Genomic DNA, 202,319 nt, shown 5'->3' on the forward strand with positions numbered 1-202,319 from the left:
TGCAAGAAGAAGCATTCCCTCGCCCCCCACCCCTAGACTTTTCTTTTGGCACAGCCCGGATGTAAAGGAAAAGGCTTTGGTTCCTTGTGATAAATCAGACGTTTTGAGTGCTCAGATGTCCTTTGGTAGCACTCAGCCCCGTGCCCAGCAGGCATGTTACGCACTCAACTGTGGGATAACTGTGGTTTGGGGAACTAAGTGGGAGGTGACAGTCGTGTCAGAGGCTGTGAGCAGCCGCGGCTGTTCACCACCGAGATAGAGCTAATTATACCGGCACTCAGCGCTGACCGTGGGCGCGGTGCAGAGGCAGAGGGGTACAGCTCAGCTGTACTGTTGGTAGGGACCCGTGGGAGGTGGTATTCGTCACTGCACCTGCAGATCCGGAATAAGGCCGGGCACGGTGCCAGGGCCTCACTCGTGTTATCGCCCTTTACGCGCACAGCAACTCCGATGCAGGGATCATGCCGATCCGCGGATTGTACAGCTAGTGATGGGCAGAGCAAGACGCGAGCCTGTGCCTGTTCGCTTCTAAAGTTTATGCTTTCACCTTTTTGCCTCACAGATCCTTATAAACTCCCTGAAGGGTGGGTATGTCGTTGTCTCTTTTACAGATCCTCAACGGAGAGACTAAATAATGAAACTGATAACTCAGCAAGGAGACTAAGTAACAACCACCGATTATGTGGCACGCCACACAGTCTGCAAAGCATCTGAAAAGCAGTTTTACATATGTTGTTTCATTTGATCCTCAAAACATCTTGAAATTGAAGATGATTTTTACTAGTCCTATTTTACTAGTGAATACAGGGATGCTCAGAGATGTTGAGGCTTAGTAATAGCTAACATCGCTACAGCCCTTGCAGAAGTCATCAGGCGACTTTCCACTAACGTCCAGATAGGAAATGCTTTTGGCCATCGGGTCTCTGTCAAAACTATTCAACCGGGCTGTTGTAGTGTGAAAGCAGCCACATACAATATGGAAACTAATGAGCGTGGCTGTGTTCCAGTGCAACTTTGTTTACAAAAATAGGTCGTGGCCTGTGGCTGTAGCTTGCCCATGCTGGATATCAAAGCCTTATACAGACCATTGTTTTGTGGGATCCTCACATCAACCTTGTTATTATTCATACTGTTCTCTTTAAATTATTAATGTATTATTATTGTTGATGATGTTATCCTCATCATTTTACAAATGGGGAATCAAAGGCTTGGCAAGGTTAAGGATTCAACTGCAGTCAACTCAGGAACTAGAACTCAGATCCAGCTTTACTCACTCCCAATGCCATCTCCCCGTCTACCACCCTGGGTTGTGAGAAGGCATGAGAGTCCACCTCGGTCAAACAGGTCTTTTTCCCATCCCATTGCAAGACAACAGGCCAAGTTCATTTACCTTTCCCAGGCTCCAGGGGTCATTCCTGTCATTCTCCTCTCAGGGAACATTCTCCCATTCCTTCCTGTCTTCCCCATTTACTGTGGCCCACGAACACCTCTCCTGCCCGGAGCCCCCAACATGCTTACACCCAGCAGTCTTGTGTGACTGAGACTAGCATCTGCTGGGAAATGGACTCCCCGTGGGCAATGACTTCAGTGGAGTCTGCTAGGTGTCCGCCAGAACCCCTTTTCCTGGTCTTCCAAGGTCACACGGCTGCCCAGCTAAGCTTCATTCACTCCCTAGCCTTACTCACAGTTAAGAATGGCTGGGTAATTAAGTTCTTGCCAGTGGAAGTGATGTGTGAAACTTCAGCCAAGGCCTTTAGTCAGTGAGCCTGCCTCTTCCCTGCTCTTTCTTCCTCTCACTGGCTGGGTCTGGCCATGACGGCATGATGATGATGATGTGCTGGGAGATGATAGAATCACCACTAGGAAGTGCCAGGGTCCCTCAGTAATCACACGGAGCAGAAAGCTACCTGCTGACCTGGAATTCTTCTAGGTCACTTCATATGCTTATGTGAAAGAGAAGTAATCTTTGTTCTTTAAGCCACTGACTTTTCTTGGAGGTGGGGGGTGGTAATCTGTTTGTTAGAGTCAGCCCTGCATTGACACAACCCTGAGAGTGAAAGTTTCCTTACATTTTGTGCCCTGGGTACCCCACTTGCCTCACCATAGTCCTGGTCCGGCTCAGAACACATGTATCCCAGGAATGAATCATTCACATTAGCTTTACAATACTTTATCTCCCCTCAGCCCTGGCCCCAATTTGTTAGTGCAAGTCCTTTCATTGCAAGTCTCAGGAACCAGCTCTGGCTAACTGTAGCAAAAAGGAGCTTACCGGCAGGCTAGCGGCTAATTCACAGAGGTGACAGGAAACTGGAGGACTAGGCTCAGAAAAGGACACAGCCTGAAGATGCTTTGGGTGTTTAGGTAGCCAAAATGAATTAATTCCATCCTTTTCTTCCCTTTTTTGGATCAGATCTTTCTTGATCCAAATCAAGATCCCTGGAGCATGAGTCCAGTTGGCTGAGCTCAGGGAACATGCCCTCCCCTTTGCTCAGGAAGGCAGGCACCTTGATTGACAGCTCCATCAAGACTGCACATAAGGCAAGATTCCAGAGACCTCCACCCCTACTCCCAGCTGCTACCCTTGGGCAACTGAAGCCAGGTGCCCCGTTTTCAGGCTGGGATCAAGTAGAAGAAGTACCTGAAGCTGAACATCATCATTATAAGAATCCAGCTCAGTGTCTGGCACACTGGTAGAGCATAATAGTGACAATCCCTAGGCCTTGTAATTATACAGAGCTCTTTGTTGCTGTTGGGCTGCACCCTGCAGCCCTGCAAGCTTTGTAGTTGTCCAGACTTGAGACCGAAGAAAAAGACATCAACAGAGAGACAGCAACAGAGACATCAATGGTTTATTGGATGGGGAGGTGGCTCTTACACAGAGGGTTCTGGACCGATACCATGTGTGGCAGATGACGGACAGGACAAAGCAGCAGTCTTCACTACCTGGGGGAGAAGGAAACTATTTATACGGGAAATTGACATCAGGTGGGATCATCAGTTACCAGGACTAATTAAGCCCTATAATTAAGAGAGTTGGATAATCATGTGAGGGACGCACAGCCTGGTCAAGCAGGGGCTGTACAGAAAGCAAGAGGACAGCCATCTTGAATGGCCTGACCATCTAATTACTAACCAGCTGTGCATTCTTGTGTACATTACTAGATCTCGCTGAGCCTTGGTCTCCTCATTTGTAGAATGGGGATAATAACAGTACTGACCTTGATGGAGTGCAACGAGAATTAAATGAGATACAGTAAATGTCCAACACTTAGCATGGTGCAGTGCCTGGCACATAGTAAGTGCTCAACAAATTGTGCGTAGTTTTAAAAATTATAGGAGGCCTTCTACAAGTATTATTGCATTTTTTTGAGTTCCTCTAAAATGACATCTGAAACTGGAGCATATTGAAATACTTCTCCCAGTTCTCTAATCCTTTGACCTGCCACATTTGTGTAGTCTGTCGTCCCCTTTGTGGCCTCACTTTCCTCCTTACCCAGCTTACCACCTTACCCTGGGCTTCACTATAGTCCCTCCTTCATGTTCATTCTCAATTCCAGTGCTCCCTTCTCTCCCCATCTACTCACATGGAGAATCCCAACTCTGTTCAAACTTAACTCACCACCCAGTCCACACTTGTGCCCAGCAGTTGACTGGGGCCAGAGGAAAACACAGACCCTCTCTGGCTCAAGTGGGTCCTCCCACCACAGGGCAATCCTTCGGCACCAAGTTCCCTGGCCAATTCACTCTTGCTCACCCAGAGTCTATCTCGAATCTCCTCTCTTCTACCTTCAACTCCTTATTCTTAGTTGATGAACTTCATCTCTGACAAAAAAAAAATGAGAGAGAGGGGGAGAGAGAGGCAAAGGAAGGAAGGAAGGAAGGAAGGAAGGAAGGAAGGAAGGAAGGAAGGAAGGAAGGAAGGAAGGAAGGATGGACGGACAAGAAGAAAACAATTTCATCTTCTCATTGCAGATCCACCAATCTACCTGAATCAGTGCCTCCCCTCCTGTTATAAACACATCTCTAATCCTCCGTCAGGGCAATCCTGCAGGCGCAGGTGTATTTCGTCTCCTCTCACCTACTCAGAAATTTTGCTTCTGCAATTCTCCCTGCTCCCCTGCAAATCTATGCTTTGGTTATTCTCATCAGCATCCACCTATGCTGTAATATGGTCCATCTGCTGAGGGGCTTAAAAGACAAAATCTTCTCCACTGTCTACAAGACCTTAGATGATCTGTCACTTGACTTCCCACTCTCCCCCTAGCTTACTCTACTTGAGTCTTATAGGTCTAATTTCCCATTCCTTGAACACCGTTTCTTCTTACCTCCGTGCCCTTGCATTTGCTGTTCCCTCTCCTGGAATTCTCTTCCCCTGATCATCACGTGGCTTACTTCTTCATTTTATTCAGTCATAATACTCCTTGGGCAAGTCTTCCCTGACCACCTACCTTCTCTAATCCAGCCCCTCCAATCCCACTCTATTCTTTAACCAGCTTTAATCACCTTCACAGCACTTGACCTCATATTCCTGTTCTGTTTTCTGACTTTCACATTACTTGCCTGAGGTTTAGAGATGCAAAGAAACTTGATGCACAGCCTGTTTGGTACCCAGGTCAGTCTGACTTAAAGTACATGACCTTCTCTTTATACTACCCACTGAAGACAATAAACCTGGGCATTTCACTTTTTTTTTTCAAACATTTGTTAAGCCTGGATACATATGAGACTTTGTGTCAAGATCTTTACATGATTTATCTCACCTGATCCGCATTTTCCAATGAAGTACATACTCTTATTACCTTACTATGCAAATGAGGAAACTGAGGCACAGAGAGGTTTAGACATTTGCCTGGGGTTATTTGGTGGAGTGGTGAAGCCGGTATTCAAATCCAGTTGGGTCTAATTTCAAGGCCTGAGTCTTTTCTGCAACACTGTGCTTTCTCCCTTAAGACAATTCTCTGCCTCAGACGGAAAGAGAAGAAAAATGACTAAAACAGGCGAATAAAGCATCATTAAGAAAATTCATGGTGACTTGGTTCATTAAGTGGGAAGCAAAGGGCAGGAGGCAGACAGCCAGTCTAGCTTTGGCTCTCGCAGGTTGGGGGTTCACATAACTCACGATAACTCAATTTGCGAAGATCTTTCTTCCAGGAACTGGGGCTTATCTTGTATCTGTGTGAGTGGAAGCGGAGCAGGGGGTGGGACGCCGAGACCTTGGTGAGCAGTCATTGTCAGCCCTAGCGGGGACCTACTCCAGCCGCTTGCGTGAGACTGGCGCCCTCTGCTGGCAGAGGAAATCATCCTTCAGCATCTATAGCTCCGTTGGAGGGGGCGCAGGAGGGCATCAGGGGAACGAATTCTATGAGAATTGCAAAATGTCTAGCACACCCAGTAAATAAAAATAATGGCTACCACTTACCAATATAACATTAGGGTAGGGACAGGCGCTGTTTTAAGGATTTTACATTAAATTTATTTACTCCTAGGGATTTTTACATACTGCATCTAATTGAACCTTCACCAACCCTCTGAAGTCAGAATTAGTATTATTATTACTCCCATTTTTCACAAGAGGAAACTGAAGCACAGAAATGTTAAGTCATTTGCTATATGGTTATTAAGTGGCAGATCTGGGACTTGAACAAGTGGGCTCTAACCTTGGCATCCATGCTCTGGAACCCACTAAATGGCCATTTCTTAATGTCCGGAGCGCCCCCTGGCTAGTCTCCTTTAATAGCTTCGCTAAGAGCCGACGCACAGTAATGGTCCAGTAATTTCTTAGACAATGTAAGCATGCTAGGGTTTGGTGGTGAGGCTGCTGCTTTCTGTACTCAAGCGGGAGGGAGTCGGGTGGGGCGGGGGGAGGTTGTAGATTCCTCTGGGCGACTGGTCTTACAGCCCACTGCTTCCGTCTGAAACGGAGATAAGGTCCCAGCCAGCGCTAAGCTTGGCTCCCTGGATCTGCTTCTCCAGCAGGAAGATTTTAGTTACAACAGAAGCAGAGAATCCTAAATAATAATGTAAAATATTTAGCAACCAGTGAGGCATGAACACTGACAGATCCGAACAGACAGCTCCTGGAGAAGATTCCTAGAGGATTTCTCTGCCCCTTCCCCCACCCCATATGGCCATATGCTTTAACCCTTTAGTTACTAGAATGTAGGAAGGGGAAGGGGTTAGCGGTGGAGGGAGAGGTCAGGGCTGCTGGGGAAGAGGGGAGAACACTCAGGGGCTTGAGGCATCTACTATTTACCAAAGAATGTAGGGACATTTCACTACATTAACGATTGGTATGGCTATGCAGGCTGAATATTGCCATCTTTACTGTGGGTCCTTAGGCAATTTGCTCCATCTCTCTGATGCATTATCCTCATCTGTAAAATAGGAATAATAACGGAAACTGATTCATGGGGCTAGTGAGGGAGTTAAATCAAGTAAAACCAAGTAAAGGACCTGCTTCTAGCTCAGAGTAGGCAGTCAATGAAGGCTGTTATTAATGGCCAAACAGGTGTGTGTGTGTGTGTGTTTGGCTGTTGGGGTGGGGAGAGTGAGGTACCCTTGCTGACCTAGGGCCCCTTTGTCTCACCATCCCTTGACTTCATTCCTCTAATTATAAGCCGGGCCCTAGAGATCAGAGCCTGGGTTGTCGGGGGTTCCTGTATCAGTAGATGCTTCCTTTGCTCCCTTTGCTTCCTTTGTGGCAAGCAAAACAAATGTGGTCCCTGCCCTCAGAGCGTTCACAGCCCCACAGAGGAGATAGACAGCAACAAACAAGCAACTAACTAATTACTGAACGAACTAAATAAACTGTACTATTATAAATTGGGATAAATGTTATGGGGGAATGATGAGGCTCATTTCCCCACATTTCAGCAACTAAAGCAAGAGGACTGCACAGTCATGGAGGTCCTCTCTGAGGAGGTGATGATTATATTGAGACTTGACGGACTAATAGGAGTTTTCCAGGTGAAAGGTGAAGGGGAGAGTATTCCAGGCAGGAGGGTCAACAATGTGGGAAGACCAGGAGATAGGAGAGATCCTGACTTGAACTGGGTCATGAGATCATAAAACAAAGGGAAGAGAAGGGCAGGAGAAGCCAGCTAATGCAGACCTTGTCAGTACTACTCTGAAGAGTTTCAGTTTTGTTCTATGGGCAGCAGAAATCCACAAGAGGGTTGTAAGCAGGGGAATGATACACTCTGATGTCAGTTTTGCAAAAAGACCTCTTGGGTGCTGTGTTCAGATTGTGTTGAGAATGGCTGGTAGGATTCAAAACGGAAACTGGAGGACCAAATGGGGTGCGAACAATAAAAAGCTTGCACACTCCTAGGAAAAGACTGATTTTTCTACAGCTCTAGTAATAAATAACCACCAGAACTGCTCTTAAACCTGTCCAACAGGGCAACTCACCTCACTGATCCTGTGTCTGAAACCAGCCAATCAGTGACAGTCTATGCTTTGAAAACCAGCCAACCTGCAGCGGATTCACTGCAATGAACAAGACTTTAAGGCTGCTATCAACCCACTCCTGCTTTTGGAACCAACCAGATCCCCAAACACACGTTTCCCAAAACCTATGTAAGATTAACCGTTTGCTTTGCTCATGAGACTATGCAGCCCGGCCAGGCGCTTCTGTACGTAAGGAAGCAATAGATCCAGCTGGTGGCGATACTGCGCTGTGGTCTCTGCGTCCAACAGAACTCTTTACAGCCCACCAGGCTATGCAAGACGACGGTTTGTTCTTCTGTCATTGCTGAGGCTGTCCTGCTGGGGTTTGCGCGGCCAGCCCCTGCTGGTCCAGGCTTCAAGGGCTGACCAACCCTCTTTTGAAGTTCATCCTCTTCCTTTGGAGATTCGACGTCCTCATTTAAGTGTACAGTCACATCTTGGCCTGGGGGCTGGTCCACCCCTTCCAGGGGACGTGTGGGTCAGGGTCTAGTCAGGAGTTAGAAACCACATTGGTTATTTGAAAGAGATAAATCGATATAAAGAATTGTTAACAAGGGATAAAGTTGTTAAGTAAGTACCTTAAAAAAGGATTAAAAGAACTCTTAAGTTCTCGCAGAGGTCGTGACTGTAGGAAGCATCTACCATCTCTAAGGCTCAAGAACAAAGGAAAGACATTGGCATTACTAAAACTTAGAGGTGGTTTCTGAAGCCTCTGAGGAGGGGTCCCTGGCCAGCTTGTGCTAGTGTTCTGAGCTCAGAGGGTGGGATGCAGACCTTTGAGGAGCAGGTGCTGCTCAGCTGGTGCTGGTGTCTGCAGGGGCATAAGAAGACTTCTGCAAGTGTTGAAAAAACTGCATATTGGATTCATCGGGGGTGATGGGAGGAAACCACTGCCAAAGTGAATGTGTGATGCTGGGTGATGCTTGTAGGAATTCCACAGGAGAGAAACGCGAAGGAGCAAGTCCTTTTTCTCTTCCCGGCTTGCAGCTCCCGGCCTTAGCAGAGACTAGAAAGGACAGCTGGCAAAGCCGTAGTGCAGTTCTCGGAATCCCAGTGCCAGCATCACAAAGCACAATGTGGAAAGGTGGGTATGGAGCTGAGACACAATAGCTTAATGACCGCATGGGTGACATTCTCTGTTTCCATCCCATGTTTGGTTTGTCTTATCATTTTCTTATCAGAGGGCAGTCTTGCTTCTAAGATTTGGGGAAGTCACCTCACTGTTACTTGTGTACTTCTCTCAGGTGGCTCCCTCTCTGGTGCTGGGGACAGGGGCACACAATCAGCTGATTCCCAGCACAGTGTGATGCCTCTGGTGAATGAAGGGACCAAGGAAGTGCTAGAATGAGATGAGAGTTCAGCCCGAATGATTCTAATTCCTGGACGTGGCCACGGTGCATCGGTATTGGCATCGAAGGCTGAGTGATGAGTGGCATTCCAACAGAACTGACAAAAGCCCCACTTTCCAGAAGAAACGGAGGTTCAGAGAACCCGTGTCTTGAGTCAGAAAGAACTCCATCTGTCTGACTGCCAAGCCCAGGCTCCTAAACCACTGCCTTGTGGCTAGAGCTTGTAATTACTTCAGGTTTATCATTCTATAAAACGGGGATAATCATGTCTGCCTATTGGGGTGGTGGGGAAGGTTAACCAGCTTCATCTATTAAATAAAAACATAAAGCCATTTTGAGAGACAGATGCTGGACACATTTCCACTCCTACTCACCAGCCTGGCAATTTGTAGTTCAAGTTCGTGCCTCAGCGAAGTTATAAAGCATCCGTGTCGTGGATCTGGGGGTGGGAGAGGTGGCAGTGTTCTTACGTGGTTGAAACTGAGAATGTAAAATCCGTGAATGTCATTGTCTCAGCAAATACTAATAATACGGATCATAATAATCATCGTGATGTGCTCCCATTTAATGAGTGCCTACTATGTCTGTGCCAGGTACTTTGCATTTATTATTTTGCTCTGTCTATTCATCAAAGAGGTATTTAGCTCACTGCACGCCAGGCATCATGCTATATTAACTCTAATCATCACAATGAAACTGAGTGGTAAGTATTATTACTCCTGTTTAACAGATGATGAAACTGAGTTAAGAGAGCAAATAAAATCAGACCACAGGATAAGTATCATTAATATCTCAAATACATGTAAGAGCCTATTACATCAATGTTTTTAAAAAGCATCCCCAAAGTTTTGTAAATGAAAAAGTTTGACTCCTTTTTTTCCCTTTTTCAGTTTTATTAGGTAGAATTATTACAGGTCGACTGCACATACACACTATATTGCATGTAAATACATATATACAGTATACTTCACCTTTTTTTAGTTTACATATATGTCCTGATTATGGTTTCTAAGAACAGATTCGAGTTTTAGCTTTTTAAACTTATAGTTATCAAAGGAATAAAGACAACTGCAAAGTAAGAATCAACAGAATGCAGTAACCCAATCATAAAGGACGGTCAAATGACTCTTTTAAAAATAATAATTCTTTTTAAAATAAAAGCCTCAATGGATGAGTTGAATAGCAAAATGGATTGAAGAGTTAGTGAACCAGAAGCTTAAGCTAAGGAACTCTTCAGAATGCAGTGCAAACGAAGAAATAGATGGGAAGTGTGAGGACAGATGCACAAGCTCACTGTCTGCTTAACACGAGTTACAGGACAGAGAAGAAAACAGAGGAAGGAGAGAACCCCTGAAGCAGGGCAATAATTCAAGACATTTTCTGACAACTTAAATACATCAGCTCTAATATTGAGAGGACCTAGTTACAGGTCCTCTGTAAGTACAGGAAGATTGTCAAAAGACCTACATCTAAGTATATCATGATGAAATTTCAGGACACTGAAGATAAAAAGGAAGTGAAAAAATTATCTAGGGTGGAATGAGAACAGGATGAACATCAGCCCTCTCACTGGCAACTTTGTGAGCAAGAAAACAGCGGCATGATATCCTCAAAGTCCTCTGGTGAAATACTTGTGAATTTAGGAGTCTGTACCCAACCAAGGTATCAAGCAAACATGAGGGCATCGTAAAGACATTTTAAGACACAAAGGGAATAAAAAAAGTTTACAACTCACTGTCCATGCAGAACAGCATTTCTCAACAGGGTCCTGTTAGCATTTTGGGTGGAACAGTTCATCGTGCAAGACGGAGCCACACAATGCAGGTTGCTCAGTGTCCTTCGCTGCCACCCGCTCACTGCCAATAGCATTCCTCCTCAGTCACTGTGACAATATAAAACACCCCGACTTTGGAAGGGGTGCGGTATAGCCTCTGGTTGGAGAACCCATCAGTGTAGAAGATATTTTGTCCCAGCAAAGACAAAATGAATCTGAGAAGAAAACATGTGATATAAGAAGCCTGGCTAAGCAAGGAAACCAGGAAAGTTTAACTCTAAAAAATATCTTTACTTACAATAATTAACTAAAATCTGAGATGATAACATGAATGGAGAGGTATGAAGTCTGAAAAGGAGGTAAAGGAGAGAAGTAAAAGCATGCTAAGATTCTCATTTTATTTAGTAGAAAGACATAGATATTAATTAACTTGATGTTAATTAAGAATATGCTTAACCATGTGTGTCAAAGATATAAAGATAAGAGAAACAGAATATATATTTCCCAAGTATTGAGAATAAAAATTAATTGAGAACAAATAAAGTGCTATCAACTAACCAAAAAGCAGGGATGAAACAGAATCATGAAAACAGCATGTGCAATAGAAAACTCACAGTAAATTGGTCAAAAATGTGCAAATATGTCAATAAGCATAATAAACGTAAATATATTAAATTCACTGTTAAAAGCCAAAGATTCTTGAACTGCATTTAAAAAGTCAAACTGTATGATATTTCATAAGAGACAACAAAACAAGGTAATACAGACAGATTGAAAAATACTGAGATAGAAAAATGTATACCAGGCAAATGCCCGCAAAGGGGAAGCCAGTGGTACATCAATCTTGGCATTAGGCAAAATGGATTTCAGGGCAATAATAATCAGTATGACTTGCAAAGACAAAAATAGATATTGATGAAATATTCAATCGACCAATAAGTTTGGCCTTTGTGCTTGTATGTGCCTAGTAACATAGAATTGAGATACATAATATTAAAACTGATAGAATTACAAGGGAAAAAACCCAACAAATCCACAGCTTTGTGAGAAACTTTAATTTACCTGCTATAAATCTATAGAATGAGTAGTCAAAAAATCAAACAAGGAAGATAGAGGACTTGAATACCAGGATTAACAAGATTTAGAGAACACATTTATCTGGAGATACGTATTTTCCCTTTCCAAACACATGCGATAACTTTTATAAAAATTGTCCATGTTTGAAATCAGTTTTTTCTTTTACCCTCCTTCTCACTTTTCTCGTATTCTTATATTTTTCCTTCATCCTTTCCTGTTTTTCTCTCTATTGGTTCCACCTGCTTTTCCTCCTGTCAGGTAACCTTGCTAGCTGAATGATTATATCCTTCTATATCTTTCTTCATGTGCATGAAATCAGATGCAAATGTATATACCAATATAGATTTCTCTCCTGCCTCTTACAAAAATAGAACCATAGTTTGTAGTATGTTTCTCTGCATCTTGCAGAGATGGAAGATGGAAGCCCCCTCACGTCAGTAGACAGAGGTTCAAGCAATTCTTTTTTAATGGCTGTGCAACATGTCAAAAAAATGTGCCGCAGCATATGCAACTATTCCTCTACCCGTGAGTACACACTTCTTTTTTAGGGTTTCATTGCAGTCATGTTCATTGTTGACAGGAACATCCACAGTCACGTATATTCTGGTGCTTTTGTTTCAATGGGATGGATTCCCAGGCATGGGATTGCTGGGTCAAAGAAAATGTGGAGTTGTTTTGTTTTGATATATGTTGCCAGATGGCTCTGCAACAAGGTCAGCGCTACTGGGATGTGGTGAAGAGTCCCTTCCCAGCCTGTAGAAGGTGTTATCATGCTCTCAGTTTGCTAATCTGATGTGAGCAAAGTGATATCTCATTGCTATTTCATTTGCATTTCCCTGACTCCTAGGGGAGCAGAACATCTTTTTAGGTTTATTCGCCATTTGGATTTGTTCTTCTATGAATAATCTAGGGATAGCGTCTGGCCATTTTTATTCTGATACTAATTTGCAAACACTCTTTGTATGTGTGTGTGTGTGTGTGTGTATGTATGTATGTATGTATGTATGTACGTACGTACGTACCTATCTAGCTAGCTAGCGATTAACCCTTTATCTGCCATCTGCATTGCAGATAGATAGCAAGATCTGATTGAGTGCTAAATAGGTACAGTGTTAGAGGTTTTCTTCTAAGATTTTAACAGTTTTTATTTTTTAGACTTAAGTCTTTAATTCACCTGGAATTTATTTTTGTTTAAATTATATGAAATAGTGTTCTGATTTTATTTCTTCTGTCTCTACACTAACCATTATAGGATCCACTGTCCACGTAGGGCAGTTGTGTATTTGAAATGGGACTGGTCTGAATTGAAATGGGCCGCAAGTTTAAAATATACACCAGATTTCCAAGACCTAATGACGAAAAGAATGTAAAATGTCTCATTAATAACTTTTATATTGATTACATGTTGAGATCATAATATTTTGGATATACTGTATTACCTAAAATATTAAAATTTACTTCATACATTTCTTTTTTTACTCTTTTTAACATGGCTCAGAGAAAAATGTTAATTACATACACAGCTTACATTATATTTCTATTTCATAGCACTATTCCAGATTATTGGTCGTGCCAGAACTATTTTTTAAACATTTTTGTTCTTTTTCACTTATCTTTTATCGGCCTCACGAGAGGTATATCTATTTTATAGCTGATCGTAGACATCTGTCTGATTCATCACTTCCCATCATGTCTTGACTAGCCCTTTTACATTTGGAGAAATTATTCATCAGAACTCAAATTCCCAGCCTCCCTTAACATTAGGATGTATGTATTTGACCTTCGTGGGATGAATAGGGAATCAAGTTCTACATGGAGTTTCCACTTCCCTGGGTCCAGGTGGCACAGGCAGTGAGTTTTGATGGTGGCAGCCTCAACAGTGGTTTCAAGGTCAAGGTCATGGCACTGGGGGGTGGTGACAGCAGTGGCAGCATCTTCATCTGTCAGCATTGGGTGTGGTTCCAGGCACTGCTTACCCTTGAGTCTGGCTTTTTAACCCTCACAACGATATTGTGAGCTTCTCAGTATCTCTTCAGAAAACTTGCTGGCTGCATAATCATCAGAATCAACTTCTATTGCAATGTAGAACTCAATATAGAATCCCGACTGGCCGACTGGGGTGTTTTTCCTCAAAGAAAAGGATTAGTTTTTCTTACTATTTTTAAAAAATACCTTCTATCTTAATGAGCTCTCTCTTCTTACCCTTTTCCCCCCAGCTTATTTTCTTGTTCTTTTTCTATTTCTCAAGGAGACTATTGTCTTAGCCTGGCTTCTCCAGAAAACGGAGCCTGTGTCAAAAGTTTACATGCTAACGCTTCACTGGGTTTCTGAAGCAACAGGAAGCGTGAGACAGGGAGGAGGGAGGAGAGCAAAGGTAGCTCCGTGCATTACTGAGAGGCTCACAGTTTTTGTAACCAGTGTGGCTAATTGCTCCAGCTCACAGTACATCTTCAGAGACGTTGCAGGAACTACTCTGTCTTGGAGCATCCCTCAGGAGGAGAAGGTGAGAAGAACTTATCCATTGGGTCCTTCCTGTCCCCCATCTCCTGTGGCTCAAAGTCTGTCCCACAAGGCATTAACCTGACCCATCCAGGTAGTATTACCTGGGCTCTGCAGAAGCCAGAGCCTCCTGGACCAATCTGACCACTGCATACAGTGGTCTGTCTCTCTCTCCCTTTCTGTCCACCAGCTGGAGCTCTGCTGACCCAGATGGACAAAGACTGCTGGGCTGCCCATGACTCAAGAGTCTGACCCTGCCGTCGATCCCCAGCAGCTGAGCACATACCCCAGGGAGCCGGCAAAGGAAAACACCAACATCCCTACAGGGTCCTAGAAACAAGAAAGAAAGGGAACAGGCATGGAACGAAGAACAGCAAGTACAAACTAGAGGAGAAGGAAGACAATCTGAACAGAAACTGGTGATGAAAACAACACCCCAAGGAGCCGCAGACACAGTGTGATGCGCTCACACTCACACTCACACACACACACATCCATGTTCTGGAAGGAAGGGGAGAGTCTCATATTCAGACTAAAAATGTCAGGAGATAAATCAAAAGAGAGGACGGTTACAGTTGAAACCTGACCTGGAATACCAAATGGAGAAATAAAGCACAAGTCGAAAATTCCAAAGACAGAAACGATCAGGGGAAATAAAAGAGGTTTAGGGGAAAGACGTGAGCAACCACATACTTGCATGTTTGAATTATTCAATATTGGAATTACTGGAAAAAGGGAAATGCATAAAATGGAGGAAGTGGAAGACAGGCAATACCAAAACAAAACAATGGAGGAAATTTTCCCTGAAATTTTTCCAATAAAGACTTGCCCAAGATCTGAAGGGTTCACTGACTTCCAAACAGAGCTCACAAAAAATAATACTCACCTTTAGGCATGGACTGAAAAAATGAATTCCAAGTATAAATATCAAGCTTACCAGCCTCCAGAGAGGGGGAAGAAGTAACTTACAAAGAAAATCAATCAGTTTGTCACTGGATTTCTCATTTGCAATACTGGAAGCAAACAATGGTGTGATAATATCTACGGACTCCTGAGGGGAAAAAAGGAGTCTTAAGGGAAAGACTAATAATAACATGGGACTTTAAGTTACTGCAGGATCTCAGCCTGGCATTGGGGAGGGGCAGGTGGCGATGGAGAGTAAAAGCATTTAAATCTCTTTGCGGGGTGGGGAGCATGGAGATGTGAAAGTATTATAATGGGTCATCTTTTTTTTTTTTTTTCCCCAGCGTGGGCAGAGGTAATTACGTTTGTTTGTTTGTTTGTTTTAATGGAGGTACTGGGGGTTGAACCCAGACCTCGGGTTTACTAAGCAGGCACTCTACCACTGAGCTATATCCCTTCACCCTGCGTCATCTTAACATGGAGAAATGGATGGTATTTTTCATATAATGGAAGTTTATATCATTATGATCATGTATTCTCTCTGAAGACCAACAAGAAAGGGTCATCGCTCTAGAACACCAAAATCTAAAAGAACAACAGGTAATAAATGGCTGTGTTCTCAAGCCAGCAAAAACAGGAAAAAGGAAAGAAATAGCCAAGTAAAATAAGTAGTAAGCCCAAATTAAAATGGAAGGAATAAGGTAACTATATTCATTTTTACCCTAATCGCAAATGGGCTGAATTGTCCTATTAAAACCCAGAGTGCGCTAAATAGGATTAGAGAACAAAACGCAGGTACACGCTATTGTCAGGAATACTCTATCAGCCAAAAGTGAGCGTAAGGGAAACCTGAATGACCGTGGTTCACTAAACATATGAGAAATTTGTTTTTCCCCTGTGAACAAGAGGTAGGTAGGGAGGTGATGCAGAGCTGGGGGGGCTGCTCAGAAATGCTCTCCTCTCGTCTGTCCATTCTAGATTCCTCTCAACCTTGGCCTCTCTGCTGGAATCGGTGGCTTACTGGTGGCGTGACCCCCAATCCTCATTCCTAAGGGACCCGAGGCCTTCCAGGTCACTATGCCATTGTCAGCGTGAGGCCATGATGGATGTTCATGTCCATTTGCCATCAAAATTGGTCAACTCCCCCATACACCAAGCTCAGGCTTCTTCCTCCTCTGTCATAAGGGACCCACCTCCCACCCCATTCAGCCATAGGTTTAAGCCAGGGGACAGGCAACAGGCGGCTGAAGTGGGGGTCAGAGTGGCTTGCTCATGTAGCTTACTTGTGCCTCGGGCCTTCCTCTGTCCAATCTTGTATGTACCACTCCCATCCCGGTGTGTTGCCGGGCCCACAGGATCTTACGACTTGGTTGATCGGACAGAATCCAAGTCATTGCGGGTGTTCTGGCTGCATGGACATTTGCTCTTCCGTGATCAGCTGCTCCATCCCTACTTGGGCCAAGCAGCATGCCAGGAGCTATTTATGGAAAGGTGTGTAATTCCTTGCTACAGACGGCATGGCCTGGCTCCAGAACCCCAGGGGCCTGGGCTGTGATTTCCCTACTGAAATTTGCCATAAACTCCACTCACTGTCTTTTCCCACCACCAGTATCTGCAATCCCCAGGGCCTGAAAGGTCCTATGGTTTAAGCTTTAGGGCCACCTACATTGCAGCTTGGACCCGGTACAGAGCTCTTGCCAGCTCTGGGCCCCTCACAAAGACGGCAGCCTTTCATTGCACCCAGTATTTGGATCAGTGTAGCATTCCAGGTTTGGAATATTCTGCCTCCAAAACCCAAAGAAGGCTCCCAGCATGACGCCTCCTTCTTTGTGGTGGGAAATGAAAGATGCAATAGTCTTTCTCATACCCTGGAGGGGTGTTCCAGCATGCTTCAGAACACTGGAACCCTAAAAATTTTACATATTTGGCAGGTCCTGCATCTTTTTCTTTTTTCAGAGTAACTTTAAAATTTTCTTATATTATTGAGTTACAGTCAGTTTACATTGTGTCAATTTCCAGTGTAGAGCACAATTTTTCAGTTATACATGAACATACATATATTCATTGTCACATTCTTTTTCACTGTGAGCTACCATAAGATCTATATATTTTCCTGTGCTATACAGTATAATCTTGATTATCTATTCTATATATATCTGTTAGTATCTACAAATTTCGAACTCCCAGTCTGTCCCTTCCCACCCTCCTCCCCCTTGGTAACCACAAGTTTGTATTCTATGTCTATGAGTCTGTTTCTGTTTTGTATTATGTTCATTTGTCTTTTTCTTTTCTTTATTTTTAGATTCCACAAAAGTGATCTCATATGGTATTTTTCTTTCTCTTTCTGGCTTACTTCACTTAGAATGACATTCTCCAGGGACATCCATGTTGCTGCAAATGGCGTTATGTTGTTTTTTATGGCTGAATAGTATTCCATTGTATAAATATACCACATCTTCTTTATCCAGTCATCTGTCAATGGATATTTAGGCTGATTCCATGTCTTGGCTATTGTAAATAGTGCTGCTATGAATACTGGGGTGCAGGTGTCTTTTTGAAGTAGGGCTCCTTCTGGATATATGCCCAGGAGTGGGATTCCTGGGTCATATGGTAAGTCTACTCCTAGACTTTTGAGGAATCTCCATACTGTTAGGTCCTGCATATTTGAAGAGTTTATCTCACACTGTCTGGAGTGCTTGTGTCTTCCTAAGACCTCCACATTCTAGCCACTTCACCCAGTCCAATTAGCATATGGCATCAACTGAGGGACCAGTGTGATGTTCTGTGGATGTCCAGCTGGTCCAGGACTCTTCAGGCTACATCACAAAAGAGAGCTACTATTTACAACAGCCAAAACATGGAGACAACTTAAATGTCCATCAACAGATGACTGGATAAAGAAGCTGGGGTGTATTTATACAATGGAATACTACTTGGCCATAAAAAAGAATAAAACAATGCCATTTGCAGCAATGTGGATGGACCTAGAGACCATCATTCTAAGTGAAGTGAGCCAGAAAAAGAAAAATACCACATGATATCACTTATATGTGGAATCTAAAAAGAAAGACACAAGTGAATTTACTTCCAAAACAGAAACAGACTCACAGACATAGAAAACAAACTTATGGTTACAGCGGGGGAAGGGAGTAGGAAGGGAAAAAAAGGGTGTTCGAGATTTGCAGTTACGAACTACCATATATAAAACAGATAAACAACAAGTTTAAACTGTATAGCACAGGCAACTACATTAAATGTCTTGTAGTAACCTATAATGAAAAAATATGAAAAGGAATATGTGTATATACATCAGACATTGTGCTGTACAGAAATTGACACAATATTGTAAACAGACTGTACTTCAATTTAAAAAAAACAAAAGAGCTGAAGAGCCAACATAACCAGCGCAAGACTACATGCATACTGTTGCCCCCTCCACCTGCGTATGAACTGCCTCTGATCCTCTCTTTTTCTGATAGCGACGGAAAAGAACACATTCACCAGATCAGTGGCTGCAAGACATGTACGAGACTGTGCTCTGGGGAAAACCCACATCTGGCACAGCAGCTGCACGGAGGCTGCTGTTGGGCTGAGGTCGCTGTAGTCCATTGTCATCCTCCAGGATATGCCTGGCTTTTGCAGCGGCCAGACTGATGAATTAAACATGATGTAACGGGACTACCGCCTCCGCATCACTTGGGTTTTTAAGGGTGGCACAAGTGTCTGCCATTCCTCCAGGGATGTGATATTTGTTTGATTTACTCTCTTGGCTGAGTGAAGGAGGGGGCTGTTTCAGAAGTTCCCACTGGCCCTCCTCACTACAAAAGCCCTTACCCCATAGGCCAGCGGATCCATGTGGGAGTTGGGCCAGTTACCTCTAAGTCTATTCCAGGCGGGGCTGGGGAATGACCACAGGGCTGGCCAGCGGGCTTAGTGGGCTCACTGCCATCCACACTTGGGCCAGGATTTTATTTATTTCCTGCCCCCTATATGCCCTCAGTTTAACAGGGAGGTCATGATGATGCTTCTGGTCTCTGGGTATCAGTGACAACTCAGACCTCGTGCCAATGGCTCTTATAATGTTTGCATGTCCACCTTTCCTTCTTGGCATACGGTTATCTGTCATGGCCTTGCAGAGTCCTTCAAGGGGTCCTGCCTCCCCTTCACTCGATGTGTTCGGAATCCTAAAACTGGCTCAGGTCTGGAAACTGAGTGAGGGAGTGTGATTTTTTGAGGACTGGCCTACCACCTGATCAGGAAAGCTAAATTATGAAAAATAAGTTTCTTAGCACAGAAGAGACATAGCATCACACATTCCTATGTGCAATAGGCATAGGAAAAGGACTAGGAGGAAACAGAGTAAACTTTTGGCCATACTTACCTCCCAGTGGTGGTACTGTGGATGGTTTTAATTTTCTTTGTGTTTTTCTGTGTATTTCATATTTTTGTACCACAGCAGATGTACTCCTCCTTGCCAGAGACCACATGTGGGTATGTGTGTTTTCTCTGCTCTAGGGAGAGGCTGCAAAAAATCATCTTGGTGTAGCTGTTAAGTGGTTGGCAGCTCTCTATTCTCCAAAGGCTGGGTGTGGGCATGTGGCATCACTGAAGAAGTCTCCCGAGGAAAGACTCCTTTTGAATCATTGAAGGTGGCCTCTCCCAGAGGAGGGGGGAAGGGGCCACACTGTCTGGGGAAAGGGGCTTTAACCAGCCCCTTTGTCCTAAAGGGGAACATACACTTGCCATACAAGACAGTAATTTTGCTCCTAGGTATTTACTCAACAGAAATGAACACCTATGTCTACATCAAGACTTGTACATGAAGCCTCATAGCAGCTTTGTTCAGTTTGTATAGCCTCAAACTGGACACAACCCAAATATCCATTAACAAGTGAATGAATCAACAAATTGTGGCATATCCTTACAATGGACTACTACTGAGCCATAAAAAGAACAGACCATCAGTGTACCCAATAACATGGATGAACCTCAAAATAATGATGTTAAGTGAAAGAAGTCAGAAAAGAGAGTGCATAGTGTTTGATTCCATCTATATAAGACTCCCTAAAAATGCAAAGTAATCTGTAGTGACACAAAGCAGATCAGAGATTGCTTGGGGATGTAGGGGTGGGAAACAGGAGGGAGGGAGCATGAAGGTGTATGGGAAAGTTGTGGGGATGATTAGAACAGAATTTAAGTTTCACAGGGGTAAGGGGACATTCTGAGCAATGAGGAAGTGAGGAACTACTGAGGTTGGACGGCATCATGGAATTCCCCAAATTCCAGGAGAAAGAACTGTCCTACATATCTCTAACTTCAGGTGTGGGGCAATGATGGCATCTTCTCTTGGCTCATCTCCTCTTTTTTCCAGTGTTTCTCAACCTTTATTTTTTAAGTTATAGCTCCTCCAAAAAGACTTTTTAGGTATTTTTTCCTAATTGTCCTCCCCATAAAAATTTAATGCCACAGATATATTGCATATCTGTTTATGTACTATGGTCCTCTGAGGGCCACAAACCATTATAATATCTAAGTTTTTTTCAGGCTCCAAGAACCAATTTCCACCCCTTTGGGGGCAATATTGCCCCTGTTGAGAATGTATGCCTATTCCTTTAAGAAAAAAATTAAAGCAGGCAGGGAAAAAGCAGTATTACAATTTAAATGATCTGATTTGTTTCTTTGACAGAAATGCAGCAACACACATAACTGTGAAAAATGTCTCCCCAGCACTATGCATTAATGTGGGTTAATGAAAACGGGCGGCTGAAATGAGGAGAGGGGGGTTTGGAAGGCAGCCTGCTTTCAGCCAGAGCAGAGAAGCGGTGGAGTCTTTCATGTGCGACTAGAGCCCTCTGCTGGCCATTTCGGGAACATACCCCAGTAAATTAAGCGTAGCCCACTCATTTACCTGTTTTCTCAGCATACATAGGCGTGGGTTTGATAACCAAGGCTCAGCAAGATTTAACAACCAAGTCAGAACGGCACAGCAGCAAGTGGCAAAACTGGCATTCCAAGTCAGGTTTGTCCAAATCCAAAGCCCATAATTTCCTCCTTATTTGAGGTTGAGGTCACTTATTCACCTGTAGCTGTTCAATTGCTCCAGCATCAATTGTTGAAAAGTCTGTCCTTCCTTCATTGCATTTCTCCTGCGTCTTTGTAAAAATCAGTTGGGCATGTTTATGTGTGTCTATTTCTGGGTTCTCCACTATGTTCCATTGATATATATATGCCTATCCATCCACTGATACCACAGTTTTGATTATTGTAACTATATTGTAAATCTTCAAATCAGTAGACAGATCTTTCCATTTTATTCTTATTTTCAAAAATTGTTTTAGCTACTATAGTTCCTTTCTCTTTCCATTTAAAGTTTAGAATAATCTTGCTTATATCTACAAAAACATTCTTGTTGGGATTTTGATAGGAACTGCATTAAACCTTTATATCAATACAGGGAGAATTGGCATCTTTACTGTGCTGGGTTTTCCAATCCATGAACAAGGTCTGTTTACCCACTTTTAAAGATCCTCTTCAATCAGCATTTTGTAGTTCTTGGCATGCAGGTTTGATATATTTCGTTAGGTTTACACCTAACTATATAAGTTTTTGAGCAATTAAAAATGATATTATATTTTAAATTTTGGTGCCCTTGTGTTCATTGCTGGCATATAGAAATACAATTGAATTTGGTATGTTTACCTTGTATCCTATGACCCTATTGAAGTTACTTATTAGTTCTAGGTTTTTCTGGTTTCGATTTTTTTTTTTGTTTTGCAGATTCCTTGGGATTTTCTACTTGGACAATCATGTCATTGTAAACAAGGACACTTTTATTCTTTTCTGATCTGTATGCTTTTTATTTCCTTTCCTTCCCCTATTGCAGTGGCTAGAACTTCCAGCACAATGTTGAATAAGAGTGGTGAAAGCAGTTATCATTGTCTTGTTCCTGATTCCGGGGGTGGGGGGGGAGCGTCCAGTCTTTCGCCATTACGTACAATGTTAGCTATAGTTTTTTATAGATGCTCTTTATCAAATTCCCCTCTATTTCTATTTTTCTGAGAGTTTTGTTGTAAATTTCAAATACATTTTTGTCAAATACTTTTTATTCATTGGTTTATATAATGGGCTATTTCTTTTTTAGTTTGTTAATATGGTAGATTGCATCCCTGTAATAAACTCCATGGTATAAAATTCTTTTCATATATTCATATGTCTTTTCATATAATTAATACATACTTCTATTCGCTGATATTTTGTTAAGGATTTGCACATCTAATTTTCACAAGGAATACTGGTCTGTATTTTTCCTTTTTTTTGTACCCTATTTAAAATTTTGGGGGGAGCCGGTATCAGTGAATACTTACTTCATAAGTTTAACAGGAAAGTGTTTTCTCCTCTTGATTTTCTAGAACAAAGTGTGTAGAACTGGTATTATTTCTGCTTTAAACATTTGGTAGAATTCTCTAGTGAGACCATCTGGGCCTGGAGATTTCCTTTTTAGGGGTTTTAAAACTGTAAATTAAATTTCTTTAATTCTATTTCATATTGGATGAGTTGTAATGGTTTGTATTTTTGGAGAAATTGGTCTATTTAACCTAAATTGTCAAATTTCTGCATATAAAGTTGTTCACAGATCCTCCTATTATCATTTTGATGTCTTCAGGGTCTGTCGTGATATGCTCCATTTCATAACTGATATTAGCAATTTATGTCTTATCTTTCTATTAGTCTTTTTAGAGGCTTTTCCAACATGCCACACCGCCTAAACTCCAGAAGTACATTTTAGTAACCATCTTTGAATTCTTCAGAGCACTCAGCCTGATGACATGCCCTTAACTGACCTCAGGAAATCAATGTTGAATTACAATTGATTCCTGCCTTATACTCCTGGGTATCTTGGTGTTTCTTTGGAGTTTGAGGCCAAACTGCATTCCTGCATCTTCAGAATGGCTCATGGTCTCTCCAGCCTTTTTGTTGTTGTTGTTGCTGTTCTTAGCGGCGCTGGTTGGAGTTTGCCAGAAGCTAGCTTTGAGATTTCAGGGGCAGGCAGGTACCATCAAACAGATATTGGTTACTTGGGTGAAAGTTCCATCTAAAGTAAATTTGTGCTTAGACCCCAGATACTGATGCCACATGAATACACCAGATCTCGTGTGTTAGGAGACTCCAGAAATAAAAACCTAACGAGAGGACACACACTGAAATGAGACTTCTTACTAATATCTGGGAAGCGGCAGAAGGGCCTCAGACATGGAGCTGGGGCAGAAGCTTACACTTTAGTGGATTAAAAAAATATATATATATATACTTTTGCCCAATCCTTATCTTTCAAATTTCCTTTGTCACCTGGTTGTAGATCCTTTTTTTTTTTGCAAACCACACATAGTTGGATTTAGTTTTTTAACCAACCATTAATCTACCTCTTCTCTGATGTGTGAATTCAACCTGTTCACAATCTGCAATAATTTTGATTATTTTTTCATTTTTATTTATGTTTACTGTACTTTGATTTTGTTTCTTTTTCACTTTCTTTACTTTTTATATCTTCATCAATGTTCCCTTTATTATTTCTTTCTTAAATTAGGAGACATTTTTACTAGGAAACAAAGGGGAAAATACAATCATGAAAATCAAGAAGGCTAGGCCCAAATGACTAGTGGTGTGGATACCTGAAAAAGTCATTACAGAGGTTTTGGATACAGAAGAACAGATGAAAGAAAAAAAACTTAATTTTTACACCAAAACACTACTTTTGCTAACATTATAATGCAAGTATTTCAACCTGTTTCTTGAATATTTTATAAACAGAAATGCATGTTTATATATGCATATATATAATGCAAAAATAATAAGGAATACTTGTACACTCATGACCCATCTAAAAAACACAAGACTTCCTCTCTCTCTTTCCCCCTAAATGTAAGCCTCTTCTTCCTTCACAGATGGAATTACTATCTTAGATTTTGTGTTAATCACCCACTGGCTTTCCTTCGTACTTTTACTGCCTATGTATGTATCCTTAAACAATGTATGCCAAATTCTGTTTTTGAGTTTTATATACATGCAATAGCATGGTATTTGTATTTTTCCTTTTTCGCTCAACATTATTTAAGATAATAATCTTAATGTGCTTATCTGAGGTTCATTTTCACTGGTGTATATTATCCCCACTGTATAACCACACCAACATTTATTTATCTGGTCCACTGTCAATGGACATTTGTTACTTTCTCTTTTTTCTCAACTGTCATTACAAAAACTTGCAATGTTGCAATGACCCTCCTTGTACATGTCTGTGGGTGCGGGTGTTTCTCGAGGGCGGTGTTCTTCTGTGATGGAGCGACTGGCATCCTGGAGGAGCCCCTTCCTCCTGTCCTCTCACGGACACAGTGCAGGATACTGGGTCTCTTTGGCCATCTCACATGCTAAACGCCTCTAGCACCCTCAATCACAGTGACAACCAAATCATCCCAGTATTTCCAAAGCCCTTTAGAATGCCCAACTGGGAACTCTCATTTTAGGGTATGTATCTTGAGGTACAACTGTTGAGGTGCAGGTTATGTTACTGTTTAATTTTCACTTTGAATGTATACTGTTTGGTGCAACCACTATGGAAAACAGTATAGAGTTCCTTACAAAACTAAAAATAGGCTTACCATATGATCCAGCAATCCCACTCCTGGGCACATATCAGGAGGGCACTCTAATTTGAAAAGTTACGTACACCCCAATGTTCATAGCAGCATTATTTACAATAGCCAAGACATGGAAGCAACCTAAATTTCCATTGACAGATGACTGGATAAAGAAGATGTAGTATATATATATATATATACACACACACACACACACAATGGAATACTACTCAGCCATAAAAAGAGTGAAATAATGTCATTTGCAGCAACATGGATGGAGCTAGAGATGATCATACTAAGTGAAGTAAGTCAGAAAGAGAAAGACAAATACCATAGATATCACTTATATGTGGCATCTAAAAAATGAAAAAAATGAACTTATTTACAAAACAGAAAGAGACTCACAGACATAGAAAACAAACTTATGGTTACCAAGAGGGAAAGTCGGGGGGAGGATAAATTGGGAGTTCTGGATTTGCAGACACTACTATACATAAAATAGATAAAGAACAAGGTCCTACTGTAAAGCACAGGAAACTATTTTGTAATAACCCATAATGGAAAAGAATATTAAAGAAATATATTTATCTATACCTGAATCACTATGCTGTACCAGAAATACGATGTTATCAGTTGCATATACTTCAATTAAAAGAATGTTTACTGTCTTGCTGAGATTTAGAGACAGAGTGGTTTCCCTGTGTAAATCTGACATACATGGAGTTCATGTTATACAGCACACTCATGTGCTACATGCCTATCCATAGCCCAGACACCCCCACAAGGCTTCACATACATATTTAATGGTGGTGTGCCAATGACTCACCCTGTTTGACAAAAGATCCACATTTCACATTCTCTTCAGGACAGAATATTTTATTATCTTGTGATAAGTTTGGTATCACATCTGAAATGCGATTTCTCTTTACACAAGATTTTTATCTACATCCTTAAAAGAATACCTTTCCCTTCCACATCTCTGAACACTTCTTGAAGGCTTTCACACGATCAAAGCATTTATAGAGTCTCACTCCGATGTTGCTTCTCTAATCGCAGTTAGCTACACCCTACTAATAAAGACTTCCCCACGTGCGTTGACACTTAGCGGCTTGGCCCTGCGATTTCACTGCTGTTTACAGGGCACGACTGGGAGACGATGGCTTCTGCACGTGGAGCGTGCCGATGTGGGTTTTCTTCGCGTGCGTTTCCCTTTGAAGTTTGGTGAGGGCTGAGCTCTGGCTGAAGGTTTTTCTACATTCATGACATTCATAGGGTTTTTCCCCTGTGTGAATTCTCCGATGTTTTGTGAGGGCTGACTTTTCATAGAAGGTTTTCTCACATTTGGGACATTGGTAGGGTTTCTCTCCTGTGTGAGTTCTCTGATGGACAAGGTTGGATTTCACACAGAAACACCTCCAGCGCTCATCACATTTATAGGGTTTGTCTCCTGTGTGGGTCCTTTGATGCTGAGTAAGGTTTGACTTCACACAGAAGGTCTTCCTACATTCGCTACATTTATACGGCTTCTCTCCCGTGTGAGTTCTCTGATGTACCGTGAGGGCTGACTTTTGGCAGAAGGACTTGCCACACTCACTACATTCATAGGGCTTTCCTCCTGCGTGAGTTCTCTGGTGTTCAGTGAGGATGGACTTCACAATGAAGGACCTTCCACATTCACTACCTTCGTAGGGCTTCTTCCCTGTGTGCGCGCTCTGATGTCGAGCGAGGTCGTTTCTCATGGAAGCGTTCCGCGCATTTATTACAGTTGTAGGTTTTCTTCCCACTGTGAACTCTCTGATACCGAGGGAGGTGTGACTTCTCAGTGAAGACCCTCCCACTCTCACAAGACTCATCATCTTGTTCCCCCGACTGCGTTCTCTGATGCTGAGTGAGTTTCAACTTCTCGTGGGAGGATTTCTCACACTTACTACCTTTAAAGCTTTTCTCGCTCATGTTAATGCTCTGATTTAGAGTCGGGTGGGACTCCTTCTTTACGGCCCCCTCACTATCATTGCACTCTCTGGGGTCTTCCACTGTGTGAATTCCCTGATGTTGGGTCAGGCATGAGTTTTCAGGGAAGGATTTCCCACATTTGTTGCAGTCATGAATTTTCTCTCCTGTGCGGGTCTGCCCACTTTGCATGCAGGGTGACTTCTGCAAGGCTCCCTCACTTTGGTTATACTCCTCTGGTTTCCCTCCTGTGTGCAGTCTCTGATGCTGACTACAGTTTGACTTCTTGCTAAAGGATTTCCCCAATTTACAGCATTCACGGTGAGCTCTCTGATGTACATGTTTTGAATTCATGCATGAGGATTTCCCATTTTTACTGGATTTGTGTGGCTTCCTTTCCCCTAAGGGCTCTTGGACAAGCACTGAGCTTTAACTTTTAGAGGAAGGCTCGTCTACATTTGTTACTTTGAGAGGGTTCCTCTCCTGTGTGAGCTCTCTTACATATAACAAAGGCTGTCTTTCTGTGAAAGGCTTTCCTACCATTATTACATTCAAGAAGTTGCTCCAAAGCTGAATTCTGATGTTGAATAAACTCCTCAATTGTCTGTGGGATTTCTTCTTTTGATCACTTTCACAGGACTTGTTCCTCGTATGAACTTTCTCATGTATAATATCAAGGAATCCACATCCACTGAAATCATCAGTGTTCTTTCTCACATGGCTCCTATTATTAATAGTCAATTCAGAAACATTTTTCAAGTTTGTTACAGATGAGTCACCTTTGTGGGATATTTTTCTTGAGGGCCCTGAGTTTGTGACCAAAATAAACGTTTCTCTGAAGGTCTTACTTCTCTCCTTAGTCAATGTTTTGTTGTTGATGAATAAAGTTTGCCTCAAATACTGGTCCTCATGTTCTTGGCTTATCTATTTCATGTTACTGGTTCCCTGGACTTCTAGAAATATGAAAAATTAATATACATGATAAATCTTGACACATTCATTAAGGAATAGGTTTGTACACAAGTGCCCCAAGTTGAATTGATTCTTAGGTTTCAAATAGGCTTCTAGGATGAAAGAACTCCTAAGCAAACATTCATCCTCCTCTTCTGGTTTGATACATGAAAATCAGAACAAAAACACATATCGTGGTAGAAAAAGAGAGAGAAAGCTGAAGAATGGGGCAAAGATAAGGGACACTGAGTAGGAGACAAGGAAGACTGAAGGGTGATCCAGGGAAGGGTCAGAGCAAAGTTTAGGTTTGGAGGCAGATCAGAGACTTAGAACTTTATCCTCCTCTACCCCCAGAGCTTAATTACTGCAGTGAGTTCCTGACCACACTCCATATGCTTCCAATCTCTTCGTCCTCTTTTCCATTCTGTATACAAACTCCCAATTACATTTATGAAATCACTAACTTCCTCTGATCTAAATGTCAGCCCCATAGATCAGGCCCCATCTCTTCATATAGTTGTGGTATGGGAAAACAATGTCCAAGAGAGTGTCAAAGTATAGGAGAGGTTAAGCCATGCTTGCAGTGGGATCCAGAGTAGAATTCAGTCCTACTAGGGCTATAAGGCTTTGCCTTGAGTGAACTCTCTGGCATCATCAGTTCCTTTCTCCTCACTGAATCCCCTCTCATCCCACAGACTTCCCTGCTGCTCCCTGATTACACCAAGCACACTCCTGTCTCAGAGACTCGGCACCTACTGTCTCCTGGATCTGGAATCGCTCAGGCACCCCATGGCTCACCCCATCCCTTCATTCAAGACTCCATGCCACTATTTCTACTCAATGAGCCCTTTTCCTGAGTATTCTTCCCAAAACAGACCTCCCTGGCAGTCTCTATTCCCTTCCTCTGACTTTAATTGTTCAGAAGGCTGACTACTACCAGAAATGTTACATATTTATTTGCCATTTGGATCTGTTAATAGGAGCAGAGACTTTGCTTTTGTGTCTCCTGTGCTTAGAACATGACTGGCAGATAGCAGGTGCTTAGAAAACATTTACTGTATAAAATAACGCATCAGTAATTGCATATTTATAGAGGGTTCAGCACAGGAGGGAAGGTAAAGGACAGCCATTATTGAACAGAGAGAAAACCAGAGAAATAAAGGTCTAAGATGAGGAAAGCAGCAATTGGATTCTATAAAAACCAAGCAAATCTCTCTCTATAGAAGTCAAACAGAAAACATAGAACATTTGCATATAAGAGTGATATTTGGAGGTTTGATATCCTAAGGTGTGGTAGTCACCTGTCTTTGGTCACTTCTCAAAGTCTGGAGCCTCTAAAAGAGATTCCTAAAACACATTTTAAAGATACCAACCCCTGAACCAGCCACTTTGGATCCACTTTGCACCGGCTGCCTTCTGTCTAACCTCATTAACTCACTTGGGTGGCTCGAACTTGGGAGTTTTCCTTCTAATGTCCACAGTTCCTCTCCTTGCTCCAACTTCAATATCAGCTCAGGTTTGGTAACACAGTGACCTGTTGTGAGACATGACATGGGACTTGACAAAGCTGCTTGGGGTTCAAGTCCTTTGAAGAATCAGAAGAGAGGTGCTTTAGAAGCTGCACAATGATGGGGGCCCCATCACCCTCATCAAAGAAGACCCTTTCATGAGGGAGGTGAGAATACAATATCCTTTCAGTTCCCTCAAAGGCCTTTGAATCCAAAATCTCAAGCCTAAAACTCACAACACGCTACAGTGACTTGGTTCCTAAGATGCAAAAATGCATGCATGCTGTTGGGAGTTGCATGGGAAGTGGTGCTTACGCAGGGACACCAGATACTGGCAGTTGTCCAGCATCACATCCCTGTACAGGAGCCTCTGCGCAGGGTCCAGCAGCTGCCACTCCTTCTGGGTGAAGTCCACAGATACATCCTCAAACAACACCCATCCCTGTAACAGCCCAAGGCTGCTCAGTCTGCAGTGCTCAAGACCAGACTGCGTGGGAAAAAAGAATGGGTACTGATGCTACGGTGTTCGCTATAGGGAGTTTACCAGAAAATGTTATAAAGGTTGTCTACCGCGTATCTTCCTTCATGTTACACAGACATACCTTGGAGATATTGCAGGTCTGGTTCTAGACTACCGCAATTAAGTGAGTCACGTAAATTTTTTGGTTTCCTAGTGCATATAAAAGTTACATTTATGCTATATTGTAGTCTAGAAAGTGTGCAATAGCATTAGGTCTAAAAAAACAATGTTACATGACTTGATTTTAAAAATACTTTATTGCTAAAAAAATGCTAAACTTCAGCAAGTTGTAATCTTTTTGCTGGTGGAGGGTCTTGCCTCAATGTTGATGGCTGCTAACTAATCATAGTGATGGTTGATAAAGGTTGAGGGGGTGGAAATTTCTTAAAATAAGACAACAATAAATTTTACCACATTGATTGTTTTTCCTTTCATGAATGATATCTCTGTTAGCGTGCAATGTTGTTTGATAGCATTTTACCCACAGTAGGACTTCTTTCAAAACTGGAGTCAATCTTCCCAAATCCTACTGCTGCTTTAGCAACTAAGTTTGTGTCATATTCCAAATCCTTCGTTGTCACGTCAGCAATCTTTACAGCATCTTCACCAGAAGGAGAGTCCATATCAAGGAAACACTTTCTTTGCTCATCTGTGAGAAGTAGCTCCTCATCTGTGACAGTTTTCTCATGAGATTGCAGCAATTCAGTCACATCTTCAGGCTCCACTTCTAATTTTAGTTCTCTTGCTATCTCTACCACATCTGCACCTACTGCCTCTATGGAAGTCTTAAACCCCTCCAAGTCATCCATGAAGGTGGGAATCAACTTCTCCTAAACTCTTGTGAATGTTGATATTTTGACTTCTTCCTGTGAATCACAAATGGCCTTCATGGCATCTAGAATGGTGACTCCTTTTCAGAAGATTTTCAATTTACTTCACCCAGATCCATCACAGGAATGCCTATCTGTGGCAGCTGTAGCCTTATGAAAGGTGTTGCTTAAAAAATAAGACTTGAAAGTCAGAATTACTGCTTGATCCACAGGCTGCAGGATGGATGCTGTGTTAAAGGCACGAAAATGACAGGAATCTTGTCCATCTCCATCTGAGCTCCTGGGTGACCAGGTGCATTGTCAACGAGCAGCAATATTTTGAAAGGAATTTTTTTCTTTTTCTGAGCAGTGGGTCTCAACAGTCGGCTTAAAATATTCAGGAAACCACGTGGTAAGCAGATGTGCTGTCATTCAGGTTTTATTGTTCCACTGACAGAGCACAGCCAGAGTAGACTTAGCATCATTCTTAAGGACCCTAGGATTTTTGAAACAGTAAATGAGCACTGGCTTCAACTTCAAGTCACCAGCTCCATTAGCTCCTATCAAGAGAGTCAGTCTGTCCTTTGAATCTTTGAAGCCAGGCACTGACTTCTCTCTAGCTATGAGAGTCCTGGAAGGCACCCTCTTCCAATACAAGGCTGTTTAATCTACACTAAAAATCTGCTTAGTGTGGTCACCTGCGTTAACTATCGTAGCTGGATAACCTGCTGCAGCTTCTACATTCCTTGCACTTTGATGGAATGGAGACAGCATCTTTCCTTAAACCTCATGAACCAACCTCTGCCAGCTTCAAACTTTTTTCCTGCAGCTTCCTCACCTCTCTCAGCCTTCAGAGAATTGAAGAGAGTTAGGGCCTTTCTCTAGATGAAGCTTTGGTTTGAGGGAGTGTGGTGGCTGGTTTGATCCTCTACCCAGACCCACTAACGCCTTCTCTGTATCAGCAATACGGATGTTTTTTTCTTTCTTATCATTTGTGTGCTCGCTGGAGCAGCACATTTAATTTCCTTCAAGAACTCTTCCTTTACACTCACAACTTGGCTAATTATGTGGTGCAAGAGGCCCAGCTTTCAGCCTGTCCCAGCTTTTGCTAGATCTTCCTCACTGGCTTTCATCATTTCTAGTTTTTTATTTAAAATGAGAAATGTGCAACTTTTCTTTTCACTTGAACCCTTAGAAGCCACTGTAGTATTATTAAGTGGCTTAATTTCAATGGTGTTGTGTGTCAGGGAATGGGAGGGGGGTCCAAGGAGAGGGAGAGAGATGGGGGAACAGCCAGTTGGTGGAGCAGTCAGATCACACATGACATTTATGGGTTAAGTTTGCCATCTTACATGGGTGCAGTTCGTGGCACCCCCAAAACAATTGTAACAGTAACATCAAAGATCACCGATCGCCACAAAAAATACAATAATGAAAAAGCTTGAAATATCGTGAGAATTACCAAAGTCTGACACCGAGACATGAAGTGAGCAAACGCTGTTGGACAAATGGCACCGACAGACTTGCTGGATGCAGGGTAGCCACAAACCTTCGATTTGTTAAAAAAAAAAAAAAGCAGTATTTGCAAAACTCAATAGAGCAAAGTCCAATAAAATGAGTATGCTTGTACTCTGCTGGAGAAACAGAAATTGTAACAGAAATACTCTGCCTCTATCTTTAGTTGTTAATTCATAAAACAATTAGAGTTCCCCTACATGCTTAGAGGGGTTCTAGATGTAAAGGATGCTGATGTGAATAAGACACTGGTCCTGTTTTTAAGGAGTTTACAGAATGCTGAGACCTTCCACATGAACATACACACGCACTAATAAATTATGAGAACCAAGCAAAAATGTGTGTACAAGGTAGAGTGAGGTCACCCAGGGACAGGGGGTTAAACCTCTTTGTTTCCTCTGGGTATGCTTCACTGAGGAGATGAAGATTTGACTGCACACCAACAGTGAGTTTCATGTGAACGTGGGGCAACAGTAAAAGCAAAGGCAGCAAAACATTAAAAACACACATTAAATTAAGGGAATTGCAAGTAAGACAGTATAAATGAATAAGGCTCAGGGCTCTGATAAGCCAGAACAGTAGAGGCGTTTAGTGGTCAGACCCAGAGAAATGTTGGGCTTTCTCCTATAGACCGGTGGCCTCTGAATATTGGGTCATCCTGTCAGTAAAAGTACCATGCTCTCTTCTAGGAGATTTATGAAAAACCCAAAACCCTTAAGAGACGGCTTGAAAACAAAATGACCCAGATGACAAAAATGAGCAACACAGAATAAACACTCAGGCAAATGGAAATGATGAAAGAAAAGTAACAGAGCACACACGGCCGATGGAGGAGGGGCATTGATGGTCTAATGGGATTTCTGGGTGGCAGGAACAAAGAGGGTGCAGGGAAGGAAACAATCACAGAAATAGCCAAAAATGTCCCAGAGCAAGTCAGTCTCCATCTCAGCAGGATCCATCCAATATCCAGGCGGGCATTCTGAAAAAAGACAGGTAGCCAGACACGCCGCCTGGTGGAATACCTGAAACCCAAGGATAAAAAAACTTGCAAGAAGGAAAAAATAAAACCAGTTACTGCAAAGGAATGAGAATCAAGCTGCCACATGACTTCTCAGTCTCTCCAAATGCTAGGAGATAATTCATCATCTTTTCTATGATCCTCGGAAGGAAAGAGATTTCAAACCAAAATCTATAACCAGTCGGTCATTCACGGAACGGGGCAGAAAAAAGGCGCTTCCAATATCCGGACTCAGAAGGCATATAACCACATAGTCACTTTGGAAAACACTCCAAGGTCTCTATCAAAACTCAGCAGGATCTGGGAAAGAACACGTAACACAGAGATCATACTGGACACACAGAGAGAGCTACGGGGACCAGTTTCAGATACAGCTAGAGAGGGTGGGTGACTTACAGGCTGGGAGAGGGAAGCGTGCACGGAGGTAACCTGACAGGAAACATTTTTAAAAAGTTATTTATAAAGGGTATGAAGGTAAAGATTGTATGTTTTTGGATGAAGCTTCATGTTGTGTGTTCCCAGTCTGAGAATTCCTGAAGTTTTGGAAGAGGAGATGCTACGGTGATTAATGGTTATATTGAGTCAGGCCATGTCCAGTTCAACAACTAGCCATCTGGAGTCAGGTAATGAAAACCAGCCGCTGAAGACAGGATGGCCGGTCCTCTGGGTGAGCTGGGACTGTCAGAGCTAACGGTCAGCAGAAGGCACCACAAACCCTCTTTCTCCCTAAGTGGGGTTCCCAGATTCAGTAAATAAAAATACAGAGCACCCAGTTAAATTTGAACTTCAGGTAAACATGTTTTTAGTATAAGCATGTCACATGCAAGATAGACTTCATTCTATATGTCCTGTGTCTTGTCTGGCAACCCTAGGCCTAAGAGATCTCCCACTCCAAGTCCCTGGGCTGCTGGGAACACAAGCAGAGGATAATTTACTCCCAACAAAGGGTAGAAAGCTTGCAGTGGACTTGGACTCCAGGTCTCCATGTGGCCAAATTTCTAATGATGTGTCCTTAGAACTACTGCAGTTACCAGCTCTTGAGAAGTTACTTCAGTAAAAAGGGTATAATAAAAGTGCCTAGCTCATAATGCTGTTGTCAGAATTAGACGAGCTAAGCCAGGTAAGGAAGTTAACAGTAACAGTAACAACAAGAAGCCCTAAATTGTAGGTAATATTATAGTTGTTACAATTTTGTCACTTTATCTTCAAACTTGGGACAGCAAAAATAACCAGGAAATGTATATTAGAATTGAAATAATTATTGTTCAAGTAGCTAGAAGATGTGGTGCCATTGTTAACAAAGAATTCCAAAAATTCATAATTATTATGTAAAGAGGAAAGAGAAAATAAAAAAAAATTATTTAGAGGATTTCCACAAAGCCTGAGGTAAGGGAGGCGTGTATCTTATGTGGATGACACTACAGATGAAAACAGTTCCTGAAGTTGGTAGAAAAATCTGTTGACATACGTGGTAAACATATCAAAGGAAACCAATAATACAATCAAGACAAAATGTAGATTTTCAAAAGTACTGGAAGAGGAAAGAAGAAAAGTAAAATAATAATACAGGAAAAGGTTGGGAAGTGAAAAAAATGGAGAAAAACAATCGACAAGAAAGCATGGTTACCCAAAATGTAAAGTAATGCTTAGATTTTACTGAAAAAAACTGAGTAATAAGTGAACAACTTACCTGGGCTGCATTCATTGCCCCCTGCTCCTGGTGAAGTTTGGAGAACTGTGAAGGCAGGGCTGGAGGAAAGAGAAAGAGCAAAGACATCATGAGAAACACGATCTACCTGAAAGGGCCTGGTAGCACCAGCCTAGAAATCCACACACACCAGCTGACACAGAGTCACACATGGGGGAACGTCTCTGACCCTTCAGAAGGGTACGCTGAGGGGACTCTTGCAACCCTGGTTTGTGGAGCTGAGAGAAGCAGGCTTTTCATTGGGGACAATAAATATTTTTTTTTCCTTATTGGTTTCTTTACAATTTATAGCCTTCTTTGATTCAATAGCAGACAAATACAAAACAAGACAAAGTCCAACTAAGAAAGACCTGGTTAAACACATTACAGCACAGCAAGGATGACACACCGTGCTTCTGGCCATTATTAAACTTGTCACATTCTGAAGTTTTTGATGCCTGGGGTTTACGATAAAATGATCCAGTGGAGGAAAGTGGAAGGGGGAAAGTGTACGTGTGTGTGCGGGCTTGTGCGTGTCGGTGCGGGGAGGAGGATATACGCTGGTAACTGCTGAAGCTCTGACAAATATACGGAGTCATTATGTTACTTTCTTTACTACTGTATGTTTTGAATATTTCCATTTTAAAAAGGGTATAAAATGATGCAACAATCGAAGCCTGATACAGAGATTATACTTAACATTTTTAACTCTGTGAAGTTAAAAGAATTAAGAGAGACTTCTGACAAAAGAGATACGTGTGCTTAACGAAGTCTATTTTTTTAAAAAAGGGATTTATTCTCCTTTGGTTCCAGTGCCTCCAAAGGATGTTTCATTAAGAAGTGTGTTTTAACTCTCTGAGACACGGTGGGCAGAACAGTGGCTGGGGAGTCAGGAGGCCTGGATGCTCCTTTTGGTTTTGCCACTAATGAATAATGCAAAGCTAGATTATAATAATGTAGGTGTCATAATATTAGTGATACCAACACTTACTGTGTAACAGGCCTTGTTCTAAGTACTTTACATCTATTATCTCCTTTATTCCTCAAATAGAGCAAGATGTAGGTACTATTATTACTCCCATTTTATAGATGAGGAAGTTGAGGGGAAGAAAGTTAATGTGCTAGAGCTGGGCTTTGAACCCTGGCGGTCTGGCTCCAGAAACCTTGTATTTAACCCTGTGCTAATTACTTCCTCAGTCCCTAAATGAGGCAGGATCACATAACCCCTGAAAACTTCCTGTACCCTTACAAAGGCAGGAAGGGGGTAGGGGCAGGTAGCATATCCCTAAATCCCAGATGTGATGATGGGCAAGGCTCGAGGGCTGTGCAAAATCCCGGAAGAGGGACTGGAGCATTCAGGACACATGGAGGGGCTTCCAGGAGGGGTGGAGGCAGCGTCTCCTCAGGCCTTCCTCCCAGACCTGTTCTCATCAACTGTCCTCAGGATTTCCTCTTCCCACGAAGCCTGCCTCCTGCCCACCATCCTCAGCCCAACTCCCTCTCTCTTGAAAACTGGCCCACACCTCTACAGACCAAAGGTTCCTGACAAGCTCTGGTGTGGTGATGTTATAAACTCAGCTTAGAAGGTTCAGGAACTGCTTCCGAGCAAGCGAATATAGAGCCTGCTTGTTTCTGGGATCTCAGCCCTGCAGCTGTGGGGGGCTGTGTCTGGACCGGGTGGGGATCTCCCAGGTGAGGGTCCTGCTCCTGGTGTCCCTCCTTTCTTCACAAGAGGTGTGTGATTCAAGGAAATCTGTACCTGGCTGGAGCCGGGAAATTCAAACGACTGGAATCTTCAGCCCAGGTCCCAACTCTCTCTAGGAATTCACCATCCTCTACAACCAAAGGTCTCACAGAATGGTCCCCAGCCGGTAGCATCAGTCACTTGGGAACTTGATACACACGCAAATTCTCAGGACTTTTCCCAGACCTCCTGAACCAGAAACTCTGGGGATGGGGCCCAGCAGAGCTACTGGGTTTTAACAAGCCCTCCAGATGTTTTTGATGAACCACTGCCAGAAAATCTGGCTGGGAGTGCAAACTGCTGAGGGCACAGGACAGAGGGACAATGAAGGAAGATTCTAGAAGCCTCAATTATGCATAACCTGAGGACTCTGAACAGATACCAAGAAATCTCCAAGAGCCTCTAGAAAAGATTCCGTCCTGGAACACTCTGGGTTCTTCCTTGTGGCTCTCAGGGACCTGCAACTTTGCTTAGTACTTTGAAGGATGCTGGACAAAACCCAGCATGGGATTTGGAAATAAAACTGTTTGAGGTTTTCAATCTCACCTTCTTCAATTACCAGCCATGAGGTTTCACCTCCTGGTCTTGGTTTTCCTGTCAGTTAAAATGGAGTTGGTAATACTGCCTTTACAAGGGGTCTTTGAGAACAAATAATAATCTTAATAGAGATAACGGCAATTAACATTTCCTAGGTGCTTGGTGAATGCCAGGACCTCTGCTGAGTGCTTACAAGTTACTGTATTCAATCTCCAGAACGACCTTGAGACAGGTTTTTGGAATAATTTCGTTTGATGGGGAAACTGAGTCTCAGAGGCTTATCATTTTGTCAGTGGAGACAGTGGCAGAAGTAGAATCTGGTCTTGGTTCAAGCTCAGGCTCTCAGGCTATACTCAGACCCACAACCTGCTGCTAGCCTGCAGGCACGTAATAAACGTTGTCAGGTGTCGTGGATTTGACTCGATAATGAATGGTTGGCCAGGGAACATGCCAATTTGAGGAGCTTCTGGAAACTGCTCTTTAACATTTGGATGCTTTTTCTCGGGACACTTTATTCTGCCCAAGTAACCCGCGCTTCTCCCTTATCCTCTTTGTGGAACCTGCAGGTCCCGCAGACAAGCTGCTGTCACTTGTCTTTCTTTAGGGACAAAGGCAGACCAGACTCGGAAACAAGTGCTACAGGGTCTCAGCTCGCGTAGGATTCGCCCAAGTTTTTGCTTCCACCAGGTGTGGGCACAAAACCTACCCTAAGCCCAATAAAGCATACCCTTCAAACTAGGTTCTCACCGGTAGCGCACATCCTCCGTGCAGGACCCAGTCACTGAGCAACGCGAAGACCCGGAGGCTCCAGGATTATCTGCCGCCCGAAACCGGAGACAAGGGAGCGGGCGAACAATGAGGAAGAGCTGCACATGCGCAGAAGGAGCTGCGGAGGACCGGGTTGTGGGGCTCTCCCGGTAATCCATCAAATCCAGTACTCCGTTTCCCATAAGCCACGCGTTAGCTTTCTCAGGAAATGTCAGAAAGAGTTCTTGCCTTATTCGGTGAGTTGAATGATTTCTCCACCTCCACCCAAACCTGAATTTCAAAAGTAATACATCGAAACTGTAGATAAAAGGGCAAATAAACATATATCAAAGGGAGATTTGATCAAAGGAGAGCACTCAATCTCCTCTCCCAGGAATGACCATATTAGGTGATATTTTTATTAAAATAGGACCTTAAAAGTTCAAGGTGTTCTTTTGACCTTGTCATTAAACATGTGGTTAATAATTTTCTTATCCTTTTTACCTTTTTTATTTTGAAATTTTTCAAACTTACAGAAAACTTGCAGGAATGATTCATTTAAAATATTTTTAAATTTAATTTTATTTTTATTGAAGTATAGTGGGTTTACAATGATCAAACTCAGGAAAGTGAACACTGATATAACATTATTATCAAATATGTAGACCATATTCAAATTTCATCTATTGTCCCAATAATGATCTTTATAACTTTTTTTTTCTGATCCAGCATCCAATTCAGAGTCATTTGTCACATCCAATTGTCATATCATGTAGACCCCTTTTCATCTTGTTCCTCAGCCTTTTTTGTCTTTTACGACATTGGTAATTTTGAAGACAACAAGACGTATGAAGCGTGTTCCTTTGAGTTTGTCTGATTCCTTACAATTAAATTCAGGTTACACATTTCTCGGCACAACATAAGGGATGTTATATTCTTAGTAAATGATACCAGATTAGTTCCATATACGTGATGTCAGTTTGTCCCATTTTTGGCAATATTAACTTAGATTTCACGACAATGTGCAGGTCAATATGCTTTCACAGCATTTTTTTTTTCCTTAGGCCAATACTAGTAATAGGAAATAAGTTCCATTCACAATAGCATTCAGTATCTAGGACTAGGTTAACAAGATGTGGGCAGAACTTACACACAAGAAAGTATTACATTAAAGACGGGTGACATTAAAAATGTGGAGAGACATGAACAGTCTTCCTAAATGGGGAGACCACATTCTTCAACAAAATTCCAATAAAAAAGTTCAGTAAATTGAGTGATGTAGTTTCTTCCTCTTCTTTTGTTTGTCTTTGGGGTGGGGGGATTAGGTCTATTTATTTATTTATTATTAGTATTTTTTAATGGAGGTACTGGTGATTGAACCCAGAACTTTGTGCATGCTAAGCATGTGCTCTACCACTTGAGCTATATCCTCCCCACTTCCTTTACTTTTAATATAATTATATTTTACTTGATAGAGCGCATCTAAATTTTATCTGGAAGGACAAACAAAACACAACAAAACAAAACAAAAAAACTCCAACCCTAGGAAAATAGCCAGGACTTCAAAAAAAAAAATCAGAGTACATGTATTTCCTATCAGTCATGAATATGTGTATTAATATAATATTCAAAAAGTTGCCTCTGGCTCATTAGATGAACAGGTACCCAAGAGTTCATAAGAATTTAGAGTCTGATAAAGATGGGGGGAGGGGAGATAGTCAAGAAATCACGTTAAGAAACTACAGGCAGCATTCGGAAAGGGGGAGATTATGTCTCTCAACATTTACCCTTAATAACATAAATTTCCCATAGATTCTTGATTTAACATTTTAATAGTTAAACCACCAAGTACCTAGAGGAAAATAGAAAAGAATTTAATCTCTGGGTAGGGGTGGTGGGCTGTCAAACCATAAAAGAAATGACTACTGAATTTTACTCTAGGAAAATTTAAAACCTTACTTTCAGAAGAAAAAAACAAAAGAGGCAAAAATATATTGGAAAATATTTGTTAAGTATATGAAAGAACGGTTTACTGACTTTATTTAATTATCTCTTACACATTTGTAAGAAGATCACACTACAATAAAAATGATCTATGGATATGAAGGGAAAAGCAATAAAAAGGAAAATGCAAATGAAGGATAAATACGTGAAAGCAGCCCATAGACTACAAATAAAAAAATGCAAATGTTTAAATACATTTTTTGGCCTTTACAGTTGGCAAAGATTACAGAGAAATGATATCCAGGGAGGCATAAAGTCTGGGGAAATGTTTATTCTCATAAATTTCTATTTGGAATATAATTTATAAAACAATTTGGAGGCCACTCTATACCAAGATTTAAAAATAGCCTGCACTTTGATGGAGCAATTCTATTATTAGAAATATGACACAAGGAAATAACTGTCCAAAGATACATGTATAAGCATATTTCTTAAAGTTTATGTTAACAGCAACATGTTGTCAAAAATCTAAAGGTAAAAAAAAAAAAGAAATGAGATTGTAGGAACCAGAAGGTGGGATATTAGGTAACTATTAAAAAAGCTATAATGCAGAGTCGTATTAATTGACATGGGGGGGGTTGCAATATATTTTTAAATAAAACGCTCTTTACACAAGAATATAAGGCAAAGGCATTAATCCTTTTTTTTTTTTTGGTAAAAATCATACATGTCTCCTAAGAGTATAAAAACAAATGTGAAAATCAAATACATTTGGAGCAAAATTGAACCAAAAAAAGAAAATTATTTTACTCGTATATAGAATAGAGCAGTCTATGCAAGGATTCTGTTTCTATAGACCTGGAAAAATTCAAAACCTGCATCATTCAATGCTAATATCCCCACAGGAACAGATAAAGAATAGGAAGAATGCATTCTCAGGGAGCATGAATTTACATCCATTGTGGAATGTATCTGCTCCAGTGCTGTGTTTTTAATAATGTCTCAGCATTAGCTCTGATGTTGTATTGAGTGTTCTCCAGTAAATTAACTGCACAGTGCATTATAGTGTTTGTTTAAGTGTCTTTGTAGTATATTATAACATCTAATTTCCACTTCAAAGTAATTGGTCTTCATGAATTTTTAAGCCCCTGAAGAGCCCTGTTTAATGAATATTTGGATGAAACTAGTGTAGTAATTAAAAGATTTAAAATTTTCATAATAGTGAATGCTAAAATAACTACCAAAGTTACAAAGCCATTCAAAATATTCTAAAGCATTAGCAACAGCATGCTCATTCAAGGACACTAGCAACCCTGGCTTGACTGTGAAATGGGTACATTTCAGTTTATCTGCTAAGGTGATAGAGCCAAATCTCAACAACATAAACACAGCTCACAATAAGTGCTCTTTCCTGCTTAAGTTACGTGGTTCCTTACAATTTGTAGAAACTTTGAAAGACTTGAATTATGTTGAAATTTGTAACTAATATGAGACATTACTACACTTAATGTAGGTTTCTTATAGATGTCCATTATCAATCATATTAGGAAATTCCTTCCGTTCCTAGTTTGTTAAGAATTTTAAAAATCGTAAATTCTTAAAATGATGAGAAGATTTTGAATTTAACATATGCATTTTGTATATTTTTGTATATATATATATATTTTTTATTGACGCATAGTCAGTTTACAATGTTGTGTCAATTTCTGGTGTACAGCATAGTGCTTCAGTCACACATGAACTTACGCATATGTTAGTTTCATATTCTTTTTCACCATAAGTTACTACAAGATATTTAATGTACTTCCCTTTGCTATACAGTATGAACTTGTTGTTTATCTTTTATGTATATTAGTTAGTATCTGCAAATCTCCAACTTCTAATTTATCCCTTCCCACCCCCTTCCCCCATAAGCATAAGTCTGTTTTCTATGTCTGTGAGTCTGTTTCTGTTTTGTAAATAAGTTCGTCTTTTTTTTCAGATTCCATATATAAGTGATATCATACGCCATCACATTTTGAATAGCAAAGTGTAAAGCTTTTCCTTCCTAATCTCATTTGATCCTCACAACACCACCTTCATTTTTCAAAAGAGGAAACAGAATCACACAAATTATCGTTCAAGGTCAGATAGCATCTCAGTGGCAGTTCTGGGATTTGAAGCCACCGGGCATGTTTGGTTCCACAAACCACACAAGCTCTGCAGATCACCACTTATCCTGGGCCTCATCAGAGAAACGAACAAACAAAAAAGGTCAAGGATCTTTCCAGCTGCCTTCAAATACTTTACTATCAGGCACTCTGCATTTATGGAGTCAATCCTGGTACATTATTTCTTTACTTTTAAAATTTGTGAAATCTAACACACTTATGGAGAAGTGTGTAAAACAAATGTACAGCTGACCAAATTACTGTGACAGGAAAACAAGTATAACCACACCCACGTCAGGAAATACAGTTCTTGATCGTTTCCGTGATCACAACCAATTTACAGCGTATACTTTCTGAGAGACAGAAAATCCTGAAATCAGCCGCAGAAATGTGACCTATCATGCACAAGGAAACAACAACAATGTAATTTGCAGCTGACTTTTAGAAAACAATGGAGGCCAGAGGCAGTGGGATGATACTTTCAAAGTGCTCAAAGAAAAAAAAAATCCTGTCCACCAAGACTCATATTATTTCTGGGAAGTATTCAGACATTCTAGATTATCGCTCTCCCCGACTTAATTTTTTTTCTTTTACCCTGAGTCTTCTAGGTAATAAATAACAGTACTTTCCTTATTTAACATTTGTCTTAATTTTAATGTTCTTTTAAATCCAATCTGCATTTTTCTGAATTCTTCAGAGACTTCCCATTTTACTATATCTTTCCTTGTATTATTCTATTTATACCATCTATTGATTCTTCATTTTATCAGTATGTGTTCAGAGCCAGCAGTTCTACTTTATTTTTCTATTTTTAATTTTTTTAACATTTTTAATTGAGTTTTAGTCAATGTTAAACAATATTTAACAATGTTGTGTCAAATTCCAGTGTAGAGAACAATTTTTCAGTTATACATGAACATGCATATATTCATTGTCACATTTTTTTTCACTGTGCAGTTCTACTTTATTTTAAAAACTACTTTCTGATTCTATTTCACGTTAGCAATATCTTATCCATCAGCCTGAGACTAGAGTAGCGTTATCCATAGTTAGTATGCAGGCAAGTAACAGGATACTATATACTAATCATGTATATTACATCCCCAGTACATGAGGGTTTTTCTCCACAGCCTCGCCAACATTTATTTGTTGTCTTTTTTTATAATAACCATTCTAACAGGTGTGATGTGATAACTCATTGTGGTTTTGATTTGCATTTCCCTGATGATTAGTGATGTTGAGCATCTTTTTCATGTACCTGTTGGCCATCTGTATGTCTTCTTTGGAAAAATGTCTATTCAGATCCTCTGCCAATTTTTAAATCAGGTTGCTTATTTTGGTGTTAACTATGAGTTCTTTGTATATTTTGGATATCAGCCCCCGTACTGGCTATATCATTTGCAAGTAACGTCTCCCATTGCCGACAGTTTCTTTTGCCATGCGAATACTTTTAAGTTCAGCGTAATCCCATTTGTTTGCTTTTGCTTTTGTTTCTCTTGCCTGAGAAGACATATCCAAAAAAATATTACTAAGACCAATGTCAAAGAGCTTACTGTCTGTTTTCTTCTACAAGTTTTATGGTTTCAGGTCTTACATTTAAGTCTTTATTCCATTTTGAATGTATTTTTGTGCATAGTGTGAGAGTACTCGTTTGATTCTTCTGCGTGTAGCTGTCCAGTTTTCCCAGCATCACTTATTAAAGAGGTTATCTTTTCCCCATTCTATATTCTAGCCTCCTTTGTTGTAGATTAATTGCCCATGTAAGTGTTGGTTCACTTCTGGACTCTCTATTCTGTTCCATTGTTTGTTTCTGCACCAGTACAATACCGTTTCAGTTACTGTAGCTTTGTAATATTAAACTCAGGGAGCGTGATACCTCCAGCTCTCCAGGATCAGTAAGTGGGTCTGACCCAGGCTCCCTTCAGATCCCTTCTTCTGCCCTGGGTCCTGGAGTGTGTGAAATTTTGTGCGTGCCCTTTAAGAGTAGAGTCTCTGTTTCCCACAGTCCTCTGGCTCACCAGGAAGTAAGCCTCACTGGCCTTCAAAGCTAAACATTCTCGGGGTTCAGCTTCCCAGCCCAGGGCCCCTGGGCTGGGGAGCCTGATGTGGGGCTCAGACCTTTCACTCTGTAACTGTGATTGTCCTCCTGTTGTGGGCCACCCACCTCGGGGTACAGGTCTGGACTGTACCATGTCTCTGCCCCTCCACTCATTGCGGTTCCTTCTTAATATCTTTAGTCATAGAAGACTGTTTCTGCTAGTCTTTTGGTCTTTCTCTTCAATAGCTGCTCTTTGAATAGTCGTAATTTTTGGTGTGCCTGTGGGAGGAGGTGAGCTCAGGGTCTCCCTACTCCGCCATCTTGGCCATTCCTCAGTGGTGGAGAGTCTTATATATACTTTTTATTTTTCTTATTTGTTTTATCTCACGAAGCGGAACCCAAACTTTTCTAACAACTGAATAAATCCAAATAAAAAGATCAATGAAAAAACTTAAGTATCAGATTAGCCAAAGTATAAATTATTAGCAGAACCCAGGGCTGAAGAAACAGTGATAGCCATGATACATACATGTACTAGAGTTTAGAATTCAAAACGACAACTTACTTGAGTTTTATGCTTTAACATGTGCCAAATACATAATTGAGATTCCTCTTTGAAAGAGTAATTCTGAGACTTTAAGCATAGTATACTGGTGATTAAATTCACAGATCTATATACGAGTTAGGGGACCACTCAACATTAACAAATGGATGCAGTGCAAATTCCTTGTAATAAATCAATGGAAGATGTCTCGTATGGCAATTTTAATATTCAGGAAGCATTAAAATCAGTGTATCATTTACAGTGAATCACCTATTAACTCATTAAAATCTGTGGCTAAAAGAATAACTTGAGTGTAAAACTCTTTATTGAGTATAGTTTTTTAGTGTAAAACTTTTAATAGGTAATTCTTAGAGAAATTATTCAATTCAAAGAATGATGTTAGTGCCTTATTGGTAATTTTTAAAAATACTCAGTGACTTATTTAAAACAATGCTTTTAAATGATAGCTTCTCTCTATATATATCCAGAACTTACTGCCACCACGTGTATTGATGGGAAAGAATCAACAGCCAGAATAACTAGATTGTGATGGTTCAAGTCCACAGCTATAGGAGTTTAAAGTCATAGGAAAGCCTACCTCTCTACAAGATGCTTGAAATCTTCTTGCTCAAATTCTCCACTTACGTCCTGGGGCTAGTGCATATCTAGACAAAAGCTTTATTGTTAAGGCTAAGAGTAAAGTGTATAAAGAGTAAAGTGCTTAACAGAAGGTCTTCAATAAATAAGGTGATTGTATAATGTACTGCTCTGGCCAGGATACCTTTGAGACCAAATGGGGGCCCAAATAAGAATGTCGCCAATCAGCATGAACTTTCATTGCCTTGGTTAAATCAGAATATATGGTAACCCTGCCAATAAATGGTAGTTCAGGGAAAGAAGTTCATGAGAGACAGAGACTGGGAGGGACAGAGAGAGAGTAAGCAGACCGTCACAATTTCTGCCTCTATAATTACAGTGATGGAGAATTTGGTGGCAACTGTCAAGATCTCCAGCCCTGGGTTCAAAGAACTTTTGAGATATATCCCATTAGTATTCCAACTGTCTGGCCATGTGACCTAGGAAAAATAACGTTTGGGTTTCTTACTCATTAAAATGAGATAACAATTGTATTTACACCAGTGGGATTTCAAGATGCTGAAATAAAATAACTCATGCTAGTACAACGGATGGGTGGTAGGAGACTCTCAATAATGTGGGGTTTTGGGGGGCACATTAAAAGCTAGGCACTGGAACAAAAGGCTTTGTATAGAAGGATAAAAGGTGCTGTCCCTGATCCATGAACAAAGTCTTGGGAGAGAGAATAATATATTAAAAAAAAAAATGAACTGTGCAGCATGAAGTGTGAAAAATAAGTGGGTGCAGGGAATTAGTGGTTGATGAGTCTGGCTGGCTAAGCAAAAATGTGAGGAAGGCAGAGGCTTAGAAATCTGAACTTTGCCCAGGATCATGCCCTTGAGGGGAATGCCAAGGAGCCCAGTCTTCCAGAGTCAGACAGATGGCGGGTGAAGCCCTGTGCTGCCCCCTCACTGCTATGCGACCTTGGGCAAATTACTTAATTCTCGAATTCCCCCTTTCCTCATCTCCCCTAAAATAATAATAATCTCCTTAGAGGGCGACTGTGTCAGGAAATGAGATCATGAGTATGGAAAGGCTTAGCATCTGCTGGGTTCTCAGCATCCTCCCGCAGCGGTTAACGTTGTGCAAAAATGCCGCCGTCTTTACTTTCTGTAAAACCCAACTCTATGGGCTCGACCACCAATGACGGTAGGAGACGTGTATTCATACCACTTTAAGGTAATTTCACATCTTTGTCTGTGAGACAGACTCTTCTGAAGTTGTCGGTTGATTGAGAATGAGGTTCTGGTGTCAGATTTCACAGATGCTGTCAGGCACGTTCTCTCCCCTCCAGTCCTTTCCTCTCATTTTGCCTCAGAGTTAAGTGCTCCCTGCATGACGGCTAAGTGAGACGTGAAGGTGCAGGGGAACGGCTCAGGGCTGGTGCTGCCCGTTTGGGCTACTCTAACAAAGCATCATAGACTCAGTGCCTTATAAACAACAAACACGTCTCCCAGTTGCAGAGGCTGGAAAGTCCAAGATCAAGGCGCTGGCAGATTCAGTGTCCAGGGTCCAGGTCTGGCTGGCCTCTGCTTAGGGCATCTCACCCAGTTTGGGCTTTGCTTTTGGCTTCTGTCCTGCTGTGGCATTTGGTCACTCCAGCTTTTGGGTATAAGTGCACATCTGGACCTGACATCCCCTTCACAGCCTCTGGTCCATGCATCCACCCTCTATGCCCATCTCACCCCAACCCAGGCCATTTTCAGCCTCTAGTCCTCTGCATGCTTCCCCTACTGCTATAAAAAAATCCCCACAAACACAGTGGTTTGAAACAACACAGATCTATTATCTTACAGTTCTGCAGGTCCCAAGTCTGAAATGCGTCTACAGGGTGAAAAACCAAGGTATTGACAAGACTGCATTCCTTCTGAAGGGTCCAGGGAGAACCTGTTTCCTCACCTTGTCCAGCTTCCAGAGGCTGCTTACCATTCCTAGGCTCTTGGTTTCTTTCCATCACTTGACGCTCCTGCCTCCTTCTCATAAGGGCCTTTTGATTATATCAAGCCCACCTGGACAATTCAGAATACTCTCCCCATCTTAAGATCCTTAGCTTAATCATACCTGCAGAATCCCTTGTGCTATGTAAGGTAACATACTCACAGGTTCTTGGACTTAGGATGTGGACTCCTGGGCAGGCGGGGAGGGGGGCAGCGGTCATTATCCTGTGTACCACACCCTTCCATCATTCCCAGCCCCCGTCTGGGGCAAGTAGCACATGCTGGATTCCTCCCTGTGATGGATGGGCCATGGGGAAGGGGAGGTGCTATTTAACATCATCCCCCTCCCAAAAGCAGGTAACTGCCTCTCCTCCTCCATGTAGCTAGCTGCTTATGTCGGGGAGGGGCACCGCGTGAGACACCCTCCATCACAAGATTCAGGGGGGAAGCGTGTCAGTGGCATGCGTATTATATGCCACCACGATTGGGGTACACAGTGGGCATGGGTAAGAGGGCTAGGGAATTTTCAGCCTAAGCTATGACCAGACCATCCTGCATCCCTTTATCCTTCTTATTCCCACTATACTCAGGACCAGAGGGGTGGAGTCCTGCAGGCACTGATTGGCCTTGATTGGGAAATGAGAAGATTCTGGGTGGTGGTCTGGGTGCTACAAAAGCAGGCTCAGGTGTATGCCCGCTTTGCTGGCCGTGCTGGGGCTGACCTCTCTGAGAGGGTGAGTTCATGCTCTGTTCCACTGGGAGGCAGAGGAAGTTTTGTTCAGGGCAAGTCTGGGAAATAGAGCTGCATGCTTTGGCACACGGGGAGCAGCCCCGTGTATCTGAAATCCCAGCTGCCTCAGCAGCACATGTGGGCTCCTTGCAGGGTTCAGAAAAAGAGGAGAAACTTCAGGCGGAGGTTGGGAGGCTGTCATGTGTTCCTGATTTCCTCTATGTATGTGGTTGAGGTGGCCGTGATTTGGGGTGGGGATGGGGGGGGGTTAGGTCCTTGGTCTCACACACTTCTGCCTTCAATTTTAAGGTGTGACTTCTCTGGAGTCTACTTTGCCCTGAGAACAGAAGGAAGAGGAGGAAAAACATGGCTCTTTCGTTCCTAAAGGTGATATCACAGGTAAACTGCTAACTTCTGAGTTCCCTCCTAAAATACTAATTTACAGGCCTAATACCATTTGGCTGTTTGGGATCATCAGGGAGAATCTGTTCCAGGCCTCTCCCCGGCTCCTGGTGGTTGCAGGCAGTCTTAGGTGTTCCTTGGCTTGTCGGTGCATCACCCTGGCCTCTGCCCGTATCCTCACATTGTGTCCTCCCTGTGTCTCTTCACATAATTGTCCCTTGGTGCATGTCTGCCTCTGTGTCTAGATTGCCCCTTTATAAGTCATATTGGATTAGGGCCCACCCTAATCTCATTTCAATCTGATTACATCTGTATAAACCCTATTTTCAAGTAAGGTCACATTCTGAGGTCCTGGGGGTTAGGACTTCAATGCATCTTCTTCTGGGAAACATTATGAATCCACAACACACTGAAAAAAAATTATCAAAACTTACTTCTTCTAGGAGAGAAGTTACCGTTTCCCTTGTGGTCATTGGTCATTTAATTTTCCAAGTCCAAATTGATAAGTTTATATCTGCCTTCATTTTTGAAGGAGATCTGCACTGTGTATAAAAGAACTCCAGGTGTATGGCCTCAACCAAACGCCCACACCCCATCCGCCACTCTGGCCAGAATCCCACTTTCTTACCAGCCCTGTGTGACCTCCATCACTTCTACTTGCCTCATATCCCAACAGCTGTTCTCTAACCAGTCTGGCCCTGTGCAGGCAGTCCCAGTGTCAGCCAGTGACCCCAGGGGAATTTTCATGCAGCTGTTTAAGGTTTCCCATTGAGCACCCTGCCCTCCAAATCCCAGCTGTGTTGGAAGCTTCAAACTCTGACATGCAATTCCTCTATCCAGCACGATCACTGCTGTCTACTTGGGTTCTTTGTCCTGACCCTGTGGCTCTAGAAATACCATTAAAGAGAATGCCAGGATGACACGTGCTTTTCTTCTGTCAAGGAGTCCAACCCTGAACAGGTTGCTTTCCAGTGTGTAGTAACAGCGGCTTGAAACATTTACCTAGTTTTTTTCTGCCCTTCAACCACAGCAAGAGGGTAATGCAGAGCAACTACTCCATCATGGCTAGAACCAAAGGCATCTGTCCTTTCACTTAAAATACAGTTCAAATTGACTTCATTTTTGAAAGTCTTCCTTGACGCCTCAGCCCCTATAATCTCCATCTTTATCAATCCACGCTGTATGGCATTTAACAAGTGATTGTGTTAGAGTTCTCCAGAGAAACAGAACAGGATGTATTATCTATCTGTATACACAGATATGGTGACTTATAATGAGGAACTGAGTCACGTGATTATGAAGACTGAGAAGCCCAAAGGTCTGTAGTCAACAAGCTAGAGACCCAGGAGAGCCAAGTCTAAAAGGCTGAGAACCAGGAGAGCCGATGGTGTTAAGTTCCAGTCTCAGGTCGGGCAGGCTTGAGACTCAGGAAGAGTGGTGTTTCAGTTCAAGTCCGAAGGCAGGAAAAGACCAATGTCCCAGCCCAACGTTCAGGCAGGAGTGTCCTTAGTACCCACCCTGGGTGGGAATCTGAGTCGGAGGCCTGCAGGCATAAAGCCCACAGATGGTAGCTTCGCTCAGACTCCTCAGCCAATGTGTTTCTTTAGCTGTTACTTTTTCATGAAGATAGGTAATTTTGCCTCCCCAACCAAACGCTCCAAGGACAAAATTTATTTCTTACAGTTTCCATTGTGTGTACCTGTGTGTATGTGTGTGTGTCTGCTGCACTATTTGGACCACTTGAAAGATACCTACCAAGGGCCACATGAAAGCATGTACACAAATTAAGTATAAATTGTTATTTCAGGAGTCAGTGAAATTCAGAGATGTGGCTGTGGTCTTTTCTCCAGACCAGTGGGTTCACCTGAGCCCTGAAGAGAGACAATTGTATATGGATGTGATGCTGGATAACTGTGATTACCTTGTGTCTTTGGGTAAGGAGATCCTTCCTTCTTGGTTTAAAACTGCCCATGGTAGAATTCTTCCTTCTGTGGGAGTATCTGGAAAGCCCCTGAAAACGCTTGGCTGAATTTCAACCCAATATTCCTCAGTAACGTTCCGGTGCTGTGTGATGTTAGGAAAGGGCATTTTCACCTTGGGATGACTGAAGCTTCATTTTATTCCCCATCATCTTTCAAACCATCACACTTTCCTTGAAAACCATGCCTCTCAGGGTACTGTATGTCTAAGTAAGAGGTGGGGACTGTTAAAAAATGTAGATGGTCTCTCTTTTTTTTCTTTAATGGAACAGCTCCTGAGGTAATTTTGAGACCCCACACCAAAAATGTGGGTCTAAATTCTGTAATAACCACAGCATGGTCAAGGTCATTTATTTTTCTTAGGACACTGGACTTACAAGGCAGAAGTGATATCCTCTTTGAAGCAAGGGAAGGAGCCCTGGATGGTGGGGAGAGAGATGACAAGTGCGCCGTGCCCAGGTAACTGACAAGTAACAAGTCGATGGGAGCTGTCACACCCCAACTGGTCAGAGTAACGTGGACCCCTGAGGTGACAGGAGAGGAGCTCCCCCGTGGGCTTCCAAAGAAACCTGATTTTTACTCTACATTCATCTCTCTCCCTGTACTCTGTCTGCTGTACCTCCAGTCTTAGACTAAATGGCATGCTGATAAGATGTTGAGATTTAAATGGGTATATGGAGGGATAGAGGTATGAATAGCTGAACTGGTCAAATAATTTAGCAATGATTAGAATGAATGAATCAATGAATAGGTTAACTCAGAAAAGGATCATGAAAAGCTCCCTTCCCACCCCTTTTTTTCCCAAGAAAGTTGAGAGGGATTTTCTTCTCTCTAGATTAAGATAACAGGTTGATTAGACATAGAGTAACAAAGCAGAAAAACAATCAAATTTATCATCAAGTCGGATACGACATGCCCATCATTCACAGAGTAGAAATTGCCAGAATGCAAGAGTATCTAGAGGTTTCAAAGAAACTCTTACGTTTCAGTGCACAACAGAGAAGGTAGCTCATTTACAGACTCCTGAAAGTCAAAGGACAAAAAGTCAAAAGTCGGCACAGATGATGATGATTTTGGCTTGAGACATCATTAGATCTGAAGAGTGGAATAAAATACCAAGTGCTTCTAAGCCACAGGCATTCTGGACAGTGGGCCTGGAACCCAGGAAGAAAGTAAAAGGTTTCCTAAGAACTGTTCACAAGAATTCCAAGTAACTCTGGGTTTTCTTACTCTTTAGAAACTTCATAACCTGGCCAAATACCTCTCCCACCCCCAGGTCAGTTCATCTATATGAATGAGGCAACTTTTAAACTTTTTCTTTTATTCCATCAATGTATTTCTCTTTCTTCCTTAGGCTTTCAATCTTTGTGCACTTCTGCATATTCTTCTATCCAGTTGTACTCACATATATATATTTTTTTACTATTTCCTCCATTACCTTGTGAAGAAAACGAATCTGTTTGCTTTGTTTGGGTGTGTATGTGAGTGTTTACAACAATCCATATACATACTTATTTCAATGAAATCGGGGTACACATACACACCTATTTGAATAAAACTATTTAGCCAGTGTGGCTGACAATTTGGTGGGAGGGCTGGAGGTCGGGTACAGAGACTGACTGATCCTAATCTTCAGTGTATAGTCTACCACTGTTGTTCTATTCGAGAATCCATCATTTTGTAACCCCTTCATGTGTAACCTATGATTTCATTAATTGTCCTGTCCCGTGACAGCCAGTTAATTATCTTTTCTATGATAAATACTCCCACATCTGTTATAAGATACACAGTTGTTTTGTACATAGTATTGTCATTTAAATGGCATGCTGTAAGAACTCTTATCTTTCCATTTATCCCAATTTCTGAGATCTTTACATGTTACATATACATGTTTTACTTTTGAGTGCAATATAGTATTCTATAGGATGTGTCCACCATGTTGAACTTAGGATTCCTTTTTCCTTAATAATGGCTACGTCGCTTCAACTCTTTCTGAGCAAAATCTCACATATTCCCTTGACAATGTGTATAATGATTTCTCTGGGTCACAGGGCATAGTATAAACAGTTTCCCAAAATTCCTAGATTGTTTTCCAGATACCTGTTTATTTTATAGTCTACCAGCATTATTTGGTCCTCTTCCTATGTCTTACCGATGCCTGGTATTATCTGCATTTTAACTGGTTCCATTTTGATAGTAAGATGTGACCTCCTTGTTTTAATTCTAATTTCTCTAAGTAGTAAGACGAAGCTCCTATGAGATTCTTGTTGTCCACTCAGTATTAAGCTTTTCTGAAGTGCCTCTTTGAATTCTTTGCCCATTTCTCTTTTCTTTCTTTGTGGAAATTGAAGAATTTTCTTTTACGTTTTAGATAATAAATTTTTTTTTTGGTTTAAGATATATGAATAGTTCTGCTAATCTGTCATTTGTCTGTTAATTCTGAAAGTTTTCTTGGCCAAAAAATCCTTAGTTTTGATGTAATCACACATTTCACGTTTTGACATAGCTTTTACTTAATATCTTTTTGTTGTTGTTTAAGAAGCCCTGCCATCCTAGGTAATACATATACTCTTCTACTAACTTTATAAGTTTAAGATTCATATTTATATCATTAATCTCTCTGGTTTCTACTTTTGTACCTAATATAAGAGAGCAACCAGCCCCATTTTCCCTGGATACTGACACAGTTTTTACAATACTATCTACCAAATCACCCATCCTGTCCTCACTGATTTGTGATGACATCCTTACCCCATATAGGGCATCTATACTGGTAAGTCATCTTCTGAACTTTTTCTTTTATTCCAATAATGTATTTGTCTTTCTGTATTAGTACATATTCTTCCTATTAGTTTTCTAGGGAGCACACACACTTGGGAGGTACTCCCACTGGTTCTTTTGTTCAGAATCAGTTATCTGTTCACGGAATGGATACTACCATTGATGTTTGCAGTGTGTCTTAATACTTTCACTTTATACTTACTACTTTAAAATTGAGTGCCTTTAAACTCTCCCTGCCTTGGTTCTTTTAGTATAACTCTATTTATTCAGAGTCTGTATTTTCTCATAAATTTGAGAATATTTGTTGGGTTTCAAAAAAGAAAAACACAGCTATTTTAGGATGCCACTGAATGCATAGATTAGTTTGGGAAGAACTGCCATCCTTCACCCCATTGATGAATGCTGCTACACTTCTAGTCAGATGTTGGTTTTGCATTCACTAATATATTTTTTGTTTTCTCTAATGTTTTGGCCATATTTTTAGATTATTTTATGTATAACACATAGATCTTGTCCATATTATGAAATTTCAAGTATATATTATTAATTATAATCACAATGCTGTGCATTAGGCCCCGAGAATTTATCCATGTTATAAACTAAAATTTGCACCCTTTCACCAACATCTCTCATTTCCTCCAGCCCCAGCCGCCCCGGGCAATCACCAGTCTTCTGTTTCCATGAGTTCAACCTTTTTTTTTTTTTTTTGAAGACTCCACATGTAAGTGAGATTACACAGTATTTGCCTTTCTTTGGTTTATTTCACTTAGCATAATGTCCTCTAGGTTCACCCATGTTGTCACAAATGGCAGGATATCAATTTTTATGGCTGGATAATATTCCATTGTGCATATGCACAACATTTTCTTTATTCACTTATCCATTGATGGACACTTGGGTTGTTTCCCTATCTTGGCTCTTGTGAATAATGCTGCAATGAACATGGGAGTGTTGATATCCCTTCAAGATACTGATTTCATTTCTTTTGGAATGAAAAAGCCCAGAAGTAGGACTGCAGAATTATATGGTAGTTCTATTTAAAGTTTTCTTTTGAGGTTCCTCAGTCTTTGAAAAGTATTACTTTGAAATTATTACTTCATTGTCTTCTTGACAAAACGCTACTGTTGAAAAGTTTAACATCAAATCTGATTCTTAACATTATTGGTAATCTGTACCCTTTCTTTAGGAGCTTTTAGAATTTTCATTTCTATTCTCATATTTTTATATGGTTTGGGTTTTCCTTTTCTATTTTGTTTGGCAGTCAGTGGGGCTTTTCAATTTGTAGTCTTTTCACTTTAATTCTGGCATATTATTGGGTTATTCCTTGTTTTTAAAGTTTTATTGAAATATAATTGACTTAAAATAAACTATGCATATTTAAAGTATACATTTAATAAAGTTTGACAAATATGTACAAACCTGGGAAGCCACCCCAGAGTCGAGACAGTGAATGTAGTAATCATCCCCAGAGGGTTCCTTGTGTTGCTTTTCAGTCCTTCCCTCCTGACCCTCCCATCCTGTCCCCTTATCCCCAAGCAACCACTGATCTGCTTTCTGTTACTCTAGATTGCATTTTCTGGGGTTTTACATAAATAGGATCATGCAGTACATACTTTCTGTTTTTGTTTTGGTTTGTCTGGCTTCTTTAACTCAGCATAGTTAGTCTGAGATTTATCTGCGCTGTTGCATATATCAGTGGTTAATTCTTTTATACTGCTGAATAGTATTTCATGGTATGGACATACAAAATTTGCTTATCCATTCATCTTTTCACAGGCATTTGGGTTATTTCCAGTTTGTCTGTACTTGGAGAATGTCCTTCGTGTAGTTTTAATTATGTGTTTTCATCCTAGGTGAAAACACTGCATTATCTTTGGCAGCTTTGTCAAAAAATCAGTTGTCTATATGCGTGTTCATAACATTCCCTTACTGCTCTTTTAATGGCTGTAAAATCTGTAGTTATGTCACTGCTTTCATTCCTGAGATCGGCACTTGGTGTCTTCTGTTTTGCTGATCAGTCTGGCTAGGTTATCAATTTTAGTGGTCTTCTTAAAGAACTAGCTTTTTGTTTTATTGCTTTTTCTGTACTGATTTCTTGTTTTCTGTTTTGTTGATTTCTGTCTTGACTTTTATCACTTCCTTTCTTCTGCTCACTTTGGATTAATTTGCTCTCCTTTTGTATTTTCCTTAAGGTGGAAGTTGAGGTCACTGATTGGAGACCTTTCTTCTCTCTAACATAGGCACTTAGTGCTATGGATTTTATCCAAATACTGTTTCAGTGGCATCCCACAAATTCTTAAATATTATGTCTTCATCATCATTCAGTTCAAATACTCTAATTTCTCATTTGATCTGATTAGTTAAAAGTATATTATTTAGGCACTTCTTTAGCACTTCTTTACCCCTGGACATACCTATCACTCCAAGATCTATCCTGTCTGATATCAGCTCAGCCATTGTAGCTTTCTTTTGACGGGTTGCATGGTTCTCTTTATGATGTGCGTTGGTGTGATTCTCTCCATGTTTCTTATGCTTGGCTTTGTTGGACTTCTTGGATCTGTGAGTTTATAGTTTCCATGTGTTTGGAAATTTTTTGTCTATCATTTCTTTATTTTTCTTTCTGGTCCTTCCTTCTCCCTCTCGCCTCTCTTTCAGAGATTCTGGTGCCCATATACTAAGCCATCTGGAGTCGGTAGACCATCAAACACGTTTCCCCTCATGGGACCTATGTTAAGGGGTGGTGATCCTTCTCTTCTACTCCTCTGACTGTTCTAATTTTTGAGCTATATTTTCCATTTCTTCAGACATTTTCTTCTGGCTTCTTTAATCAGGTTTCCCATGTTACTATGTTGTCTTTGACTGTATAATTTTGTCTTTGGCCATATCATTTTTCTATAAATGTGAACCATTAAATTCATTTAAATTATTATATCTTCAAACTAATTTTCACTTTTTTTTATTATCACTTGATTCCATCTTATGTTGCGATATCTTATTTATCTTTTAGGAAATATTACTCAAGTAAATTTTTAAACTATTCCTCTGTGTCCTACACTTACTAATTACTTCAACAGCATCTCAAGATCTAGAATGGTGAAGGTAACAGACCCATGCTAGTTCTCCACCTTATCATTTGCTCACTGCTACCCCACTACCTAATTATCTTATTTGTTGTGATGCGTGGATTTAATTTTAATTTTTCCCATATTGTTTTCCCAATAGCATGTCAACCAGCACTGGAGAATTATTATGCCCTTTCTGAGTCTGTGAATACCTGTAGGCAAAGTTCTCACCATGAGAAACATCGAAAATTGTGTACTTTTGTTCAGCACCATGAATGTGATGACTGCAGCATGGCTTTTAGCTGCATCTCACAACTTACTAGACATCAGCGAATTCACAAGGTAGAGAAAGCCCACAGATATGATGAAAATGCAAAGGGCTTTAGGCATCACTCCTCATTTACAACGCTCCCAAGAATTTATATTCCAGAGAAACATCTTGAATGTAACCAATGTGGCAAAACCTTCAACAGAGCTTCAAAGCTGATTCAACATCAGAGCACACACAGTGGACTAAAACCACACAAGTGTGATGTGTGTCAGAGGGCCTTCAGGTTTCTTTCATCCTTTATTACACATCAGAAATTTCATGCTGGCAAGACACCAAATCTGACTCAGCATCAAAAAACTCATACACAGAAGAAACTCTTTGCCTGTACATTCTGTGCAAGGGCCTTTCGCAGCTTCTCAGAAAAAATTCAACACCAAAAAACTCATACTAGAAAGAAGTATTACACGTGTAATTACTGCAAAAAGGACTTCAATCCATATTCACAGTTTCTCTTACATCAAAGAGTGCATACTGGAGAGAGGCCCTACAAATGTAATGACTGTGAAAAATCCTTTAAAAGCCAATCGAACCTTAATAAACATCAGAAGATTCATACTGGAGAGAAGCCCTTCTCATGCAATGAATGTGAAAAGACCTTTACTCAGCTCATAGATCTTAATCGTCACCAACAAATCCACGCTGGGGAGAAACTTTACATCTGTAATAACTGTAACAAGACCTTTGTCCGCTTCTCAGATCTAATTCGACACCGAAGGACTCACACCGGAGAGAGACCCTACAAATGTAATGCTTGTGACAAAACCTTTAAACATCAGTCAAATGTTATTAAACACCAGAAAACTCACTCTGAAGAGCGGCCCTATGCATGTGACGAATGTGAGAAGACCTTTCGCTATTGCTCAGACCTTAATCGACATAAAAAAATTCATACTAACGAGAAACCCTATAAATGTAACGAATGTCAAAAGCTTTTTAACAATAGTTCAAATCTTAATAAACACAAGAAAATCCATACTGGAGAGAAACCTTTCGTGTGTAATCAATGTGGAAAAGCTTTCAGTCTAAACTCAAAACTTGCTCGACATCAGAAAACTCATGATAAAAAGAAACCCTGAAACTGAGGGAAAGCATTTAGAAATCACTTAGCTTTTCCTAGAAATTGAAAATCTAAGCCAAAGAGATCAATGTGGAAAGGTTTTTTAAGCCAAAGCCCAATTTTTCTTCATGAGTTCATCCTGTATGGAATATTTCGGAAATTTAAACGCATGATGAAGAAATGGGGAGATGTGATCGGAGATGGACTTTCTGTATTATATTGACTCACTTCTTTGAGCAAAAACAGTTGAAAATGTTCAAGCAAAACTTGGAACTGGGTAAGGCAGCTCCTAGGGTGGAAAGCAGGCTAAGAGACAGTCCAGAGGGTACAGTAAAAAGAATATATTTATTTTGCTGTTTTCTTCATTATCTCTTTTCACTGGATGAATAAAATCATATTTTTAATAGAGGTAGCTCTCTAAAGGTGTAAACTTTTGTACGGAGAGGATGCAACCCTAATCTAAGCGTAAGTAAGGAGAACAAAAGCCATTTCTTTGGAATTAGAACCTTAGAGAAGAAGAAACTTCACCAGTGGATGATGAAAAACAAAAAGTGGACCACGATTTAAAACAAGCTAAAGGATAAAGAGTTAAGAGGGTAGATGTGAGAAATCCGAAAGCTGTGGATCAGTGGGTGAGAAGACGGTTTCTGCTCCTAGTCTACATGGACAGAACTTGGAGGCGCCCAGCCTCCCTGAGTAGTCAGCACAACTCTTGGATCTATCGAGAGACCCAAGAGGAGATGGAGAGACTGCAGGAGCTATAGGACTTGGATTCAGGGCTTGGGAGACTCTAGTGCTTGTAGTATTATTTTAAGTAAGTTGATTTCCTGTATTTCTTGGGGAATGGATGCTAAGTTTCCCAGTACATGCTAACACTGGTGTGTATTGCTGAATCCATTCAGGCCTTGTGTCAGAAATCTACACTTTCCTGAATCAGTTCCCATAATCATTAGTGGCAGCTTAGCCCCGTTCAGCCAAGTGGGATGGGTGTAGTCTACCAAGTTTCTCGAGAACTGGCCTCAATCCATAAAAAGGGATGGGTTTAGTTCCTTCTTTGAGGGTCATTCTCTCATCTGTTCTCTCTGCCTTCCCAGGTACTATAGTGGCTGCCACCGAGCTAAACTGTTGTGTAATCCCCAGATGTGGCCCCTAGTCTTATGTTCATTCTTTACGTGCTTTTTAATCACTAAGAAAAGGTGTGTACACAAGCTCATTTCTTGCAAATAACCTATAGAACTACAATGTGTCTGTTAAGTTACATGTAAACTGAAAATGCAACTGAAGTAAGTTTAAGAATGAGTACAAAATAAAAGTTATCAATACAGCTATGAAAATGTACACTGATCACTGGGATAAGGAGGAAAGCAAGTTGTGTCCTGGACCCCTTACTCCTAATTTTGGTCCTTAAAGTTCTGGTTTAGAGTAAAATTAAGCAGGAACTATTTTATGTTTCAAATAGATTTAGAATTTCCAATATTTCTAAAGTCTGTATTATAAGGAGAAAAAAAGAAACTTAATAGAAAAGAACGGTTTGTTCTGAAAAGCCTAGTATCCCAAATTTGCTGTCACCAGACTCAACAGAAACCTAGGTTCCAGTAAGAAATCTCAAACATTCTTTTTATACCTGTTCCCATGTTTCCTGGGAACTGTCACTAATTATAAGCCATAAGTCTCTAATCAAATGAAAAAGAAAGGATAAAAGGACAGCCAATGTGCAAAAGTTAGGCTATGTAAGACATTCTCCTTGGAAAGTTTCAGCAGAAATTTTTGTTTTTATTTCCTACTGGATTTTAATATTAAAACCACATAAGAAGCAACATGGATAAACCTAGAGATGATCATACTAAGTGAAGTCAGACAAAGATAAATATAGTGTATCTTATGTGTGGAATCTAAAAAATGATACAAATGAAGTTATTTACAAAATAGAAACAGACTCACAGAGAGCAAACTTATAGTTACCAAACAGGAAAGGTGGGGAGGGATAAATTAGAAGTTTGGCATTAGCAGATGCAAATTACTATGTATAAGACAGATAAACAAGGTCCTAATGAATAGTACAGGGAACTATTTTCAGTATCTATTATGAGAAGAATTTGAAAAAGAATATATGTAACAATCATTTCGCTGTTCGCCAGAAACTAATACAACATTGTAAATCAACTATAATTAAAAAAAACACACATATTTCCATTGTTTAAACAAATAAGAGTTGTTGGTCTAAAAAATGGAGAGAAGCCTTATTTTGAAGCTTAAAATGTCATCTAAACACTAACATAGTGTGTACAACTTTTTTTTCTTTTGCTTTTAAGCACTCCTTATATATATTCACTGTTACATTTGAGGATATAATCCAGTAGGATGTTTGTAGGTTAACTTGAGTCCCTCCTTAAAGATATGTTAAAGACTTAACCCCCGTGTGTAGGAAAAACTCAGTTCTCCTGTATGTTTTTCCTTGACGCCGACACCACTACCATAGTCACAACACTTCTGACACCAGATGTGTGGGGGTATTTCCCACACCAAGCAATTCTGTGACACCTGTTGGATGTCCAACCACTTATCTCAGTTCTGACTGTACCTGGGGATAGTGTCATATCCCACCGGTTAAGGGAACACTTCCACAAGACTGCCCCCCACCAACCCCCAACTTCAAATCCCAAGTCCAGGTTGTCACCTGTGCTTCTAACAGGCTGGCTATAAATCAGAGGTTCCCATGACCCCCTCCTAGAGTTTAACTTGCTACAGCAGCCCACAGAACTCAAGGGAACAGTTTACCTGCTGTTTACCAGTTTATAATAAAAGGATTAAGATTAAGGATACAGATGAACATCCAAATAAGAGACGCAGAGGGCAAGGAACATGGGAAGGGGCCTGGGGCTTGCAGGCATGTCACTCTCCCAGCACCTCCACCCGGAAGCCCTCCAAATCCCTTACTGTTGGGATTTTTATGGAGGCTCCATCACAGAGGTATGATTGATCATTAACTCCATTTCCAGCCCCTTCTCCTCCTTTCTGGAGAATGGGAGGTGGGCTGAAAATTTCAAGCTCCTGATCATGGCCATTCCCCAACCCAAGAGTCCACCAAGAGTGGACCTTCATTAGAAGATAAGACACTGCTGTCATCGAGGAAATTCCAAGGGATTTAGGAGTTCTGTGTCAGGAACTGGGGTCAAAAACCAAATATTAGAACCAGTTTGTGGTACTTTGAAGTGATAACCCTAGAAAATGAATACACCCTGTATATAATGTCTTTAATTTCTTTGGCTACTTTTAAGATTTTCTCTTTATTAAATTGGTTTTAATTTTCATGTGTCTTGAAATTTGATTTTGATGTGCCCCGTGGTTTTGTTTTTATCCTGCTTGGGGTACACTGAATTTCTCAGATTTACAGATTTACATTTTTCATCAGATTTGGAAAACACTCTTCCCAACCCACAGCCCCAAGCAAGTGGGCGAGCAGAAGCACACCCGGACAGAGAGCCAGTGTCCGACACAGCACACAAAGTACCCGAAAAATACAAAGCAGCCCAGCAGCTTCCATTTATAATAAATGATAATTTTCACAAGAATATGCAAAAAAGTACTAAAACTGAGGGATACATGTAGACAAAGAATACAGTTTTAATATGAAAGATAATAAAATTCCATTCATAATAGCAACCAAACCTTTGACGTGACTAAGTTTCATAGGAAAATAGTGGGACTGGTATACAAACACACACACGTATATATACACACACATACACACTTATACCCAAGGATATATTCCTATACACAATACATACACACGCATGTATTTACATATACATTTATACACATGTGTATTTATATACATATGACAATTTTACCAGTTAGATAAAGACATTTCATCTCCCCTGGGGCAGAATGCATAATGTGGCAGAGAGAGCAGGGATGAGTTTGGGGGAAAAGCCCACTTATGGAAATCAGAATTTGATAGGAAAAAATGTCCTACTAACTTAATGGCAATCCTGCTGTGACACATTTGCTACGAAATGAGAATCCCTTACAAATAATGCCTTATTGTGGGGGACTGGACTTCAGGCCCAGCTTCTGAGGATTAGGGGACTTTCCAGTGCAAACATTTCCTACTGATTTGGGGGGAAACAACAACAACAACAACAAAAAGCAAGCACACCCACCGCAGCCCAAGCAACAGGATGGAAGGAAGAGGAAACGAGCCAACAATACGAGTCCCTCTGACACGGGAAAAGTAAACCAGTCACAAGGAACAGGAAGCACGAGGGACCCTGCAAGTGTGGCGGACAGAGTTCTGAGTAAGTCAGACGAGACCGAAAGAAGCCTCAGAGAGAGACAGCGAGACCAGGAGCAGGGCTGGGACGAGCGTGAGGCAGGCATGACCTCCAGGGCACCTGCATGACCCCAAGACTGGGGGTTTTCTTAAGTTTTGTGCCTGAGGCATCTCGTTTGTCTCACCCTAGTCCCCACCCAGTGAGGCCGAGCATGGAGACTGAAACTGATTTCTCAATTAAAGGATGGAGAGAAAAGCAGAATGCAACTAGGCCGATCATGCAAATCAAACAAGACTTTTTTCCCTGACACTGATCTATGAATGTCTGATGATACAAGAAGTCTATGATGATGTGGGGTGGGGTCAGGGAGGCAAGAGTGCCATGGAAATAAAGTTCACGGTGTGGTGCAAGAGGGACTGTGGACTGGGAGCAGGCAACTTCGTGGCAAAAACCTTCATAAATTTTGATTAAAGAAGAAGTATATTTATTCAGGGACAGCATATTAAGTATCTACAGCATGACAGTCACTTGTCCTCAATTACTTCCCAAAGTCTAGAGCCTACAGAAAGAGATTCCTGAAAAGCATTACAAAGACACCAGCTGTGACCATGAACCACCATGGTGGAGCTCTCCCTTCCACTGGTGTCTACCTGCTCAGTTATCACTCCCCTGGGGGGTTCTACCTTGAGAATTCCTCTGCTGTCCATGGCTCTTCTTGCTCCAATCTGAAGACCACACCTGGTTTGCTAACAGGATACCCTGTTAATGGGAAATGATACAGAACGTGGACCAAGCTCTTTGGACTTTAGGAAACTGAAAGATGAAGAAGGTACAGCTTCAGAACCTGTGTGGTGAAGATGCCATTAGACCTGGAACACCTGGGGGGAGGGTGGGGGGAGGGCACTGAGCACACACAACACTTACACTCCCAGAAAGGGTTTAATCATCTTTCTCCCCTGACATTCAAGGCTAAATAATTAAAGTCAACATGTTTTTGCGACCCAGAGTAAGCACATGCTCTTGGGAGTGATCCAGGGAAGTGGTGCTCACCTGCTGAGACGAGACGGCTGTAGTTGTCCAGCATCACATCCCTGCACAGGAGCCTCTAAGTGGGGTCCAGGTGCTGCCACTCCTCCTGGGTGAAGTCCACAGCCAGGTCCTCAAATGAAACCAATCTCTGAAACAATATGTTTAATCTGAGGTGAATGGAAGCCCAGGGGATCCCTGGGGTATCCCCTACCCTCCACTTTGGAGACCACTGTTGTAAATAACAGGGATCCATAAAGCAAGTACTGTAAGTTTTGTTATCAAATCTGCATTTCAGAAGCAAGGCTCTAGAGTATAGGGGTCAACATGCCACAGCCTGTGGGCCAAACCCAGTTCACTGACAGCCAACTCCATCTGCTCACACGTTACCTATGCACCGCTTTCACACCACCGCAGCTGAGCCGGACAGATTTGACATAGAGCATATGGCCAGCAAAGCCAGAAGTAGTTACTAACTGGTCCTTTAAAGAAAATACTTATGTCCCCAACTCTAGAAAACTGGGAAATGGCTTAAAGGCCAAATTGGCGGGTAAGAAAACTAGGTCACCACGGTGAGACACGACCACAGGCAGCTCCAGTGAGAGTGGACGGACGGAGCCCAGCCTCCATGATGAGGCGGAAGAGCAGCGGGTCACTGATTCATTGTGCATGGGAGGCAGAAGGTCCAGGTTACTTAGGGAGTATCACATGCTAAGATTAGGAAAACAAAACAGAAAGAGAACTGAGCATGGGAAGCGAAGGAACTGCTGTTTAGGACACTGTGCTCCAGTGTGTGGGGGATACAAGCAGAGATGGCCAGCTGGTGGCTGGAGATACGGTTCTGAAGCTCAGAGGACAGAGAGGACAGAGTGGTGATCACATGGTTAAAACAGGAGTGTAAAAGTTGGGGCGTGTTTAGGAAACAATGGAAATTATCATTGCTTTGCCGTAGAAACCTGCTGCATTTCTTTTACAGCTGTTTTTGGCAAGATGGCCCCTGTGTTACTTATTTAAGATCATCTAAGAAAATGTTTACATATAAAAATGGAAATGGTAATAATAATAGACATGGGAAACTATACTAATAACCAATGTAAGGCTTATCTCATATTAACAATTCTGAATCTTAATTCTGAAACGATCACACAGAACTTTTTATATTGAGTGAATGTAAACAATGGAATTATTCTATGGAATAATGATCAATTCATGAGTGAAAATTTTTAAAGTAACCTCTGAGTCCAATAATAGGAGATTTGGGTCAACAAAATTTAGTATCTACAAAGTTTAGAACACTATTCCAGTGTCAAAATTGATGCTAGTATTCAAATATTTATTGGCCTGGGGAAATACTGACTTTATATCATTTACCTGTTTTCCTACTAATATTTTTTAGCCACTTGAGATCAAGGAATCTGAGAGAAGCTCAGAAAGAAGGAACACAAGTGCTTTAAGATGTTTATCTTTTTGTTTGGTCTCCTTTAGTTGAAGTTTCACAAGAGGATCTTTAGCTAAAAAATGTGTTTTTAACTTAAATGTGGTGGAGGACAGAGCCCTGACCTGGGAATTGAGAGACCTGAATTCAATTCTTGGTTCTGTCACTAGCAAACTGCATGACTGGGTAAGTAAATTCAGTAAACCCCATGCGAGGTGATGGATACGGTTTGAGCAAGTCAGAATGAAGAGAAAGCATGGAGACTGCAGGAGATGACACGTATGTGTTTCGGAAGTTATGAGAAATAACTTTCTTAGCTATGCCTGGTACCCCTTCCCTCCAACCCACGCCCTCACAAGCCCACCAGTGACGTGTCTTTTCCTGACAAGTCTACACCCTGCCCGTTCCCTTCAATTGCAACTCACATCTTTCTTCCGAAAGTTGAACTGACGCTTTGCTGAGTCACAATAATCAGTGGTCTCTGGATATGGTGCAATCACCCAGACTTTGCTCACACCAGAGAGAGAAATTCTGGCCCAGTAACTTGAATACGCTCCTCTCAGGAATTCTTTTGTCTCAGCCCTAAAATCCTAGGGAGAAGTTTCAGTTCAGGAATATGGTCTTCCAGGTGAGATTTCTGTTCTTGGAGTCTTCCGGGTTTTACTTCACTGGGATGGTTTTGTTTCAACCTGGATGTAGTAGCCACATTTCCCTTAGCTGGAATCTACACTTGGGAGTCCCAAGGTTCAAGTGCCTTTTCTAAATTCCAATCAAGGCTGCTGAAGAGCGAGACAATGCTGCAGGAGGCAGAAAGAGCCTAGAAGCCTCGATTATGCCTTGGGACCTAAGGAAAATAAGTCCAAAGGTTTGATTATCAAAATACAGAGTATAATTGCTTTCCAGGGCACACACAAGGCAAGTCGTCATGCCATAGAAAACCCAACAGGTGTAGGTAGAGGGGAATGTATATTACAAAGATCATGAGACTGGGAGTAAAACAGATCTCATTTCAAAACTCAATTCATTCACCAGAGAATAAATCACCCTATTCTCTGGTGAATGAGGTTTTAAAATGTGCTCTAGTACACCAGAAATTGACACAACATTGTAAACTGACTATACCTCAATTTAAAAAAAAGAGCTCCAATAGGGGTGGCAATACCAACTTCAAAGCCTGGCTGGGAGGGCTGAATGAGAGCTCTAAAAATTCTCTGTAACATTGAAAGCAAGGAATACACATCGAGGGTGTATTATACTCTGGGCTTGCTCATCACAAGTGCTATCTCCTTTCACATCGGAACAAGCCTGTGAGGGAAATATTATTCCTACCTTCATGTCACAGATGAGGAAACAGGATTAGCCTAAATAACATGCCCTGGGATGCAGTGTTTTATGGCAAGACCTGACCTGAACCCAAACATCATGCTCTTAAAACTTCAAACGTCCCCACCCCCCACAGCCCCCTGAAATCGTTTCCAGTCAAATCTGCACCCTGGCCGTTCCTTTCAACTGCAGCTCACCTCTTTCTTCTAATAAATGCTTAGTATAAAACAACTAATATGATTATAATGTAAGCTTCTATATTAAAATTTCGCCCACTTCCCTGACGTCCTCCAGTACTCTTCAAACCAGCCGGGCAGTCGGCTACCCAAGTGCATCAGCGGAACTTTGGGGATCAGATTTTAGCCGTTTGGATGCACAAACCTTTCACCTTCACAGAGCATCTTCTTCAGGCAAAGAAGGGCTGCAGGGAGCGCCCGCAATGAGGTCTGCAGGTAGGGAGCCCTGCCCTCGCTGCCTTTCTCTGGGACCATGGGAAACCCGCCTCGGGGCCTCCGTGGAGAGGGCGGCGGGGAGAGCGCGCGTCCACGCTCTGTGGACCGAGCCCAGCTCCACCCAGCCCCTTCCCCGCCAGCCCCCGAGGGCCCGGAGCTCCCCGCCAGCGCTTTAACTTGGGAGTGCCCCCGCTTCGCTCCTAGTTCACCACCAGGCCCAGATGACGGCGGAACGACGGGCTCCGGAGGCCGCAGGACCCTCCCCAGGAAGAGTCTGGAAAACAGGAAAAGAGCGCCCAGGTAGAGATCCAGGACGGCACATGCGCAGAAGAGGCATGCCCGGTTTCCCAATGCGCGGTCGACTCCTTTCCAGACTACATCCCCCATAAGGCACCGCGACCGCCGCCCAAAGCTGAGTCCTCTCTAGATGAGCTTTTTGCTTTCATGACCCAGCTTGGTTGATTGCTAGGAGCCATTAATACGGAAAGAAACGTTGCAATATTGACTTCACTGAACACTGTAGATGAGAAGCGAAGATTACAGACTATGAAATGTCCTCCAAAATGCTGATGATACCAAAATCCTTATCTTTCTCCCAAATTCCTCTTATGAACACCAGAGGTATAAGTCCTTTATTCTTTCTACTGTTTTTCCACTCAACATCATTGGAGAATATCACCAAAGAAAGAGCCTAGAAGCCTTGATTATGTCTGATTTTATTTTTGATGTATTTCCCTTCTTAAAAATCTCCTTAGTGTTTCAGTAACTTCTGCCTGTCTTCCAATCATTCCTTCTGCCATCTTGGCATCTGTATTAGTTTGCTAGGGCTGCAGTTAACAAGGTATGACAGACTCGGTGGCTTGAACAATAGGAATTTATTGTCTCACAGTTCTGGAGGCTGTCTCTGTGTCCAAATTTAGTGCCCCTCTGCCTTTTTTTTTTTTTTTAAGTAAGGACACAGTCATATCAGATTACGGTCCATCCTAATGACCACATCTTAACTTGATCATTTGAAAAGACCCTATTTCCAAATAAGGTCACATTGACAGAGCAGTTAAAACTTTATCTTTTAGGGGAACATAACGCCATCCTACAATCTTCTATTTAATAAAATTAAGTTCTATTAGAATAAAATTAATTAGGACTTAATGTTTACTTTGATATGTGCATGGACGTCTCTCTTCAGAGTTATTTGGGCAATGGGACATAAGTGGGTCTTGCAAGGGTAGAAATCTCAGCACTGAATTTAAGGTGGAGATGGTGAATCTCAGGCTGATTCCAGCATTTAGGTGGTGTGCCAATAAACATTTGTTTAATGAATGGTTTTAAAAAATAGAGGGGAAAATACTGCCAGAATGAGGGCGGGGAAAAGGGAAAAGTGATAGAGAGCAGAATGGGGTTTGAGTTCTGTAGCTTCCCAAGTCCCCATTTCCACGGCTCAATCCTGTCAGTACAGAGCTCAGGGACTGTGCTCAGAAGTGATGAATTAGTGAGGATAGTGTACGGGGAGGGGAGGGGAAAGGCAAGGAGGTGATGAGAGAAGAGCCAGGATGGCTGGAGGGAGGCTGGGTAAGAGGAAGAAAATTGTTACATAAAAAAGGTAGACCGGCAGGCAGATATCGTATAATGCAATTTCCACTCTGGCTACCAGGTGACAGTATTAGCGTGGACTGGCGCTCATTGACTACCAAGATGAACTTTGTTGCTTTGGCAGAAGGCTCCTGCTGCTGTTAAACCTGGGTCAACTCATGTGGAGGCTATGGATTGCTGTGGGCTTTTTTGTTTATGTTTGGTTCTCCTGACATCTATCTGCCTTTTTCTGATAAACAAGTACTTCAATTTTCCTTTGGGAAATTAGCCCACTGCTGTCACTGCTTTTACTGCTTCCACTGCCACTGATTCACAGGTACCACTGTTGCTGTTGCTAATATACATAAAGCACTCTCCCCGTGCATTTATATCAGTCACTGAAGATTCAAGTCCTGAGGCATCTGATTGGCTGAACCCAGGTCACGTGGCCCATACCCCAGGGGCAAGGAACAGAGAAAATGAGTATCTGGCTTTTCAGCTTTCTTTAACAAGAGAAGGTGCCCTGCCTTCTAGCCGGATTCACAAAGTGGATAATTTCTCATATACAAAAGGGATGTTCAGAAGTCAGGTAACCAAAATGAATGAATGAGTGATAGATGTCTAATACAACTGAGGCTCTCTTATACACCCATGTCACTTTACAGATGATGCCCAAAGAAAAGCCTAGTGTGCAATGAGCAGCATTGTCCCCCCAGACATTCTCATGGGGCTGCCTAAGTCATGGAGGGGGAAGAGCTTTCCTCTTAGCACCCGTGAGACCAGAGGTCCTTTCCTCAGCAGAAGGGACTGAATCTTCCCATGGTTCCCAATGACCCCGGGGCAGCTAGAGTTCCTAGTTAACTCCTGTGAAGCACAGGCAGCCCCTGTCCGTTCTGCCTGGTGTCCAGGCAGTTTGTTGTGTCCCTTCACTGATGAGGATGCATTGACTTGCTCCTGATAGGAAGGGAGAGCAGAAGGGGTGCAATCCCTCCACCAAAACAAAACTTACACTGCGTGTCCAGTAAGGTCCCCCAGGGCCCCTCAATCTTCTCCATGGGGTAATGGTAGGATGGGGGAGCCACTCATTTTCTTCCTCCCTGACTGTAAACTTGAAGCTTATTATTTACACAGTAAATCCTCTTACCCTAACCCATGCTGTGAGAGGTCTCTGAGTCTTTCCTGAGCCCTATTGGATGGCAAGTGGAGACCCTAAAAGGACCCCCTTGCCAATAATACTTTGCTGAGGTCCTACAGCTGCCTAGACTACTGAAAACACACACACACACCCTCTGGCCCATCTGACCCTAATTTCCCTTTCTGCCCCATCTTCCCACCTCAATGCTACCTTCTTTATCTTGGTTCCCTTGGTACCCAAATCCTTCCTTTTAGGGGAAATGAACAGTGACCCTCTAGGTTTGTGCAGTGCACAACTTGTGCACCTTTACCGAACAGCCCTGGACACCACTCTCTCCTCCAACAGCCATGTTTCCCCAAATGCACAGAGAACCCTTTACTCAGTAGGGTTAAGAGGATGGACTTTGCCCTAAGGTGCCAGGATCCCCTCCCTGCCTGGACATCAGGCTCCCTGGTTCCTTCCAAGAACGCAGTCTGTGCTGGGAATAGTCTTTGATGACAGGGCAGCAAACAAGGGTGGCCTCCTGGGTTGGGAGCTTGGGCTGGGTCAGCCTGCACTGAAATAGCCCATGGAAGGCCTCCCGGAAGCGCTGGGACATGAGGGCATAGACGATGGGGTTGATGGCGCTGTTCAGGTAGATGCAAAGGCGGCAGAAGAGAAGGAAGCCGAGGTTGAGGTAGGGCGGGCTCAGGAAGGAATTCACCACCACCAGCGTGCGGTAGGGCAGCCACAGCAGAGCAAAAAGGATCACCACCACCACCAGCATCTTGGTGACCTGCCGGGTAAGATAGGAAGAAAGGAAGGCATGAGTGCCAAGGGAAAATCCTGGATGCCCGCTCTCCCTGTGAGCTTGCAAGAGTGATCTAAAAGAGCATCCGGGCTTCACCGAGCTGTGCCCTCGTGTGTGCCCTCCCTCCTACTCCATCCTCACCTGGTAAACCATTATGCACCCTGCTCAAGTCATTTTGACTGGGAAGCCCCCCAGCTTCTGTCCACCTCCAAAGCCTTTGGATGGGCCACTGTGTACTGGAAGCAAATTCATTCATCTGCTGAGCGTCAGTCTCTTGCTCTGTAAGATGGAGACACAGTACTGCCACCATCATAGGTGGACATGAGGATGAAGGAGTCAATGTCAGTAAGGAACGTAGAGCAGCGCCAGGCAGGTAATAGATGCTGCTGTCCTACCGCTGCTAACATAACCTCTACTGTGACTACCATTGCAACCACATGAGGTTCAGAGCTGGGTTAGAACCCTGGGTCCCCAAACCACAAACCAGCTGTTCTGCCTTCAACATGCCACTCTCTCTCCAGCTGCGTCCTCCTCTGCCCAGCCTTCCCAGCCGCATGCTCACCTCCGGCTCTTTCACGCATCCCGCTCCCTCCCTCCTGACACTCCTTCCCGCCTTTGCCCTTGACCACCTTTGCCCTTGACCTCCTTTGCCCCACTCCCCTCTCTTCACCTCCTAACTCTTCCGATTTTGGCCAGCGATTCCCTGACAGTTTAGACTAAATAAAGCCTCCTAGAGGTGGTACACACTAGAAGGTGTTCCAAAAGATTCTAAATTCTGGTACAAAATTGTCACAGGGGCATCTGTCAAAGGAGACGGGACATCCCTAACACCGGGGAGGACCACAGCGCCCATGTGCCCTTAATCCTGGCGTCCTCAGTGGCCCTTCAGAGACCAAAATGTGGGTAGTAAAAGTTCACTTACTGGAGCTTAAATTGCTCAAATAGTCCTGGCACTGGTTCTGTCCAGAAAACCCTGGATATATTTAATCAGCTCTGGAGAATACGGGAGAGAGAACTTTCTCAGTCAAGAAAGCAGCTAGCCTGGAACGTTCCAGAATATGATTACTTCTCAGGGCCCATGAGTTTGGTTCTTTTGAGCAACCTATCCTAAGAGGCTTGGCTCTGGCTAAGTCAATAAACTTCTGCACTTGGATAGTCTCCAGGAACCATGAAACCTCAGAATTACCTCGTAGGCCTTGGCTCCTGATTTTACCAAATTCAGATCCCGTTTCATCCCATTTTAGGTTCATTTGGGTGATAAATACTGGATAGCAGTGTGTGGGCTCTACAGCCAGGTTGCTGGGGCTCAAATCTTGGTTCTGTAATCTTGGGCAGACTCTCTGTGACTCAGTTTCCATTGTAGAGTTGTTGTAAAAATTCAAAATGAAAACTTGGGTAAAGCACTGAGACCAGTGCCTGGCACACAGCAAATACTCAATAAATGTTAGTTGCTGCTGTTGTTGTTATTATTAATCTCCACCTTACGCTGGGCTTCCTGATTTCCTCTAATGCCTCTTCCCTGTTGGAACTGTACATTGCATTCTGCAAGGACTCTCTTAGGCATGAAAGGAACACTCGGTCCATAAACCCTCTCCCCAGCTATCAGAAAAGACATTAATGCCCCAACAAAACAATAAGAATATATTGTACCATATATCAAATACTCACTCTATGCCAAATTTATAATATTCACCACCAACCACTGAGGTGGGTGGGCACTATAATTATTCTCATTTTACAGAGGAGGAAATCAAAGCTCAGTGAGGTGACATGACTCACCCAAAGCCACACAGCAAGATATTAGCAAAGCGAGGGACCAGAAACCAGGTCTGCAATACTCTTTCCACCACCAGAAGTTTCACCTAAAGCATAGGTTAGGCAGAAGGTTGATCCCTTCCAGGTTGAGCCAGAAGGTGATAAACAGTAGTAAAGAAGCCAGTGGAAGGAAAGGAGTTGCATTTGTCTGGACCCAAAAGTTAATATTTCAAACCTGCTCAGCCCGTGTCCTGCCCTCTTGCCTCTAAAAACTGCTTTGAGCTAAGGTGCCTGCAAGCAGGATGAACCAAAGGGGCTGTCTGGGGCAGCTGGAAGAGCCCCCTACAGTGTGCCCAACCGAGAGGCAGGGAGATGCCACAGGGAGCCCTTGCCTGACTCAGGAGTGACTCAGCCAGGACGAGGTGTCCTCCCTCCGCCCCCAAGAGCTGAGGGTGCGGGTGGAAGGCTGAACATAACGATCAGCTGGGACCAGAAAACTCTCCTCCTGGGAAACACTGGGGACGCCACTCTGCTGGGGCAGGGGTGGAGGATATAATGCTTGGGTTCCTGTGCCCAGTCACCTCTCTTGCTCCCTTGTCCCTTCCAAGCCTGTCTCTTTGTCCATAAAAATAGATATTAAACCTCCCAAACAAGGATAATATCAGGAACCATCACACATCAGGCACACAGTAAGTGCTCAGTAAATGCTGGATTTCTCCCCCCGTCTCCCCAGAACCCATCCTCCTCCTGGGCACTCAGACTGTCCCAGAGCACTGAGGCAGCTTTAGGGTCCGAGGGAGTAGTATGGTCTTGAGAAAGTCACTCCCCCTCTCTGAGCCTGTTTCCCCATAAGTAGAAGATGGAGAGTAACAGCTATGGCGGAGGTAGTCTTTGAGGAAGTTTAATAATAAACCAACATGAATTTAGCGTCTAGCTTGTGACACTGACTCTAAATGGGTTAGGCCATTTCTGTGGACACGCCAACGTGATCGGCACTGCCATTACCTCACACAACAGGAGAGGAAACTACGGCTCAGAAAGGCAGAAGTGATGTCTCCCAAAACCAGGATTTGAACTTGAGTTTGACTCCAGAAGAGCTCAAGCTTGCATCCACCAATCTGCTGTCTCAGTACAGGCATCCGAATGAGGGAGGTCCCTACCTGCTTCCGGGAGTTGAGGGCACCTCTGCTGCCGCGGGAAGAGAAGCGCCCTTGGCCAGCGGGGCCACCCTGGTGCGCAGAGCCCCAGCGTCCCGGATCGCCCGGAGGCAGCGGCCCCGCGAAGAGGACGCGCGCTATGAGCGCGTAGAACACGGTGGCCAGGCCCAGGGGCAGCGCGTAGAAGAGCGCGAAGTCCAGGAAGTAGACGGGCAGGTAGAGAGAGCGCGACACGCGGTAGCCGCACTGCACCTGCACGCCGTCGGCGTACGAGGTCTCGCGCGTGTCCGCCAGGAAGAGCCAGAGCACGCAGTAGGCGCCGGTGCCCAGCCACACCGACGCCGCGACGCGCTTGGCCCGTGGCACCGTACACAGAGCCTGGGCGCGCAAAGGACGGCAGATGGCGAGGTAGCGCTCCACCGTGAACGCGGTGATGGAACCTGTGGACGCGTTGATGCCCACATACTGCAAATAAGTGATGCCCAAGCAGCCTGCGTGGCCAAAGACCCAAACACGGGCAGATGCCGCCTCGGCCACGGTGGGCACTCCGGCCGCCAGGAGCACCAACAGGTCCGCGGTGGCCAGGCTCACCAGGTAGCAGTTGGTGGGTGTGACCATGTGGCGGCTCCGGACCACCACCAGGACCACCATGGCGTTGCCTGCCATGCCCACGGCGCACACGAGGGGAACCAGGGTCAAGGTCACTGCCTGTACAGCCAACGGAGGCCAGGGCATGGGGCCCAGAACCGACGCGTTCGCGCGTTCAGGGTGCTCTGTAGGTTTCTCCATTCCCAGGTGTCCGCGCAGCACCCCGAAGGCAGCAGCCAACTGGGGAATTACTCCCAGCTGCAAAGGTGTCCTCGGGAGATCTGGGGATGCTCTTTGTGCGGGAAGCTGCGAATCCGGCAGCTGTTTCCAGCTAAACTGGTCTTTCCAGCTCCGTGCAGGGTCTCACTGCCGCTATGAGGGTCGCTGGGGACTCCGGGAAATCTGGAAATAGGCGCGCGCTGCTAGGTTCCCAAGAGGACGTTAAGCTGGAGTTAGCGCAGTCTTTCCCGGGGCAGGGTTTACTGCAGGAGCGTGTTCTGGGTTGTAGGGCGCCTCTCCATCCGTGAACCTGGCGCCCGAACGCCGCTTCTACAAGACAGACTGCGGGAGCCCTCTCAGCTCTCACCTCCCCTCTCCAGCTTCGAGGGGCTCAGGTCTTTAAACGGGGGTAGCCAGTCAATAAAGTGCGTAGTGACCCATCTTCGCCTCACTGGTCGTCTTCCCTCTGCTTTCCGTGAGCACCCCAGGCAGGCTCCTCGGCTGGAGTTAGCTTGTCCTCTGCAATGATGCCGCTTAGCTGATTCTGGTTGCCCCAGCCCAGCACCAGTTCTTTCCACCAGCTGCCGGCACGGCACCCTGGACGCTCGGGGTCGGGTGGGGGATGCAGGGTGCAGTAGGGAGGGTTTGTTTAAAAGGCGCAGTGGTGTCTGGCGCCCTGCTTGCGCGCCTTTGCCCTGCGCTTTCGCTCACTCCCTTGTTTCCCTACAGGAGCAGCTCCGCTGGGCAAGCGGGGAGGAGACAGCGACCCGCTGGCTTCCCAACAGGATCCTGGGATCCTATCGCGTTTTCTCTGGCAGAAACCTCAGTCTTGCTGTTGGCAAATGGGGAACCGAGGCCCAGAGCTGCGGGAAGGGAAGGTATTTGCCCACCTAGACTTGGATTGGTCCTGTCTCCTCTTAAACTTTCTCATCTCCTTGTCACCTCTTCACTTTCTCCTGCTTACTTTTCCCAGTTTTCTTTTCTTCCTCCTAAAGAATACCTGAAATTCCTGGAGGGTGAGCCCCACCTTCCCACAAGGGTATCTCCCATCTCCAGGATTGAGTCACTCACAAGGCCCAGACCAGTTAGAAATTTTTAACTCTGTTCATGCTACAGAAAAGGTGCAGAATGGTAGTTGAATGAATGAAAAAAAGTTTCTTCACTAGAGGAATCTTCCTAAAGGTGGGGCTACAATATATACATACATTTTCCCCCTCTCCTTATGTCTGAGTTTGGACCCCAAACTCTCTCTCTACAGATCTGATAAATGGGCAAGAAATGAATGAGAGTGAACTTGGCAGGGGAGTATTTTGGGGGCACCAGCCAGGGTCCAAGACATCCCCCACTGTCAGTCTTTATAACGAATGATGACTGATGTAGATGAAGCACCTAATATAGCCTGGTGATACTCTGTGTGCTTTACCAAGTATTATTTAATTCTATATTCACAACATCCTATAGGGAAGATATTATTAGATCCCCCTTTACAGACGAAGAAACTGAGCCCCAGAGCAGTTAAATAACATGCTCAAGGATTCATAGGGTAGTAAGAGGGGTGGGGTACTAGAATCTGAACCTAGTAATTTGTCCATGGAGTCCACATTCTCACTCACCATGTGTACTACCTCTCTGCAATGTTGTCTGGGGTCTTCATCAGTAATAATAGCAAAGTACCCTACTTGGGGCCAAACACCACAGCAGGTGCCTTACACTCATTATTTCCCACAGCCCTCGCTAGGCAAGTATTATTATTCTCATTTTATAGATGTGGGAATTAGGTCCAGAGAGAAATGATTTCCAGTGTCATGCAGATAATCAGGGGCCACGCAGAAGCAGAACCCCAACACTCCCAACTTTATGCACCCTGCCCCCACCCCAACCCCAGCTGTCCCATACTCACTTTTTCTAAGGTAGCAAATGCCAGTTAAGTCCTGGATGCCTCCTCCCAACAGTAGGGTGTGGCAGTCTTCCCTGAGTGTGATCCAGAGCAATCCTTTTAGCTATATTAATTGCAAGTGGTTCTTCGGGCTTCTCTTCTAAGCCTGCCAGCTGTCTCCTGCCTAATTGAGCTGTTCAGTTGCCAGCAGCAGGGGGCAGTACTTGGCAATGCACTGGATATGTGTAAAATGGAACTCTAGTTTCCCATAATCTACCGCATCCCTCTCTAGTCTTCCTCTTAGTAGTAAGGGCACCAGTTGCTAAAACACCCACCCAGCTGCTAAAACCAAATATTCAGGAGTTATTATTTCTCTCTCGTCCTCACCACTGACATCCAATACCCCACATTGATGGGGATACGTCAGAGAGATACAGGAGCCAACTGAAAGAGCTCCCAATGGGCAAAGCTAGAACAATTGGCTAACAAAATTAAGTAGTATTCTTAGATTATAGCCCGGAGTATAAAGTAGGTATCGCTGATTCCAAACGTATATAAATAAAGGACTTAATAAATAAATGGGGGGGAATAGAGAAATCTCACATGCAGAATTTCGAGGAGTTGATGTAGCTCCTCCTCTCTCAAGGAAGTGGATCCCCACTCTCACCTCTTAGTGTGGTCTGTGTCTAGTGTCTTCTTCCCAAAGAGGAAGACTGGAAAGGAGAGGAAAAAGTAACTTTAGAGTAGAGAAACTTCTGGCAGACACCACCTCAGCCTGGAGATGAAGATTGCATCAACAGTGGCAAGTCATGTTGACAGTAGTCACCCTTCATGTGATGTGATGAAAAATGGCTGTTTACTGCTGCGACCTTCTTTGAAAAAGCACATAACCCCAGTCTAATCACAAGAAAAGCATCAGAAAAATCCCAATTGAGGGGAAGCCTGACCAGTAATGTCTCAAAACTGTCCAGATGATCAAAACCAAGGAAAATCTGAGAAACTGTCACTGCCAAGGGGAGCCTAAGGAGACATGACAACTGAATGTCATGTGACTTCCTGAATGGGATGCTGGAGTAGAAAAAGAACATTAGGTGAAAACTGAAGGAAACTGAATAGAGTATAGACTTTACTGAATAATAACATTAATATTGGTTCATTAATTATAACAAATGTATCATATTAATATAAAATATTAATAATAGGAGAAACAGTAGGATAGGAGATGCCAGTAGCCTGGTGTTTGACAGTCAGGTCAGCCATCCACAAGACCACTGTTTTCTCAGCTCAGTGCCTAGCCCAGATGCCTCCAGTCCTGGGCATATGATTCCTAAGGTAAGAGTGGGGGTGATGCCTGTTTAGTGGGGAAGCAGAGGCTCACTTAGTCATTCAACAAACATTCACTGAGCACCTGCTCCATGCCAGATCCCAGGGATGCGGAAGTGAATAAGATAGTCCTTGACGTGTGCACTCACATAGTCATTCATTTACTCGCTCATGCAATCATTCATTAAACGAATACTACTGTGGACCCAGACACAGTTCACTGATGGTCTCCTACTGTGTTAGGGACTCATCTGGGTCATTGTAATGAACAGTCAACTCTGAATTAGGCAAAGTGGGCATAATTGCTCCCATTTTACAGATGGGGAAACTGAGGTTTAGAGGGATGAAGTGATCTACTTGGTGTTAATGGACAACAAGGGATAAAGTAAGCATTGTAACCAGATCTATCTAGTTCTAAACTCTCCACCAGGCCCTGTCCTTTTCACATCATTTCCATTAGGGGGACACTGTGAACACCAAAGACTTAATTCCTGGCCTCCCAGCACTAATGGTCAAGTAAGGGAGGAAGGCAGCAAACAAACAGATAATTAATTACACTTGTCATAAGAGTTTTGAAGGTATTATGGTAGTGTGTACTGGAGAGCCATATTTAGTCTAGGGTGAGAGTCAGGTAGAGATTCAGGGAATGCATCCCCAAGTTTGACATTTAAGCAGAGTTGGTGGTCATTCTGTTAGTCCATTGTCAATTTCATCCCCCCAAATTCACTTAAGCTACCAGTTTTCTTTTTGCCCAGTACCCACAGAAAATAAATTTTATATAGCGTCTCAGTACACACACACACGCACATGCACCTGGGGCTGAAATAAGTTTTACAAAATTATGCCTATGTTTACCATAAGCAATGTATGCTAGTATTTTCTTTTCTATTTCATGTTTTAGAAATACTGGTTGCGATCTGCTAATTTGGTTCCTGATCCAGAGTTGTGACCCATTCTTTGAAAAACATCTCAGCTGGTCTTGATAAACCCAATTCCCCTAACAGTGATCGGGCTGGGAATAAGCAAGAGACTACTTCTAGTAAATGAATCACAAAGGGCCAATCCTCGGGGGTTCTGGGAAGATTATATTCTTACATAACCAGCTGCAGTGAGAGGGAGGGGGTGGGAGAGAGATAGACAGTCAGGGAGAGAAGGGGAGGGACAGAGCCCCGGCACACACACAACCTTGAGAGCGAGCGCCTCCTTTGATTTTGTGCTCCAAGTGTCTTACTGGCCTCATCTTACTCCCAACCTTGGCTGGAGGAGATGTTGCCACTCTCAGAGAAGGGCTCCCAGATGGAGTCTGTTCCAAACACTTCCAATGAAGCTACATAGGAAGCCAGAAGCAGGCCGAGTAACTGCCCCTGGGTGCCTGGCCCCGGGTGCCTAGAAGTTGGTGCTGGATGCCCACCCCTTCTGCCAATTAAGAGCAGGGATTCTGGGTTTAACTCCCGGCTCTGCCTGCAGCTTATTAGCTGTGTGACTTTCGGGAAAATAGTTAACTTCTCTGAATCTCAATTTTTTTCACCTCAAAAGAACACTAACAATAATACAATTTCATCTACTTCTGTGAGGTTTAAATAAGGTGAGGTACATAAAGGTTTTCACAGATTGGGGCACAACCGATGACGGCCAGCCCACACCAGCTCGTGGCAGCAAGTTGTAGGCATCTTTTTCGAATTCCGCTTCCAGTGATAGCATGTGGGTCACTTGAAATCACCTGGTGGGAGTGTTTATACCATGGATATCAGCAAACACTACAAATGAGCACTTTCTCTTTTCTTTTTAGTTTTTAGAACCAGTCATTAAGCATTTACTAGCCTACTCCCAGCACATCATAAGCACCCCACAAACACTAGCTATTATTATCTGTAATGCTCTGGTTTTTATAAGGACAGGGATTCATATATTATTTGGACAATTTTTTAAAGTGCAGATGAGTCGCTGCCTAAGTGAACAACAAGGCAGCTTTGAGGGAAAGGGAGCTGTGATGGGGGCTGGGTGTTGTGGGAGGCTGATGGTGCCTCTTAGCAATGAGGACAAACACCTTTGGGGAGTGGGTGGAAAAGAGGCTGGACTGTGGCCAGGCTCACTGCAGTTGGTGACTCACAGCCTAAAAATACCCCAGAGCTGGGAGTGCTGGGGGGTAGGGGCAGGCGGTAGTATTTCTGTTTTCCATCCTTTTGCAAACCCAACCACTGATATGTGCCTTTGGATGTCGGTTCCATCAAAGGACAGATCCGATGCCCTGGCTGAAGCTCCACTTATGTGTCTTCCCCTGTGATGACATGTGACCTGCAGGGGGCTCGAGCCACTGAGTCCTGGTATTCAAATAAACACTTTGGCAGCAACATAGACCAAAAGGGAAGGTAATTTTATCTTTACTGGAGTTTCTGAAGGAAACCCTAAGGGAAGTAAAACACCACTCCCCTGTAAAATCCTCTCTCCCCAACCCGGTGTCTCAGTATTTCATACTCCCAGCAGTGGTCCTTCCAACAATCTCTCTTTCTCTTCTTAACTCTAAACTGCTTGATTCACATCTCAAAAGTATCCACCTCTATGGCAAGTGTGATACCCATTCACAGAGGTCAGATTCCTGGGAAAAGAGGAGGTGAGAGAGGGACAGAGGAAGACCTGGAGGGAAAAACAGGGAATACCAAGCCCACAGGGGAAGGAGCTGCGATTTTAATAATTTCGATGGGGTTGGAGTTGCCAGACAAAATACGGATTACTCATCAATTTGAATTTCAGATAAACAGATACAGGTTTCATATAAGTATCCTCAGTTCATACTTACGCTTAACCTGTATTTGTTTTTTATCTGAAATTCTAATGGAACCAGGTGTCCTATATTTTTATTTGCTGAACCTGGCAACCCTAGATGGGAAACCCCTCAAGGAATCTGAAGCCAAGGAGCGACAATCTAATTTAGGATTTAATACATACATTTACTGTATACATTTGCTTGATTTGGTTGATTTTATTTAATATATAAAATTACTCTAAGTAAGTTCAGAAGACTCACGGACATATAAATAAGTTCCAGAGGCATTTAGACACAGGATGCAAAGTCTCCATCCACCTGGTAAAACAGTGGATACAGATTGGAGCCTGGGCAGACCCCCCACTGGCCCCGAGGAACTGTGGGTGTCTCCGCTCTTCCTGGTCTTCACTTTGCACCATCCTTTTCTGGTTATCAAGGCCTTTCACGTCCAATATTTCACTCCGTCATTACCCACATTTCCTTGTGGAAAGTTGGTCACATCAATTGTTATTATGCCATCGCTATGCAGATGTAGAAACTGAGGCTCAGAGAGGTGAAGCAACCTACTCAAGGTCACACAGGGAGGCAGCCGAAGGGCCAAGGTTATAACTCAGGTCTGGGCAACTCCAAAGCTCTTTCTCCTTGGCCCCACTGCTCTCTGTTTATCCAGATATCCATCCAGCAGGCCTGTCTAGCTGTGCTGGATGCTTGCTGCTTGGCCCAGCTGTCAGGAGCAGGATGGAGCGCCTGGGACCAGCTGCTGGCCTCGGAGCCTGTCGTGTCTTCGCTGGAGCCGGGCGTGAAGGTGGCGGACCCTCCTTGCCTCCTGGCTTGTGAAGAAGGAGGCAGCGATGCTGTGCCGCAGGCGGCGGGCGTAGGTCTCCAGGAGGACGGTGGAGCCGGCCACAAGTTGCAGGGCCCCCGCAGCCAGGGGTGCGGCTGTGTGCGGGCGCCGGGCGGGCAGCAGCGGGCAGCCGGCAGCGGTGAAGCGGAGCTCCCAGTGGAAGGATTTGTGGGTGGAGAGGAAGGGGCTCTCTGGAGGCGGCTGGTTAAAGAGGAAGGGGATGAAGCCCAGGACGGTGTATGCAGCCTTCAAAAAGAAGGAAAAAGCAAAGTCAGTGGACACACACCCCAGCTGTTCCCTGCCCCCCAGCACAGACGGCCACTTGTAGGGCTGGCCGAGTCCAACTTTCCCTGCCCTTATCTGCAAAATGGGCCTGGACATAACCCTGGCCTCCAGGGGTTTGAGGATGGCCAAATGAGATCAGGTGTTTGAAATGGGCTTTCTGTTGAATAAAAAGCACTGTACAATTGCTACCTGTATTATTATTATTATTCTTTGGGCAGAGAATATTTAGAGAAAACAAATTCATACTATGGGCATTCACTTTTTGCTGAGCCCTTAGTGAATCCTTCAGATGCTCTAGTCCATCGAATAAGCACAGTTTTATGAGGTCGAGCCCAGTAGGAGCTTCATTTAAAAGATGGGAACTTAAGGTCACACCGTGGATGACACGCGGCCCACCCAAGGGTTAGTCCCAGCCGGGGGGGGGGTCCTCCCAATATCCTGCTAGTAAGTATTAGGCTCTCCAATTTCCATGGGGCATGTTGGAGCAAGAAGAGTGGTGTCTAGGGAGGCAGGGAGGTCAGAGCTTAACCGTTTGAGCTTTAGGGCCAGCCTTCGTGGGTTGGATCCTGGCTCTGCTACAGACAACTCCATTAGGTACAGTTGCTGGGGACCCACAGTACTTTGAGGTGCCTACGAAAATGTCTTATTTTCTTTTAAAATCAGAATTAAAATACAGACTGCTAAGTTGAAGAACTATATAATATTAATATATTTGTCCTTATAGTATTAATATATTAGTCATTATACCAATGCAGATATTCATATTTTTAATGGAGAACAGAGTCCATGAAAGTCAACCTGCCTAGGGCCCACCAAAGTCACAGACACAGGTTGGTTCTGCCACGTACAGGTAGGATGAATTTGGACAGATTCACTAACTTCCCTGAGTCTCGGTGTCTTCATCAATAAAATAGTGATGATTGTAATTTCTGTCTTCCTGGATCACAGTGGCGATTAAATGAGCTATCTTGTTTCATCAGTTCTGGGATTCATTTTTTTTTTTCCCACATCTTAACATCTTTGAGATCAAGCGCATCTTCAAATCAATATGACTCCAAACTGGGTTCGGCCATTGTGCTAATTCTTGCTTTCTGAGAGGATCAGAGGGTGCCAGCAGCAAAACCTGCAGAGTAGGTGTCCGCAGTTAGGAGGAAAATGCTGGAAACCACAGTGGAGGATCCCCAGTGCTCTCTCTCGCTCGAAGGCACAGAGAACAGTGAAAAAGCCACAGGCTCTAACAACTCAGCCTGAGTCATTCCAGAGTCAGGCTTGCATGGGAGGACGTTTTAGGAAAACCTTCACAAAATTACTATTTTTCTTGTTATCTTTCCATGAGAAAGATGATAAAGTAAATCTGTATTACATAATCAGTGAACTATTTTATACGAATACAATCAAAGATCTAAATGATAAAGCATTGTCATGGTTTAATTGGCAGCCTTTTCTCATCTAATGATGCATAAAATGATGGCGTGGTTTGCAAACAATGGCATCTTAGATTTGATGAAATACAGAAGATCAGGTAACAGTACAACGCCTAACGTGTTTCTTTACTGTGACCGACAGCAAGAAATGCATTTTATGAAGAAAATTTCGTAGAATAATACATCCCCATCACCTACAATATACTCTAATAAATTTCAAGTCTATTCTATTTCATTCAAAAAAAAACAGCGAGAATAAGCCCCTACACTGATTAAATTGACTTCATGCAATTTGAAGAACACTTTCCTAGTATATAATAAATGCTCAATAAATATTAGCTATTAATATTATTAGCTCAGGGTCTGAGTTTTGGTATGTTTTATGGACTTTTATGTGAGATCTCACTATTTAAAATTAAAAAAAAAATAAAAAGATATGTGGCCAAGGGAAAAAAACCCACAAATCTTTATGAGATAGTAAATATAACCAATAGTAAATAGATAGTAAATATTTTATGTTATTATTAATATAGTAAATATTTTAGGTTTTGCAGAACCTACAATCTCTGTTGCAATGACTCAGCTTTGCCTTCGTGGAGCAGCCGCAGCCGATCCGTAAACAAATGGCACAGCTGTGTCCAATAAAACTCAATTTACAAAAACAGGAGGCTGGCAGGATTGGCCCCAGGGCTGCAGTTGGTAGACTCCTGATCTAGACCATTCCTCAGCCCTCCTCCAGTCCGTCGTATGCAGATGTGAGTGGGTCATAGTAGCCACTATCTATTAAACATGTACTGTGTGGCCTGCAGCCTACTAGGTACTTCTGGAGACTACCACATTTTAAGACTTACGGTAACGTTGTAGGGTAAGGAGGATCGACCGATTTGTACAAGTGAGAAAAATGAGACTGGGACATGCTGCCCTGTGTGAAGACTGACCTTGGTGGGGGACAGGGGGAGCAAATTATTTCAATGTTCCCGGGTACCAGTATCCTCACCGGCAGTGAGAGCCCACTGCATCAGGCTGTCATGGGAATTAAATAGAGCATTTGCCAGTGCCCCTGGATCTCATAGCTCTTCCAAGGACTGTGACTTGAAGGCAAGTAAAATTCCACTTTGAGTCAAGGGTTTAATGAGCCCTACCATTTCCCTCAAGGAGATGACTATGCCCACCTTCCCGCTGTTGCACTTACATCGTACTTGACCGTGAGTGTGATGGGCACAGCAGGCAGCTTCTGAGCCCAGTCCACGGCTGCCTGCGCCAGGAGAAAGGCCACATGGTCTGTGGCCACCGTCACAGCCGTGGACACCAGGAGCAGGGTGAGCAGACCCAGCCTTAGGAGACAACTCAGCAGCTCCCCCTGGGACAGCCTCGGCCGGGCCGCCCAGAGCAGCCAGGCTGGTGGGGAGGACACCAGGTGTGTGGCCCCGACCTCTGCCAGCTGCTGAGCCAGCTGCCGTGTGGCGTAGATGTTATCAAACCACAGGTCAGTCAGGTAGCGATGGAGGTACCAGGCCGAGTCCACCAGGAGGCCCAGCATAAGGAGCCCTGTGACCAGCCTCTGACTCCACAGGGATGCCCCCCGGGCCAAGGACTCCAGGCCGGAGAAGTCCTCCAGGACCTGCTGAGTGACCCTGAGCATGTGGAGCTGGAAGGCAGAGCCATTGTCCTGGGCCTGGAGCATCAGGCCCTGGCCGCCCGCTAGGCTGTCAGGGCCCAGAGCCCGGGATGCCATGTGCAGCTGGTGAGTGGTGTTGAGCAGACTCTCCAGGGAGCCCTCAGTGACACACCTCAGCACCTGCCCAGCTGCGTGCATGTTGGCCAAGACGTTAGGCACCACAGCGACGGCCAGGGTGGCGGTACTCCAGGACAGGAGCAGGCGGCGGCCCTGCTCCGTGCCCAGGGTGGGCACGCTGAGCGCAAACAGGCAGCGGGCTGGAGGCACCAGACCCAGGCCCAGGAACACCAGGAGGCCACAGATGGTGGCCACCAGAGCCGAGGGCTCCAGAGGATAGAGCAGCGAGGACACCAGCCAGTGGTAGGTCAGACCTGCAGCAGCAACAGCCAGGGAACCGCACAGGAGGAGCTGGGTCAGCAGCTGGCCACAGCTGGCTGGAACAGGCTGGGAGAAGGCGATCCAGGTGGCCTGCAGCAGGGCAAGGGCCTTGCAGAGCCCCAGGTAACAGACTCGCCACCTGCACACAAGGAAATTGGGAGAACTTCTAACAAGAGAGTTGGGGGGTTGTGTGTCTGCCCAATGCCCCTGCCCTACAAACTCTTCAACTGCTAATAGGCTCCACCCCTTTACCCACATGGGTGGGCACTCTTCCCAGGTGGGCCAATCAGAGTAAGCCATCCTAAACCCACATAACCCAAGCTGAGCCAATCAGAACCTTCCACACGATTATTCTCACTGCGTTGTCAGGAAGGAACCCAGTTTCCAAGCAGTTCTTGAGGATGTGAGGATAACATCTAGGCTGCTTGTCTTGTGAGGACAGCTGGCCCAAGGGAACGATGGAGTCGCAAAGAGAGGGATGAAAGAGAGGGAATAAAAGAGAGAAACAGGGAGAGACGCTATTTCATTTGCATTCTCAGCCCCATCAGGCCTGACCACTGACTGTTTTCTTGCCTATGGCCCCAGGGTCCAAGGTCCCCAGACCTACCCAGTCTGGATGAGATGCTCTGCTGCTCCCTGGAGTGCCCTCATGCTCCCTGAACAGCTGCGGATCCTGGCAGGCGGGCTCAGGCAGCGACCACGGCAGATGGAAAGGAAGGGAGGGAATTGTGTCCTCCAGGGCTTGGGAAACTGTCACTTCTGCTTTTCTGCCCTTAAGTGCTCCTGGTGGCCTTGTCCCGCCCTGCCTGGGCCCACCTCCCAGGGGGTTGGGCAAGCTGCCTCATCCTCTCCCAGGCAAGATCCAGTGGAAGGGGTGGGAGGAGAGAACACGCCTTTTCCAAGCAACCTCTCTAATCCTGATAGTCAGGAGGTACAATTAGTCCCATTTCACAGAAGAGGAAACTGAGGCACAGAGAAGACATACAGCTCATCAGTGGTAGTTCTGGGACTAGAACTCATCTGGTCTTCCCCTTTCCCTCCCCCTGCGCAGCTGCAGGCAGAGGCTGATCCGTAACTCTTAGAAGGTGGAAACCCACAGGAGACAACTGGACATCTGCTGAGACTCTTTCCAATCATCAGTGGCTCTGGTCTCCCTCTCAGCTCCCTTTCTGTCTCTAGCCCAATGCGGATCTAGCTCCAAATCACAGCTCTGTCCCTCTCTAGCTGGGTGATCTTGGGCGGGTGACCTCATCTCTCCGTCTTACTTTCCCCCTCTGAAGGAGGCATGATAATAACGGTTAACATTTACTGAGCACTTTTCAAGTATCAGGCACGCTTCTAAACAGTTTCTATCCGAGTTCACTCAATCCATTCCTCACACAGCCCCTCGTGGTAGGGACTGATATTTTCACTCTTCAGTTCAGAAAACTGAGATCCAGAGAGTTAAGTCCCTTAACCCAGCCACTCAGCTAGTAACAAGTAGAGCCATGATTTATATCCAGCAACCCTGCTCCAGAGTCTTCCAGTCGGCTACTGTGCCCTACTGGAGGGGAGGGAAGAATTCATAAGATTCATGGTGACCTTGGGATGCAGCTGGCTCTGCAGGCACTCAGTAAACGTGAAGCCCCTGTTTGTGGGCTCTGCCATCGGCACCGCCCTGCAGGTACACTTTTGAGCAGTTCTGAAAGCCAATCTCCACCTGGAAAGCAGATACTCCCCTCCGCCTCCACAGTGTTTCTGTGCCTCATCACTACCAGCAGGACCGCCTCCTCCAGGAGGCCTCTCCTGAGCCCCTGCCCCTCACCCTTCAGGATGGATCAGTGAGGGGGCACACTTACACAATATTCCAGAATCCTTGTCATTTTTCCCTTCTAAGGACATTGGGTCACTCGCTCAGGCCTAAAGGAGGCTGTCCCATGGCCCAGATAAGGGAAGTGGCATTCTCATAGTCACACAATTGGATGAGACACCTGTGGCCCTCAGAGGGCCTAAACTTCTTCCCAGGTCACAAGCCCCTCCAGGATGGCAGGCCAGCTGCCAAGTCTGCAAAGAGCTGAGCACACAGAGGAGACCAAGAGCAGGAAGCACACGTACCTGCAGGGGCAAAGCCGGCCGGGTGGAAACAGCGGGGAACTGCCGCGTGCAGACCCTTTGCAAAGGGCAGCTTCTATTCCACTCCAGCTGAGGGTTGAAGCTCCTTGAAAATGAGGCCCAACGTTACCAGGGTGTCCAGTTTTTCCAAAGATGTCAGTCATCTCCATTTTTTCCCAGTTATTTCCATTTTTATGTAAAAGTCTCCAAGTTTTAAAAGCTGGCATTTTTTAAAAAAAATGAGAGACCATGGTGCAGGCTAACCTTGGTAGGTCTGTGGGCCGGAGCCAGTGAGGCTGCCAGTTAGTAACCTCTGCAGGGGGCCTCAGTGGGACCCACGCAGGGAGCTGCTGGCCGCTCCTCTGACCTGCAGGGGCCCTGAGCTGCAGGCGGCAGACCTGCACTCAAATGCCAGCTCCGCCACTTACTGTACTGTGTGACCTTCGGAACAACACTGTCCCTCTCTGAAACTGTGTGTACTCTGCTTTAATGAGGAGACTACCATTTCCTACTTCTTAGGGTCCAGTAAACAATATACAAATGCTCCAGCCCTGCTCCCTCTGACCTGGGCTGACATCTTGGCCTGAGTGAGCCCCAGGCTTCTCAGACCTAATTGCACGGGCCTCTGTGATGCCCACTGGACCGTATCCCTGGCGTGGGTCCCATCACACAAGAAACTTCAGGGCGCTGTGCTGGTCAGAGGGGAGAGTCCTGGAAGACACCAGCATTTGCCTAGTTTCTGCACCGGCACCAGGGCACTGATGGGACCATGCTGATCATTTCTCGAAGGCCTCTAGTGGATGCGTAAGATTTGGGAGGATGGGAGCATAGGGAGGGAAGGGGCAGAAGATATTTTTGGCTTTTCTCAGCACATGTGGGTAGTCATTTCTGCTCATTTCTGCCTGAGTCTAAGGCCCACAACATCCGGAAGGGGTTTTGAATCATCAAAAATAGAATGAGCTTTGTTGACAGGAATTTCTGGGTGGAGGATTCAGAGCCATAAGACAGAACAGGAAGAGGAAGTGGTAAATTTTCAGATCTAGAATCATGATCAGAGGCCCGAAGAATATTAGAGTCACGGACACAGCTCACAAGTGTAGAATGTTGCCATCCTCCAGCTGGTTTGAGGATGTGCAGGAGAGTGGGGGCTAGAATCTTATCAAACAGGCAGTGCTCTCTAATATATAGAAACAGAATGGGGGCCACAAATATAATTAAAAATTTCTAGTAGCCACATGAAAAAGTGAAATTAATTTTAATAAAATATTTCAGTCAACCTAAGATATTCAAAATATTATCCTTTCAACATGTAATCAGTGTAAACAATGATTAAGAAGGACCTGGATGGGCTACATCAAAAGACTCCCTTGCATTCTGGCTTCTGTTGGTGTGATAGTTAATTTTATGTGTCAACTTGTTAGTACTATGGTGTCTGGCTATTTGGTCAAACATTATTCTGGATCTTTCTGTGAGGGTGTTTTCAAATGAGACATTTAAATGGATGGAGTTTGAATAAGGCAGATCGCCCTCCATAATGTGGTGGTGGGCCTCATTTAATCAGGTGAAGGTCTGACTAGAACAAAAGGCTGACTTCTCCTGAGCAAGAGTGAATTCTGCCAGCAGGCTGCCTTTGGACTTGAACTGCAACTCTTTCCATATATGCACATCCTGTTGGTTCTGTTTCTCTGGAGAACCTTGACCAATACAGTTGGGTTTGACCACTGGGGAGCCCTAGCAGGAGAGCTGAGGGAGGGAAGATCCAGGGCAGTTGCATCCTTATGGAGTCACTAAGGACTGGATGCATCCTTGGACTTAAGTTGCTAGCTCCAGGTCGGCAGCTGTCCTCTGACCCTGGGGTGGGAGGTGTTTCTGCATGACTAGCCCTCTCATCCGACCCATCACCAGGGTCTACCCTTCCCTTGTGCTTTCTGTACGTAACCATCTGCCCACTCCTTGTCGCTAGACCCTCTACTCAACTCACCTCACATGAGCTAGTGTATGTGCTTACTAACACCTTTTGAGATCCTGACTATGGCTCTCATCTCTCAGATGGGGAAACCAAAGTCCAAACTGTAAAGGAGCTGCTTAAGATCATACAGATGTTATGGGTGGAGCCAGGAGTCCAACAGGCTTACTGAACTCGCTCAGTGACTTTTGTTCACCTTTTTTCCCATTTACCGTCACCACTTCCACTCCTCTGCCCGTGTGACTCTATGCACTTCTATTTGACGTACATGCTGGAGTAGATACATATCCACCCTATCACTTAATGTTTCATCACTTCTACGTGCTGCTGTGTTGCCAAGTGTGCTTCCTCCATATTTTATTTAAATGCATCCCCTTCCCCAGTGATGGTCACCTAGGTGGCCTCCAGCTCCTTGGTATCTCAAACAACAGTAGCACAAATATCCTCCTCCACTGTATCCCCACGGACCCATGGGATAATTTTTCTTGGATTTCAGCCCAAGAATAAGATAACTGGACCACAGGGAATGCAGATAATGAATCCCCCCAGTTACCACCAAACTGCTTGCCAGGATGATGGTAATAGTTTGTTATCTCTTCAGCAGAAAACGAGGGTTCCTGTTTCCTCCCATTTCACCATCACTTGTTGTCCGCTTTTTTCTACTTTTTGGCCAGTCTGATTGGTGTATTGTTGAATCTTGTTTTCACCTGCATTTGTCTGATTACAACTGGTTTCAGCATCTCCTTGTAAACCTCCTGGCCACTTTACAGACCCCTTTTTAGAACAGCATATTCGTAAGTTTCACTCAATTTTCTCTTGAGTGTTATGGTGGAAGACTTCCAAAGCTGGTGGCCAGTTGTCTTCTCCCCTGTATGTGGATGCCAGTCCCCCCATCAAGGAGTAGAGTTATTTCCCTACCCTTGAACCAGGCTAACCCTGTGATCTGCTTTGACCAATCAAATGTGGCAGAATTGCTGTTCTTGGACTCCCAAGCTCAGGCCTTAAGGGCCATGGTAGCTTCTACTTTTGCCTTCTGAGAAGCCCACTGTCACATACAGAAGTCAAGGCTCGACTCCTGGACAAGCCACATGACCCTGGATGGTCCACAACCGTCACGGACATCCCAGTTTCAGCTAAACCCCCAGCTGGGTGGCCCCAGACACACCATGCAGAACAGAGACAAAACCATGCCTGCAGAACTCTGACCCAAGGCAGACATGGGAGCCAATAAATTATTGCGTGTTAAGGCCCTGAGTTTTGGGGCGATTTGTCATGCAGTCAAAGTAACTAAAACAGGTGTTTTGTTTTGTTTGTTTTTGTCTCTTTCGACTTCCAAGTGTGCTTGTATGTTCCAGATGAGTTCTTGGTAAATTTCCAATGACTGTGTACCACCCCTGTCATCCCCCTTCCTCCCACACCACCAAGAGCACATGGCTGACACCTTCTGGTCTCACTCCAGTGCCACCTCCTCAGAGAAGTCCGCCCTGACCACCCCGGCTAAAGTAGCCTTGTCACATTGACCAGTTTCATTTTATTCTTAGTCCACATTATGACCCAGAGTCATTTTATTTATTTGTTTACTGGCCTACTGCCTGTCTCCTTGGCTAAGTTTCAAGTGGGTGGGGACAGTGAACTAGCACATAACAGGTTCTGAATTGTTGAATGAATAAATGGACGAACGAGTGAATAAAGAAATGAGCCAAATAGGCCCCAGATGGAAGAGTGAGACTGCTTCCTCAGAAATTCTGATGTAGATTCATTTATCAAATGTTTACTGAGCACCTGCTGTGTGTCAGAAACTGTTCTAGGTACTGAAGTCACAGCACTGAACAAAATAAAGTTTGTATTCTCATAAGTTCATATTCTAGAGAAAGAGAAAGTTAAGAAACAAGAAAACAATACAGTGTCCTGACTAAATACTAAGAAGAAAAATATAACAAGAAAAGGGGATAAAGAGTAATGAGGGTGACATTTTAGACTCGATGGTCTGGGAAGCTTCTCAGGGGAGGTGACATCTGAGCAGATACCTGGATCAAATGAGGAAACAAGCATATATTTGGCAGCAAAGTGTTTTAGGCCAAGGGAACAGGCATGTGCAAAGGCCCTGAGGCAGATGAGTTTGAGTATGTTGCAGGAGTGGAGTAGAGAGGGGAGAGCAGTCAGGAAGTGAGGTCAGGGAAGTAAATTCTGTGAAACCCCTGGTTCCAGAATTTGAGGCTTTGAAGCTCTTCTGTGTCCACAAAGGCAAATAATCTCCAGGCCCAGTGTTCGATTAACATCATTTTATAGCATTTTCAATCAAAAGTATTTGAAATCATGATTCACCTGGTTACAAGCCCTTTGGGTTTCTCTGTGAATGAACTTCTCCCCTCTCCTGTCCTACAGGAGTGCACCCCTAACCCCAGCAGGCTGTAACTGTGACTAAATCTTGTAGTGCCCCTACAGGAAGGATGGGGAGCTCATTCTCCAACCGCAGGGCCCCCTCCTCCCTCTCCCTGCCCCAAGGGAAACATCCACGACTCACTGTGCCATTCTAAAAACACGTCCAGCCCCTGGGTGCTTCCTCTCCAGCCCCAGCTGCTCGGGGAATCTCATCCCTCAGAGGCGTAGGAAGCAGACGATGTGAGTTTTCTGGGCCCCTCAGCCAGCGCCTTTTCTGATGCTGGGCTAATGCCTGGCCACTGATTCCAGACACTTCCCAAGCACCTGTTGGGTCCAAGCTGTGCTATTCACTGGGGGTGCCAAGTGAATTCCTGCCTGAAACAAGGAGGGATCAAATCCTCTAGGACAGGCCCCGCCAGCCACCGGCTCAGGGGCAGTCTGAAGCTGTCCTTGTCTGTAGAAGAGAATTGTATCTCCCTGCCTGAGGCATTTGACCCTGGCCTTTTACAAGGCCCTGATTTACCTTGGCTTTTCTCTCACCCCTGAAAAACGTGGCCTTGACTAATCAAACACGCTTACTGCTCGGGGTAGGGGTGGGCAGGCAAAGCCCGGCTCCTAGAACAAGACGCCGGCAGCCACAAAGCCCCTGCGGGACCCACGCAGGAGGGGCCTGGCTGGGTGGGGCTGTGGGCCGGCCACCCACGAGAGGGCAGGGCCCAGGCTTGGCCTGACTCCAGAACTGTGGCCACACTGAATCAGATTAAACAGGAAAATCCTAAAAAGCTTGGGTAGAAAGGTCTAGAACGTTCCTTGTGTGCTCGGGAGCCCAGAGAAGCAGCAAAGAGGCTCTGCACGGTCTTCGTGTCCTCGGAAAGTCATCCGTCCCTCCCCTTATCTCCAGAAATTGAAAGCAACCCTGGCTGCTGGGTACCGGTAGGGGTGATACTCAAACAACCGGCACAGAATGGGCCTCCACCCAGCAGCACACACACCGGCTCCGAACAGCTGGGACAACTGGGCGGGAACATGGCAGCCCCCAAAGCCTCTTGAATCAAGGTGGCCCCTCCAGGCAAGATGGTCTCTCCAGAGTGTAACCTAGTCAGCGAGGGATAGTAGCCGTGCCCCTCATCCCAGCTGCTGAAGACAAGCGCCAGTCTAGATTCACTTATTGTCACTGCGGCTGGGCTTTCTGGCTTCCTAACCACAGAACGGCTCAGAGTTAAAGGGGTTTGTTTTTCAAGTGGCAGATCTAGGAGGTATCTGGGCCCTGAACTGCATGATAGAGAAGGAAAAGATATCCTAGATAATGAACCTGAAGACCCAAGTGGACCGCTGGAGGTCACCCCTCCTTGCTGCATACTGGATCTCAGAGAAGAATTGCTTGATCATCCTGTAGGGTCCTAGCAGCAGGTGATGGCGAAAACTGGGAGGGCCCAGCCCAAAGAGAGTCCCCAAGGGGGAGGGCCCAGCCCAAAGAGAGTCCCCAAGGGGGACTCAGAGGGTCCGAAATGTGTCATTGGCCAAGGTGGATGGCAGGGCGGTGACATTGGCTAAGTGGATGTTGGCCCACTCGGGGAAGGTGTCCAGCTGGAAGATGGTCTGTGCCCAGGTGTTCATGGCCAGGCTGAGCAGCAGGACACCCATCAGGTTCATCAGGAATCCTGTCCGCACCTGCAGTGAGGGAGGGCCCAGGGTGAGGGAGAGAGATGGGGAAACCCAGGCTCAGAGTCAGAAAGTCATTTGCCCAAGATCGCACAGCTGGCAAGTGAGGGAGCCAGGACAGGTGCCCAGGTTGGTCGGTGCCCAACACCCTTCCATCTTCACACACCACTAGGCTGGGCCTCAAAGAGCTGAGTGGTTTCTAGGCACCAGGTACCGTGCCAGGCAGATGTCACAGAGCTGTCCTTCACCCTGAAAGCAGCCCTCTGAGGGCTGCTGCTGTTGTTAGTACTGTTGTTCCCATTTTACAGAAGAGGAACATGAGGCTCAGAGAAGTTGGCTTACTCAAGCTCACACAACTTGAAAATAATCTGGTTCCATAGTTAAACACCCTCCCCCGCTTTTTGTTTACGGTCCGTCTCCCTCGTAGAAGGTAACCTCCTTGGAGGCAGCCCTGTGTCTCCCCTACACTGCACAACCCCCTTTCCTAGAACATGGGATGCGCTCGGCAAATACCTGTGCAGCGAATGAGCAAACAAGGAACATCTGTCTCCCCAGGCCCCTGCTCTCTCTCTGCTCTGTGATCTGTCTCTCTTGTTCTCTCTCTCCATCCATCCCGCTGAGGTCTCTGTGCCCGGAGGGCCTGTGTTGGTCCACAGCTAGTTACGCAGATCTCCCTTCTCTTGGGATTTGAGTCCCCGAGCCCCAACGTGTGAACACCCCGGGCCACCCGCAGAGGGGAACTGGCAGCTGGAGGCCAGCAGAGGGGGAGGCAGGTGCCGGTTCAGCGGGGGAACTTGGGGGAGAGCCCTGCTGAAAGCTGGGGGCTCCCTGGCCCCACTGCCACAACCCTTGGCTTCTGTCTCCCTCTCCAGCCTGCTGGGCACCGAGGTCCACCCCTGTGGCTCCTCTCCTGAAGATGCCAGGCTGGGCAGGGAGCCACTGGTCAAACAAGTCAGAAGAAAGGGCGGTGCCCAGAGCAAGGGAAGTCCCTCTTCTCTGAAGCAAACTCTGGGACATAACTGCTAAGGCACCGTTTCCTGAAATTGCCTAAGTGGAAGAATCACTGCAGAGTGTTTGCTAAAACGCGTATTTCTGGCCCCACTCAGGACTGATTCAGAAATTGGAGAAGTGGGGGCGGTGGGGAGCAGGAGTCCCGCCTAGATGCCTCGCCTACTCCTGGTGCCCACCCACCTCTCCGGGCCTCCGCTGGAAAATGCCCAGACTCACCATGTCTTTGACCAGCAAGTGCCCAGAGGCGAAGGCGATTGAGTTGGGGGGCGTCGAGACGGGGAGCATGAAGGCGTAGGAGCAGCCGACTGTGCCGGGGATCATCAAGTACAGGGGGTGCACCCTCAGGCGGATGGCCTGGGCCCGAGACAGAGAAACACAGAGAAACCACTCAGGAGACGGAGACAGATGGAGAGAGATTGGCAGTGAGAGGGAGAAACAAAGGGAAGAGGGATTTGGAGACACACAGAGAGAAATGCATCCAGAAATACAGACACAGGCAGAAGTAGAGACAGGGGGACAAGAAGAGAACCGGACCAAGGGAGACACGGAGAGAACGTTCGTAGGTTAGTGACGTTCCGAGGCCACGTGCAGGTTCATCAGGGAGGACGGGCTGGGGAGATGATTCTAGAACACGCCTCCAACTGGAGAGTGCATCAGAATCACCTGCAGGGCTTGTTAAAACAGATCGTGGGCCCCGCCTCTCCCCACGTTGCTGATTCAGCAGGTCTGGGGCAGCCCCAAGAATCTGCATTTGTAACAACTCCCCAGGTGGTGCTCATGCTGCTGGTCCAGGGACCCCATCTTGAGAACCAGGCTGTAAAACATTAACTCTCCCGCCTGGTCCTCTCAGTCAAACAGTCCAAACAGCTGGCCTCTGGGGACCTTTTGTCGGCGCCTCACTGGGTTTCAGAGACAAAGAGAACTCGAGATAGCACCTATAAGCTTTTCCAAATTCCTAAGATTGTGTGGGTCAGAGGTGTCTGTGGGTTGGCCTCAGGCAGCAGGCCACTGGTTCGTCACCTCTCCCAAATGACACTTATTCCCCTTACAATTCATGTTGATCACTTCGCCAGTATTTTATGTAAGATAACCCTTTTTCGGCCCCTCTAGGGAATTTTTGTAACCCAAAGCATATACATCTTCTCAAAAAGCACTGAGATCACCTCCTGGCTTGTAAAATGTTTTGATTTTGATGATAAGCACCGTTAAAGAGAATGCATCGTTTGCTAGTATCTTCTCCAGCAAAAGCTGCCCCTGCAGACCTGGTTGGCTCTGCTCTCCCCCCGCCCCCAGACAACCCCATAGACCCCCGATCTCTCTCAATTGCCAGGTCCATCAGATCCTGGGGAAGGGTGTGATTAAATCCAGTCACACTTAGCAAGGCTATGGGGACCCCACCCCACACTGTTGGTGGGCGTGTAAATGGAGCGCCCATACCTGGTATGGCCATTTGCTCATATCTAACAAAACTGTAAATGTACATGCTCTTTCATCCAGGGATCTCAGTTCTAGAAGTGAATCTAGGTACAACAAAGGTGCACAGACAAAAAGGGGCAAGGTAGCATCGTTGGGAGAACAGAGGCTGGAAACAACCCCTGTGTCCAGCAGTAAAAGATTGTGACAACCACTGAATCATAATGGAATATTCTCCAGTCATGGAGAAAGAATAAAGTGTATCTGTGTGTGCTAACACACTGTGATCTCCATTATAAGCTGCTGCATAAATAAACAAGCAAGAAACAAAAACAGAGTGGCTCCAGTAAGTGTGCCTGGTACCTCATTGTTTGCACAGAAAGCATGTATTTGCAACACTGATCTAATTCTTATCGATTTTGGATTATAATGAAACAATCACAGGGTATGGTCTTCTTTAGTCTATTTAAATATAAAACTACATTGATAGTTTCTGTTGATCAGTTTTGGAATTTCTAGCAGAAATTCTCATGGATCTTGACATCCTGTTCCTTTTGCATGATCCTGGATCTGTTTTCTGTTATTTGCATCTTTGGTTCTACACGAGTTTGAGTTATGACCTTCCTTTCCTTTTCTCTCCTTCTTTGGTGTTGGGGTCAGGGTTTTGTTAACCTTACACCTGGATTGAATGGCTTTCTCTATCTCTCTGTGTTCAGGAACATTCTGGGTAAGTGGGGACTATCTGTCCCTTGAAGGTTTGCCAGCTCTCACCTTAGCCAACGCTCTGGGGCTGGTGAATTTTACAGCAGTGATTCTTAACTGGGGATCTGTTTGTCTTCCCAGAGGACATATGGCAATGTCTGCAGACATTCTGAATTGTCACAATTTAGGGGGTGCTTTTGGCATCTAGGAGGTAGGGACCAGGGATGCTGCTAAACATCCTACAATGCACAGGACAGCCCCACATGGCAGAATTCTCTGGCCCAAAATGTCGACAGTGCTGAGAAATCTGCTTTAGAGTGAGGCTAGAGCTTTGCCAGCCACTGGAACTTCTCCTATGGTTATTTGTCTACTCGGATTTTTTGCTTCTTCTTAATCCAAATTTGGCAATTTATATTTTCCTAGAAGACTCTCCATGTCACCATTACTATTCCCAAAGGAAGGAATTTGGTGCACTTTGAAAATATTTACTCTGTTTAAACATTTCTTAAAGAAAAAAACATTTTTTAAAAATCATGGTTCTGACACTTCCATGCATTTTGGAATGAGAGCGATGACAACTGTGGCCCCAACGGCGATCCCAGAGGCAGGGAAGAGAGTTCTGAAACCATGTGTGGGAGGGGTGTTTCCCTCCTGCCCCAAGACCCTCTGAGGACCCTCACCAGCTCCGCCAGGACGGGCAGAAAGATGATGATAGTGGCCGTGTTGCTGGCAAACTCGGTGAAGAAGGCGATGACCACGGTGATGAGCATCACGGCCAGCACCGGCGGCACCTTCTCCAGGGGGTGCAGCTGCCCGCCGATCCACGCAGACAGCCCCGACTCCTGCGGAAGGCGGAAGCAAGGAGCATCTCTTCATAGCTGCCACCCCCGAGGGCTGGAGGGTTAGGGTTGGTCACGATGACAACTACGCCCTTTCACATACAAGTTGACTGAGGTTCAGAGAGGGGAAGTGACCTGCCCATGGTCAGGTATTCGAGCTTCGACTTCAGTCCTGAGCTGCTCTCTACTCCATACTCTACAGGCCCAGGGTCCAAACCCCTGGATCCTCCATTTGGTTCTGGTGCCCCTAACCTGAGTGGGAGAGGGGAATTGGACCCTCCATGCTAAATCTTCTCACTCTGCCAATGATGGTTATCACTTATAAAAATATTAACATATTCATACAAAATATCCATTATTGATTTTGTAATTATTGTATATAAATATCAAATATATAATATATATAAGATATTATATGTCATGTATAACATAAAACATGTATCAGATATATATAAAATATAACACAATGAATAGTATTATCAATAACAAAGATATTTATGATGAGTATTACCATGATGATAACATAAATACTAACATTATTAACACTGAATTATTATTCATGATCATAAGAATCACCATTACTGAGGCTTTACAGAGTGTCAGGCACCTGCCTGCATTACCTCCCTGACTCTTCCCAACCATCCAGTAAGGTAAACATTTCTCCCTGTGTTACAGAGAAGGAACCCAACTTGGCAAAGTTTTGTGACTTGCCCAAGGTCCCCCAAAAGTAGTGACTAAGATGTAGTATGCATTAAGGGCCAAGTACGTCAGCAAACTAACATTCTCCTGCAAAGTGCCCTGTCACTGGGCACCCTCCACTGGATACACCAGCCTGTCACTGTACCTTTTCATGAGAAGCAGTGCCCAGAGCTAACCACAGCCCCCCAGGACAGAGAAAAGACAAGGCAGATTGTCCCCTCCTTGGCTCCAGGCTCCCCTTGCCATCAATACTGGAAAATTGTTTCTGAGCCTCTCTTTGCTGACTTTTCCAGGAATTACCTCTGCCCTCCTGCCCTCCTGACCCGGAGTCCAACACACCTTCATGATGACCCCAAAGCGGAAAAGCTAATATAAAATTGTGCTCGATGCTACCCCCTGGTGGTGCCATGCAGCAACAGCGCAATAAAGCAACAAGGGCTCCTCCTTAAGTCATTTTCTTTTTTCTTTTCTTCTCTTTCTTTCTTTCTTTTTTTAAATTGAAGTATAGTCAGTTTACAATGTTGTGCCAATTTCTGGTGTGCAGTGTAATTTTCAGTCGTACATATACATACATATACTCCTTTTCATATTCTTTTTCATTATAAGTTACTACAAGATATTGAATAAAGTTCCCTGTGCTAGACAATAGAAAATTGTTGTTTTCTTAGCCAAGATAACAGAGCCCTAAGCTTACGAGTCGATCAAGGGCAGAGCTGGGTTAGACCCATAACGTTTAGAATCAAGTGTATGTCTACCACAGTCCTTTTATTAATCCAGTATCCTTTGGTACCAATATACTTTGGTTTGTCAAAGAAAATGTATGTGTTTCTTTTATGTTTAATAGAAAATGTACTGCTTATCTAGAACTTAAAAGTTCCATAGTGGATTCTAGAACACAGAATTCTGTTATTACATAAATAAAATAATACACTTGTCCCTACAGTTTGACTTAAAAGTTACCTCTGAGCAATAATAAATGCTAACAGTTTTCCCTAGGAGAGAGCTTGTAAAATTTAGGTGCCTCTTTCACATCTGCACTGTGTGTCTGACAGCCTAGAAGTTGTGGCACATGGCAGAGTCGAGGCCCCAGCCCCTCCTCTGGCCCAGGGAACCCCACAGGGAAAAATGGGGCCATTAGTTTTTTCCAGAGGCCACAGCTCTGGCAAAGAGACCGCTGGCAGTGTGTGCAATTAAATGGAGAGGGGCTGGAGAGGAGGAATATTAATGACTTGCATGAATGAGGACCAAGAGCTTCCAGTGGCCTGGCCTCTGGATGCCAGGCTTCCAGCCACCGTCCCAGCGGCTGCTCAGGGTCTTGGCAGGAGGCAGGTGGAAGGGAGGTCCTGCTGCTTCATGAAAGAGGAGACCCCCCCCGCCCCCAGCTGCCTGGGGCGCTCAAGTGGACTCTAATGGGTGTCACCTGCCCTTTCCCATTCTCCTAGGAATCAGAAGCTCTGTTTCCTTGGAAACACACAGCCACATGGTGTTCGCAGGGACTTCAGGACCACTAATAGGCAAAGTCAGCGGCTGCGCGCCCAGAGGGTGAGGAGAAAGGGCTCTGCAGTCAGACTAAGTTTGTCCCTCACTTAACCCGGTCTAGCTGTGTCATCCTGGGCGAGTAACTTAACCTCTCTGCGCCTCATTTCCTGATCTGTAAACTGGGGTGTAATAGTGCCTGTCCCAGAGGGTTACTGTGGGGAGGAAAGGAGCTAATCTGTGAAGCACTCAGAAAAGTGCTTGGGCATCAGGCAAGTGCCCAGCACATGCCACCTGCCATTAGTAGCATCAAGTCACGAGACGCCAGGGGTGGCGGAACACTCAGAAATCGCCCAGTGCTGTGGTTGTCAAACTGTGTTCCTTACAGCCCGCAAAGATGCCAAGAGGTACCTGAGGCCACAGTGCAGGTTGGGAGAGGGAGGCGGAGCTGGCAGGACGATGTCCCCTCTTGCTCCTCCTTTCCCACTTCAACCAGGTCCTCCCTTCTTGATCTCTTTGATATATAGTTGGGTCACATCTTAAAGGAGGGTGTTACGGTTTTAAGTGAGATGTTTAAAGTTGGAATCTCAGTAAAAACTCTTGAAAATCTCTTAAAAAGCCTCATGAAACACAACAAGCTCAGCTGCGAGTATACAACTCTGCATAAGAATTCTTAGGTAGCGAGAGCCAGTGAACTTGATTAAAGGAAGGAAGAGAAGACTTTACGCACACATGTGAACATTCAAACTACTGTACTGCTTACAAGCTGTGTGGCACTGGGCAAATGAATGAACATCTCTGTTCCCTGATTTCTTCAAGGGGCTGTGGTGAGGCTTAAATGAGTACAGGTAAAAGCAGTTCCTACATGGCTTATTACTACTTATTTAATTTAACCAATGCTTAATATTGCCCTTACTCTGTGCAGGGCACTCTTCTAAGTACTTTGCTCATGTTAAGTTATTTAATCTTCAAAACAACTCTATGAGGTAAGCAGCATAATTATTTACATTTTATGGCTGAAGAAACAGGCACACAGGTTGTGATTTGCCCAATTAAGTGAAATGAGTTTGGAATTTTGAGCTCAGAATCTGGCTCTTACTTCATTAGGCTACCTCTCCAATAAAATAAAATAAAATAAAATAATAATAAAAACTCTTCAGAAGGAAAGAAAATGAAGGATTCAGGAGAACACACACACGCTTCCACTTGCCTATAAGGTCTGCTCCACTCTGATTTAATATCAAGCTTGTATCACCTAAATACATTTGCAGATAAGTTTATTGTGGTGAAGATTAAATGAGAGATACAGGAAGGTGCCAAATAAGACCAGTAAGACCAATGATTAAAAATCCATGAGACAGTAAAATTATAATACCAGCAGAAGCAGTGAGGCTGAGAGTGGCGGCCGGTTTTAGCCCCGGGTACGCAGCAGCCCTCTGTTGGGTGCTTTCCTTACACCATGTCATCCGTCCTCAAAACAGCCCGTTTTGTAGGTCTTGTCCAACAAATATTTAGTGAGGGAGCATTTAGGTACCAGGACTTTTCTAGATGCTTAGAACAGTGATGAATAAGACAGATATGGTCCCTGACATCATGGAGCCTACATCCTAGTAAGAGCGACAGCAGTAAACAAACATATGACCAGGACAGCCTGGGGGTAGACATGGCATGAAGGAAATGAGCAGGGTGATAAGAGCGAGAGTGACTGTGTAGGGGGTACTCTTTAGATATGGTGGCCAGGGAGGGCCTCTCTGAGGATATGACCTTGGAGCTGAGACCTGAGGGTGAAGAGTCAGAGATCTCAGGAAAGAGCATTCCACAGAGAGAAAGCAGATGCAAAGGTCCTGGGGTGCAAATGGATCTAGTGTAGTTGAGGAACATTAAGGGGTAGTGGGACTGAAGAGGAGCCCATGAGAGGCCAGAGGTAGGAGCCAGCATCAGGGAGGTAGGTAGGGGCTATTTTGGGCCTTGCATGTAGGCCAAGACAAGCCTTCAGACTAGTGTCCAAAAATATGGGGAATCATGGGCAGCAGCAGTGGGAGAAAACTTTAGTGTGGACATCAAGCGGGTTTAAGCAAGTTACTCGAGCTCAGAGCAAGCACTGGGATCTCCTTCCAGCCCTTCAGAACCATCAGGTGGGAGTCCACACATCCAGGCTTACCCTGGGCCCAGTCCAAGGACCTCTAAGCCCCAGCAGGCCTGGCTGTGGCCTGGTGAGGGCACTGGGCAGGGGCTATGAGGCCGGACGTGCCATTAGCACTCTGGTCCCTCCTGGGGCAGGCTGCCTGGGGAGAAGATGGTACGAGCGGGGGTGGGGGAGGGGCAGCTATCATACAAAGTCCTTGCTGAACAGAAAGCCAGGCCAGCTGCCCAAGGCTGGGCCAGGAGCCAGACTGGCCTCCGGCATGCTCAGCAGTCCTGCAGCCCAGCCCCCACTGAGGGATGAGCTTTGCCCACCACTCTCTGAGCTCAGAGAAGCCTCCAGGGTACAGCTTAGGCTCAGGGTCAGGTGAGGTTCATAGCATCTTGATAAATGGCATTATTTTCACTGAGTTGCTCAGGGCCAGAACCTCTGTGTCATCCTTGATCCTAATCTCCCCTTTTCCCTGACATCTAATCATAATAACCAGCTGTGTCCAGTTATGTTCTAAGTTCTCCATGTGTATCAACTCACTTAACAATTGTAACAACTCTGTGAGATGGGCGCCATTATTATTCCCATTTTACAGATTAGGAAACAGAGGCACACAGCTCAGAGGTGAAAGATCGACTCCAACCCAGATGGTCTGCTTCCACTGGTTCTACCACCCATGCCATTTCTACATTGCATTGCATGGCCTCCTCAAGACCTGGATAACATGTCACTTCCTCCAGGAAGCCTACCCTGATACATCCCCAGTAGGAGGCAGTAGTGAGAAAAGCCAGACAGACACGAGTTCAATCCCAGCTCTGCTACCTGTGAGCTGTGTTCCCTAGCATCAGTCACTTAACCTCGCTGGTCCTCGGGGTTCCTAAAATGGAGACAAAAACAGTATTTTTGCTCATCCATCCTTTTGTTCCTTTTACCTTTGTACATGTTATTTATTGGGAAAAAATGAATAAACTAAAAACACATTTCACAAAAAAAGAGTAGCTGTGTAGAGAAGCTGAAGTCCCCGTTCCGTGCGGCCTTGGTGTGGAGTCCATAGTGTGATGGTTCAGCCCTCTGGACTCTGAAGGCCTTTTGCCCTAGCAAAAATACAAGTATTACCTAGCCCCGAGGGTCAGTGTGAAGAGTCAGTGAGATAAACCGTTCTGATGTATGTTGGACCTGAGGCTGCACTTCCTCAGGGCAGGGCAGGCTGACTGCCCACGTTCACAACCCTGAGAGCGAGGGTCTCCCGAAATTCTGCTTTCTCGGTGCCTCACTTGCCTGACTCTAGTCCCGCCTCTGCCTCTGAGTTCACAGAGCCTTCAATTAATAGTAACATCACATAATTAATGTTAATAATATCTAACACTTACAGCGGTCAAGAGCATAGACTCTAGAGCCAAACCACCTGGATTTGAATCCTGAGTACATAGCTGTGTGACCTTAGGCAAGTTACTTTACCTCTCTGAGCCTCAGTTTCCTAATCTATAGAATGGGGATAACAGTGGCATCTACCTCAGAGGCTTGCTGGGAAGTTTAAATGAGTTAATCCGTGTAAAGCACCTTGAACACTGCCTGGCACAGGGCGAGCCCAGCGTGGTGTTACTCCTCTGTGCTCACGGAGCCCTCTAGTCACGACTGTAGCGGTAGTGGTGTGCTTGCTGCTAGCAACTCCAGGGTCCACCTCAGACCTTATTCCTCTCTTTCTCGGTGGCATCAGGAACTGTACGGAGCTGTGAGGGAGGAACTCTCATTCTCCCAGTCTGGCCGATGGGGAATCTGGTGGCGCCTGCGGGGCCCGGGTAATCCGCTCGCTCTGACCCTGAGCCTGTGACCAGGCCTGGACTTGCACATGGCTCCCGGGGCCGCAGCCCACCCGCCGCTCTTACCTCACAGCCTTTGGCCATGGCAAAGCCTCCTCCCAGGAGAAGGATAATGTTCCAGGGCACCGTGTCCTGAGCCTTCTTCCACGTCAGCAAGGGCGCTGTCTCTGTGTTGGGAGCTGGGCAGAGAGAAGACACTTAGCCTGGGAGGGGACACCCATCCCCGCCGGGCAGGGAGGGGGCCTGACATACACTCAGGACACCCAGCCAGACAAGGGGACACCGGCCCCTGCAGCCCCACATTGGTGGGGACACTCAGGGGCTCTGAAAAGCCACAGCTGGGCTCCAGCATCAGTTTTGGAGATTGAGGGGAAAAGCCCACACGCATCATGATGGTGCATCTGCTCTATTCAGAATGAAAGCAGTTTTCATGGCTCCTGAGGCTTGAGAAGCTTCTGGAGCTGGTTACTCCATACGCGTAATAGCCTTTAAATCTCATAACAGCCCTTCTGGGTAAGTGCTACTTTCACCCTCACTTACCAGAGAAAAGGCCTTCTTTGTAACTGAACGTGTACAGAGAGGAAAAAGAGAAGAAGGAAATTCAGCAGAATGGAAACCAAGGGAGTGTTTGGTTCACGGAATTATGGGATGATATGTATTTCCTCAAAAGCAGTGGTGTCTGCAGCGGTCAGAATGGGGGTCAGCGAACGTTTTCTGTAGGGGGTTGGAGAGTGAACAGTTTAGGCTTTGCGGCCCTCTTTCGCAGTGAGGTTGCCATGGTAGCGTGAAAGCGACCACAGAGAAAATAGACACACGTGGGTGTGGCAGTGTTTCCAAGAAATTCTATTTACAAACCGGGTGGCAGCCTGATTTAGCCCACGGGCTGCAGTGTGTCATCCCTACCGTGGAGAGCATGGTCCTAGTGACGGACCCTCCTGGACCTTGGCTCCACGTTCCCTTGCAATGTGACCTTGCCTCTCTGACCCCCATCTCCTCCACTGACACATGACACAATAATAGTACCATGGGTGCTTGGTGAGGCTGTAGGTGAAGAGCAGCATTTTTGTTTAGTGGCCATACTCCAGTGTCCCTGCCTGGCACCTTGCAGTCACTCTATAAATACTTGTCAAATAATCTATACAACACACATAGAGCAAAGCCTGGTGCAGGGTAAGCAGTCCTGAACTGGAAATTTTCACTGTGTGCTGCCAGCAGCCTCCCTGCAGGAGGATGGGTCTGGCCCGATCACAGAGGCTCCCCTGCTGCCAGGACAGTTCCTACGTAGGCACCCATTGATGTTTTGTTTCCCCTTTTCAGGTTTTTTTTTCAAACTTTACATCATAGTTACATAAAACAAAAGTTTATAACTGGGAAATAAAGACAAAGAGACTTAATAAAGTCCCTCCACTGGACACTTGCAGCCCGTGGGGTGTGCCCACACCATTCTGACATCACACACCATCAGAGGACGCTTGGGCCAAACACAATGTAGGATTAAGCCCAGAACTGGAAGAGGCAGCTGGAGATGTCGGGTGGTCCAGCACTCTGCCTTCAGGTGATAAAATGGTACTTCATTAAAGAGGCAGCGAAGGTCTGAAAAAGTAAAGTGACTTGCCCCACAAGAAGGTAAGGGTTGGACAGGGAGAGGGAGAAGGCCCTGAAGATGAGTTTAATGTAATGCAGGTTAAGTGGGTCAAATGGCGAGACTGCTTACCATATAGTAATGTCAATTAACATTAGCTGTTACTGTCTTTACTATTTTCCCATCCAACCATGCCCTTGCCACTATTTCTTATAAGTGTAGCCTCTAACTGTCTGAATTTCTCACCTCCAGCTCCGTTTTAAACCAGCTGCTGTCAAGAGCACTGGCTGAAAGCACATGCTTTGATGTTGAACTAGAATCCCATCCTGGCTCTGCTATTGAGCTGTGTGACTTGGGCTAAGTGACTCTACCTCTCTGAGCCTCAATGCCAAAAGAAGCAACAGTACCTCCTCAGAGACCAGCTGGGAAGATGACATGGGCTCATGTCAAAGGGTTCAGCACAGGGCATGGCCCAGAGCAAGTCCTCGGTTATTTATTTAACAAGTATATTTTGGGGACCTACCATGTGTCAAGTACTTTTCTAGACACTGGGGCCATGGAAGTGGCCAAAACAGAGAAAATCTCCCCCATTGGAAGACTTAAATCCCAATGAGTGAGGCAGGTGATAAATCAATAAATGTATAATGTATGGGAAATTTATTTTTAAGAAAAAAATACAGTCAAGGGACAGAGAGTGAGAAAGGAAGGGTGCTTTTCTAGACGGTGTAGTCAGGGAAGACTTCTTTGGGGAGGTGACATTCGGACAGAGTCTGAATATAGTGATGGAGTGAGCCATGCAAATATCTGGAGGAAGAGCTTGTTGGGCAGAGAGAAAATGGAGGCTTTCATCACCCACATCATCAGCATCCTCATCCACATCGTTGTCATCATCAGCCACAAGCACAGTGCCCAGTACAGCATCGACACTTACTGAGCGACCAGAGAGGGAGTTGCAAGTGTAACTCAGATCCACAGAAGAATGGAAGACAATGGGTATAATAAGAAAATCAAGGTTGGCTTGGATGCCTGGGTTCCTCATCCTGTCTCCTTTTAACTAGCTGTGTGACCTTGAGCAAGTCACTGTCTCTCCATGAAAACTGACTGACCACTCTCGAAGGCTGCCTGGAAGACGTGAGTGTTGAGTACTAACCAGAAAGTATCATTTCAGCCAAGTCTGCGTGGGTCCACTGGTGGCCAAAGGACAGGCAGTGCTCATGGAATCCCCTCTCCCCATCCACTGGGCAACACTGAAAATTCCAATTCACAGAACCCCCAGCTGAGGCAGGATGCTACACTCCGTGAGCCAGGTCCAGCACAGAGATGTATTTTAACACTACTGTGTGGGTCCACACAGTATTTGTTTTCCAATGTGAATTAGCTGCCAATGTTTAAAATCAGAGAGATTTCATAAAATTCCATATTCTTTGCTTCTCTTAAAAAAATCAGTAAATCTGGCAAAACTAGTCCTGTATGGTGACAGTTGGGGGAAACTGAGTAACAGTTATCAGGGCATCAGCTTGGCTGTTTTCTACAGATCCCACCAGGCCCTGACACTGAAGGTCTTGCCAATTACAATCACCCTCTGCTGCTGTTTTCCTGGTAACATAGAAATTGTTCTCTGCTTCAGAAATGTGAAAGGAGAGATGGCCAGAACAGCCATGTTTCACCACACACATTCTCCTGCATCCAACCCACTGCACACATAAATGTTACCTATAAGGATCTGAGTTTGCAACCCCTATGTGTCCTATAGAACTACTAAAGCCAGGGGTGAAAAGTGACTAAGGGCCCTGCTCATTTCCAAATGGGAAAGCCAGGCCCAGAGAGTATAGGAACTTACTCAAGGTCACCCAGCGAATGAGTAGCAGAGTTGGGATTCCAGACATCTGTGTCCTGAAGTCCTCCCCACAGTCCCAGACAAGAGGAAGCTCTGGGCCTTACGAGACTGCCCACAGGTGACAGAACCATGGGTGGACACCTGGACAAGAGCAGCCAGTCCGCAGGCTGGCCAGGAATCTACAAGGCTACAAGGTGACAGCTCGTGTAAGAATTACGAGTCTCAGAAGTATCAGCAGGAATCCGAGAGACAACTGGGCAAAGAGAAGTGACAACCGAAAGTGGAAGGGTGGACAGAGAGACAGGGGAGGGGCGTGGGTGGGCCAGCGTTCTGTGAGGAAGTAGGGAGCATGAGCAAACAGACCCTGCTCATGAGGAGACGGAGGCTCTGAGGGAGAGATGGAGGAACAAACTCTGTAAGAGAGTAGCGGCTGTGAGGAAGCGATGAGGGACTCGATGCTCGAGGGACAGAAACAGGAGGCAGAAGTAGCAGGGGCGGCAGGGGTAGATTCGGGGAGGGAGTGGGCATTATGCGGGCGGAGACGCTACCAGGGAACAGAAGTTACAATAGAGCAGGAATTGTAACCAAACAGAAGCTACAAAGATGCAAAAGCTCAGAAGCAGCAGACACTCTGGAGAGACCAAGAACGGCACAGGGAGTGGATGGTGAGGAAGGCCAGTTGGAAGCAAGACAGAGGAGCGGAGAGGAAGCGAACAACTGAAGCCCTTTCGCTGGCACAGCCTCCAAGCCCACAGCCTCCGCCTGCTTGCACCCGTGCTAGCCTCCTCCAGGTCCAGCTCTGCTACAGGAATTGTCTGCGGGCCCCTGGGAAACCGTCTGCATACTGGTCCTTGCACCATGCTCCCCCCACTCAAACCCCCACCCCTCTGGGAGCTGGAGCCCTCCTGCGTCTACTCGATTGTAGACTTGTTTTCTTTCCAACAAAAGAAAATAGTTGGATTATGACCCCCGTTTCCCGACTCCTGGTCCACAGCTCATCCCACTGCCCCAGGTGCAGAAGGACCAGTCACGGCCTCCCTCACAGGTGGCAGATGTTGGCACTTTCCTCTGCAGACACTGGCTGGAAACCCAGTGGGGTCACGGATTGGCCATCTGAAGGCCAGCCAACAGACATTTTTGGTCTGGGGGCCTCAGTGACTCCTTGAAGCTGAATTTGAACGCCTGCAGCCTGGTTTGCCTCAGTCCCCACAACTTCCTATTCATTTAAATCCACCTCTGGCCTCTTAGGCAACTGACTTGCAATGCCTGTTTTGGGCCCAGAGTTTTCCTATGAAGGGTTAGAAAGTAAATATTTTGGGCTTTTGTCAGCCAAGAGGCAAAACCGAGGCCGTTTTGCAGGTACTTCTATGACCAAAGAAAACAAATATTCACCAAAAAAATTTTTTTTATTTGTGGATACTGAAATTTGAATTTCATGTCATGTTCACATGTCATGATATATTTTTCTTCTGATTCTTTTCAACCATGTTAAAAAATGTGAAAGCCATTATTCTTAGCTCACGGGCTGTACAAAAACAGCCAGCCAGCCGGATTTGGCCCACAGACTGGAATTGCTAACCCCTGCCCTAGACTGTCACCTCTGGCAGCACTAAGCACCCAAACATGGTGAGTGCTCAGGCAGGGAAAGGGAAGAAGCAGGACCACGTGGTAAGAACAATAAGGCTGTCAGTTCCAGGAGGGCCCCGCCTGCAGGCCCCTGATTACCAAGCTCCAGGCCACAGTCCTCAATGAGCCCACCGAGACCCCAGCCTTGCCCACCTTACCTTTAAAGTCAAACCACCACTTGAGAGATGGTTTTTGGGATGGGAAGAAGAACAAGATGGTGACAATGGACACGCCGGTGACAGCATCAGAAATAAACCTACAATGACAAGGCCCCAAAGCATGTGACCCCGGGCATCTCAGCAGGCCAAAGTTTGGCAGATTTGCAAATGAGGATTTGTGGAAGGGAATTAGGCCCACTGTGAAGGGGACATTGTTGGAGGCCACCGGATTCTGTCCTGCACTGCACTCAGCAGGGAAGCAACCGCCCATGGATGCAAAAGCTGTTTATCCACAGCTTTCTGGGGCATTTAGACTCTGCTTGAGCCAAACAAATCTTTATCCTCCTAATTCAAGGACCCTAGGAAGAGGGACTTGATCAAAGAGGGAAGAATCTGAGAGCTACAGGGGACTGGGGTCCGTGGAACCCCAATGCATCCGCATATCCGGGGCTCCTGTAACGGCTTGTATGTATCTGTTCAATTCTGCATTCCTCCTGGGATGGGCAGCCCATTCATGCCGACAGAGCCCAGATGGAGGCCCCCTCATAGCCCCGCAAAAACCTCACTACCACCTTTCAAGGATCCACAATGTGTCCTGTGGGGACATTAAGCCCACAGAAGTCCCAGAAACAGCCCTGGAGGGCAGGCATCTTCCACTTCAGATGAGGAATCTAAGGCTCAAAGAGCAGTCGCAGCTTGCCCAGGGTGAGGCCGTGGTCTGTGGAGGAGGTGGCCTTAAACTCAGATATTTCTGGCTCCAAGTTCAATGAAGCACAGAGCCAACTGCCAACAAAAGCGCTTTCAGCCCACACATTTGGGAAGAAGAGTATTCAAATGACCGAGAAACTAGAAAAGAGGGTTAGTATCACTAGAATCGAGAAATACAAACCAAAACACAAATGGAGTACCATTCGTCTGCTAACAGACAGGCAAAACTTGAAAAGGGTGATACTATCTAAAGAGGATGCTGAGAAACATATACCGGTGGTTGGAAAATAAACTTTCTGAAGGGTAGCTGGCAATGTTCGGAAACTTTACACGTGAACACCCCTTGATCCAGCTGTACTTCTAGGAATTTATCCTCAGAAAATAACTGGGCTCTTGTACACAGATTCTGTACAGGGATATTCATCACTGATAAGAGAAGAGAAAATGGAGGGGTTTTAGTAGGGATATGTTTAAATAAATTGTGTATTATAATATACTTAATGAAATACCCTTAATTTGTTTAAAAAAAGATAAATTATCAATTGTTATGTTTGACATGGAAATACAACCAAGATACCTTGTAAATTAAGAAAAAACCCCAAGTTTTTATTTGCAGTATTGGACACAGTCCAAAAAGGAATTGGTTAAATAAATTGAGATGCTTCCAGTCTACAGAATACAATGCAGTGTTTAAAAAGAATGAAGTAGGTCAGAAATAGCAAGCTGTCTATGATATTGTTATTTTCCAGTTTTTTGTTCTATGTACACATCTATGTATGTGTGTATGTATTGATATGGGTTGTGTGTGTATCTGAAATATTACACACCAAACTGTTAATTGTGATAATCTCCAGGGAATGGGACAGAGGGTAGATGAAGGGCAACCAACTTTTACTTTCTCAATTTAGCATTGTCTGAGTTTTCTATAATGAGTATGCACAACTTCTGTAACTAAACAACAAAGAAAAAAGCAGATGACAAATGCTGTGTTTACTGGATTCACATTTCTGTTTAAAAACTTGTGTTTATTAGATATGTTTCTTTTTAGCTAGTTTGTGTGTGTTTTAAAATTAATTGAGGTACAATTAACATGCAATAAAATGCACCCATTTTAAGGATATAGTTCAATGAGTTTTGACTAAAGTATATGGTCCTGTAACCACCAATACAATCGAGATGCAGAGCAGTTCCCAGAGAGGCATTTTTTTTTAATCAGAAAAGATGTATATTAGACCTGGAGACTGAGGTTCTAGGTGATTTTCACTTTCTTTATATTGCTGGAATGTTTATAACATCAGTTTTCATTTGAAAAAAATAACAAAGTACTCACATTTTAGAAAAACAAGAGAATGGTAATAAGAGTCACTTCTCTTGGCTCCATGAAATTATATTGTTTCTTCCTCATACTGACCCTCATGAGATCAGAACTTATACCCTCCATTTTATGGGGGATGGTGCAGGGGGATGGGGGAGGGAGTCTGAGGGTCAGAGGGTAAAGAGTAAAAGAGCTGCTCTATTCAATATGGTAGCCACGAGCCACGTGTGCCTGCTAGACACCATAAATGTGGCAAGACCAAATATGACAAGTGTAAAATACACACCAGATTTTAGTGTGGAAAAAAAGAATGTAAAATATCTCAACAATAATTTATTATATGGATTACATGTTGAAACAATATAGTGTTAAATAAAATACATTATTAAAATTAATTTCACCTGTTTTTTTAAACTTCTTTATGTACTACTAAAATTTTTAAAATTACTATGTAGTTCCCATTACATCTCTACTGGATGGTGCAGATCAAAATCATCAGATCTCACCAAATCCAGGGGATAGATCTCCCGTCTAATCATGTTCTAACTCACACCAGAATTTGACACAGTTGCCCGCTCCCTCTTTTCTTAAAACACTCCCCTCTCTTGGCCTGCGCTAGTCTGTTGCTCAGGGTTTCCACCTACGTCACTACTGCTCCTCTGTTTCTCTAATGTGATCATTCTCTATCCAGCTCCTAAATGTTGGGATTCCTCACGGTCTTCTCTGCTATCCTATATTCTTTCCCCAGCTCAGCCCATCAGTTCCTATGGATTTAAATTTGAAATTTATATGGTGACCCCCAGGTTTATATCTGCAATCTGACACCTCCTCTGAGCTCCAGGCTTGCATATACAACTACCCTTTGTGGTATTTGAAAGGCATATTAGATTTGACACATCTAAACCAAGTCCAAAATGGAACTGTCTATAAGCTATCCCGAACCCCCTAAAGAAATGTTCTTCTTCCAGCCAACCACCTATGTGGTACTCCTTTCCCTCATGCCCCCAAATCCAACCCAAGTCCTATCATTTCTAACTTTGAACTATATCTTGACTACTCCATCTCCATTGCCACCACTTTTATTCAAGCCATCGAAGCCTCCCCCCTTGACCAGGGGTCAGTAAACAACTCCTATAAAGGGCACACGATAAATATTTTTGGTTTTGTGGGCCATATGGTCTCTGTCACGATGTGACTTTGACACTGTAGCATGAAAACAGCCAGAGACAATATGTAAATGAATAAGTATGGCTATTATGTTCCAATAAAACATTATTTGTAGATACTGAAATTTGAATTTCATATAATGTCATGTGCCACAAAATATTATCTTTTCATTTTCCCCTAGCCACTTGAAAACATTTTAAAAGATTCAAAAACAAGTGGTGGATCATATTTGGTCCATAAGCCTTGGTTTCCCGACCCCTGTCCTAGATGACAAGGGTCATCCAGGTGTTGTTACAGCTCCTAACTGTTCTCCTCACCTATATTTTGCCCCACTATCCATCTTCTAATAAATGTAGCTAAGATTTTACTGAGTTCTTTCAATCACTTGACATGTATTATTTATTTTCAGAACAATGAGAAGTGTACTATTATTATGCCATTTTACAGATGAGGAAGCTGAGACACAGAGAAGTTAAGCCACTTAAAACCCTCCAATAGCTTGCCACTGCTCTCATTAAAAAAAAAAAAAGAAGACTAAAACACTTAGCATGTCCATAAGACCCTCCATGATCTGGTCCCCACCTGCCCTTCCAGCCACATGTCAGCCAATTTTCCTCCCTTCCCACCAGACCTTGGTTACACTGGGCTTCTTTTAGTTCTTCGAATGTATGAAGTTGGTTTCCACCTCAGGCTTTTAGTAGATATCCCCAGTGTATCTCTTAATTTTTACTCTTCCTAAACTTAGGTTCTTCCCAGAACTATCCAAATGCCCCCTACTCCATTCTTTTATAGTATAACCCTCTCGCTCTTTCTTTCATAGCACAAACGAGCAGCTGTGCAAATTGTATTTGTTTTTATCTGTGTTCCCAGGATCTGGCATAACGTTTAGCACAAAGTAGGTGCTCAATAAAAGTTGACTGATTGAATGAATGAATGAATGATGTGCTCAGGTTTGCATGGTTTGTAAGTGGCAGAGCTGGCATTCGAGCCCAGTTTTGTCTGATTCCAAAGGCAAAGATTTTAACACATGAGAACCCAAATGTTTTATCATCCAAGAGAGAAAAAGAGGGAACTGTTAACAATTATACGGGACACAAGGTGTAAATCCAGCCCAGTCCTCCTGGGCTGTACTGCCTCCTCAGGTCCAGGTGGCCCATCCCATAGGTCCCCAGAGTCTCACCCGGGGGTGAAGAGGCTGGCCCAGCCAGGGATGAACTTCGGGTCCCGGGAGAAGAGGAGGATGGCGAACATGCAGAAAAGGATGAACACAGCCTGTTCAGCAAACCTGTGGCACAGAGATGCAGGCACCATGGTGATTGTGGGCTTTGGGGGGACCTCAGCATAGGAAGGCCTCAGGCAGGGGATGCTGGGTGTGACTGGGCCCAGGGCCTGCCTCTGAGAGCTGAAAAAAGTAATTCACTCCCCAGGAGGTCCCGAGAATGATGGGAGTGGTGTCCCTGGTATAAGTGTTTCCTTTCCTGGGGTTTCCACACTCCCCCAGGATCCTTCCTGAGCATTGAGCACTCCTCCTGCAAATTACTCACAGCATCCCCACTGGGAATTTCCCAGAGTCCTAGGGACAATCCAGAGAGAGAAAGAAAACAAAACAGAGTCAGAATCAGAAAAGCAGAGTGAAAGGAAACTGACAGAAACAGAGAGGTAGGCAAACAGAGAGGAACAGCATACATACAGAGGGGGACAGACACAGAGACGGACAGACATGGAGAGAGGGGTAGACAAAGGCAGAAAGAATTCCAACTACTGGAGCAAATATCTACCCAATGTGCCCATTTCACAGATTGGGGAGCAGGACCCAGAGAGGGTTAGTGCTTTGCCCAAGGTCACACAGGAAGTTAGCAGCAGAGTCAGACATTTGTGGGCAGGCCTGCTAATTCTTAATTATTTTTACCACATGAGAAACATGCACTAAACAAGGTTCTGGGTATGCCGTGAACCAGGAGGGAAATTACGCTCTATGCAGGAAGGTGGCAGGTCCCCACACCAAGTATAACCTGAAGGGCTTTCTGGTCCTCAGGGTATCTGCCTGAGTGCCAGGGCAAGAGGCTGACTGTGTAAGGCATCTCCCAACCTGCCATCTCTAGGCTCCCAGGCCATTGGTCCTGAAATTTCCTTGGGACTCAGTCTCCAAGGGGGTCAGGGGTTAAGACAAGAGGTAGCTCTCCTGAAAGTCTAGTGCCCAGCTTTCTCCCCAACCCGAGGACCCCTTTGCCACGCACTTGGTGGGCCCCAGGTTCTGGAATTCCTCCCGAATCACAGCTCGAGCCCTGTTTTCTGCATCAGTTCTGATCTCAGATTTCTTCTTCCTCCAGCTCCTGAAACAGAAAGTGGGGAGGTAAGGAGTGGCCACTGCAGATGTAACTAACATCTCACATACCCCGCCACCTTCTGGTAAGGCCTCATTCTCTCTGTTCAGGAGACACTGCAACAGCCTGCTGAGTGGACTCCCTCCCTCCAGGTTCCCTTTCTAAAATCTGTTCTCCCCACCTGTAGCCTGGATGGTCTTTTAAAAATGTGAATCTGATCATATGATTCCCAGGCTTAAAATCCTTTAGGGGGTTAGACAGACTCATGAATAAACAGACAAACCAAGGAAACAAAACAGAAAGTCCAGAAATAAAACCAACCATAAAAATGGGGGTTTAGTCTCTGATAAAGTTAGTATCTCAGATTGGTGTGAAAAAGATGACCTATTCAGTCAATGGTGTTGGACACATAGACCAATGGAATAGAATTGAGAGTCCAGAAAAAGACCCATACGTCTATGGTCAGTTGATTTTTGGTAAGAGTGCCAACACCATTCAATGGGGAAAGAATAATCTTTCAACAAATGGTGCTAGGACCACTGGATAGCCAAGTGCAAAAGGATGAATGTGGGCCACTACCTCATACCACGTACAAAATTCAATTCAAAATGGATCAAAGACATAAATATAAGAGCAAAATCTATAAAATCTTTAGAAGAAAACATAAGGGTAAATTTTCATAACCTTGGATTAGGTAAATATTTCTTAGATACAACACCAAAAGTACAAGCAACAAAAAATATATAAATTGGACTTCATTAAAATTAAAAACTTTTGTGTCTCAGTAAGTGGTGTTGTGACAACTGGGTGGTCATCTGGAACAAAACAAAGTTGGATCCAAATCTGCACCCTAAAGTTGGATCCTCACACTGAACCTTAAGAATAAACTCCAAATAGGTAAAAAAAATTTTAATGTAAAAAACATAAAAATGCTAGAAGGAAACATGGGATTATTCTAACTCCTATAATGGGATGACTTTTCTAACTGTAATTGAAAATTCAGAAGGCACATGAGAAAAGATTGATAAATTCATATACATAAAAAGATTTTTAAAATTCTGCATAGAAGAAAGCATCATATGCAAAGTAAAAAATCAGGAAAAAATATTTCCAACTCATACCGCAAAACAGGCACTAATCTTAAAATATATAAAGAGCACTAGAAATCAATAAGAGCAATACCAGCAATCCATTTTAAAAATGCACAAAAGATATAAACACACAGTTTAACAATTCACAGGAAAGGAAATACCAGAGACCCTTGTGAATAAACAAAAAGTTTTCACACTGCCCCCCCCAATATGAAAGGTTCCTCAAAATTACTCCTAAAACAAATGCACATTATTTTTCTCTTATCAGACTGGCAAAAATCCACCTTGCTGCATGGACACAGCCACTCTCATACATCGTAAATGGGGGAACAAATTAGTGCAATTCCTTTTGGAGAACAACTCGACAAAATCTATTAAAATAAGTGTTTACTCTCTGACCCAGATATCCCACCTATGGCAATTTTTCTCAAAAAATACTTGTTACTATACAAAATGGTATCTGTTAGGGAGACCAGTCACCAGGAAATATACTGTATCTGCTTGTATTTGCTTACAGAAACTGCAGATTACCCAAGAAACCAGAAAAGTGGATACCTGTTTGGGGGGATGTATCGGGTGAATTAAGGTAATTGAAGGCATGGTTGGGAAGAAGAATCCTCACTGCGTACCTCTCGGCATTGTTTTTGACCTTTGAACCATGTGTATGGGCTGCTTATCCAAATGAAATAAACAAACGAATATTTTTTTAAAATTCACAATGGTTCTTCTGTATGAAGGTCAATCTCCCACAAGGCCCTCAATGATCTAACCCAGAGTTTCTCAAACTTGGAGCTATTGACATATTAGGGCAGAATCATTCTTTGCTGTGGGGTGGGATAATTCTTTGGTGTAGGGGGTTGACTTGTATATTGTGGAATGTTCAGCAGCATCTTTGGCCTCTACCCACTAGGGTAGTACTTCCTCAGTTGTGACAACCAAAATGTCTCCAGACATTGCCAAAAATTCCCTGGTCAGGGGTGGGTGTGCGGGGGAAAAATCATGCAGAGTTGATAACTTCTGCCTCATTCCCTAGCCTCACCTCCCACGAATCTCCCTCACAGCCTGAAGTCAGTCACCTCACCCCTCTCTCAGTTCCAGAACGTCCCTTGCTATCTCTGGCCTTGGGGCCTTTGCACTCACTGTTCTGTCTGCCTGGAATACTCTTCATCATCCCCATCTCCTTCTCTCCCTTTACTGAGTTAATCATATCACTGATAATGGAAAAGAATCTGAAAAAGAATATATATGTATATATCTAAATCACTTTGCTGTACACCTGAAACTAACTCAATATTGTAAATCAACTATACTTCAATTTAAAAAATCTTATCTATGCTCAAAACTCACTTTCCCAAGGAAGCTCTCCGGACCTCCCAGTTAGGTGAGGGCCCTCCAGTGCACACCCTCATATCTCACTATTCTTTTCTTTCGCAGCACTTATCACGACTGGTATTTCTGTTTGTTTAGCTGAGCATTGTCTGTCTCCCCCACCTGGGGTGCAAGCTCTCCAAGGGCAGGAACTCTCTCAGCCTTGCCCAGCTGCTGCACCCTTAGCACCTGCGACAGGGTCAGGCACACAGCAGATGCTCAGAGGACACTTGCTGAGTGAGGATGGTGTCATAGGATTGGCTTGAAACTTTTCTGTTACCCACCCAGAAACACCTCTCTCACTGGGCTTCCCTCCACTGGTATCTCCCCCATCACAGCCTCCCTTGAGACCAAGTACTGCAGGTGTCTGCTAAACAGGTAGACGGGAGAAAAGGGCTCTGTTTCAGGCCCAGTACCAGACAGTTTTCATACTCTCCCTCATTCAGATTTTACTTTAGCTATAGCTCATTTTTATCCCCAGTCTACAAGTGAAGAAATTAAAGAAGGCAAGACTCAGGGAGGTTACAGAATTGCTCAAGATCATGCAGAACCATGATGCGAACTCTGGTTTATCTGAGCCCAGTGTTTGGGCTTGCCTCTCTGGGCTAAGCCAGGCTTGGAACCCTGAGTTTCTGCTTTGAGAGGTCACCACAGTCAGAGCCTTTCTGTTCTCAAGGTGTTTCACATCTCTTTGATCCAGAGTAGCTTCTACTTGTTTCCAGCACTTGTTTTCCCACTCTATAGATGAGAAAAATCAAAGCCCAGAGAGGTAAGGGGACTGGGTCAGAGAGCACGACTTTACAGCATGGCTGCTACCCCTAGCCCAGAGCTGCAGATCTTATTTTAATATTTCCCAAACTCCAGGCATTCACAAGCTACCTCCACAAATGTTCCTATATCACATACCGTATGGCTCGTATTTCCTTAATATTTCCCTGCAACTAGATTCAGCGTTTTAATTAAAGAAATGTATTTAAATAGAAAACTTATCTATCACTCCCATACGTGGCAAAAAGAATCCCTCGTTATACACAGAAAGTACCCATAACATTAAATTCATGAAGGCAAAGCAACATTACTACATCTGGCTAGACACTACTGCTGGCTTACGTCTCTTGGCTTGAGGCTTGTGCTTTGTATTTTAAAAGGTTGATCTGGAAATGTTGGAGAGGTGTCCAAGTTTTTCCTCACCCTCTTAAGACTTTCTCCCCAGCATAAGCAGATTGATTCTACAAGAGTTGATAAAGGAATATTTTTCCCACTGTATGAGTCAGTGTTATTTAATACCTTGTCCTCATGCCACCTCAAATTATCTCCTGCACTGGGACCCCGCAAGACGGGAAACACTGCCCTTCTCCTCTGCTTTGAGTGTGTGGCTGACTTAAAGAGCAATACTGTCAGTAATTACTGATGATGAGTGGCATCCACAGAGGGCCTGGGTGTAGCAGGCAAGTCCCCACACCACCTGTAATCCTCACATCCCTAGGAGGCGAGCACTACTAGTCACCACAACCGACGTGAAATTTTAACGACTTAGGGAGGCCGGCCACCTGTGAGTGAGAAGGGAGCTGGGACTCCAGCACAGCTCACCCTGCCTCAAAGCTCAAGTTAAACGCCAGGGTACCTCAAGGTTATCCCTCCGTACAGGAAGGAGATCCAGAGCCAGCCCACCAGCAGGAACAGCAGCATGAGAGGGAAGGCGAAGATGAACCAGGAGCCGAAATTTACTACGTCACACTGTGGGAAGAAACTGGAGAAAAGAGAGGGGTGAGAGCCCGTCGAGGGTAGCCATGCGGATGGATGCATCTGAGACGTACACAGGAAAACTAAAAGAAGCATGCTAAACACGAACAGTGGGGTTGAAGGTCTTTCAAGTTTTTCTTTTTTTCCCCCTATATTTTCTGAGTGTCCTATAATGTGCCTATATCATGCATAATAAGAATAAACTAATAAAATGTATTTGGGGGGGCAAAGGCCAAGGAGAACACTTGGGGCAGCTATTTCCCTGTCTCCCCAGGTTCCCGGCTAGGGAATCAAAATCCCACATTAACCCCCATATTCCTTTCAAATACCCTCCTCCCTGACCAGAAGGTCCAAGCTTGTGCAATTAAATGTTGTATATGATTTGCATGTGATTTGCATGTAATTTACCCCAAATCTTTCATGTTTGGTATTTTTACTTACAGCTCCAGCATTTCCCACCTCATTTCTTTTCAAGTTGGAACAAAGGCTCACATCAGAGTGGGCAGGCAGCCTGAAAACTCTCTGATAGCAACTGCCGCCCCGCCCCCCCATTCTCCCCACCTCCCAACTCAGGAGCAGCCCCTGAGGCCCCCTGGAACCCGCGTCCATCCTGCCAGCCCTGGGCATGTGCTCCAGCGAGTCCTAATACCAAACACCCTGCTGTGTCCCCCCAGTCGACTGCACCTGTGCTGGCACTTTCTGCTAATTGAGGAGACTAAAGGGTCAGCCCACATCGTCCCCACATCTAAAGCAGGACCATCTTGGCTTCTGGCTTTTCAGTTGCTAACCAAAACAAAAAAATCCCACAAGGCATAGCCAGGTCTTGCTCAAAAAATGGAGATGAAAAGACATCAAAGGTTTGCAGTGGGCTTAAATCAACTGGGAAAATACCAACGCCCAGCTCCCATCCCACACCTCCCAAATCAGGATCTCTGCACCCGAGACCCAGGCATACTTTTTTCACCTTCCCCAGGGTCTCAAAATGCACTCACGGCTAAGAATCACTGTTTGCTTTTTTTTAAATCATAATCTTAAAATCAAAGCATTTGAGAACCTGAGAATATTGTGGAGGGTTAAGGTTTTAAAATTGGCTCATGAGATTAAAACATAAGTGTACTTAAAATTTCTCATGAAAAGAACTTTGACTACCCACAAGTATAGCACTGATTTATGTACACCAAACCCAATCTCAAGAAGACCAACCTGGCCAGCTCTCCCTCCATCATCTTAGTAAGTCCTTGACTCTTTGGTTGAATACCAGGTAAAGAGGTTGGTCAGCAGCTGGGGCCATGCTGAATGCCAAATAACTCTGTCACTGTTTGTCAAAATGCTTGCATTTGGATTCACATAGATTAAATGGGTACAGGATGCATCTCCACTGCAACGGAGTCTTAGAAACCCTACTTCTCAGAATCCTGGAATCTAAAAATCTTAGAATCTTGAAATACAAGAATTTTAAAAAATCTTCAAATGAAGAGGTTTGGAATTATGGAATCGATGTCATGTTGTCTGAAAATCCTTGTCTTTGACTTTCTTGCCCTGACAGTTGGCCACCCTACCTCTGTTTGAACAGTTTCAGTGCCGGGGAGAATATACCTCTTGGCAGACTCCACTCCATTCTGGCCCGTGTACCTGGTTGCAAAGTTTCTCCCAGGACACCACAGCCACAGATCAACACCTCCCATTGGGGTCAGTTTTCAAAGCAGACATCATATCATGCCACCCCCTGCCCTCAGCTCTCCACTGACTCCCCATCTCAGTTGAAGGAAAAGTTACATGCTTACAATGGTTGCCTTAGTCTGGCTTCTTCTGACCTTACCCTCTTCTGCACCCCAGCCTCCCCGGTTTTTGTGCTGTTCCCTGAGACTGTTCCCACCTTTGTACAGGCTGTCCCCTCTTTCTGGGATACTCTTTCCTCCTTCGTTGGCCTAGCTCACTCCCTCACTTCTAGGTCTGTGCTCAAGCGTCACCGTATTAGAGAAATCGCACACTCCTCACCAACCTACATAAAACAGCACCCACTCCTGTCACCTCTACTCCTTTACTGCCTTATTTTATCTCATAGCTTATCACACCAACATATTATATGTTCATTTGTCTTTTCCTGTATTGCCTGTCTCCCCTATCAGAATGGAAGTTTCCCAGTGCAGGGACTTTGCTGGGGTTTGTGCATCACTGGGTCCCCCGAGTCTGGCCACAAGACACTTGGTATGACAGAGGGGAAGGAGCGTAGGAGCAGAAACCTCAGTGCCAGGGCGGGGGTTGGGGAGGAACACTTGCTTTTACCTCTTGAGCTGCCCAAGCAGGATGAGGTTGGGGGCTGTGCCCGTGAGGGTGGCAGTGCCCCCGATGCTGGCAGAGTAGGGGATGGAGATGAGGAAGCCCTTCCAGATGTTTCTGCGATATTCCTCCTCCTTCTTGGAGTTAGCCTGGAGATCCATTGGAGTCTCTGCCTCCTCAGGGCAGTCTTTGCTTTAAACAAACCCACAGAGAAGCCATTCAGAATACATTCAGAATTCCTTGCCTTGTGGGGGAAACACACTACTTAGGGCAGGAAGGCTGAGCTTTCTAGGAGGTAACTGACACAAGCATCAAAAACCTCTAAAAATATGCAAATCTTCTGCTTAAGCGTTCTACTCTAAGAATCTGTCCTAAAGAAATAATTGGGCAAGGACCTCAACTGTGGGTACAAGAACATTCACCATGGTATTAAACATAATTTAAATCGAAAACAACTACATATCCATCAAAAAGGGATTGGCTAAAGAAAAATGATTCTCTTTCTGCATGGAACACCAGTGTAGCTATTAATTTAGGTGGGTGTTTATTAAGACATAAAGATGTCCAGTATATAAAGTGAAAAGGTAGGTAACAGTACTACTTAGTTTTTTCAGTTTAAAAAATAGTCACATGTTTCATGAATATATGAGTATTAAGAAAAGTCTAGAATGGCATACACAAAGTTATTTTGGTGCCTCCTTGGCAGGGGGGATTATGGCTTTTTTTTTCTCTTTGACTTTTATTTATATTTTCTGGGTTATTTTTCCTGGTACAGTTCAAGAGTTTTAGGAAAAAATAAAAACTAAGAATTGTTAATCATACAGTAAAAGATAATGATGTTGACGCAAATTTATTGAGGTGCAAAGATATCCACTGCATTCCATTAAATGAGAGGACAGGGTGCCAAATGGCATATATAGCATGATCAATTTTTTACACTAAAAATGCATTTATATATACAAAGAGATATCAAGGAACAGTCTAGAATGGTATTCATTTAACTGTTTTAAATTCTTTTAGGGAGTAAGATGCTGAGTACATTTTTCCTTTTGTTTAAGAGGTGTTTTTTTTTTAACCTGTGCATTTATAAAATGTTTATAAGTGAATGAAATTAAGAACTGTCCCTGTGTAGCAAATCAAAAATTTTTTTAAGGAATGAAAGATATTTCAAATATCTTCAGGCCTTAATTACTACATGAGGGGCCCCTTTTTCAGAGGACGGCAGGGATGTGATCTGGGGTCTAAAAGGAAGACAAGCACTGGAGGCAGCTGGAGATGGATGTCATGGCCTGACTTTTCAGGGTGAGAGGCCTGGTCAGGAACCTGGGGCCTCCGTCAGAGCTGAGGCCCCAACCAGACTCAGCCTCCCAGGAGAAAATGAGCAGAAAGGGCCCTAGGGCTCATCTCCTGCCGCCCTTTTCTTGTTTGGATGGGAAACTGAGGCCCAAGTGGAGATAGGATTTGCATCCAATGGACATGTTGTTCTAAAGAGTTGGGGTCAGTCTTTTCCAGTAGACTCTGCACCACCCCCTCACTGGCAGATGGTTAAAACAGATTCCCAGGATGCGTGGCAGTGAGTGGCTGGGCCACTCACAGAAACTATATCTCAAGGCTGGACTCAAAGCCCCCATATATGGTGCCAAGAAGGAGAACGGTCCATGGGACAAGACAAACCAATGTAAGACCACTTTTCTCCTCTGCTAGAACCCTCCATCAGCTTCCATCTCACTCAAAGTCAGAGCTACATCAATGGCCTACGAGGGCCTACATGCTGAGTCCCTCCACCACTGCCCCCTTGCCACACAAGCAATCTCTCTGACCCCACCTCCTATACCTTCGACTCACCCAACTCCAGCCACACCGGCTTCCTGGCTGCTATGTACTCCCTCTGCTGAGAACACCTTCCCACAGATCCCCCATGGCCTTTCACCTCTTCTAGGTGTTTACCCAAGAATGACGTTCTTAGTGAGGCCTCCCCTGACCACCCACTTTAAACCTGCCCTCTCGCCTACCCCAACCCCTCCCTAGCCTTCTTTCCCACTTTGTTCTCCTGCCTAGCATTCGCCAACCTTCTGACCCACTATGGATTTTACTTGCATATTTGTTTCTTATCACAGGGATGTAAGCTGACGAGGGCAAAGTTTTTGTCTGTTGGTTGCTGTAACTCTGAGAGTGCCTGGCTCATCGTAAGCTCTCTAAAAATATTTGTTGAATGAATGAAACAGACCTGATTGATGTCCAGCAACACCTTGAGCAAGTCACTTTACTTCCTGCTGTTTGTTTCATCACCATTAAGCTGAGATAACAATGCTATTAATAACAAGCGTTACCATCCATGCATGGAAGGCCCAGCAAACTGCTTTATCTACATATCTCATTTAATCTCAAAATTACCCTGTAAGATGGGTTCTGATATCATGCCCAGCTGGTAGGTGAAACTAACTTGAGGTTCAGAGAGGTTAAGTGACTTGTTCAAATCACAGAGCCAGTAAGCTGCAAAACCAGGGTTCAAAGCCAGATCTGCGTGGTCCCAAACCCCAAGATCTTATCCACTCTGCCATATACAAAAGACACCAAAGACTGAACATGCTGTCAATGTGGAGACACTTCCTAAGTCACAGAAATGTGAAGGGTTGTTATTGTCTAGGGATATTTTTGTGTTTACAGCCAACTAACATGATACACTCTTTCCTCTTTGACTGTCATGCGGTTTATGCCTCCTGCTCTTCTGGCCCCTCCTTCCAGACCCTCCACCTCACCAGACCTCTAGGGATTTAATGTGCTCCTCTGCCCTTCCCACATTTGCTTTTGTCAAGGAGGCTGGCGCCAAAGGGACAAGTGGTGGAAACTTCAGCATTAGGTCATTTGGAGAAAAACTAGGGGATGGGTGGGGGGTTGCTTGCAGCACTGAATTCTTGTTCATCATCTCCTTGGGTCAAGCACCGGCTCCTCTATGAATTTCACCAGGAACTCACTCTTCTGTGCCGGCAATAAATTGCATCTCCATGGGCACAGTGTGCAGGCCGTTTTTCCGCACAGCAGCTAGGAGGAAAGAGCACGATGTCTTTAGTGTGATGCAGTAAGTGCGACAGGAGTGTCCCATTCTTGGGCAGCCAATCAAGAGTGCTTCTTCAGGTCCCAGCCTACGCTATTCATTGGATCAAAAAAAAAAAATTGGCACTCAAAATTCCAACCTCCTGTCTCAGTCATCCTTGTTTGGAGATAGCTTCAGGCCTGTGGGCAGGGAGTTAGCTGCAAGGATGCTTGACAACCCATAATTGAAGCCTAGGCTAATCTGAACTGCTATTGTCAAAGGGATGTTTGGGAAAGACTGGCTGTGAGTGATAATGGATCAGCAATGGGATTGGTGACTCCAATCTCCCATTCATTCATTCGTTCATTCATTCAAAAAGCATTTATTGAGTACCTACTATGTGCTATGAACTATGAGCTTGGGGTACACAATGAATAATATAGGACAATATCCTTGCTCCCATGAAAATTATATTCTAGAAAGGGTGACAGTCAGTTATCAAATAAAGGAAATTTCAGGTTGTGATGAAAGTGATGGAGGAAATAAAACTGGGCAATGTGATGGAAAGTGATTGTAGGTGGACTACTGTGATCGGGCCAACAGAGAGGACATAGGAGCTGATGGTGTTTGAGCTGAGACCTCAAGGATGAAAAGGGGCCAGTCATAAGAAGAGCTGGGGGAAGAGGAGTTGGGGCAACAGGAACAGAAGTGCAAAGGCCCTGAGGTGAGAGTGTGTCTGGTGTGTTGGGAAGCAGAAGGGAGACCAGTGGGGCTGGAGGGCAATGAGGGAAAGGGACACCAGGAGGAGGGGAGGTGGGAGAAGAGGCAGAGGGTGGGGTGGCAGGAAGTGGTCTGGATCATGAAGAGGTCTTGGAGCTCACAGTAAAGACTTCAGCTTCTCCTCTGAGTCAGATGGGAGTGGAGCCAGGAGAGTGTTTGAGAAGAGTCAGGGCAGGCTCTGACTTTGTTTGAAAAGTATCCCTTCAGAAGACCTAAATAGACATTTCTTCAAAGAAGACATACAGATGGCCAACAGGCACATGAAAAGATGCTCAACATCACTAATTGTTAGTGAAATGCAAATCAAAACTACAGGGAGGTATCACCTCACACTGGTCAGAATGGCCATCATCAAAAAGTCTACAAATAATAAATGCTACAGATGGTGAGGAGAAAAGGGAACTTTACTGTACAGTTGGTGGGAATGTAAATTGGTGCAGCCACTATGAAGAACAGTATGGAGGTTCCTTGAAAAGAGAAAAATAGTTACCATATGATCCAGCAATCCCATCTTGGGCATATATCCAGAGAAAACTCTAATTTGACAAGATACATGCACCCCAAAGTTCATAGCAGCACTATCTACAATAGCCAAGACATGAAAGCAACCTAAGTGTCCATCAATAGATGAATGGATACAGAAGATGTAATACAAACACACACACACACACACACATATACACACAATGGAATATTACCCAGCCATAAAAAAGCATAAAATAATGCCATTTGCAGCAACATAGATGGACCTAGAGATTATCATACTAAGTGAAGTCAGATAAAGACAAATATATGATATCACTTATATGTGGAATTGAAAAGTGATACAAAATGAAGTTATTTACAAATCAGAAACAGACTCACAGACATAGAAAACAAACTTGTGGTTACCAAAGGGGAAAGGGAGGGAGGGATAAATTAGGAGGTTGGGATTAACAGATACACATTACTATATATAAAATAGATATACAACAAGGACCTACTGTATAGCACAGGGAACTATATTTAATATCTTGTAGTAATCTAAAGTGGCAAAGAATATGAAAAAGAATATATATATATTCATATCTAAATCACTTTGCTGTATACCTGAAACTAACACAATGTTGTAAATCAACTATATTTCAATAAAAACAAAATTAAATGAAAATGAAAAAAATCCCTTGTTTGATAGGTCATTCTCCTCAAAGGAGCCTTTGATAGCATCCTGGAGACAAGAAAAACTGAAGGGGTTAAAAGCTCCTGCAGCTGAAACCATCACCAAAGGTAAAAGAATCCATCCCTTGGCATTGGGAGTGTGACCGGTGCTGAACACACAGGTTCTGGGTTCAAATCCTAGCTCCATCACTTGCTTTTTGACCTTAGATCAATGTGGTTCCCAAATGGGGACCGATTCTGCCTCCAAGGGACATTGGGCAATGTCTGGAGACAGTATTGGTTGTCACAACTGGGATAAAGGTGGTTGGGTGCTACTGGTATCTACTGGTCAGAGGTCAGAGATGCTGCTTAACATCTTACAATACGTAAGTCAGCCCCCACAACAAAGAATTACCCCACCCCAAACGTCAACAGTGCTGAAGTTGGGAAGCTTTGGCTTAGATGAATGTCTTGATCTCCTTGTACCACTTAAATTCATAAAGTGGAAGTAATAATTCTCCTAGAGTTATCAACAGGATTAAAGAATTGATTCATTTGTTATAGACAATGTTTTCATCCCCCCAAAACTCATATGTTGAAACATAATCCCCAGTATTAAGAGGTGGAGTTTTAGGGAGGTGACTGAGTCATAAGAGAGAAGCCCTCATGAATGGGATTAGTGCCCTTAGAAAAGACACCCCACGGAGCTTCCTTGCCCCTTCCACCTTGTGAAGACACAGCAAGAAGGTGACTGTCTATGAACCAGGAAACAGGCCCTTAACAGACACCAAATCTGCTGGCACCTTGATCCTGGACTTCGCAGCCTCCAGAACTGGGAGAAATAAATACCCAGTCTATGGTATTTTTGTTACAGCAGCCTGCATGATAAAACATCGTTTAAAGCAGGGACCAGCAAACTTCTTCGGTAAAAGGCCAGACAGTAAATATTTTAGGCTTTGGAGGCCATATGATCTCTGTTGTAATCACTCAAATCAGCCACGATACCATGAAAGCAGCCATAGACAATACAGAAATGAGTAAGTGTGGCTAAACCTTTATTTTTGGACACTGAAACAGAATTTCATATAATCTTCACACATCACAAAATAGTCCTCTTCTTTTGATTTATCCAAGAGTTTAGAAATATAAAAATTATGCTCAGCTCACAGGCTGCACAAAAAAACAGGCGGCAGGCTAGATTTAGTGGGCCCAGTTTGCCAGCTCCTGATTTTAAAAATGTAACAGGAATTTGAGCACTAGTGAGGATTTAGTAAATGTGGGTCACTATTAAGAAAGAACAAAAAAGTGGCCCGACGCCTGGAACTAGTCTGACCCAGATATGACACATCGTTCTCTTGTTGGGCCTAAATAATCTTACACATCACCAACTTGAGACAAAGTCACTCTGAGATTGATAAAATGATAAAATGAGCTACAGCAAGGACTTTCGAATCTTGTTTAAACTCAAAGCCACTTGCCACCCACAAAATACTGAGCATCCCCTTCTCTTGCTAAATAAATGGCTACTTCTTTATCCAACCATAGAATTGCCCCTGATTTCTGACGGCACCCAATATAGAGCAAATCCTGCTTCCTTAGACCCCAACCCCCACCTCAAATGCCCCAACCAAAGCCCGAATTCTATGAGAGGTGCTTTCTAACACCCTCTTACTGAGTTGATCGTGGTTGCCCATGGTATGCACGCTCCCTTACCGTGGCAACGATAACAAACTCAACCTGTTTAACTATAGATGTGTTCCTGGGGACTTCTGGCCATGTGGACCGGGAGGAAGGGTCTAGACTCCAGCCTCATCTCTTCCCCTGTCTCACCCAGGGGTTTGGGGAAGTCCCTTCCTTTCTCCACTTTTGGCTGTTCTTTCCCTGCTGGGACCATGAAGAAGCAGGATTCCATGGTGACTAATTGGGTCATTTTTACTGTGCCCAAGGCTGGCCCTGCTGACCACCAGCAGGGGATCTGAAAGCTAAATTCAGATCAACTCACCCTGGGCCATGGGGATGCGGGCCTCACGGCTCCCGTGATGGGAACACATCCACATGCTAAGCACGAGGCCGGAGGCCAGGGCACTGAAGCAGGAAGTGAAGAGCTGTTAATAGGACACTGATGCTGGAGGGCAAAGTCGCTCCCCAGGGGATGGCCAGACGGGAAGAACTCTGACCCAGTGACTCCCTAGCCCCCACCCGTCTTCAGCTCACTCTGTATGCATCCCACCCAGGTCAGGACCACAGCTGTCACGCAGCATCAGATGTCCGCAGAGCTCACCAGCATCTCAGGTATAACAATAGGCCGCCCTCCTCCACCCTGGATGTACATTAGCGTCTCCTAGGAAGGCCCAGAACCCATCCTGGAGGTTCTGCTTTAGTGGCTCTGGAGCAGGGCTGAGGCCTCAGTATTTTTTAAAAGCTCTGCAGGTGATTATTTTGTGTAGCCAGGGTCAAGAAGACTCCCCTGAAGTTACAGATGGGGAACTGAAGCCTCCAGTGGTTGCCTATGACCTCAGAGGGGGTGTGTGCCCACCAGTTTGCCACAGAGCCCACCTGGACCCTTTTCTTATCCATGGAACTCGGCTGCTGCCAGCAGCTGAGCTGGAGAGCCTCGACATAAAACTGTATGTGCTACAGACAAGACAGAGGTGGTGATTCACACACACACAACTGTAAACAGTACGTATCTGTAGCATAGGTCCTGGATTCAATCCCCATTAAAAAAAAAAGATTAGTAAAGAGGGAGTTTCACTTTTTCCTTATGCAAATTAGTAATATGAAAAATTTTATATCATGCATTATTTTTTCTAATGGTGATGATAATAAAACCAATGAAGATGAAGTTGAATACAAACAGGAAAACCAAGGTGCACTCAGCTTGTAGCAACTCACCTACTCTTAATCATGCATCCAGGGTTCATCTCTATGCTTCCTGTGTCCACTGTGATCCACGTGACCACACAAAAACAGGCCAAAGTCTCCAAAGGGTCTGACTTTCTTGGGTCCAGAAATCGCTGGCTGGTTAGGAGACTGGTGCTTATGTAAGGCCTTATTCAAATAATAACAATCCCAGAGTTTGTGTTGGGCGGGGGAACTGAGGACTTTCACATTTGGAATCTTACAGCAGCCTCAGAACAGCCTGGGGGAGCTAGGCGGGGCTTTTACCTTCCTCTTTCCACCTGGGGAACCTGCGGCCCAGGGAGGTAAGTTAAGGTTGGGATCAAGAGGGCCCAGCGGGTTAGTGGCAGAGTCAGGACTACTGATTCCCTACCCCTTGAATCTCCCTCCATCTCCGAAGGCACCACCTGGCTCTCAGAAGGTGTAACCTGGAACTGCTAACTCTAGTCTAACCTCCCTGGTGTGAGTGAAATGTTCTTGAAGTCTGGCACACGGAAGGCCCTCAGGAAGAGTTCTGGTATCAAATTAGGTAAAGAGCACCCCAGGGAAAGTCAAAGATCCCCACGTTAGGCAGGCTTACATCCATTAATTCATTTAGCATTCACAACCTAGGCAGTAAGTATTAATACCCCACTTCATGTATGAGGAAACTGAGGCTTGGAACAGTTCAGTAACTGGGTTCATTCATTTATTCATTTATTAATTCTACACATTTATTGAACACCTACGGCCTGCCAGTGTTCTGGGTGAGCAATACTATAGTTCACAGCAATGAAAAAGATGACACAAGTTCCCGTGGAACCTGGAGTCCATGCAGGAGACAGACAATAAACAAATAAGTCCCTCTCAGCTAGGAGTCATATAAAACTTCAACCTGAATCAAGGTGTAGGGCCTTATTACCCATTCCTCCCAATTCCTGGATCTCTCTCTCTCTCTCTTTTTTTTAAGAGGCTGCACCATTTGACTTTCTACATTTCACTTTCCACTTTTACTTTTTACAGTCAGCAATTGGAACTCTTTTAATGACTTTTATATCTGGGCTTTTATATAACAGCAGTTGTACAACTGACACACATTAACCACTTTCATGCACCAGGCTCTCATTTCTCATGGAAGCTTCACCATGCTATATACGAAATGGGAGGTTTTGTCCTCATTTTATAGAGGAGGAGGCCCCTCCCCCGGCCTCATGAATGAAGAAGGAAGGAGGGCAGTGCTCGACTCAGCCTAAAAGATTGCTTTTGTAAAGACAGCATCTTGGGCACTCCTAAAGGAAAGACATGGGTGGCAAGCCAGCCTTCTTTGGGCAGAGAAAAGGAGGGGAAAGGTGACAGAGTTTAGATTCAAAAGCCATGGGGATCCCTTACTGGCGGAGGGACTTTGGGCAAATATTTCACCACTCTGCCCATCAGTTTCCTCCTCTGTAAAATGGGCCACCCCTGCAGGGCTGAAGTGGAGGATCTAATGAGAACATACATGTAGAAGGACACAGGAGAAGCCACCACCCATGTGGCCCTGGTCCCCTAGGCACTGCAAGCAGCAGAACTGGGTAAAAGAACTGGAGAGAAGCAGCAAGGCTGCTCTCCAAGGCTGAGGACCTCGAGGAGTCTGATCCAGTGAGTCCCGCCCTGCCCCAGGCTCTATCTCCCTCTGGCATGGTACTTCTAAGTACTGATTCCAGATTCAGACAAAGCTCAGCAACTAATTCACCATGTTACTTTGGGAAAATCATTTTGCCCCTCTGACCCTCAGTCTCTTCATCTATAAAATGGGGATAATCTACTTTGTAGTACTGTCATGAAGATTAAATGAGCTAATGGATATGAAAAATTCAGCAGTGTCTGGCATAGGGTGGGTCTACAGAATATGATAGCTCACATCACCCTTATTGTTTTTGCTCTCGGTGTCCCTCATGGGGCCTCCTCTCCCCAGTCCTGGCCCAGGAAGAGAGTCTCTACTCCTTCCACCCCTGTCCTCACCTTCTGCCACAAGAACAGAGCACAGAAACTGGATGAAAGGGAACATCTCTCTTTGCACTGGAACTACCCCAGCTTTAGGTCTTAGGGCTGATCATTAACCAATCCCTTCTCTCTGATCTCACCGCCTACAAAAGTAGGTGTCTGCCCCAGCCTCCCAGGGTCTCCTGCCTTCTGACATCCTGCAGCGTAAGGGAAAAGACTCTGAATTTCACCTATGCACCCAGTGTGTGTGACCTTGGGCAAGTCCCTTCCCTTTCCTAAGTCTCAGATTTTTCATCTTCTTTCATTTCTTTCATATAATAAGGGAATTGGCTTCCAAACTTTTTTTTTTTTTGCCACTAAACTCTTAGGAAAAAAATCTTCTGTGAGAGGCAGAACAAAAGAGGTTAAGAGTACAGGCTCTAAAGTTAACCAGCCTGGATTCAAAATACCAGCGCCACTATTTTGAAACAATGTGAACTTGGGGGCTAATTTATCCTCTTTACTTCTTCCTCCATTTCCATTCCTCTAAGTGTGGTCATCGCTAACTCAACATCACTCAGACGTAAGGCCCTAAGACAAGATCTTGCATAAAGTAAGTGCTCAATAAACGTTGGTGACTGTTACTCGGAAGCTCAGTGTATAAAGTAGATAAAGTGAGGGCAGCTGGGGTTGAAACGGGAGGAGCAGAATCTTAACTGCTTGCTGCCACCCCAACGTGATTATGATGCTGAACCATTCTCCTGGAGCCCCAAGACTCAGGGGAAACAGAAAACCAACGAAACCAACACTACAGAGTAGGAATCTACGGACTATGGCCTGTGGGCTGAATCCAGCCCACTGCCTGCCAGCTATGGTTTCAACATTTTTAAGTGGGTGAGAAAAATCAGTAGAAGAATATTTCATGATGTAAAAATCATATAAAATTTTAACTTTAGCACCCGTAAGTAAAATTTCATTGGAATACAGCCACGCCTACTCATTTACATACTGTCTACGATGCTTTCTCCCTGCAAGGGCAGAGCGTCAGCAGATGTGACAGAGTGGCAAGGAAAGCCTAAAATATTTACTGTCTTGTTATTTACAGAAAACGTTTGCCGATCCCTACTATAGAGCAACTCTTCCCTTCCATGCAGAAGACTTTGACCTTGCATAGATCCTGGCTCTGCTACTTTACCAACAATGTGATTGATTCTGGCCATATCACTTCACCTCTCTGAACCTCCCTTGTAAAGTACTTATAATCATTTCTATCTTTCAAGGCTGTCATGAAATAACATAAGCAAGACCCCTTACTGCATGATGGAGAAATACCCATATCACGGTAAATGAGATTAACTGAGATGGCACATGGATCAATATTATGATTTTTAACAGATACAATATTTATTTTTAATAAACATTTGAAAAAATATAACTAGCACACAAGCCCATGGTCTCCATAGATAATGTCTGCTGTGATAGTTGGGGTAAATGATCCAAAGCTTCTTGGGCAGATCTACCATCCGTCTCTCAACATGCACCTTCTAGTTTTGGGTCCTTGGTACCATCTCTTGCCCCCACCATCATATTCACATTCCAGCCAGCAGGAGTTGGAAGCAGGATGGGCAGGACCAGGAAATCGCACACACCGTTCCCATTCATACCCCATTGGCTATCCTTGGTCACATGACCACATCTGATTGCAAGGGAAGCTGGGGCATGCAGCCTTTTCTCCGCACAGCCATGTACCCATGTAGGGGTTATATTACTAAAAGGACAAAGGAAGAAACAATACTGTAATCTCTGCCCACACATGTACCAATTTAAAGCTACCTTTTAAAATACTTTAATGTAAATAAAAAGAAAGACATTTAAAGCAGGCAGGATGTGGCAGCCGTTCTGCCTTCTCTAACACCCTTTGGATCTCCCCACTCCCACTCCTCCACCTTGGTGGAGTTGCTCCCAGTCCCCTTCCACAGCCTTACCTGTGTTTGCTTCACTCTCCCAGCTGAGGTCCTTACGAACTTCCTTCTGGCCAAAAAGACTCTTCAGGATGGCGCTGGCAATGGGTAGCATCATGGCGGTGGAGGCTGTGTTGCTCAGCCACATGGACAGAAAGGAGGTGGTCACCATCATCCCCAGGATGAGCCTGGGCACAGAGGGAGTTAGAGGCAGATCCAGAATTCAGGTTTCCAGTCCCAGTCTGCCACCCACATGTTTATAGATGGAAAGTTAAGGTCCAAAAAGGACGAGCTAGTGATCAAGTGGAAGCTGAATCCACTTACCATGTTTACGGTAGATCTAAGGAAACTGACTCAATGTATGTAAGTGAACTGACCTCAGGTACCCAAGATAAAATAGCAAAGACACATCATCCCTGAAATTCTCCCTCCTTTGGCTCCAAATCCTTGATGGCTCCCATTGCAGAATAAAGTTGCCTTGATTTGGCACCAAGACTCTCCACTATTTCACCCTAAATGGCCTTCCCAGCCTCTTTTCCCACTTCCCCTCCCAGTCCTATCAAGCACCCCTGCTCAGGCTCTGCTGAATTTCTCACCAGCTCCCATACACACCTTGATGTCCTGCCTGCCTGCCTGCCTGCCTGCCATTGCTTGGTCCTTCCCACCCACAGGAATCTAAGTTTAGTGATTTTTTTTCTTTACATTGAACTTTTAATCCACCTGGAATTTATTTAGATGTACAGAATAAAGTCAGATCTTGGTAGATTTTGTTTCAAAGAGTAAACCAATTATTCCAAAACCCACCATTTATTGAATCCTTCCCCTCCTCATGGATTTAGATTTCTTCTGGATTATTTTTTCTGTGTTTCAAAAATCTATTTCTGAACTAGTACCATACTGTTTCCATCATTGTAACTTTAAAATATGTTTGATAGCAGACCCACCTATTCTTCAAGGTCAAATATAATTCCCCCCCAGGAAGAAGTCACCCCCTACCTCTCATGTGGGCTCATAAAGCACAGCGTGTCCCTTGGGTATCAAATTCTGCTTTGTCTTGGGATCAGTTCTACAGATGGTATCTCTCCCACAGGACTGAGAGTTCCTCCATGAGAAAACACCTAGGAGCCTAACTGCTTGGCCCAGAGCAGTTGCTAGAAAACTACAAGTTATCCAGAACCTTCTTCTCCTTAACCATCACTCCAATTCCCATCACCAAAAGGGCCCTTAAATCTATTCATTCTGTCCACCTCCACTGCCACCACCCTAGGCCATGCTGTCACCCTCTCTCATCTGGACACCCAGAACAGTCTCCTGCCTGGGCTACATCCAGTCTCTCCCCCCTCATTTGCTCCCCCCATTGCAGCCAAGAAAAAAATTTTAATGCAAATCTTGTCATGTCATTCCCCAGCTTAGAATTTTTTAAAGTAGAGGTTAAAAAAAAAAAAAGGCAGCGATTCGTAACAGGGGTGGAGGTGGGGAATGGATATAATTTAGGGTGGAAATGAGGGGTGAAAACTGCACCCTTTATTTTACTAACATCTAGTAGAAATTAAATATTTCCTTCAGTGATAAACATAGGCAACCATGTTCAGCAGTATTAGGAGGGGACTTAGGCATCAATTAAGGTCACAGATATTTTCATAGCATATTATAATAGTTGCAGGGACACTCAAAACTGCCTCAGAACTAGTTATTAGCCTCCTTGCGAGAGCTCATAATTTATTGTATTAATAGAGGAGTACGTATAGTATTATATCACAAGTTTGTGTGTTTAAAAAATTTATTTGGATAAGTGCGTTTTGCTGTGATTGTTGTGGTTGTTTTAAATTCTATGTGTTGTGCTTTATGCATTTAAAGACATTATTCTGGGAAGGAATCCTTAAGATTCAACACATTGTAAAAAATAAATTAAAAGAATAACAATAACCCTATTTTAAAGGCCATTCAATCCTCTTAAAATAGAAGTTCAAATCCTAGCTGGGGGACCAGAGGCCCTGCAGGAATGGATCCTACCTGCTCTGTCTCTCCAAGGCCATCTTTCCATCCACTCCCTCACCTCCTCTGTCATCTTGGCTGGTAAACAGCAAACGAGGATGACAACGGCCAGCATTTACTGTGCAGGTCCAAGCTATTGTATTCATTTTACAGGCAGAAAGAGGTAAGTCACTTCCCAGAGCAGGAAAAGTGGGATTCAGCCCTGAGCAGTCTGAGTCACATTGCTAATATGGCCCCCTCTAAAACCACTGGACATGAATCCTTGAGGGTGAGGTCTGGGAACCAGCATTTCAGCTGGCTTCCCATATGATTCTTATGCACTTCTGAGAACTGCTCAAGAGCCTAGCATTGTGTCTGGCACACAGAGGGGACTCACTAAATATTTGAGAAATGAATACATAACTCATGGCGGGATATTATGAGTTTGGTGCCCTGGATGACCAGACCAGGAAGAGCGGATTTGGGCTCCAGGAGATGTGGTCCCTCCACCTTCCCACCTCTAGGCTGAGCCTATTACCTGGTCTTACCTGGCCGGCTGGACTCCAACTAGCATCAGGATCTTGAGGGCAATTCTCCGGTGCAGGTTCCACTCCTCGATGGCGCTGGCCATGATCAGACCACTGAGGAAGAGGAAGTTGGTGTCCAGGAAGTACTGGGAGCAGACCTTGTTGGAGGGCAGGATGCCCAAGAAGGGGAAGAGGATGATGGGCAGCAGGGCTGTCACGGAGAGAGGCAGGGCCTCCGTGCACCAGTACACCGCCATGAGCAGGATAATAAACAGGCAGCGACCTTCCTGCAGAAGGGAGATGCAAGCTCAGGAGAGTCAGCACAACTTGGGGTGGCAGAGGGGAAAAAGGTCAAGGAACAGGGCCCATCAAGGCACGTTCCTTGGGGAGGCAAAGGGCCCAAGGCTCGGACCCTGAGCAGCTGTTGTCACCTATCTGAGCCTCGTTTTACTCAACTGTAAAAGGGGGAAGCTATATGCGTCCATCTTACAGGACTGTTTGAGGGTCAAATGAAATACCCTGTTGTCTTAGAAGAAGACCCCGAAATGAGCATGAGTGTGAAAGTAGTTCACTTGATAGGGAATCCCAGAAAGTTGTGGAAGAGCAGTGAGGAAGTGAAACAGAAAAGGAAGCCAAGACAGAGTGTATTAATGAGAAGGTTACCACTGTGGGCAGCTGGGGCTCAATCCCAGTGGGGACCCTGGAAGACAGGGTAGGTCACGCCTCAGGAGGCAAGGAAGGGTAGTCCCCCTGGAAGGCAAGGAAGCTGGCTACCTATCTGTCAACTCTCAGTCATCACTGGCTGAGGGCTGCTCCTGGGAGCATTAACTCCCCAGCACTTCCAGCCCACCCCATGCAGCAGCCAGAGCACACACTTGTGCAGAGCATCCCGGGTTCAGTAAGAAGCAATAGGCATATGCAGAGTGGCGAGTGCCAATGGGCATGTGAGCAAAGCACCAGTAGCAACTGCCACATCCATACACGGCATTTAGCACAATGCCCAACACCTAGTTCACACTCTGTAAATAGTAATAATAATAAGTGATATTTATTGGGCTATTAAGCATCAGGTACCATTTGTTTACCACAAGATCCCAGTGAAGTAGGTACAACTACTATGACCATTTGAAGGATTGGAAGCTGGAATGCAAGGAAGTCGCTAGGAAGGCAGTGGTGGTGCAGGACAAGGCAATCTGCTCCAGAGCCAGCTCTCTTCACCAAGGACCCAACAGCTGTTATCAGCTAAATACTAAAGCTTATGACAGGTTGACAATGCAATTTCAGAGATTCAAAACAAAACGGATCAGTGGTTGCCGAGGCCGGGTTTGGACGTTTGTGTGTTGGAAAAGGGGTGGGAGGAGCCGCAAAGGAGCACATGGGAAACCTTTGGGGTGATGGAGATGCTCTGGGCCTTGACTGAGGAGGCAGTTACATGGGTTTGTACATTTGTCAAAACCTATGAAACTATTCACCTGCTGGTGAAACAAAAGGGTAATAATGATAATGTCTTCTGACACGTCAGTGTCCCACAGGATCCATAATAAATAGTGTCTTGTTATTCACTCAGTCACTGTTTGAACAGAACTGCTGACTGCCCTCCTTTGCTTTCTTATGTTCTTTGAAGGCAATGATCTTCTGTGTTCACTGTGTTTCTTGGATTTGGTGCCGTCTAGTGCCATGTTATTCTTCTTATTTCCTACTCATAATAAGTTTTGTTAACTTTATTCAGTTTCCAGAGGACATTGAACTGAATTCCATCCTAACAAGCATCAATCTAACAGAACATATCCTCAGTTACACAGGACAGGCATCAAGCTATGTGCAGACACAATGATTAATTCATCTAAAGGGGTAAGGTCCAATGGTCCAGGGAGACCAATGAGATGGCTTTGACAATTATCAAGCAAGAGATACTGGTGGTCAGGGTCTGATGGGAGCAGTGTAGGTAATTAGAAGTGGTCAAATTCTGGATCTATCTCCAAGGTATTACCCAATAGCTTTGCCATGGATCTGTTACGATGTGTAAGGCAAAAAGAGAAGCCAAGGGAAATTCCAGTCGGCCTCAGCAGGAGGAAGAAGGAGGTTGTCATTTCCTGATGGAAGATTGTGAGACACACCCACATCCATTTCCATACCTTGAAAACACATCCTGAGACTCGGCTTAACATGCCCTACGTTGGAGAATTTCCATTTCCGAAGTACCTTAGTTTTTGTATCAGTGCTCACATTTTTTCATGCAATTTACAGAACTACAAAGAGTCTATTGCAGAGCGAATTTTTGCACAACAAATCCTATTTTCCCACTTGTGTATTTTTTCTTTTGTTTCCTGTGCCTTTGCTGTCATATCCAAGAAATCATTATCAAATCCAATGTCCTAAAGTTTTGGTCCTATGTTTTCTTCTTAGATTTTTATAGTTTTAGGTCTTACGTTTAGATCATGAATACACTTGAGTTAATGTTTGTATGTGATGTTAGATAAGGGTCTAACTTCATTCTTTTGTACATGACTATCCAGTTTTCCTAGCAAAACTTGGTGAAAAGATTGTTCTTTCCCCATTGAATGGTCTTGGGATTCTTGTCAAAAATCATTTGACCATACACATGAGGGTTTATTTCTGGGCTTTCTATTCTGTTCCATTGGTCTATGTCTGTCTTTTTGCCATTACCACACTGTTTTGATTACTACAGCTTTGTGGTAAGTTTTGAAATCAGGAAGTGTGAGTCCTCCAGCTTTGTTCTTTTTCAAGGTTGTGTTGGTTAATTGGGCTCCCTTGAGGTTTCATATGAATTTTAGGGTAGGTTTTTCACTTTCTGCAAAAAAAAAAAAATCATTGGGATTTTGATACAGACTGCACTGACTCTTTGGATCACTTTGGGTAGTACTGATACCTTAACAATATTGTTTCCAAACCATGATCATAAGATATGTTTCAATTTACAGCCAGTCCCTCACTTACGTCAGTTCAACTTAAGGATTTTTTTAACTATAGCATGGTGCAAAAGTGATACACGTTCAGTAGAATTTTGAATTTTGACCTTTTTCCAGGCTAATAATAGGCAGTCCTATCCTCTCTCCCGATGCTCGGCAGTGGCAGTGAGCACAGCTCCCGGTCAGCCTCACCATCTTGAGAGTAGACAGCCGATTCACTTACAACCATCCTGTACTCAGACAACCGCTCTGTTCTTCATTTTCAGTACAGTATTCAATAAATTACATGATACAGTCAACACTTTATTATAAAGTAGGCTTTGTGTTAGATGATTTGGCCCAACTCTAGGCTAATGTAAGTGAGCATGTTTAAGCTACCTTAAATGCAGGCTTAGCTACGCTAAGCTATGATTTCTGAGTAGGTTGGATGTATGAAATGCATTTTCAACTTATGATATTTTCAATTTACAATGGGTTTATTGGGATGTAGCCCCTTCACAGGTCGAGGAAGATTTGTATTTATGTCTTCTTTCACTTCTTTTAGCAATATTTTGCAGTTTTCACTGCACATGTCTTTCACCTCCTTGGTTAATTCCTAAGGATCTTATCCTTCCTGATGTTACAGTATTCCTTTTTAGATTGCTCATTATTAGTGTATAGAAATGCAACTGGTTTTTGTGTGTTGACTTTGCATCCTGCTACTTTGCTGAATTCACTTATTAGTTCTAACAGTTTTGACTTCTTGGGGTCAGGGAGGAATAACTGAAAAACAAACGAACACCACTTGAAATGAGTATTTCCATGAAGTCAGGTCATTGGACACACACTTTAAAGATCAAAAACAAAAGCAAATAACACGGAATCAAATCTCACAACTAAAAACATGCCTAAGTTTTGATTTCTCAACATCCTTTTGGTTCCTACACCAGGCAGACCCTTACATGTCAGGGGTTAGATTATCTTAGATAATCACAGATCTATAAGTACCTCTAACATCTAGCCGTTTGTCCAGGCAAAATTGTATATTGAATCACAATATAAAACAGACAAATTCTGAAAGTAAAATTAGTTAAAAAGGAGTTCTTCTGGGAGAAGGGGGATGAGGAGCTCTCCACTGGGCCCCTCTATGTCCTCCCTCCCTTCACCCACCATGACAGACCCTAATCCCTCCCTGATACAAGAGTTCAATGGAGGACAATAAGACCATCACCAACCCCCTAGCATTTCCCCAGATTTACAGATGTGAACCCTGAGACCAGAGAGGGTAAAGGTCAGATAACAGATATGTGACAGAAATGTTTCTAGAACCCCAAACTGGGGCCCCCCAGGCAGTGGAGACCCTGCATTGGGTGCATTATGGAAAAGGCCTTCTTTGCCTCAGTGGGTGCTTAGATCCAAAGGGCATCATTCCAGGGTTCTACAGAGGCAAACAGAGGAGCAGGCCCATCCCACATACTCCCAGTACAGCAAACAAAGATGCAGGAAAGTGGCAGTACAACAAACAGCACCCTGTTTACAGAAGCTCCTGGAATGTCCACGTTCTGCCAGTGGCATTTCAGGGACCACCCATAAAGCTGATGTATCCAAAGGTTCAAACCACAAAAAAGCAAAATTTGGCCAATTTAGTCTTCTTGGGGCTGGGAACCTGTGAATCTACAAAAGGACCCGAATATCAATCAGTTAGAGAGTCAGTTTCCATAGCTCAGAGAGGTCAAGTGGCTTCCCTAAGGACACACAGCTTCTGAGAGGTGGAGCCAGGTTTAAAGCAGAAGAAGATGGGATCTTGGCTCCTTGTATGGCAGAGGCATGATACCCCTTGTCTCCATCCCCTTATCCTGTTTCATTTTAATCCGTACAGCTGGTTGCTGTCACCTGTCTTAGTCTTCTGAGCAGAAGGAGAACCAACAGAATATATCTAACTACATATAAGAGGAGATTTATGATAGGATTTGGCTCAGGTAGTTATGAAGGCCAAGAAGTCTCACGATCTGCCATTTGCGAACAGGAGAACCAGGAAAGCCGTCCAAGTCCCAACGCCTGAGAATCAGGGAGCTGATGGTGTAAGTCTTAATCTGAGTCTGAAAGCCTGAGAGCCAGGAGTGCCAATGTCTGAGGGCAGGGGAAAACGGATGGCTCAGACCAAGCAGACAGAGAGGAATCTACCCTTGCACCACGTTTTCGTCTTGTTGAAGCCCTCAACTAATTGGATGATACCCACCCACCTTGGTGAGGGCAGACCTTAGTCAATTCATTCAAATATCCTCACTTGGTCCTTCCCTGGTGCTGGCATGCAGAGAGAAGCTCTCTTCTTATAAGGGCTATAATCCTATCATAGGAGCCCCCACCCTCATGAACTAATCTAATCTTAACAGCTTCAAAAGGATACTAAAGGAATAACACGAAACACTTTATACCAACACATTTGATAACTTAGAGGAAACAGGAAAACTTCCTGAAAAACATATTCAACCATCAGAAACAGAAGAGCTGAATATTTCATTGTCTATTAAAGAAGCTAGATCAATCATTAAAAACCTTCCTGCAGAAACCAAAAACAGAAAAACCCTCTAAGTCCAGCTGGTTGCAATGGTAATTCTACCAAACATTTTAGGACTAAAGAATACCAGTCTTACACAGACCCTTCCAGAGACTAAAGAAAAAGGGAGCACTTCCCAATTCATTTTGTGAAGCCAGGGTAACGCTGTTCCCTGGGTTATCCTAACAAAGGCATGAAAAGAAAAGAGAATATTATAGTGGTTGGGGTAAGGGGCATGAAAAATCACCTGGAAAATCTGAACTGAGAAGCTCTGTTCAGAGTTGCCTTTTCAATCCTGCCTCATGTCACTATGCAGGAGAATAATTATGGTAATAATGAAAACCAGAACCACCAACATGTTTTGAGTATTAAGTTCTAGGCATTTTACAACTATTAATTTATTTAATGAGAGGTCCTATTATTTTTCAGAGGGGATTATAAAAGACATTGATTTAGTCATGCATGTAAAGCTGTGACCCAGGTAATTCAGTCTCAGGGTAGTGTTGCAGTTCATGAACTGCGTATCTAAACAGAAATTCTAATTTTTAAGCTCTTTGCCCTTAAACATTTAAAGGACTCTTGAGTATAATGAGAGCAAACAATGAACAAGTGCTTACAACTGCCCAGGTACTTTTCCTAGTAATTTACATGCATTAACTCATTCCCTTCCTCAGCCACACTTGGAGACAAGTGTTATTACCTCCATTTTACTGATGCAACAACTGAAGCAAAGAGGGTAAGTCAGGTAGGTTGCTGAGGCAGAACCAGGATGTGAACCTAGGCAGTCTGACTCAGAGTTTGCACTCTGCACCACTCCTCAACTCTACACGATCCAAGATCCACGGCTGCCTTTGTCAAATTCCTGCATCCTCTTATTCTCCAGCATCCCTGCAATTGCTCCCATTCTTTGAGTCTCAAGCCTATATGCTTCCTCTCCCTCTACTCCTCTCTCCTCTCTCTCTGTTTCCCTTGCTCTGTCCTGCTCTCTCCTCCCTCTCTGGGTGCTCTTGCCAGGACGTCAACATCAATACTTGGTGGAGAAATGACTCCAGATACAGCCCGTGTTGGCCGGGGAAACGGCAGAAGTTGGGAAGTCAATCCTTGGCTCGCGCACGGCTTGGCAGTGAGTGGGTCAAGAGTCTTTCATTACCTTGCTGGTTAGGGATTGGAGTAGGGCCGAGGTGACCCCAAATAGCTTCCCTGCCCCAGCGGAGCTTCCTGTGGGCAAATAGATTCAGAACTGCCAGCTGGATGCCAGACATCTGGTGAGGAATTAATAAGTACTGCTGCCCCTCACCCCCACCCCTCCACCCCTGCTGGGCCTTAAGGACAGAACTGGCTTCCAGAGCAAAAGTCTGCGAGGAGGCATGGAGGCAGGGGCTAGAGAGCTGGCCTATGGACACTAAGCCATGAGCTCTGAGAGACCAAGCAGACCCAGCCCGTTCCCCGCTCCAGGTCTTTGCACCTGCTGTGTCCTCCACCTGGCCCGCAACCTTGATCTCTGCCCAGCTCGCTCCTTCTGGTTGTGCAGCCTCATCTCAAAGGTTGCCTCTTCACAGACCATGCTATTCTCTGTGGTCTGATCTCCACCGTCCAGCCTCATTCTTGTCACGCACTCACCAATAGCTGAAGTATTTCTTATTTTTTCACTTATCCTTAGCTCTCTCCCCACCAGACCGTAAGCTCAATGCAAACAGAGCCCTTGTCTGTGTTGGTTCACCTCTATCCTCAGGGCCTCGTAGACATTTGTTAAATGAATGATTAAATGATCTAAATCAGGCATTACAAACTCAAATACAAGGAACAACTTAATGAGCCAAAGCTGGCATAAGAAAAAGTACATTGTTTTCTCATGTCTGATTTGCACTTCTGACAGTGCTGTGGATACAGAAAATCATTCTTTTATCAGATGAAATGCCCAAGTTTGATGATAAATTACAGCTGGTATTGGACTACAGTGTCGTGGGTGCAATAGGGAGAAGTGGGGACTGTGGAAAAGTAGGGAATATAGGCCCCTTAAAAATAGCAGCTGCTGCTTAGTTTCTGACTCTTGCCACGGGGAAACAAGTGACCCATGATGCCAGATCTCCTGATTTTTCAAGAGAAGCTTGAAATTGTGCTTTTTTATGAAATTACACAGTTTTGAATGATTTTCTCATTAAAAGGAAATTATGGGCCAAAAAACACATCGGCAAAAGGCATCAAACCCACCATCACCAATTTATGACCTCTCGTCTAAATGGTTTTAATTGGTGGAAAATCCCAGAACAGTATTCACACATAGACAGCTCTGAATCTAATGTCAAGCTGTTCACAGTTTACTAGGGATCACAGGATGCTCTATGAAAAATTCCTTCTCCATTTTAAAATCACCATTTTACAGGAACAGGATCTGAGGTCTGCAGAGGAGGCATGATCTCTTTCCTATCACACCGAGCATGAGAGCAGATCTTATGGCTTCTGGTCCTGGTTATCATTTAAACAGTGGATCAGGGAGTGGAATTCAGGTGAATCCATGATTTTACTCCAGCACACAGCACATCTGACCCACCTCTACTCCTGGGCCCCCTGTTGGGTGAACTCAGACCAGCCACCTGGCCACATGAAGATTCAGTCTGAGTGTCTACAGAATGGAATCTTCCCTTGGTCCCTCAAGGGCAGATTAGGGTAGAAGGCTAGAGTCACATGATCCCAAGGCCCTGTTCTTTTGAATTTTAACTTCTGGAGTTCAGAGGTAGGAGGAGGTGTCTGCTCTTGCCAGCTCACTTTCTGGGTCATCTCAAGAGTCAGCAGTTGGCCCCTTTGTCACTTTGTTCTGTCCAGAGGCTCTGCTGTGGGAAGGGCAATTTTGCTGAGGAGGCCCAGGAGTTAGATGGAGTCGTGGCTCTAGGTGAAACATCTCTCAAATTCCCAGGCTGTTCCCTCTGCCAGTAGAAGCTGGCATGACTCAGCTAAAACCTCCAGGGGCCTAAAGGAGAGAAGACAGGTGCCAGGAGCCAGAAGGCTGGTACTAATTATGAAGGCTGACTCCAGAGGCCAGGTTTTGGAAGAACTTAATGTGGATGTGGCTGGGGGAAGGCTGAAATGGGAAGTGGTCAGCTTTTTTTCCCAGAAGGCAAAAGAATGCCAAGGAACTCTCTAGAGCTGGGCTGTCCAAGTACAGTAGCTTCAAGCCCCTTATGCGCTAAGTAAGTTTGAATTCATTAAAATTGAATGCAATTTAGAATTCCAGTTTCTCAGTCACATAAGCCACATTTCGAGTGCTCAGTGGCTCCGCGAGACTGGAGTCTACCACTCTGGACGGAGCAGACAGAGAAAGTTCCCATCATCGCAGGAAGTTCTGTTGGACAGAGCTACTACAGAGAATTCTAGCCTGAGGGCCAGGACGCCTGGATGTAGTGGTTTTGGCACTGAATTCCTGTAGCAAGTCACCAAACCCTCTGAGCCTGAGTTCATTCATCTGCAAATTGGGAGTAATAACTCTGCAATGTCTACATCACAGAGAATCCCACTGGAATGAATGTACACGAAAGCATTTTGAAATATATACTTGACAGGCAGACTATTTTGGGAGTGAGATTATGAATGAATATCTTCATTATATGTTCTGTTTTTCCAAATTTCAACAATATGTTTTTTTTTTAAAGAAGACATTCCTTGAATACACACATAATGTACCTGTAAAATCCTGGGGTTACACTTTCTTTTTCTGAGAATTAGTAGATATGTCATTGTGCAGAAATTTGAGTCCAGCTTGATTTCTTCCACCTTATAGCTCATTGAATTTTTCGCCTGGACAACCATAAGATTTTCTTGTTTACCCCTCAAGTTCATTCATGTTTCCATGATATATTTCAGTGTTGATGAGTCTCCGTTTTTTTTAGGAGATGAAAAATTTGCATGTTAATTTAGTTTGGTTTCAGAGATGTTTTCTCCTAGTAAAGATTCCAATATTGTTTTTTCATTTTATTTGATTTCTCCTTTCTTCTTCAGCAACACCAATTTTGCATGAGCTAGATTTCCTTATCTTCCATAATGATCATTTTTCTTCCATCCTTTCTTACTCTTTCTTGCCCACTTCATTGTGTCCAATCTTCTTTAGCCTGTGTAACATGTTCCTGATTATGTTTTTAATATTTCTCCATTTTTGTTTCTAATAGAACTTTTATAATAAAGTGGCTTTATTTTTCTCTTCCATCCACTTTCAGAACACTGCTTTTTTCATCTCCATCTACATTTTATCTCTCCTTTCACCCTTTTATTTATCTTGAGGTTTATTTTAGGAAGGCCATCATTTCTTTAATTTTTTTCCATATTGCACAGAGAAACGTCTATTCAGTAGTTTCTCCTACTCATGACACAGCCCTTCCAGTATTTATTCTTTGTTTACTTTTTAGTTGACGTTCCCTTCCTTCTTATTTCTCATATTATCTTTCTGTAGGTCCCATGCTGGCTACTTATCACAGAAGGGGGGCCACTTTTTTCAAACCACTTCTTTGTTACAGGAAAGTATGGGGAGAGCAGCTGGGAGGAACCTGAGTGGCAGGGATCTATGCATTTGGCCTGTGGATTATCTCAGAACCCTTTCTCACCAGCACTGCCCTGAAACGCCTCTCTACTCTAAGCCATAGACTTAGGGTGGAGATTAAGTGTGAAGCCCCAAGAAGGTCACAGTTCTTCAGTATCTCCTTGAGCTCTGAAATCTCTTTGATTTACTGAGAGAGAAAACTAGAACCCTTCCAACCACATAGCTGGTCATTATTCATCCTTTCCCTTCCACCTGCCACTTTAACATTCTGCTTCTTGCCAAGGGTCTTCGAGCCTCCTCATCCAGTTCATCTGAGCTCTGAACTGTCCCACATCTCAGCGACTCTCCTTTCCCCTGTGCATGTTTCAGGCTTTGCTGGGATTAGGAAGGGTTCATAGAGTTGGAGAAGTCTGCCTCCCTCCAGGAGCTGCAGAAGCATGTGCACTCTTGGTTCCCTTCTACACTTTGGTCCAAACCCCATCACTGCTGTCAGGTCATCTTCACAAACCGGGGGTGGGGTTGTGGTCTGCCCTTCTTTCATCAGCGATGGCATTTTCTTCTCCTTTTGTTGATTTTTGTTGCTGTTTCCAGACCACTTCAAGAAGGTGAATGGAATAGAAAAGTCTGGAGTCCACCAACTTAAACCACAAGTGTCTTTCACTTAGTAATTTTGTCATCAGAAAGTACTATATTTCCTTTGGCTTACCTGTATTTTCTATTCTTCCTACAACAAAAATGCATAGTAGAGATACTATGAGCTTTGGAATCAGACAAGCCTGAATCCTAAACGCAATCCTTCCACACTCTACCTGTGTGATCCAGTTATTTAACTGCCCTCACCTCAGTTTCCTTGAATGGTGTAGGCACATAATAATAGTACCTACCTCAGAGAGTGATTTATCTAATATAAAGTCACCACTGACCCAGCGATGGACACATGGGAATGCTCAATAAATATGAACTACTGTTACGTTGTATTAATGATTAATAATCATATATTAATGTTACTTCATTCTTAATAATACAAGTTTAATTTCTTAAAGCTGAGCTTCAAATACAGTGTTCTTAAATCTTTAAATGAATCTTAAAATATCAGAGCTAGAATGAACCTGAGATTACTTAATCCAGTAGTTCTCAACAGGGGATGATTTTGACCTCCAGGGATCAATGGGGACATTTTGGGTGATTGGAGGGGATGGAGCTACTAGCATTTGGTGGGTAGAGGCAAGGAATGCTGCTCAACTTCTTGCAGTGCCCAGGACAGCCCCCCAACAACAGAAAATTATTTGTTCCCAGTAGAGTCGATGTCACCATTGCTGAGGTTGAAAAACCCTGGTTTAATTGAACCCCTAGTACAATGATTGCCCAGAGAAGGAAAGTGGCTTGCCTGAGGTCACACAGCCTCTTTCTTCATAGAAAGACCATTGTGCCCTGAGGTTTATCAGGCAGCAGGAGTTGGGAGCTGGGAGCTGGGAGCTGAGCTAGCAACAGCCTAAGGCCGATGCACCACCCTGGCAGTGAGTCCCTCCTTAAACTCTGCCCCTTGAGTGCCTCATCTGGCTTACCCTAGTCCTGGCCCTGGTTGGGAGCAAGAACCGGGTGAGGGTTCCCCACACTCCCTGACCAGCTTGATTCATGCCAACCCAACCCAGACTTTTCTTACAGAAGCCTTATAATCCCCTCGCCAAAGAAATCCCAGCTTCTCGGGTTCAGCCAATCCATAACCACAGGGATTAAAGTCTGCAGGCAAAACACACAGAGGTAACAGGGGAGAAAGAAGAAAATGCCATGTCAGACAGTTAATTTTTGAGCTGGGGAATGATTTCCAGGCAGACACTCGGCAACTCTTCCCCCACTGCCCCCAGGGCTGCCCTCCTCACTCAGGAGAAGAAAGAGAAATGGTGCATTCTCTCCCAGCCCAGGGCGGGAACTGTCCAGAAACTGCATCCCCTCCACCCGCCCTCCTGCATCCCATCTCCTCGCTGGGTTGCAGTAGGCGTTTCTGTCAAGGCACTGGGCTGTGACCAGGCTCTCAGTGGGCACCAGAAGCTCCATGTCAGGCCCTTTGGGGAGCAGGACCAGGGCCAGCTGCCCACAGTGGTGCCCTCCTGCTGCCACTAGAGGCCCACTCCCCAGCAGTGTCCAGGGCCAGGGCTGTGGGAAGCCCTGAACGCTGAATTCTAGGAAGGCCAAAGCCACGCAGTATCCCTTCATCACCCCCAGCCCCGGGCTGGGCCTACATAGTGGTCAAAATCCCTGGGGCCACTGAGCACTTGAAACATCAAAGCTCAGGCACCTATTACTGGAGTGAGTGAACGTGGGCAGGCTTGGACCTCAGTTTGCTGAGAGATAACCTAGGAACGATGGCATCGCAGAGTCACCACAGCAGAGTGACACAACAGCTGGAAAATGGCCAGCCCTCGAGAAGCAGGAGCTGTTGGGATCAGCGGAAAGAGCAATGGACAGGGAGCTAGGAGATGGGGGCTAAGATCAGGACCCAATGCCAAGAAGCAGAGGAGCCTGTGAGTCACGAGCTTGGCATCCAGTGCCAGAGTAGATGGGTTTCAATCCTGCCTCTACTGTTTCTTAGAACAAGTGACTTAAATCTGTGCCTCAGTTTCCTCATCTATAAAATGGCAATGATGAAAATGATGGTAAGAATTTCAGCCTCACAGAGTCATTGTTATGAGGATTAAATAAGTTAAAGTAGGTTGAGTGTGGGGAGCAATTTATATATATAAAATGTTACCTCCTACTGGTGGACTCTGTTACTTTGGCATATTTCTTGCCCTCTTTATATGAGAAGGTTCACCTCAATGATCCCTAAGGCACTTCCCGTCTGCCATGTAGGGATGATGGCAATGATGCTAGGTAGCACACAGATGCTGACCCCAAAAGGAAAGGAGTTTGGAGCACACACAGCAGGCCCAGGCTAAGGACCCAGCAAGACAAAAGTCCTGGGCTCAGCGAGGAGAATAACCATGATGGAAACAGCCAGCATTTACTGAGACTTACTATGTGCAGGTTCTGGGCTAAGCCCCTTAAGCTTAATGTGACTTTTGCTCCTCCCACACGCTGGTAGGTGCTATTAAAGGAAATGGAAGGCCCAATATTCAACAGAAAAGCACTTTACAGGCCCTTACACATCCTCTCTTGGTCTTGAGTCTTGAGGATAAGCCCAGCTGATCTTAGAGTGCCCACTTTCTGGAGGAGGAGACTGAGGTGTGGAGGGTGAAGCCTAAAACTAGCTCAGGGTGACCCAGAGGGACACAGTGGACAGCCCACAAGTCTGGTCTCTGATTTCCAGCCAGGGCTCCCTCCTACCCTCTCTTAAGCCCAAAAACAGTCTGAGAAAGCAATTAGGAGCCACGTGTGTCTATATGGGCCCAAGACTCAATGGGGGAAAGAGGAGAAAGTGGAGAGGATGACTTGCCCCAGGAGATTCCGGGGCCAGCCGCCCTATCCTCTACCCCTTCCTCTGGAATGACTGTGTTAGACTCCTGGACTTATTAGCAGGTTGTTGTCACAAGTTCAAGTTCTTTGAGCCATTCATTAAAAGTGTTCCTGGGGCAGCTCACACCTCACTGCTGCCCAGGCCTCACTAATCATTCATGAGTCAGACAAGGAGAGAGGGGCGGGGTGGCAGGTACACAGGATCCCAGAGACCCCAGCAGCCTGGCTCAGCCAGAAGAGAACAGAACAAGTTCTTCCGAAAAAGAGGCCAACTCACTGTATGACCTTGGGCAGCTCCTTCCCCTCTCTGGGCTTCAGTCGTCCCATCTGTTCAAAGGGCCCTTCAGTTTGCAACACAAGGTGGGGGTTTGTGTCTAAAGCCCCCTCAGGGCTTCTCTATATCCCCCTGCTCCTGACAGCCTGTCCCACACCTAGAGGCCTGTACTAACAGGTCTTTCTTTGGTTGAAGTGAAATCCTGCCCAAAGGCATTGGGGTGGGTTCTGCCTTTAAGTTCCATCAAAGCTCTTTAACTTAGTCTCTCTGTGATCCGGGGGCCAGGGGTTAGTCTCTTGTAAGGGCTGTTGTGTGACCCACGGAGATCATTTGATAGTCTTGAACACTCATTATGCTCCCACCTCAGGACCTTTGCACTTGCTATTCCCTCACCTGGAACGCTCCTCCTTTATATGTGCTCAGGGCTCGTTCCTTCACCTCCTTCAAGCCTTGGCTCCAATGTCAGATATTTGTTCAAATGTTCCCTTCTCAAAATCTTCCTGACTCTAAAATCGCACTTACCCCCATTCCTGGCTCCCTGCCTTCTCTGATTTTATTCTCCACAGCACTTATCATCATCTGACATACTATAAATCTTACTTATTTATCTGCTTGCCTTTTTTGCTTTTTAAAGGTCTCCCCCTCTAGAACGTCAGCTCTGTACATATGAGGGTTTGTGACTATTCGGTTCATTGCCACGTCCCCCTAGAATAGTAGCTGGCGTGTAGGAGGTGCTCAGTACTTTTAAACTAAATGTAATCATCACTTGTGAATAGTGCCTGGCACACAGGAAACACTAAGGAAATATCCGTTTTGATTCCATTTTCATTCTGGACATATTTATTAAGTAAGCACCCTGTGTATCAGGTGCTGGAGGCACATTGGCAGACAAGATGGGTAGAATCCCAATTTCTGCTTTACTTACATTGGAGTGCCCTGCACTCCAATGTTGACAAACTGTTTAGTTTCCCTGGCTCTTCCCCACAGCCCCAGGAGGTAAGTGGGCGCATGAGACAGATGGGGAAACCGAGGCTGGCAAGAGAAGTGCCTTGCTCTCACCCACAGAGCAAGTTCTTGGCTGGGATCCGCCCTGATCATCTGAGGCCACATCCTGTGTGCCCACTACTTTGCCTAACTTCTCTAGGGCTCTGAGGTCTGCCCTGCCCTTGTCATTTTCAATTCTCTACTGTTTACCATCATCCCACCTCTGCTCTGGCCCTGCCCCAGGCATCCTGGGAGCCGATGCAGCAGGTGATGGGAAAGCTGACCCCTGATGCTGAGGCCCGACCTGTGGAGTTTCCAATCCCCTCTTGACAATGAGCCTCCACTGCCCACAGTCCCTCATTTCTTAGGTCTCTGGGGCTCTGGGCTTTAGGCCAAGAACAAGAATGGCAAGGGAACTTTCACTGAAGGTTTTCTCTGAATAAGCATGATCTCATTTAATCATTCCAGCAGCCCCTAGGAGATGAGCTTTAAACCATTTTACAGGGGGTGGGGAAGTAGAGGCTCAAAGAACTCAACAACCTACACAGAGAGCAAAGGGAAGAAGCCAAAAGGATGCAGAAGAAAGCCCCATTCCCTATAAAGCACTTCCACACCCCTGGATCCACGGGCTTATCTGTAAAACAAACAACAATACCGCTACTACTGACCGTAGTAACAGCAGACATTTACCGAGTACCTCTTAGGACCAGGCGCAGTCCAGAGTATTTTACATATCTGAACCAATCTTCACAACACCCCTCTGAGGTAGGTCCTTTCAGTGTTCTCATTTCAGAGAGGAGGAAGCTGAGGGACAGTGGGAGAGCCCATCTGGAGTTCAGGAAATCTGGTGCTTGAGTTCATACTCTCATAATCACTCTCAGAAAGTGATTCTGGGGAACACACTAGCCCCGTGATCCTGGGCAGACCTCTTTTCCAGAGGAGGAGAGACAAGGTCTGGAGGAGGTCCAGATTCCACAGAAGAAAAAGATCAGGAGCAGGAAACAGAGCCAGGTCTCTCAAGTTGATGGCTGGTTTAGGACTCATATCTGAGGAAACTGCCTACACTTCTGTGTTTTGGACTCTGCTGTAAAATGCCCTGCTCGGGCACCATGAGAAGTCTGGCTGAGTTCCAGCCCTTTCCAGAGAAATCCAAGGGGGCTCCAGACAGAGGCAGAAAATGGCTAAAAAGAGCAGAAAGATTTTTCCTTCCTTCTCCCCCTCTTCTCCAGGCCTCCCAAGCCTGCCAGCAAAGTGCCTTGTCATGAGAGAAAGGTGCGAGCGGCATGTGAAATCAAGAGGACAATCGGAGCTGTGGGTGGCAGCAAACAAGGGCCTCTCTTGTTATTTCTCCCAACCACGGGAAAGGAGGCTCTTCCCGCCCACTGAGAGCCCAGAGGGCAGAGCGGACGGGTCAGCTCCACACAGCAGAGCGCGGAGCAGGGCTAGGGGGCCAGGGTTTTTTTTGTCTTGCCTAGAATGCCCTCTATTTTCAAATCCTCTCCAGCCTGGGAGGCCTTCTGTGGCCAGGCTGTGTGCCCACAGGCAAGCTCTTCCCCTCTCTGGGCCTCAGTTTCCCTGACAGAAGATGGGACTTGACCACACCTGCCTCACAGGTCTGCTAGGGGATCAGACAAACTAATGCATTTAGGCCGGGGGCTTCAACCTCAGCACCACTGACATTTGGGGCCTGCGAATTTTTTGTTGTGGAGCCATCCTCTGTATTGTAGGATATTTAGCAGCATCCTGAAATGCCAGTAGCACCTCCATCAAGTTGTGACAATCAAAAGTATCTCTAGACATTGCCAAGTGTCTCCTGGGGAGCAAAATGCTTGAGAACCAGATTTAGAGCATCTCCCAGAGCCCAGAACACAGGGAGTGATTTGTCCATGGAAAGCAGGCAACATTTGTTTAGCCCTTTACAAGCATCATCAATTATCATCATACCCATTCACAGATGAGGAAACTGAGGCACAGAGAAGTTAAATAACTGGTCTAAGGTCACCCAGCATATTAAAAAGTTAGGATTTGAACCCAAGCACCCAAATCAAAGCTCCTAACTATCATATTTGACCAGTCTTGATAGTTTCTATCTTCAGAGCTCCCCAAGACCTCTAAATTCCTACTCCAGTGTCAGAATGACAGGTCTATCCTCTGAGAAGCCTTTCTTAATGTCTCCCACTCCATCCAGTACAATGGCTCCCTTCCTCCTTGCTTCCAGTGAACCATGAAGGAGTGTGGACTTTCAACAAGGCATACCTAAACTCAAATGCCAGCCTCACTACTTATTCAATGGCTGTGAGATGCTGGGCAAGTGTCTTCACCTTTCTGAGCCTTGGCCTTCTCATCTATAAAATGGGTCCATCACCCTGCATTACACAGTGGCTAAAAGCACAGACTCTGGAGTTAGAATGCCAGAGTTTGAACCCCAGCTCTGCTGCTTCCAAGCCTTGGGAGCTTGGGCAAGCAACTAAACCATTGTCACAGTTTCCTCATCTGTGAATGTAGATAATAACAGCACCTGCCCCACAGAGCCGGGGTGAGCACAGACGAGCTGGCAAGCAAATCTGGGTACTTTGAATCATGCCTGGTACTTCATAAATGCTAGAGAGGTGCTGGCTATGGCCTCTTGGGGAACAGAGGAGAGGGCATGAATAAGGCATGTGGCTCAGGACATCAACAAACTTGAATTCACTTTCTGCAGCCTCCCAGGGACCAGAGCCTGGAGGAGAGCTCAATATGGTTGAAATCAAGTCTCAGTCTGGGCTGAGAGAGGACCTCCCCCCACCGCCCCAGGAGAGCAGAGCCAAAGGGACTGGGCAGGGGAATCACTGGGCCGGCTGACAGGGGCGTGCTGGCCTCCTCAGCCCTCGTCCGATGTCTCTATCTGGCTGAGGACCACTGTTCTGTCCTGTGTATCAGTCCCCTTGCCCCACTCCAAGCTAGGCTCCTTCCCATTGGCTGCCCCTCCCCTGTGAATTTCAGGGACAAGCAGGCAGAACTGAGGGCCAGGCACCCCAGTTTGCAGATAACGGCAACAGCTGCAATTCTTTACCAAGGACCTACTATGCACGAGGCCCTTTCACGTCTTCCCAGCAGGTGGGTTGCACTATGCCCACTTTTCGGATGAGGAAATCGAGGCTCGGGGAGGGAAAAGATTTGCCAGAGATGGTGTGGCCTTGTGTATCTCGCTCTTCCCTGATGCATCGCAGCTGGAGAGAGCGGTTTGGGCACACCTGTGTCACTTGTTCCAGGCCCTGGCCGGGTCCAGCCTGGCTAGGGTGCTGACTTTGTGTCTTCAGGGTCTGAGGGTGTCTGAAAATCCCGCTCATCAGTTCGGAGGGTATTGTCCTGCCGAGTCGGGTCAGGAAACACGATCTTGCTCCCCGCCGCATCACCAGGAATCACATCAGCCTGTTTACACACCTGGCAGGAACTCCAGGAAAGTGGAAAGTTGGCTGGGCCTCAGAGGACCAGTTCCGAGGCCAAGGGGTCTGTGTGAGCAACGGGTCAAACCTGACAGGAGAGCACGGAGGGGACAAAGATGAGGGTTCTGGGACCACCTGGCTGGGAGGGGCCTGGAAAGTCCCTCCATGCCTCTCTGGGCCTCAGTCTTCTCAGCTGAAAAACAGAAGAGCTGGAAACACTGATTCTAGTTCAGATCTTCCACAAATTAGTAGCAGTGTAGGGGTTTTAGAAAATGCACATCTCCTGAAATGAGAAATGCCTGAGTTCAATGGCAAATTCATTCATCCACTTGTTTACTAAGTACCTACCACGTGTCAGACACTGTCCTAGGCATGGGAGATGCTGCAGGGAACAAGACAGACATTGGCCTTGCTCTTACATCACTCATAGCTCAGTAGGGGCAGGTGGGGGGCAGATAGTGAACAAACACTGATCATTTCAGATTGGGATGAATGCCATGAAGGAAATAGAACAGGAGGCTGTTTTAGAGAGTGTTTTGTGGGATGAGGAGGGCAAGTGTTCTTGAGAAGGGGTAATCAAGGAGGACTCCTAGGAGGAGGTGCCTATGGAGCTAAGACCTGAATGACCAGAAGGATCCAGCTGTGGAAGATCAGGGGCAGGAGTGTCCCAAGCAGAGAGAACAGCAAGAGCAAAGGCCCTGAGGTAGGAATAATCTTGGTAAGTTTAAAGAACCAAAAGAAGGCCTATGAGGCTGGACCACAGTGAGAGAAGAGTATGGGAGAGTGTAACAACCATGTTTTCTAGTTTCTGAAATTGATGCTCTGACATCTCAGGACCTTGTTAACCCTGAAGAGTCAGTACCTCCCAGGGCTAGCTAATTCCTAGATATAGTAAACAACTCACCTGTGCATCAGCTTTTTGAATGTAAACCAGCCAATCCAGAGCCCACTCCACCAAAACCACCTTATTTTACTGGGCTCTCTCACTCCAGGCCACTATCTAACTGACCTAATCACCCTAGAGCAGGGTGCCAGACAACTAGGGACAGCCTCTATGTCTCAGAGCCTACTGAAATTATTTGAACTAGCCAATGCTAAGCCTGCTTATTCTGACTTGCCCATTCCTTAAACACATACTATATGGCCAGACAATGATAAAGCAAGATAAGCCAGGGAATCCTTTAGGATTTGTTTTCTATGTGAGTCAGGGAAGGCCTTTGAGGAGGTTCATCTTTGAACTAACATGAATGAAGTGAGGGAGTAAAGCCTGCAGATATTTGGGGGAAGAGCAGTTCAGAGAGTGGGAACAGCAAGTGCAAAGGCCCTGGGGTGAGAACAATCTTGGGAAATTTAAGGAACAGCAAGAAGGCCAGTGTGGCCAGTACAGAGAGAGGGGGGGACCAGAACTTCTAGTAAGTAATCAATAAATATTAGCTGTTATTATCTTGTCTTGGCGGGTTACTATAATTGAACAAAAATAAGGAAGCTAGACCTCTGATTCCTCTCACTCCTTATCTAGAAGTTAGGCTTCAGAGATGATATGAAATGTTAATAGAATAAAACACTCATGCCTGGGAGCCTGAGATGGGGGATCACTGGCAAGAAGGAGATGGAGGTGCTCACTCCCACCCTGTCACTCACAGCTCACTGTGAGACCTCAGGCAACCTACTTCCTTCTCTGAGCCTTACTCTCCTCATCTGTAAAATTGAGGATAATCATTATTCCTACTCTTAAGGCTGATGTGAAGAGTAAATGAACTAAAATGTGAAAGACATGTAGAACATGGTGGGGCAAATGGGAAATTATTTTAGCAATTATTATTATTATAAACTCCTACCCTGTTTTGACACTGCACTGGACAATTTCTGTCTCTTCTCTTAATTAGGTCTCATAGTAGCCCTCTGGGGGAGTGTGAGTCCTCCCTACTTCACAAATGAGGAAACTGAGGCAGTCTCCCACCCAGGCTCCCTGTTTCACAGTTTCAGAGCCAAGACCCAAACTCAGGTCTTCCCAAGTCTATGGCCCCGACTTTTGCCATCCTCTAACTTCTGAGTCTCAGTTTCCTCACCTACAAAATAGGAGAGTTAAAACAGACCTTGAGTATTGAATCAAAAAGTAAGACGTTATGGTGCAAGCACAATATATGATTTCATTGGGCCCAAATAATAACCAGAGAGTAAAGCGATATTATGGGCATGTTATAAATGAAGACACTGGGGCCCAGAGAAGTCAAATGACTCGCCCAAGATCACAGACAAGTATGTGGAATGAGAATCCAGTTCTGATTCCGAAGACTCAAAACTGGGAATGAAGTGACCATTTTCCTGGTTACCCACCTACATTTCCCCCACCCAAGAATTAGGCAAACGCAAAAAAAGTGGGCCTCTGACCTTATGGATGTACTGCCACCCAGGACAAGTCTGCTAGCCAGACTTGACGCCTTTGTGCAAACTGGGAAAAGGGGCTCTTCCTCAGGTGGATCCAGCACTGCACCAGGGTGCATGGGTCAGACTGTGGAGTGCAAGCTGGTTCAGTCCCCTTTTGCCTTCTGAAGTCAGCCTGCGCAACACTCTGCAGCAGTCCTGCCCAGAGCCCTCCCCTCCCACCCTTCCTCTAAACTCCTCTTCCTCAAAGCATCCTTAGAAAGAGTTACCGGTGAGTAACTACTGGAACTCATCTTGGCCAGATGATCAGTCCAGCTAAATTTGTTTTCAGCAGGTGTAACGTGGGAAAGGAGGCAAGACGTCTCGGCAAACACATGTGGCTAGTGCTTATTTGCAAGCCCGATTTAACAGTTTCATCTGTCCCCACTTGCCACCCAAGGCAGCTGAGGTGGTCCCTCCAGCAGCATCCTGACTTCCTAAATCTCTGGCACTCTTTGTGGCAAGAGCCACAGTTCCTAATGGCGCTGGAAATTGCAGCCACTGCATTCCAGAAATGCATCCCACTATTTTTCACCCCTGCTGACAGACTTCCAAGCCAGGAGGACATAATGTAAGAATTGTTCCCATCCCCCGCTGCCCCCACCCCAACTCTAACCTTCAGATTAACCCCAGCCTCCCTGCAGAACAGCTCACCAGTTACCAGGGGATAGGTACATGAGAACCAGCCGTTTCAATCACACAGACTTCTAGAACATCAGAGCAGCAACGGCTGGAAAATCAGGAACCAAAGAGGGGCAAATGGCAAATGCCAAGAATCTCAAACTTCTTTCATGATCTGATATCGGCAGTTTTGCAAGTTTTGGGAACCCATATGTGCTCTATGACAGGCACTGGTGGTTCCAGAATGTCTAGGTAAGACAGGCTTAAAAGCGGCAATCTGCTGCTGGGAGTGGGGATGGACACTGAGGACACCTGCCTTGAAGCTACATTTGCACCATGTTTTTTTAGACTACTAGCCTTTGTTTGGGGAAGTTATCACAGGATTAAAACTGGTTAAGATTACAGGAATTGTCTTGAAACTATGTTTGCATAGCACACTCACTCTGCTTTAAATGTATGTCACAGATCAATAAAAACAGCAATTTTCTCTACTCAATATACTCTAAGGATGCTTTCATTCACATTGTACATAAGATTAGGAAACATGTCAGTTATTAATATCCAAAAATATAATAATATAATAAATATACACATATTATATGGGGGAGGGGGATTTGAGTGTGCTAATAGACTTTGAGGGAGGCTAAGATCTCCCAAGAAGCCAGACCTACCTCCCAGGAAAAGGCCCTGGTTTATCAGTCATTTAAAGAGGCAGTGACATCTAGGGCCAAACCGAGTCCCTACTGGGGATCTGTACGGAACCAGGAGAGGTTCTTATCCAATTATAGCTAAGAACAGAATATAAAGTGCAGCAGTTAGAAGTACAGATGCTACATTCTGGCTTTGTACAGGCTGTGTGACCTTGGGCAAGTCACCCAACCTTGCTGAGCTTCCATTTCCTCACCTGTTCTATAGGGATGCTAATAGCTGCTGCCTCCCTGGTTACGTGGACATTATATAGGATAATGCCTGAGAAACTCTTAGCATGGCACCTGGCAGAGAGTAAGAGTTCAGCATTCAATAAAACACCTTACTTATCAGGCTTACTACCATTGCAGTGGGTCACAGACATTCACTGTTACCTGTGCCCATCGGGGTTCATGTGGAAGTGGAGTCATTGTGAAGGGAATGAAGTTTAAGCTTCAGAGTCACTCCCTAGCCCTGTACTGAATTTTGTATTTGTAAATCTGTATGCTTTTTCTTAAAGAGAGCCCCTCACATAGTATATGCTTTAGGCCCCATAACACTTGAACCTGTTCCTGGGGTCACAGATCTTGCTAGAGGTCAGAGCAGAGAGCAGCTTTCAGAACTCCCCGCTGAGGAGAGAGCCCCTGTGTGTGTTTCATTACTTCTTCCCCAAGAGCTCACAGACCCATCCATCCTTCCACGAGTGATGCTTCACAAAGAGAGGCAGCTTCCTCACTTAACCTCTCACATCAAGTCTCAGAAGCTAGCATGGTGATTGCCCCTTACAGACAAGGACGGTGAGACCCAAAGAAGCAAGGAGACTGGTCCAAGCCCATGGTGGGCTGGTTTCTAAGTAAGCAACCTAGTCCTCAGGCTAGCATTTATTGTTTTTCTCTTCCATGTCAAGAAAGCTTAATCGCTTGGATAATTCCACGTGAAAGAACTTGCCCTGGATCTCCCTGACATCATCTTCTTAGTATCACTTCCTCACTCCCTCAGCCCAAGGAGGGCCCCTTCCTCCAGGCAGCCCTCTCTGAACACCTCTCCCAGCTCACTTGGTCTCTGCTGGTGGTGCTAGGTAATTTGTCACTAAATTACACTCTCTCTTTACTTTCATTTTTATGAACATTTACTATCTCACTGAGGGATAATGAAGCAACTTCCTGGAGGTAGAAGCCTTGTCTAATGAGCTTCGTAACCTCCCATGATGCTCGGGATGGGCTGGGCACAGGTAAGGAACTCAATAGGGACCTGCAGTATCATCTCCTTTTAGCCCCGGTTGGTGATTTTTGTTGTGACATTCCTGACCTCAATCTGCAGCCTTTGATCTTCTAGAGATTACGTTTTTTGAGAGTCTAGAAACAGCTCAAGTTCTCGATTCTGATAAACCAGGGATTGAATCCCCACTCAGCTACTTGCTGAAGGATACTGAGTAAGTCACTTCACCTCTCTGAGTCTGGCTTTCCCCTCTGGAAAATAGGGTAAATAATCCTCCCCTCTGAGGGGCACTTTCAGTCTGGATTAAATAATATGATGCACATAAAGCAAAGTTTAGCCCTGCACCTTGCTCCCAGTTAGCATTTACTAAATCCTGGCTGTGCCCATCATATAAGGCACCTGGAATAAGACAAGCTAGCTCATTCTTAGGCACTTACTATGTACCAGGCTCAGTTCTAAGAGATTTACATATATTGCCTTATCTAATATTCACCACAACCCAGTGAATTGGCACTACCATTTTCCCATGTTTACAAATGAGTAAACTGAAGTTCAGAGAGGTTAAGAGACTTGCCCGAGGTCACACAGCCTGGCATTCATCAGGTGTTCCTTGCGATATCCAGTGTAATGTGCAACACAGCGCCATGTACAAAGTTAGAGCTCAGTAAAGAGAAATCATTCCTGTAGACGTGAGAAGATCCAGAAGTCTAGGTGGGACCCAGGATCCAAGAAGCAGCTGAGAAGGGGGAAGAGGGCTTAGGGGTGCTCACAGCAGTTCAAGGCAGGGTAAAGGGGAGAGTGTTGGAGGGCGGAGTGGGTCTGTTGAAAGCTGTCTAGACTGAACCTCTGCAGTGTCCTGCCTCAGCCGCTCGGGAGAAGAGGGTCCTGCCTGTGGTGTAGCCCGCCCAGGGGCGGAACTGGCGGCGCACAGGCAGAGGAGGCGTTACCTTGGGCGGGAGGGCGAAGACCACCGGCAGCAGCACTAGCGGCGTGAACAGCAGCACCAGCAGCCGCCGCGCGCTCCACACTTTCTTGGCCACTGTCGCCAGCACCGCCATCTGCGCGATCTCCCCGCTGAGCGGGCCAGCCGGGGACTGCCGGCGCCTGGTCCCCGGCTCCGGCTTATAGTCCGGGGGAGGGTCTGGGGAGGGGACTGCGCTCGAGGACCCGCCCTCTCCCTACGCCTCCGGGAGGAAAAGGGTGGTGCCTGCTCCCCTGGGACTGGGTGTAAGAGGCCGGGGGAAAGTTAGGAAACGTTAGACACAAGAACTCTGGTACCAGACTCCAACACTGTAGGCGGAGTGGCCTGGGGCTGAAACCTCCTGACTCTCCAGCTTAACCTTTAAGGTGGCTTACTTAAAACCATTCCTTACTCGCCTATGAAAGGGGCAATCCTGACAACCTAAGATTAAATTACTTAACTAGTATTAACTGGGTTCAGAGACTGGCTCTGCAACATACTAGCTGCGTGGCCTTGACAAAGGTCTCTGAGCCTCAACTTTCTCATCCACAAAGTGGGGGTGCTGATAATAATGGTCTCCACTAGACAAGAGTTATTACTTGGGAGTTATTGCTGTTGATACTATTTTTCTTATTTCTTCCCACGGTGGATGAGTCATCTGTAGGTTGGAGCCTGGAGTCTTACTGTTCTTCTTGGATAAATGCACAGGAGTACAATCATGCCTTGTACGGTAGTTGCATGCCTGTTTTTTTTTCCCACAGCTTTATTGTGGTATAATTTCTGTACAGTAAACTACACATAAGAAACTACCCAGAGATTTCCCAGAGTGTCTGCACTATTTTACATTTCTGTTAGTAATGGATGGGTGATCCAGTTTCTCCACATTGTCACTATTTTTTATTTTAGCCATTCTGGTAGGGGTGTAGAGATTCTCACTGTGTGTGTGTGTTTTATTATTTTTTTTTAATTGAAGTATAGTTGATTTACAATGTTGTGTTAGTTTCAGGTGTAAAGCAAAGTGACTCAGTTGTACATATACATAGCTATTCTTTTTCAGATTCTTTTCTATTATAGGTTATTGCGAGATATTGAATATAGCTCCCTGCACTATACAGCAAGACCTGGTTGTTAACCTAATTTATATATAGTAGTGTGTATCTATTAATCCCAAACTCCTAAATTATCCCCTCTTCTTGCCCTCTGGTAGCCAAAAGATTGCTTTCTATGCCTGTGAGTCTGTTTCTGTCCTGTAAATAAGTTCATTTGTGTCATTTTCTTTTTAGAGTCCACATATGATATCATATATTTGTCTTCTCTGCCTGACTTACTTCACTTAGTATCATAATCTCTAGGTCCATCCATATTGCTGCATATGGCATTATTTCATTCTTTTTATGGCTGAGTTATATTCCATTATATACATATACATCTTTTTTATCCATTCAGCTGTGGATAGACACTAGGTTGCTTCTATGTCTTGGTTATTATAAATAGTGCTGCTATGAACACTGGGTTGCATGTATCTGAATTAGAGTTTTTGAATTAGAGTTTGTATCTTTTCCAGATGTATGCCCAGGAGTGTGATTGCTGGATCATATGGTAACTCTTATTTTTAGCTTTTTAAGGAACCTCCATACTATTCTCCATAGTGGCTGCACCAATTTACATTCCCACCTACAGTGTAGGAGGGCTCCCTTTTCTCCACACCCTCTCCAGCATTTCTCGTTTGTAGACTTTTTGATGATGGCCATTCTGACTGGTGTGAAGTGACACCTCAGTGTAGTTTTGACTTGCATTCCTTTGATGATTAGGGATATTGAGTATCTTATCACGTGCCTATTTGCCATCTGTATGTCTTCTTTGGAGAAATGTCTATTTAAGTCTTCTACCCATTTTTTGATTGGCATGTTTGTTTTTTGATATTGAGTTGTATGAGCTGTTTGTATATTTTGGAAATTAAGCCCTCGTCAGCTGCATCGTTTGCAAATATTTTCTCCCAGTCTATGGGCTGTCTTTTTGCTCTGTTTATGGTTTCCTTTGCTGTGCAAAAGCTTATAAGTTTGATTAGATCCCATTTGTTTATTTTTGCTTTTATTTCTTTTGCCTTCAGAGACTAACTAGCCTAAGAAAACATTGCTACAATTTATGTCAGAGGATGTTCTGCCTGTATATTTTCTTCTAGGAGGTTTATAGTGTCTTTTCTTATGTTCAAGTCTTTAAGCCATTTTGAGTTTATTTTTGTGTGAAGGAGTGTTCTAACTTTACTGATTTACATGTGGCTGTCCAGCCTTCCCAACACCACCTGCTGAAGAGACTGTCTTTTCTCCATTGTATATTTTTTCCTCCTTTGTTGAAGATTAATTGATACAGGTGTGTGGGGTTTATTTCCGAGCTCTCTATTCTGTTCCATTCATCCATATGTCTGTTTTTGTGCCAATGCCACGCTGTTTTGATTACTGAAGCTTTGTAGTATTGTCTGAAGTCTAGGAGGGTTATGCCTCCAGCTTTGTTCTTTTCCCTCAGGATTGCTTTGGCAATTCCAGGTCTTTTGTGGTTCCTTATAAATTTTAGGGTTATTTGTTGTAGTTCTGTGAAAAATGTCATGGGGAATTTGACAGGAATCGTATTAAATCTTTAGATTGCTTTGGGTAGTATAGCCATTTTGACAATATTAATTCTTCCAATCTAAGAGCATGGGATATCTTTCTATTTCTTTGAATCATCTTCATTTTCCTTTATCAATGTTTTATAGTTCTCAGCATATAAATCTTTCACTTCCTTGGTCAGTTTATTCCCAGGTATTTTATTTCATTTTTGACATGATTTTAAAGGGGATTTTTTAAAACTTTCCTTTTCTGATATTTCATTGTTAGTGTGAAGAAACGCAACAGATTTCCATATGGTAACCTTGTATCCTGGTACCTTGCTGAATTAGTTTATTAGTTCCAGTTCAGTACCTTGCTGAATTCGTTTATCAGTGGAGTCTTTAGGAGGTTTTATAAATAGTACCGTGTCTTCTGCATATGATGAAAATTTTACCTCTTCCCTTCCAACTTGGATATCTTTCATTTCTTTTTTTCTTTTTGGTCTGCTGCTGTGGCTACGATTTCTAATACTATGTTGAATAGAAGTGGTGAGAGTGAGCATCTTTGTCTTGTTCCAGATTTCAGTGGGAAGGTTTTCAGGTTTTCACCATTGAGTATTATGCTGGCTGTGGGTCTCATAAATAGCTTTTATTATGTTGAGATATGTTCCTTCTATACCCACTTTGGTGAGGTTTTTATCATGAATGGATTCTGAATTTTACCAAATGCTTTTTCTGCATCTATTGAAATGATCACACAGTTTTTGTCTTTTCTTTTGTTGATGTGGTGTATCGCATTGATTGATTTGCCTATGTGACCCAGGGATGAATCCAACCTGATCATGGTGTACGATCTTTTTTATGTGTTGTTGGATTCAGTTTGGTAATATTTTGTTGAGGATTTTTGCATCTTATTTATCAAAGATACTGAGCTGTAATTTTCCTTCTTGGTAGTGTCTTTGTCTGGTTTTGGTATCAGGGTGATGGTGGCTTCACAGAATGACTCTGGGGGTGTTCTCTCCTTTTCAATCTTTTGGAATAGTTTGAGATGGATCAGTATAAGTTTTTCATGTTTGGCAGAATTTCCCAGTGAAGCCATCCGATCCTGGACTTTCGGTTGCAGGAAGGTTTTAAAATTATAATTATTACAGATTTGATTTCACTTCTAGTGACTGGTCTATTCAAATTATCTATTTTTTCTTGATTCAGTTTTGGTAGGCTGTATGTTTCTAGGAACGTCCATTTCTTCCAGCTTGTCTAATTTGCTGGCATATAAATGGTCATAGTATTCTCTTATGGGTTTTCGTATTTCTGTGGTATGATTTCTTTTCTCTCATTTCTTACTTTATTTTGGTCCTCTCTCTTTTCTTCTTGGTGAGCCCTCATTGTGGTTTTAATTCATATTTTCCTAATGGTTAATGATGTTTAAAATCTTTTCATGTGATTATATGACATCTGTATATACTCTTTGGGGGAAATTAATCTCTTCTTATCGTTTGTCCATTTTCTAATTGGACTGTTTGTTTTCTGCTGCTGAGTTTCGAGAGTATTTTATATATTCTAGATAACAGCCCTTTACCAGACATGTTGTTTGCAAAAAGTTTCTCCCAGTCTATAGCTTGGCTTTTCATCCTCTTAACAGACCATTCACAGAACAAACATTTGTAATTTCAGGGAGTCAAATATATCAAATTTTCCCTTTTTTGGACCATGTTTCTGGTGTCAAGAAATTTGCATAGCTCTAGATCCTGAAGGTTTTTTTTTGCCTTTTTTTCTAGAAGTTTGACAGTTTATAGTTATGTTTTATATTTAAGTCCATGAGTTAATTTTTATATAAGGTACAAGGCTAAAAGACAAACGTAAGACAAGACACTATAAATCTCCTAGAAGAAAACATATAGGCAAAACATTCTCTGACATAAATTGTAGCAATGTTTTCTTACGTTAGTTAGTCTCCAAAAGCAAAAGAAATACAAGCAAAAATAAACAAATGGGACCTAATCAATCTTACAAGCTTTTGCACAGCAAGGAAGCCACAAACAAAGCAAAAAGACAACCCATGGACTGGGAGAAAATATTTGCAAATGATGCAGCAAATATTCTTACATTTTGTTAAATTCTATTTGATAATATTTTATTAAGGATTTTACATCTATAATCACAAAGGATATTGCCTGTAGTTTTTCTTTTTTTAAAATTACCTTTGTCTGGTTTTGGTATCTGGATAACAATAGCCACTTAAACGAACTGAGAACCGTTCCCTTCTCTCCTGTTTCTAGAAGAGATTGTATGCAGTTGGCGTTAATTCTGGTTTACGTGTTTGGAAGTATTTCCCAGTGAAACCATCTAAGTCTGAAGATTTCTTTTTTGGAAGGTTTTTAATTCAATTTTCTTAACAGTTAGAGGGCTATCTGAATTATCTACTTCATTTCGAGGGCATTGTGGTAGTTTGCATTTTTTGAGGAGTTTGTTTCATCTAAATTGTCAAATTTCTGTGTGTAGAGCTTACAGTATTCTCTTTTGATGTCTGCTGACTCTATAGTGATATCACTGATTCAATCATCCATTCCTGATGCATCCATTTGGTAACTTACATCTTTTCTTTTCCTTTGTCAATCTTACTACAGATTTTCAAATTTAATCTTCTTTTCAAAGAACCAATTCTTGGCAGTAGTTTTTCTGCTTTCAATTTCACTGATTCCTGGTATCTCCCCCATCCTTTCACTCACTCTTTTTCTCAGACATTGAGGTGGCAGCTTAGATTATTGACTTGAGATTTTTTTCTCCTCTCTTCTAGTGCACACATTTAATGATAAAAATTTCCCTGTCTCTGCACTGGTGAGCCCTGTCCCACAAATTTTATATGGTGTATTTTCATTATCATTCAGTTCAACGTATTCTTTATTGAGACTTCTTCTTTGATCCATGGATTACTTAGGAGTGAGTTGTTTAGTTTCTAAGTGTTCAGAGATTTTCCTAATGTATTTCTCTTACTGATTTCTAGCTTGATTCCACTATGGTCACATAACCAGAACCCTGTATGATTTAAAATCTTTTATCTCTGTTGAGGTTTGTAGTATGGCCAGCATAACTATCTATATGTTCCACAGTCACTTGGAAAAGTTTCCTCTTTATCTATCTCTCTGACTCTACTCCCATCTCTCTTATTTCTCTGTTTTCTTTTTCCTGTCTTCATGGGTTCCATTTTTATTTTTATGTTGTGATTAAGTACATTTATTAGTATGGAGTTTTTATTGCTTTCTCTAGGTATTACACTGTAGGTACATAATTTAGCACAGTCTACTCGTACCAATTCCAGTAAAATGTAGAAACCTTATCTCCTCTTATGCCCCTTTACTTTACCTTGTTATAATATTATTGCCTTATATTTCCTCCTCAGACATTTAGAACCACATCAGACAATGTTATAATTTTTGCCTCAACTATTAAACATAATTTAGAAAATCCAAGAAGAAAAAGAGCTTATTGCATTTACCTATATTTTTGTTTGACATTCCTGATATTCCAATATTGCTTTGTTTTTTATTTCCTTTCTATTTAGAGAGCTTCCTTTAGTTATTCTTTTAGAGTAGGTCCAACGGCAATAAATTCTCTCGGTTTTTCTTAATCTGAGAAGGTCTTGATTTCCCCTTTATTCCTAAAGGATATTTTCACTGAATATAGATTCTGAGTTGACAGTTCTTTTCTTTCAGCACTTGAAAGATATTATGTCACTTTTTTCTGGACTTCATGAATTTTGGTGAGAAATCCACTGCCATTTGAATTGTTTTTCCTCCAGAGGTAGCACATCATTTCTCTCTCACTGCTTTCAAGGTGTTTTTCTTTGTCTTTAGTTTTCAGAAGTTTGCCTATGAGATGCCTTGGTGTGCGTTTCTTTTAGTTATCTTGTTTGGAGTTAACTCAGCGTTCTGAGTCTATAGGTTTATTCTGTTGCCAAATTTGAGACGTTTTCAGCCATTATTTCTTTGAATACTTTATGCTCCTTCCTCTTTTTCCTCTCTTTCCAGAATTCCAATGACACAAATGTTAGACTATTTGTTATAATGGATTATACACAGATTCCTGAGGATCTGTTCATTTTTTCAGCCTGTTTTTTCTCTGGTGTTCAGATTACGTAGTTTCTATTGTTATATCTATTAATTTTTTTTAAACTACGATTTTCTAAAAATATAAATGAGAAATAAAGTAAGTTCCATGGGGTCTGCACTTCTGTGGCTGATTCTGGTGTAAGAGTATTCATAAATTTAATCCACAATGAATTTGTATATACTTGGTCTGCTGTTTAACATGTTTGAACCATTCAAAAAAATAACCTTTACTAAAATTTATAATTGCAGTTTATATTCTTCAAGGGAATTTAATGAAGCTAGTGATCTATGTCAAATGCTCAAGGAATGTTGGTTTTCTATCTTATTTATTAATGAATAATAATAGCCAATATTTCACTGGGTGCTTACTCTGTGCCAGGCCCCATTCTAAGAGCTTTATATGATCTGACTCATTGAACATGAAAATGACCTTATGAAGTGGATCCTAATATGCTCCTATTTTGCAGAGGAGGAAACTGAGGTACAGAGAGCTTGAGTAACTTATCCAAGGACACACAGCTATTAAGGGGGAAGGATTCAAATCCCAGTAGTCTAGCCTCAGAGTCCACATGCCTAATCACTACATAGTAATGGCTCACAGTATATGTTTTATTAGATATGTTTGCTAGATATGAGACATATGACTTTTACACTGAACATGAAACAAAGTAAAATAGCACCAAATCCCCTTGTAAGTTATTAGAGTTGTCAACAATTAGAGCATCTTCACTCAAGAAGCTGTCTCCCAGTACTCAGTAGCATCAGCTAACAAGGGCCACCCACACTCCTCTAATCAGCTAATACTGTGGTTCTCAACCTCGGTTGGGAAGCTTTAAACATGCTGATGCCCAGGCCCCACGCTTAGAGAGTCTGATTTAATTGTCTGGGATGTGGCCTGAATACCAGGATCTTTAAGAGCTCCCAGCAGATTCTAATATGCAGCTGGGGGTGAGAACCACTTTTGGAACAACTCCACTGCTTTCTAACTCCTCGCACCCCTAGAATCTAGTCCATCTTCTGTCAGATTCCAGCAGAATCATTTCCCTGATTCAAAATCTGGGTTGGTTTCTAGCACTTCACAACTAGAGACTTCAGTCCGATTCTCAGGGCCCTCCCGACTTCTACTGAGTTTTGCCACTTCACATCTCCAGGGCCCAGGCACGGTCTGTGGTCGATATTTTATCAATGTTTACTAAATTCATATTTGAACACCAGCCTTGGTTTTTCCTCATAAGTATACTTGGGGTTAATCATACATACCTTTCATCATTCCTTTTATTCAATAAATATTGACTGCATGGCAATTATATACCAGACTACAAATACAATAATGAATAAGACCAACAGATGAACACCTCTGCCTTCATGGAACTTATGTTTGATTGGGGGCGGGGGTGGAGTTGGAGGAAACAAATAATAAGCAAGTGAATAAAATTTAGTATAAAGAAGAGAAGATGACAAGTACTATGGAGGAAAATGAAGCAGAAGAGGGAGACAGAGCGTGACGGGGTGGGGGGACCATTTCAGATAAGGTGGTCGGGGAAGCCCTGGATGATCAGGCGAGCAGGCACCCTATGTTAAGCAGAGACCCAAGGACAGTGAGCGAGTGGACCCCCTGGGTATGTGAAGGAAGCATTCCAATGGGAAGGAAAAGCCAAGTGCAATGGCTCTGAGCCAGAAGCAAGCAAGACGTGGCTTAGAGTCGTCAAGGGACTGGGGAGCAGAGATACGATCAGAAGGCCAGCCAGCGACTAGCCAGCAAAGGATCTTGAAACGCTGAATGAGGACTCTGAATGATGAGAGCAGCCATTGCAGGGACTGAAGCAGAGTGATGGATTCTGCTGTCATTATTTCAATAACAGATTGACTGGGATATAATTTACATAGCACACAATTCATCCATTTAAACTGAACAGGTCAGTAGTTTTTGATACACTTACAAAGTTGTGCAGCCATTACTACAATAGATTTTAGGAATTTTTCATCAGCCTAAAAATAAACCCCACACCTATTAACAGTCACTCTCAATCTCCCTCCAACCTCCAAAGCCCTAGATAACCACTGATCTACCTTTTGTCTCTATAGATTCGCCTATTCTGGGCATTTCATATAAATGGACTCATACAATATGTGGTCCTTTGTGTCTGGCTTCTTTCACTTAGCATCATTTTGTTCAAGGTTTACTCATGTTGTAGCATGCATCACTACTTCGCTCCTCTTTATGGCCAAATAATGTTCCACTGTATGAATATACTGCATTTTATTTATCCATTCATCACTTGATGGACATTTGAGTTGTTTTCACTTTTTGGCTATTATGAATAACTCTGCTATGAACATCTGTGTGCAAATTTTGTGTGGACATGTCTTCAAATCTCCAAGAGCAGAAGAGAAAGAAGCTGTTGTTGGTAATGAATGAGATGGTGGAATATTTCTCAATATGTGAGAGGAACAGCCATGAGGAAACACAGATAAGTTTATGTTGTACTACATGGCATTTAAGTAACATTTAATCCCAGAGAGTGAAAGCTATTCCCTGTGTCAATTTTCTTTAACTCTTCATTACAACATGGAGAGAGTCTCAGTTGGGCGTTAGCAGCCCTTTAACACCTCATCACTTGGTAACTCCCTTTGTAAAAGCCAGAAGGACTTTAGGGCCAGAGACTCGACATTTTGCTGCAATTGGACAGCAGTGGTTTATTTTAATTTTATTTATTCTTATAATTACTATTGACTTAGGGCAAGTGATTTCCTTTTTCTTAATTAAAGCCCATGATTTTAAAACAATCCTCCTTTTAAGTTAAATCTATTGATGTTTACAGTGTGAAAAGACTCTGAAAAATACCAAGTAACTCCTAGTGCTGAGAGTGTATGGTTATGGCAAAATTCCAAAACTTGGATGCAAAGATCTGAAATTTGGGAAGCCAAGAGATGGCAAGAGAAAGGGCCAGAAAGAGGTGCAGTACTCACTTCCTATCCAGGTCATCCTGCTATGTTTCCCATAAACCCCTAGGGCCAGTTATTTCCCAATGGACCCTTTGCAGGCTGTGATGAAACTTTCCCGGTTGGGGACCTGACCTTGAGCCAGCCCAACAGTCGATTTCATCAAAGGTTCTAGCCAGGTTAGTAAGCATCAGACAGCCTTGGATGGATGGCGAGGCCCTGCAAGGGAGCACTTTGGACATTTGGGGCCTGGATGTGGGAGTATGGGGAAAACTATTCCTGGGGATTTGGACCAGCTAACGTCACAGAAACTCAGGTCCATTCCCCAAAGCCCGAGTGGAGGCAGCTACGACCAGGATATACTGCACCCAGCGCCCCGGACTGGCTCCCTTGTTCTGGAATCAGCTAAAAGATTAAGAGTACAAAGATCTTCTATTAGAGCAGAGGTTTCAATCTGGTGGCTCAAATGTAATATTAATAATAATAACATTAATAATAGCAATCACATATACTGCACTTACTATGTGCCGGGCACTATTTGCAACACTACATATATTAACTTATGTAATCCTTAAATCCATTTCATTACCTTATTGAGTCTGCGATCCTGCATCAGACAAAGCTACATTCAAATTCTGGCTGTTCCACTCGTTTGTTAAGCAACCCTGAGCAAGACATTTAATTCCATTGAGCCTCAGTTTCCTTATCTGAAATGAGAAGAAGAATTGAATGTTAACTCACAGGGATGTTGGGAGAAGGAACAGGCGAGGATGTAGCATGATACTTGCACACAGTAAGTGTTCAACAATTAATTATTATTCTGCTTGTGGCAGATTTTATTTTCCAAGGAGAGCACCAATATGTATCGTCCATCCTATATGTGTGTCCCATATGTTCCTATTACAATGTGATTAACATTCTTCCCACTGAGAGTCGGAGCCCTATGTCCCTGCCTTTTGAAAGTGGATGGGGGCTTGTGATGCACCAACCAACAGAAGATGGCAGAATGGATGCACTGTGATTTCCAAGGTTAAGCCATAAAGAGGCTACGGCTTCTGCCTGGTTCCCTTACTCTTGGGACTCTCACCCTGAAACCCAGCTGCCATATTTGAAGTTCAAACTCCACCAGGAAGAAAAAGCACACAGAGAGAAACCAAGGTTCCCAAAAAGCCGCCAGCAATAACTAACTAGCATTTGAGTGAATGAGCCTTCAGATGATTCCAATCCCTTGCCTTTGAGTCTTTCAGCTGAGGCTCCAGACACAGAAGGTCAAAGACATCCCTGTGTTGCCCTGTCTAAATTTCTGACCCCCATAATCCACAAGCATAACAAATGGTTGTTTTATGCCATTACGTTTTGGAGCAATTTGTCACAGCGATAGGTAACTGTTACCACCACTACTACTTTTCTCATCTGGAGAAGAGCTTCTTATGGGAAGGAAAGTCTGTCTGCAAGACACGGGGCCTCTAGCTGGATGACTTAGAATGTGACAGGGGGAAAGGTGGCTCCAAGGCTTGACCCATTAACTCCCTGTCTTTGTTTCCTCCCCCTTTACACTGAAAAGGAATTAGAATGTGGGAGGTAATTCTTAAAGAACTTCCACAGTCAATGGATGGTATGAATACCATTTATTTTCATTCCCATTGGCATGCCCATTGGACAGATGAGGAAATTACGTCTCAAACAGACAAAGACATTTGTCCCAGGTCCCACAGCCAGTGCATGATAGAGCTGAAACTCCAGTGATACACATCGCAACCCCTCTTTTTAATAGGCAAATAACAATCTCTGTGAAGTGTGCATGTATATAGATAGAGACACAGATTGAATATAGTCATCAGTCCAGTTATTAAGGGTTTGCTATGTGCCCAGCACTGTGCTGGGCACTTGCATGAATGATTTGAGTCCACCTAGTACTTCAACCGCATGCCCTACCTGCCTTCCCCTCAACCATTGGGGGCCACCCTCTTTGTGACCTTCTTCCTGCTCCTTGAACATACCAAGTTCTTTGCACTGACTGCTCCCTCTGACTTGATCTCTCTTCCTCCCTCCTTCCCCAACATCACTTCACAGTGGCCAGCTTCTTCTCACTCAGGTCTCAAGTCAAACGCCACCTCCTCAGAGGGGCCTCCATGACTACCTAATCTAATAAAATGCAGACTTCCTCAACTCTACAACACTCCCTCTGTTCAAAATCCCCGGAGCTCTTTCCTTCACAGCATGATTCACCATTTGAAATTATTCCTTACTAGATGGAGCTCCATGAGAAGCAGGAGTCCAACCTGTACCCTGCACAGCCCCTGGGACATAGCAGGGGTTCAATAATTACTGAAGAATTGAACGTGCTTTAAATCACTGTATTTTATTCTTACAAACATCGACCAAAGTCGTGCATATCATGCCCTCAACAAGTATGAATTGAGCACGTCCTAGGTACCAGGCATCATTCTAGAGGTTGAAACTACGGCAGCAATCAAATGAAACAGAAGTCTCTGCTTTCATTTTGGTAGCGCTAATAACGAGAGGCACAAGTTAAATGTACAGCACGTCACACGGCACTCAGTGCTACGAAGAAAAATAAAGCAGTGAGCGGAGAGGGAGTATGAGGGGCATGCTGGCACCAGCTTTCCACTTGGCCTGCACAAAAGGGACTCTTGGTGCCTCCCCCAACCCCTCACTGAGTCCCACACCACGGTCAGCATCTTTCAGTGTGACATTTTGGTTGAGGCCTGGGCAGCTCCAAGAGCAACACTGGCTTTGAAGTGAGTCCCAGCAGGTGGGGCTCAGGCTGGGGTTGGGATAAGTCACCCTTTGAGATGCCCTGGAGGCAGGGGTCAAGCAGCTTGGCCTTGCGGGGCCTTTCCTCACCACAGGGAGTAGGGCAGGCCCTGGACTCCCCTGGCCTGGAGCTGCAATAACTCTGGATTCTGGGCCTTCCCCTAACCCCCTCTATCCCGGGCAGAGAGCACAGGTTTACAAACACCAGGAGGCCTTTGATCGGCACCAAACCCCCAGGGTTCTGACTGTTTTTTGTTCCAAGCTCCAGGCCAGGACCCTACTCAGCTTTGCCTCCAGCAGGGAAGACTGTGGGTAGGTGGTGGTGGTGGTGGTGTGTGTGTGTTTGGCATAGTGGGAGGAAGGCTCATGTGGCTTCTTGGTTTTCTTTTCAACAAGCAGGCTGGGCGTGCATGAGGGAATTCAACTCAATAAATGTTTACAGAGCACCCACTACCTTCTAGACACCAATACAGAAACAGAGCAAACACTGCGCTCTGCCCACAGAGCAGACAAGCAGCAAATGAGCAAGTGAATATAACTGATAGCAGGTGCTTGTGAATGGGAAGGATACAAAGCTGGGGAGGTGGGTGGGGAGGGCTGGGCAGGGGTGTTACCTTCTACACAGGGTGCTCCTGGAAGACAAGGTGCTGTTTGGCAGACATTGGAAGGAAGCAAAGGAGGTGGCCATGTAAAGATGTGTGAGGAAGTGTGGCAGGCAAAGGGAACAGCAAGTGCAAAGGCCCTGAGACAGAAACATGACCACCTGCTGGAAGAACCATGTGGCTGACCCAAAGCGAGAGGAGGTGGTCAGAAAGGTAAGAGTGTTAGGGTGGGGGCAGGTGGTTCTTTGCCCCAAGGGAGGTGGAAACACTGGAGTGTTTTGAACAGAGGAATGAGATGACCTGAACTGAGCCAGAACAGGATTTCCCAGGCCACTGTGTGGAAAACAGAATGTGGGGGATGAGGCAGAAGCAGGGAATTTGGGGAGGGGACAGCTGGAATGGTTCAAGCAAAAGATCACATGGTCTAAGCCAGAAGAATAGCTGTGAGGGGTACCAAGTGGTAGGTTCTGATCCTATATTCATAAGCTCTTTGTTGACGTGTAACAGACATACAGAAAGGTACACTTATCATAAATGTGCATGCAGTTGGATGAAGTTTTACAACCAAATCCACCCATGTAACCAGCACCAAGCTTGAGAAATAGAACTTACCCCTCCTCCCAGAAGCCCCCAGAACCCTGTTCCACGTCTCTACCCCTCCCCCAAGGGAAGCCATTATTCCAGCTTCCTGATTATATCTCAAGAGTAAAGCTAGCAGGATTTGCTGCTAGGTTGGGTCGGGGCATGGGGGTGAAAGAGAGGAGTCAAGGGGAGTCATTTCCTCCCCTTGCGTGGGTGAAGAGGGGGGGGGAAGCTGGGTGAGAGCAGAGACCAAGGGCTGGAACCAGGAGCTTGTTTGTGAACAGGCTGCACTTTGACATACTAGTGTGACCCCTGGAAAAGATACAGACTATCTTATCTGGGGATTGCAAATTCAAATGTCTACAGGGACAAGTAGCATAAGGGTGAAAAGGTCTGAGAGTAAGAAATATTTCACTCTCTTATTAACTCCATAATGGGAAGAAAAGCAAGACAAGTATGATGGTAAATGGTGACTGGCAACTGGCCGCAGTCAAGGGGCAACAGGAGAAGGTGGGGGTTGGTGTGAACTGGCAAGAACAAGCCCCCCTCTAAAAGGGGAGGTGTTGGAACGGGGATCCAGGGTGGCTGGGTCTCCTGACAATGTTTCGAGAGAAGCCAGATACCTGGGTGTTTATATGAAACCATCCCAATCGTTTTCCATTGGCAACCACAAAACAAACGCTACTATGGGCCCAACAAAAATGTCCACCAGTCTGATCCAGACCAGATCCTTCATTTCACAGATGGGGAAACTGAGGCCCAGAGCAGTCTGGGATTCTTCCCAAATTCAAAGAGGAAGTTGGTGGCAGAGATTAGCCAGGCCTTGAATAGGCTGAATCTCAGTCCAGTGGTCTTGCCTTGTGGTCCCTGGAGAGAAGGCGCTGGAGCCCGCCTGTCCTTACTCCCTCACTTTGACTTAAACAGAGAGGCCTGCACTGCCCCATGTGCCCCAGCCTGACCCAGAGAGGCACAAGATGCCATGCAACAAGCATGGTTTTGGAGGACTGCGCTCTGCATCTGTTTTGGTTAGGAATGTTTTTGGCTTCAAATGATAGGAAACGTGATCAACTGCAGTTCCAGCTTTAAAGATGTTTACCTATGCACGTATAAGTCAAGGAAAAGAGCTTGGAGGTCTGATGTCACTAAAGACAGGCATACTCTGCCCACCTCTCCACTCCATCATCTCATTGACTCTTCAAGGGTGGCCTTGTGGTCTCAGGATAGCTGCTGAACCTCTGCTTATCACCACTGCATTTAAAGGCAGGAACTGGTGATGGGGGTGTGTTGCAGTCATAGCTTAGAGAGAATTCTCACACCCCTCTCACCTTCTGTAAGAAGTAAAATCTTCCCTCAAAGCAAACTTTGCAGATTTTCTCTTATGTCTTATTGGCCAGAAGAAGGCCACATGCCCACCCCTCTACCAGGGACCAATCTGAGCTTCCCCGAGATGAAGCCATCTGCACCTAATAAACACCTGGACAATCAAGGCTCTGTCCAAAAGGAATAAGGGGGAGTGGCTTTTGGTAGCCAACAGACAATGTCTGGCACTACCTCTACCATTTACAGGCTAATGACTCTGGGCAAAGTGCTTAGCCTCTGTGAGCCTCAGCTTCCTCATCTGTGAAATGGGTAGAGCAAATAACTATTGTTTCTGCCCTCCTGGCATCCATTTTCTGAACTTCTCATCAAACATCCTGATTTTCCTTCAGGCTGTGGTCTCAGATCATCAGGGAACTTGCTCTAAATGCACAGCCCCGGCCCGGTCCCAGCCCTTCTGATTCAGACACATTAGGGTTGGGGCCAGACAATATGCACAAATGATGCTGTATTATAACGGCCAGTTTGTTGGTCTCTAAAAATAGTAGCAATATAAATGATCTAATAACAACAGCTAATTGTTACAATGTGCCAAGCACTGATTTCATTAATGCTTGTTGGGGGGTGTTGATGTCTGACCTGGTTCCTCTTGAAGGAAGCCCCAGGTGCAGGTGTGGTCAGCACACAGCCTCCATCTGCCTCCCCTTCAGAGTAGCCTCATCCAAGCTCAATTCCTTCCAGGGTGGCCCGCCCATGTCTGGGTGATGTGGGGTTATGAAAGCCTGGACATCTCGGTGCACCCTGGGACATCTCTGCAGGGCCACTGTAGCTGCAGAGCCTCAGTGGGGCCAGGGCTGTTTTGGGTCTGCCTCACAGCCCCAATTCTCCCTCTGCCCTCCCATGCTTCCTTCCATTCCCTTATACGGAGGCCTCAGTAAACACCCTCTACACTAAACTGCATCGCAGAGTCTGCTTCCTGGGGATTCTTACCCACGACTGTGCTCCCAGCAGCTCCATGTGGTAGACACCGCTGTTAGTCCCTTTTACAGATGGGGACACTGAGGCTCAGAGAGGGCAGTGAGGGGGTCCCAAGCCACGCAGCTGGTGAGCAAGGAGACATGGGATGGAAGCCATCAAACTTGTAAGAGGGAGGTGGCATACTCTGGCTTTAAAAGGGTGTCTGGCTGCTGAGTGAGGAAGAACTTAGGGGACCAGAGCAGAAGCAGGGGGAGCAGTGGGGAAATCACTGATTGCAGCAGTACTGGGAGAGGCCGGGGGCACTCCAGGGCGGCGGTGGGGACTTCCTCATCACTATAGCTCCTTCAGGTTCCGGCACAGAGCCAGACACAGCCAACGTGCTCGGTAAATGCCTCGTGAGTGAGTGAAGAAGTGAGAGCAGATGACAAAATCAAGACAGAAGGGAACTAGCTGTCCCCATGGCTGGCCTGTCCCGCTCACTAGGATCCTGAGTGATGAGCACGGAGCCCACCACGTCTGGATGCTCAGCTAAGGTGCTGAGTGAATAAATGAACAAGTTCGAGGGAGGGAGGGAGAGAGGAAGACAGAAAGAAAAGAGAGGAAGGAGAACAAAGAAGGGGTAGGAGAGGAGGAAGTGGAGAGGACTGAAAGGGGAGGAAGTTTCTTTTTAACTTCCTTGCACCGAGAACGAGGGTAACTTGCGACCTCTGCTGGCAAAGGAGAGCCACTCCACTGGATTGGGGAAAGAGGAATTCAGCCCTTGGAGTTGTGGGGCCCTGAATTCAGGGCACAAGAGGAAATTCTCAGTTCCCAAAAAGAGGGCTGAGGCAGGCCTCTGTAAGGACGTGGGTGCTCACAGTCAGGGGCTCTGTCAGTCAGTGACAGACGGTTAGGACCTGGGTGGGGCAAGAGAAGCATTTGCCTAGGGCACAAACTCAAGGTCGGCCCTAAAATTCTGTAACTGAGACAAATATTTTAACGCAATATTAAAAAGAAATCAAACTAGCAAACTATGGCCCTCAAGCCAGCTACCTGTTTTTGTAAATAAAACTGTATTGGAGGCAGGATCATGATTCGGGTTGACTTCCTCAGTTACAGCAAAGGTTGTATCCCACTTGCTTCACTAACACAGGTGTTCCCACACCCCCTCGGCTGGCTTGCCTCGTTTAACGAGAAGCACATGCCCATATGGAGCACTCACCAGGCCAGACTCGGGGAACTCCATTCTGTGGCCTGTGGACTGGCCACAAGAGTTCTTTTAAATGTTCCAGGAGATATGGACCTGTGTCCTTTTCAGTGTTGCATCACATTCCCCTGGCTCTACCATTCATTAGTGGTGTGATCTTGGGCAAGACTGAATTTCTCTGTGCCTCAGTTGTCTCCTCTGTAAGATGGGTCAATGCATGCAAAGAACTTAGAAACTGCTCAATAAAGTTAACTGCTGTTAAAAATGCTGGTTTGAATCCCAGCTCTGTCACTTACTGTGACCCTAAGATGTGATGCTTTGCATTGTTGAGAGTATTTCCTCATCTGTAATATGGGGGACATAAGTCCCATCTGGGAGGGTTCCAGTGGGAATCACACATTACTGCTAGTGCCTTTGGCTCAATGCAAAGCACAGGCTGTCCCCACGTGGACGTGGAGGGTTCCTTAGCCCTCTGTGAGACAGTGACCTGGGAAAGGAATCCACTGCTCACCTGGGAAAGCTTGTCAATCCTGATTTCCCAGCCTGGGTCACAGGCTGAATAGGAAGACAAATACTCCTCCTGGGAACACATATGAAGCCTCTCCAGTCTGCAGTCTCTCCTCTTCCCCTCAATGCATGCAGAGATCATTTTTGCTTCCCTACTGTAGCTGCTACCCGCACGGCCCCGGCTGCCATGTCACACGGACCAGTGGGTGCCACTCGGTTTGCAGGATGCTCGCCAACACCTCCACCTCAGGCTACCATCATCCAGGTTCAAACTTCTCCCTTGTTTCTTGCCTCCACCCTGGCCCCTTATAGTCCTTTTCCTACCAGTGTAATCCTTTCACAACATAAACCAGATGTCTCCTTGTTTAAAGCATCCCGAGTTGCATTAAGAATAAAAACCAAGCTTGTTACAAGGCCCCGTGTGATCCGACGCTTACCCACCTTTCCCATCTCATTTCCTGCTCCCCCTCCTTGCTGTCAACCAGCCACACCAGCCTCACTGTCCCTCAAAGGTGTTCCTCCTTTACCCACTTTGTACATGATGCGCCTTCCCCCATTTCCTGGTTCTCCTTTTTAGTCTTAGTTCCAATGTCACCTTATCAGAGGCTTTCTCTGACCACTCCTCCCTCCCCATCTCCTCGAGGGCACTCAGGCTCTCAGCATCCTTTACAGCCCTCATCACTGACACTCTCTTAGGTACTTCATTTCCCCTCTGTATCTCCAGTGCCTGGCACACAGGCAGCGCTGAGTACCTGTTGACTTAATGCCCGCACACACCATTCTCCCTGAGAGGTAGATGTTAGTCTTATTAGCTTTATAGGACATGAGGAATGAGCCCTCAGTCACGTTGAGAATATTCATTGAAAAAAATGTGGTCAGATCCTGTGGGCTTGGAATTCTTTGAAAATAATGTACTGTAAAGCCAAAACATTCTAATTATGTAAAGACATGTCATACCCAGCATCTCATTTCTTAAAGGATCAGTGGAAAGTCTATGGGCTTTGGAGACAGGGAAAAGTACCCCTTGCTACCTGAGACATCTTGGACAAGTTCCCCCTTTTTGAACCCATTTCTCCATCTTTCACATGGGGACAGTATCAAACTTAGTGTCATTTAAGATCCAGTGTGGAAACTCCTGGCACAATGCCTGATGTGTAGTAACGAAGCAATGATGTCCGTTCTCCTCTCTACTAATCACCACTACCCAGGAAGGAAGTTTTCACTTATTCCTGGGTATCTCCACAGGCAGGGTGATGACTGCAGTGAATGAAACCGACACAGTCTGAGTCTCACCAGAATGTTCGCTCCACAAGAGCAGTGCTTGTCCATCTTGCTCATCACTACACCTGGTACGAAATACAGCGCCAGGCACACAAAAGGCACTCAAAATATTGACGTGCTAGTTGGAGCTTACAAGGAGGAAAGGCATTTTATTATACCCTCTTCTCTCCCAACACACACACCCTCTCCGGCAAAAGAAACTGCAGCCGGGCAAGGTTAAGTGTGAGATATTTCGTGGCACTTTGCATCTTAATTCAGTTTCCTGCACCCTCCCTTAAACCAGGTTTTATCAAACTTCAGTCATTCCTAAGGTACTTCACTATTTTTGCTCAGTCTACTTAACTGCCTTTGATATAAATGAATTTACTTTTTTACCTACAGAAACTAAGAGGAACTTTACACCAATTACTTGTCTAAATTAGAAAATAGCCATAAAAACAGAGTAACAAAAATAAAAAGTCTTATACAAAATTACATAAATTTCAGTTGCCTGAAAGCTATGGGCCTGCTTTCTTTTAATTTAAAATTTTTAAAGAAGAGAAATTGGAGTTAAGCAGCATTTGCACCTTTTTTTCACCATGACCCTCAAAAAGAAATGTATTTTACATAAAAACCTAGTACATACCCTTATCTATATCCACATTTGAAACAAGTTTCATAGAGCAATACTTACAATACTACAGGTAATGCGCTCTGGTATTTTCTAATCTCTGATTCCATCTCTTGTCTAAAATGCTGGTTGTATCCCACTCTATTGGTTTCATGAGTATGTCATGAACACAACAACAAAAAAATGCTGGGTTAGAGGGCTGATAAAAACATACTGTCACCAGCTGAGACATTTTGTCCTTGTCTCACCAGAAGGACTGAAAGGGAGTAACATTCTCAGTACATGGTTCAGTGTTTGGTAACACCATGGCCTTGAATCTTAGGAACACAAGTCACAACTGCAGAGAAAGCCTGTCTGAGATTTATTCTGAATACCCAGTTCTGCCGGGACAGGTCTTATGTACACAGCAAGCTCTTGAGAACAGTAGAGCGCAGACGATAATGCCACTTATCAAGCACGATCACAGGGAGCACTTACAAATATCTCACTGCCTTTATTTAGGTTGAATCTCATATTCATAGCATCCCTTCAAATTCACTGGGAAGTGAACAGTTAAGCTTAACTGTCTGGAGTTGTCACACACATTCTTCTACCCAACCATGGACCTCTTTCTCCCTCTCAGGCGCACTTCATCTAGTTTTTTTAGCACTGGCCTGGCCTTTTTGGAGGAGGCGGAGTAACTCTGCAGAAAGGCTTCAAACACAGTCTCAGTGTTGGGATGGGTACTAAGGAAGGCTTTCTCTAACACGTACAGGTCAACTCCCTTATCTTCCGGAAGTCCTGAAATGAAACTCAGCCCAAAGTCGATGAGCACGATGTTCAGCTGTTCCAAGGGGGGTTTCAGGAGCATGTTGGAGGTGGTGAGATCACCATGAATGAGGTCTTCATCGTGCATTCGAGCCAAAACTTGCCCAATTGTCTTGGCTAAGCCGAGGAGACTCTGGGGAGATTTTTCAGCCTCCATGGTGGATTCGATATAATCTCGAACTGTCACTGAGCCTTCAATTTCCTCCATGAATAAGCAGTTGGAAGCATAGTCCACAAAAAAGACAACCGGGGCAGATATCCCTGCAACCAAGACATAAGCGGTTACTGAACTAGAATCTTCTTCCTCCTTTTTTTAATGGTAAGCTTAATTTTCCAAGACTGAGCCAGTTTTTTTACAGTGCGAATCTGTGTACTTCAGGGAAAAGATTTAGAAACGCTGCAGAATGGCACAACTTAACTCCTCTGGAAGTTTCCCCTGCAGAGCTGTGCTTAGACCACCCCAAGGTTATGGTCAACACTGCCAAAGCTCCCTCCTCCTTTCTACCCTTTATGACTGGACTTCATTTGTCATAATACTTATTCCCTGAAATACAAAACAAAGAGCCACATGGATAAGCACAGCCCAGTCAGAGCAGTTTCTATCTGACAAGGACACCAGCAAGAGGCCAAGCGGCATTTTGGTTTAGAGATTCATCTTTACAGACAGGAAAGACAACTTCAAATCCCAGCTCCCTTCCTTGTAGCTGTATAACTTTAAAGTCACATTAATTTTTCTAGCCTCCATGTCTGCTTCTATAATATGAAAACAAACTTCTAATAATTCAATGACTTCGTTGAATGCGAAGATTCAATGAATCTTTATTTAATGTCAATCACGCTTGAGACACTTCTAGATATTGGACACAAACTAGTAGGGAAACAAGAGGAAACAAAACAGCCATGATCCCTGCTTAACAGAACTTAGATCCTGGAGAGGATGAAAAGAGAAAATATGAACACATGAATAACTTCATTAAATCCAAGCAAGGGCATAGACCTGTCTGCTTGTTCGCTACTGAATTTCCTCCAGATCCCTCAGCACGTAACGTCTTGGAGCACCATAGATGCCTAAAAAATACCAATGAAATATAAGAGTGGAAAAACCAGTGCTTCTGAGTCAGAGGGATATGAGCTGAGAGCCTGGCTGGGTGGCTTACCAGCTGTGTAACTTTGGACAAGTTACTTCTCTCTGAGCGTGTTTCTCATCTGAGGACAAGGTTTATGGTGATGGTTCATGTTTTAATGAAAAAATAAACAACTGAATGAAATCTAATGTTTGTGGCGCGCTAGAATCAGTCATATGTTCCGACATAATACATGGCATACATATCTCATCTAACGGTCACGACATTCCTAAGAAATAGATATTGTTACAATCACTTCCCTTTACAGGTGAGGAAACAGGCTGAGGTTCTATAACTTTGCTGAAAGGCTATGTATGAAGCAGTGTAGTCAGTATTTGAATACAGAGAGCCTCGCTCCTGGGCAAGTTAATTACATCTGCTTCTTCAAAGTAATATATGAAAAGACAATGTTCGAAAATTGAGAAGGTACCAATGGGGAAGCTGAGGCTCAGGGCAGTTAAGTGACACATTAAGCAAGAGTGGCAGAGCCAGGAACTGAACCAGGCACAGTGGCTCCAGGACAAACACTCACTGCTGCAAGGCCAAGCGGCTTCTTAAGAACTAATGAATGATGAAAAGATACATGCACCCCAATGTTCATAGCAGCAATATTTACAATAGTGAAGACATGGAAACAACCTAAATGCCCACTGACAGATGACTAGATAAAGCAGCTGTGGTATACACACACACACACACACACACACACACACACACACACACGAATACTACTCAGCCATAAAAAAGAATAAAATAATGCTATTTGCAACAGCATGGATGGCCCTGCAGATCGTCATTCTAAGTTATGCCAGAAAGAGAAATAAAAATATCATATATCACTTATATGTGGACTCTTAAAAAAAAAAGACACAAATGAACTTATTTGCAAAAGAGAAACAGACTCAGACAGAAAGCAAACTTACGGCTACGGGGGTAGGGGGTAGGCGGGGATGGACTGGGAGTTCGAAATTTGCAGATACTACTATTTATAGAATAGATAAACAACAAGTTTATACTATATAGCACAGGGAACTGTATTCAGGACCCAGTGGTGGCCTGTAATAAAAAGGAATATGAAAACGAATATATGTATGTATATGGATAACTGAAACATACTGTACACCACAAATTTACACAACATTGTATACTGGCTATACTTCAATTTAAAAAAATAATGAATCAAAAGGATAGAAGGATGGCATTTCTTAACGTAAGGCCACGCAGAAAGTACAAATGGAGAAACTGAGGCAAATCGCGGCTCGCAGCGCAGGGGAGCCTCTCACCCGCGTGGTCCCGGGCCCAGAGCCTCGGGGGTCCCCCCACACCCCCAAGCCCGGCCGCCTCACCTGCGCGGCGGCAGCGGAGCAGCGCCCGGGCCTCCTGCACCGTCCGTCGCCGGCCGAGCCGCGCCTCCAGCGCCGGGTGCCGGTAGCCCTTGGGGAAGCGGTGCTTCATCACGGCCGCACGGCCCTGGAAGCGGCCGCGGAACACGCGTGCCTCGGCGCCCTGCTTCACCAGCTCCAGGCCGCTCAAAAAGCGGCTGTTCCGCTCCCGGGCCGCGGCCAGTGCCTCAGCCTCGGGCGCCGGCTCCTTGTTCGGCTCAGCTGCAGCAGCGCCCGCCGCCGCCATGTTTGAGCTTCCGCGCCACCGCTCGGAGCTCCTCGGCTCTCTCCGGAAACTGTCGGCGCTGCTTCGGCTCGCTCCGGAAATCCTCGGACCTCTCCGGCTACTCGAACCTCGACAGTTCCGCCTTATGGAAGTGGTTCCGCCTCCCAACCTTGAGGCTCTTCTTGAAGCCCGTGGCCTGGCTTCCCAGCTCCTCGGCCATCTCCTCAAGCCCTCAGCAACTCTCGATAAGCCCCTCTTCCCACTCCTCTGTTCTTTCTGGAAGCCATTGGTGACTCTCCCGGTCGGCTTTGATGGCCCCGCCTCCCAACTGTTCGGCTGTTGCCGGAAAGCTTCAGTGCCTCTCGCGAAAAATGTTCGGAATCGGCTTTCCTCTGGAGTCTTTCTGGATCCCGGGAAGTTGCACTCTACAGGAGTTCTTTTGGGAACTCATCGTCCCTGGACTCCTGAATTCCCTCCAAAAGGGGCTCACACTAGTCGGAGTCCGGTGTGGCATGTGTCCGACATCGTCTTTAGAGCTAGGATAATAATAGCTACCGTTTACTGAGTGCATTCAGGAAGAATAAGGTTAAATGATGAAAATCCATCTTACAGAAAAAAAAAAAAAACCTGAGAGTCAGAGAAAGTGGTGGGATATGAGGCTGAGGAGGAGGAAGTGGGATCAGGAAAATTTTTCCAGAGGAGACAGAACCCACCCCGAGTTGGGAGTGATTTACAAATTTTTACTGTTTGTTTTAATAGCAAGCTAATACAGGCTATGACAAATTCTTACAATACACAATTTTGCACACGTGAAAAATTAAAGAACACCTGTCCCTGTCACCAATCTGCCCCACCAGCAATCATCGTATGAAGTTGTTTTCCAGATTTTTTGTTGTTGTTATATGTGTACTGTCACACATAGGGGAGCCAGCCTCAAGTTCCTGTCACACTGTGTGATGCAGCAACAAACATTATTTCTCTAAGTTTCAGATTAATCATCTTTAGAAAAAGGATAATCAGTTTAACTTTAGCATTGTTCATTATGCTTAAATAAGATGTTGCTTTTGAGGGGCCCAGTGGATTGCATACACTATTCATGTGTTCATTTTCCTTCCCCCATCATTGGTACCCTGTTTGAAATGATGAAGAAAGGCCCTTTGGTCTGAGGGTTGCTATGACACCAACCCTCAGCTCCAGAGGCACTGCATTTCATTCATACACAGGGCAGGTCACCTTTTCAAACATGAGACTCTTTGTGTTGGCATAATGTGGTTTCCAGCAACTTTCATCAGCCCAGCCTACTTGAAGTTCACCCAGAACCAATTCTATTTATAGTGCCCAATTTTCCAAGTTTTTAATTTCATTATCATAATTGTTAGTGTCCACTCGGTCATCTCCATGGTTACCAAATCTGCCTGAACCCCTCTGTCTGGCTGTTAGCATAACTGACACGTCTTGCGTCCTTCCACTGACCCTAGCTGGGGCTATGTTGTGTAGTAAATCTCTTCTCTGTCATCAAGGGTTTTGTAGTTAATAGATATTGTTTAATGATCTTTAGGTCCATGTGGCCTCTATACTCTGTTAGCCTCCAAACAATGATGAAGACCTTTGCTGACATATTCCTGGCACCTACAAGGCTAATTACCCATTCATAAATCTTGACTTAGGAATGCACTTCCTGATTCCAAGCATGTACCCCTATATCCTAGGTTAACTATAAAATTGTCTCAATGGCCCCTCGAAGTTTCAGAGTACAGCTGCAAATGCTGCTGGATTGCTGTCCACCTGATCCTTCCCTGTAAGTTACCCTATAATAAATTGAACCATTGATTATATGGAGCTTCCTGTCTCGTTTTTCATTCTCAAGATACCTTCCTTCTCAGTTCGAATGAACACTTTTCATTCCCTCTTACCTCCTATACCCTCCTTTGGAAAATCCACTGTGCAAACATATTCACAGCCCCAGGCTTGCTATGGCCAGACTAGTTCTGGCTTCTGTGGTAGGAAACTAGTTTAAAACCTTTCAGTGGCTCCCCACTGTGCTTCAGATAAAGACCCATGAGGTCCTCCATGGGGCCCTATGTCCCTCTTCCAGATTCATCCTCCACCAAACTCTTTTTTGCTCTCTGATCTTCAAACACATTTGCCTTCTCTTGGTCTTTCACTCTTGCCAGGCTCCTTCTTGCCACTGGGCCTTTGCACCTGCTATTTCCCATGTTAGAAGTGCTCTTCCCTCCCCTTGTTGCCTAGATCCATCTAGGCATCCTTCCATTCTCAGCTCAAATGTCACTTCCTCAGGGAAGTCCTCTCTGACTTTTCATAGGAGGGAAAGCCCAACCTTTGTAATTCCTGGTGTCCCTCAATCTCTCTTCTTTTGCATTGCTTTTTTGTTTATTTGTATGACTATTTGATTAGTGGCAGGACTTAGTTCCTCACAGGCTGTTGATCTGAGGGCCTTAATTCCTTCCTGCCTATTGCCTGCAGGCCACCCTCAATTCTGGCCACATGGGCCTCTCCATCGGGCAGCTCACAACACAGCAGATGGCTTTGTCAGAGTGAGTGAGTAAGAGATCAGGAGAGGATGAGCAAGGTGGAAATCACCATCTTTTATAACCTGATCTCTAGAAGGACAATCACTTTTGCTGTAGTCTGTTTGTTAGAAATGAGTCGCCAGGTCCTGCCTCCCCTCAAGAGAAGTCATTTCCAAAGATGTCTACCAAAAGGCCTGATTAGAACTTTTCCTTTCCCATTTGGGGCAACAAGTGAAGAAGGATTCTCTATTCTCTAGGGTAGACAGAACCTAACAGCAGGCATGCAAACATCCTCATGACTTAAGACAAATCACAGAGATCAACAAAGACTGCATGCCCTTTTTCATCATATAATTTCTACAAGTTATCTGAGGAGTGGAACAGCCCTGGCTTTTCTGTACCAGGTCTCCGTGACAATTCCACATACTCACCTGAAGGAGTAATTGTCACATGGAAAAGATCAAGAGGCATTCTTGGGCCCTTCTCCATACCAGAAAGGCAGTAGAGCATGACAGAGAAGATCCTGGTGTTTCCCATAAGCTTGATACTAGAGTGTATCCTTGAGCACTACTGATTTTATTTGTTTATTATGCAAGCAAGTTACCTCACCTCCCATTGCCTCAGTTTCCTCATCCATAAAATGGGTAAATTCTAATAATCCCAATCTCATTAGGCAGTTGTAAATACATGTAAGGTGCTTAAATCAATCAACCCTCAATAGTTTAAAACTACTGTTTCTGATTACTATTGTGGCATAACAATTTACTCTGAAACTTTGCAACTTAAAACAACCATTTAATTATACTTGTGGAATTTGTGAGTCAGGGCTTCAGACTGGGAACAGTAGGGATGGCTTGTCTCTGTTCCACAATGCCTGGGACCGCGGTTGGAAAGATTTGAGGGCTGGGCGCCAGAATCATCTGAAGGCTGGTTCTGAAGCCGGTGCTGGCATGGCTTAAAGGCTGGGACCACTCACTGGAGCAGCCACACATGACCTCTCTATGTGCCTTGGGCTTCCTTACAGCATGGTGGCCTCAGTGTGGTCAGACTTCTTAGAGGCTCAGGGTTCTGGGTGCCAATGTCCCAGTGACTCAGCCTTAGAAGTCATACAGTGCCACTCTGTGTAACCTACTGGCCAGAGCAGTCACAAGCCCACCTAGATTTCAAGGGAAGGAACAAAAAATTTTGAAGCCAGATTTTCAAACTGCCCCAGCTATTATTACTTTCAGAACTGGACACGGGTCCCCTGGCTCAGAAGGCCATGTCAATGCTGTCTTCATTGCTGAGATGCGTATCTGTGTCTGTGGTACCTGATTTCTGCTAGGTGAGGGCATGGCTACTCATGCATGTGAATGAATGTGTCTACGTGTGAATACACAGTGAGAGGTTGGAACAGCCATGTGAGTGCTAAGTCTGTATATGTGTTTTTGCCTAAGAGTGAAAATTAGCGGGGGTGTCCTCAGCCTGGCTCCTTTCCAGAAGTCCAAGCTTTTATATCTAACTGCCCATCTGTTTCCACATGGATGCCTCATGAGCACCTTAGACGTCACACAGCCAAAACAGAACTCCAGATCTCCTTTCCTGCCGCAAGCTGCTCCTCTCCCAGTCTGTTGGCGCTTATCCAGTCTGTCTCTGATCTGCTAACTTTTCTCCATCCCCACTACTATCACCAGAGTCCAAATCAACTTTACCTCTCACCTTGCAACAGCCTCCCAAGTGGTCTCCCTATTTCCACCCTTGCTCCCTAAATAACCTGCTAGAACTCCCCAATTATTTCTGTGTCCATTGGAAAAAAATCACATGCTGACCCTGGCCTCCCAAGAATTTCAATAATCTGGCCTTTGCCAACCCTTCCCTCGGGCTCCATCTCCCTCCACTCTCCCTCTCAGCCCCTGTGCTCCAGATGCTATGACTTCATTTCTGTTCTTTATGCTCCACAAGCTCCTTCCCGCAGGACTTTTGCCTTTGGTCTTTCTTTTTAAGACCTCAGCTTAAAAATCCCCTGCTCAGAGCAGCCTTCCCAGAGACAGCTCCCCAACCCCAGAAACTCCCTGCTTCCAGTTAAAGCAACGACCTGTGCCTGCCTGACCCATCACCCTAGCTCAATTCTCTACCTGGCCTGTGTCATTGTTATTTCTCTTAGTTATTTATCTTCTTCCCCATCAGAAAATAAACTCCACAAGAACAGAAATATCGGTCCGTCTGGTTCTCCCAGCCCATCCTCAAGGCCTAGGACAGTGCCTGAGGGCACATGGGAGGTGTCCAAACGCGCGTGTCCAATGAATGGATGATGAATTCTTGGGAGAGTGAGCAGCTGAAGTGTGTGTGTGTGTGAGAGTCAGTGTAGACGCAAGAGTGTCTGTGTGTGTGTACACAAGCTGGCTGGAGAGACCAGACTAGCGTGGACTGCAGCGATGGGGGTGGTCTCCTTCCTGCTGGGAGGATGGCTTGTGGGGGTCCTCCCTCAAGGGATGACAGTGGGTGGGGTTCCCCCCACGGGGAGGAGGGTGGGCGGGGTCCCAGCCAGGCCGGGGCCAGGCTGGGGACGTCCAGGGCACACCTCTGTCCCGCCTTCCAGGCACAGGGGGCCAGGGCTGGCCGACGACGTGGCGGCGGCGCTGCAGGCGGGCAGGCGGAGAGGGAAGGACGCAGGCGGGAGGCGGGCCGGAAAGTTTGTGGGGCGGCTGCAGCTGGGACTCGGCAGGGGGATGCGCGCCCTGTTCCCCAGCGCCCCCAGCACGCCTCGGAGAGTCCGGCTCGCCATGGGTAAGTTCCGATCCGGCGCTGCCGGCGGGGAAGCCCCGCGACCCCGTCGGTGCGCGCGCACCCTCTGCCCTCCGCGGCAGCGCCGGCACCAGATACCGCCCACTCGGGTGGCAGCCGGGACAGCAGGCCGTGGCTGGGGGCTGGGAAGGGACTTGGACCCACTTCCTTCCATGCTCCTTTCTGCCCAGAAAAAAAGGTGACCCGAGAGGGCTCCTTACTGGAAACAGCGCTTACTCCGGGCGGCCAGGTCCTCACCTGATCGCTTGAAGTCTTAAAACATCCCGCAGGCGAGTGAAATCGTTCCTATTCTGCAGATGAAGAAGTAGAGGCTGGAAAGGATAACTCCACTTATCAACTCGCTGAGCACTTCTGCTTGCGGCTCACTGTTCTAGGCCTGAGGATGCCACCCCGTGTAAAACAGACAAGCCCTCGAGATGCTCAACAGGAAGGAGACAGAGGAGATTCGAATCCAGAATTATTGGGGGAGTAGGGAATTTCTTTGTTGCTCCAGGGGACTAAGGTTCTATTTTTCCCCCCTCTGGATTCAGAAGCCTCAAAAGGTCATTCAATTATTCATCCACCTACTATGTGGTAGACATTGGTTTAGGGGTTGGAGATTCAGTGGTGAACAAGACAATTATCCTCTCTTCTATGGGGCTGACATTCCAACTGGGAAGCTAGATAAATAAGTAAATGAATAAATAGTCTCAGAGAGTGGTAAGGTATGGTGCAGCACATATAATGTGGTGTGACATAGTGGAGAGGGAGGTGGGTTCTTTAGGTACATGAGAGTGGGGAGCTCTTAGAATAGAGGGGCATTGGAGCTGAGACATTACTCAAAAGAGGCAGGCCTGCTAATATCTGGGAAAAGAATTTCCTGTGGCAGAAACAGCAAGTGCAAAGGCCCTGAGGCAGGAGTGAGCTGGTGTGGCTCAGGCAGTGTGGCTAGAGCACAGTGGGCAAGGGAAGGGGGATGGAAGTGAAGTCAGAGAGGTAGGCAGGGGCTAGATTACATAGATCTTTGTAGGCCATGGTGAGAAGTTTGGATTTTATTCCAAGTGACAAAGGAAGCTGGAGAAGAGTTTTAAGCTGGACATGACCTGAATTTGTGTTTTAAAAACTCACTCTGGGTTGTTCTGTAGAGAATCATAATAGATAACAGTGGCTGTCAGGTTAGGCAGGCAACTGATATAGGTACTACTGTTATCCCCATTTATTGATGGGTGGCTCAGAGAGGTTCAGTGAGTTACCTGAGGTCACACAGCTATGGAGAGGAAGAAGGTGGGATAGAACTGCAGCACTTTGATTCCAGTCTGCATTCTTAACCACTGTACCACCTGGCCTCTCATGCACAGGGTAATGATGACCAACTCCAGAGTCTCTTAATTACTGAAGCACACTGCTCCACAGCCTGAGAAAAACCGAGGCCCAGAGAGTTCAGAGTCCTCCCAAGGACACTCAGCTTGGCCCTGGCCCCTTCCACCTGCCTCTCCTATCCGTTTATTGCTTCCTAAGTTAATTCAACAGCCATTTACTGAGCATCTACTGTGGGCAGAGCCGGGGTTAAGTGGTAGTGGTGGAGGGAGGGACAAAAAAACAACTGGTACTAGGCTGCCTTCTTCACGGAGGGGTCCAGGGATTGGGCCCTGTGTATGGATTTTGGGGTCAGAAAGACCTGGGTTCCAGCCTTCATTCTACCACTTCTCAGGTGCATCCTGACCCTGGGACAGTATAGTCAATTTCTCTGATCTTCAATTTCTTCATTTATAAAATGATCACCGTGAAATATCCTATTACAGGGCAGCCATGAGAATGATATGAGAAAATGTAGTTAAATGCTCTGCTCACCACCTGCACATGGTAAATGGTCATTTACTGTAAGCTGTTATTTTATTTTTATCACACCCAACATTAAGACTTTGGAGTTCAGAATGCTCAAGTTCAGAATCTGCCCTGTCACTTTACACACTGTCACTATGGGCAAATGTCACCCCTCTGTGCCTCAGTTGCCTCATCTGTAAAATGGGAATGGCACCAGAACCTGTGTCATAGGGCAGCTGTAGGGACTGAGGCAGCTGATACAGTAAGGTGTCCGGAAGAGGCAGTGAGGCTGGCTACAGTGACTGCTCTGTAAGTATTACCTGCTGTCGGGACTTTGGAAGCCAGCCATCTGAATGAGGATATTTACATAACAATGTAAATATCTTCACCCAGATGGTTTCACTCCTGGTTTTTCCCTGGAGTTTCAGGGGAAGACATGGCAGGTCTCTAGAGCGGGAGGGACCCAATATATCACGACTCTGGTTGAGATGCTGCTCTAGTGTCATCAACCAAGGGTGCCCTGGTACTTGTAGCTGGTGATTTGTGCACCCAAAACCTGGGTTCTTTCCACTCCACCTGCCCCCTCATGCTCCCCTTGGGAAGCTTTGCCCTCCACAGTGAGGGGCTTAGAGAATTAAGGGATTTCCTCCCTCGTGAGACAGCATCACATACAAACTATATTTAGACAGATAATCCATAGAAAGGGAGAGTGGTCCCTAAAACCAGGCTGGGCCATCCTAATATGGAGGCCAGGATTTAATCCACTTCCTGTCCATGGCCCCTTCCAGGCCCTGGACATCCCTAGATGCTCAAGAGCCAAGGTCCTTTCTCTCTGGACTCCCTATATTCTGAGTTTGTTCATTCATTCAGTCATTCATTTGATCATCTGTTTACTCATATTGAGTGCCTACAACATGCCAGGAACTGTCCTCAGCATCAAGAGACAGCTGAAAATAAATTCCTGTTCCTTTGGGGCTGACATTCTGGTCAGGAAGCCCAATAAATATGTAAAATATATAGTTATTTCAGAAAAGCACCATGGAGAAAAACCAGCAGGGGAGGGGAATAGTGCTGGAGGCTAGGGGGGCTGCAGTTTTAAGTAGAAAACCAGGGAAGGCCTCACAAGAAGGCAATATTTGAGCAGAAATCAGAGGGAAGCGGGGGTGGGTAGGGGCTACTGAAATGGAGGAAAAGGGGTTTTCGAGCTGGTGAAAAGCCTTGAGTTGAGATGGATTTGCATTGAGGAGGAAAAGCAAGGAGGCTGGTGTGGCTGGAGCCCAGTGAGAGGAGGCAGATTCTACAGGGCCTGAAAGGCCACTGTCACAACTTGGGTTTTTTCAGAATAACATGGGAGCCTTGGAGGCCTCTGAGCAGAAAGACGTGGTATGACTTAGGCTATCACGGGATCCCTCCGGCTGCTGTTTAGCATTAGATTAAGTTAAAATGTGTCTGACACAGTCCCGGAATGGGACGTGGTGATACCACCCTGGTCCCTGACTCAGTCATTGGTTCACTCAGCAGAAACTTTATTGAGCCCATCTTGGATGTCAAAGTGGGGCTGGGGCCCTGGGGGCACAGAGACAGTAAGTTTCTGTCCTTACCCTGTTCAGTTTAATTAGGAAGACACATCAGTTACTCAAGATGCAGTGTGAGCAAATGCAGGAGAATGCAGAGTTGGTTAGAAATGAAAAACAGGACTTGGAAAGTTGAGGACTATGTACAGGAGTTAGAGTCTCCCTCAAACTAGTTTAACAACAACAAAAAAAGTTGGGGGGGCATTATTTATCAGTTACTGAGAAGTCCATAGCTTCAGGCATGGTTGGATCTAGGGGCCCAGGCAGTGTTGTCAGGAATCCCTCCCAGGGGTATATGGCTCCCAGCTGCTCCAGGCAGGTAAACTACCAGCTTAGCACTCCCAGGAAGCAAACACTCTGGGCTGGACTGACCGTCATTGGCCCAGGTTTAGCCACGTGGCATTCACCACTACCCAGGGCCATGAACCTGCTGGCTGGTCAGATCTGGGTCATGGACACACCTCTAGAGCTGGGTGGCAGGGGTGGAGGTGGGGCGGTCATCTCTATCCAGATCAGGAGACTGAGAGATGAAGACAGGACAGGAAAGGGTCGCTCCCCACAGAGTACGGGGGAATGATGCCAAATAACAGACATGTATTACTGGGGACCACCTTGGGGAAGTGACCCGTGAGCCAGGACTGAAGAGAATGAGTGGGTATTTGGGGAATACAGGTGGGACAAGAGAGGGACTGCACATGCAGAGGCAGAGTGGCCTGAAAGTCTACAGTGTGTGCTAGGAACAAGTGTTTGCAGAGTGTGTCTAGGAGGTGGCAACAGGGGCCGGGAGGAGATACTCAGTAAATGACATCTGTAATTATTATGACTTTATCTCACTTTTACTGTTGCTGTTCTGCTTGTACCACTGTAACCTGAATTTGCCCTCCTGCATTTTCCAGTGGAAACTGGACAGTCAGCTTTGCCTCTGAGCCCTTTGGCTGGGTTCCATTTCACCTCAAAAGGAACCCAGAAAATGGCAAAAAAAAAAAAATTCAGTGTTTTCATTTGATTGCCTCACATGGCCTGGAGAACCTTCTCTTCTGGCAGAAAACTCCAGGAGCCGAGGGAGGTGGGGCAAAGAGAGGTGACGAAGGTGCAGGACCTGTGTAGCATAATCTCCCCAGGATGTTGACTGACAGTCATGAAGAAGGACAAGGCCAGGCAGGGGGTAGGGGGTTATTTCCCAGCGGGCAGAAGTGATAGGGAGAAAGGTGAGCAGGAAGGGGAGATGATTTCTCCACCCATGAAACTCCTCCCCCTGCACAAAATTTGCCAAACAGAGATGAGGAGAGGCAGAAGTAAGAGGAAACAGAGTAAAATCTTACTATGCCGAGGTTTTATAATGGAGTGGTTAAGGGTATGGATTGTAGAGCCAGATTGCCTGGCCTTTTTTTTTTTTAATTAAGGTATTGTTGATTTACCGCACAGGTAAAGTGATTTTTATATATATATATACATACACACATATACACATATGCTTTTTCAGATTCTTTTCCACCCTAGGTTATTACAAGATACTGAATATAGTTCCCTGTGCTGTACAGTAGGTCCTTGTTGTTTATCTATTTTATACATAGTAGTGTGTATCTGTTAATTGCAAACTCCTAATTTATCCCTCCCCACCTTTCCCCTTTGGTAACCATAAATTTGTTTTCTTTGTCTGTGAGTCTATTTCTGGTTTGCAAATAAGTTCATTTGTATCTTTTTTTTTTTAGATTCCACATATAAGTGATATCATATGATATTTGTCTTTAACTTACTTCATTTAGTATGATCATCTCTAGGTCCATCCATGTTGCTAGAAATGGCATTATTTCATTCTTTTTTATGACTGACTAAACATTCCATTGTGTGTGTGTGTGTGTGTGTGTTTGTGTGTGTATACAACATCTTCTTTATCCAGTCATCTGTCAATGGACATTTAGGTTGCTTCCACGTCCTGGCTACTGTAAATAGTGCTGTTATGAATATTGGGGTGCATGCATCTTTCCAAATTAGTTTTCTCTGGATGTATGCCCAGGAGTGTGATTGCTGGATCATAGGATAATTCTATTTTCAGCTTTTTAAGGAACCTCTATACTGTTCTCCATAGTGGCTGCACCAATTTACATTCCCACCGACAGTGTAGGAAGGCTCCCTTTTCGCCATACCCTCTCCAGCATTTCTCGTTTGTAGACTTCTGAATGATGGCCATTCTGACTGGTATCTCCCTGTAGTTTTGATTTGCATTTCTCTCATAATTGCGCACATGGAGCGTATTTTCATGTGCCTGGTGGCCATCACCTGGCCTTTGAATCTATGCACAGCTACTTACTATTTTTGACCTTCAGCAAGTCACTTCGCATCTCTACCGATCAGTTTACTCATTCATAAGTAATGTAAAAGTCCACCTCACAAAGTTGTGGTGAGAATTAAATAAGCTATTACACTCAAAGTGCTCAGAGCAGCACCTGGTCCTTAGAAAACACTCCATAAATCTGGCAATAGTGTTATAAATATTCAGGTACTGGGTAGGGGTGGGTGAGAGATACATCTGGATTACTCTAGATGCTTCGAGAAATATTTAAGTTTATGTATGTGAATTCAAAATTAAGAGTAGCCTGTATAGCTGCTCTGCCAATATGGTAGTCGCTGGCCATATATGGCTTGTTTCACATTTAAATTAATTAAAATTAAATTTAAAATGCAGTTCCTCAATCGCATTAGCCACATTTTAAGTGCTCAATATCCACATGTGCCAGTGACTACCATGGATCACCTCTCTCCCCAGTTCAAGCTTTCAGAGGCTTCCACCTACTGGGAATGAAGTTCATCAGTGTCCTCATGACCTGACAAAGCTCCAAATGATCTGCCCCTGCCTCCCTCTACCTCATCCCCTCCTGTTATTCTCACTGGCTGGGCTGCAGCCACTCAGGCCCCTCTGCTCAACAGCATTGTGATTAAAAGCCCGCACTCTCTAGCCACCTCAGCTTTGCCACTTGCTGTGTGACCATGAGAAAATTTCTTAACCTCTTTGTGCTTTAGAGGCTAATACTAAGAATAGTATGTTTTAAGGTTGTTGTTAAGAATTAAATGAGTAAATACATGTAAAGCTCTTCAAACAGGTATAGTAACTACCATATGAGAAAAAGCTATTGATCGTAATAATACTGTGCCCATGTAACTTTTGTTTTCCAGGCCACTCTTCATCCCTCCTGCCCCTGTGTGCCTCTGTGTCTTTGCTGGGCGGCCTGACCTTTGGTTACGAACTGGCAGTCATCTCGGGTGCCCTGCTCCCACTGCAGCTTGACTTTGGGCTAAGCTGCTCAGAACAGGAGCTCCTGGTGGGCAGCCTGCTCCTGGGGGCTCTCCTTGCCTCCCTGGTAGGGGGCTTCCTCATCGACCGCTATGGCAGGAAACAAGCCATCCTCGGGAGCAACTTGGCGCTGCTAGCAGGCAGCCTGAGCCTAGGCCTGGCCAGCTCCCTGACCTGGCTGGTCCTGGGCCGCTCAGCAGCTGGCTTTGCCATCTCCCTCTCCTCCATGGCCTGCTGTATCTATGTGTCAGAGCTGGTGGGGCCACGGCAGCGGGGAGTGCTAGTGTCCCTCTACGAGGCAGGCATCACCGTGGGCATCCTGCTCTCCTACGCACTCAACTATGCACTGGCCGGTACTCCCTGGGGATGGAGGCATATGTTTGGCTGGGCGGCTGCACCTGCCCTCCTGCAGTCCCTCAGCCTCCTCTTTCTCCCTGCTGGTACAGATGAGGCTGCAGCCCATAAGGACCTCATCCCCCTCCAGGGAGGCGAGGCCACGAAGCTGGGCCTGGAGAGGCCAAGATACTCCTTCCTGGACCTCTTTAGGGCAAGGGGTAACATGCGAGGCCGGACCACGGTGGGGCTGGGGCTGGTGCTTTTCCAGCAGCTGACAGGGCAGCCCAACGTGCTATGCTATGCCTCCACCATCTTCCGCTCAGTCGGATTCCTTGGGGGCTCCTCAGCTGTGCTGGCCTCTGTGGGGCTCGGTGCTGTGAAGGTGGCGGCCACCCTGACCGCCATGGGGCTGGTGGACCGAGCAGGCCGCAGGGCCTTGTTGCTAGCGGGCTGTGCCCTCATGGCTCTCTCGGTCAGTGGCATCGGCCTCATCAGCTTTGCTGTGCCCATGGATTCAGGACCAAGTTGCCTGGCTGAGCCCAATGCCACCAGGCTGTCAGGTCTCCCTGGAGACTCTGGCCTGCCCAGGGGCTTGTCTCCACCTCTGCTGCCAACAACCAGCCACAGCCCAGGGGATCCAGTCTTGTCAACCTCTGAGAAAGCCAAGCCTCATCCGGGGGCTGGGGCCCCCACTGCTTCTCCCCCACCGGCTCTGAGCACCGCCCCTCCTGCCCCCGGGCGGGCCCTGCTGCACTGGACCGCGCTGGTCTGCATGATGGTCTTCGTGAGCGCCTTCTCCTTTGGATTTGGGCCAGGTGAGTGGGAGCTGTCTCGCAGGTAACTATGGAGCCTTCCACTGCCCCCAGCGGGGACTGAACAAAGGAACACAGGTGGTGGCTTGAGCATGAGAACACTGAGCTCAGACTTCAGGGCTCCTCCCTTCCTTGCAGGCACTTCTGGAGACAGAGGCCTAATCCTGTTGTAAAATTTTCTTTCTTATAAAGGCCCCAAATCATTTAAGCTTCAGGCCTTATAAAACCTGAATGTGCTCCTGGATAGCTCACTCAAAAGAGTTTACAGGAAAGGAATTTAATGAATAGGGTGACCACTCATCCCAGTTTGCCCTGGACCCTGAGAGTCTGGTGTCCCAGGAAACTCCTCAGTTTCCTGGTCAAACACAGACTGCTGGTCCCTCTAAAGGAACTCTTACAGCCGTGGTGGGGGAAGCAGCCGGGAGAGACGGTGTCAGGGGCCTGACAGCCTGCTTGAATCTCACTGTTGGGGACCAACTGCGGGACCATAGTTGCCAGGCCCCGGGTCCCGGCCGCAGCCTAGGAGTCCTCCCTGCTCTCCTGTCCTAGTGACCTGGCTCGTCCTCAGCGAGATTTACCCCGTGGAGATCAGAGGGAGGGCCTTTGCCTTCTGCAACAGCTTCAACTGGGCCGCCAACCTCTTCATCAGCCTCTCCTTCCTCGACCTCATCGGTGAGTCCTCTGACCTCATTCCTCGGGCCCATTTCACGGAATTTCTGAGGATTTTGTTTGGAGCTTCGCCTCGCCTCCTGCAGCTGTTTTGCTGCTGAGGTGGATGTCCTTTTCCCTCCATCCACGTTTTCAGATGCCGAGCACATGCCACTGGTCAGTGTTTTAGATACGGGTGAGTGGGCTTTCCCATAAAATCAAGATGCCCGAGGTATTTGTGGATTTGGGCCCTGGCCCTTTGCCTGCCTCTGGGACAACCAGCCCTACTCCTGCTTTAAGGTACTTTTATTTGACAGCCTGTTGGTCATTCTGCAAATCAACCATCTGGAGAATATACTTTGGGTGAAGTGACTTTTAGCGCTCAACCTGGAATACTGGGCGACCAGTTGGCCCAGGCTGCACCCCGCCCACATCCCCACCCTGTTGTTCCTAGGTGCCATCGGTTTGTCCTGGACCTTCCTACTCTATGGGCTGACTGCTGTCCTCGGCCTGGGTTTCATATATTTATTTGTCCCGGAAACAAAAGGCCAGTCATTTGCAGAGATAGACCAGCAATTCCAGAGGAGACGGTAAGGGGGTCAGGGCTGATCTGGGGGGGAATGTGGCATCAAACCCAAGCACTTGACTTCAGGATTTTAGTCCTCATAATTTTCCTTTGCAAAAGTGTTTTTATTCTCTTCCTATTGCTCTTACTGCCTGGACACTATGAGTTTTGCCCTGTCTCCATACATGAGTTGTTTTCCCTGAGTTGCTTTGTGTCTTCCTACAGCAGAGTTTCACTGGACTTTAAGCTCAGCTCATAAGGATTTTAAAAATCATGCAGTTATGAAATCCCAGGAGGTTAGAACAGCTGGATTCTAAAACCACAGACTCTTTGAGTCATGGAAGCTCAGAGAAACAAAATATTGTAACCATGGCCTTTAAAAATCACACACTAAAAACTGCGGACTTGGTCCACTCGTTTAGTGGGTGTTATTAAGTCCATACTATGTGCCAGGCAGTGGCACTGGGCCTTAGGAAATGTGACTGAGAATAAGATGGAAAAGGTCCTTGTCCACACAGAGCTTCCATTCTAGTGGGGGAGGGGAACAGGAAATAAATAAGCCAACAAATGCAGCGACAAGAGCGTTTCAGTTAGTGATGTTAGTTGGAAGAAAAGGAAACAGAGCAAAATATGGAAGAGACCTTTCCATTCCCGTGGTGATATGAGCACAGAGAAAAACTTTCAGAAATCCCTCTTTTATCCTAACTTCTCAGGAACCCATTCCTTCACTTTCAGTAAATATTTTCAAGTGCCAGCTGGGAGCCAGGCACTGCACTAGGCTCTGGGGACAGACTCGTGGCCAAGAGACAGCCTGTCTCTGGACTGAGGAGGAAGTTACATTTTAATGTAAGGGGCAGAGGTGGATGACAGAACAACTAAATGCATGAATAAGATAAATTCAAGTGACAGTTACATCACAAGGAAGATAAGGCAGGTTAACCTGTCAGAGCGTGAACTCGATATGCAGGGGAAGCATTCAATGTCTTTAGCTGGGGTCCAAGTGTACCATGGGCACATTCATGACATAAGTTTGTCATGAACTCTTCATGACCGGGGGGGATATTTTTGTGTACCTGTTACGTTCGCTGCTCTATTCCCAGGGCCTAGAACAGTGCCTGGCTCATCACAGGCCATCAGTGAACTTAGCTCTATTGAATGAATGAAAGGATGCTCAAGGAAGGCCTCTGTGAAGAGGTGGCAAGAATGATGAGAAAAAGCCATCCTTTCCAAGAGGGTGTTCTAGGAGGAGGGAACAGCCAGAGTGAAGGCCCCGAGGTGGGAACAAGTTGGGTGTTTTGAAGAGGGAGACAGGAGACCCATGAGACCCATGTGGCCGAGGCTGAATGAGAAAATGGAAGTGGAGGGCGGTGACGTGGGAGACACCAGCTGCAGCCAGGGGCTTCGCTGTTGGGCTGAGAGTGATGCCACTTCTCAGCAGGAGTGACAGGAGCTGGTCTTTGTGCTTAGAAAGGTGACTTCAGCTGTGATGGGAGAACTGGCTGCAGGGGGCACAGGTGGACAGAGGAAGACCAGGAACGGTTGGGTGGTCCAGAAGATGGAAATGCATGCCAAAGCAGGAAGCAGGAAGGGTCAGGTAGGAGTTGGGGTGGGAGTCCAGGGGATGGTCCACTTCCATCACCCCCAGGGAAGGCCACCAGGCTCTGCCACCCTCTAACCCCACTCGCTCTCTGCTTGCCAGGTTCACCCTGAGCTTTGGCCATAGGCAGAGCTCGGCTAGCGTCCAGTACAGCCGCATCGAGGCCTCTGCAGCCTCCTGACGAGTCCATCTTCCCAGAAGATGCTGGAGCCATGGCTTTGGCAGACAGTCTTCAGCTTCCTCCTTGCCTGGGATCCAGGGCACAAGTTCTGAGGTGGTCCTTCAAGAGTCGCCCCTGCTCCAGAAGAGGTTTGTTTTGCTGGCACAAAAGGGATGAAAATATGAGAACCCAAAAGTCTTCATTTTGGGTCTCTAACTCTGAGGGTTCCTGAGGCTCTGCATTTTGCCTCGGTTTCCCCATCAGCTCTGTGCATCTCTGCAGTAACAAACTCATAATGAGAACATCTTGTGGAACTTGTTGCTCCATGACTCTCAAAGAGTCTCTAGGGTACCAACCTGGCAGGAAGCCTCTCCGGGAATCATCCCTAAATCCAGCTGAGAAAGCCGTATTCTCTGCTCTCTACTTTCATCTGGCTGGGACTTTTTGCTGAGGTAGAAGCCAGCTTTTTGGCTCTTGGATCTCATTTTGTTCAACTCCTCTAAGTCTCTTACTCAGAATATTTGTCATTCACCAGCAACTCAGATGGTTGGTAGGAGGCTAGAGTTCTAGTCCTGAGTCCGCTGGTCTTATTGCTGTCTGACCGTGGGGCTCAATTTCCCCCATATGTACAATGGGAGAGCCAAACCTGGTGGTGCTTAAGATCTCTTCTGATGCCAATGAGCTGGGATTCTAAATGCTGGCAATATCAGATATTCAACATGGGCCCTGCTCTCAAGTTGCTAGTCATCTCTTTAGGGGATATAAGTTTTAATTAGGGAAAAGGTGAACAGAATTCCAGAGTTGTGTGCACTAAAATCCAAGGGCCATTACATGCATGTAATGTGCTCCAGAAGCTGTTTCCAGGATGGTGCAGGAGGACTTTGCAGGAAATGAGTTTGGAAACCTGCTTGTCGGTGTTGCCTCCACCTATTGGCAGCTACTGACCTTGGGTAAGTGACAACTCTCTTGAGCCTCAGTCTCCACTTCTGCAGAATGGGTATGCTTGTGTACCTCCCCACCCCCAGGATGTATTTAACCTCTGTCTCCCACCAAGGGGGTCTTCAACTGGTCCCATTCAGCTGGTCATGATGGAGGGCTTTTCTATTCATCCTCAATACCCAGACCCCCCACCTTTGAGACACTACAAAGGGTCACCCCCACCAAGGGGTGAGTCAGTGGAGACTCAGCAAGGAGCTCAGCCCCTACAGGACTCTGGCTCCTCCTGAGTCCTCCTCTCCTCTCATTTCTAGATACTTCCCTTATATCCAGTGATGTGTTGGAGCTGGCTTGTGCTGGCTTATGAGAGCCAATTGTTAAATTTTGAGGATTTTTGCAAGCTGGTTGTTAAACACAGCTGCTAAAAAAGTTAAATTATATAAACTTAGATTCTATTAAAAACCAAGGGAGTATAAGCTAAAAACTCATCACTTCCTTATCTTACTACATTTTGCTGTATTATCTGTGCTCTTAAGATTACTGATATCTATTGTATCACATGAGGAACAATGAGGGGAGGGGGAGAGCTCCACAGAGACTGGGGGAACACTGCGGATCAGGGCTTGATTGCTTGTTTTGTTGATTTTCCAGTTTTAAGTACATGATGGATAAAATGTTTTTTGTATTTTTTATTTTAAATTTTATTTTGATGGATAAAATGTTAATAATGCACATTAAACGTAAAAATGTGTCATGTCTGTGGCTACTATATTGTGAATGGCACAAAAAATTGAGGGAATCATTATCTAATCATTATCTAATTCAGCCAAATTCACCAGACACACGTCACTGGTGAAGGAGTTCTGACACGTCTCCATTGTTTTACTTTCATCTTACTCATTAACATAAACAGAAACTTCAACCAGCATTTGGGTGGGAACTGCATTCCTGCTTCCCTGATATGCGTAACTTCTTTGCTGAGTCATATTGTTATCAAGCATTTATTCGTGGTCTAATTTTTTCAAATCATGGCTAAATTGCAGTGATAGCTAGTTTTGGAATCAAGAGTTTGGTAGAAAAAGCAACAAAAACCTATTACAGACCTGAACTTGACCTGCATCCTGAAGCAGTGCTGGGCCAGCCAACTCACATATCTGAAAGTGAGAAAGGAATGCTAGTTTAAGATTCTGGGATTGCTTATTACACAGCCAGTGCTGACTAATACAGAATCCAACCAGGTAAAAGTATTTTTACCTCACCCACTGAGTACACCACTGCCGGGCCTGAAAATGCTAAAACAGAACAATAATAATGGTGATGATGATGATGATACAGTCTTTGCTTTCAAAAATAGAAGATACTGAAAAACACAGAGAAAAATAAAACCACCTAAACCTTACCAATCAAATATAATCACTAACAACATCTTGGTGTATAGCCATCTAACTTCTTGTGTCTGCTGACAGCTGAAGCTAGTTAGATAGGAAGAGAGATGAAAGGCAACCTCAGATTAAAACCCCAGCGGCATCTCTGACTCCTTTTTTTCTCTCTCACATCCAATCAGTCAGCACATTCTGCAGGCTCTGCAGAATTCGATCTTTCTAATCACCTCCTCCATCACCATCACCACCGCCACCACCTTCTCTTACCACCAATATTACAACCACCTGATAACAACCTTCTTACTTCTGTTCCAGCCTCCTCATCTAGTCTCCACCCAGCAGCCAGAGGATCCTTTAAAAAACAAAGTCAGTCCATGTCTCTCTTCTGAGCTAATCTCCCCATGATGCCCCTCTTCCTCAGAGGAGCACGCATCACCACCTTTCAGGCCCTCCGTGGGTTTCTGGCCCTTTCCTTTCTGACCTCATCTTTTCTCAATTGCTTCTAACACATCTGACACCCTTGGCCTCCTGTCCTCAGATCCTTCCGTGCCTTGTGGTAGGAAAATGTGCACACAGATATTTGTACGACCCCCACCCTAGGTTCTTTCTTTCAAAAGGTTCAAAAGTTGTCTTCTCCAGGAGGCCTTCCCTGACTACCATGCCTAAAACTCCACACTCACAATACATACACACACATGCACACATTGATACTTCCCATTCTTCTCTCCCTTCCCTGCCTCTTGCTACTCTCTAACATACTATGCATCTCACTTATTTGTTAATTTACTATCCACATTCACTGATAGAGTAAGCTCAACAAAGGCAGGGCAGTTTGCCCTTTTGGTTTACTGCTGTATTTCCCATATCGAGAACGGTGTCTAGAATAGTACATAAGTAGACACTTAATATTTAGGGAATGAATGAATAGACAAGTGAATGCAAAGTGCCTGGAATGTTGAAGACAGAGAATAAAGGGTATGTGATAGCATCAGAAACCTTAAAGAAAAGTGCTTTCTTCCTCTTACATTGTAGATGCTGTAAAAAGTTGATAAAATTTTTTAATGGAGCATAAATACACAGTCATAAAGGCCACTGGCAGAACAAGCAATGATATAATTAATACAAACAAGGAGCTGACAGGAAGAAGGGGCAGTGGAGGGAATGCATGTGAACAAAATTCCTCACGTAACACTGGACATCGTTTAGGGTTGATAATTTAAGAAATAACACTCTACTTTTTTTCCCTAAAGCAAAGGCCTCAATGCTCTAAAAACCTGTCCCTAAATGTATTACATTTGGCCCAGATATTGCTTTTAAATTTTCTGAGATACTGCCAACTTTTGAAACTCGGGATGGTTTACATATTTTTGCCTTCTCTTCAAAGAGATCTGGCCACACTGGGCCTGCATTCTGACGCCTGGCCACCAGGTGGCGCGGCAGAGTAGCAGCCATTCTCTTTAGACATGGCTTAGAATCTTCCGTTGGCTACAGACCCCACCCAGATTTTCATTCCTGGTATACATAATTAAGGATAACGATTTAAAAAAAATTTTTTAAAAAGAGAGAAACACAAAATTCTAACAGTTGCCATCTCAAGGAAATAGGGCCTTGGAGTGTTAGAAAAATGGAAGACGAGAGTAGCTCCCTGTTTTGAACCTTCTATGCTGTTTGTATGTTCATATGAGTTTGGGTACATGTGTCCTGTTTCAATAATGAAGGGACTACTTAGATTTAAAAAAGCACTTAAAAATGCAGCTTTTACGTTAGAAGAATTGCAAACACTGAAAAATCTAAAGATCAAAAATAAAAACTGTCCAAGCCCTGCCAGTTACTAATAACATTTGGGGGTATGTTCACTGAATCTTCTGCCTATGATGATAGATCAAGCTAGTTAAAAACAGAGATAGACATCTCCATGATACTTTCATATCACTGAGATCATATGTAAAACGTGGTGGCACGTACCTTTTTAGATTATCAGGCATTTTACAGGAGGCTGAGTTCACATACATTTTACTGCCTTTGCCAATGTTAAACATTGTATCAGTGATTTCTCCCCGTATCTGGCTTTTTCTTTACTTCTGAACGTGGAGAAAATCGAATTATGTACGTACCAAGTCAACATTCCAGTTTTCCTGGCAAAGGCTGATCTCTGCCAGTGGAAACAGAGTGTTTTCATTTTATTTCTTTCTTTCTCCCCGTCATTCTATGCTTTTCTGGTTTCTCTATGTGCATATTTTCCTCCTGGATCTGGCACTATGAGTTGCTAAGTTCTTCCAGATTTGGGGTAAGATGCCATCCTAAATCTCTGGGTTTGACAGGCAGGGTCAGTAGATATTGAGATATGATCCAAAAAGCTCATTCTGAGGCCATCTCTCAATCAGATGTCAACTTGTGAGGTGGGAGAATTTGGCGCCTACACTGCATTCGGCCGCCAGCGTTCACTGCCTTCTCCCTGAAACTCATCTGGCACACACTGGGCACAGAGTAAGTTCTCACTACATCCCTGACAGTTGGAACCAGATCAGGTAACTCTTGGCAGAAGATACAAAATTTTTGCTCCAAATCAACTATTCATTGCCCTCTTTACCAATATCTTCAAATCTGAACAGCATTTAAAGCACCAATGGCCATCCTAACTTCTCTAATGCCATTTTTGAACAGAGTGACAATGTGACTCCTATGTTAGCATCTGAGACTTCCAGCCCTTTCTCACACCTGAGCTGAAGCCTCATTCCATACAATGTGGGAAACCACCCCGCCCGCTATCACTGTATCTTTGAACTTGCTCGTGGGGCCTAGACATTCTGGAACATTGAAAACGGAGAGATCAGAAGGTGCAGTCACCAACAACTCTAGTCTCCCTTCCAGTGCACACTCAAACACAATTACGGGGAGAGTTCTTCACCTGGCCCTGTGTGATCTATTATGCAGAACCAGCCCCTGCCCTAGGTTTTCCGCTCGCTCTTGGATAATGATAGGTAACAAAACGTTGAGAACAATGAAATGTCTTCCAGTCACTTCCAAGTGTAACAACGGTCTAAATTTAGTAATTAAAATGTAGAGTCATGTCAAAATTTCCAAGCTCATTCATGTTACACCTCTCCCCTGCCCCACTCTTTCTTCCCCCAACCTCCCACCAGTCGCCGAAGATGTAAGGGGCAGGAAAGGCCTTACCTGGTTGACGCTGCCTGGATGTAGCACCTCGCTTTCTGCGCTGAGCAGGCGTTTGCAGTGATTCCGTCTCTTATTGAGGCATGTGTGCGCATGCACTTACGTGCGTGCATGGGCGTCTTGGCGTGCGTGGGCGTCTGTGCGTGTGTGTGCGTGCATGGGGGAGGGGGGCTCTTGGCCCACAACTAGGAACCTCTGAATGCACTTCCTCAGACGCAGGTTCTGGGCATCCCATGGTCCACCACCTGCACTTGGATCCCTCACCTTTGCAGGTGGCCCTGCCACTGAGCCTCCCACGTGATCACAGGCCAGCTGCTTCTGAGGTTCACAACCGGTCCCCGGGAGAAAATTCAAAACCTTTGACCTACTCTAGAGCCCCTTCTTGTTGCGGCTGGCAGTAATCCATCAACATGTTGTGGGGGGTCTCCTGTAAGTGACAACGGTGATTCTTGACTCCATCT

General features: G+C 44.8%; 7 protein-coding genes and 5 long non-coding RNA genes across 19 annotated transcripts; 3 read left to right on the plus strand and 9 right to left on the minus strand.

Annotated features, from left to right (window-relative positions):
* Positions 1 to 2,829: 2,829 nt before the first annotated feature.
* Positions 2,830 to 4,669, minus strand: LOC140687445 (uncharacterized). The gene is made up of 2 exons (XR_012061777.1): positions 3,755 to 4,669; positions 2,830 to 2,943 (listed from the first exon to the last, which is right to left on the minus strand). It is a non-coding gene; the product is annotated as an uncharacterized lncRNA (long non-coding RNA).
* Positions 4,670 to 13,373: 8,704 nt separating this feature from the next.
* Positions 13,374 to 37,727, minus strand: LOC140687444 (uncharacterized). Its single transcript, XR_012061776.1, has 3 exons — positions 37,673 to 37,727; positions 34,648 to 34,706; positions 13,374 to 13,777 (listed from the first exon to the last, which is right to left on the minus strand). It is a non-coding gene; the product is annotated as an uncharacterized lncRNA (long non-coding RNA).
* On the minus strand, positions 25,672 to 29,068 carry LOC116284333 (uncharacterized). Its single transcript, XM_072944329.1, is given in 3 exon segments — positions 25,672 to 26,417; positions 26,419 to 27,589; positions 29,026 to 29,068. Coding segments are annotated over 2 exon segments (1,170 nt in total). The 5' UTR covers positions 26,991 to 27,589; positions 29,026 to 29,068; the 3' UTR covers positions 25,672 to 25,819.
* On the plus strand, positions 37,398 to 66,470 carry LOC140687442 (uncharacterized). 5 transcript variants are annotated; one of them, XR_012061773.1, is made up of 6 exons: positions 37,398 to 37,929; positions 47,961 to 48,050; positions 49,861 to 49,987; positions 50,396 to 50,491; positions 65,616 to 65,773; positions 65,978 to 66,470. XR_012061773.1 is itself a non-coding variant. In XM_072944326.1 (6 exons), the coding sequence occupies exons 3-6, from the start codon at positions 48,018 to 48,020 to the stop codon at positions 57,280 to 57,282; spliced, it is 1,503 nt and encodes a 500-aa protein (XP_072800427.1). In that variant the 5' UTR covers positions 37,398 to 37,612; positions 37,697 to 37,929; positions 47,961 to 48,017; the 3' UTR covers positions 57,283 to 58,597. The 5 variants fall into 5 exon arrangements, 4 of the variants coding, with proteins under 4 accessions (XP_072800427.1, XP_072800426.1, XP_072800429.1 ...); XM_072944326.1 differs by lacking the exons at positions 65,616 to 65,773; positions 65,978 to 66,470 and adding an exon at positions 56,036 to 58,597 and having other exon boundaries at positions 37,398 to 37,612; positions 37,697 to 37,929; XM_072944325.1 differs by lacking the exons at positions 65,616 to 65,773; positions 65,978 to 66,470 and adding an exon at positions 56,036 to 58,597.
* On the minus strand, positions 60,864 to 66,050 carry LOC107033386 (uncharacterized). Of its 2 annotated transcripts, none has more exons than XR_012061775.1 (4): positions 65,703 to 66,050; positions 64,424 to 64,842; positions 62,588 to 62,714; positions 60,864 to 62,296 (listed from the first exon to the last, which is right to left on the minus strand). It is a non-coding gene; the product is annotated as an uncharacterized lncRNA (long non-coding RNA). The 2 variants fall into 2 exon arrangements; XR_012061774.1 differs by having other exon boundaries at positions 60,864 to 62,350.
* A 2,395-nt stretch (positions 66,471 to 68,865) lies between the features above and the next one.
* LOC102536484 (thyrotropin-releasing hormone receptor-like) lies at positions 68,866 to 72,968 on the minus strand. Its single transcript, XM_006202697.3, has 2 exons — positions 72,183 to 72,968; positions 68,866 to 69,252 (listed from the first exon to the last, which is right to left on the minus strand). Exons 1-2 carry the CDS (start codon positions 72,966 to 72,968, stop codon positions 68,866 to 68,868), a joined length of 1,173 nt encoding a protein of 390 aa, XP_006202759.1.
* A 6,187-nt stretch (positions 72,969 to 79,155) lies between these two features.
* On the minus strand, positions 79,156 to 85,019 carry OCSTAMP (osteoclast stimulatory transmembrane protein). The gene is made up of 3 exons (XM_031687750.2): positions 84,166 to 85,019; positions 82,695 to 83,697; positions 79,156 to 80,039 (listed from the first exon to the last, which is right to left on the minus strand). Exons 1-3 carry the CDS (start codon positions 84,207 to 84,209, stop codon positions 79,677 to 79,679), a joined length of 1,410 nt encoding a protein of 469 aa, XP_031543610.2. The 5' UTR covers positions 84,210 to 85,019; the 3' UTR covers positions 79,156 to 79,676.
* A 4,863-nt stretch (positions 85,020 to 89,882) lies between these two features.
* On the minus strand, positions 89,883 to 177,063 carry SLC13A3 (solute carrier family 13 member 3). Of its 3 annotated transcripts, XM_072944331.1 has the most exons (14): positions 176,789 to 177,063; positions 167,474 to 167,591; positions 133,229 to 133,494; positions 130,731 to 130,894; positions 121,928 to 121,994; positions 118,959 to 119,144; positions 116,554 to 116,679; positions 112,384 to 112,479; positions 111,327 to 111,431; positions 106,957 to 107,054; positions 101,820 to 101,932; positions 95,466 to 95,627; positions 92,887 to 93,024; positions 89,883 to 91,668 (listed from the first exon to the last, which is right to left on the minus strand). In XM_072944331.1, exons 2-14 carry the CDS (start codon positions 167,495 to 167,497, stop codon positions 91,492 to 91,494), a joined length of 1,722 nt encoding a protein of 573 aa, XP_072800432.1. In that variant the 5' UTR covers positions 167,498 to 167,591; positions 176,789 to 177,063; the 3' UTR covers positions 89,883 to 91,491. The 3 variants fall into 3 exon arrangements, with proteins under 3 accessions (XP_072800432.1, XP_072800431.1, XP_072800433.1); XM_072944330.1 differs by lacking the exons at positions 167,474 to 167,591; positions 176,789 to 177,063 and adding an exon at positions 157,235 to 157,393; XM_072944332.1 differs by lacking the exons at positions 111,327 to 111,431; positions 167,474 to 167,591; positions 176,789 to 177,063 and adding an exon at positions 157,235 to 157,393.
* Positions 103,128 to 114,415, plus strand: LOC140687446 (uncharacterized). The gene is made up of 4 exons (XR_012061779.1): positions 103,128 to 103,379; positions 111,311 to 111,458; positions 112,477 to 112,499; positions 114,079 to 114,415. It is a non-coding gene; the product is annotated as an uncharacterized lncRNA (long non-coding RNA).
* Positions 177,064 to 177,198: 135 nt separating the features above from the next.
* TP53RK (TP53 regulating kinase) lies at positions 177,199 to 180,380 on the minus strand. Its single transcript, XM_072944333.1, has 2 exons — positions 180,003 to 180,380; positions 177,199 to 177,793 (listed from the first exon to the last, which is right to left on the minus strand). Exons 1-2 carry the CDS (start codon positions 180,283 to 180,285, stop codon positions 177,315 to 177,317), a joined length of 762 nt encoding a protein of 253 aa, XP_072800434.1. The 5' UTR covers positions 180,286 to 180,380; the 3' UTR covers positions 177,199 to 177,314.
* A 5,046-nt stretch (positions 180,381 to 185,426) lies between these two features.
* Positions 185,427 to 198,066, plus strand: SLC2A10 (solute carrier family 2 member 10). The gene is made up of 5 exons (XM_072944334.1): positions 185,427 to 185,561; positions 192,131 to 193,399; positions 193,946 to 194,068; positions 194,499 to 194,634; positions 196,309 to 198,066. The coding sequence occupies exons 1-5, from the start codon at positions 185,504 to 185,506 to the stop codon at positions 196,385 to 196,387; spliced, it is 1,665 nt and encodes a 554-aa protein (XP_072800435.1). The 5' UTR covers positions 185,427 to 185,503; the 3' UTR covers positions 196,388 to 198,066.
* Positions 195,014 to 201,928, minus strand: LOC140687447 (uncharacterized). Its single transcript, XR_012061780.1, has 3 exons — positions 201,862 to 201,928; positions 198,406 to 198,456; positions 195,014 to 196,525 (listed from the first exon to the last, which is right to left on the minus strand). It is a non-coding gene; the product is annotated as an uncharacterized lncRNA (long non-coding RNA).
* Positions 201,929 to 202,319: the final 391 nt, after the last annotated feature.

The sequence above is a fragment of the Vicugna pacos genome, chromosome 19 (assembly GCF_048564905.1).
Source record: "Vicugna pacos chromosome 19, VicPac4, whole genome shotgun sequence".
In the NCBI taxonomy this organism is placed as follows: Eukaryota; Metazoa; Chordata; class Mammalia; order Artiodactyla; family Camelidae; genus Vicugna; species Vicugna pacos.

Bases quoted from the DNA above. Each gene is read 5' to 3' on its own strand.
- LOC140687442 (XM_072944325.1), top strand. From the start codon at position 48,018: ATGGCTCTTTCGTTCCTAAAGGTGATATCACAG. The intron at 49,988-50,395 runs GTAAGGAGATCC...TATTTTTCTTAG, and splicing joins TGATTACCTTGTGTCTTTGG to GACACTGGACTTACAAGGCA. The intron at 50,492-56,035 runs GTAACTGACAAG...TTTTCCCAATAG, and splicing joins GACAAGTGCGCCGTGCCCAG to CATGTCAACCAGCACTGGAG.
- LOC102536484 (XM_006202697.3), bottom strand. From the start codon at position 72,968: ATGGAGAAACCTACAGAGCACCCTGAACGCGCGAACGCGTCGGTTCTG. The intron at 69,253-72,182 runs GTAGGGACCTCC...CTTACCCGGCAG, and splicing joins CCCTCAACTCCCGGAAGCAG to GTCACCAAGATGCTGGTGGT.
- OCSTAMP (XM_031687750.2), bottom strand. From the start codon at position 84,209: ATGAGGGCACTCCAGGGAGCAGCAGAGCATCTCATCCAGACTGG. The intron at 83,698-84,165 runs GTAGGTCTGGGG...CCTTGTGTGCAG, and splicing joins GAGCATCTCATCCAGACTGG to GTGGCGAGTCTGTTACCTGG. The intron at 80,040-82,694 runs GTAAGTGCAACA...TTCTTTTTGAAG, and splicing joins CACTCACGGTCAAGTACGAT to GCTGCATACACCGTCCTGGG.
- SLC13A3 (XM_072944330.1), bottom strand. From the start codon at position 157,345: ATGGCGGTGCTGGCGACAGTGGCCAAGAAAGTGTGGAGCGCGCGGCGG. The intron at 119,145-121,927 runs GTGAGTTCCTGG...GTTTGTTTAAAG, and splicing joins TTTATTGCCGGCACAGAAGA to CAAAGACTGCCCTGAGGAGG. The intron at 93,025-95,465 runs GTGAGGGTCCTC...TCTCGGGCCCAG, and splicing joins TGCCCGTCCTGGCGGAGCTG to GCCATCCGCCTGAGGGTGCA.
- TP53RK (XM_072944333.1), bottom strand. From the start codon at position 180,285: ATGGCGGCGGCGGGCGCTGCTGCAGCTGAGCCGAACAAGGAGCCGGCG. The intron at 177,794-180,002 runs GTGAGGCGGCCG...TCTTGGTTGCAG, and splicing joins GCTCCGCTGCCGCCGCGCAG to GGATATCTGCCCCGGTTGTC.
- SLC2A10 (XM_072944334.1), top strand. From the start codon at position 185,504: ATGCGCGCCCTGTTCCCCAGCGCCCCCAGCACGCCTCGGAGAGTCCGG. The intron at 193,400-193,945 runs GTGAGTGGGAGC...CTCCTGTCCTAG, and splicing joins CTCCTTTGGATTTGGGCCAG to TGACCTGGCTCGTCCTCAGC. The intron at 194,635-196,308 runs GTAAGGGGGTCA...TCTGCTTGCCAG, and splicing joins CAGCAATTCCAGAGGAGACG to GTTCACCCTGAGCTTTGGCC.